The sequence below is a fragment of the Onychomys torridus genome, chromosome 8, assembly GCF_903995425.1.
Source record: "Onychomys torridus chromosome 8, mOncTor1.1, whole genome shotgun sequence".
NCBI classification, from domain to species: Eukaryota; Metazoa; Chordata; class Mammalia; order Rodentia; family Cricetidae; genus Onychomys; species Onychomys torridus.
Window position 1 is genome coordinate 95504395 of NC_050450.1, and position 215636 is coordinate 95720030.

General features: G+C 43.6%; 3 protein-coding genes across 6 annotated transcripts; 1 reads left to right on the forward strand and 2 right to left on the reverse strand.

The window, feature by feature from the left end:
* Positions 1 to 29727: 29727 nt before the first annotated feature.
* On the forward strand, positions 29728 to 183980 carry Helz (helicase with zinc finger). Of its 4 annotated transcripts, none has more exons than XM_036195770.1 (33): positions 29728 to 29793; positions 31159 to 31214; positions 38092 to 38148; positions 59339 to 59566; positions 62011 to 62047; positions 80753 to 80877; positions 83402 to 83458; positions 87693 to 87744; positions 88750 to 88825; positions 92049 to 92247; positions 92856 to 92963; positions 94023 to 94320; positions 101397 to 101664; positions 109925 to 110258; positions 111002 to 111132; positions 117130 to 117309; positions 117787 to 117891; positions 122744 to 122922; positions 124214 to 124332; positions 126309 to 126454; positions 128347 to 128494; positions 134981 to 135164; positions 137355 to 137583; positions 146934 to 147138; positions 154348 to 154399; positions 155069 to 155259; positions 156880 to 157087; positions 161267 to 161346; positions 165696 to 166290; positions 166673 to 166907; positions 168214 to 168718; positions 182011 to 182263; positions 183435 to 183980. In XM_036195770.1, the coding sequence occupies exons 4-33, from the start codon at positions 59357 to 59359 to the stop codon at positions 183767 to 183769; spliced, it is 5844 nt and encodes a 1947-aa protein (XP_036051663.1). In that variant the 5' UTR covers positions 29728 to 29793; positions 31159 to 31214; positions 38092 to 38148; positions 59339 to 59356; the 3' UTR covers positions 183770 to 183980. The 4 variants fall into 4 exon arrangements, with proteins under 4 accessions (XP_036051663.1, XP_036051665.1, XP_036051664.1 ...); XM_036195772.1 differs by having other exon boundaries at positions 117790 to 117891; XM_036195771.1 differs by lacking the exons at positions 29728 to 29793; positions 31159 to 31214 and adding an exon at positions 31221 to 31326.
* On the reverse strand, positions 66017 to 66307 carry LOC118588992 (elongin-C-like). The gene has a single exon (XM_036195775.1). It carries the CDS (start codon positions 66305 to 66307, stop codon positions 66017 to 66019), a length of 291 nt encoding a protein of 96 aa, XP_036051668.1.
* Positions 183981 to 197773: 13793 nt separating the features above from the next.
* Cacng1 (calcium voltage-gated channel auxiliary subunit gamma 1) lies at positions 197774 to 210192 on the reverse strand. The gene is made up of 4 exons (XM_036194858.1): positions 209958 to 210192; positions 199930 to 200004; positions 198400 to 198537; positions 197774 to 198000 (listed from the first exon to the last, which is right to left on the reverse strand). The coding sequence occupies exons 1-4, from the start codon at positions 210190 to 210192 to the stop codon at positions 197774 to 197776; spliced, it is 675 nt and encodes a 224-aa protein (XP_036050751.1).
* Between the last annotated feature and the right edge of the window lie 5444 nt (positions 210193 to 215636).

The following is a 215636-nucleotide window of genomic DNA, read 5'->3' on the forward strand; positions in this document are numbered from 1 at the left end:
GGTGGAGGAGACAGGAGGAAGGCTTAAGTAACTGGGACAGAACCCCATGCAGGCAGGCTCTAGGCCAGGCCCTAGGAGGTTTGAGTCCCTCTCTCAAGAGTGTCAGAGGCCCTTGTGACAAGCCCCTATCAAAGGCTTCCTATCAGGTGGGGCTGGAGGGCAGGGAGCAGAAGCCAGAAACTGGTTCGCGGTGCTTTGAACTTTATTTTCTTGGGAAAAAGAATTTCTGCTACTGTATTTCTTGCTGAACAGGTTGACAATCGAGGCAAGCAGCTTTGAAGAAACTCTGCGGCAGAAAGACGGTGGGTGGACCTTCCAGAAGCTCCGCCCACCCACCACCAGCTTGCTGAAACCAACAAGCATGTCTGAAATGCATTCCCCACCGGTTTTTATTTGTCCTCCATGGTCCCCACCTACTCCCATGCTGGGAGACTGCTGGATGGGTGCAGTGTTGGGTGATGTCTGTTATTACAGAATGTGTTTATAGAGATCAAGTAACACTCCCCAGCACTGGGAAAATTTAAAAACACACAGAGACACAGAGATGAGATTAAAAAAAAAAAGAAGTTCTGTTACCCAAATACTGATAATATTGTAACACTTTTCCTTCTATTCTTGTTCAGTTCATGCTTTTAAAAAAGTGCTCGGAGCCGGGTGGTGGTGGCGGCAGCGAATGCCTTTAGTCCCAGCACTCGGGAGGAAGAGGCAGGCAGATCTCTGAGTGTTCGAGGCCAGCCTGATCTACAGAGTGAGATCCAGGGCAGACAAAGCTATTACACAGAGATACTCTGTCTTGAAAAAATGAAACAAAACAAAACAAAAATGGGCTGGTGAGATGGCTCAGTGGTTAAAGGTGCTTGCTGCCAAGCCTGGCGACCTCAGCACCGACATGGTAGAAAGAAAGACTTGACTCTTACAAGTTGTCTTCTGGCCTCCATATGTGTGACCCCACCTTCAATCCGTCAGTGTAGGAAGAACCAAACAAACAGAATTTATGTCATACACATTTTTCCATGGGTGATATTCCTGAGAGAACTCTGGACCCGGCTGCCCCCCTCCTGTGATGCTCCCAAGTGCAGAGTATCACTGGCCAGGCTGAGCACTGCCTGGATCTTACCCCAGCCTGCCGCTCCCGCTGCTCCCTTCCAGGTTCAGGCAGAGCTGTCCATGCCAAGCTTCCTCCCATGGGCCCTTGTGAAGCTTTCCACAGCTTCAGCATCAACGGCACTTTTGTCTGCTCCACTTGGGGGAGAGGACTGGATAATCTGTTTTTTGTGTCCTTGATGGATCCGGCCCAAGTTCCATGGACGCATGTACTTGCTCAGTTTCCCTAGATGGCCCTGCTCCAAGAACTGCTCAGAAGCCAAAGAAACCCAAACCCCTGCCTTGGCAGCCAAGATGGACAGGCTGTTTCCTGTTTCTCTCTCTCTCTCTCTCTCTCTCTCTCTCTCTCTCTCTCTCTCTCTCTGTGTGTGTGTGTGTGTGTGTGTGTGTGTGTGTGTGTGTGTGTGTGAAAGAGTGTGAGATGTGCATGTAAGAAACATCTTACTGATTAATTCCACACTGTTTGCCTTCAGCTGTCATGAAGTGGGATGATCTAGTTCTTCCCAGTTGACTGACGACAGGTAAAGAAGTGGATGTGTGTGACAATGTTTGTGTCTGGATGCTATCATGAGCTGGACCAGAGATAGTCTGATGATGTGAATAGTGGTTGTCTCCAGTCACCTCCTTAGAGGCCAGTCCTTGCACAGAGTCCGTTGTGGTTGAAGGCTTGGTCCACTGGGTGGCGCTGTTACAGGAATGTGAAGCTTGAGAGAATCTGTGGTGGCAATAAGATCAATGAGATCTAGCAGGGCAGTGGTGGGGCACGCAGGCCTTTCATCCCAGCACTCCGGAGGCAGAGGCAGGCGGATATCTGTGAGTTCCAGACCAGCCTGGTCTCCAAAGCGAGTTCCAGGAATGTCGCAAAGCTACACAAAGAAACCCTGTCTCGAAAAAAAAAAAAAAAAAAAAAAAAAAGATCAAGGTCAGCCTGGTATATATAGGGCGTTCCAGGCTAGGTTGGACTTTGTGAAGGAAGAGAAAGAGAGGAGGGAGGGAGGGGGTAAGGAGGCTGAGGAGGAAGAGAAGAGGGAGAAGAGGAAGAAGTAATAAACAAACACAGGGGATTGTGGGACTTCATTCTCCCTCTGGCTTCCTGTGTGAGATATGACCACTTGCTTTCATGTTGTTTTGTTATTTTGTGACAGGGTTTCTCTCTATGTGGCCCCCAGCTATCCTGGAACTCACTATGTAGAACAGGCTATTGTTGAAATCACAGAGATTCAACTGCCTCAGCCTCCCAACTGCCAGAAGTGACCACTTGGCTTTTAACCAAGCTATTATCGATTTGGGGCTCTGTTGGGCACCCTCGGCTTCCCTCCTTGAATTCATGGTCTTGGCTTCAGAGACCTCCAGAACTCTGGGTCAGGTAAACTTTCTTTCTTTCTTTTTTCCCCTCCGGAGCTGAGGACCAAACCCAGGGCCTTGTACTTGCTAGGCAAGCGCTCTACCACTGAACTAAATCCCCAACCCCAAGTAAACTTTCTTTCCAGGGGTGGTGGAGGTGCAAGCCTGTGATCCCAGCACAGGGAAGAAGCAGCTTGGGAATCTTCAGTGCTAGCCTGGTCTACATACTGAGTCTCAGGGCAGAGTATTGAGACCTGTCTTGGGCTGGAGAGATGGCTCAATGGTTAAGAGCATTGGCTGTTCTTCCAGAAGACTCAGAATCAATTCCCAGCACCCATGTGGCAGTTCATAAACACCTGGAACTCCAGTCCCAAGAGATCAGATGTCTTCTTCTAGCCTTGTTGGGTACCAGGCACACGTGGTACACAGACACACATACAGGCAAAACACTCATACACATTTAAAATAATAATCATAACAGTTTTTGTTGTTGCCTTTTTGAGACAGGGTTTCTCTGTGTAGCTTTGGCGCCTGTTCAGGCTGGTCTCAGACTCACAGAGGTCCACCTGCCTCTTCCTCCCAAGTGCTGGGATTAAAGGCATGTGCCACCACTGCCCAGAAACATTTTTTAAAGAAAACAAACAAACAACTCTATTCCCTTGACTTCTCAGCCCCCGCCAACCATCATTATACTTCTAGACACAAACTGGTTTTTCAGAGAGGGCTCAGGGTGGCTCGTTATCTAGTCAAGCAGCTTTGCCACTTCTCAAGCGGTATTGGAATTACAGGCATGCACCACCATACCTAGTTAATGGTGCTGGGGATTGAACCCAGGGCCTTATGCACACTAAGAATTCTACCAACAGATCAACATCCCCAGCACCTAAGCTTTGTTTTTGTATTTTGGAGACAGGGTCTCACTATGTAGCTCTGGCTGTCAGTATGTAGACCAGGCTGGCCTCAAACTCACAGAGACAGAGGTTGCCTCTGCCTCCCAAGTGCTAGGATTAAAGGGGTGTGTGAAGATTTCCCATCTGCCTCCTGTCCCCATGGACAGCCACCCAGGAACAGCCCAAAGAGTGCTGGCTACAACCAAGGCTCCTACATGGAGACCTCAGGGTCAGCCAGACCCAAGTGTTCAGGAATGTTCAGTCTTTGTTGCCTTCACTGAATGGGTTTGGAAGGCTGGATGACCCCCACTCTCTGACATCAACCAAATTCTTTTCTGACCTAGAAATCCTCTGCCTGGCTTCATTCATCAAGGCCTTGCCGTTTTGCCGGGAAAGCCTTCCTGGCCCACCCTCCCACCGCCCCTGGACTTGTTTTGTTTGTTTGTTTGTTTGTTTGTTTGTTTTCCTAGGGTAAAGTGGAAATACAGACACCACACATGCCAGGGACAGAAGTAGTCCAGAAAGAGATAAAGCAAGCCTGAGCTGATGGCTCACACACTTGCTTGCCGTCTGTGGGACTTCTCTTCAGTGGTCTTTTGTTGTAGAATATTATTTTAAGGTGTTACTTTGGTTTATGTTGCATTTGTTTAACGCTGTGAGGCTGTGTTACTGTGCCTGTGTAAAACACCTGATGGGCTAGTGAAGAACTGAACAGCCAGTGGCGAGGCAGGAGAAAGGAGAGGTGAAGCGGGCAGGCAGGGAGAATAAAAGGAAGGAGAAAGGGAGGAGTGAGAGAAGGAGGAGGCCTCCAGGGACCAGCCACCCAGCTACACAGCCAGACACGTAGTAAGAGTAAGATTCACAGAAGAGAGCGGGAAAAGCGCAGAGGCAAAGGTAGATGGGTTAATTTAAAGTTGAGAAAAGCTGACAAGAAACAAGCTAAGGCCCGGCATTCATAATTAAGAACAAGCCTCTGTGTATGATTTATTTGGCAGGCCCCTGAAAAGAGTAATAAAACAACAACAATTGTTTCCCTTTTTCTTTCTTTTTTATTATATGTTTGCACTTATTTGTTTATTTATTATTTATTTGCATGTGCTTGTATGACATGGCAGGCACACAGGGCCAAGGGGACAGCTTTTGGGATTACCAGGGATTGAACTCTAGTCCTTATTCTTGCAAAGCAAGAAAGCACTGCCTAACCTGCTAAGCTCGGCCCAGAAAGAAAAATAAATCTTAAAAAAAAAAGGAATTGGGGCTGTCAACATGCCGTAGTAGATGGGGATGGGCTTGGGAGCCACACCCCTCCCTAATAGCAATTGACAGTTAAAAGTTGCTGAGGAGAAGTCTTATCCCCAGAGGGGTTACCACTGGGAAATTGGTTGCCTTTGCTCCAGGAAATAATTACTACTACCATCTTTGTGCAGGTGACCCTGAGTAAAAGCGGCAGACCACAAAAAAAACAAAAACAAAAACAAACCAATGACGGCTGGTCGGTGGTGGCGCACGCCTTTAATCCCAGCACTCGGGAGGCAGAGCCAGGCAGAACTCTGTGAGTTCAAGGACAGCCTGGTCTCCAAAGCAAGTTCCAGGAAAGACGCAAATGCTACACAGAGAAACCCTGTCTCGAAAAAAAAATAAAGAAAAAGAAAAAGAAAGAGGAGACATTGAATGTGGCCACATTGGGAACAGAGACAAAGAGATCCAGTGAGCCTCAAGTCCAGATATGAAGGAGAGATTAAGCCTAAAGTGAGGTGCAGTTCATGTCCACCATTGTCTCCGGTCTTAGTCTCTCCTGCAAGGTCATCTGATGAGGTGTCAACTTTTCCCCAGGACATGAGTTCCCCCCAGGGCTTGAGCCTTTCCTTCTTGGGGCAGGAGACTCCTGGGGGGAGGGGATGATTCTAATTCTTTCAGTAGTCTGATGGGGGGGGGGGGGGGGGGAGGAATACACCATCTCTTTAGAATGTATCTATTTCTGCTACACAAACCAGTTACAGTTTCCTGGGACCTTGACTGTACTCTACCCCCTCCCCACCCACCCCCCAGTCTTGGGGTATTTCTTCTGAAGGCCCTTCCATTCCCTCAAATGACGATTAGATAAGCATTCAACACCCTTCTGTAGCCAGTCTCTGGCCACAGGATGGAGGAAGGGCTGTGAAACTCTGCAGAAACCCTCCTGTGCCCTCTTTGCCCTGCATTGTTCTTCGATGGCTGTTCAAGCCAAAAGACATTTACTGTGTAAATCAGCTGTTCTCAACTTGTGAGTCTCGACCCCTTAGGGACCATTGGAAAACATAGATATTTACAATATGATTCATAACACTAGCAAAAGTACAGTTACGAAGTAGCATCGAAAATAGTTTTATGCTGGGGTCACCACAACATGAACTGTATTAAAGGGCCACGGCATCAGGAAGGTTGAGAACCATTGGTGTCAATAGTGCCTCAATTTCTAGAAGTTAGCAAACTTCACTTCCTGGGGTTTTCCCAGCCTCGGGGCAGGGCACAGAAGCCTGGAGTAAACAAGAGAGTTGTCACTCTAGCCTGGGTGAGCTGAACCTTCTTTCTACCCTGACTCAAAAGGTGCTAGTCCCCCATTGGGGGTGTATCCCAGCATTAGAGCGCTGCCCTAGCAAGGGAGAGGCTTCCTAGCAATCTGGACCTTTCAGAGATCATTGCAAGTCAATATAAGGTTGTGGATGAGGAAGATGTGCCTGTGTTAGTTGCAGCGGGCAGAGTCAGAGCCATGCTGATAACAAGAATACATTACCTCTTTGTTGTCCAGACTGGAGACGGTTTGGGGAGAAAACTCACTAAGACAAAGTATGTTTGATTCTAAATATGCTAGGGCAAACAAACCCAAACCCCAAGAAGGCCGCTACCTTCCCTAAGCCATCTCCCCATCTTTGAAACAAGAGTTCTCTCTTCACCCTCTCCCTGCGAGCCTGGAAGCCTGGGAGAGGTCCACAGAGCAAAGCCACCAACATGCTTCTGGTAAGTATTTTTGGATCTCAGATAGGTAGGTTTCTCCATGGACACAATAAGGCCAGATCAAGCTGAATTAAAACGACCAGGTTTAAAGAGCAAAGTGCCCCAGGGTGATTCTCAGCCCCCCTGGGTGATTCTCAACCTCCCCCCCCCCCCCCCCGCGCGCAGAAATGGGGGGGGAGGAGGGGCAGGAGGAAGAGAAATCACATGACAGACAGGTCTAGGGACCAGAGCATACATACCCTGTAGACGTGGTCTTGAGCTTTGGGGGAGGAGTCTGGATTTTGGCGGTCTTTCTGAGGGGGGCAGGGTTTGGAGAGGGAGGAGTGGGGTTGGAGCAGAGCTTCCAACTAAACACTTTTAACATCAGAAGCTTGGGCAATAGGCAAGACAGAGAGGAGGATGGGAATGGAGGCTTGCTGATTTCTGTGGGGGAGGGCGGTGACCGGAGAGGAAAAGGGGAAGGAGCTGGCTAGGGGAGGAGGCTTAAGGGTAAGGGCAGTCTATAGGAAATGTCAGAGAATCCTTCCTAGGATGTCAGAGAATCCTTATACACTCTGAATTACCAAGGAGGAAAAAAAATGGAATTATATTCTGAATTCCACTTATTCATTTATTATTAGTGTGTGTGGGGGCACATGGGCCATTGTGCCAATGTGAAAGTCAGTGGGCAACTTTGGGAGTCCTTCCTTGCCCTCCATCTTTGTATGGGTTCTGGGGATGAACTCAAGTTATTAGGCCTGTGTTGTGAGCGACTCCACCTCCTAGACCGACTGTGTGCTCACAACTGAACTCAGCTAACAAACAGGTCAGTGTTTCTTTTTTGGAGTTCCAAATAAGGAAAGATGTCAGGGCCTTAACCTCTGATCTCCTAGCTTTGGAGCATGTCTTGAACTAGCTTTGTACACCAGGCTGGCCTCAAACTTAGAGATTCCCCTGCTTCTGTCTCCTGCTGGGATTAAAGGTGTGTGCCATCAATGCCTGGCTGCAAAACTTTTTTTTCTAAAGAACTCAGATAATGAGCTAGAAAATAAAGAAAGGAATAAGGAAGAAAAGAAAAATAGAGAAAGAAAGAAGACCTGATGAGATACCATGTCAAACACAGAAGAATGGCTATTAAAAAAAGAAGAAAATAAAATAATAGCAAGGCTGGAGTGCTGATTCAGTGGTTAAGAGTGCATACTGCTCTTACAGAGGACCAGGATTCAGTTCCTACTACTTAGGTGGGTCACAAACACCTGTAAGTCCAGTTCCAGGGAACCTGGCTTCCAAGAACACTCCCTTCTCCTCCCATGCATACACACATAAACACATTCAAAACAATTTTTAAAAAATTGCCGGGTAGTGGTGGCACACACCTTTGATCCCAGCACTCAGAGGCAGAGGCAGGTGGATCTCTGTGAGTTCGAGGCCAGCCTGGTCTCCAAAGCGAAGTTCCAGGAAAGGCGCAAAGCTACACAGAGAAACCCTGTCTCAAAAAAAAAAAAAAAAAAAAAAAAAAAAATTGTGGGCATAGTGGGCATAGTGATGCATTTGGGAGCCAGAGGCAGGCAGATGTCTTCTAGGTCAAAGCCAGTGTGCTGGTCGATGTTTTTGTTCGTTTAACACAAGCTGGGGCCATCTGGGAAGAGGGCTCCTCAGCTGAGAAACTGCCTCCATTAAACTGGCCTGTGGACAAGTCTATAGGGCATTTTATTGGTTGGCATTTGATACAGAAGGGCCCAGTCCTCTGTCGGCAGTGCCATCCATGGGCTGGTGGTACTGGGATGTATAACAAAGCAGACTGAGCAGGCCAGGAGGAACAAGTCAGTAAGCAGCACTCCTCCGTGGCCTCTGCTTCAGGCTCCTGCCCTGCCCTTCTTCAGTGATGCCCCGTGTTTGGGACATGGAAACCCAATGAACCCTTTCCTTTCCACAGAGGTGCTGTGGAAAGTAAGTTAATACAGCCAGCCAGCCCTCATCCTCAGAAAGAGTTCCAGGCCAGTCAGGGCTGCCCAGAGAGACCCGTTCTCAAAAGAAGCACAAATTGGTGAGCATGTAGAAAAGGTAGAACCCGAAATCTCTGTCGGTTGGAATGTAAAGTTGTGCAATCACTGCAGAGAATAGTTGGGCAATTTCTCAAATTGTTAAACATAAATTGCCACATAATCCAGCTCTTCCACTCCCAGAGAACCGAAATTGCATGTTTGTACAGACTTGTGAGGACGATTCGAGGCACCATGAATCACACAACCATAGCCAGAGAGCACCAGCCACCCAACTGCCCATTAACTATGGGTGGACAAACACATCCTGCCACTCTACACAAGGGCGCACTCTTCAGTGAGGGGCACTGCAGCATCGATGGGCCTTACTAACTTTAGGCTTGCGTTGGGGGTGCTTGTCATGCGTGAGAGGCTCTGGGCTAGACCTGCATTACTGTAAACCAACCAGTCGACAAACAGAACATTAGGCTCAGAGAAAGGCGCTGGCCACAGTAGACACAGGTTCTAGGATTCCCTTTAGGAAGGGGAACTCTGCAGAGATACAAGGAAGGCAAGGGTGAAGGGCAGATCACAAGGTGGTATGTTGGCTCAGCTTCCCAAGGCTTTGGGTTGATCCCCAGCACACTGAAGATTAGTGGTTCTCAGGTACTGGGAGTGATTTTAAATGGGCACAGGCGTGATGGTTATTCTCCGTTGTCAGCTTGATTATGTCTGGAATGAAATAAATTCCAGAAATGGAGAGCACACCTGTGTTCCAGATCTTGAGGCTGGAAGACACAGATTTTTATTTATTTATTTGTTTCTTTGTCTATCTATCTAGCTATTTATTTATTTATTTTTGAGACAGGGTTTCTCTGTAGTTTTGGTGCCTGTCCTAGAACTTGCTCTGTAGACCAGGCTGGCCTTGAACTCACAGAGATCTGCCTGCCTCTGCCTCCTAAGTGCTGGGATTAAAGGTGTGTGCCACTATGCCCAGCTTTACACAGGATATTAATATCTAGGTCAGGACGGCCTGAAATTCACTCTGAAGCCCCCAGCTGGTATTAGACTCACCTTGTTAGGTGACAAGTACCTTTACCCACCGAGCCGCCTCGCTGGCTTGAATTGAGTACTTCAAAGAGGTGAAGATAAATTCAGAACAAGGCTAGTGTGTCTTTGTTTTTGAAAAAGTAAGTCTGATTAGCTAAGAAATATTGTCCTAAGATAAAGTAAGTGAAACTTTTTGCAACTTAAAAAACTTCACTGGGCAACCAGTAGTGATGGTGGCGCACGCCTTTAATCCCAGCACTTGGGAGGCAGAGGCAGGTGGATTTCTGTGGGTTCGAGGCCAGTCTGGTCTACAAAGTGAGTTCCAGGACAGCTAGAGCTACACAGAGAAACCTTGTCTCGAAAAACAAAACAAACAAAAACCTGCTGTGTGTACAGGCTAGCTGGCTCTCAGCTTTAGGTGACACTCTGTGTCTACCTCCCATCCCTCAGCAGGGCATGTTGTGATGACAGGTGTTGCATTGATGCCTCCAGCTTCCCGTAGGTCCTGGGAATCCACACCAGGTTGGCAGGCTTGTGTGGCAAGTACTGGATCCACTGAACCATCTCCTCAGCTGCTGTTTAATAGTGTGTGTTTGTTTGGAGACAGGGGTCTCACTATGTATCCCTGGCTGACGTGGAACTCACAGAGGTCCGCCTGCCTCTGCTCTGGTGAGTGGTGGGATAAAAGCAGTGGTTCTCAACCTTCCCAGTGCTTTGGCCCTTCAATACACTTCCTCAGGTTGTGCAGACCCCCAACCATAAAATTAATTCATTTCAGCCTGGCAGTGGTGGTGCATGCCTTTAATCCCAGCACTTGGGAGGCAGAGGCAGGCAGATCTCTGTGAGTTCGAAGCCAGCCTGGTCTACAAAGCGAGTTTCAGGAAAGGCACAAAGCAACACAGAGAAACCCTGTCTCAAAAAAACAAAAAAACAAAACAAACAAACAAAAAATAATTCATTTCTACTTCACAACCGTAATTTTGCTACTGCTATGAATTGCAATGTAAATATCTGATATATGACCCCGACTAAAGGGTTAAACCAAAACGCCTGTCCTGTGGTTTTTTTCCTTAGATTTGCTTATTTTATTTTCTGTGTGTGAATATTCTACCTGCATATATATCTGTATACCACATGTGTGCCTGGGTGTTTGCAGAGGTAAGAAGAGGGCATCAGATGCCCTGGAACTAGAGTTACCCATGGCTGTGAGCTGCCACATGGGAGCTGGGAATGCAACTTGGGTTCTCTGCAAGAGCAACATATTTTCTTAACTACTAAGTCATCTTTTGGTCTGGCTCAGCTTGGGCTACATAGTAAGTTCCTGGACTAACCATTGAGACTGTCTCAAAGCCCAAACGGGTTCTTGCTTTCATGATATCTTAAATTGATTTCAGTCCTCTCTGGAAAAGAAAAGGTATTGTAATACCACTAATGGACATAGCGGCTCACACCTTTAATCCCAGCACTTGGGAGGCAGAGGCAGGCAGATCTCTGAGTTTGAGGACAGCCTGGTCTACAGAGTGAGTTCCAGGACAGTCAGGACTACACAGTGAAACCCTGTCTTGAAAAACAAAACAAACAAACAAACAAACAAATAAACAAAAAAACAAAAAAAAGAAAAAGAAAAAAGAAAGAAAAGAGAGACAAAACTAAACAAACAAACAAAAGACCAGCAGGATGTCTCCTGGTAAAGATGCTTGCTGCCAAGCCTGGTGCCCTCTGTTCAGTCTCTGCACCCCACATGGTAGAGGGAGAGGACTGACAGCTTCAATCTGACCTCCACACAGATGCTCACTGTGCCACAAGCATATTTGTAGCAAGCTTTCTTCACAGTGTACAAAAAGATTATCCCGCAACACGTGCTCCACCCCCACCGCCAATCAATAAAAAGAAAGGGAAAAAAATCACTATTAGCCAATCATCACAGCAATTAATTCACACAAAGATCATCAATGCCTGCCAAATGGTGTCTGAAAGCTGAAGCATTAACAGGTTGCTTTCAGTTTTGTTTTTTTTTTTTTGTTTTTTTTGTTTTTTGTTTTTTTGTTTTTTCCCCCGAGACAGAGTTTCTCTGTGTAGCTTTGCGCTTTGCACCTTTCCTGGATCTCACTCTGTAGTCCAGGCTGGCCTCCAACTCACAGAGATCCGCCTGGCTCTGCCTCCCGAGAGCTAGGATTAAAAGCGTGTGCCAGTTTCAAAGTAGTTCTCCACAAGGTGCTTGGACATTTTAATTTTTTTTTTTTCTTTACAACATGCTGGAAATGGAACTGGGGGCCTCAGAGATGCACCCTAATACTGAGTTTAAACAATACTGAGTTTAAACTTAAGTTTACAAAGAGAAAAATTGCAGTGGGGGAAAAGAAAGCTGCAGTGATCGAAGTTCCCACAGGACAAACTGACATAGGTTCCCTCCTACTAGGATGCCTGGGGACTGGCTCTGTGTTCCTTAGGGAGTACCCTCAGTCCCCCAATGCACAGAGCAAGTCTAATCAGGACAGAATTATCAGATGTTCCTAACGGGAACAAAAGACACTCCTCCATAATCTCAAGGCTGGGAATGGGAGGAAGAGAAAGAAACCCTTGTAGATAGTGGAGGGGGAAAAAACAACCCAGGAGAGGAGCCTGGAATATAACTGAGTGTGAGTCCTCACCGGAGCACACACAAGCCTGGGGTTTGATCCTCAGAAACACAGATAGGACTGCTGGGTCACCGATCCATCGCAGCAGAGGATATTGGTGCCAAGGTGGCAACCGACAGAATCTGAAAACCATCTATGAGTGAGTGAACTATATTGCACCAGGACTCACTTCCTGATGTTAATATGCCTTTGTAATGGGAGAACATGGTGGTAGAGGCAGATGGTTTTCTGTGAGTTCTATGCTAACCTGGACTATAGAGAGACTTCTAGGCTGGTCAGGGCTACATAACTGAGACACTGTCTTTAAAAAAAAAAAAACCAAACAAACAAAAAACAGGATTTGGAATCTTTAGAATTTCCTAGTTAGTCGGGTGTAGTGGCTCACATGCTATCCCAGCGGATTAGAGCAGGCATAAGAGACACCTACCTGGTTCACCCAGTAAGTTCCAGGCCAGTGAAGGAGGCACAGTGAGACCCTGTCTTGGAAAACGACAAAGAAACAAATGAAAAGAAAATTTCTACTTCACTTCTGTTCTTTTTTGCCAGACCATCCTGGGCCTTATGACTGTTGCATGGGTTAGGTATATTTTATTTATATTCAAAATTATTTTATAAATTCCATATCTTAGAATGTATATCTGGCTGTGTGAACTCTTCTTCTCCTTTTTTAAAATTTAGCTGCCTGCACTTCAGAAATAATAATAGCTCTTTCTTTTGTTGAGATAAACTCTAATGTATCCCAGGCTGGCCCCAAACTTGGCTATGTAACTGAACTGATTCCCCTGTTCTCAGTGCTGGGATTACAAGTGTGCTCCACCTTATCTGGTTGCACCTGGTTTTATGTGGGGGAATTGAACCCAGGGCTTTGAGCAAGCCAGATGAGCATTCTACCCACTCACCAAGCAGCCCCATCCCTGACACTAGTTTTTGTAACAACTCTTTGCTCTAGGGCAATTGATTTCTTGCTGCAAGCCTGTCAGCTGAATTCTAGCTGGAAAACAGGGGAGAAGAAAATGAATTGTGAGGTGTGCAACAAATTAGTATTCTAATGTAAGTTAAATTAGGTTAATCCGTGTGTACTGTCTGTCTGCAGGTATGTGTGTGTAGGTCAGAGGTCAGATGCCATTGCGGGGCGTGGTCTTCAATCAATTTCTACCTTTTTTGTTTTTTTAAATATTTGTTTCCTTTTTGATGGGGTAGGGACATACGATTCTGTGCAGTGTGGCAGTCAGAGAACAACTTGAGGGAATGGTTCTCCCCTCCCAGGCATGACTTGAATTGTCAACTTTAGCTCCAAGTACTTCTTACCAACTGTGTCATCTTGAAAGCCCCGCCTTATTGTTTCTTTTATTTTACATGCATAGGTGTTTAGCTTGCATGTATATCTGTATAGCATGTGTGTACCTGGTTCCTCTGGAAACCAGAATAGGGTGTGAGATCTTCTGGGACTGAAGTTGTAGGCAGTTGTGAGCTGCCATGTAGATTCTGGAAATTGAACCTGGGTCTTTTTTTTTTTTTTTTTCTCGAGACAGGGTTTCTCTGTGTAACAGCCTTAACTGTCCTGGATCTAGCTCTGTAGACCAGGCTGGCCTGGTACTCACAGAGATCCACCTGCCTCTGCCTCTAGAGTGCTGGGATTAAAGATGTGTACCAGCACCACCCGGCATCCTGGGTCTTGGAACTTCCTCTCTTGGTTTGACTGATGGACTAGTAAGCTCCTGGGATCTATTTGACTCTGCCTCCAAACCCCAGGGGTTACAGGTACCAGCTTCCACTCCCAGCTTCTCTCCTGGGTGCTGGGATCAAAACTCAGGTCTCCAGGCTTGCACAGCAAGCCCTCTACCCACTGAGCCATCTCCAGAGAACTTTCATTGGGAAAAATCTCAGTTATGATTTAAGTGGCAGTCTTGGGACCACCTGAAGGCCTAAAGGATGTCAGACCTGGGGTTGAGGAACCTAGGAGACAGGAGATGTGTTCAGAGAGGAGGAAATGGAGCATCTGACACATACCTCTAACCCCAGTACTTAGGATCACGGGTGAGTGGCAGCCTGAGGTACCTAGTGAGAACCTGGGTGAGTGGCAGCCTGAGGTACCTAGTGAGAACCTGTCTCAAAATGATGATGATGATGATGATTCAAGCAATGGGTAAGAACAGGGGTTTTTCCAACTTCTTGAGGCTCCCGCTGAACAGGGTTAAGTGAAGCAAAGGAGAAGTAGCCAAGGAGAGAGAGAGGAGGAGAGGCCAATCCTGGTTCCATTTCTGCTGCTGTGATAAAATACCCCCAACAAAAAGCAAGTTAGGGGAGAAAGAGTTTATTCAGCTGGAAATCCCAGGCTCCACAGTCCAGGGGCCCAAACCAGAGAATGGTGCTGTCCACTTTCAGGCTGGGTCTTCTCCATCAATTAATCCCCCCAGGCACACCCACAGGCCAGGCTGATCTTCACTATTTCTCATGGAGGCTTCCTTTCCAGCTCATTCTAGGCTGTGTCCAGTGGACAATCAAATCTAACCATTGCAGGGGCCAAGGTGGGGCAGACCAGAAATGGCAAGAGAACCGGGAAGGCTCGGGCCTGCTTTGGTTTGCTTTGTGCTGGCTCTGGTCCCTGGGTGGGAGCCTTTTCCTCCTCTCTAAGGAGAGTTCTAGCAAGGACAGCTTTATTTGATGGAAAAAAAAAAAAAAAAAAAAAAGAAAGAGAGAAAACCAACACCGTCCACTTCTCATTGTTATTTGTGGTGTTAGAAACTCTCTTGAGTTCAAATAAAGCCTTCACATAACTCAATCAGACGAGTGAACATGCTTCAGGGGCCAGAAGGGAAAGAAAAAGAAAAAGAAAAAGAAAAACAGGCTGCACTGAAAAGAAATCCAATTGTGGGCATGGAGGAATTTTAAGAACTGATGATAAATCAGCCGGTGGTTCTGGTCTGTCTTCTAGGACACTAGGAGTCACTATTATGTGAAGGGCTATTGTTAAGGCTCTGAGGAGGTCTGGTGACTGCGGGGCCAGCTGGTCACGAGGCTTTTGTGTCAGTCAATTTGTTTGTATCTGTTTCCTTTCCTTTTTTGACTGGGGAGACCACTCCGTGGGTCAGGTGCTCCCTGTGCAATCATGAGGACCTGGGTTCAGATCCTCAGCACCACATGTCAAGCGGAGCTTGGCTGTCACCCGTAACCCCAGTGCTGCTGAGGATGGTTCCTGGAGCTTGCTGGCCCCATATTTTAGCTGGATTAGCCAACCAGGGTTACATGGTGGAACCCCGTTTCAAAATTCAAAGACACGATGAACATGTGAGAGCATGTGCATGTACATGGTGAGCTTTTGGGAGTTGATTCTTCTCCTTTGGCTCCTAGGAATCAAACTCAGACTGTCACACTTGGCAGAAAGTGTCCTTACCATTTATTCAGCCACCTCACTGCCTCTCCCATCTTTCTTTTTAAAATGTGTTTGGGTGTTTGCTGCATGTATGTCCGTGTATCACACATAAGCCTCAAATCCAGAGGAGGCCAGGAAAAGACATCAGATCCCCTGGGACTGGAGTTACAGATAAGCCACCTTGTGGTTGCTGGGAATTGAACCCAGGTCCTCTGTAAAAGCCTCAAGTACTCTTAACTGATGAGCCATCTCTCCAGTCCTACCCCTCACTCCATTTTTGGAGAAAAGATTTCACTCTAGCCCAGGATGGCCTGAAATTCACTGTGTAGCCTGAGGCTGGTGTCAGACTCATAGCTGTCCTCCTGTTGGACACTTGGTCTCACACTCCTGCCTCAGCCTTCTGAGTGTTGTGATTACAGTCATGTGTCAATCAAAATACATGGCTCATTGTATGTGATGCTACAGGGCTAATCCGAGCTAAAGAAAGTGAGGGAGTATAAGGTGTGTGTGTGATGAATTCTACACCTAGAACCAACTGCTTGGCAAACTGCCCTCTCACACCTCTTTCAAAACAAAAATGTATTGCAGTCAGTGTGTTTTAATAGGCTAGGCAGTCTGATCACAGTGCCTGGGTCTAGATGCAGAGACACCATGACGCTAGGACATTCTCATTACCCTTTCACTGCTTTGATTAATTTTTTTTTATTGTTGTTGTTGTTTTTTGACTTCTCTGTAAATCAACTCCCAAAAGCTCATCATGTACATGCACATGCCCTCACACACAATTTGGAGTACTCAGGAGTCATTTCCTGGGAGTCACTACAGGCACATGACCATGGAACCTTTTGTTTAAACTTAACTATTCAAAAGCATACAGGTTTTGATTTGCAAATATCTACCAGTTTTGGATTTTTGAAATTGGCATGGGCAATCTACCATAGTGAGTCCTCATGAGTGGAGTAGAGCAGATTTCTATAAACAAATCAAGATGCAATCTCACCAGCCTTCTGTAAAAATGTTCATGTCTGAAGAGAGGGCCTCCAGCTCTGCCCGGTTATCACAGGACTGTTCAAAGCTATGAATGAAGTCCTCTATGGACTAGCATCAGAACTCTTGAGTGCATATTTCACCCAAACACATCTTCTTACCCCATATGCCTGCAAGGTCAGAAGAAGGGGTTGGAGAATTGGTGTTAGGGACAGTTGTAAATCTTGTGGGTGCTGGGAACTGAGCCTAGGTCCTCTGCAAGAGCAGCAAGTGTTCTTTTTTTTTTTTTTAAGTTTTATATATATTTTAAAAATTATTTTATTTTTTATTTTATTCACATTTATGTTTTAGCTCCATGTGCATCTGTCTGAGGGTGTTGGACCTTCTGGAACTGGAGTTACAGACAGTTGTGAGCTTCCAAGTGGGTGCTGGGAATTGAACCCAGGTCTTCTGGAAGAACAGTCGGTGCTCTTAACCACTGAGCCATCTCTCCAGCCCAAATCACTATTTATTTTTTTCTTTTTTCTTTCTTTCTTTCTATTTATTTATTTATTCATTCATTTATTTATTGAGACAGGGTTTCTTTGTGTAGTTTTGGAGCCTGTTCTGGATCTTGCTCTGTAGCCCAGGCTAGCCTTGAACTCACAAGAGATCCGCCTGCCTCTGCCTCCTAAGTGCTGGGATTAAAGGCGTGCGCCACCACAGCCACAAGTGTTCTTAATCACGGAGCCATCCCTCTTGCCCTTCAAGGCACGTTTTGTTGTTTTTGCTTTTTTGTTTTCCAAAACAGGGTTTCTCTGGCTGTCCTAGAACTCACTCTGTAGACCAGGCTGGCCTTGAACTGGGAAATATTCCTGTCTCTGCCTCCTGAGTGCTGGGATTAAAGGTGTGTGCCACCACTGCACTACTGCCTGGCTCTTTGTTTATTTTGATTTATTTTTTTGAGACAGGGTCTTTCAATGTAGTCCTGGCTGTCCTGCAGTTTGCCATGAAGACCAAGCTGGCAAAGCAGAATTTTGTTTTTCGAGACAGTGTTTCTCTGTAGTTCTAGCTGTCCTGGAACTGGCTGATCTGCCTGCTTCTTCCTCCTGAGTGCTGGGATTAAAGGCATGCACCGCCACTACCCCGGCAAAGCAGGATTTTTAAAAACCTAAAACATACCTTTCTTTTTTTTTTTTCCCTTGGTGCTGAGGACTGAACCCAGGGCCTTGCCCTTGCTAGGCAAGCGCTCTACCACTGAGCTAAATCCCCAACCCCTAAAACACACCTTTTATGTGGGAGAAGGTGGGTGGTGTATGTACCAGTCTGTATGGATGTGTTCATGTGGGACACAAGTGTATGAGTGCATGTGGAGGCTGGAGACTGAGACAACACCACTTTCCTCTATTGTTCTCCAGACTGACTTTTTTTTTTTTTGCATCAGGCTTTTTCCCTGAACCCGGAGGCTGGCCTGGAACTCACAGTGTTCTGCCTGCCTCCACCTCCTGAGTGCTGGGTTTAAAGGTATGTGCCACCATACCTGGCAAATGTAGGTTTTGTTTTGTTGTTGTTTTGGTTAAAAAAAAGAAAAGACTTTAAATCCCACAACAATTGAGGGCCAGAATATTTTATTATTTCTGCCTCCCAGGAAGAGAGACTTCAGGCGAAGAGCTGAGGTCTGACCTTGCCTGGTGTCACTCTGATCCGCAGGGACAGCACAAAGCACAGTCTGGGCTTCTGTTTCTGATGCTAAAGTTTCAGGTCCAGTTCTGGAAACTTGCTCCAGACTCGTTCTGGGGGGGTACGGACGATGCTTTGGAGTCAGCAGCTGCGGCGGCGACCTATCTGACAGCTCTGTGGTTGCTATTTCCTTCCTGCTCTGCTGATTCTAGACCCCAGGAAGCCTGGCTTCCTGTCAGGGACAGCTAGAGGGCAGACTGCAGAGATGCAGACTCAGCAGTGTGGGGCTGTGTGTGTGTGTGTGCAAAAGCCTGCAGAGTCAGTGGCAGCTGTGTGCAAATACACACTGTACCCACACAGTGCACACATAACTGAAACATATCCACATACTATGCACGCACACACATATATACAATAAGCATGCTGAACATGGGCATGTACATACTCACTGAACAAGTACACAAGGAAGACATACACACATGTTCACACACACACACACACACACACACACACCTGAATCATAGAGAGAAGGTCATTGGTATTTAGACATGAAGGAGAACTTGAAAGCAAGAAACAGGAACCGTACCTAGATAGGTTTAGGCACTTGGGAAATTCTGTAAATTCTTGCTTCTCTCCAGAAAGGTTCCTGTCTTCATGGGCAAGGAGAAAATATTTTTGCTTCTTTTGTTTGTTTGAGACAGGATTTCTCTGTGTGACAGGCTGTCCTGGAACTTGTTTTGTAGATTGGGCTGGCCTCAAACTCACAGAAACCCCCTACCTCTGCCTCCTAAGTGCTGGGATTAAAGGTGTGTACCACTACTGCCCAGCAATCTTTTTGTTTCTTAAACATACTTTCTGAGTTTAAATTTTCAATTTATTTTTTAAATTGAGAAGAAATTCCAGCTTTCGTTGTTACTGTATTTTTGTTTGTTTGTTTGGTGTGAGCCTAGTCTGGTCTTAAAGTCTACGAAGTTAAGGAAATTAGGAATTTCATTTAAGTAACTAATAATTTCTTGCAATGCTGGGGATTGAACCCAGAATTTTGTGCATATTAGGTAAATGCCCTACTAAAAACTTGGCTATTTTTAGGCTGGCCATTGTGGCACATGCCACTGACCCTAGCACTAGGGAAGCAGAGGAAGACTAGCTAGTGAGTTCAAGGACAGCCTGGTCAACATACTGAGCTCCAGACCGGTCAGTGTCACAAGTAAGACTCTATCCAAACAAGAACACTTAGTTACTGTTAAGTTCACAGCTCAGCAGTATTTTGGGCACACCCACAATCACTACTGTACCCCCATCATCCCTAGCTAACACCAAAACACTTTTATCACCCAAAGGAAGACCCTGTACCCATTCAACAGGGTTGCCTCCTCCCTGCCCCTCACACCTCATCAACTTCCTAAGACTGCCCTTCCTGCCTACTCTGGGACTGGCAGGTAGATGGTGGTCACATCGCAGTTACCACTGCTTTCTCTCCGGCTAGACTGAGATGCCCTCCTGAAGAGAAGCAGGGAAGACCCAGCCTTGCTCAGGTCTTTCACTGCAGTCAACAGCTGTCTTCCAGATACTTTTCTTCAACAATAGTGTGTTAGGGGAAGAGTAGATCAGCTAGGAGCCACCCTGCAGGCCCTTCCAGAATAAAAGTAGGTAACCTGTGTTCAAGTGTGAGCGTGGTAATGACTCTGTGTGCACAGGTGTGGAAACCATGTGACTCTGCCCACATTGAGTCCAGCATTTTAACAACATTTTTTAACGCCCCCTCCCCAAGACAGGGTTTCTCTGTGTAGCTCTGGTTGTCTTAGAACTCAATTTATAGACCAGGCTGGCCTCGAACTAGATCCTCCTGCCTCTACCCCTAGTGCTGTTTTTTTTTTCTTTTTTCTTTTTTTGGTTTTCCGAGACAGGGTTTCTCTGTGTAGCTTTGCGCCTTTCCGGGATCTCGCTCTGTAGACCAGGCTGGCCTCAAACTCACAGAGATTCACCTGGCACTGCCTCCCAAGTGCTGGGATTAAAGGCGTGCGCCTGGCAAGCTGGCAGCTCTTAATAGTGTAATGTTTTATTGAGGGTTGCTCAGTAATTGAGTAAAACCAAATCTTATTATAAGCAACAGTCATCCTAGGGTCCCCCATGCCATATATATAGCCTTATGGTTCTGTCTGTGGGTTGCAGTCTGATTGTTCTTTGCCTTATATCTAGAATCCACTTATGAGTGAGTACATACCATGTCTGTTCTTCTGGATTTGGGTTACCTCACTCAGGATGATATTTTTCTAGTTCCATCCATTTGCCTGCAAATTTCATGCTGTCATTGTTTTCCTCTGCTGAGTATATGTACCACATTTTCTTAATCCATTCTTCAGATGACGGGCATCTAGGTTGTTTCCAGGTTCTGGCTATTACAAATAATGCTGCTATGAACACAGTGGAGGAGTGTTCCTTTTGCTCCGCATCCTCTCCAACATTGACTATCATTAGTGTTTTTGATCTTTGCCATTCTGACAGGTGTAAGGTGGTATCTCAGAGTCGTTTTGATTTGCATTTCTCTGATGATTAAGGATGTTGACCATTTCTTTAAATGTCTTTCAGCCATTTGTGATTCTTGTTTTGTGAATTCTCTGTTTAGCTCTTTAGCCCATTTTGGTATTTTGATGTCAAATTTCTTGAGTTCTTTATATACTGTGGAGATCAATCCTCTGTCAGATGTGGGTTTGGTGAAGATCTTTTCCCATTCTGTAGGCTGTCTTTTTGTCTTATTGACTGTATCTTTTGCCTGCAAAAGCTTCTCAGTTTCAAGAGGTCCCAATTATTAATTGTTGTGCTCAGTGTCTGTGCTGTTGGTGTTATATTTAGGAAGTGATATCCTGTGCCAATGCGTTTAAGAGTACTTCCTACTTTCTCTTCTATTAAGTTTAGTGTAACTGGATTTATGTTGAGGTCTTTGATCCACTTGGACTTGAGTTTTTTTTTTTTTTTTTTAAAGATTTATTTATTTATTATGTATACAGAAGGGGGAGCCAGATCTCATTACAGATGGTTGTGAGCCACCATGTGGGTGCTGGGAATTTAACTCAGGATCTCTGGAAGAGCAGCCAGTGCTCTTAACCTCTGAGCCATCTCTCCAGCCCAGGGACTTGAGTTTTGTGCATGGTGACAGATATGGATCTATTTGTAATCTTTTACATATTGACATCCAGTTATGCCAGCACCATTTGTTGAAGATACTTTCTTTTTTCCGTTGTATAGTTTTGGCTTCTTTGTAAAAAATCAGGTGTTCATATGTGCGTGGATTAATGTCAGGGTCTTCAATTCGATTCCATTGGTCTGTATGTCTGCTTTTATACCAGTACCAAGCTGTTTTTTATTACTATAGCTCTATAGTAGAGCTTGAGGTTAGGGATGGTGATGCCTCCAGAGGTTGCTTTATTATACAGGATTCTTTTAGCTATCCTGGGTCATTTGTTTTTCCATATGAAGTTGAGAATTTTTCTTTCCAAGTCTGTGTAGAATTGTGTTGGGATTTCGATGGGGATTGCATTGAATCTGTAGATTGCTTTTGGTAAGATTGCCATTTTTACTATGTTAATCCTACCTATCCATGAGCATGGGAGATCCTTCTATTTTCTGATATCTTTAATTTATTTCTTTAGAGATTTAAAGTTCTTATCAAAAAGGTCCTTCACTTGTTTAGTTAGTGTTATCCCAAGGTATTTTATATTATGTGTGGCTATTGTAAAGGGTGATGTTTCTGACTTCTTTCTCAGCCCTTTTATCATTTGTGTATAGGAGGGCTACTGATTTTCTTGAGTTGATCTTGTATCCTGCCCACTTTACTGAAGGAGTTTATCAGCTGTAGGAGTTCCCTGGTAGAATTTTTTGGGGTCACTTATGTATACTATCATATCATCTGCAAATAGTGAAAGTTTGACTTCTTCCTTTCCAATTTGTATCCCTTTGATCTCCTTTTGTTGTCTTATTGCTCTAGCGAGAACTTCAAGTACTATATTGAATAGATATGGGAGAGTGGACATCTTGTTCCTGATTTTAGTGGTATCACAGCTCACTGTTTTGTCACACAGCAGAGTCATGCTACAAAACTTTTGTTAGGGTTGGGGATTTAGGTCAGTGGTAGAGCACTTGCCTAGCAAGCACAAGGCCCTGGGTTCAATCCTCATCTTAAAACAAAACAAAACAAACAACAACAACAACAAACAAACAAACAAACCCAAACTTTTGTTCAAGAACTACACCATCACCTGATGTGGAGGTGGCACATGCCAATAACCTCAGACCTTTGGAGGCTAAGGCAGGAGGATCACAAGTTTGAGATCAACCTGGACTACCTAGAAAGACCCTGTCTCAAAACAACAACAAGTCCCTCCAGCCAAAACCAGAGCAAACAGACAAAAGGCCCCAAAGCAAGAGTGGAGTACAATAAACAAATACTTGCAAGCACTGAAGAATCCTTATCCATGTCCTTGACTTCCTGCTGGAGGCAGCCATGGGCCTCAATTTTTTTGGGCCATTGTCATCTTGCTAAACATGTGCCAGTTGATGTTGTATTTTGGTTTTGTTTGCATTCTGAACTTTATATTTGAGGATTTACTGCCTGGTGCAGCTGGAGTATGTGCCCCAACAGTTTGGGAAACTCCTTTGTGTTTACTGTTTACTGAATGTAAACCAGTCTCTCATTCTTCCTCTCCCTCTCTCTCTCTCTCTCTCTCTCTCTCTCTCTCTCTCTCTCTGTCTCTCTCCTTCCTCCCTCCCTCCCTCTTTCTTGAATTTTCAACACAGGGTTTCTCTGTGTAGCCCTGGCTGTCCTGGAACTCGATCTGTAGACCAGGCTGGTCTTGAACTCACAAAGATCCTACTCCTCCTGAGTGCTGGCATTAAAAGGCATTCGCACCCACCACCCAGCACTGTGAACCATCTTGATGGCTATTTTTCTCTTTTTTTCTGGTGGTGCTGAGGATTGAACCCAGAGCCTCACCTATGCTGGGTGAGGGGTTCCAGTGAGGAGCTGCCCCGGGCTTGAACATGTCTTGTGATGCACAGGTTTCTGCTGAACACCTCTCCAGATTATTGTTCACCTTTAGTAAACACTGGTCAATAGTTTGCTAAGGCACCTTCACCCATTTTAGCTCCCACTACTTATATCTGAGAGATTCCTTGTTTTACATCCTCACGACCACTCTTTGTGGGACTGACTGTCCTGGGAGGAACAAGATATTCTGGAGAGACATGTCCCATCCTTGGCTATCAGATTATTTAAACAATGGCCCTCAAGGAATTGGGATCTCATGCTGGATGAAGAAGGCTCCTGCTGCCAGCCAGAGGGAAACTTGCCTCCCACAAAGATTTCATACAGTTCTGACATCATCAGACCCCCCCTGTAGGAGAGGCAATGATGGTGGGTGGGTCCACACCTTGACCAGGAATGTTTGGCCTACATACCTCTTGCCCTCTGTTGAAACTTAAGCCTATGTCAGGGCACTGAAGATGGACTGGGCGTCAGTGGGCTGCGGCTTTATGTATTCTTCCCACACCTCCTCTCTGTCATTCGTCACGGTGGAAGACTAGTGGTCAGGGCTGGCTGTTAGGACTCTGACCCAAACATCTCCAGTAGCCTCGAGATTAGAGTCAGTCCTTTTCATTCTAGACCACGAATGGGGGAGGTGCAGTGATGGCTCATTGTGGCTTTAGTTTTTAATACTAGTGAGGCCAAGTACTTACAGTCTCTGGTCATTTGGCTATTCCTTCTGATCAATTGCTTGTCAAAGTCTTTTACCTATTTTCTCTCCTCCTCATTGATCTGTGGTATTTCATTATGTTCTAAATCTGAGCTTTTTGTTCAGTTAAAAAAAAATGTTTTACTTGCTCTGTAGACCAGGCTGGCCTCATTCTTTTTGGGGGGTGGTGGGTGGGGGTGGGGAGAGGACTGAGTCTCAATATGGAGCCGTGGCTGTCCTGGAACTTGCTATGTAGTGTAGGTTGGCCTCAAACTCACAGAGATCAGCCTGCCTCTGCCTACCTAGTGCTGGTGTTATGGGTGTGGGCCACCATGCCTGACTTGTAGGGCATTTTCTACATTAATGATTGATGTGGGCGGGCTCAACCCACTGTGGGCAGTACTATTTCTGGCAGGTGTTCCTGGATGGTATAAGAAAGCAGGCTGAGCAAGCCATGAAGATCAAGCCATTACACAAATAGCATTCCTCCATGGCCTCTGCTTCAATTTCTCCCCTACTTGAGTTCCTGCCTTGACTTCTCTCAGTGAATTGACTCAGGATACTCGTCAGCTAAATAAACCCCTTCTTCCCCAGGTTGCTTTTAATCATAGTGTTTTATCAAAGCACTAGGAAGCAAACTAAGACATAGTTTTTTCTGTTTACCTTTTTAAAATTCGTACTTTCTGGCCGAGTTGCATCATTTTCTGAGAATGTACTCTATTTGATTTGGATCATTTGAAATTTGTTGGGACTTGTTATACCTCTAGCATCAAAAGCATTCCTTGTGCAATTGAGAATGTGTGAGCTGCACCTGGGGGTGCCCTATCCTGTATATGTCCAGTTGGTTAAAGTGTGCTTATCCAATATGTTCACACTTGCTAATTTTGTCCTAATAGTTAGGGATGTCTACTCTACTGCAGATTTTCCTGTATCTTCTTGCAATTCCATCTTCGTTCTGTGGCTTTGCTTTGAGTCTATCCATATAACGACACGAAAACTTAAAATTGTTATTCCTCCTGGTTAATGGAGTCTATTGTCATCATTAAGGTTTGGCTTTTTAAGAAATCATTTATTTTTATTTTATGTGCATTGGTGTTTTGCCATGGGTGTCAGGTCCTCTGGAACTGGAGTTACAGACAGTTGTGAGCTGCCATGTGAGTGCTTGGAATTGAACCTGGGTCTTGGAAGAGCAGTCAGTGCTCTTGACCATAGAACCATGTCTCCAGCCTCCCCCCCCCCCTTTTTTTTTTGTCAGAGTCTCATGTAGTCCATGCTGGCCTTGAACTCCTGATTCTCCTGCCTTCGCCTTCAAGGTGCTGGGATCCCAGGCGTGTACTTGGTATTGGCGATGGAACTCTGCATCTTTGGAAAGCATGTTACGACTGAGCCACACTCCCCAGCTGGTTGTATTTTTTATTTCTACTGATCCTTCTTTCTCTTTCTTTCTTTTCTTTTTCTTTTTTAAAGATAGGGTCTCTCTACATAGCCCTGGCTGTCCTGGAACTCACTAATGTAGACCAGGCTGGCCTCGAACTCAGAAATCCAACTGCCTTTGCCTCTAGACCGTTATTTTTTCATAGCCATCCTGTTTCCACCTTCTGAGGACAGAATTACAGGTAGTCCACCATGCCCACTGGGCGTTATCGGAGTTTCTGGGGACCCTGTCCTTCATGCTTGCTTTAATTGCTGATCCATCGTCTCAGTCCCTATTTGCAGAATTTTTCTAGAAACAATTTTAGGGCTATCATGAGGTTCTCTTCCTCTGCAGGTGTAAACAAATGCCCCATTAGGTTAGGTGAAAATCCCTTGTTAAACAAACAAAAGCAGGGACAGAATTATGGCTTATGTGGAGGAATACTGCAACTTTAAATACGATGGAGAGACAGAGGTGACTCTCCACACTTGTCACAGGAACACGGGAGTGACACATTCAGAAGCCAGTGGAGAATCCAAAGTATTGGAAACAAAGGTATGAGCCATGGAGCTTCTCAGATGGTACAGGTCGTGGGCTGAGAGGTACAGGGGTGATGCAGGACGACCAAGGGTTCCAGGCTAGCCTGACTGACATAGTGGGAATAGGGTGTGTGCCTGTCATCCTGGCACTGGAGAGCAGAGACATGCAGGCTCTGAAGGCTTCCTGTCCAGTTGGTCTACCGGAAACAGAGAGCTCTAGGATCCACAAGAGAGGACCATACCTCATGTTCTCCTTTGGCCTTACCATGTGAATGTACAGATGTGCCCCCACACACATACATACCATATACATCAATCGGGCTGCATATACATGGAATTGTAGGCTGGTGAGCCTGGTGGCATATACTTATAATCTTACCACGTGGGAGGCAGAGGCAGGACGACCCGGATTCAAGGTTACTGTTATCTAGATGGCAAGTTTCTGGCCTGCCTGTGCTAAAAGAGACCTATCTCAGAGGAAGAAGAGGGGGAAGAGAGGAGGAAGAAAAGGAAGACATCGAGTTCTAAGAACAATGGGTTTGAAGCATCCATGAGAAATACCAAGAAGCTGTTGTTGGATAGAATCTCACACTGAGGGAAAGTGTGAGTCATCTGAGGGATTCAGCCATCCCTTTTTGGTGGAAAGATTTAAATCCTGGAGAGATTTAAGACTGGACAATGCAATTGAAGAAGAGAGGCCTAAAGACTAAGACTTGGCATTCTTCACAAGAATGTGGGTGTGGCCATGGGTGATGGAGGAGGGAGAAGATGGAGAAGAGGGGTGTGAGGGTGGAACCAGTGCTGCTCTTGTCGGGCAGTTCAGAGACAGAATAGAACCAGGTTGACAGCAGCTGAGCCCCACAACATGGTTCCCATTGGGTCCCTAGCGGAATGTGACCAGTGGGTCAGTTCCCCACCCCATCTCCTTACCACCCTGTGCCGATAATAGTTTGTCATTAATTCCACAAATATTTGCTAAGTATCTATGTTCATGCTCCCACTCCAAAGATAATAGAAAACAGACGTAAGTGGGTCAGATGACAATATAACAAATTGATAAGACAGTTTCTAACAACAGTAGTAGACTCGAGTGACCTGTTTCATTTAAGGGGATCCTCTTGGGAGGTGTAGATGGAAATTTCTCCAGTCCTTCCTTGCCTCGAGGTCCAGAAGAATCTCTCCCACCTGTGGTCCCACAGCCGCTTATAAAATAATTACTCATGAGGCTTATATTAATTACAAACTGTATGGCCTATGGTTCAAGCTTCTGCTAGCTAGCTAGCTTTTATAACTTAACTCAACACATTTCTATTAATCTACATGTTGCCACCTGGCAGTGGCTTTACAGGTCTGCTGACATATTGCTGCTCCTTGGGCTGCAGGTTCGCATCTCCCCCACTCCGCCCTTCTCTCTGTCTCTCTGCTTGGACTTGCTGCCTGGCTGTAAGCTTTCTTGCCATAGGCCAAAACAGCGTTTATTTATTATCCAATGGGAGGGAGCCACACATATTCACAGCTTACGGAAAGACATCGCACAGCATGGAGTGACAGCAACAGAGACCTCAATGATGATAAGATGATGACTGACAGGTGGGTGGAGGGAAATAGTTTTCTCAGGGGAAGAAAGCTTGGGGTGATGTAGGGAAGAGGGAGGTCACTCTGGCCTCATCATGGAGGAAGGGAAGACTGGACAACTCATTGAGCACATAGGCCGTGGCTGGGAACTTAGGATCATCCCAAATATGATGTGGAAGACTTGAGGAGTCACATGATTTACACTTCACAAAGGTCACTGAGTTGGTCAGATGGACATCAGAATATAAGGGGCAGGCTGGGAGCAGGGAGAGTTCGGAGGTTCTCTTAGTCCAGGTAACAGGTGGCATCTGGGACAAGAACCTGCCAGAACACACACTAGAGGCACTGACATAAATGGAGTCTATCTTTGGGCCAAAGCTTTTCTAAAGCGAAGACAGACTACCTACCAAAGAGGCGGGTTGGCAGGTACAGCTCTTCCTCTTCGGTTGATTACTTACTTACAAGGAAGCTCAGATCGCCCACTTCAAGTTGCCAATCATTACATTAGTGCATCCTAGTGGCTTAAAAAATGCAGGGACTGGAGGAGGAGCAACTGGGGTACCCTAGAAACAGGACTTGGGAGCTTTCATTTGCAGGGAGAGCAAAGGAGCCCGTGGGGGACACTTTTGACCACCCTAGAGGTGTCCAGAGCTCTAGGCTCCAGTTCCCAATATTAGACACTGGCAGATGCTCTGAAAACTGACTCTGAGGAGGTTCCTCCCCCTACCGCCTCTTCCCGCTGGGAATGACTCACCTGCTCCCTCCCTCAAGAGTGACCCCGGGGCCAATCCCTTAATGAGTCCACACCTCACCCTTTTCTTCAGGCTGGGACAATAGACTGGTGGAGCTTTTGGCTCCCTAGGGGCAGAGGTTGTCAGCAACCACCCAGGTAGCCCAGACAGGCACCTGGTGGGATCCGGAGGTGCCTGAAAAAGGCAGACCCGAGGCCCTTGCACCGAAAAGAGGGTGTGTACGTGCCAATGCCTGTGCTCACGATTTCTTCGAATTTGCAGAGCCATTTAGTAACATTTTGTTCGCAAGCTTTGGTGTGTTGGGGAATAACACCTTCCCCCTATCCCCCACCCTCTCTGGTGACTAAAACCTCGCAAAAGCTAAACACAGGATCTACCCGGAAAGTCTTGGAGGATTTTCTTTTGGACACCAAATCTTGTTCGGGGTAGGCAAGCAACCGGAGGTCCCCGAACTCAGCAGAGCTGACACTGGGGGCTTTGGAGAGAGAACGTACAGGGTGGGGGTGGGGAGTTAATCAACAGACCTCCATTTCTGGCAGAACAAGGACTGCGAGGAGCTGGTAATTCAGGGAGCAGCGGGGCTGGTCACCTGGGCTAGGTGTCGCACGCCCGAAGCAAACCGGAGGGGCGGAGAGAGCCCGCGGCTTGTCTTGCAGCGAGAAAGCAGATGCCCGCGGGATGCTCGTTGAGGTCTGTAGCCGGCGCACGGTCGCCTCCTACTTCCTGCGCCCTAGTCGCCTCCGAGCCACTCTGGACATCCCCCTCCTCTCTCTGCCCCGAGCCAGCGTGGCGCCCGCCTTCCACCTTGTCCCGCCGCCTGGGGTCGCCGCCCTGTGGGAACAGGACAGTTGGAACGCGGTAGGCACTGCCCCCCACCTTCCCAGGGGCCCTCCTCCCGGCCCAGGCGCGCATCCACGCCCCACCCGGAGTCTGAAGCCTGGCTCCCCCGAGTTACCTGCCGGGGGAAGTCACAGTCCGCAGTTTGGACTCTAACCCGTGGATCCTACAGAGCCGAAAGCCACATTCCTAGGGGAGGGGTCCTCCGCCCTTAGAGGGTCGCGGATCACATTACCCGGTTCGAGGAGGGGACCGCGCCGGGCTGAGTAAACTGGGGGTAAAAGTTGCGTTTTGCTTAACCTTCTCAAACCCCAGTTGCGCTTCGCTGGCGGGTTGACTCGGTGTTCACAGAGTTCCTGGAATCCGGGGGACCCAGACTGGCTTCCCAAGATACAGGCACTGTCCCCACGCGCGGGTGCGACGTGCGTGGCGGATGCCGCGTGGCGGGAAGCGCGAGCGTTAGCAAGGACCCGGAGCTGGGGGACCGCTCTCAGGCGTGCTCATGCTTGCGTCCTTGCATCCCTGCATGCATCCAAGCATCCGCCAGCGGCTCGCAAGGCCACCCGCGCCCAGGACACCCCGCGTTGATTGAATACAGAAGTGGGTGTCTGCATGCCAGGGCAGGATCGTGGCGGGGCAGACAGCAGTTCGCGTAGGGGATAGGGGAGACCCGGGCGGGGAGAAAAGAGAGCACCCCAAAGGCACAGTTGGAAATCCCGGGGGGGGGGATGTTCCCCGCGAAGTCCCTCAGGCGCTGAAGGGGGCCGGGCGGGCCTTTGGGGCCAACTTTCCGGAGGGAGGTGCGGCCGGAGGGGGCGGCGCCGGCGGCAGGAGGCGGGAGTCGGGGGCCGAGCGGGGGGAGTCACTTTAAAGGCTCTTTCTTACCCATAATGCTTTGTGGGGACGTTGACAAGTGGATCCAAGATGGCGTAGAAAGTAATGACAGGTAAGTCCTGACTTCCCCGTTCTCCGCTGCCCGGGTCGCTTCAGGAGCTTCCAGAGCCATCCGGGGAGAGGCCTGGACTCCCCTCGGGTGCTCCGGGCCCCGGACAGCGCGGCCCCGGGGACAGCGGGGGGTCCCGACGGCCGGCGGCAGGGCCTGGGGAGCGGGGCTCTCTCTGAGGCGAGGCCCGGACGCTGGAGCTGTTTACTGCTTCTTCCCCTCCTCATTCTCCTTTCCCTTCCGCTGGGGGGCTGTGGCGCCAGCCGCCCAGGCGGTGGCCCGGGGGTCCTTGCACACGCCCGAGGTTCCGGGCGACCGGGGAGCCCGCGCGAGGGTGCTCGGGCACGGGCCGCCCCGGAGTCCCCGCACGCCCAGCGCCCCGGGGTCGCCGCTTAGGGTGGGGAGCGGGCGGCCTCCCACGCCGCGCGCAGTGCTGCCCTCCGGGTCAGTACTTCCACCAGGGGTGGGGCGGCGTCCCCGGGGAAGGGGACAGCACGAAAAGTAGGTTAGGGGGGCGCCCCAGAGCCCAGGATTCACTGTGGTCCCCCCTCTCCCCGCCCCCTCCTGGGACGTGCGTGGCCCGTGAGCACATCTACAAAAACAAAACCACTATCTCTTCCTGGAGAAAGTCGCCTCCAAAGATCTGTCTCTCTCTCTGTCTCTCTCTTCCTCTCTCTCTCTCTCTCTCTCTCTCTCTCTCTCTCTCTCTCTCTTCCCAAGGGCTGGGACACACAGTCTTAGCTAGGAACTTGAATTTCTCTTCCCCAAACGAATTTGAGTCTTCTGCCCCCTGGCCTTTGCTGAGGGGTCCTTTCAGACAGGGCTGGAAGCCAGAGTCTTCAGATTCCTTTTTGGGTTGGGAACCTTGTAAGTTTTTGTTGAGCTCCGAAATTGGCATTCTTTCTCCCTTGCAAACTTACACTTTTCAGGCAAGCCATTAATATAATCAAAAGTGTAACTCCAGGGATAGTGGATTCCCGGAGGTGGGGGAAGGGGGGAGGACGGAGACCTTATCTGGCCTAGTTGGCTGTTCATTTTGCCCTCTCTTCACGCACATGAATGGCTTTTCCCCCTCCTTGACTTTTCCTCTCCCTTTTTTTTTTCAAAGCAAGACTCATCAGTGCTGAAAGATGACTTTATTATGTTTAAGATTTAAGAACATTTTGTAATCTGTTGCTGAAAGAAAATATTTTCAGTTTTAGGTAAAAGACACAGATTCTTTTCACCCCAAAGCTCAGACTGTACCGTTTTTTGTAACTTTTTCCACTTGTGCTCTCCACGTTCTTTTACTTCAGGGCAATACATATTTGCTACTGATAATGGCTCCAACTGGTATTGTCTAGATATTGTGCTTTTCTGTTTTCCCAGGACTTGGATGAAGTAATTGAGCACTAATGAAGGACAGTGCTGGGGAGATGCGCAAGGTGAGACTGAAGTGAAAAACTTTGCCTGCTGGCCCTTTTCATTGCGACCAACTCCGGGGGAAGGCCGAAGAAGCTACTTTCCAAGTAGATCAGACAGCCAATTGGGATACAGGTAGGGCTAGAGTCAGCAAAGTTGTATCATCCTTTTTAGTGGCTCCAACTTATTCACACATAGTAGAGCGTGTCTACAGCCAAGTGTTATTTGTGGCTATCCTTGATCAGTGTCTTCTCCAGGAGTAATTATAGTTTGCCTCTTCAAATTTCCTTGTGTAACTTTAATTGGAAGGTCTGGATTTTTATCTGTTTTGATGTCCATTAGTTATTCTGCACTGAGTTTAAGCAATTGGGTAGATAAAGTTCACAAACCTACAGTTTGTGGGACTTTTGTGAAGTCCATTTCCATTGGATAGTCATTTTCAGCAAGCAAATCACTTCTGCTGCCAGCCGGCAGCTTTGGTGCCAGTACTCAGGAGGCAGAGCCAGGTGGATCTCTGTGAGTTTGAGGCCAGCCTGGGCTACAGAGTGAGGACAGGCACCAAAACTACACAGAGAAACCCTGTCTTGAAAAGCCCAAAAGAAAAAAAGAAAGAAAGAAAGAAAGAAATCACTTCTGCTATTATTATTTTTTTATTTAGCTTTTTTGTTTTGTGGTGCTGGTATGTACGATACCTATGGGTTCACACATGCTAGACAAGTGCAGAATGACTGACCTACATCCCCAGCCCCTTTCGTTTTCTAAAAACTAAATAGTAAGTGTCTGACAGTACTGTGAGACAGGAACGGCAGCCTGGAGTTCTGCGCTGCTTACTGGTGCTGCGGCTGCCATCATCTCTGGCCCGATGTGGCGTCTAAATTCAAGTTACGGTTCTGTTTACCCATGTAATACTTGGGATTTTTTTTTTGAGGGGAGGTGGGGTAGGGTTTCACTACTGTAGGTTTGGCTGGCCTGGAACTTGCTAAGTAGACAAGACTGACCTTGAACTTCCAAGTGCTGATATGCTACCAAGCCTGGCCTACTGCCTTGGATTTAAAGGACATTATATATGTAAGTGAACAGTTTGTACTGTGTACCAGGGAGAGAAACTTTTTTTTTTTTTTTTTTTTTGAGACAGGGTTTCTCTGTAGCTTTGGAGCCTGTCCTGGACTAGCTCTGCAGGCTGGCCTTGAACTTACAGAGATCCACCTGCCTCTGCTTCCTGAGTGCTAGGATTACAGGCGTGCGCCACCATTGCCCGGCTGAGAGAAACTTTTTGTTCATAGTTTTTAAGTAGTTTCTAAATTTAAGATACCTTACTCTTGCTAGGCGGTATCCTAGCACTTTAATTCCAGCACTTGCGAGGCAGAGGCAGGAGAATCTCTGTGAGTTCAAGGCCAGCCTGGTCTACAGAGTGAGATCCAGGACAGGCACCAAGCTACACAGAGAAACCCTGTCTCGAAAACAAACAAATAAACAAAAAAAGATACCTTACTGCGGTTGTTATAGAACAGCAGTTCTCGACCTGTGGGTCCTGATCCCTTTGGGGATTGCATATCAGCTATCCTGCATGTCAGATATTTATATTACAATTCCTAACAGTACCAAAATTACAGTAGCAACAAATTATTTTTTTTTGTTATATTTGTTTTTGAGACAGGGTTTCTCTGTGTAGCCCTAGCTATCCTGCGTGCTACCCGTGCTAACCTTTTTTTTTTTTTTTTTTTTTTTGGGGGGGGGGGCAATGAAATAATTTTTCTTTTTGTTTTGTTTTGTTTTGTTTTTTTGAGACAGGGTTTCCATGTGTAGCTTTGCCCCTTTCCTGGAACTCACTTGGTAGCCCAGGCTGGCCTCGAACTCACAGAGATCTGCCTGCCTTTGCCTCCCAAGTGCTGGGATTAAAGGTGTGGGTCACCACCGCCCGGCTCTAGTACATCTTTTAAAGAATACACTGTATTCTCCAGCCCTTTGATAGTCCACACTTTGCTTTTCAAATGCAACAAAGCGAGTGGGGAGCTTAGGAAAGGGAGGTGGACATAGACCAAGATTCTTTTAGCACTTAGCACTTCTGCTTGTGTGGAACTCAGCAGTGCTTACTGCCATTTTCATTTTGGCAGAGCAAATACAGAGTTTTAAGTTGACTTTTGTTTTGTGGATGGAGGCATATTCTTGTCTTAGACCTCTCAGTTTTAACTCTTCCTCTTGTTTTCTTTGAAATCTATAGGTAGTTCTGTGGCCAGGAGCCAAGTACCTGCTTTGGCCTCCAGCAATGTTCTTACTTGTAGTCTAGAAATGGAGTGCTTAGGAGAAGTTCATCTTGTGGAACTACTGTCCTTAGCATGAATTCTGTTGAGACATTTTTTTTTTCTAATTTATTATGTATAGTGTTTTCCCTGCACGTGTCCTTGCAGGCCAGAAGAGGGCACCAGATCTCATTACAGATGGCTGGAGCCACCATGTGGTTGCTGGGAATTGAACTCAGGACCTCTGGAAGAGCAGTTGGTGCTCTTGACCTCTGAGCCATCTCTCCAGCTCAAGACATTTTTCATAGTTTCCATTCATTGCGGACAAAGTGTTAGTATTCTCTTCAAAGTGAAGCTAGTGCATGGCCATCAAGCAATTGCTACACGAAGTCTTTTGTTTGTTTGATTTTGTTTTTCAAGACAAGGTTTCTCTGCATAGCCCTGGCTGTCCTGGAACTCAGTCTCTAGACCAGACTCAAAAGATCCGCCTGTCTCTGCCTCTCAAGTATTGGGATTAAAGGCCTGCACTATCTGTCACCACCCCCAGCTACTCGAAGTGTCTAAAATAGGAAAAACCATAGTGTGAAAGGTTACAGCAGAATAGAAGTCTGTGTCTTTGAACTGTGTAAAGACATGACTTCTTCGTCTGCCTTTTTGCTGGTAAGCTAGGGCGCTGTTTTTAGATAAGGTGGTATTTTTCGAGGAGTCTGTTAATATAGTCTGGTACCTCTCTTTTAGCTGGGAAGTTTGCCTTTTGCCATCATTAATAAGAACTTCATCTTTATATAGATAGCTTAAAAGAATCCAGTTATCATTGTTTTTTAAAGTCTGTATAGAAATGGATTCTATAGATTTCAATGGCTAGGAGAAAAATGCTGAGAAACACAAGTCTTTTCTGTTTCTGGAAGGTCTTGTGAAGCTTAAAAGTGGCAGCGTATGCTCTGGAGAGATGGCTCAGTCATTAAAAGCACTTGTTGCTCTTGCAGAGGACCTGGGTTCAGTTCTCAGTATCTACCTGACCACTTACAACCATCTGTTCAGGGGATACAGCACCCTCTTCTGACCTGAGCACCAGGTATTTATGTGGTGTACAGACATACATATAGGCAAAATACTCATACACATGAAGTCTAGAAAGAAATTTTAAAAAATGCCACGTTTTCATGGAAAGCTGAGAATAGTGTAGAGGGCCACTCAGGGAAGTCAACTAAATCTTATTAATGCTTCTGTGTTCTCTGTTTAAGAAGTAGGCTTGACGGTAACACTGAATGCAAATCAGCCTATAATTGTCTGTCAATCACTATTTAAGATCCTAATGCAGGCCCTGTGCAAGCAATAAGGTTCTTCAGGTTGTTTATTTTTATAGACTTAGGTAAACATACTTGCAGATGTAATCGGATTGCTAAGTAGTACTTTGAAATGTTTTCTAGAAGTGAAGTGTAATATGGACTGTGCCCCATCCGCTCACCCATCTCTTTAGGGCATTGGTGTGTCAGGGTTACTTCTGTAGCATGAGCTAGCGACAGCACAACATATCTCACTACAAAATCCCCTCTTGCCACTCCAGGGGTGGCTGACCTAACCCTTGAAAATCCTGAGTCTGACAATCAGGATCTCTCATTTTAAGGCTGTCACTGACACAGAACGAAGACTACTTGCATCTGTCACACCTGTAAGTACTTAGGTGGTAAATACGTGTCACGTATTTGTTACACTTTCAGTCATTTGAAAGAAATTAAAAATCTCCAATTTAAGTCTAAAGTCTTGTCCATTTTGCATGCATATAACCATTCTGGGTCAGCTCTCTAAGAACAGGGAGGCTGGTGAAACACATTTGTCTAGCTTTTGAATAAAAAGCCTGGCTTATCATATATATGCATATATATGAATGTATACACACACATATATGAAAAGTTTTAGTGTTTGTGTATGCACATGTAGAGGTCAAAGGGAAACTTTGTGGAGTTGGCTCTCAACTTCCACCTTCAACGGATCTGTAGATTAAACTCAGGTGTCAGGCTTGTGCAGAGCGTAACTTTACCCACTGAGCCATCTCTCCTGTCCTCATCACATTTTTGGGATGATTTACTCTGAAATGTGAATGATTGTGAGTTTTATTTCTGTGCCATATTTTCAGTTTTCTTATCACATCTGAATTTGCTTTTTTACTTTCCTTTGTGGAAATACACCTTATGGTGAAAATATTCTTGTAAACACAGCCTGTCGAGGGCTGGAGAGATGGCTCAGAGGTTAAGAGCACTGACCGCTCTTCCAGAGGGCCTGAGTTCAATTCCCAGCAACCACATGGTGGCTCACAACCATCTGTAATGAGATCTGGCGCCCTCTTCTGTGTACATAATAAATAAATAAATCTTTAAATAATATAGTTTGAAAAATCATGCCTGCATATGGTAAGTTAAACTGAGCAACATGAATATATACAAAGACAAAAAGAATGGGGTTGGAAAGATCGCTCATTGGTTAAGAACATTTTAGTACCCAGCACCCACGTTGGGTGGCTCACAACTGCCCATAACTTCAGGTTTCTGGCTTTTGTGGTACTTGCACACATGTGCATTTACAGACATATAAATTTAAAAATATTTAAATGTATCTGTATACACATAAACACATTCACATACCATGCCCCCATATTAAAAAGTTAAAAACAAACACCCCCCTCCTCCAAGGCACTGTTCTCCCCCAGTCTCCCTCTTCTTCTGCATGGCCTTGGTAAATAGCTGGGTATCATTTAGGTTTTGGATGACTGCTCTGATCCTAAAGAGCATTGGCAGCAGCAGAAGTAGAGAGGAATCCAGAAGGCGTGGCTGTTGAACTAGACACTGGATGTCTAGTCTGCTCTACTGTGATGTCAACATTCGTGACAGTCTACTGTCACACTCTTAAGTAGACAGGTTGTCTTGAGGTCAGGCTGGGTAAGTTTTGATTTTGCTGATCATTATTTATTTATATGTTTGTTTGTTTATTATGTTTTGAGACAAGGTCTCTCTATGTCACCCTGGCTGTCCTAGAACTCACTTTGTAGACCAGAGTAGCCTTTCACAGAAATCCTGCCTCTGCCTCCTGAGTGCTGGGAGTAAAGGCATGCGCCACTATGCCCTACTACCATTGTTAGATTTTTTTTTTAAATTTTTATATTTTTTCACATGCATTGGTGTTTTGCCTGCATGTAGGTCTGTATGAGAGTGTCAGATCCTCTGGAATTGGAGTTACAGACAGCTGTGAGCTGCCATGTGGGTGCTGGGAACTGAACCTGAGTCCTCTGGAAGATCAGCCAGTGCTCTTAACCACTGAGCCATCTCTCCAGCCTCTGTTGTTGCATTCTGTGATAAGCTTCCCCATCTGTTTACTATGGACTTTTTATAACCTGTCATCCCTACTTCTCTAGCATCTTACAAGACAGTCATTTTCATCTTGGGAAGGAGGAAATTTAGGCTTGACTGTGAACTAACATAGTGACAGGACAGTTGAATGGTGTTCTGGTGTTCTTTCTGGAAAGCTTTGCGCTTTTATCTCTGGTTAGTTTTACTTCCTCGTTTTTTTTTTTTTTTTTTCCTTCCTTATTTTTGAGATGAGTTTCATGTGGCCTAGGCTGTCTTTGTACTAAGTAGCTGAGGATAACCTTAAACTTAAAAAAAAAATTATTTATTATGTACACAGAATAGGGCACCAGATCTTATTACAGATGGTTGTGAGCCACCATGTGGGTGCTGGGAATTGAACTCAAGACCTCTTGAAGAGCAGTTGGTGCTCTTAACCTCTGAGCCATCTCTCCAGCCCAACCTTAAACTTTTTTTTTTTTTTTTTTTTTGAGCTGAGGACCAAACCCAGGGCCTTGTGCTTGCTAGGCAAGTACTCTACCACTGAGCTAAATCCCCAACCCCCCAACCTTAAACTTTTTTAAATAAAAAATTTTTAGATTTGTTTTATGTATATGAATGTTTTGTCTGTATGTATGTGTACTACATGCATGTCTGGTACTCTTGGATACAGAAGAGGGCTCTGGATCTCCTGGAATTGGAGTTATAGATGATGTGAGCTACCATGTAGGTACTGTGAATTGAATCCTTATCCTTTGAAAGAACAAGAAGTGCTGAACCATCTCTCCATCCCCGACTTTGAACTTTTGATCCTCCTGCCTCCACTTCTTGGATATTGGGATTATAGACATGTGTCACTGTGCCAGTTCTGAGTATTGAACTTAAGACTTTATGACTGCTAGGCAAGCACTCTACTCCTAACTCTCATTTTCCAGATGAGGGAATGTAGGCCTAGAGAAACTGATTTGCCCAAGGTTGCACAGTTCGGTAATAGTGCAAAAGTTTTTCTGTCTAGAGGCTATGTCAGTGCAATTGGTCCATGGCTAGTTCTGCTATATCTGGTTGTATTACTGTGGACAGAAAGGCCAGATGCTGTGCATAGTAGATACAGATGCTTCTGCAATGATAGATACATTGATTGTTAATTCTTCGTGTCTTTGTTTATTGTGTATTTTTTGGAGACAGCGTTTTGATGTATGGCCCAGGCTAACCTCAAATCCAAGATTCTTCTGCTTTAGTCTTTCCAGTACTGGGATTACAGGTGTGTGCCACCATATATGGCAATCTGTGGTATTTAAAGACTTTTTTCTCTCTTTCAGAAATTATAAAGAGCTCTGATGGGCTATTTGGGTGATACCCAGTGCAGTGAACTGCAGGTGAGTATAGATGCCTTAGGAGACCATTACAAAGGAGAAAAACAAACAAACGACTTAGCAATGCATGAAGAAGGGACAATAGAGACTTCATCCTGTTTCTTTTATTAATTTTTTTAATATACAAGGTAATGGGTTTCATTGTGACATTTTTATACTTTTTTTTTTTTTTGATTTCTTGTGACAGGGTTTCTTTGTGTAGTTTTGGTGCCTGTCCTGGATCTCGATCTGTAGACCAGGCTGGCCTTGAACTCACAGAGATCCGCCTCCCGAGTGCTGGGATTAAAGGCATGGCCACTGTCTCCTGGCTTATACTTACATTTAATTGTGCTTGGCCATGTTTGGAGACTTTATCTTGGAAAGAATGTCTGGCTGGAAGAGATGCTGTGGGATAAGGTAGAATGATGCAGAGCGGGGTGAAGCAGGCAGCCTGGCTGTAGACCTAACCGAGTTTTCTGCTGTGGCACAGGTTGCACAAAGCCAGCTCATGGCATTGCCTGCCGCTCTGTCCAACTAGTATGGAGAAATCAGTGTGGGGGAGGTTCTTCTTGCACTTTGGTTCTGAGTGAGTAACGGCACCGAGGCTCAGTTTATCTCTTGTGATGAAACTGGAGAGGTCCGTCAGCTTCTATGTCAACGTTCTTAAGTGCTGATCTCCTTGTGTTCTGAAGACTGAACACTGAGCTGCTTTCTTGCTATTTACTCTTTATGTTGCGTCATGACTACACACACACACACACACACACACACACACACACACACACTTGTATAAAATACATAGTGTCCCTGGGTGGTGGTGGTGCCCGCCTGTAATCCCAGCACTCGGGAGGCAGAGGCAGGTGGATCTCTGTGAGTTCGAGGCCAGCCTGGTCTACAGAGCTAGTCCAGGAAAGGCTCCAAAGCTACAGAGAAACCCTGTCTCGAAAAACCAAAAAAAAAAAAAAACAAAACCATAAGTGTCTATTATGTACATGGTCCGTTTGGAGGACTTAGATACTGAGAATATGCCAGCAGGTGGGACTTTGTTTCTAGGGGCCATACTGCCTTTACTTATGCTGTCAGCCTTTCAGATGATTTACATTTGCTGGAATGCCTACTACTAAAGAGAGTTAGCCAGTCTTCTTGGTCCATTCTCTTGGTCTTTGATATTAAAATAGAAAGGCTAGAGAGCCAGGTGTGCTTGGTATCTATCTTAATCTCAGCAATAAGGAAACTGAGGCAGAAGGTTGGAGAGTTCAAGGCTAGATTCAACAAACTTGTTTTTTAGTGTTAAAATTGTTCAATGTTTGGGTTTATTACTCAGAAACAGTTGATTTTCTTTTTAGCATTCCATTTCAAAATGTTCATACCTTAAATTATGATATATAACAGTTTGATGCTTTAAAACTTATCATGTTACAGATTTCACTATTTTAAGTTGAACATGGTGATGTATACCTTTAATCCCAGCACTGGGGGGGGGGGGGGGGGGTCAAGGCAGGTGGCTCCAGCCTGCTCTATCCGGATCCCTGTTTTGTTCCCATTGTTTCTTTTGCAATTCTGGGGATTGAACACAAGTCTTGTGCATTCTGGTCAAGGGCTCTACTGTAACTATATCCCGAGCTCTTGGAAGACATTTAGTGTTCTTCTGTAGGTCACTAGCACCAAGATCTCTTATTTTTGGCTCTGGGATGGGTCCTGGGGCTGTGAGCATGTGACACATGATCTGTCACTGGCTCTAAACTTATTTTCCATTTCTTTTCAATACTAGCCTTTTGTTAGGCATTCTCCTCTCCAGAAAGCCTTGCCATCTTGCCTTTTGAATTCTGGCTGGTAGTACTTAAAAAAAAACTTGCTGGCTACTTTTTATCATTTAGTATAAGCTTGAGTTTTTAGTCTTTTTTTACTGTGTGGTAAATGAACATTCTTTTCTTTTTAACTGTTTTTGAATTTTGTTTTAAGACATACTTTTGCAGTATAGATGAGGCTGGCTTTGAACTTGGGCTCTTCTTGCCTCTGCCTCTCCTGAGTAATAGTGTTACCGGAGTGTGGTACCACACCTGGCTTTTCTGCCTATTTAACTGTAGTCACATTTCCTGGACCCGGGTTCTTTGATATGTCCTCGAGTCTATCCTACTTTTAACTGCAACAGCCCACTGCTGAGTCAGCACAGTGTTCTTGTGGCTCCTAGAGACATGAACACAGCAAACCTGTGTACTTTTGAAGTTTACAGTAACCTGGGCATGGCTCCCTAGTCATTACATTAACTTGTGATTATTTTTCATCTCTTGAGTTTGAATATGTGTCCATTTTTTCATCATTTGTCTCCTGTAGGTATGTGGAGATGGTTAGAAATCTATTTGAGGTGAATTTTTCTCCTTGAAAAACTAAAATGAAGATGGGCAAAGAGGGTTGTGTTTGTAATCTCAGTACTTGGGAAGACTGGAGAATTACTAGCTAAAGGCACTTGGACTGTATACTGAATCCCAAGCTACCCTGAAATATAATGAGACACTGTTTCAAAAATCTAATAAAGGGGCTGGAAAGATGGCTCAGCAGTTAAGAGCACTGACTGCTCTTCTGGAGGACCTGGGTGCAATCCCCAGCACCCACATGGCAGCTCACAACTGTCTGTAACTCCAGTTCCAGGGGATCTGACATCCTCACACAGATATACATGTAGGCAAAACACCAATGCACATAAAACAAAAATGAGTAAATTATTAAAATATTTAAAGAAATTCTAATAAACCAACCCCACACCAGAAAGGCTGAGGCAGAAGGATTGACCCTGTTTCAAAAAAAAAAAAAGAAAGAAAGAAAAAAGGAAAACTGAGGTGGAGGTAGCCACGGTATGGTCATCCTGGCCAGGAGTGCACCTAAGCTCTGTGATAGCAGCGCCTGGCAGAGCGATGGGTGGTCCTCTGCTTGTGGCTGCTCAGCTCCCAGTCTCAGATACTTCCTGGGAGTATTGGAGCCTTCTTTTTCTTTTATATTATCTTGTCATTTATTATGTTTGTGTTTGTGTGTATGTGAGTATGTGTATGGGTACCCACAGAGGCCAGAGAGAACCAGGAACAGATCCCTGCAGCTGGAGTTACAGACAGTTATGAGCCAGCTAACATTGATGCTAGGACCAGAACTCTGGTCCTTTGTAAGAGCAGTGCATTTTCTTAACTGATGAGCCATCTTTCCAGCCCCTGGAACTTGTATTTTATTTTATTTATCCTTCTTTCACACAATATATCCTGACTGTGATCTCCCCACCTCCACTCCTCCCAGCCCCTCCCATCCCCTCTTCCCCAGATCCACTCTGTGTTTCCCTTCTGAAAAGAGAAGGCCTCCTGGGGGTGTCAACCAAACATAGCATAACAACATGCACTAAGAGTAGGCACTCTGTAGCCCAGGCTGGCCTCGAACTCACAGAGATCCCCTGCCTCTGCCTCCCAAGTGCTGGGATCATCCTGAGTGAGGTAACCCAAACCCAGAAGGACAAACATGGTATGTACTCACTCATAAGTGGATTCTAGATATAAAACAAAGAACAATCAGACTGCAACCCACAGAACCAGGGAGGCTATATAGCAGGGGGGACCCTAGGATGACTAGGGACCCTAGGGGGGACCCTAGGTTTATAAGTTTTGGTTTTACTCAATTACTGGGCAAGCCTCAATCAAACATTTCACTGTTAGGATGAGAATTTATACTGTATCAAGCTGATAATAGAAAAATAAATAAATTAAATAAAAAAAACCCCCTCATATCAAGGCTGGATATGGCAACCCAGTAGAAGGAAAAGGGTCCCAAGAGCAGGCAAGAGTCAGAGACACCCTCCTTTTCACTGTTAGGAGTCCCAGAGAAACCCTAAGCTGACAGCAGCATACACGGGAAGGACCTAGTACAGACCCATGCAGGCTCCATGATGTCAACTTCAGTCTCGGTGATCCCCTAGGAGCCCTGCTTAGTTGATTCTGTGGACCTTGTTCTCCTGGTGTCCTCCACCCCTCTGACTCCTACAATTCTTCCTTCCCCTCTGTCGAGGGATTCCCCAAGCTCTGCCTAATGTTTGACTGTGGGTGTCTGTATCTGTTCCCATCAGCTGCCGGAAGAAGCCTCTTTATGATTGGGCTAGGCACTGATATATGAGTAAAGCAGAACATCATCAGGAATCATTTCATTGATATAATTATTTTTTGGCCAGTAGTGTTTGGTTCTATCCTAGGTCTCTGGGCCATCCAGCTTTATGGTGTGGGCCTGAAGGTAAACCAGCCATTGGCTGGCTACTCTCATAAGCTCTAAGCCACTTTCTCCCAGCACATCTTGGAGGCAGGACAGGTTGTGAGTCAAAGATTGCCCCCCTGCCCCCAGGACAGGGTTTCTCTGTGTAATTTTGGTGCCTGTCCTTGATTTCACTCTGTAGTCCAGGCTGGCCTCGAACTCATAGAGATCCACCTGGCTCTGCCTCCCTGGTGTTGGGATTAAAGGCGTGTGCCACCACCGCCCAGTTGAAGATTTTGTAGCTGGGTTGGTGTCCTAGCCCCACCACTGGAAGCCTGGACTGGTTACAGAAGATGGCTTTTTAAAAAAATTATGCAGTGTTTGAGTTTATTACCAGAACGGTTGATTTTCTTTTTGGCATTCCATTTCAAAATGTTCATACTTTAAATTATATGTAATAATTTGATGCTTTAAAACCATATTAGATGTTGATGAACATTTCATGTTATGAATTTCATAATTTTAAGCTCGGTGGTGGTGCCACCTGCCTTTATTCCCAGCACTGAGGGGGAAAGGAAGACAAATCTCTTGAGTTGAAGGCCAGCCTTATCTACAGAGCAAGTTCCAGGGCTAGACAGAAAAAAAAAAAAAAAAACAAACAAACCCCAAACCCAAGGAGTGGGGGAGAAATTTAATAATTTTAATTTACACATGGAAAGCTTGCAAAAATAATCCCATCCAATTAGACTGTCCTCAGACCCTCTATGTAGCCTCGGATGACCTTGAATTTCTCTCCTTGATTACAAGTAGCTACATCAGTTAATATGGTGTGGGAATTGAACCTGGGGCTTTGTGCATGATAGATGAGCACCCTACTAACTGAACTGCATTGCCAAGTTTAGCTAGGTCTGTCTTTTTGCATTAGTTATTTGTATTGTTGGCTGGTTTTCAGTTAGTCATTTTTTAAAAAGGTATGTATGTATGTATGTATGTATGTATGTATGTATGTATGTATGTGAGTGTTCTGTTTGCATGTATACCTACATGCCTGAAGAGGGCATGGATCCTATTATAGATGGTTATGAGCTACCATGTGGTTGTTGGGAATTGAACTCAGGACCTCTGGAAGAATATGTGTGTGTGTGTGTGTGTGTGTGTGTGTGTGTGTGTGTGTGTGTGTATGTGTATGTGTATGTATACACATATATCTTCTGACTATATCTCTAGGATAAATTTTGGAATATGCTATTATGTTAAAGAATATTTATGTTAATGCATGTTTTTATAGATTTTGATGTGTGTTGTGTTACTGTAGCACCAAGGATGTCATGCCAGTTTGTACTGCTAGCAAATACAGATTTTCTTGTTGCACTTTTAAGTTGGATAGAAGTCCATGTTCCTGTAAAAAAAATTTTATGATTTAGTAGTATAAATGGCTTTTGTATCTCATTGACCTTTAATGTTGTGTTTAACTATTTGAGTCATTTTTGTCCTTTTCTATTGCATTTTTATGCAATCAAAATCGATGTGGGTTTTGCATGGTAAGGAAGTATAACCAGGGGGTTGGGGATTTAGCTCAGTGGTAGAGCGCTTGCCTAGCAAGCTCAAGGCTCTGGGTTCGGTCCTCAGCTCTGGGAAAAAAAAATAAGAAGTATAACCAGCTAATGGGTAATTGTTAGGAAGATTGCCGGACTGAGCTCAGTGAAAAGGCTTGTAGTGAGGATACAGTCTGGGTGGTAAGTGATAGTGGGGATTGTGATTGAAGGAGAGTAGTCGGTGATGCCAAGATTCACCTTAGCAAGTAGTTACTGGACGCATCCACCACAGGGTTGTGTCACCTGAGTACTTCAGTGATTTTAAAGGCATGTCCTGGGGTGAAGTAGAGTCTGCGTGAGGCTCAGTCCGTTAGGGCTTCTGGCTTTTGATGTCCATTGTGGCTGAGGATACCACTATGGTAGGACATCCCTAACTCACTGACGGCATGTCTGTGCCTCAGCATACTCTTTGAGAAACTCTGTTTTAAGAAATGGAAGCAAAAGGAAAAGGTAGTTCCTGTTGGAGAGGAGCTAACTATCTTGTAAAGAAAATATAGGTAACAAGAACTGGAAGAACAAATAAGGTCTTTGGATGAAGTGCTCAGGGACTTGGTGGGGGATGATCTAGCCCTCTTAACAGTCCAGCCTGAAGGGTGGCATGTCAATCACATGACGATGAGGAGCAGTAGAAAGAAGAGGGTGTAGAAGGAAACGGGGAGAGTGGTGTAACACGAACCTTTTTTTTCTTTTTTTTTTTTTTTGGTTTTTCGAGACAGGGTTTCTCTGTGTAGCTTTGCGCCCTTTTCCTGGAACTCACTTGGTAGCCAGGGCTGGCCTCGAACTCAGGCTGGCCTCGAGATCCGCCTGCCTCTGCCTCCCGAGTGCTGGGATTAAAGGCGTGCGCCACCACCGCCTGTTGCTAAATGGTCTTTTAAAACCCGGAGCTAGACATTGGGGTAAATGCTGAAAGATCAGAGAGAAAGGAACAAGCCACAGCCACTTCTCACTTCACCAACTCCAGGAATCCTCTGATTGAATGTCTCTGAGTCCTCAGCTAAAAAAGCATTAGTTCCTGTCTCCTCACACCTTATATACCTTTCTCTGCCCAGTGATATCACTTCCTTCCTAGTGCTTGGATTATAGGCATGTGAGATCTCAAGTGCTGGGATTCAAGGTGTGTGCCACCACTATCTGGCTTTGTTTCTCTCCTAGACTGAGTCAATCTTGTGTATAGTCCAAGGTGACTTTGGACTCACAGAGAACCAGTCAGGTCTCTGCCTCCCAAGTGCTAGATTAAAGGTGTGTGCCACCACTGCTTGACCTCTGTGTTTAATCTAGTAACTGGCTCTGTCTTCTGATCCTCATGTGAGCTTTTTTAGGGTACGTGATATATCACCACAAAGTGGGAAATGGGGTGGTAGTAGCTTGAAACTGCATCTCCTAATTACATGGATCCTACTAATTACATAGTAATGGAATGAAGTGGAGGTGCTGCTACCTATGGTCAGGATTGTGTGAGGGGATGGATTGGTAGGGAAGGGAGTGAGGGGATCTGAGACTTAGTTGGATTCATGGTAGGTAAATGAAGGGTGATGAGGCTTGAATGAAGTTGGTGGTTTTTGAAAGCGGTAGTGGATGTAAGAAGTACTTTGGAGACTGATGGAGGAGAGGTGGTGACTGGTAGGTGGGGGAGGGTTGGCAAGTACAGTGCATCCCATGTATTAAGTCAGATGAGGTTGTGGTTATGGTTGGGAGCCTGAAGAAGTAGACGTGCAGATGGGTTCCTAGTGGAGCACTTGCTTCTCTGCCTCACTTGGAAAGGTCACCGTGGTGTCAGTGCTAGGAGATCTGGTAGTGACACAGTTTGTGTAGAGAATGATAAATGCTTTTTTGTTTGTTTTTCTTTTTGTTTTCCTGAGACAGGGTTTCACTGTATAACAGCCCTGGCTGTCCTGGAACTTGCTTTGTAGACCAGGCTGACCTCGAACTCAGAGATCTGAGTAATGGGGTTAAAGATGTGTGCCACCACTGCCCAACTGAGAATGATGAGTTCTTAATTTAGACATTTTTATTTTGGAAACTTGTGGATGTAGGGATGTGGGAATAGAAATGTATGACTGCCCGGCTCCTCCAGTCCGGTGTTGTTTTGTCTCTTTCCTTCCCCATCACCTGGCAAGAGTGATTCCACAAGGAAAGTGGCATGGTTTGGTTTATGCTCTTCCAGAAGATTGCTGTGTTTTCTAAAGTAGCATGAACACAGATTTAAAAATTATTTTAAAGATGTATTTACTTTATATGTACGTGTGTTTTGCCTGCATGTATGTCTGTTCACGTGTGCATGCTGGTGCCCGTGGAGGCCAGAAGAGTGCATCAGTCCTTGGAACTGGACTTATAGATGGTTGAGAGCCCCTATGTGAGTGCTAGGTACTGACTCCAGGTCCTCTGCAAACACTCTGAGCCATCACTCCAGCTCCTGATCTTAGATTTTTCAGAGAAAAGGGAGAAAGAACCCAAGTAGTAGGGGCTCCAAGGGAGGAGGAAGACCCTGGTGAAGGGGAAGAGCAGCAGCTGCAGAATTCCTGGTCCCCAGGCTCAGCTCTGTGTCCTGGGCTAAGTCTTCTGGTACTCTAAGCCCTTTAGTTTTGCCACAGTAAAACTTGCTTCTAGTTGAAAATTGGAAGTGCAGACGAATTGAGACAGACTACGACTCTACCACCCAGAGCTTCCCATTTTTACTTTTTTTTTAAATTTTTTTTTTTTTATTTTTCAAGACTCTGTGTAGCTTTGCGCCTTTCCTGGAACTCACTTGGTAGACCAGGCTGGCCTCGAACTCACAGAGATCTGCCTGCCTCTGCCTCCCGAGTGCTGGGATTAAAGGCATGCGCCACCACCGCCCGGCTCCATTTTTACTTTTAATAAATATTTAACTTGGAGTAAGTTCGGACTTACAGAGGAGGTGCATTTGTAGATCACTGTTCTCATGAAACCATCATCCACCTCCCTCCATTGTTGGTGTTTTGAATTTCCACAGCACCTTTGTCAAATCTAAGGAACACCATTGGTAGGTTACTATTAACTGTCTAGGTTTCAGCAGATTTTCCTTCTTCCCTCCCTCCCTCCCTCCCTCCCTCCCTCCCTCCCTCTTGTGTGTGTGTGTGTGTGTGTGTGTGTGTGTGTGTGTGTGTGTGTGTACTCAATGATTTCATGTTTTAGAGAACAGTGCTAGTCTAGCTGTATTTGTAAGTACAGTACAATGAGTAAAATTGTGCTTTGCAGGATATTTTACTTATGTATTCCATAGAACCATAACAGAGTCTAGTGTGGACAAGTAGATAATGTAGAAGCTAATTCTATGTTCCTTCTTAGGGCTGGCATTCCAGTGACAACTGAAGTCATACATGACAGTTCTTGGAATGCCTGGTATTTTAGTTGTTCTAGGTCATTTCTTTGGACAGTTCATCTGAAGTACTTACTGAATAGTTTTAGTGAATGTGGTGGTTGTCCTGGGATAAAAATGGTAGAAAACATGACGCCTGTTTATATTTTTAGTATCAGGCTGATAAGTATTTTACATGATATATAATCCAAGGTAAAGATGTCAGAGGCTCAATAATTCTGTAGGAAGGCAGGCTGGTTTGAGGAGGTCATTGAAAGCAGGGCAGGATGTTGATGGGTCCAGAGAGAGGTTGGGAAAAGTGCTGTGGCAGGATGCTGGTGTTGTCAGGGTCTGACTGTGCTTCGGGGTTCCTGTGTATGGTGCTGAGAAAGTTACTGTGTGTGTGGGGGGAGGGGGGAGAGAGAGAGAGAGAGAGAGAGAGAGAGAGAGAGAGAGAGAGCGAGCGCGCGAGAGCGAGCAAGTGTGAGCGAGAGAACAAGCGAGTGCGCGAGCTTGGGCAGTATTAGGTGAGCATCTTGGAATCATGGGCCCTCTGGGGATAATGACTTAACTTTTTTTCCCCAGAGGAAGCATGACAGTTGTACCATGTAGTGAATTCTAGGCCAGGCTAGCCCTGATCTTGCTGTGTCTCTGGCAGACCTCAGACTTTCTGCTTGCATGCCCTGCGGCCCAGGAGGGCATGTGGGTCAGTCCGAATTTCTTTCTGTGGCCATAGCACATTTACTTTGTAGTATAGTCTTATTTTAGGATGACAGTGGAAAGCCCACAGACAAAATAATTCATTAGGGCAAATTGTAGGCACATTGCTAGCTTAAAAAATGTGGATTTCAAATGTTTTTCCGGTAGTTCTCTTTAGAATGTCTGTATTCTTTCTTTTGTAAAGAAGCTTAAAAATATTCAATATGACCAAATCTATTAATTAAGTTTTTTGTTAAGTATGTCTAGAGCCCAGTTGTTAATAGTTTTTTACATTTATTGTTTGTGTGTATATGTATATATGTGCAAATATACATGCATGTATACATATGTGGGCAAGTGCATGTCACAGACCAGAGGACAACTTGGCAGGAGTTAGTTCTCTCCTTCCATCATGTGGGTTCTAGAGATTGAACTCAGGTTCTCAAGTTTGGCAGCAGTGCCTTTACCTGTTGAGTTGTTTGAGACAGGATTTCATGTAACCCAGGCTGGCCCTGAATTCTGCTCTCTACCTGATAATGTCTTTGAACTTCTCATCCTCCTGCCTCCACCTCCTGAGTCCTGGGATTACAAATTTAGGACTAGTGATTTTTTTTTTTTAAAGTAAAAATAGGGTGGGCAGGCTGGGCGGTGGTAGCACACACCTTTAATCCCAGCACTTGGAGGCAGAGGCAGGTGGATCTCTGTGAGTTTGAGGCCAGCCTAGGCTACAGAGTGAATTCCAGGACAGGCTCCAAAGCCATACAGAGAAACCTTGTCTCGAAAACCCAAAAACCCAAAAAACCAAACAAATAACAACAACAAACAAAATAGGGTGGGCATGGTGGCTCATGCCTTTTATCCTGCCGGTCAGGTTTCTGTGAGTTGGAGGCCAACCTATTCTACATTAGTAGCGAGTTTCAGGGCTTCAAAGATAGTCAGTAGATTTCATGACTTGATTTAAGGTGGATTGCTGATTTGTTACTGTCCCAGACAGGCACATGTAGGAGAGCCCTGCCTTCCTGTTGTCTGGTACTGACAATGCTTTGCCACACTGTGGTACTCCATTGATTTCATTTTTTTTTTTTTTTATTTTGGACCGAGACCAGCCATTTAGCTATGATGGTATTTTTCAAAGGTGTCCTGTGTTTTTTGCTCGATGACCTCCAACGGTTGGTTATTTGGAAATGCTCCTTCTGAGGCTGTATCTGTGCTTTTCTTTCTTTCTTTCTTTTTTTTTTTTTTTTCCAGAGCTGAGGACCAAACCCAGGGCCTTGTGCTTGCTAGGCAAGAGCTCTACCACTGAGCTAAATCCCCAACCCCATGTATCCTTGCTTTTCAACCCACGGAAGAGAAAGGGAAATGTGTGCACTTTTCGTTTATTAATAACCCACTTATTTTTATTTATTTTTTCCCATTTTCTAAAAGCATGTCAATCATGACACTAAAATTTATTCTTATTTCTATTTGTAAGTATTATTAATACTGTTTATATTTAATTTTTTATTTTGTTTTCTGAGACAGAGGTTCTCTGTGTAGCCCTGACTGTCCTGGAACTCCCTTTGTAGACCAGGCTGACCTTGAACTCAAACAATCCTCCTGTCTCTACCTCTTAAGTGCTGGGATTAATTAATTTTTTTTTTTAAAATTAATGCAGTAATATTGACTCTCCCCCACTCTCCCAGACAGGTTTTCTCTGTGTAGCCCTGGCTGTCCTGGAACTTGCTTTGTAGACCAGTCTGGTCTCAAACTCACAGAGATCCACTTTCCTCTGCCTCTTGAGTGCTGGAATTGTATGTGCACTACTACTGCCTGGCAAAATTAACTTTCTTTTGGTGAATAGTTTCATTAATTTAATGCACATATGGTTTATCCAGACATCAGTATACAGTCAGTATTAAGAACAGTGTCAGGCCTGGAGAGATGGCTCAGTGGTTAAGAGCACTTGGTGCTCTTACAGAGGACATAGGTTCAATTCCCAGCACTCACATCAGGCATCTCACCTATAACTCCAGCTCCCACAAGATCTGAAAGATCTGATACCTCTGGCTTCCTGGCACTTGTATTCACTGCTCATTTGAACACACTAAAAAACAAAAACCCCTTTATATATATATATATAAACATCTGAGACAGATGGGGTGGAGGAGAGTGTCTTAGTTAGGGTTTCTATTGTTGTGAAGAGATGCCATGGACTATGACAACTCTTATAAAGGGAAACTGTTACACAAATCCTAAATGGTCTTAGAATAAAAACCTGGAGCCAGGTATCAGGATGAAAGCTGAAAGATTAGAGAAGCAGAGCAAGCCACAGCCACCACCTCTTACCTCACGAACTCCTCAGCCTGAAAGAGCTGATCTTGTCTACATGAATCCTCAGACTGAATGCCTCTGAATCCTCAGCCAAAAGGTGGTCTGAGTTCCTGTCTCCTCGCCTAATATTCCTTTCTCTGCCCAGCCACATCACTTCCTATCTCAACCTTCCTAGTGCTGGGATTAAAGGATGTGTTATCCCATGTGCTGGAATTAAAGGTGTGTGCCACCACTGCCTGGCGCTGTTTCTCTTTTAGAGTTATGGATGGTTATAAGCTGCCATGTGGGTGCTGGGAACTGAACCTGGATGTTCTTAACTTCTGAACTATTTCTCCAGCTGGATAGTACTCAGTTTACATTTTATTTTACATAAGCAGAAAATTCTAAAGTTTAGGGAAATTGTCACTACCAGGTATCATTTTAAGCTCTTTACAGAGTAACCCTAGGAAGGGAGGTATTAGTGTTTTTTTTATTTTTTATTTTTTTAAGAGTTTATTTATTATGTATACAGTGTTCTGCCTGCACGCCAGAAGAGGGCGCCAGATATCATTACAGATGGTTGGGAGCCACCATGTGGTTGCTGGGAATTGAACTCAGGACCTCTGGAAGAACAGCTAGTGCTCTTAACCGCTTAGCCATCTCTCCAACCCGTATTAGTGATTTTATTATCCATTTCTAGGTGATAAATTGAGGGACTCAGGTTAAGTCACTTGCTCCAGGCCACAGGGCTAGTGAGTTGCGGCAGGGTGGTAAGCTTTTAATGTGGGGCCTCTGACTCAGGCTGTGTTCTGTATCACCGAGTTGTGTTCTTTCCTGAGGGCAGACTTTAGTTTGAACAATATTTTACTTTTGCCTTTATTGCTACTTCTTTTTATAGTATTTGTCTAGGTATGGGCTGTGGGCGTTGGGGAATGATTTACTAATTGGTATCTGTGATTTGTCTTTTCTTTCCTGTGGTTCTGGGGGTTTATTTGAGAACTTTATTAATGGTATGGCAAATATCTGCCCAGCCCTTTTGTTAATTAAAACTTTTTTTAAAATTCATGCACAGACACAAGAATTAAAATATCTGTAGCTGACGTTTTCCTGTGTCCTGCCTGGCCCGCGGTCAGGAAAAATCTCTCTCACCCACCAGTCCCACAGCTACTAGGATCCAAGTAAACACACAGAGGCTTATATTATTTACAAACTATGACCATTAGCTCAAGCTTATTACTGACTAGCTTTTACACTTAAATTAACCTATAATTTTTATTTATGTTTAGCCATGTGGCTTGGTACCTTTTCTCAGTTCTGCCTTCACATCTTGCTTCCTCTTTGTCTGGCTAGCGACTCCTCCTGACTCAGCCTTCCTCTTCCCAGAATTCTCCTTGTCTGCTTATCCTGCCTATACTTCCTGCCTGGCTACTGGCTTTTATTTTTCAGCAATCAGAGCAACACATTCACAGCATACAGAGCAATATCACCCATCATTTCCCCTTTTCTGCCTAATCAAAAAGGAAAGTTTTAACTTTAACATAGTAAAATTACATATAACAAAACAGTTATAAAGCAAGAATTACAGTTATAATATCTAGTCTGTTTGTATTTGACAACATTAAAATATTCTATCTATAATATATTTGTGAGTCTAAAGTTTCATATCTAAATTACCTTTTATCATTACCAAGGAAAATTATAACTATCTAGTCTTCAACTACATCAAAGACCCCAAAAGGATATACTATTACCTAAGTAAACAGGAAGTGCATTGTAAGCAATTTCCAAAAATTTTGGAAATGACAGAGACATCTGGCTACCTGGTCAGTTCTTCTACAATGTTGGGGTATCCATTCTTTAGCCTACAGGCCTAGAATCTTTTAGTCGCTTCTTTCTGTGTCCTGTAGAACATTTAGTAGTTTCCTCTGCGAAGCAGGAACCTAAAGGACCATCTTGCCTTGCAAAGTTCAATGGTTACCTTCCTATGGGTTCTGCATGTCTAGTCGATACAACATTTTGTCAAGCAGTCCAGGCAAGAACAGTTTCTTGCCCAAATGGCTAACTTTTGTCATGAAGAAGATAAACTCCATATGGAGTGTCTTCAGAGCCTATCATCTTCCTTGAAGTAATTTGTGTTTCCAGGAGCAGACGTGTCTCATTGTCCAGAAAAGTCTAGGTTTTCATCCATCCATCCATCCATCCATCCATCCATCCATCCATTCATTCATTTTTGAGCTGAGGATCGAACTCTACCACTGAGCTAAATCCCCAACTCAAAGTCTAGGTTTTTAAAACATTTTAAATGCCATATTCTGTAGATCTTTGAAGTGTTTGAAGATTACCTACCTAATTGATTTTTTTTTTTTCAAGACAGGGTTTCTCTGTAGCTTTGGAGGCTGTCTTAGAACTCACCGTGTAGCCCAGGCTGGCCTCGAACTCACAGAGACCCACCTGTCTCTGCCTCCCGAGTGCTGGGATTACAGGCGTGTGCCACTATCGCCCAGCTTTTTTTTTTTTTTTTGAGCTGAGGATCAAACCCAGGGCCTTGCGCTTGCTAGGGGAGCGCTCTACCACTGAGCTAAATCCCCTCTAATTGAATTATATCTATGTATTTCTAGAAAACTTAACATGACTATAAGTTTGATTATCATAGAAGACTAATTATTTATTTTTATTTTTAGATTTATTTATTTATTATGTATACAGAAGAGGGTACCAGATCTCATTACAGATGGTTGTGAGCCACCATGTGGGTGCTGGGAATTGAACTCGGAACCTCTGGAAGAGCAGTCGGTGCTCTTAACCTCTGAGCCATCTCTCCAGCCCAGAAGACTAATTATTAATTTGTATTTCTTAATTATCCATTGCAATTTCAAATGAGCTGTACAAACATAATACCTTAAACAAGAGTAGAAATATACATACATTAAATTTGTATCAATAAACTAAAATCCATTTTAAACAAGTTGTTGCTCTTTAAAAGTAGATTCAATAATCTACCCTTTCATCCGATTATATCTGTATCCTATCCCCCTTTTTTCTTTAGAAAGAGATTCACTATGATCAATAACAATTTGCAACCAACAATCTAAACAAAGACAAACATTCCTAATTTTTTGGGAATGTGGGTGTAGTATTCTAGGTTACTTCCTGCTGATAAGCGGCACTGGTAGTCTTATGGGGATTCTGAGAAAATTCGAGATAATGGTCAAGTCCTAGGAAGACTGGCCATAACCTTCGTTGGTAGGGTACCGTCTGTTAAGGTTCAGGAGGTCTGGCTTGATCAAATCTGATCCATCTTAACCAGAAACAGATCCACAGACTCTTGCTTCCTGAAACAAAAGCAGAGCCTTGTTTCCAAAGCAACATATCCTTAGATCTAAATTTTGAAGTCAAGATACCTTTAAAATATACATAGTAGATTAATTTAGTAGCCTTTACAATCAAATGTCTCTCTGTAGTTAAAAATCCTAAAGACAATTTAACCCACACTCTCTATGTGATTCCCATCTTTACATGGCTTATTTTTTATATTACTTTTACTTTCTCTTAAAGACTTTATTTTATTTTATATTTTATATTTTATTTATTTATTATTTTTTGGTTTGTTGAGACAGGGTTTCTCTGTGTAGCTTTGCACCTTTCCTGGAACTCGCTTTGGAGACCAGGCTGGCCTCGAACTCACAGAGATCCTCCTGGCTCTGCCTCCTGAGTGCTGGGATTAAAGGCGTGTGCCACCACCGCCCGGCTAAGACTTCATGTTTTAAAACTTTCTAATTCTTTATATAACTGTCTATATTCATTTTCCTTTCTCTTCCAAGCCTATGTATATTTTTATACATATTGTAAACCGTTTAGAGGTTTATTTCATCTCAATCTGTCTTATTGTGAATCTGTTGCTTTAAACTACACTATTACTAGGATTGAAATGGCAGCTTTGGCTGCTGGCTCCACCCACCTCAGCTTTCCAACATGGCAGAACTAAGTTTACCGCCAGCTCTGGGGGAACCATGCTCATCGCTGACTCTGTGAAGCAGTGGGTCTGTGCTTCCATCCAGCAGTGAGTAGCCCAAAAACCTTTTCTTTCTTTCCTTTTTTTCTTTTGCTTTCTTTCTTTTTTTAAAATCGGCACACTGTTCTACGGTGGGAATATGGAGCCATGCTGCTTAGCTCATGGTAGCTGGTGGCTAGCTCCATCTCCCAGGCAGCTGTCAGGAGACGAGTCCACACTGCTGCTTGCATGAGACTGAGACCAGGAAGCCCAGTGTGGCTCCGTTTCTGTGCATTCAGAATCTTTCAACTTTCTTAGGTCTATGTGGCTCATAAATCTTAAAAAATAATAATAATAATAAAGGCTGAAGAGATGGCTCTTGAGTTATATAAGTCAGACTCTGTGTCAGAAATCCAAAAACTGGGCTGAGAAATGGTTAGGTGGTTAAGAACATTTTTTCTGCTCTTCCAGAAGACTAGGGTTCAATTCCCAGATTGGGCATCTTATTACCTCCTATAACTCCAGTCTCTGGGATTCAACCCCTCTGGCCTCTGAGGGTACCTGCATTCATGTGTACACAAGACCCTCATGCACATAATTAAAAGTAAAATGTAAAAATACTTGTTTTCTAGACAGGGTTTCTCTGTGCAGCTTTGGGTAAAATTGCATTTATTTAGGTTAGAAGAGAACTTTTCAGGGACTCCTTCCAGCATGGGTCCCAAGGATCAAAGTTAGTCTTGGCCTCAAGCACCTTTATATTTTAGCTGTCTTGATGGTCCCTCTTAGTTACTTTATTTTGAGATAGGGTCCTTTTTTTTTTCTCTCTCTCTTAAGACAGGGTTTCTCTGTGTAGCTTTGGAGCCTGTCCTGGCACTTGTCTGTAGACCAGGCTGGCCTCGAACTCACAGAGATCTGCCTGCCTCTGCCTCCCAAGTGCTGAGATTAAAGGCATGGGCTACCATGCCCAGTTTAAGATTTAATTTTTTATTTTTCATGTGCATGTGTGTTTTGCCTGTATGTATGTATATCACATGTGTGCAGTGCCCATGGAGGTCAGGAGAGGCATTGGATCCCTGGGAACTAGAGCTACAAATGGTTGTGAGCCACCATGAGAGTACTGGGAATTGAATCTGGGTCCTCTGGAAGAGTAGCAAGTGTTCTTAACTGTTGACCCATCTCTCCAGTCCCTGTAATGCTAATCTTATGTGTAGTGGCAGAGTAACTATAACAGTACAGAATCAAGTAGGTTTTGTTTTTGTTTTTGTTTTTCCAGACAGGGTTTCTCTGTATAGCCTTGGTTGTCCTGAAATTCACTTTGTAGACCAGGTTGGCCTTAAACTCTGAGATCCTCCTGCCTCTGCCCCTCAAGTGCTGGGATTAAGGCACGTGTTACCACCATTGGGCTACATCTTTGTTTTTTGAGACATGGTCTCAGGATGTAGCCTTGGTTATCCTAAACACTCACAGATCAGACTGACCTTGAACTCACAGAGTTCCACCTGTTTTTGCCTCTTGGGTGCTGGCATTAAAGTCATGTGGCACCAGGCTGGCTGGGTTGCATGCTTTTAGTCCCACCACTCAAGAGGTAGAGGCAGGGGCTGGAGTAAGGGTTCAGTGGTTAGGAGTACTAGCTACTCTCCCAGAAGACCCTGGTTTGATCTCCAGCACCCACACAGTGGCTCAGAATTGTCCATAACTCTAGTTCTAGGTGATCATACACCCTCTTTTGGCCTCCAGGGGTACCAGGAGAAATTCCCATAAACAAAAGATGTTGTTGTTGTTGTTGATGATGATGATGATGATGATGATGATGATAATGGCAAAGGCATATGAATCTCTGTGAGTTCAAGACCAACCTGGTCTACAGAGTGAATTTGTGGTCTATTAGGGCTACATAGTGAGACCCTGTCTCAAAAAAAGTTTGAGAGAAGGTGAGGAAGACACCTGACGTTGATCTCTAGCCTTCATATGCATTTACACACACACACACACACACACACACACACACACACACACACACACACACGCATGCACTCAAATTCCATATTGAAGAAATTAGAGATGATATTGCACCTCATATACTTCTTGTATTTGATAGATGCTGACAAATACTGATAATGTCTCTTTGATTCTTCTTATCCTGTTTCTTCAGGGCTGTGTCTTCTATAGTACTGACAGTTTGTAAGTTGAAGGGCTATACCTACTTCTAATGCCTCTCATCCTGCACTGCTTATTGAGAACACACCCTGCATAGCTTATTGGGCAGGTTGTCAAGACTGGAGCTGGGGATGCCAGCCAAGAGCATTTCTGTAGGCTGAGGAGGTAGTAGGACAGATAAACTCCATAAGGCCAACAGGGAGTGTGGAAGGTTTAAAAAGCAGAAGCGAGGCTAAGAGAATCGGATAAGTAAGGTTGGCAAGAGCTGGCATTGAAGCAGTATTGTGACTTTTTTTTTTTTTTTTTTTAAGATTTATTTATTTATTATGTACACAAAAGAGGGCACCAGATCTCATTACAGATGGTTGTGAGCCACCATGTGGTCACAGGGAATTGAACTCAGGACCTCTGGAAGAGCAGTCAGTGCTCTTAACCTCTGAGCCATCTCTCCACCCCCATATTGTCACTTTTTTATAAATAATTTATTTATTTCTATTTTATGTGCATTGGTGTTTTGCCTGCGTGAACGTCTGTGTGAGGATGCCAGATCCCATGGAACTGGAGCTACAGACAGTTGTGAGCTGCCATGTTGTTGCTGGGAATTGAACCTGGGTCCTCTAGAAGAGCAGCCAGTGCTCTTAACTGCTGAGCCATCTCTCCAGCCCCATGGCTGTAACTTCTTACAGTTAGGTCATCTCTGTCAGGTTTCTGTTTACTGAGTGATGGAATTGGGAAAAGCATGTTTGAATGCTGTTGTGTATTTTACTTATTGTTACATATATGTATTATCTGTGTATATTAGTGTGAGCACATGCCATGGTGCAGAGTCAGATGCAGCTTTTCGAGCTGTTTTATGTCCTTTCACTGTGGGATGCACCTTTCCTGGCTGAGCCAATCTGTTGGCCCTCTTACTGTCTCTTTCTTTAGCTGTTTGAGCAGCTTCTCTCTCTTTCCCCTGACTTTTAAATAACTTGTGTACCAGTGAGGGAAGGAGCAGACCTGACTGATAGAATGAACAAATGCATGGGGACTTAGAGTGGCTTACAGGATGTTGTCCAAACAGCCTAGCCATTGCTCCCTCCCACAGAAGGTCAAGGGTCCTGGAGAGCTGGCAGTCTTCAGTTGGGACCCTCAAGAAGTTGGTTCTAACACCAGCAAAGGATTACCTCAGCAGAAGGAGGGATGAACTTGCCCGTGAGAGTGAGGGCAAGTGTGCAGAAGGCAAAGCTTTCTTCTTCCATGTCCTTTTATATAGGCTGTCACCAGAAGGGATGGCCTAGGGTTAGGATGCATTGTCTGACCTCAGTTGATCCAGATTTAGGGTTTGTCTCCCGCCTCAAATAGTCCAGCCAAGAAAAATCCCTCATAGGTATGCCTAGCTGCTTGGGTTTTAGCTAATTTCAAAAATCTATTTTTAAAAAGACTTTATTTTTGTGTGTATGGATGTGTGCACAACTGCCACAGAGCACGTGCGCAGTCCCTGGGAATTGGTTCTCCCCTGCTCTGTGGCTCCCTGAGATCCAACTTCAGTTGTCAGGATTCTCTGCCGATCCATCGCTGGCTCGAGGCTCCTGAGCACTCTTGGTGCATGTCCTCTCTCCTCCTGCTAACCAATTCCTCCTAGAGCTGATACTTGATAGATTACTTCTTCTCTCCTTCCCTTTTCATAGTCCTGGGAGTCAGATTCAGAAGCCTGTACACGCTTGTCAGGTGCTCTACCATTGAACCTTTGATAGGTTCCAACTTTGTTTACAACCTGCCTTTCCTATGCTGTCACTGGTAGAACCCTCATTTCTCATGTTATTTCATCCATTGGTCCTCCTATCCCTTCTTGGCGTTTTGAGTTTAATGTGTAGATTATCCTCTCTCTCTGAGTTCAGCTGAATGCTTCCTTTAAAAATTTTTAAAAATCACATCTATGGGGTTGGGGATTTGGCTCAGTGGTAGAGTGCTTGCCTAGCCAGTGCGCGCTTATGTGGAGGGCAGAGGAAAACTTGTGGGGGTTGCCAGGTGACCAGGTTGGGTGGAAAGCGCCTTAACCGCTGAGCCCTCTAGTTGAGCCGAACTCTGTTCTCTGCAAAGCCGGAGTTTGCTCCTGCTGTCACATGTAGAGTGAGCTCGTTTGCCTCTCGAGCCAGCTCAGGCCTCAGATGGAATGAGTCTGTCTGATGTTTGTTAACTTGGGCTTTGGCTCTGCTAACTGACATCCTGGAAAGTGGTGGCCTCATGTTCTATCTCTGTGTTTGAGGCTGTTAGCCTAGGGCCTAGCCCTCTGAATATGTGGGTTGAGTTGAAGTAATACCCAGCTTGAACTTTGGCTAGTTTTTTTAAGGGTGTGAAAAGATCCTATATTATGTGGACTTAGATTTTCTGCAACTGCAAAAGTCTAAGACTCAAGAGAGGCCGACACTTGTAGGTTTAGATAGGAAACATTTCTGCCCACTTGGTCACCAGGGTGGAATCTTCTTTTTATTTGTACTTTGGCATTTATTTGTTTTGCTTATAAAGAATTTGATCCTGGTTGCTTATGGTGGGTATTTCAGCCTGGAGCTGTGTAAAGACATCATAAAATAGACGTGTTGGGTTTTACACTGTGCACCGTTGCTGCTCAGCTGCTGTGACAGGAGGTGCTCTGCTAGCCGTTCAGCTGTGGGAATGGGAATGGGGTTAGAATTTATAATTACTAAGTCTTTGTTTCATTCCTGTTTTAAATGCTCTTAAGATCTTTTATTATTTAACCCCCCCCCCCCATATGTGTACACTTGTGTGTATGTTCACTACATGCATGCAGGTACCCAAAGGAGCTATCAGATCATCTGGAACTGGTATGATAGATAGTTGTGAGTTGCTCAGGAGCTGAACCTAGGTCTTGAATTTAGATCCTCTGCAAGAGCAGCAAATACTCTTTTCTAAGTTTTTAAATCACACCCTTTCTTTTCTCATGTTTAGGATTTTTGTCCCTGAGTCATGGAAGACAGAAGAGCTGAAAAGTCATGTGAACAAGCATGTGAGTCACTGAAGAGGCAGGACTATGACATGGCCCTCCAGCACTGCACAGAGGCCCTGCTTTCCCTTGGCCAGTACTCCATGGCAGACTTCACAGGGCCATGTCCACTGGATATAGAGCGTATCAAAATCGAGAGTCTTCTTTACAGAATTGCCTCATTTTTGCAACTGGTGAGTGAATGCTATTGGTGCACCAGTGGAGAAAGCTGTTATGTACCAGTGTAGAACCGCATGCTGGTCACTTCCTGTACAAATCAGCTAATTTGGGCCTGAACAGATTTTAAAAAAGTACCTGGTGATTGCTGAATATTCTCAAATGGCAAACAGCTTTTTTTAAACTTTGAAATTGTATTATAGTATACTCACTTAATATTTATTTGAGTACATGCTATCTGATAGACAAAGAGATAGATCCCTTCTCCCTGTTAGTGTCTACTAGAGGAATAGATAGAAACGGTGGCCATTGTAGATAACTCCATATAGGGACAGCATGCTAAGGCAAAGTGCTTAGGAACCAGGGAAGAGCAGTGCTGGAGGTGGGGGTGTTTTACCCAGGCTGGTCGGGATCAGCCTCCTGAGAAGAAGGTGATAGGAAGGAGAAAGGGGGGTGAGGCATGTGGAAATCTGGAGGATAGGGACCTTGAGGTAGAGGCATCCCGGCTGAATTTGAGTAATAGCTGTCCAGTGTGAGTAGGGTAGGGTGTGTGAGGGGGAGAGGGAAAAGGTTAGGGCCAGTGGGGTCTTGTGGGGCCTTCTGAGTCATTCCAAGGAGGCTCCAATTCTGAGTGAGGTGGGGAACTGCTGCAGCAATTGGAGCAGAACAGTGGTGGGATTTGATTCAACAGGAATTAGACTGGTGTTCAAAATTGACTATCAAAAAAGTGATAGGTGTGGTGGCACATGCCTTCAATCTCAGCACTTGGGAGGCAGAGGCAGGAGGATCGCCATGAGTTTGAGGCCAGCCTGGGCTACAGAGAGAGAGAGTTCCAGCACAGCCAGGCTGTGTAGATAGACCCTGTCTCAAAAAAGAAAAGAAAATAGACTGCAGAGGAATAAGAGTGTCTGCAAGGGGACTGCGGGGATGTTGGGGATGTTGGGGTGTTGGGGCGTTGGGGACTGTTGGGATGTTGGGGACTGTTGGGGATGTTGGAGTGATCAAGGGCTGAGATGACAGAGGCTCAGTGTTAGTTTATAAACAGAAATGCAGCCTGTTCTGTGTGGAAGTCCAAGATTTCCTGGCATTCTGAATGCAGGGAATAGGGAAGCTCTGTCATGTGCACTCACTTACCCTGACCTTTTTTTGACTGAGCCTTTAGAAAAATGAGGTATCCCTTAGCTGGGCTAAGGTCGTATGTAGGGGGCAGGTTTATGGGCTTAGTTTTGGACCTTCCGAGTTTGAGGTGTCATTGAGGCGTCTGGCTGGAGATGAAGAGTGAGTGCACGCGTGGAATGTGGGAGAGGGAGTAAGAGATTATGGGGTAGGATGTTAGTCAGGTCACCAGGGAGAGGGCTGAGGACCTGGGATGATAGTGTCGAGAGGTTGGGGAGAAGGAACACACAGAGCAGCATCTGAGAAATAGAAGGTGAGAGAGGCAGAGTCCACCCAGCTGGGGGAAAATGAGATGTGCTGACAGTGTGTGTGATGAATGGTACAGGTCAGTGAACTGTGACTCATACTGGATGCAGTGGAGGTCACTGGTGGCCATCATGAGAGTAGCTTCTTTAGATCAGTGGGTGGCTGTCTGATTTAAAGAGAACCTCAGAGAATCGGGGAGGAACTCCTAGGCTTTTCTTTCTTCAGACAGTCCCACTGTGTAGCCTGGGCTGGCCTGAGCTTCCTTATGTGGAGCAGGCTGGCCTCCAACTTGTGATCCTCCTGCCTCTGACTCTTAGATGAGGGTTTACAAGTGTGCAGAGCCAACTCTGTGAGAAGTTCTGCCACAGGGAGAGAAAAAAGGAGTCAGCGGAAGGATGGAAGTCATCCTCCCCTCCCAAGACAGGGTTTCTCTGTGTAGCCCTGCACATGCAGTCTTGGGACTCGCTCGGCAGACAGGTTGGCCTCAAACTCACAGAGATCCGCCTGCTTCTGCCTTGTGAATCCTGGGACTAAAGGTGTGTGCCACCATACCTGGCACAGTCAGAATGTTTGTAAGTTGGGAAAAATACCAGCATGTTTGTTTAGGAAAGAATCAGCGGGAGGTGTGGGAGAGTAGAAGTGTGGTGGGTGGGGTCCTCAGGAGACAGGTGGTTGGTTGCTTTTAGAAAGGGATGGCGTCTCTGGGAACAGGTGTGAGGAGAGGGTGCTTGGAAGGAGCTGACACAGCTGTGACAGTGGGAAGGCACTCTTCAGGCGAGCCCTTGGCCACAGTGGTGCCGGAGGAGAGTGTGGCTAGTTGAGGTGGAGGAGTGAGAGCACTGTGAGGGGTCAAAGTGCATGGGTGCTTGGTTCTGCTGTGCCGGAGGCACACTACCTCAGCGGTCATGCAAGTGGGCTCTCCCTGAAAGGGAGCCTGACAGCAGCCATGGTTCTCCCCAGAGACAGCTGAGCTCCTCTGGGCTAACCATTGCCTTGGAAGTTTGTCTTTGACCTTGTATCTTGTCTTTTCTTTTTGTAGAAAAACTACGGGCAAGCGGATGAAGATTGTAGGCATGGTATGTTTAAAAGATGGGACCCTTTTCTGATTTGAAGATTTTCAAATTATTTAATTGAAGTTAAGGTTTGGATTTTTTTTTTAAATTTTCATTTGCCAATTTCAAAAGCAATTATAATGTTAAAAATCCTACCTTACTGTGGTGCCTAGTGACAGATTGGGTTGATGTCTTTCCAGCTGTGACAGGCATATAGGAGGTGAGCATGTGGGCATGAATGTTGACATTCTTGTCCCGGTGTGTCCCTTCACCCTCACTCCCTTAAGGAGCATTGATAGTGAGTCCTTTTAAAGTCTGGGTAAAAAGTTATAGTCTATAAATGCTATGTTGAAGAAATGCAGTACACATTGGTTAAAATGCTGAGGTTTGTAGGTTGAAAAATATGTCTTTTTTTTTTTTTTTTTCTTTTAACAAACCAAAGTATTTTCCTTACAAGTATAGCTGGAATGCACTGACACACTCTTTCCTGTTTTCTTGTGGCCGGAAGTTGAGACCAATAAACTCCACATTCTCTGAGTGCTCATTGTGTGGAAATCCTTTTCCTGGCCCTTGCTGTATCTTAGCAGAATGAGCCCAGGAGCCTGTGGGTGGAGGGTCAGAGTGCCTTCCCACACCCTCCTGCTGGGCTGTCTGCACAGCTCAGTGACCTGAATAATAGAAATCATGTTTCATTTATCCAGAACTGGGGCTTGAGGCTGAGGTGTTTGATATGTTAATTTCTTTCTTTCTTTCTTTTTTTGCATCCTTACTTTTTTGTGTCAAAACGTTAAAAAAGAGTTCAGTATTTTTATTTTATACTTTACCAAGCCATGCTACATACTCCTGTGGTACACAGACCATGATTTAGACATTGTTCATTGATGGTCAGTGGTCTTTCTGTGAACCTTGCAATAGAATTGTAGTGGTTTGGGACTTAAATTAGAATTAGAGATATCCTTGTCATCTTTGGACATTTCTAAAAAACAGAAAACAGATGCAATGGCAGATTATATAGAGGAATGTGCTGGGTTCCTGCTGCCTCTCCTGGAGTATGGTGGGTTAGTGGGCTCCTGCTGCCTCTCCTGGAGTATGGTGAGTTAGTGGGCTTTCCTCTTACTGTACTGAGAAACACAGATGCTTATGATACATAAATCTTTTTTCCCCTTTTAACAAATAATTTTCAAGGGGGAGCTGGAGAGATTATTACTTAGCAGGTAAGAAAGCACTTGTTGCTCTTGCAGAGGATCTAGGTTTGATTCCCAGCACCCACATGGTGGCTCACAAACTTCTGTAACTCTAGTCCTACTGGATGCAATGCCCTCTTCTGACCTCTGGCCACCAAGCATGAACATCGTGCACATACATACATGTAGGGAAAGCACTCAACACACATAAAATAAAATTAAATTAAAAACAAATAAAAAAGAATTTGAATATGCTTGTCACAAAGTTGCTTACCTACCACCATAGCATGGCTATCTTTCCCAGTTAATGTTGATGCAGTGGCTCCAATTTACGATAGCTGTCCCTTGTGTGGGTGTTTTGTGACACAGTCATTTCCTGAAGTGATGAGGCTCCAGCAGGTTCTGGTTGTTCTTTGTCACTATAATCCACCTGACAATAAACACTCTTGCTTACTGTTGCCTTTGTTCTCACACCTCTTCAGAGTTGGCTTCCTGGACTAAGGAGCGCGGGAACTTGGGGTTTTTTTTGTTTTTGTTTTTGTTTTTTAGTTTTTATTTTATGTGCATTGGTGTTGTCTGTATGTATGTCTGTGTGAGGGTTATTTGGTCCCCTCGAACGGAGTTGTAGACAGTAGTGAGCTGCCATGTGGGTGCTGGGAATTGAGTCGGGGTCCTCTGGAAGAGCAGTCAGTGCTCTTAACCATTGAACCATCTCCCCAGCCTTGAATTTGTGATTTTTATAGACACCTTCAGCTTATAGTTTGAAATGTACTCACCCTCTACAGTATGTGTAAATGTTCCCTGTACTCTCATCATGCCAAAACCCAGCAGTTTCAAAACTTTACCCATCTCCTGACTGAGAAATAGTCCCATATCTTTAATTTTGATTTTCCTGAGTTCTTGAGAAATTGAAACAGTCTTTCCATTAGAGAAATGTGCAAACAAAGGCCCCAGAAGATTGCATGACTTGTGAAAAGTCATGGAAAAGTAAACCTTGGTAAGGGAAATTTTCATTTTTATGTTTTATTTTATTTTATTTTATTTTTTTGACAGGGTCTCTATACATAGCCCTGGCTGTCCCAGATACTTAGTATTTTTAAATTTAGGCAGACTTTAAAATGGATGAATTTGATAGCCAGGCATAGAGGTGCACACCTTTAGTCCAGCACTCAGGAAACTGAGGCAGGTGGATCTCTCTGAGTTTATTGGCATCCTGGTCTACATGATGATTTCCAGGCTAGCCAGAGCTACATAGTGAGACCCTGTCTCAAAACAAACAAACAAACAAAACCCAGATTAATTACCAGTATAAAAGTTTAGCCATTGTGAAGACGAAGTTGGCATGACACGTGATATGTATACACTGTGGTGTTAGTAGGCAGTAAAGTGCGGGTTGGAGATTTGTTCTGACCTTTGATTTTCTAATTTCATTTCTGGGGTCCCAGGTAAATATTACCATTGAAGGAGGAAATTGTATCCATACTGGTCTTTCAGGGAGGAAGGGCTTCATTCATTGTAGTCTCTGTGTTTCCTGCTTCTTTTAGGTGACATGGAACAACTTGGAAAGTGGTCCTTTTTTTTCCCCTCCCTCCAAGACAGGGTTCTTTATGTAGCCCTGGCTGTCCTGGAACTCACTCTGCAGTCATGCTGGCCTTGAACTCAGAGATATGCCTGTCTAGGATTAAAGGCATATGCCACCACTGCCTGTGGTCTTTTTGTGTGTGCATATGAGTGAGCATTTGCATGGAGGCAAGAGGTTGATGTTGGATGTTCTCTGTTTTCTCTGATTTTCCTTATTTGGGGGACATGGTATTTTACTAAACCTGGGGCTCATTGATTGGTAAGGCTGGTGACCAACAGGCTCCCAAATCCCCCTATCTGTGCTTGCCTGTCTCACTATCATTGGAGTTCCCAGCATGTTCCAAGCATGTGTGTTGGGGATCTGAACTCAGTTCCTCATGCTTGTGTAGCCCCTATTTATAAAATCTGTACAAAAGCACCTTTATAAAGTTGATCATTTCAGTAGATATTAGAAAATACTGGCTAAGATTACTTATATACTGTAGAATTCTGACTTTTTTTTTCCAATTATCAGTAATGTTATTTTTGTGTAAGATATGTATGTATGGGTAGACAGTCAGGTAACTAACAAGCAGGAGAAACCTTGCTGGGTTCCAGTTAATCTGTTACCCTCGTAGTTATACTGAGATGCTCTGAGGTTAGGCCTAGAGAGCTCCATTGGACGTGCCTCATACCAGTGCCTTCCTGTTTGCATTTTACATAGTGTGATGCTTATTCTTCTATTGTTGGGTCAGTTTGCGTTTTTTGTAACTTGTGTATGTGTGTGCCATTTTTAATATAAACAGTTAATTAGCCAAAGTCTATTGAGTTTGATACATTACATTGTATTGAATACCATTGCCAACAGTTACTGCAACAAATGTGACCATGGCCTTCAAATTTAATTCCTACTTTCTTGAAACATCACAAAATATCACCAAATCAAAAAAGAAACTTTACTTGTGTGACACTCTCTGGCTGGCCTAGAACTCCCTATGTAGACCAAGCTGGCCTGGAACTTACAGAGATCTGAGTGCTGGGATTAAGTGTGAGCCATTAAGTGTGAGCCACTGTGCCTGGCCCTTCTTAAATAATTTGAGTGTAGGTGTGTGTTGATTTATTCAACAGCTTGTTATACACACACACACACACACACACACACACACACACACACACAAATAACAGCATATTCTAATTTTTTAAAAAACAGTCTAGGAAGTTTGCAGCCATCAACAGTTCTAGTGGAATTTTAGGAGTGATTGGGAATTGGTAATCTTGTGGAGTTGTTAGTGTAGTGGACCTTGTAGGTAAAATACATGCATATTTTCCATAGCATGTGCGGAAGGATCTCTCTAAAATTGGCCTCATTCATTTCATTCTCAGCAAACTGACCTGGCCCACTTGACATGGCTTTTATTGCTCTTGATGTTTGCATGTGTTCTCTGTTCAGAATTAATTCATGACCATCAGAAGATATTAATTTGACATGCATGGCATCAGGGCCTTCACAGTTACCGTGGGTTTTCTCCTGTATATTCATATGTTCTTATAAAATTTTAGTTTGATTCCACAGGAACTTTAGAATGGTTTCCTGGGAAGGTGGATGCACAGTCTGTTAGTAGCTTGCATTTGGAGGAAGTACGTAGTGTTCTCTCCTGAAATACTTATTGTATTTATTTCTTTCCTTCTGTCATGTGGGATGTGGGGACAAGTCATCAGGCTCAGCTGCAAGTACCTTTACCTGTTGAGTCATTTTACTGGCCTTGTATTTTGAAATATTTTAAAGTAACTATAGACAGAGAGGTAAGTATCTCTAAATGTTTCAGTATGTTTAGAGGCCATCACTGCATAACCACAATAGTTTGTTAATCTAACAAAATTCATAATGGGTTTTTTTTTTTTTTTTCCTTTTTTTGGTTTTTCAAGACAAGGTTTCTCTGTGTAGCTTTGTGTCTTTTTCCTGGAACTCACTTGGTAGCCCAGGCTGGCCTCAAACTCACAGAGATCCGGCTGGCTCTAGATAATGGTTTTTAATACTATCTGAGACTTAGTCCATAATCTGATTTACTTGGTTGCTTCTAAAATATTTTTGTAGCTGGTTTATTTAACTGGAATTCAACAAAGAGTTATAAAGTCTTTTCTAAAGTGGAATTCTACTTTAGAAAATAGCTTTTGATACCTCATAAAGATGGATAAGTACTATGTCTCAGTTAAAAAATATATGGTTTAGAAAAAAAGTGCATAGACTAGAGTTAATGGCTTTTAAATCCAAACTTAGGGTGCTGTTGGGTTCAGGCTGTGAAGCCAGTGACCACTGGTTAAGTGATGTGGTTAGGTCAGTTATTTTGAATGTAAAACAGGATAGGAATACTTTTCATGAAATGATTCTAATGGTTTGAAATTTTCATTACATGGGAAACTTTGAATTTTATTATATTTATGTGTTTATGTGTGTTTTATATGGTTGGGGCTGTCAGAGGACAACTTATTAGTGTTGGTTCTCTTTCCAGCATGTGAATTTGAGGGATGGAGCTGGATAGCCAGGCTTGGCATCAAGTACTTTTACCTGCTGAGCCAGCTTGCTGGCCCCTTAGGACTTTCTGTACTAACAAATTGAATGAACTAACGATATGTGATATTTTAGATGAAGCCTGATTATTAGAAACATCAGCAGGCTGTACAGTTCTGAAACTCCAGCCAAGAGTTTTGTCAAGCTAAAAAAAAAAAAAAAAAAAAATCACCATTATTTGACTTGTCTGTCCTGTGACCTAAGAAATTGACAAGTGACTGAATGAGCCTTGAATGGTTTTTCTGAGGGAGCTGTTGACATCTTTAATGACTTTTCTTCTCAAGAATTTTGACTAAATAATAGATACACAGTCCTGGACTTAAACTGATCCCATTATGATATTTTGGCTTTATGATGGTGGAAAAGCAGTAAGTATCTGGTAGAAGCTGTGCTTTGAATTTTGAACTTTTTCAGGGCTTCTGATGTGTGGTCTTGATACTCTCTTATCATGCTGGGCAGCAACAATGAGTTACAGCTCCCAGTGCCCAGGATCACGAGGGCAAACAAACAGTCCTCTGCCACAAGTGTATTATGTTGTTAGCATTGCTAGCTGGGATATTTGAGAAGATTGGTGCTTTATTTTTTGGTTGTGGTGGTGCAGACCATCAAACCCAGGGCCTTGTGTTAGGCAAGCATTCTATAGCTGAGCTATATTCTCAGCCCTTAAAGGCACTTAAAACACTTATTTTATTTTTAGCACCCCCCCCCCCCTTCCCTGACAGGGTTTCTCTGTGTATTTTTAGTGCCTGTCCTGGAACTCACTCTGTAGCCCAGGCTAGCCTTGAACTCAGAGATCCACCTGGCTCTGCCTCCTGAGTGCTGGGGTTAAAGGCAAGCACTACCACTGCCTGGCCTTAGTGTGTGTGTGTGTGTGTGTGTGTGTGTGTGTGTGTGTGTGTGTGTGTGTGTGATGAGTGCAGGTGCCTGCTGAGCCTACAAGAGGGTGTCAGACCCTTGGAGCTACAGTATCAGGCTGCCTGGCCTTAGTGTGTGTGTGTGTGTGTGTGTGTGTGTGTGTGTGTGTGTGTGTGTGTGTGTGTGTGATGAGTGCAGGTGCCTGCTGAGCCTACAAGAGGGTGTCAGACCCTTGGAGCTACAGTTGCAGGCTGTTGTGAGCTGCCTGATATGGGTGCTGGTGACCCAACTCAGGTGGTTTGCATGAGCAGTGTATTTGCTCTTAGCCACTGAGCCATCTCTCTAGCCTTTAATTGTACTTCAAAAAAAAAAAAAAAAAAAAAGGTTTTTATCAGCATATATTAATTCACTCTGGCTGATTGTTTGCATCCTTCCATGTTCATGCTGGGTTTTTTTTTTCTTTTAGTTGACCCAGTGAGTTTAATTAGAGGAATTATTTGAAGAAGCATGGGCAGTTTACCAGATTGGAAAAAGTTAAATGCACTTTTGGTTTACATTATTTTCAATTTTCACTGACTTTATCAGGTTGTGACTACTTGATAAGTCAAGGAGAATCTGTAGTTTTTAATGGTAATTAAAAGGCTTTGTTGGGAAAATATTTAGTTATTATAGTATTTAATTACAGTATCTCAGGTCATGCCCTTTGAAATATATTGTTTTATTTAATCATGTTGTCTTCTCAGGTTTATAGCTGTGGAGACAGGCTGTGTGTGATGAATCAGCTTGTTTTAAGGCCCAGAGCCAGTTGTGAGCAGTACTGTGGCTTTGATGTGAGACCTTGTGATGGGAAGCCATGCTGCTGTCTGGATCCACATGTGTTGTGTGTCTGTATTTCAGGATTTTACAGACTTAGCAACCAGAAAGAGAACACAGAGAAGAAAAGCACTTCTTTTATTTTAAAAATAAAAAACTGGAGGCTCTACATTTTTTTAAAAAATTTCTTTTGTTATCTTCAATTATATATGTCACAGTTCTGTTGCTGGGAATAGACACCATAACCAAAGCACCTCTTATTTAAAAGAAAGCATTTAGACTGGGCAATGGTGGCGCACGCTTTTAATCCCAGAGCCAGTCGGATCTCTGTGAGTTCGAGGCCAGCCTGGTTTACAGAGTGAGTTCCAGGACAAGCTCCAGAACTACACAGGAGAAAACCCGTCTCCAAACAAACAAACAAACAAACAAACAAACAAACAAAGCATTTAATTGTGGGCTTGCTTAAAGTTTCAGAGGTTTAGTTTGTTATCATGGTGAGAAGCATGGCGGCAGACAGGCAGAAATGGTGCTGGAGAAGTAGCCGAGAGTCACATCTTGAGAGGTTCTAGGTTTTTTTGAGACAGAGTTTCTCTGTGCAACAGCCCTGGCTGTACTGGAACTCACTCTGTAGACCAGGCTGGCCTCAAATTCAGAGAGATACTCCTACCTCTGCCTCCGCCTCCTGAGTCCTGGGGTTAAAGCACCTGACCAGGAGCAAGTATTCCTAACCACTGAACCATCTCCCTGACTGAAGCATGGTGTTTGGCTAGTCTGGCCAGCTGCTGAGTCCTTCTTGGGATTTGCTTTTCTTCATTCTCAACAGCAGGGTTACTGGCATGTGTGTCCATACCTGGCTTTTATGTGAGTGCTAGGGATTCGAACTCAGATCCTCTTGCTTTACAGCAAGTACTGCTGAGCTACTTCTCCTGCCATCTTTTAAAAAAGACATTTCCTAGACACAATTCTCTAATAGGAATTTAGAATTTAAATCTTTCTATTTTGAAACAAGTGTAGATTGAGAAGTTGCTAGGAGAGGTCCCATGTATGCTTCACATACTTCTCCTTGATGGTTTTGACTTCTCGCACTCTAGTATAATATCAAAACCAATAAATTAGTTTTAATACGAGTGTGTCTAGGATATGCCATTTATCATGCGTTGATTCATGTAGCCACCAATACCACCTCAGCACAGAGCGTTGTTACCATGAAGATCTCACTTGTCCTGTTCCCATACTCACTCTCCCCACCTTTCCTGACCCCTGCCAGCCACAAGTCCCTCCTCATCTCACTCATGTGTCATCTTGCAAATGTTGTATAAACACAGTTGTGGAATTGTTTGACCTGAACTGGTTGTTTTCACTCATGAAATCTGTCCAAGCTGGGACTGTCAATAGCTCAGGCTTGTTGCTAATAGGAACTAAAAGCTATGGAGTTAGAGTTTGTCTTTCAGTCTGATTTCTCTCAAATGTCTGCTAACATTTGTATATAGAAGTCTCTTTTTTTTTTTTAAGAAATACTTTAACTTTTCTGGCACATTTATTTGTGTTGTGTATGCATGTACACACACCACGGTATGCATGTGGAAGTTAGAAGACAACGTGTGGGATATGGTTTTCTCCTGTCACATGTGTCCTGGAGATGAAACTCAGGTTGTCAGGCATGGCAGCATTCCTTTACCCATTGAACCATCTTGCCAGCCCTATGTATAGTCTGATATTTAAATTATAGAATGCTAAGATAGGTGAAAGTTTAAAATTTAAAATTGAGGGCTGTTACTTTGTTGCTTAGAGTAGGTGTATAAAAAATTAATGTTGGGGTTGGGGATTTAGCTCAGTGGTAGAGCACTTGCCTAGTGAGCACAAGGCCCTGGGTTCGAGCTTCAGCTCTGGAAAAAAAATGTTCAACTAATGTGAACTCAGTTGTAAGACTCTCTTGTTTATACTGATTCTACTTAGGGCATTTACTAATTAAGCTACTGTAGTTAAACATGAATTTTCAGTTTTATGTTTGCAGAAAAGGTCCTGCCAATTTCCCAGGTTGGCATTGAACTTGCTGTTTTGCCAAGGAAGGCCTTGAACTTCGGATTCTCCTGCTTTAGCTTCCAGTGTAGATGTGATTACAGCTCTGAGCCGCCATGCTCAGTCATGAGCGATACTTTAAAAGAAATCTTGTGTTAGTGTTGACTGGACATTTGTTAGTACTAATTTAATACTCTCTCTCTCTCTCTCTCTCTCTCTCTCTCTCTCTCTCTCTGTCTGTGTGTGTGTGTGTGTGTGTGTGTGTGTGTGTGTGTGTGTGTGTGTGTGTGTTACTGAGGGTTAAGCCTCGAGCCTGGTGCATGTTGGGTTAGTTCTCTACCACTGGGCTACATACTCAGACCTGAAATTGTGCATCGGAGGAAATTTAAGGCAGAGAATACCTTGCCTTGGGAAATCTCACGAAACCTTGTGGATGGTGACAAGGGAAAAAGCCGTTAGCATTTGAAACAGCTTTCTTCCATAGGGCAGACACAGAAGAGAGGGAGAGTATCTACAGGCTTTCCCAATGAGTCTGTTACTAAGAACAGTAAAAAGTGAGCAAATTAACTACAGAAACAGACGTGTGCCTGAGCACTTGAACAGGCTTCTTTTACTAGATTCAGAATTTACCTTGGGGGCTTGCAACAGAAATCTGAAGATGCTGACTTCTGAAACAGCGGAGGGAGTTTCAGGATAGAAAAACATATAGTGTAGGGGCCTGGAGAGATGGCTCAGCCATTAAGAGCACTGGCTGCTCTTCCAGAGGACCTGGGTTCAATTCTCAGCACCCACATGACAGCTCACAGCTGTCTGTAACTCCAGGAGATCAGTCACCGTCATACAAATATACATTCAGGCAAAACACCAATGTGTGTGAAATAAATATAAATAAATAAATAAATAAAAAAAAGAAAAACACAGCTTAAACTTATTTCTGCAGAGGAAGTGGCTTGATTTGATTACTGGACACTAACAGTCACAGCTTTGCTGTGGCCATATGGCTATGCCTCTTTGGAAGTTTGGGAGCTTTAATGAAGAGGAAGTTAAGATACTGCTCGATGGATCCTTTTCCTGCCTCATGCACACACAGGCTGTTTTTCCGCACATCCTTTTAACAACAGCTAAAGTAAAACATTTATTCAAACATATACATGGTATCAGAGCCTTTTATAATGTTTTGGAGAGTAAGTATTTGCATTTGTATTTATGTTTAATTGTGTTTTCTGCTATTCTACTGTGTAGAATTATTTCCTATTTGTATATAATGAGGCAGTTGAGGTGTACTGAAAATAATTAGTGCCAATGTTAAATTTTACCTTATTTATTTTATTCATTCGGAGACAGGGTTTTGATATGTAGCTCTGACTGGCCTAGAACTCACTGTGTCAACCAGGCCAACCTTAAATTTACAGAGATCCACTTGTTTTTCATGTATGGAGGTAGAGGTCAGAGGACAGCATGGAGGAATTGGTTTTACCCTTTTACAATATGGTTCCAGTGTAAAAGAGTTTGTCAGGCTTGGTGACAAGTGTATTTACTTGCTGAGCCAATTTGCCAGTCCTGGAAAGAGAGCTTAAAATATCTTTACATTGGTTTAGTATTTTTGAGACATAGTCTTGTCTTGTTGCATGACTGGTACTTACTGAGCCAAGACTAGCCTCAAGATTATGACAATTCTGCCTCAGCTTCCTGAGTGCTCCAATTACAGATGTGACCCACTATGTTGGGTTTAGAATTAAAAAGATTGTTAGTGTATGTTTGCAAGATGTATGTGTGTAGGCATGTACGTGTACTAGTGTGTGTGTGTGTGTGTGTGTGTGTGTGTGTGTGTGTGTGTGTGTGTGTGGTTGTTGGACAGCTTTGTGGAGTTGTTCATCCCTCCACCTTCTCAGAGTTCCAGGAGTCAAACGCTAGTGGGTAGCCTTGTGCAGCAAGAGCCATCTTGCCTTCCTGAGAATTTATTTCAACATTTGATTGAATCCTTGAAGTATTGATTCTAAAAGTGATTGTATCTAGGCAGCAGATTATTTTTTTAAAGGAAACCATGTGGAGGCTTCCTCACTTTTTTTTTTTTTTTTGCCAGAGCTGACGACCGAACCCAGGGCCTTGGGCTTGCTAGGCAAGCACTCTACCACTGAGCTAAATCCCTACCCCCTTTTTTAAAAGATTTATTTATTTATTATGTATACAGAAGAGAACACCAGATCTCATTACAGATGGTTGTGAGCCACCATGTCGGTGCTGGGAATTGAACTCTTAACCTCTGAGCCATCTCTTCAGCCCCACACATTATTTCATTAATTTAGCTTTTTTGATATTTTCATTTTATTTTAAAGAATTTTTAGGACAGTGCTTTTATTAGGACAAGCTCCTTAATAAAAACCTACGGAACTTAAGGTTAAGTTATTAAGAAATAACTTAATATTGTCCTGTTGCAAAAAAGCTCGACTTTTATGTGGTGGTATTTTATTTGTACTGAAATGTGATTTTATTTGTATATTAATAAAGTTGCCTTGGGGTCAGAGCAAGCCAGAGCAGAAGCTGGGTGGTGGTGGTGTACGCCTTTAATCCCAGCACTTGGGAGGCGGAGCTAGGAGGATCTCTGTGTGTTCAAGGACACAGGCAGCATGGCGACACACGCCTTTAATCTCAATACCAACCATAGAAGACCTGGAGGTCATGTGGCTGGGTTTACAACCAATGAGAAGGCAGAACAGAAAGTCTATAAAAAAGAGAAGAACACATGAGGTAGGCCTCTTGCAGAGAGGAAAGCCAGAGCAGCAGTGAAGGGTAAGGTTTTCAGCTCTTAGCTATTGCTCTGACCTCTTGGCAACTTTATTAATATACAAATAAAATCACATTTCAGTACAAATAAAGTATCACCACACTTTTATTGTACTTCAAGCTTAAGATGACTCTTCTCATTGCAGGCAATTCTTGAGAGGAAATCACATCCTTGTGAATAGCCGAAAGCTCTCAGCTCTGATCTGTCTGCTCTTGCTGACAGGGAGGTGGCTATTCCTTTAGTATTACTCTGTTTCCAGTCCAGAGCATCAAGTTTATCCCCACGTGTTTGAAATCAAGCCAGACTTAAGAGAGAAGGGATTAGGTGCTTGGGCTGGCTGAGGTGGGGTGTGCAGGCTCCTCAGTCTACTCCTGTGCTGCAGAGAAGCACCTGAGCACAGACCTGCAGAGTTGGTGGGAAGAGAATTTATCTGCATAGAATTTCAACTCAAAAAAGATTTTTCTTTAAATTGCTAAAGATTATATTTTTAATGTCATGTTCAAGTTCAGGTATTACAGCTGAGGCAAGTTTAGTAACACACTGCCACACTCAGAATTCTTTCTAATGTTTTCAAGAGAGCGAAGATAGTAAGAGAGCTGATTGGCAGCATTGCTATTTCACTCTGTTATATGACACAGAGTCAGGAATGCTCTTTATCATTCACTTCTTTTTGCTCTGGTTCTTCATATAGACCCTGTGAGACATGAGCTAAATTGCATTTAAGATAAACAGTTTAAAAAATTTAAAAAAAAAGATAAACAGTTGGAACAAAAGCTACTTGTCTGAAAAAATGGAAGAAAGGAAACATGATTTTGATAAATTCTGAGTTATTGAAACACTAGTGCAATGGCAGACTCTTAGGCAGTACAATTCAGCAAGTTTGTACAAGCTCAGAGGTCATGCTAGGTGCTCGTAGGCAGCGCTTCAGCTTCAGAAGACATTTTGTGATTTACTGTTTTTAGAAATTCATTTATTTGGCTGGGTGATGGTGGTGCACACCTTTAATCCCAGCACTTGGGAGGCAGAGGCAGGTGGATGTTTGTGAGTTCAAGGCCAGCCTGGGCTACAAAGCGGTTGCAGGACAGCCAGAGGTGCTATAGAGAAACCTTGTCTTGAAAAACAAACAGAAATATTATTTCTTTTACATTTGCATACTTGGTGTGTGTGTGTGTGTGTATATGATCACATGTGGAGGTCAGACGAAAACCTATAGGATTCGGTCTGTCCTTCCCCATGTGGTTTCTGGGAATTGAAACTCTGGTTGTCTCTTGGGAGCAAACTCCTTTCCCTACTCAGCCACCTTGATGACCTGTGCTTTACTAACCTTTAGAAAGGTTCCAGTCAGCTGAAGTTGAGATGTTAAGTTTCCTCACTCCCTAGAACAGGGACCTCTCTCCCTCAGACATTTTCCAGCTTAAAAAAAAATTTTTTTTTTGGTTGGTTATTTAGCTCAGTGGTAGAGTGCTTGCCTAGCAAGTGCAAGGCCCTGGGTTCGATCATCAGCTCCACATACCAAAAAAAAATTTTTTTTTAAAGATTTATTTATTTATTGTGTATACAGTGTTCTGCCTGCAGGCCAGAAGAGGGCACCAGATCTCATTATGGATGGATGTGAGCCACCATGTGGTTGCTGGGGATTGAACTCAGGACTTCTCGAAGTACAGCCAGTGCTCTTAACTGTTGAGCCGTCTCTCCAGCTCCTTAAAATGTTTATTAATGTTTGAATTTTGACTTATAGCCTCAGACTTATGTAGCAGAGGGTGACCTTGAACTTCTGAGCCTCTGGTAATGGTAGGATTGCAGGTGTGTGGAGTAGGGACTGAACCCAGGGCCTTGTGCATGCTCAGCAAGCACTGTACCAACTGAGCTACATCCTCAGATCAGTTTTTCAGCATTTAACTAGTTTCTGTTTTTAAATTAAATTAAATTTAAAAATTGTGCGTGTATGCACTCATGCTCATGTGCATGCATGCTTGCTTGTTTGCTTGCACTTTTACTTGAGTGCACATTCACCTTTGGCATATCACATGTTCACTATGGCCTATGTATGGGGGTCAGAGGACAATTTGATGGAGTTGGTTCTTCCATCATGTGAGTCTCTGGATCAAGCTCAGGTCATCAGGCTTGGTGGTAAGTACAACTCCAGGGCCTTTAACTAGTACTTTGTTTTTTCCTCACTACATAGCTCTGGCTGGCTGGAGCTTGCTATGTAGACCAAGCTGTCCTTGAACTCACAGAGCTCTACCCATTTATGCCTCTAGCATGTTGGAATTAAAAGAATGCACCACCCCCCTCAGCTTTAGTGTTACTTTTAAAAATTAAAATGAGATTCATTCTGGATGAGGACTCAGAGGTTTCCAGTCTGAGGAAACAAGACCAGCTGAGGAACTGGTGAGGTGAGGTAGCTGTGGGTTGTTCTGCTTCTCTGATCTTCCAGCATTCACCCCAGTCCCTGGTCTCAGGTTTGAGTTAATTAATAAGACCTTTTAAGATTCCAAGTACATCTGGCGCCCAACGTTCGTGATACGAATTTATGGAAAAAGCCTCTTGCCTGTGGCCTTGTGGGCCCCAGGTCAGGCCCGAACTACACTTGGCCGGTAGGATTTACTGAAAAAGTCAGAGGCAGGAGGATCCCGAGTTGAGGCCGGCAGCCTAGGAGGCTTGCTAAGGAGAAGCTTCGGCCGGGGCCCAGACACAAACGGTGGCAGTGGGACTGTGGAGGCAGTGACTGCTGTTCTGAGTTGCCGGCTCCTTCTCATCATGTTGGTGACTGCGGTGATGCTGCTGCCAGGCACGAAGTGTTTACTATAGCTTGTTTAGAGAAGAATTGCCCGGACCATCATGTTACAAGAAAGCATCGGCAAAGGTCAATTTGGAAATGTTTGGCAAGACAAATGGTGGGGAGAAGTTGCTGTGAAGATTTTCTCTTCTAGAGAAGAATATTCATGGTTCCAAAAGACAGACATGAGACTGATTGCTCCAAACCAGAGGAGGCACCCCCCAAAAAAAAAATCTAGAAAGATCGACTTTGAACTACAAACTGTTTAGGACAATTTTGAGAGGCTAGCTAAGATGATCCAGCCTGACAGACTCATTGAACAAGGACTTGTGACAAGCTCTGCACTTTCTCATTATCCAGCGGCTGGACAAATGATACAGGACTTGACAATTAACCCCAAAATAGAGTTTTTGTTTAAAAAAGAAAAAGGAGACTATAGATAATGAGGAAGATCACTGAATCTACCCTGAGAAAAAAGATAAAGGAATAATAGGATAAATGGGTAGATCATTGAATCTACACTAAAAAGAAAAAGGGGAAGATATAAAAATGACAAAAGGTAGATTATTGAAACTTTTATGAAAAGAAAAAAGAGAGAATATGAATATGATAAGAAAAAAAAGATCAATTTTTGAATCTACTTTTAAAAAGGAACTATTTGTTTTACATAGGATAAGTAACGAAAATTTTTTTTGTCTGAGTTTATCAAATGTTACTGGACTGGACATTATTAATATATATAATGGAGTTTTTTGTCTGAATCTGTCAAATGTTAATGGACTAGACATTGTTAATCTTGACTATGTATATTGTATATACTTATTAGATATGATTTTTCTTGTATTAGTTATAAGCCTTTTTAAATTTTAGACAAAACCAGGGGAAATGTGGTATTGTGTTCCCAAAAATATTGTGCAGGCTAATAAATTTATCTGGGGTCAGAGAACAGGACAGCCACAATATTAAACAGGAGTATAGGCAGTGGTAGCACACGCCTTTAATCCTAGCATTCCAGAGACAGAAATCCCTCTGGATCTCTGAGTTCAAGGCCACATTAGAAACAGCCAAGCATAGTGACCCATTCCTTTAATCCCAGAAAGCCAGCTGAGAGCCACGAATGTAGCATGAATCTTAACAGGTCTTGTTAATAAAAACAAACTGGGTATTGGGGTGAACACTGGAAGATCAGAGAAGCAGAACAAGCCACAGCTATCTCACCTTGCCAGCTGGTCTTGTTTCCTCAGACTGCAAGCTTCTGTGTCCTCATCCCAATGGCCCTCAGCTGAACTGTGCTGCTCCAAATCCTAAAAGCTTAACCAGCTAAATGCTTAACTAGCTTAGTTCCTGGTCGTCACGCCTTATATACCTTTCTGCTTTCTGCTATCACTCCCTGGGATTAAAGGCTGGGATTTCTGCCTCTGGAATGCTAGGATTAAAGGCGTGTGCTACCCCTGCCTATACTCCTGTTTAATATTGTGGCTGTCCTGTTCTCTGACCCCAGATAAGTTTATTAGCCTGCACAATATTTTTGGGAACACAATACCAGAAGTCTTTCTGGAACAAAGGAATAGCTAAATAAATTGATGTGTTTATTTGATGGAATATTACAGCTTCAATAATATGATAAGTAAAAATATTACTGTGGACAGTATTGAATTTGCTGAGAGGGAAAAGTACATTAACTGTCATGTTTATATGGGCTGTAGCATGTAAAATATGTAAATTTTAATAGTTGGATAAAAGCATAAGCAGTAAAGTGAACACTTTAATGAGATTATGGTAAGCCTTTATGTAGGATTTTACTAGTGTTACAATGTTAATTGTGTGATGGCAATATAACATCAGAACAGTGAGATAGTATAGTTAGCACAAAATAACCAAAATAAACCAACCTGAACAGGCCCACCTTCTACACAGCACAGCACACCTACTCATAAAGGGATCCTGGCTTGGAGATGGTTTACAACCAAGTGCAATTCCGAAAGTATTCTCTTGTTAGCCAATTACTTTCTTGCAAAGGAATACAGATTCTTGTGGCACTTGTAATTGTGTTAATTTACAAAATCTTGCAAATAGTTTAGGTAGTATATTCTGTGGCTGTTGGATAATTGGATCTTAGTTAATCTTCCTAGTTTTGATGAAGGCTCATTTTTTTCTTAGTGTTGAGACAAGGCCTCACTGTGTAGGCCAGGCTAGCCTCAGGAATCCACCTGTTTCTGCCTCTGCTGGGATTAAAGGTGTGTGCTATTACACCTGTCTGATAAAGACTAATTTTTAATGATTTTTAAAAAAAGATTTATAGGGGGTTGGTGTTTTAGCTCAGTGGTAGAGCACTTGCCTAGCAAGTGCAAGGCCCTGGGTTTGGTCCTCAGCTCCACCAAAAAAAAAAAAAAAAAAAGAAAGAAAGAAAGAAAGCAAAAAGATTTATATACTTTTTATGTGGATGAGGATTTTGCCTTCATGTATTTCTGTGCATCATGAACATACCTAGTGCTTGAGGAGGACAGGAGAGGGTGTTTGATTCCCCTGGAGCTGGAGTTACAGATGGTTATAGCCATCTTGTAGATACTGGGAACTGAACCCAGGTTTTCTGCATTGCTGAGCCATCTCTCCAGCCCCTAAAGGCTATTTCTTTTTTTCTTTTTCTTGGGGGAATGGAGGTTAAGATAGGATTTTTCTGTGTAAGATCCCTGCTGTCCTGGAACTCGCTCTGTAGAAAAGGCTGGCCTTGAACTCATAGAGATCCACTGCCTCTGCCTCCCAAGTGCTGGGATTAATGGGTGTGCGCCATCACCACCTGGCTTTAAAGGCTAATTTTTAATTGCATAGAAATATCCAATACTGAGATTTCTCCCTCCTTCCTTCCTTCCTTTCTTCTTTGTCTCCTTCTGCCTGTCTCACCCTCCCTCCCTTTAACCTTAAATTTACTATGTAGGTGAAGATAATCTTGAACTCCTGATCCTCCTGCTTCCCATCTCCTTAGTGTCAGAGTTAGAGGGAGATGCTCCTTGTTATGTGCATTGTTGAACATTGAACTTCATGCATCCTAGCCAAGCACTCTATCAATTAGTTATACCCCAGCCTGGGATTTGCAGTTTGTCTTCAACAGTTTAACGGCACAGGGTCTGTTCAGCCAATAAATCTGCAGTTTTAAAGGCCCTCATCTAACTTGATATAACGTATTAAACAATTTTTTGGAAAAATAATTTAGAAAGTATTAATTGTGCGTAGTGAGTATATGTGTGCTCCTGTGGTGCAGCACACATGAGATCGTAGGGAAACTTCTTGGAGTTGGTTCTCTCCTACTACCGGGTCCAAGGACTGATCTCAGGTCATCGAAATCACATAGCAAGCATTGTATCCAACGTGGTCTATTCTCCCTCTGCTGGAACCAGTTGACTTCAGTTATCCTCCTGCCTCAGCCTCTTGCTTAACTGGGCCTGTAGGTGTGCACTGCTATTCCCTACATCAACTGCTTTCTATTTAGTTGACAGTTAATTACTTTACCTATGTGTGAGTGGTATTTTGAGGCACGTAGATGGTGTGTAGTGATCAGGGTAACTGGTATATCACTTGAAACATTTGGTTTTCTTTCTTTCTTCTTTCTTTTTTTTTTTTTTTAAGATTTATTTATTATGTATACAGTGTTCTGCCTGCATGTATCCCTGCGGGCCAGAAGAGGGCGCCAGATCTCATTACAGATGGTTGTGAGCCACCATGTGGGTGCTGGGAATTGAACTCAGGACCTTTGGAAGAGCAGCCAGGGAGGGCTCTTAACCTCTGAGCCATCTCTCCAGCCCTTTTTTTCTTGGTGTGGTGTATTCAAGATCTTCTCTACTCACTGTTTTGAAGTCCACAATTCAGGGCCAGTGTTGTTCTGATGGCCACAGAACCTGACAAGATCTTACTCAGCTGCACACTAGAGAGCCTTAGAGGACGTCTCCCTAGGTTTTGATGCTGAAAGTTGTAGTAGGGTTCATCTGATCTTTGCCGTGTTTTTCTTGTCCTTGCATGCATGTCTTAGAAAGAGCCTACTGATTTTTTTCTTCTGTTTGGAGTTATTCTGTTAGCATGTACAAAGACATACTTAGGATGTCTTACTTTTAGAAGCAAAGAAATTGGGTCTGAGTGCCCTGTGGCTAATGATGTGTTTCTTCCTTGGCAGTACTGGGGGAAGGACTGGCCAAGGGAGAGGGTGCCTTCCGGGCAGTGCTGTGCTGCATGCAGCTCAAAGGGAAGCTCCAGCTTGTGTCCTCCATCCTTGCCAAGTCACTATCAGGAGAGTCTCTGGTATGTTGATGAGCATGGCTTTGAATGTTTGCCATCGTTGGGGCATGTTTGACTCCTCAGCATAATATAAGGAAAATAGTGTACCTTTGATGTAAGGGTAGTTTTGTCACATGTCAAAATTCGTGACAATCCCAAGATGTTCATTGTTTTAAAATTAACTGACATTCAATCATTGGACCCTTGCCATTCGAGATGGTGCATATGAAAACCACAGGTATTTTTTGCTGAGTTCTAAAGTATAAGATAACCAGAAGACTTCCTTTTTGCTAGGCAAGTGCTCTACCGCTGAGCTAAATCCCGAACCCAGCCAGAAGACTTTCTTTTTAAAAATTAAAATCATCTGGGCAGTGGTGGTACACCTTTAATCCCAGCACTCAGGAGGCAGAGGCAGGCAGATCTCTTGAGTTCAAGGACAGCCTGGTCTATAGAGCAAGTTCCAGGATAGCCAAATCTACACAGAGAGACCCTGTCTTGAACCCTGCTCTTCCTCCAAAAAAAAAAAAAAAAATCAAGGCTGGGCATGGTAGTGCATACCTTTAATCTCAGCACTGAGAGGCAGAGAGAGGGAGTTGTCTGAGTTCCAGGCCAGCCATGGTGGTGACACACGCCTTTAATCTCAGCACTCTGTGAGTTCAAGGCCAGCTTGGTCTGCAAAGCAAGTTCCAGGAAAGGCGCAAAGCTACACAGAGAAACCCTGGGGGGGGGGGGGGAGGAGAACAATTTTTTTTTTAAAAGATTTATTTATTTATTTATTTATTTATTATGTATACAGTATTGCCTGCATGTGTCCCTGCAGGCCAGAAGAGGGCACCAGATCTCGATACAAGTGGTTGTGAGCCACCATGTGGTTCCTGGGAATTGAACTTAGGACCTTTGGAAGAGCAGCCAGTGCTCTTAACCACTGAGCCATCTCTCCAGCCCGAATTAAGTTTTTTTCAAAGGTTAATGTACATACTAATGGGTTTCATCATATCAAATGGGTGTGTGTAAGGTAATCTTGTTTACTTGATGGGAACTATCTAGTTATATTTAGACTTGAATTTAATTTTTTTAAATTATAACTTTTATTCTTAGTGGACTTCAAAGATAGGTTTTTAAATATATATATTTCTAGTTTTCTTTGTTATTTAAAGGGCTACCTTTTGTAACTTTATAGAGTTGATAATTTATAGGAACTTGAAAGAAAACTCTTTTTTCAAGTTTCTTGGTATATTTCAGGCATCACAATGAAAACAGAGAAAGAAAAAGTATATAATTACCAGGCAGTGTAAATTCTCTGTCAGTTATGCTTCAAGTTGATGGGAAATTTGAAAATCAAGAGCACAGGTGGTGAAAATACAGAAATTAAAAAAGAATTTGTCTGTTATGAAGTGTAATATTATTGCTCCACCACAGGTAATTTAGTCAACTTGTAAGGAATTACTGTGCAGCAAATTCCTTCCTTAGCTTGGCGATGTCTCTGATTTCACAAGATTTACAGATGTGAGCACAGCAAAATGATGCGGCTGTTTAGATCTGAACAGCTGTGAAGATGTAGTTACTTAGTCTTTCTCTTTTGAGACAGGGTCTGGACCTTATTCTACTGAGTGCTGGGATTACAGTGGCCAGCGACCCTTCCTAGGAAGAGAAGAATGTAGCCCAGACTGGCCTCAGGCTCAGGGTCTCCCTCATCTTTCAAGTTTAGCAGTTACAGCTGTGCCCAGCCTTAAAAGGGTTTTTCCTATAATTATTTTATTTTTGTATCTTTTGGAGTTTTATTTTTTATTTTTTGTTTTTTCGAGACAGGGTTTCTCTGTGCAGTTTTGGTGCCTGTCCTGGATCTGTAGACCAGGCTGGCCTTGAACTCATAGAGATCTCCTGACTCTGCCTCCCCAGTGCTGGGATTAAAGGTGTGCACCACCACTCTCTGGCCTGTTGGAGTTTTTAGTTTTTAAAACAATTTGTTTTTAATTTTCAAATTTTCTGAAATTTGAATTTCAAAACTTAAGAAATGAATGAGGCATCTTAGGCACTATACTGATTCTCTGGATTCTGTGATGGTGGATAACCACTGAGTTCAGCATTTCATATATACAGACAAGCCTGTTAGCACCAAGGGAGAGGGAAAAATAGTGTTAGGTTTGCTTTTCTCATGTTTTGTTCTATACTCATAGCTTGACAAACATTTTATAGAATTAAAAAATACTATTTTTTGAGACAGGGTCTCATTAACTCTGGCTGGCCTGAACTCCCTCTGTAGACCAGGCTGACCTCGAACTCACAGAGATCCGCCTGCCTCTGCCTCCTGAGTGCTGGGATTATTTTACAGGTGAGTGCTTGTAGCATGTGTACTTAGCAGGAGCAGCAACCAAGTCTTCTCTGTTAGGCCTCTTTTCCTTTCCCTGGCTGCCTGCAGCTTCTCAATGCCAGAGCGGCAGTGTGGAGGAAGGGAAGGGGAGCTGTGGTGACCACAGAGGAGCTCACCCCATTGTGAGATGAAAGAACTACACACTGATGGTTTCCTGTCCTCAATTCCTCCTTGCAGAATGGGATGGTGACGAAAGATTTGACAAGACTCAAGACGCTTCTCGCAGAGACGGAGGTGAGTCCATTGCCAGGATCCCTTTGGGTGCATCAAAGCCAGTGAGGTCAGTGAGCATTCTGTATTAGTCAGTCAACATGCAAGGGGACCTTCTGTACAGCTGGGTCAGGTCCCACTTTCAGAACACAGCTTCTTCTCAGGCTTCCTCTGCATCCCAGGTCTGTTCTAACTAATTCTTCTTTTTGAGTGTATATATGTATGTAGTTTGTGTTTATGTGTATTCACCCATGTGTGGGAACACATGGATGTCTGGGTGTGAGTGCACATGTGTGTGTACGTACAGGTGGAGGCCTGAGGTTGATGTAAGATGTCTTCCTCGATTATTTTCTATTTGTTGAGGCAGGGTCTCTCACTGAACCTGGAACATATCAATTCTGGCTAGTTTCTGCCTCTTGAGTGCAGGGATTGTGGGGGTCACCATGTCTCTGTGGCTTTTACACAGGTCTGGGGATCTGAACTCTGCTCTTCCCATTTGCATAGCAAGCTCTCCATGCACCGAGTCTTTTCTCTGGCTCCCATCCATGTTAGTCTTGTTAGTTATCTCTGGCCTCCAAATGGAAGGTACTTGGGTCATTTTAATTTTTTTTCTAAAAATTTATGTGCATTGGTTTTAGTTTTTCAAGACAGGGTTTCTCTGTAGCTTTGGAGGCTGTCCTTGAACTCACTTTGGAGGCTAGGCTGGCCTCAAACTCACAGAGATCCACCTGCCTCTGCCTCCCGAGTGCTGGGATTACAGGCATGCGCCACCACCGCCCGGCGTGCATTGGTATTTTGCCTGCATGTATGTCTGTGTGAGAGTGTTGGATCTTGGAGTTAAAGACAGTGAGCTACCATGTAGGTGCTGGGATTTGAACCTGGATTCAGAGAAATAATAAAAAATAAAAAATTCCCAGGGGCTGGAGAGATGGCTCAGTGGTTAAAAGCACTGACTGCTTTTCCAGAGGACTTTGGTTCAATTCCCGTAACTCCCAATATCTGACACCTTCACACAGACATACATGCAGGCAAAACACAAGTGCACATAAAAATAAATTATTTATAGAAAACCGCTGGGCGGTGCACACCTGTAATCCCAGCACTCGGGAGGCAGAGGCAGGTGGATCTCTGTGAATTCGAGGCCAGCCTGGGCTACAGAGTAAGTTCCAGGACAGCCTCCAAATCTACAGAGAAACCCTGTCTCGAAAAACCAATCAATCAATAAAAATAAATAAATAAGTAAACAAACAAACAAACAAACAAATAAATAAACAATACCACAACATTAGAAAACTCAAACAAGATAATCGTAATCATCTGGTTTTTTTTTTTGTTTGTTTGTTTGTTTTTTTACTTATCACCTATACTAGTGTTCTGCCTGCATGTATGACTGCAGGCCAGAAGAGGGCACCAGATCTCATTACAGATGGCTGTGAGCCACCAAGTGGTTGCTGGGAAGGAATTGAACTCAGGACCTCTGGAAGAGCAGCCAGTGCTCTTAACCTGTGAGCCACCTCTCCAGCCCCCTCTGGTTCTTTCTAAGGAAATCTGTGATTTAGGAGATTTTTTATATTAGGATGGTTTGGAAACGCTGAGTGTCCAGGTGACAGCTACAGAAGCTCTTTCAGGGCTCATGGGAGGCAGGGGCAGCGGAGCATGTAAGACACACAGCTCATCTAGGCATAGGAAAGTATTTTATTTGGATAGCCTATTTTATGTATTTATTTCACCCCCCCCCCCCCTTTTTTTTTTTCAAGACAAGTTTTCTCTGTTTAGTCCTGCTGTCTTGGAATTCCCTTTGTAGACGAGGCTGGCTCCAAACTCACAGACATCCACCTGCCTCTGCCTCCGGAGTGCTGGGAAAGGCATGTGCCACCACTACCCAGCGGCCCATTTATTTTTGATGTTAAAATATTACACTATTTTCTCCCTCCCTTCACTTCAGTTCTTTCCAAGTATCTGCCCTTGCTCTCTCAAATTTATGGCCTGTATTTCGTTTCTGTTTCTGTTACTTGTGTGTATCTGATTCCAGGTATTAGTAACCAGTTTGGGGCTCTTCCCCATGAAAGGATGTTTTTTCTCTTGCTCTTGGCAGTCCTTAGTTGTCTCTCGTTCTTTGTCTAGGGTTGAGGCTCCATGGTAACACATCTGTGGTGTCAATTTTTTTTGTTTGTTTTCAGAGACAGGGTTTCTCCGTGTAGCTTTGGCTGTCCTGGAACTTGCTTTGTAGACTGGGCTGGCTCCAAGCTCACAGACATCCACCTGCCTCTGCTTCTGGAGTGCTGGGACTAAAGGTGGTCGGTGTCACTCTTGTTCAGATCTTATTTATGCATTCTCGTTGTGTAGATCTTGCTCCTGGAACTTAAAGTGATCTTTTGTGAAACACGGAATGCTTGTAGTATAAGTAATTCCTCCTGGTTTATTTGTTTTTTTTTTTTTATATATTCTTATTCAATTCATTTTACCAAAAACTGGGTTATCTTTTAAAAAAGCACTCATTAGTAGCTTGATAATGACAGACACTAACTGTGGTGATCTTGCTCTTCATTTTTTTTTTTTTTAATGTGGAGCTGAGGATCAAACCCAGGGCCTTGCGCTTGCTCTACCACTGAGCTAAATCCCCAACTGATCTTGCTCTTCAAAGTTCTGTTTGTTGGTCACATGGCAATATGGCAGCTGTGTTATTTCAGATATCCAGTCCGCATTGCTACCATCCATTCTGTGTTATAAGACATTCCAAATTTCATCTTAGCATAAGGTTTCTTTCGCCTGAGTGTTGAAGGCTAAGGTGTGTCCAGCAGGAAAAGGTCCAGAGGCTATTTCATTCAGGAGCTATTGGCAAATAGTTAGCTGGCTCCAGGAGAAATAAGACAAAGTTAGGACTGTGGCGGCTGGGAGGAGAGTGAGGGCAGGCAGGATAGGTGTTTTAGACCTGCTCAGATGGCAGAGTTCAGCATGACTTTTCGTTATCTTTCTTTTGTTTACATTTATGTGCATCGGTGTTTTACCTGCATTGGGGTGTCGGGCACCCTGGAACTGGAGTTACAGACAGCTGTGAGCTGCCATGTGGAAGCTGGGAATTGAACCTGGGGCCTTTGGAAGAGCAGCCAGTGCTCCAACTGCTGCACCATCTCTCCAGTCCCCCAGGATGACTTTTAAGATTTCAGCCTGAGGCAAGCCAGGTGGCTTGCTGTCCTCTGAATTCAATCCCTGGGACCACGGAGTGGAGAGAGAGAACCGACTCTTGAAAATGATGCTCTGACCTCCACACTCTTGCTGCACCATGTGTGTCTATACACTTAACACAAATACAAAACAAAGAAAATGTAATCAAAATAGTCCCAGAACAAAAAGAGATTTCAATGTGTGCCTGTCTTCAGGGGAAGACTCCTTCTCCTTGAGACGAGTACTAAGAGGCTTAGGTTTGGAGTAAAGTTGGTGAATTTTGGTTTGCACATGCTGTGTTTGAGGTGCTCACCATGTGAGAGCTACTCTGGGGGCTGATTGGAAAGCAGAAAGGCAGCTTATGCTGTTGGAGACCAGTCTTCACGCTGTTAGTGACCCAGCAGGGACGGTGCTGCACTAAGTGTGAGATACTTGTCTTAGGGAGACAGAGAGAAGAGCCCCTCGCCTTGCAGCCTGTTGTAGAAGAAAGGCTTGTCCCAGATGGAAGAGGACTTGGCAGGTAGGGTCAGGAAAGCTAGAACTGAGGAATCATCGCTGCCCTCTTTCTGGGCAGCTTGCTCTTCAGGTGTTGGCAGGAGAGCAGCACATGCATGGCCGCTGCCTGCCAGCGGGTTCGGAGTGCAGACTTTCTTCAGGCAGCAGGGTGCTTTCCACTGCCGGGAGGATGTTGGGAAAGGATTCTTCTCCATGCCTCGACAGGGAACTGGAAAGAGCAAAATGTTACTTCCAAATAGATTTTTATTATTTTCTAATTCTTGAATATTTGCTTTACTTTTATTTTATGTGTATGAGTGTTTGCCTGCATGTATGTGTGCATACCATGTGTCAGCAGTGACCATAGAGGCCAGAAGAGGACATCAGGTCTCCTGGAACTTGAGTTAAGGAGGATTGTGAGCTGCATTGTGGGTCCCTGGAGCCAAGTCCTAGTCCTTTGTAGGAGCAGCAAGTGCTTTTTACAGCTGAGCCACCTCTGCAGTTCCCTTGTCATTTTAACATTGAAAATACCCAAATTTAACCCAGCATCAGTCAGTATTTTTATTCCTCTTACACCTCTTTCGTTTGGAAATTGCAGACAGTAACAAGCAGTGTCCTCTCTGGATGTCACGCGGAAGACTTCGATGAAGGTAAGTACTAAATTTGTCATGACTTCTGGTAACTCTTGTTGTGGCCCTTGCCTTTCAATTGAAGAATTTCTGAGAGGAAAATTCCTGAGTATAGTCTCTCTAGTTGGACATGTAGGAAAGGATAGAAATATTTTGAAGTAGGTGTAGATGAAAACAAACATCTCTCTGAAACCTTTTCCTAGGTGAACTGAGTAATGATAACTCCACAGATACCTGTGTAGCTGACGCTGGCCTTGATCTCCTGATGCTCCACTTCTAAGCACTTGGATTGCAGGTGTCCACTAGTAGGCCTGCTCTCCCAGCCTGCTCTGAAGTGTCTACTCTATGCTGACGTGACTGGCTTCTCGGGGCTCGTCTTCACCCGCATATTCAGTGTTAACATGAAATTTATTAAGGTTTAGTGGTTCCCCAGTCATCTGGCTAGTAATGGGATGAAGCACAGCTTTTAAGCCTGGCCTGGCAGAGAATATCTGTCTGTCTGTCCTGTCCCCGGGGAGGGGCAGGAACGTGTAAGGGGAGAAAGGTGCTTATTTGGAACTTCCTCTAGATCCATCAGTGTCATCTGCATTCAGAATGTATGCACTTAGCTCCTGTAGATGCTGAACTGGTGGAGCTTCATCTCTGTTGTACATTGCTCTGTAGTGATGGGCCAAATAGGTCTTCGGGGCCTTCTCACTCTGTGTGCAGTGGTTGCTGGATGGTCAGTTTTCATTCCTGAAGGAGTTTCTCATAGAAATGCATCCTGTGCTTAGAAATGACAATCATCTGAGTGCTCAGAGAAGAGATTGCCCTGGGAGGAAGCCCACCACCTGTCAGATCAGAGTCAGCGCCACCAACCTGATTCAGCTGCTGGGGAGTGGCCTCAGCAGCATGCTGTTTTATAAAGTCGATTGACTAACTTAGTTGATTGGTAGGGGCACCTTTGCATGTCTGTTTTAAATCATGTGGGATGATGAATGTCTTAGACATTAAAATGTTGGAAATAATGTCCTCATTACTCCCTAGGGTCTTGTAATGGTTGGCATTTCCGCCCGCCACCCAGGGGAATCACAAGCAGCGAAGAATATACTTTGTGTAAAAGGTAATGTAAGAAATATATATATTTGTTTTGTTTTTTCGAGACAGTGTTTCTCTATAGCTTTGGGACCTGTCCTGGACTAGCTCTGTAGACCAGGCTGGCCTCGAACTCACAGAGATCCACCTGCCTCTGCCTCCCGAGTGCTGGGATTACAGGTGTGCGCCACCACCACCCACCATCAAAATATTTTAAAAACAAATTAAATGTCTGTTTTGAAAGGGGAGATAATTTTCCTTCACTTTGAAGGTAGCAATTTAAATTCAAAGAATATGTGAAGAAAGAAAAGTATACTGAACAAGGGAAATGGTTTGTTTCCCATTTGAAGTGTAAGCTGCACAGGCCAACACCAAATCATGACTTTATATTATATAACAGTCATGTAATGTAGCCTGTTTAGACTTTGTTCAGAAGGCTTGCATGCTGGCTAAACTTAATTGCCGGCTGCTTTTAGTGTGGAATTTACTTAGTTGTGGTAATTGGAGTTGAAATTAGTTCCTATAAACTGAAAGAGAGCACAAAATCAGTCATATTCAATTATTTTAGTAATTTTCCTGAAAAAATATTGCCATGTAATTCTTACATATGGAATTTATGAGTACATTATATTTGAAGGACTTTCAGAATTAATGATGTGACTCTATTAATACTTAATTATTTCTAAAAATGTAGAAAGTAAACTAAAGTCCCATTTTAAAAGGCAAGCTCATCAGTCCCTTTCATAAGAATGAGTGGCTGGTGGAACTTCGCATAGATCTGGTGCCCTGAACTGCCTGGCATAGTGATGGACACAGTCAAGATGACAGCTTGACTTTGGAGTGGAGACAAGGACCGGAACTAGTAAACCCTGTGAGTCCCTGTGGTGGTGTGAGTTATTGGAGCCAACACGATACTTTGAAAGAGAAACCTGAGGATTAGAGTCTAGATGAGAACAGATCCCCTTTCTTTTGAGGGAAATGATTTTTTTAAATTTATTTTTATGGGTTTGTTTTGTTAAATGTGCTTTAATTTTTTTCTCAGAGGATCTTTCATCAATTTTTGTTTGTTGGTTTGTTTGTTTTTCGAGACAGGGTTTCTCTGTGTAGCTTTGTGCCTTTCCTGGGACTCACTTGGTAGCCCAGTCTGGCCTCAAACTCACAGAGATCCACCTGCCTCTGCTTCCCGAGTGCTGGGATTAAAGGCGTGTGCCACCACCGCCTGGCTTTTTTTTTTTTTTTTATCATCAATTTTTAAATGTTTTACTGACCTAAGATCAGACTTTACATAGTTTTGCAGGACATTTTAAAGTATTTATTTATTTATTTATTTATTTATTTATTTGTTTTTTTTTTTTTTTTTTTTTTTGGAGACAGGGTTTTTCTGTGTAGTTTTGGTGTCCTGGATCTCGCTCTATAGACCAGGCTGGCCTCCAACTCATAGAGATTGCCTGGCTCTGTCTCCCAAGTGCTGGGATTAAAGGCGTGCACCACCACCGCCCGGCAAACTCATGGGTTTTATAAAAGAAAACTGATAACCTGATGGTCAAAATAAGAAAACCAAATTGCTTTGATCATTAATTTTTAAAAAACTACTTTAAGGCTGGGCGGTGGTGGCGCATGCCTGTAATCCCAGCACTCAGGAGGCAGAGGCAGGTGGAACTCTGTGATTTCGAGGCCAGCCTGGTCTACCAAGCAAGTTCCAGGAAAAGCGCAAAGCTACACAGAGAAACCCTGTCTCGTAAAACCAAAACAAACAAACAAACAAAACAAACCCATGAGTTTTGGTTGACATCTAATTTTTTTTTTTTTTTTTTTTTTGAGCTGAGGACCGAACCCAGGACCTTGGGCTTGCTAGGCAAGTGCTCTACCACTGAGCTAAACCCCCTATCCTGACATCTAATTTTTTGTGTGTATTTGATATGTATGTGTGTTGTATAGGGACCACAACAGTTTCACCTTACACATGTATCATTTCTTTGTGCTAAGAACACTCAGAATCCGACTGATTGAAGTATGCACTACAGTAGTGTTGTCTCTAATCACTAATGTTTGAAGTTATGGATTGAATCCAGTCCTTACTCAATGCCAGGCAAGTGATGTACCATGGAGCTCCAGCCCCAGCTGGTGAGCTGAGTGTTCAGAATCACAGACATTGAGGCGTCATTAGCTCTGTGTCCTTTGAAGTCAACATTTCTCGATTTAACTCTTGAAGAACTGAGTACCTGTGACATGAATTTGTGACTCTGAACTATAAAACTTTCATCCTGAATTTCTTCAGAACTTAACAGTAGCTAGTAGTTTTAGTGAAGTCATAGAGAAAGAGACAAGCATCCCCTTGGGAGGTAAAGGCAGAGGTGGTGCTGTGAGGTGCCTAGTATGCAGAGCACGTCTGGGGTTCATGCCATCTGGGGACTCAGGCCATGGAACAGCTAGTCCACTGGATGTCATACTGCTTCAGGAAGATTCTGTGCTAAAAGGAGTTGTCTAAGGGAGCACAAAGGAAGCATGTCTTCAATATCCTATTTGGGCCAGAGGGGTCTCACTATGGTACTGTGATTTAAGCTTGCTGTGTTCCTAAGCACAAAGTTGGGGGGACTGGAATGGGGGTTGGTGCCCTGACATGATAGAGTGTTTGTCTGCCACCCTCTTCTCCCTTCATTGGACTTGACAGTAATAACACCTGGCCTCTCAAGATTTTTTTTTTTAAGCTGAGGATCAAACCCAGGGCCTTGTGTGTGCTAGGCAAGTGCTCTATCACTGAGCTAGATCCCCTCTCAAGATTTTTGTTTTCTGACTGAGACAAAAGTACTGAGGAGGAAGAGGGCAAATGGTGTAAGATACCCAAGATACCCTTAAATGGTTGAACAAGCTGGGCAATGGTGACATACACTTTTTTTTTTTTTTTTTTTTTTTGGTTTTTCAGACAGGGTTTCTCTGTGTAGCTTTGGTGCCTCTCCTGGAACTCGCTTGGTAGCCCAGGCTGGCCTCGAACTCACAGAGATCTGCCTGCCTCTGCCTCCCCAGTGCTGGGATTAAAGGCATGCGCCACCACCGGCCCGGCTGTGACCTTTAATCCCAGCACTCCGGAGACAGAGGCTCTCGGATCTCTGAGTTTGAGGCCAGCCTGGGCTACAGAGTGAGCTCCAGGACAGCCAGGGCAACACAGATAAACCCGTCTCGAAAGACCCCCAAGTCTTCCCTCCATTCAAAAAATGTTGAATGTATATAAAACAGTCTTTCCCATTCCTTAGGTTTTTAGAACAAGGAATCTGTAGGTATGGTGCCCAGTGTACTTCAGCACATTCCCAGGAGGAATTAGCAGAGTGGCAGAGCAGATACGCCTCCCGGTTAATAAAACTGAAGCAGCAAAACGAGAATAAACAGCTCTCCGGCAGCTACATGGAGGCCTTGATCGAGAAGTGGATGAGCTCACTGTCTCCTGAGAAAGTGGTAAGAACCGACTGTCTTCTGTGGCTCTGGCTCAAAGCAGTGCACGGTTTCATCTTGGCTTTCCTGTGCTCAGGTGTAGCTATTTCTTTAGTCTACTAAGAACACTTTTTTTTTTTTTTTCCTATTTTTTGTATTTTGAGACAGGGTATCTCTGTGTAGCCCTGGCTGTCCTGGATCTCACTGTGTTGACCAAGCTGTCCTCAAACTCACAAAATTCCACCTGCTTCTGCCTCCTCAGTGCTGGGATTAAAGGTGTGTGCCACCACCACCTGGCTAAGAATGTGTTCTTAATAAAGTGGTGTTTTTAGTAACAGAAGCTGGCTTATTTGTTAAAGTGAAAGGCAGACCTGTTTGTTTGTTTGTCTGGAGGTATGCAACTCCTACAGTAATGACCTTCGTTTGGGGTGTTTTGATTCTCAGGTTTTGGTTATTAATTTTCTTCTGGCTGCATCACATGTCACTCCTGTAAGAATGGCTGGAAAGGAGTGTGTGAGATCCCTTGGCCAGCACTCGCTCCATCTGTGCTCATGGCAGACACTTGTACTTGACTGGCTTCTTACTTGGGTTTCCACCCTCAGACTGTAACAGGAATTGCTCTTTGTTTTCAGCTTAGTGAATGCATAGAGGGAGTTCAGGTGGAGCACAACCCTGACCTGTCGGTCACCGTCAACACCAAAAAATCCCATCAGACGTGGACCTTTGCTCTGACCTGTAAGGTATGAACCCCAACCTAACTAAAGATGATCAGATGTGTTCAGTTTCTTGAAGCTTATTTATTGGACTTTAAATGCCTTTTAAGAGAGATTTAAAAATGTTTTACTCTGAATACATTTTATGTAGACATGTGCCAAAGTTGGTTTCTGTATTTCAGTCATTAAATATCCTTTTTTCCACTTTGAAGTAAGATCCATTTAGCTATGTAGGACACTTTCTTATTTACTTGGTAAAGAAGTCTGACATATATTACCTCCTAAACTTGGAACATAGGATGGGGTTCATGGCTTACAATGAAATGTTTGATATTTGAATTATTTAATCTGGCAGTTCTAAGATTTTTTTTTTTTAAATGAAGACCTATTTTTATAGGATTTCAGTTGATGAAGTCATAAATTGTGTAATAATGTGTATTTTTTATTTTATTTTATTTTTATATTTTGTGTTTCATGGGCCTTGCCCATGCGAGGCCTTGTTCTACCACTGAGCTGTATTCCCAGCCGAAGAGAGCGGTTTCCAATAAGAGACATTCTCTGCAGTGCTTCTCATCTTAAATGACAATGGTCGCAGGTTAAGATTGGAATAGAGTTAGCCATTTCAGTGAACATGTTTGGTGGGGAAGTTTGTGTTCTTTTTAGTGGTATTTCTTCTTGGTACCATCTACATCTTGAGATGGAATGTTTAGCTTCAGCCCTGAACCCAGTCCAGTGCTCTCAGAGGTAACTGTCCTCCTGTGAAGGCTTCCTCCATGAGGCTCTGTCAGCACAGTTAAAGGTTGATCCAACATGGCAGATTTTGCCACAGGGAAAGATGAACGTATGCAGAAGGTACAGGGAGGCTGATGATGGAGCATACGTATGTCATTTAGAATTTTTGATGTAACCATTGTTTTGTTTTTGTTTTCTTCTTAAATAGCTTGTGAGCACAGTTTGTTGGACATCATAGTATCTTAGAAACATGGGGAATAGCAGGCCCTTCTGGGAATATTGTCATTGAAGAGCCCAGTTACAATTGAATTTTCACCCCCTTGTACTCAATGAATTATTTTAACTTCCTTGTAGCCTGCAAGAATGCTGTATCGGGTAGCATTGCTTTATGATGCTCATCGTCCTCATTTTAGTATCATTGCCATATCTGCCGGAGATAGTACTACCCAGGTATCACAAGAAGTCCCTGAAAACTGTCAAGAATGGATAGGAGGAAAGATGGCCCAAAATGGATTAGATCATTACGTGTATAAAGTCGGGATAGCATTTAACACAGAAATATTTGGAACTTTTCGCCAAACCATAGTTTTCGACTTTGGATTGGAGCCAGTACTCATGCAAAGAGTAATGATTGATGCAGCTTCTACAGAAGGTAATATTTAGACTTTTTTCCCCCCATACAATGTATTAAAAGGCAAGATTGAAAGATATGTATTGACCCCTAAATATTTCACAGATAGGGAGGGAATAAAAAGGAAAAATTCCCATGTTAATTGGCTTATTCACTGGGTAATGACCATAAAATGGGTCAGGTTGTGCCTTGATCTCTTCATGTAATCAACAGGCAAATCTTGCTTTGAAGTCCCCTAAACTTACCTTACACAAGTAGAAAATTAGGTCTGTTTTGGCCAACAATTTCATGTTAAACTAAGATGGTTTTAGCACAGCCAGACCTTTTAATACTTGTTTGACTAGAATGTCTTTCTAAGGGTGATGGCGTATATATCTACAGTGTCTATTTCCATTTCCTACTGATTGTTTAGTTAGCTTTGCTAACGTTACGACATTATCTCCGAAGGAAAAGCTCTCAGCATCAGTTTTAATTCAGCATATGCCTTCACTGCTGGTAAGGAGGGCAAGGTGTCTCAGCAGGATCTGCTTGGTGCTTTGGTAAGGCTCCCTGGTTTCAGCACAGAAGCATCTGCATGCTTGCTGTTGCAGCTGATTTGCTTTGTATACTGTTGGTGCCTGTACCTAAATTTGATGCCTAAATCCAACACACAGGGAAAGGGCATGCTAGCCCGCACTTCTGTGGCTCTTGGTTGGATTCTAGGTGCTTTAATTTATTAAACAAATAATTAAGGATTTTTAAAAAAGATTTATTTATTTATTATGTACACAGAAGGCGCCAGATCTCATTACAGATGGTTGTGAGCCACCATGTGGGTGCTGGGAATTGAACTCAGGACCTCTAGAAGAGCAGTCGGTGCTCTTAACCTCTGAGCCATCTGTCTAGCTCCTAAGGATTTCTTTGATGACACCATGTAGTAAGCGATATGAAACTTGGTACTGTGCTTACTGGAACTAACTATAATGTAGAGGATGCTTGCCTCAAGTTCCAGGGTCCCATTCATTAGAACCTGGGATAGTTTCCTTTTCATGAGCAGATACTAGGATGCTGTGGTTTGGACGTTGTACCTGTGCAGTAGAACTCTTCTTTCTCTTTTTTTCCCTTGCAAGTTGAGGTTAATGGATATACTTACTTACTTATCCGTCCGTCCATCCATCTATGGTGATATTTTATTTGTACTGAAATGTGATTTCATTTGTATGTTAATAAATAAAGTTGCCTGGGGGTCAGAGCTAATAGCAAGCCATAGCAGAAGCCAGGTGTTTGAGGCGCACACCTTTAATCCCGATCACATGACAGGCAGATCTCTGTGTGTTCAAGGCTACAGGCAAACGTTGTGACTCACGCCTTTAATCCCAGAAAGTGATCCTTTAATCCCAGGGAGTGATGAAAGCAGAAAGGTATATAAGGCGTGAGGACCAGGAACTAGCCTGGTTAAGCTTTCAGGATTTCGAGAAGCAGTTCAACTGAGATGCATTTGGATAAGGATTCAGAAGCTTCTAGTCTGAGGCACTGGCAAGGTGAGGTAGCTGTGGCTTGTTTTGCTTCTCTGATCTTCCAGCATTCACTCCAATACCTGGCTCCAGGTTTGTTTTTATTAATAAGACATTTTAAGATTCATGCTTCATCCATCCATCCATCCACCCGTCCACCCACTCACCATCCATCTGTCTTTTATTTTTCTGGGACTGAGTCTCACTAAGTAACCTAGGCTGGCCTTGAAGTCTCAAGTTTCCTGCCTCAGCCTCCCCAACACTGGAGCTACAAACATGTATGACCATGACTGGCCTTCACTGTAGTAATATTTGTGCCAAGCTTTTGTTGTTAGGCGATGTTGTCTTTGTGTATGCTAATGTGACCCAGGCTTCATTTTATATCATTTTCTGCCTCTTTGATCTCATTTACATTTTATTTAGTTGTAAGTAATTTTGTCACTTTTCTCAGTAGGAACAAAAATATGTTAATTTCCATAGCCAAAAATAGATATGCCAGTAGATAAAATACAAATAAAAGCACAGGGTATAACAAATCTTTTGATGAAGGACTAGATGGTTGTAGGTGTTATGAGGACTTGGTCCTGGGCAGATCTTTAGGAATGGGCCTGACTGCACTCACAGGACTTCAGAACTGCACTGTTTGAAGTTAGGGGGAGGTTGGAATTGTAGAAAGAGAAGAAAAGGGACTCCTCTCTTCGGTGTCTAGATGGATTTTGTTTTAGAAGTTTGTTCTTAGAGTAGTGCTTTAATAATCATGGCTAGTTTTCCCATAAATGTTAAGAATCCATACTAGTGGGTGTTAAATGCCTGCAATACAAAGTTAAGGGAAGCCAGGCGGTGGTAGTGCACGCCTTTGATCCTAGCACTCAGGAGCAGAGCCAGGTGGATCTCGTATGAGTTAAGGCCAGCCTGGTCTACAGAGTGAGTTCCAGGACAGCCAGGGCTGTTACATAAAGAAACCCTGTCTTGGAAATAAAAGAAAAAAATTAAGGGAAATGTTGCAGGTGAAACAGCTGATGAGTAAAAGTAGTGAAGGTGACTTCAGGGGACTCTGATGGGCTAGGGAAGAGGGGCACTTTGACAGCCCTCATGAATTTCTCTTCTGGAAGAGCAGTAATGAGATCACACAGAGCTGGGTGGGAATCCTGGTTTTCTACTCCTCTCTGAGGCTCTAGGTGAGAGGTCTTGAAACCTCCAGCTTGAAGGAAAACATTTAGAGAAGAGAGCTAATGTACCTTCCTTAGATGAGTATGAGGGCTAGCAGTAGTAAGTCTGTCACGTTTAGCTCATAGTAGGAATTGAATTCTTCTTTACTTTTCTTTTTTTTTTTTTTTTTTTTGGTGACAAGGTTTCTCTGTGTAGTTTTGGTGCCTGGATCTCGATCTGTAGACCAGGCTAGTCTCGAACTCATAGAGATCCACCTGCTGGGATTAAAGGTTTGTGCTGGGATTAAGGGTGTGCTGGGATTAAGGGTGTGCTGGGATTAAGGGTGTGCTGGGATTAAGGGTGTGTTGGGATTAAGGGTGTGTTGGGATTAAGGGTGTGTTGGGATTAAGGTGTCTGTTGGGATTAAAGGTGTGTGCCACCAAGGCCCTCCCATAGTAGGCATTTAAAAGAGTTGTTTTCAGGTTGGCAAGATGACTCAGTGGATAAAGGCACTTGCCACCAAGGTTACTTTATTGATTGGGAGAGGGGCACACATGTGCCACAGAACATGGCATGTGGAGGTCAGAGGACTTTTTGAGAGTCAGTTCTCTCCTACCATGTGATCCCAGGGCTCAAACTCAGAATGTCAGGCTTGGTGGCAGTGCCTTTATTCACTGAACCATCTTGCCAGTCCAGTTCTAGATTTGAAAATTTTCTTGTTCTTTCTTCTGAGTGAGTGAGTGAGTGAGTGAGTGAGAGAGTGAGAGTGTGTGTGTGTGTGTGTGTGTGTGTGTGTACACCATGGGTGTGAGAGAGCCATGTCTCCCACCCCAATTTTCTTCTTCTGTTCTTTTTTTTTTCTTTTCCTAGACAAGGTCTCAGTGTGTAGATCAGGCTGTCCTTGAACTCATAAGATCCCTCTGTCTCTGCCTCCTGAGTGCTGGGATTAAAAGTTTGCACCACTACATCCAGCTTAGTTTTCCTTCCTTCTTTCCTTCCTTCCTCCCTCCTTCCCTCCCTCCCTTCCTTCCTTCATAGTGATTTATATTTATTTTATATGCATTGGTGTTTTGCTTGCATGTATGTCTGTATGAGGGTGTCAAACACTTGGAATTGGATTGTAGACAGCTGTGAGCTGCCATATGGGTTCTGGGAATTGAAGTCAGGACCTCTGGAAGAACAGTCAGTGGTCTTAACCTTGAGCCATCTCTCTAGCCCCTTATTCTTTTTTTAATTCCAGTGTTTTTTGGTATATAAATCTTTTTGTCCTAACAGAATTCTTGAGTAACAAAGACAGGCTAGTCATACTATATAATATTTGTTTCCTGTTTCAGTGGCTTTTAAATCTAAATTTAAATTTTTTTTGTTTTGTTTTTGGGTTTTTGAGACAGGGTTTCTCTGTGTAACAGCCCTAGTTGTCCTGGATCTCGCTCTGTAGCCCAGGCTGGCCTTGAACTCACTGGGATCTGTCTGCCTCTGCCACCCAAGTGCTGGGATTAAAGGTGTACGCCACCACACCTGGCGCATTCAGGGCATCCAGGGTGGTTACACAGAGAAACTTGTGTTTCTCTTGAAACTCCTACCCCCTCCAATTATTTTTATTTTATTTTTGTCTATGAATATTTTGCCTGAATACCTGTTTGTGCATCACATACATGACTGGTGCCCACAGAGGCCAGAAGAGGGTATTGGATTGCCTAGGACTGGAGTTATAACTGGTTATGCGTTGCCATGTGGGTGCTGGGAATTGAACTCAGGACCTCTGGAAGAGCAGCTAGTGTTCTTAACCTCTGAGCCATCTCTCCAGCCTCCTTAATTTTTTTTTTTTTTTTTTTTTTAATTTTTCGAGACAGGGTTTCTTCTGTGTAGCTTTGCCCCAATTCCTGGAACTCACTGTGTAGACCAGGCTGGCCTCGAACTCACAGAGATCCTCCTGAATCTGCCTCCCAAGTGCTGGGATTGAAGGCGTGTGCCACCACCCGGCCTAAATTATTTTTATAGTCAAAAAATTTTTTTAGCTATTAGTACAGAGTTCTTGCCACCAAAGAATTTGAGGGTAAAGCCTTGATGAAGTATAACTATTGTTCTGTCCCCTACTTACTCAGAGCTGCTAGAAAGGAATTGGCAGTACTGTATTTTCAGTTCATTTCCTGTACTGCCTGTGTGGGCAACATCCAGAAACACAAGAGCAAGACGTTACTTTGCTGAGTTGTTTGCAGGGTGACAGAGTCTTTTTGACTTCCTGCTCAGCCTCTTCATTATTGGGATGTCCCTGGTTTACAGTAAAGAGAAAAGTCTTGTTCCAGGCACAGGTCTGAGAATGTATTTTGGAACTGAATCAGGTCTGGGGTCTGTCTTGTTTTCATTATGTTATGAGTTTCAATATAGTTTGGTTTTGCATGCAAAGAAATTTAGTGATCAGTGAAACTGGAATTTGAATGGAAAATGCCTATCTGTACTGCTTGCTTCTTCTACTTGATTAGCAATTTATTGATGTTGTCATTGGGTTTATATTACTATGATAACTAAAAGCAACTTTGGGAGGTAGGAGTTTGTCCTGTATTAAAGTTTGTAGTCCATCATTCAGGGAAATCAGGGCAGAACCTCAAGGCAAGAACTTGGTAGCAGGAACTAAGGTGGTGGCCATGGAAGATTGATGCTTTACTGGCTTGTTCAGCACTGTTTTCTTTTTTCTTTTTAAATGGCGAATGCTGTTTACTGAAGGAGGGAGGAGGTCTTAAATACAGGCTGACAGCACAATGGGAGAACCCCGGAGGGCAGAAGTTCACTTCTGATCTTTTTTTTTTTTTTTGAGCTGATGATCGAACCCAGGTCTTGCGCTTGCTAGGCAAGCACTCTACCACTGAGCTAAATCCCCAACCCCGCTTCTGATGTTTTACAATCTTGCATCTAAGCTGTTAAACGCCCCATATGCAGGATACAGACAAGGAGCTTCCCTTAAGCATTCAGGAGGGTGGAACCCGGCAGGGAATTAGCATAGGGAGGATATCAAGGTCAAGGTCAGCAAGCAAGGCAACAGTTACCCAAAACGGGAGGGGCCAGGGCCCTACAGGTCTGCCCCTTTTACTAAAAAGTGAGCTTCTGACTTAGGTTGCATGGGATGTCAGTAGGTCACCTTAACCATCATGGAGATGCCTGTCCAGGCCACACAGGTGTTCTTCTGTCTTAGGTTGGTGAGCGCCCCCTAGGCATTACCTGTCTCTGAGTACTCATTATCATACAGGGTCAGTCCTGTGAGAGCTGCAGAGTAACTGTTGCCCAAGATCTCAAAGTGGCGCTTGGCTTGCAATCTGAGTTTTCGACACAGAAAAGACCAACAGAAGTCCTAACCCCCCCATAGCCTGTAGGCTAAAGGTAACTGAGCCATCCCCTTTTTTAACGAGCTTTACTGCAAATTGGAGTCCTTGTAAGATGGTACCCCAAAAGCAAATGGAACTTGAGCTTATAAATTTATATATATATATATATATATATATATATATATATATATATATATATATATATATTTTGAGCTGAGGACCAAACCCAGGGCCTTGTGCTTGCTAGGCAAGCGCTCTACCACTGAGCTAAATCCCCAACCCCTAAATTTATAATTTTCAAAGCCATTTGAAATGTATATAACTATTGATTTAAATTTGTTATGCCCAATAGAATGAAAGATTGAGCCGGGCAGTGGTGGTGCATGCCTGTAATCCCAGCACTCAGGAGGCAGAGGCAGAGGCAGGTGTATCTCTGTGAGTTTGAGGCCAGCCTGTTCTACAAAGTGAGTTCCAGGACAGCCTCCAAAGCTAAAGAGAAACCCTGTCTTAAAAAACCAAAATAAAAAAAAAAAAATAAATAAAAAATGAAAGATTGACTAACTGTGGTAGCTTTTTTTTTTTTTTTTTGAGACAAGGTTTCTCTGTGTAGCTTTGTACCTTTCCTGGAACTCGCTTTGGAGACCAGGCTGGCCTCGAACTCACAGAGATCCACCTGCCTCTGCCTCCCGAGTGCTGGGATTAAAGGTGTGTGCCACCACCGCCCAGCTTCTCTTTCTTTTATGGGGCAGGTACTGGCAGGCTGAGGACGAAAGTGACTGCTAACCATCACGCGGTCCATTTTGTCATACAAGGATTGATCAGGTTTCTCCTACAGTTCAGGTGTCTTTTGACTGAAGAGCTAAGTTCGGAATGGTAACGCAAAAATAACTCTTTGTGGCATGACTAGCCTACTGTATAAAAAGATGTTTTCACATGGATTCCTAACAATGTTATTTTGTTAAAATGATCCAAGATATGTCAGGCATGGGGAAGTACTCTCTCAATGAGTTTTGTGTTGTTTTATTTTTAAGAATTTTAGCTCTCATATAGAAACTCTTCTACAAAAATGAGTACTTATTCACTTGAAAATTTAACATCGTGTTCCTTTATAAATGTGTTTCTTGTTTTCCTTTAGATCTTGAATACCTGATGCATGCAAAACAGCAGCTGGTAACCACAGCCAAGCGCTGGGATTCTTCTTCTAAGACTATTGTAGATTTTGAACCTAATGAAACTACTGACTTGGAGAAGAGCCTTCTGATCAGATACCAAATTCCTCTTTCTGCTGACCAGCTGTTTACACAGTCCGTTTTAGACAAATCATTGACCACGGCTAACTATCAGTCACGGTTGCACGACCTGCTTTATATTGAGGAGATAGCCCAGTATAAAGAAGTCAGCAAGTAAGTTCTTTGAGAACCACCTTCCTCCCCTTCCCTCTCCTTCTCTCTCCCTTCCTCCTTCCCTCTACTCCTTTCTCCCCTCACCCCACTCCTCCCTCCCTCCATTCCTTCCTCCTCTCCACCACACATTTCCCTCCCCTCCTCTTCTCCTTCTTTTGCCTTTAGAGTAATGTTTTCAATTTTACAGTGGAGACATGCTTAAGTGAGGATGGGTGTTAAAATAATTGTTCTTCACTAGTTGTATTTTTTAACTAATTCACTAATTTAGAAACAGGGTCTTGTTATGAAGTCCTAGCTGGCCTAGAACTTGATATGTTGGCCACGCTAGATTTGAACTCTTGGTAGTCCTGCTTCTGCCTCTTGAATGTCAGGATTACAGGTATGAGCCAGCACCCTTGGCACTCTGCAGTCTATCTTTAATGAAAGTGCTAGTAAGAATTTTGTTTAGGAAGCTGGAGGTGGTAGCGCACACCATTAATCCCAGCACTCGGGAGGCAGAGGCAGATGGGTCTCTGAGTTTGAGGCCAGCCTGGTCTACAAAGTGAGTTCCAGGACAGCCAGGGCTACACTGAGAAACTCTGTCTTGAAACAGAAAATCAAACACCAAAGAGTTGTGTTTATTTTAGTCCACGGCTCTGTCTCACAAGACTGCACTGAATATCGAGTCTGGGGCCAGTTGTGCTCACTTCTGGAGTATAGGACCAGTCTCTGCTCTGAGACAGTTTCTCATGACTGCAGGCTACAGCAAGGACTTAAAATATTCGTTGAGGGGTTGGGGATTTAGCTCAGCTCCAGAAAAAAGGAAGAAAAAAAATAGAATATTTGTTGAATAAATTACAAAAATAGAAGTTAGCCATATATTTTGAAAGTCCTTTGAAGAATGAAATGATTTAGATAGAGGAAAATAGTTTGAATCGGCTTTATAGCAATTTACAAGTGTTCTGTCATCTTTTATATTTTAGTCACAATCATATACCAAGAGCTGAAAGCAAAAGATTATTTGATTAATGTAAGAGAAGTAGTCTTAAATGAAAGTGTGAGTGAGTGAAACTATTAAAAAGGTTGTTATTTTGAAAGTGGTTTTTTACTGTTTAGGTGAAAAAGGATGAAACCTCAAAATTGAACCTCAATGAAGCATGATTGCATTTTTATAACTATTTCTCTCTGTTTAAATATAGTATAACTAATATTTTTTTCTGCAAGTTGCTTTATCATTAATAATAGATTCAGAACACTTATTAGGGGCATATCCATAAAACAAAGAGCAGATGAAAATGTAAAAGTACATTGTTCCACTCTGTTTGTTGGTTAAATGTGTTAGAACCCTTGAAAGTAGCTCATATGAAATGTTCCAGGTCAATATACTTGATTTTCATTATTCTGGGACTATGTCATGGCCCTTTTTGGTTGTGCTCTTTTCTCTTTGTGGGGAGCAGAGTTTTGCTGTGTACCATAGGCTGGTCTTGAACTTGAGTGTTTATATTACAGATAAGTGCTTTTTCTCTTGAGTGTTTATATTACAAATATGTGCAGGGCCATTGATTGTTAATTGTTGAGTGCCTAGGTGGACATGTGATGTTAGAGGACAATCTTCAGGATTTGGGTCTTGCCTTTCACCTTGATTTTGAGACAGGGTCTGTAGCTGGAGTTTTCTCCAGTCCTGCCTAGCCCATGGTCTCTTTCACCCGCCAGTCACGGAGCCGATTAGACCCAACCACATAAACACACAGAGACTTATATTGCTTACAAACTGTATGGCGGCATCAGGCTTCTTGTTATCTAGTTCTTATATCTTAAATTAACCCATATCTATTAGTCTATAAGTTGCCACGTGGCTCATGGCTTACCCGTACCTTATATCTCGCTTTTTATGGCGCTGGCGGCTGTCAGTGTCTCCCTGCCTCAGCCTTCCACTTCCCTGAATTCTCCTCTCTCCTTGTCCTGCCTATACTTCCTGCCTGGCTACTGGCCAATCAGTGTTTTATTTATTAACTAATTAGAGCAATACACTTAACATACAGAACATCCCACAGCACAGGTTCTCTCTTATTTTGCTGCCACACTGTATATTCAAACTTCTGGCCAATTCTCCTGTCTCTTGCCCTTACTGAGATCGCAAGTGTGGGCTACTGCATCCACAGCTGCAGTTTTTGTGTGGGTTCTGGGGATTGAACTCAGGTCATCCTTGCACTTTTACCTGTTGAGCCTTGGCCTCCTATTTGTGCAAATCTTAAAAGGCTTGTATTGATTATTACTGTAGTCTGTTGTGATGAAATCATATTTATTAATATGTAGGATGAAGTGCTAAACAGTCTTATTAATAAAAAACCTGGAGCCAAGTATTGGGGTGAAAAACTGTGAGATCAGAAAAGCAGGAAGAAGCCAGCCACATTCCTACCACTTGGAGATCCTCCGCCAAAGAGACCTACTTCCTGTATACCCACGCTTATATGCTTTTCTGTTCTGCCTTTCATTTCCTCTCTCAGCCCAGCTACATCACTTTCTCTTTCTGCCCAGCTCTATCACTTCCTGTCTGTCTGTACAGCCCAATGTTGGAATTCAAGGCTGTGCCACCAAGCCTGGGTCTGTTTCCAGTGTGGCATTGAACTCACAGAGATCCAGACAGATCCCTGCCTCCCGAGTGATAGGATTAAAGGCGTATGCTATCATTGCCTGATTTCTATGTTTAATATAGTGGCTGGCTTTTTCCTCTGATTCTCAGATAAATATTTTGGAGAACACAATATATCACCACATTAATACATGAATAAATGTGCATGTATGTTGTTCCTATTGTCATATTCCATTTTCTTAGGAAAGAACAATATATGCCCATGCTTTTAATCCTAGCACTTGGGCAGTTGAGAGGTAAAGGCAGGTGGAGCTCAATGAATTCCAGACCAGGCAGGGCTGTTACAGTAAGATCCTGTGTCAAAACAAAAACAAAAGCACAGCAACTTACCAGAGAGTTGGACCTAGTGTTATACATCTGTAGTCTTACAATCAGGAAACAAAGGCAAGAGAATCACGAGTTCAAAGCCAGCTTGTGCCACCTAGCAGTGTCTGAGCTAGCCTCAGCTACAGTGTGAGACTCTGTTTACTTTATCTCATGGAACTTCACAGAAGCCTTCAGGTCATTCAGGAACAAACTTAGGCCACATGTTGATATGCATTCAGTGATCCTACTTTGGAAGAAATATATTCAATTCTGAGAGATACACTTTTAAAGAAGTAAGACTTTAGAGCTAGAGAGATGGCTCAGAGTGTAAGTCCATGTACTATTCTTGTAGAGGACTGTTGTTGCTTTTGCTGTTTCGTGAGGCCCACCGACCCAACTCCCAAATAAATCACTCATGGAGGTTTATTCTTAATTACAAATGCCTGGCCTTAACTTGGCTTGTTTCTTGTCAGCTTTTTAGAAGTTAATTATACCATTTACCTTTTGCCTCCGGGCATTTCCTGCTCTCTGTAAATCTTACTCTTACTCCATGCCTGGCTGTGTAGCTGGGTGGCTGGTCCCAGAAGTCATCCTTCTCTTGCTTCTTTTCTCTTCCCAGACTTCTCCTTTCATTTATTCTTCCTGCCTGCCAGCCTCACCTGTCCTCTCTCTTGCCTTGCTATTAGCCATTCAGTTCTTTTTGTTTGTTTGTTTTGTTTTTTATTAAGAATTTTCTCATTCATTTTACATACCAATCAAAGATCCCCCTCCCCACCCCCTAATTCACCCCCTACTCCTCCCCACAAGAATGCAAGGCCTCCCATGGGGAGGCACATCCAGTAGAGGCAAATCCAAGTTCTTCCCCCTGCCTCAAAGCTCCTAGAGGTGTTCCACCATAGGTAGTGGGCTCCAAAAAGCATGCTCATGCACCAGGGATGGATTCTGATTCTACTGCCAGGGGCCTCCCCAAGCAAATCAAGCTACACAATTGTCTCACCATGCAGAGGGCCTATTCCAGTTCCATGCAGGCTCCACAGCCATTGATCCAACTTTCATGAGTTCCCACTAGTTTGGTTTGGTTGTCCCTGCAGGTTTCCCCATCATGATCCAGATGCACTTGCTCATAGAATCCCTCTTCTCTCTCTTTGACTGAACTCCTAGAGCTCTGCCTAGTGTTTGGCTGTGGATCTCTGCATCTGCTTCCATCAGTCATTGGAGAAAAGTTCTGTGATGACAGTTAGGGTATTCAACGATCTGATCACTGGGACAAGCCAGTTTAGTTCATCCTTTTCACTATTTCTAGTAGTCTAAGCTGAGGTCATCCTTGGAGATTCCTGGCAACTTCTCTAGCACTAGGTTTCTCTCTGTCTGCATGATATCTCCCTCCATCATGGTGTCTCTCTCATTGCTTTCCCACACCATTCCTGTTCCATCTTGACCATCCCATTTCCTTATGTTCTCATCCTCCATCCCCTACCCTCCATTGCCCACCTCTCACCCCTGGCCATTCAGTTCTTTACTAGACTATCAGGTATTTTATAGATAGGCACAGTAACACAGCTTCATAGAGTTAAATGCAACATAACCCAAAGTAACACAATTTAAAATATTATTCTACAACAGAGGACCCAAGTTCTATTCCCAGAACCCACATCAAGTGGTTCACAACTGCTTGTTACCCCAGTTTCAGTGCATCCTATACTTTGGCCTCTGAGAGCACCTGATATACATGCATTTATGCTTTCTACATATACATAATTAAAAATAATAAAAATAAATCTTAAAATACGAAGACTAGACAGGAACTGAAACTATGGTCTCCATTGAACTGTACGGTGGCAAGGCTAACTGGTCTGCATGCCCGGCTCTTTGCCCAGCTGCCTGGCAGGCCTAGTGTGGGAATAGGGTGTGTGTCCCATCCCAGCCCTGAGCACAGCTACTGTGGGTTACCTCACTTCTCCACTTGGCCTCAGCAAACCAAACCCAGTGTAATCCAAACTGTTGTCTAAAAATTCCCAATAGTTAATTTTACTAGGCTCATTCTTGTTTATGTAGTGGGAAAAATCTCATGAAATCAAATTTACTCTATAGCTTTGGTATTTGAAAATGAAAATATCTCTTCAGAGGTTTGACCTAACTAATGCTGGCATTGGTTACAACCACATTTCTTATCAGCTAGACAAAGTGATTTTACAACAGTTGAAATTTTGTCCTCTGTTTTTGCCTCCTGAGAAGGCTGACATTGTATTGGCTTCAAGATTTATTCAAAATGTGGTGTGCAACAGTGGCAGAAATTGTCTTTGTTCATTTAGGATATATTTTGTATTTTAAGTATTTGAATTATTAAATTTCAAAGTTTTTTTTTTTTTTTAGGATTTATTTTGTTTTAACTTATGTGTTTCTCTGTGTGTCTGTGTACAGGTATTTATTTGCATGTGGGTGCAGGCACCCCAAGGAGGCCAGAAGAGAGTATTAGGTCCCCAGAACTGGAGTTACATATAGGAGGTTGTGAGCTGCCTGATGTGGGTGCCAGTCCTCTGAAAGAGCAGCCAGTGCTCATAATCACTGAGCCATCTTCAGCTTCAAGCTGTCAGATATTAGTCTTCTAATATTTGAGAGAGGCCATGCCTGGGATTTTAGTTTAGTGTACCAGCCTTTTAAGAAGAGGAGATATTAAATAGTGGTTTCTAGTAGAAAGGCTAAATCTGCATCTTTAGCATATGGCCAGTCTTCTGCAGGAAACTCTGCTTTTTGAGGTGTTTGTTTTCTAGGACATCAAGTCATTGGTTAGTGACACAGCAGGTTTTCCTGCTGCTGTAAGGCTGTGGCCTTAATGTTCAGGACTGTTCATTTATGGTCAAGTTTTGGGATGGTGGGTTTCAAAATTAAATATAGCAGTAAAATTTGAATATATTGCCTAAGATGGTTGAGAAATGTATTATAGAATTTTAAGAATTTATTAGGGAATAAAGTTGTTGAATTCAGAGTTTTGTATATGATGATAGAGAGAATAGATTAGAGACAGGAAGCCATGTTCAAATTTATATAGTAATCCAGGTTAAAAATGTTGCGTTGCAAATGACTTAACCAGTAGTAGGAACTCATGGTGTCCCCAGAAAATAGGGCTTTGTGATAGTATAGTGGGGAGGAATGGCCGTTTGTGCGACAGGATCAGTCAATGTAACTCAACTTCTGGCTTGGGGAATGGTGGAGCCTTTTTGCATAATGCCTGGAGTCACATTGGAGAAGTCAAAGGTTATTTGGTGTTCCACATCTGGGCATGGAGAATACAGGAACAAAGGTATCTATTAGAGAATAGGATGAGGACACACTGGAGCTTTGGAAAGGTGGCTGATTGTGGATAGAACGTGAGGGAGGTAGCAGAGAGTCCCTGGAGGGCGTGGCTCTACAGAAGCCCAAGGAAGATGGAGTTTAAAGAGGAGAGTGACTGCAAAGTAGAAGGGAGACGATTTGCAGCTTGGATATGACCTCTAGCAACAGAGAGAGGTCTGACAGGCTGTGATGTGTTAGGGGAGTCTCTTCCAACTTAAGTGAGTTTTAATGACCTGGTCCTTCTCATCATGTGGAAGGCAGCTTGTGACGCTGCCATCATGACACAAGGGCTCGAGTTCTCTTCAAATGGTGAGGTGGACAGTGGCTATCAGCTGGACAGTTTTATTTACTTCACTTTTTATGTTCAGGCTTTATAATTTGAGGGTTTTTTTTTGTTTGTTTGTTTTTGTTTTTGTTTTTTGTTTTTTGAGACAAGGTTTCTCTGTGTAGCTTTGGGGCCTGTCCTGGAACTTGCTCTGTAGCCAAGGCTGGCCTCGAACTCACAGAGATCCGCCTAGCTCTGCCTCCCAAGGGCTGGGATCAAAGGCGTGCGCCACCACCGCCTGCTTAATTTGAGTTCTGAGCATAAATCTAGTCTTTGAAGAGTCAGATATAGTTGGATAAGATGAAATCTGCATTTCTTAAATTACTCAGTAAAATTACATACAGAATGAGAGAAATGTAACAGTATTTTTGGAAAATCTCATACAAGGCAGGCAGATCCTACTGGATTTTATCTGGTCCACATATAAAGTTGTGTTATTAAATACTAATTTTAGTATGTATAGACCTTTTGGTTTTATACCTCTTGTGTATTCTATGTGAATATTTCTTTTTCTTTCTTTTTTTTTTAAATTTAAAATTTTCAAGACAAGGTTTCTCTGTAGCCCTGGCTGCCCTGGACAAGGCTGGCCTTGAACTCAGAGATCCACCTGCCTCTGCCTTCTAAGTGCTGGGATTAATTTGTGCACAACCACACCCTGCTGTTTCTTTAACTGTGTAAGTTAATCTTTATTCTCTGATGCCTTCAAGCACACATTCTCTCATAGTCACAAGTACACAGGTGTCCTGATTGTTGTCTGCAAAGATAGGCTGACCTCTTTTTTTTTTTTTTTTGAGACAGGGTTTCTCTGTGTAGTTTTGGTGCCTGGATCTCCTCTGTAGTCCAGGCTGGCCTTGAACTCACAGAGATCCTCCTGGCTCTGCCTTCTGAGTGCTGGGATTAAAGGCGTGTGTACCACCACTGCCCGGCCGACCTCTTTTTTTCATAGTGAGTCTCCTGCATGGACTCAATTCGTTGTAATAATGGATAAACTTTATTCTGGTTGTTATTGGCTAGCATTACCAAGAGAGAAATGTTATAGTTAGAGTCTTTTAGTATGATATACCTGGCCAGCCCTCAGCTGAAAGTCCATTGTAGTTCTCATGCAGTTCCTTTCTTCTTAGCTTAGGTAATTTTAAAGTTTTAATTATCTCAACCATGTTTGAACAGGTTTTCCTATTAGTTAATGTAGTCCACTTTATTAAAAATCACCTGTAGTTTACTCAGACTCACAGGAATTATTTATTTGTGCCTGTGTGTATGAGAGTGTGTGTGTGTGTGTGTGTGTGTGTGTGTGTGTGTGTGTGTGTGTGTGAGGCAGGGCTCACATAGGGGTCAGAGAACAACTTTTTGGAGTCAGCTCACTACTTCCACCACATGAGCTCTGGCTTGGCAGCAGGTGCCTTTACCCACTGAGCCCACTCAGGGCTGCACTTGGTCATTTAGAAATCCATACTCTTCAACAACTAACGATGCTTATGGGACTTGTCTTCAGCTTGGATTTAGAGGAGAAAGATACTGTAGTATATAGAGTTGCTAATTCAGTCCAGGGGAATCCTAAAAGTTTACATTTCCATATATTTATATTTGAATTCTGTTGTGGTATTTTTCTAGGTCTTATGGTTTTGATGAGAAATACTCAAACTAGTTTTCTGCTTTCGATTTAGGTTCAACCTTAAGGTGCAATTGCAGATCTTAGCAAGCTTCATGCTCACTGGAGTCTCTGGGGGTGCAAAGTATGCGCAGAATGGACAACTCTTTGGTCGTTTTAAGCTTACTGAAACCCTTTCTGAAGATACTTTGGCTGGACGACTGGTGATGACCAAAGTCAATGCTGTTTATTTATTACCAGTCCCTAAAGAGAAGTCAGTACAGACCCAGGGGACCAAAGAGAAGGTTTATGAAGCTACTATTGAAGAAAAAACAAAAGAGTATATATTTTTAAGGATATCCAGGGAATGCTGTGAAGAGCTTAATCTTCGGCCTGACTGTGACACACAGGTATGTTTGCAGGCAGCACCTTTCCTGGGGTGTTCCCACCCCACTGTCAGCTGCTGCCTGCTGCTTGTTCACCCTCCACCCGGCCACAAGTACACTGGACTTGGAAGTCTTATCCTGGGTGGTCACCTTTTGAATTTAAGGAACATGTAGTATGTATGCTCCCATCTTGTACAAGCTCGAGCTTTCTGATTAGACATTGACATCAGCAACGGAAGAGCAGAGTTTTTTGGAAGCTGCTGTGTCCAGGGCTACGGGATCAGCATTGTGTCTGATTCCTTTCTTTTTGCATTAGTGGTGTTTAGGTGAAGCCTGTGCTCAATTTTTGATATTTAAGTAGAAAGCAAGCCTATCTTTTTGAATAAACTTAGTTACCATTCATTGACAGTCTGTACCACACGCTCGTTCTGATGTTATCAGATGTATTCTTCATGGGCATGGTGGACTCATACTCTTTATCTAGCATTTAAAAGATTTCAGTTCTTACTATGTAAAATGAGGTCAGTAATAGCATGTATACTGTTAGTATGATCACTTGAAGTCATCCATGGCAGCTGCTTTGCTACAGTGCCTAACAAACACAGCCAGTGTTTTCCTATACTAATTACTGTTAGGATATGATCGTAGTTTGAAAGAAGCTCTAAACTTGTCCTGCAAACTATTGTCTCCATGAAGTATTTTTGTACACTGCCAGTATCGATGTTGATGTAAGAGCTGTTTGAAAAATGTTCATTTTTGTATTTCAGGTCGAGCTTCAGTTTCAGTTGAATCGACTACCCCTCTGTGAAATGCATTATGCACTAGACAGGATTAAGGACAATGGTGTTTTGTTTCCAGACATCAGTATGACTCCTACCATACCTTGGAGTCCTAACAGGTACGAAAAGAGATTTGTTAGAAAAAGAAGGATGTTAATATTAAATTGAATGCCTGTATCAGCTCAAGAAAACTTGATTATTTCCTTTTTTTCTCCCCCTTTTTCTTTTTTAAATCAGCATCTCACACTGTAACCAGGCTGAGCTGGATCTTGTTATGTAGCTCAAGCTGACCTTGAACTTGTGGTAGTCTCCTGCCTCAGTCTCTCCAGAGTTGGGACTGCAGTGTAAGCAAGTACACTGAGCTCAAGCATACTTTTGTTAGAAAGTTTGCCTATGTTCTTGAGGCGAATGAAACATTTGGCATTCAGACTGTGAGTTAGTTCTGTGGCTTCTCTCAGTGGTCTCAATTTAATAGAACACTGAGTAGTTCAGGGATGTTTCCAAATGGACTTCTAATGTGACAATCATGACCTTTCTACAGTGGTTCAAATATATACACAACTTTGAGATGTAGATGATACTGTGATTTTAGCAAAGTGGAGGGAGTGGTTAGAAGATATTTCTTCGGAAACTGCTGTCCTGTTAGGGGTTATGCAAATAGAGATCTGTTTAACTGTCACTTCTACTCATGGTTAAGTAAAGTACTACTGGTTTGTTCTAAGAATATGCAACTGTGTGAGTGTTTGTTCATCTTTGCTACTGGTTACTGTCCCCTTAACTTCTGCCTTCCTAGCTTACTTGACCTTAAAAAAATATCTAAGTGGCTTTACACAGTAAAGACATGGTTGGGTGGCCACCTGGCAGAGTAATGGCTCTGTTCCTACTGATGGATGTCTTAGATCTTTAGTGATTGATTTTCTGCATGTTGACAAGTAAAGAGTGAGCACAGATGACCAGGTGGTACATTTTTATGGATCAGGCCTAGAAGTTGCACATACAAGTCTACTCAATATTCCATTGCTTCTGGCCCTAAAACAGAATAAAACATGATGTAACTTTCAGTAGGAGCTTGCTATTACTGCTTCTCCCCACTTCTGTTTATTGCCAGATTTCCCAACAGGCACTAGTCTGTGTGGCTCCAGCATTCTTCATTGACTGTGTCTTTGCTGCTCACTGTCCTGAAAGTGATTGTGATCTGATTTTAGAACCCAGGGACATCTCAGCTCTCGTTTGGTTGAGCTCCTTTGCATCCATCCTTTTCTTTCCATTCTTGTAACTGGTGCTTATGTTAGGCCTGGACTATTTCTGTGGCATTCTGTTGATCTTCCATCCTGCTGTCTGTCTCTCTGTTGTCTGGTCCAACCCAAATACTTCTTCCAAAGTTAGTTTTTTAAAATAACCATGGCATTTCATCCTGTGCAGATCTCTGGATAAAGTCTGAGAGGCCGATTCTGAGCCCTGTCATCGCTTCTCACTGAGTGCCTTCCAGTGCTGTCCTCTTCCTTTCTTTGTCCCCATGCTCTAGCTGCATTTGGTTGCCTTGACATGTATCTATGCCTTCCTATACTTATTTGCCTCCTTATGTTTTGTCATTCCTATAGAATTGTTTTATAAAATCCATGCAACATCACTAGCCACTTTAAGATTCTAGTCTGTTAGCTTTAAATACGTTGATGTGCGACCCTGACACTGTATCCTCATTGTGTCTCTCCTCATGTTTGCATGGTTTCCTTTGCTATCTTTGCCCAGGATCAGCCTTTTGAAGATCATTTGGTCCTTTAGAGTCATGGGCAGTTCAAGTGCCCCTCTTCAAGCAGATGAGCGGGATACTTGGGTTTCATGATTTCAGCACTTACTTACTGAGTCCCTGCTGTGACAGTTCTGTCCTTTCCAGTGTGATTTCTCTAAATTCAGTTTTGTCAGTTGTGCACATCTCAACTTTTTTCCTGGACTCTAGGCTTTGTAAAGTATGAGACCATGTCTTACTTATTTTGAATATTAAGAGAGTCTTGTACACTGAAGTTAATATTAATTTCAAGTTTAAAGAGGAAGATTAGTATCAAATGTGAAGTACCCTAGTGAAGCTTTTGGCGTTATGACTTGATTTGTTCATGTGTCCAACAGTACTGACTGTCAGCTACAGAAGTGCCAAGAAGCCGTCGTGCGGCAGGATGCTTGCAAGCAGGGCCAGGCTTGCCCACCGCAGTAGGAACAGTAGTGGAAGGTCCTGTGTCTAGGACCCGAGAAGCCAGTAGCCATTTAAACTCTTTGTTGGAATCCCAGGGAATGTAGAAAGACAGTGAAGCTGAGAGGTCGTTCTTGAGCATGTAGCCTGTAAACTACCTGCAGGAATGCGTTGGATTGGGCTAAAAAAGAAAAGACTTGGAATTAACTTAGTGCTGGGAATAAAATAATTTTTATTCCATTTTAGAAAACACCTTCTGGGGGTGGGGATTTAGCTCAGTGGTATAGCGCTTGCATAGCAAGCGCAAGGCCTTGGGTTTGGTCCTCAGCTCCAAAAAAAAAAAAAAAAAAAAAAAAAAAAGAAAAATGAAAAGACCTTCTGTTTTCAACTGTGGAAACAAGGCTTTGCAGCATGCATGTTTAGGTTGCTTTCACTAAGTGGTGGTACAATAATGATAGCTGCTTTCAGTTTATGTATTCATTATCATTGCCAGAAATTACAGAAATGACTGACATCAATAAAGTCTCTGATCTGCTCAGAGGCCCTTATACAGAAACAATTGACAAGCAGAATGGGTTCCATAATTAAGGAAAGATATTGACAAATTTACAAAATTGTTCCTGTAATATTGTCATTAATCTGTTAACATTGTAGTTAATGTATAGAGTCTTATACAGCATTCTGTGACTCATGTTGATGGGAATGATTAGTATGTATTGTTTTGTTTTTAAATGTCAATTATTCAAGTAATATCTTTAAAAATCATCAGAAAATGTAGAAATAGAAGTTAAAATGGATTGAACTTTTGTTTCTCAATTATTTTTTCAAATAGCTTTGGATGAGTGTTTTAGTTCATGTAAACATACATGGTCTCATTGGCTTTAAGACAGCTGTCTAATGCCATGCCTTACCTCTGTAGACAGAGAAGGGGTGTCAGATGTGGGTGTGTGAAGCAGTTCTCTGAGCTGACCTGCTGTTGAAAGTTGAGTTACAGAAGCCCAGAGGCAGATAACCAGGATCGGGGCCAAGGCCAGCAGTGCTGTCACATACCACATTGCCTTTCCTCCTGGCCCTGAACAACATATTGGGATTTAAAAAAAAATATATTTATTTATTAAAATTTTTTCCATTTTACATACCAAACCCAGTTGCCCCTCCCTCCCTTCTCCCACCTCCTCACCTCCCTCCCACTCTACCCCCATCCACTCCTCAGAGTGGGTAAGGCCTCCCATGGTAGTCAACAAAGTCTGGCATACCAAGTTGAAGGAGAGCCTAGCCCCTCCCCATTGTATCAAGGCTGAGCAAGGTATCCCACCACAGGGAATGGGCTCCAAAAAGCCAGTTCATGCACCTGGGATAAGTCCTGGCCCTGCTGCCAGGGGCCCCACAAACAGATCAAGCCACACAACTGTCGCCCACATTCAGTGGACCTAGTTCAGTCCCATGCAGGTTCCCGAGCTCTGTCAGTCCAGAGTCAGTGAGCTCCAAGTAGTACCGGTCAGCTGTCTCTGTGGGTTTCCCCATCATGATCTTGACCTCCTCTTCTTTTTGTTTGAATGCTGAATGCTGTTTATTGAAGGAGGGAGGAAATCTTAAATACAGGCTTACAGCACAATGGGAGAACCCTGGAGGGCAGAAGTTCCCTTCTGATTTTTTTTTTTTTTTTTTTTAAGCTGAGGATCTGATGTTTTACAATCTAGCATCTAAGCTGTTAAACGCCCCATATGCAGGATACACAGACAAGGAGCTTCCCTTAAGCATTCAGGAGGGTAGAACCTGGCAGGGAATTAGCATAGGGAGGATATCAAGGTCAAGGTCAGCAAGCAAGGCAACAGTTACCCAAAACGGGAGGGGCCAGGGCCCTACAGGTTTGCCCCTTTTACTGAAAAATGAGCTTCTGACTTAGGTTGCATGGGATGTCAGCAGGTCACCCTACCCATCATGGAGATGCCTGTCCAGGCCACACAGGTGTTCTTCTGTCTTAGGTTGGTGAGTGCCTCTGTCTCTGAGTACTCATTATCATACAGGCTCAGTCCTGTGAGAGCTGCGGAGTAACTGTTGCCAAAGATCTCAAAGTGGTGCTGGGCTTGCAATCTGTGTGTTCGACACAGAAAAGACCAACATGTTGGGATTTTTGTGTGTTTGCTATTGTTTTCTGATGCTTGTTGTTCACTAGTTATGTGATGGCTGCTTGGGATTTATTTACCACATATTCTTTGCAGCCAGAGGAACACCAACATGAGAAGAGCTTTCTTGACTTAAAAAAATCCAAAAAATCTAGTGAGCATTGCTTTTTGTTGTTGTTTTAATATAATATAGAGGATGGTTTGAGAGACTTCTTCCCCTATCAGATAGGCCAGAGTTGGGATGATGTAGGCAGACTTTTCATTCCCACCCACTAGTTCCCAGATAACCCACATGAAGAGTTAATATTAATTATAAATGCTAAGCCTATAGCTCAGGCTTGTTACTAGCTAACTCATACATTTAAATTAACCCATATTACTTACCTACCCTCTGCTATGTGGCAGTTCCCTTTTTCAGCAGGGCTTTTTCATCTTGCTTCTCTCTGAACTCCTCAGACTGCCCTTCTTCTTCCCAGCATTCTCCTAGTCTGGCTCTTCCACCCAAACTCTTCCTGCCCATCTGTTGGCCAGTCAGCTCTTTTATTAAACCAATCAGAAGGTTTGGCAAAGACACGTCTTCACAGTGTGCAAAAAGATTATTCCATAACAGGATGATTTGTCAGTAACCACACCAGTGTCTGCTTCAGTGGGGTCTGGGCATGGTGGTCACCTAGAGCTCATTTCTTCTTTTGCAATAGAAGATGGAGTATTGCCAGGTTCTGGAAGAGCTATGATTGCAGAAGCTGGCTATTGAAGAGGGACTCTGAAGTAAGATGCGCCATGTAGTACATGCTCAGAGTCCTTTTTTCTTCTGCTGTTAAAAAAAAGTCAAATTCAGAAAAATTAGTAGTAGCAAGTTTGTTTTCTAAGGTTTTGTAGATTGAAAGAATCTTCTTGGTTTGAATTTAGCACAGTGTTTCAGTGGCAATTTTTCAACATCTCAGACTGTTAGGACAGTTTTCATATGGGAGTAGTCTCTGGTCTGAGTGGAATCCAGCCGTACCAAGAGGGACTTCTGCTGTCACCTCTGTCCTCCTGTCTGTGGGTCATTCTGAAGATACTGAGCAAGCTTTGCAGGAGTGTCTTTACACGTCCTTCCTATTTGGGTTCATGGTTTCCTCATTTTTACTATAGTTGTTGCAGTATTTAGTATTTGGGTTGGAGTTGTGAGGAAGAATATTGTTGATTCTTTAATTTCACCTGTCTCAGCATCTAGTGTCCATTTCAATCTTCAAGGGGCATTCATGGGAGCGACCTCACTACACAGCTGCTTGTGCTACTGCAGCAGGTGCTCTTCACTCTGGACAGTAGGAGCTATGTGGATGGTGTATGTGTGTAAATACCAGAAAATGTTCCATTTTGTCTGGGTTTTGATACCTTTAAGAAAAAAGGCTACTTAATCAGTCTACGTATTCTACTTTGATATCTCTTAACCAGGGGGATGCAGGTTTTCCTTTTCTTTGTGTTCTAAGCCTGTGTGGAGAACTTTCCATAGGTCAGCAGTAGGAATGTCAGTGGTTGTTTTTTTGCATTCTATTTGCAGTGGAGGAATTGACAGCTTCCTCATTGGGGGAAACAGTTTTCTGCATTTTGTAATATCATCAGCAAACAGACTGTAAGTGTTTGATTTCTCTAGACTAGTAGCTAACTCAGGTTAGTTTTGTTTGTGGCAGAACACTTTACAATGACTTTCTTAGGTAATCTGAGAGGTTTCAGAGTAAGTGTTGGCTGTTGGAGATGTTGTGCTGCTTGGGTAGATTTAGTGTGGGAGACTGACAACACTGTCATGTTTGTGTTTTCTACAGACAATGGGATGAGCAGTTGGATCCTCGGCTAAATGCAAAACAGAAGGAAGCTGTTCTGGCCATCACCACACCTCTCTGCATCCAGCTGCCGCCCGTCCTCATCATCGGACCCTATGGGACCGGCAAAACCTTCACACTGGCTCAGGCCGTCAAGCACATACTGCAGCAGCAGGAGACGAGGTGAGCCGGAGGAGGCGTTCCCCTGTCTCCTTAGGCAGGCAGAGCCTCTCTTGTAGAGATAGAATGAGGGCCAATGAGACAATTTATTCAGCTCTTACTCATTAAAGGAAAAGTAAGACCTCAAAGCCATGAAGTTTGTATTCTGTTAGAATATGCTGTTTTAGAAGCTGGCAATGTAGACAATGATAGTTTCTAACATAGCTATCAGAACATCAAGTCTGCTGAGAGTTGGGATATATTAGAACTCAAAGAGCTGGGTTTAAAGTGTTTATTATGGACAGATTTAAACATTATTTGGGGGAACTCCTTTTTGGCTTAGAGTAACGTACTCTCTAAAGGCATCATGGGGTCCTGGCGAAGAATCCGAGCAGGGTGAGGGAGGTAGACATATGAGGTGGCCACTGCTCTTCTGGTACTATGTACTGCTTGACTGGCTTTGTGTTGTGTCATCCTTTTTATTTGCACCATTTATTTCAGCAGGATTCTCATTTGCACCCATTCTAATAGTGCTGCTGACCTCTACATAAAGGATTATTTACATCCGTATGTAGAAGCAGGCAATCCCCAGGCAAGACCGCTCAGGTATTTTTAACGCTTATTATGTATCTGTATCGTTCTTTGTTATTCTTAAGAAAAGGTGTCTGTAAAGATTTTAGAGGCTTTGGAAACACCTAAAGCATTAACTGTGAATTGGCATTTGGAGGTTATGTCTTTGGAAGAAAGCCTTAAATTAAGGCAAAATGTAAAAATTGTTGACCATTTCTGAAACATTATGTATACAGAAAGACATCCTTTTTTAAGTTTCTTGTGTAAAACTGTTGTTATGGTTGGAGTAGATTTTGGTATGTACATCTAAAAAGTAGTGTAAGGTAAGTGATTAGCTTGCATCAAATGAAGTTTGATTAAACTTCTAGCATGTCCTGCACAGCAGAGTAGTCATGGAGTGACAGACAGTTCTTGTCGGAGTACTGTTCTAGCTGTGGTCCCTTCTTGGAAGCTGCACGTTAGAGCAGGAGGCACTCCAGTGACCTCTGCAGCACTGTGATGACGTGGTCAGGACTCTTGCTACCATGGAAGACAGAGTAGCAAAGGAAATTTCCCATTGCTCTAGAAAGGTCCAGTGATTATATGTGGACATAAAATATACTTAAATGTAGATTGTGGGAGAATAAAAGTCAATCCTTTTCTTCAGAAAACAATAAAGAATCATTAATAATTTTTATTATACCATTTGCTTTTGTTGTTTGTTATATGAATTAATACTTAATTTTACCATTTTGCAAACTAACATATCATGGCTTAGGTTATTCAAATGATTATTAATTATTGCTTAAAATTAATTTCTAACCGCACTTAGATCCATAATAGACTAACTTTTTATTCCTTGTTGAGTCCAGGCATGGAAACATGAAGTTATGCTATTTAATTCTTTAATTCCTGTCACCAAAACCTTCTGAAAGTGTTTAGAACAGTGGCATGGCCTGTTAAGATAGATGTCCATGCTGTGTTGTATTCTCACTCCAAAAGACAGCAGAAATTATCAGTACAGTAGAACCCAGTTATGTAGTAATAAAATACTGACCGCTTATTCTCTAACTGGAGACAAGATATTACTGAAGGATGCTTTCACAGTAGGTTGCAGATTTGAACCTCTGACCTCACAGTGAAAAGCTAGCATTTTACCTTGAGTGTTCTCACTCTAATGAAGAAGAATTGATTGTTTTATTTACTTGTAGTGGTGGTAGAACATGTGTGTGTGTGTGTGTGTGTGTGTGTGTGTGTGTGTGTGTGTGTGTGTGTGTGTGTGTGTTGCATAGAAAACGTGGCAGTCTTGGATATCATTGCATTCTTGGCTTAGAAACAGTTGAGTGAAGTAGGTGGTGGTGGTGCACGCCTTTGATCCCAGCACTCAGGAGGCAGAGGCAGGCGGATCTCTGTGAGTTTAAGGCCAGCCTGGTCTACAGAGTTCCAGAACAGCCAGGGATACACAGAGAAACCCTGTCTCAAAACAAAACCAAACCAAACCAAACAAAAACAGAACAATTGAGTTAAGTCCCCACCCCCAGCCTTGGTGGACTTAGTGTAGGATATTTGAGATTTGAGATAGTAGACTCCATCATTTTTCTAGCTTATAGCCTTTTTATGTACAATTATTTTGGGCTGTGAGGATCCACCATGACATATATCTCCATATGTGTAATATGATATTCTAATAGAGTATAGTCAGAGTGGTCCAAATACAGAAACTTGTCCAATAGCAGAGATCTCACTTTTTCTTATCTTTAGAGTTCTTGAATCCAAGATGGAAAAATAATTATTTTCAAATGCAAGGTTCAGGTTATTTCATTTGTAAACAGAATAAAATGGAAAAATGCCTAGCTTCCTCAAGTGTTTCTTTAGACACTAGCTTTTCTCTCTAGGAAAAGTGCTAGCTTGAAGCTGGAGCCTAGGAGGATCTGTGTCTTGAATTCTTAGTCTGCAGTATAACATTAGCTCAGATTAGTTGATAGTTTTCCTACTGAATAATAACCATGATAGGTTTGGGAGCTAGAGAGCATTAGCATGACTAACTAACTGCTCTGGGAAGATGAGCTTTTCTGAGGGTTTTGCTTTTTCTTTGGGTGGTCCTGGGATGGAACCTCACAGGCTTGGTGATGCTAAGTGCTACCCACTTGCCACACCCCTAGCCAGAGGAAAAAAAATCAGCGTTTCTGACATTGTTCTGGAATGCAAGAGATGGAACACAAGAGGGCACCAAATGTCTACAGATTCCCAAGAAGAAAGCTCTTGCTGGGAAGGCAGGCCGATGGAATTGGCTGCTTCTCAGGCCTGTAGTGTGGAGTTGGCCCTGGAAAATAGAATAGTCAGTGAGTAAATATAGTAATAAGTATGGGTAAGCACACATAGGATTAGAATTCATGAAATTTCTTTTAGTTGCCAACTGAACCTAAAGTGTTTGGAGTTCCTAGACAACATTTTAGATTACATTGAGTTTTGGTTTTTACTTTATTTAGAATTGGGAGATTTATATACATGTTCATATATCACATATATGTGCACCCCTCCCCCCATAGACAGGTAAATAAATAAACAGACAAATGAGTAGAATTCAGAGATTTTATAAAAAAAAGAAATATAGAAAGCTGGACTAGGGGTGGCACATGGCTGTAATCCTAGTACTTATGAGGGAGACCCTGGTGAATTACTGCAAATTTGAGGTTAGCCTTGCCTATGTCAGGAGTCAGCGAGAGCTACATAAAGAGACTTTGTCTCAAAGTTACAAAACAAACAAATCAAAACAAAAACAAGGAAAAGAAGCGTGAGGAAAGCAGTTTCTTTTTGCTTGTGGCTCTGAGGCTAAGTTTCTGACCCTGGCAAGATCATAGTGCAGTGGGGGCAATCATCTGGAGGAAGTGTGCTTGCTGTCATTTTGGGGCCTCTTTAAAGAAACAGGTTTTTTGTTTTTGTTTTTTCCAAAGGGATCATCAGTTTTTGACAGTTCCTGTTATAAGTTGTAACTTTTTTGTTTTGTTTGTTTTTTGAGACAGTGTTTCTTTGTGGCTCTGGCTGTCCTGGAACTCACTAGGAAGACTAGGCTGGTCTTGAACTCAGAGATCCACCTGATCTGCCTTTTGAGTGCTGGGATTAAAGGCATGTGCCACCACCGCCTGGCTAGTAGCAACATTTTTAGTTATTTATTGCATATGAATTTACTACATGTACAAGATTTCAGTGAATTAAACTATATATACCAGACTACCTTCTGTTTTAAGGATTAATCTAAATCCTAGGAATATGTGAATTGGTTTGTTTCTAGGGATACATAAAATGTTTAATTGCTTTCACATATATATTTATGTATGTTATTTCTCCCCTGTGGTGCTAGGAACTCAGGGCTTTGAGCATATTAGGCTTTATCCCCTGAGCTACATTACATTTATATTCTCAGTGATGTATTTTGGATTATGAACTGAGAAGTGTCATTTGCCAATGGTTTGTAAAATGTTACATTATATTTCTTTCTCCACCTTTATAAACACTGCCTCAAATTATCTAGTTTCAGAAGCTAGAGGCAGGTGGCTGTAACCCAGCACCCCGGGAGGAAGAGGTGGGCAGACCAGGAGTGTAGGTCATACTCCATCCATTTGGTAGTGAGGTTGAGGCCAGCCTTGATGATCTCAGATGCTGTCTCAAAAAACAAAAATGAAACATAGAATCATAGTTCATTAATGAGTTCTGTTGACATTACATTAAAATGTCTAGTGAATCCAATTTGTGTATTTCTGTTGTGAGCCAAGCCACATGATCTCATATCCTGTCCCTGGCATTAATCTCCTAACTCACCTCCCTGCTGCTTCTGTACCCTGTTTTCCCTCCACCTCACTTGGGATTGTGTTAGAATCAACCTGTATGAGGGCCCGTCATGAGCACATCTTTCCATGTCCCTGCCGATGCCTGGAAGTTGGTCAAGGGAGTAGATTTTTCATCACAGAAGCCAACAGTGCTGGAGCCCTGCCCCCATTTGCTTGTCAGACATTGAGCAGTATGCACCCTTTAACTCTCTCCTTAAGGAGATTCTGTGCAGAGATCAGACTTGTCTTTTAACAACAGGAGTCATCATGACTGCCCTGTCCAATCTGATGGCTTTTCATTAAACTCAGAGTAAAGCCTCTGTGGTTGCTCTAAAGCCCTGTGCACTCTGTGCTGTAGCATAGTTAGCAGCCAGTAGATTCCTGGCATGTCAGTCGGTGGGGATGGTGGAGGTTAGAAGTACATCAGATCAGAGCAAGCTATAGCTGAGGCCTGTTCTTTTTCTTTTTGGTTTTTTGAGGCAGGGTTTCTCTGTGTAGCTTTGGTGCCTGTCCTGGATCTCACTCTGTAGACCATGCTGGCCTCGAACTCACAGAGATCCGCCTGCCTCTGCCTCCCGAGTGCTGAGATTTAAAAACAGTTTAAAGAACTTTTCTGAAGTAAAATTATTGCAAATTGTTCTCAATTAAAAATGTTATAAGCATACAATTTTACAAAATATGAGTTAAGTACATTTCTGTAAGAATATAATTAAGAAAAGGTAATTTGAGAATGAAAGGTTTCAAACTTAATTTTTAAAATTATTGCTTGTAAAACATACATTTCTGTGTTAATTCTGTTGCAAGATTAATCTGAATACTTAAAAAATAGGCATTTATTTTATGGTTTATTTTTATACCTTTATGTTTATATCTACACTTTATGTTATCTTCTAAAATATTTGATAGGAGGGTCATTGTTGGTATAGTGGCAGTTTTATACTAAAATTCTAACTCTAATATGGTGTGAATGATTATGAAATTTATTTGTTAAATTTTGGCACTGTAGTTTTACATAATAGTCGAGTGTTTTAATAATCAGCTGCTGTGACCATCCTAATAGGAAGTGTGGTCTTCTCTTGCAGGGTGTACTTCCGAAACCGCTGGGTGAAGACTGTCCACCCAGTTGTGCACCAGTACTGTTTGATCTCAAGCGCACATTCCACCTTTCAGATGCCCCAGAAGGAAGACATTCTTAAACATCGAGTGCTGGTGGTCACACTGAACACTTCCCAGTACCTCTGCCAACTGGACCTTGAACCCGGTATGCCCACTCACCGGGTGGCTGTCTCCCAGGCTTAGAGTATTCGCTCCTTTGGCAGGTGCTAACCTGTGGGCCATATCTGGCAAATGTCTCGTTTTCTGCATGGAATGCAGCTACCCGTGCCCATTTATTAACTTGGTTCTGATTGCTCTTGCGATGCAAAGCTGAGGCAGGATCTTCAGCAGGGACAGGAACTCTTTGGCCCTTGACTGAAAAACATTTCCTAACTCCCAGGATAGTCAACTTCATGACTGCTATTCCATTTGTGCTCTAGTTGACCAGGTGGTTTTGGTTAACTAATGATCATGTGAAGGATTCAAATTTGGACAGTAGTTTTTTTTTTTTTTTTGTGTGTGTGTGTGTGTGTGTGTGTGTGTGTGTGTGTGTGTGTGTGAGAGAGAGAGAGATTTGTTGAGGGTTTTGCTAAGTTGCTTTTGTATCTTGTCATGTAGAAATAACAATCATGGCACATGATTAAGGTTTCTTTCTTTCTTTTTTTTTTTTTTTTTTCCGGTGGTGGGGGCAGGGTTTCTCTGTGTAGTCCTGGCTGTGCTGGAACTCACTCTATAGATTAGGCTGGCCTCAAGCTCAGATCCCCCTGTCTCTGCCTTTTCTAACTTAAGTAGTAGACATCAATTTCAGGATTTATGCAGTTCCTGAAAAAAAAAAAAATGGTAACAAAAGAAAATGTTTAATCTTTTCTTTCAAAACATTAAAAATTTATTTTTAGTACTCTGTATGTGAGAGATTGTGTGTATGTCTATGTGTATGTGTCTGTGTGCAGAAGGTATCAGTTTCCTGAAGTTACAAGTAGTTGTAAGCCATCTATCATGGGTGCTGGGAACCAAACTCAGGTCCTCTACAAGAGCAGTGCATTTGCTCAGCTGCTGAGTCACCTCTCCAGCCCCAGCCTTCCTTCCTTCCTTCCTTCCTTCCTTCCTTCCTTCCTTCCTTTCTTTTTTTGGTTTTTCGAGACAGGGTTTCCCTGTGTAGCTTTGCACCTTTCCTTTTCTGGAACTCACTCTGTAGCCCAGGCTAGCCTTGAACTCAGAGATCTGCCTGCCTCTGCCTCCTGAGTGCTGGGATTAAAGGTGTGCGCCACCACCTCCCGGCAGCCCCAGCCTTTTTAAAGACTCATGCTTAAGCTGATTGTCTAGATTGAGGAAGGCCTTAAAGTACTCTTGACTCTTGGACTAGTGGAGGAAACTCTTGTGTAGTGCAGTCAGAAGCCTCTGATGCTGTGCTGTTGCTGCCACTGTGATGTGTGTTCTCTTTGCACTGTGTCTTCTAGGGGTGTTTACGCACATTCTGTTAGACGAAGCTGCCCAGGCCATGGAGTGTGAGACCATTATGCCTCTAGCCTTAGCAACGAAAAACACACGGATTGTTTTGGCTGGTGATCATATGCAGGTAGGTGTCATCTTAGTCACTGTCTTGCAAGGTGTATTTTGATGTTTAGTATTCTGTTTCTAAAATACCAGTTATTACCAGAGCAGGGCCCCTTTCTGGGACTCCTAACTAGCTGGATTGGCCTCCCTTCTAAAGGGAAACAGGTGGGAAAACTGGTGAGGGGCAGAAAAGGAGCCTCCACTTATGTGTGGCAGCAGTGGGGATAGTGTGGGCTGCTGGGGTGGCAGCAGTGGGGACAGTGTGGGCTGCCGGGGGGTGGCAGCAGTGGGGACAGTGTGGGCTTCCGGGGTGTGGGCTGCCAGGGTAGGGTGGCACCAGTGGGGACAGTGGGGGCTGCCAGGGTGGTGAGGACAGGACAGGACAAGGCACAGGGTATATCTAGCAGAGTCTGCCAAGTGCCCTGTAATAGCTACTTCTAATATCTGTTTTTGTGAAGGGTTAATTTTTAATAGCATATGAAATAAAACATACAATTAAAATTATAGTCACAGTTTCAAAGAATATGTCTGATTTTATGTTATTTGCATACTTACATGTAAAGAGAGAAGCATCTGTCATGCTGTTTGGAACTTGTCCTGCTTCTTCAGTGGGTTGAGGGTCTGCAGAGCAGGTTCGAGTCTTCCAGTGTCCAGAAGGAGTTTTGTGAATGAAGTAGTCAGTGTGGTTTTTAGCAGTAACTAAGTGCAACCTAGAGTGGCTCTTTATGCTTCTTGAGATCAAGGAGGCTTTTCATCATTTTTTTTTTTATTAAAAGGAAGTTTTCTTACTGTATTTTACCATTTATTTATTGACTTAAGGCTAGTTACATAACCCTTTTTGTATTTTTTACATGTTAATTTAAAAAATACTTATTGGGCTGGAGAGATGGCTCAGTGGTTAAGAGCACTGGCTGCTCTTCCAGAGGTCCTGAGTTCAATTCCCAGCAACCACATGGTGGCTCACAACCACCTGTAATGAGATCTGGCGCCCTCTTCTGGCCTGCAGGTGTATATGCGGACAGAACATTGTATACATAATAAATAAATAAATCTTAAAAAAAAAAAAACTTCTCTGTATGTGTGGACAGGAGTATATCTATATGCACCAAGTGCATGCAGTGCCAGTGGAGGTCAGAAGAGGATATGGATGTGGGAACTGAACCCGGGTCCTCTGCAAGAGCAGTGAGTGCTCTTAGCCTCTGAGCTGTTTCTCTGGACCCTTTAAAGTTAAATTTTTAAGGTTAGCATATAGAGTAGTAGATCTCATTATGGAAAAACTTGTTGATTATTAATATTAATATTTGTTCATCATAGTCAAATGTCTTATGAGTTAATTTCATTTATTTATTTATTTATTCATTCATTTACTTATTTATTGAGACAAAGTTTTACTGTGTATCCCAGGCTAGCCTTTGGCCTCAGTCTCTTAATTTCTGTGAATCAGGTGTGTGCCACAATATCCAGTCTGAACTTATTATTTCATTTTTAAAGTAAATCCTTTAAAAACATAGTTTATTTCTTGTGCGCACACACACATACATGCTGTGCCTGTCAAGGTCAGAGATAACTTGCAACAGTCTCCTTCAACCAGGTGGGTTCTCAGGATCAAACTCCAGCCGTCAAGTTGACAGCAATCCCCTTTACCCCTTGAGCCATCTTGCCAGCCCCCAAGTTTATATTTTAAGAATTGATTGTTTTTGGTGAAGTAACTGATTTACTCTCTTTAAATTAAGTTGTGTGGTAGGGGCTCTGTGTAACTGTAGGAACTCTAGACTCTGTTACTGCACTACACTAAGTAGGAATTTTAGTCTAGTCCCTTGTATTAATGTATAAAATGGTTTGTAGACAATATGAGTAATTTTTTTTGGGGGGGGGTTTGCTCCAGCATTCAGCATGTTAAATACTTGAGAAGTTTTAGTGTAGAAGACTGTATAAGTAGATTTAAAGGTACTGTTTTTATATCTGATTAAATTTTCTTTGTATGTTTGTCTGTTACAGCTCAGTCCTTTTGTTTACAGCGAGTTTGCCAGGGAGAGAAACCTTCACGTTTCATTACTTGATCGACTCTACGAGCATTACCCTGCTGAGTTTCCATGTAGGATTCTCCTCTGTGAGAACTACCGCTCCCATGAAGCTATCATCAAGTAGGTGTGAGCTGTCCCCTCCGACTCACACTTCCTGTGGGCTGTGGGAGGGAAGCCAGCCAGCACATGGCCAGGCACAGGTGACTTTAGGTGGATTATTTGTGATCTCTGAGTGTTACAGACTATGCCTAGCTGTGTGTGTGTGTGTGTGTGTGTGTGTGTGGTGGTGGTTTTTTTTTTTTGTTTTTTTAAGTCAGGGTTTCTCTGTGTAGCTTTGCGCCTTTCCTGAAACTCGCTTTGGAGACCAGGCTGGCCTCGAACTCACAGAGATCCACCTGCCTCTGCCTCCCGAGTGCTGGGATTGAAGGCGTGTGCCACCAATTTCTGGCATAACTTGTGTTTTTAAAAGAATACTTTAAAATCTAGAGCTGTGATTCTTCATAAGAAGTAATGCAGTATGAGCACCAAAACTTCAGATTTTACTGGTCATGATGAATTAATACATACTCTATGAAGAATGGCATGCCCATGTTACTGGTCATGATACACTTTTCTATGAAATAAGACTTACTCTGTATGAAGAATGACATGCCTACGTCCCCTATTTGAAGAGAAAGGGAGGCAATGGAAAGAGAAACCCTGACACAGTTTTAAAAGACTTTTTTTTTTTTTTTTTTTTTTGGGGTATTTTCAAGACAGAGTTTCTCTGTGTAGCTTTGCACCTTTTCCTGGAACTCACTTGGTAGCCCAGGGTGGCCTCGAACTCAGATATCCACCTGGCTCTGCCTTCTGAGTGCTGGGATTAAAGGTGTGTGCCACCACCACCCGTCTAAAAGATTCCTTTTAAATGCAGTCACATGTATAAAAGAGTCATCCTCTACATGACATCTGGGTGACCGAGTCTTATGGCCACCTCCAGCTGAAGGAGTAGAGCCTGGCCACCTGGGAGCCCCTATGTGCTCTTTGCCAGTCAACATCCACACCAGAATCAAGCTGTGAAAGCTTCCTATAATGTAGTAATACCTGTTCTGTCATGCCTGTGGAAACCATTTTTAGATCTCTCTGGAAGCATTGCATAGATTATGTTTTGTCACCGTCTTACACTGTCATTTATCCCTTTCCATAGTTTCATCCATTCGTAGTCAGTGATGAGTTTAGTACTAGACAGTGTGTTCCCTTGACAGTGTGAGACTGCAGTTGGTGCATTGTATCCAAGTGTGTGCAGTCACCATCACTTAATCCTAGGCTGCAGTCTGAGACCTGTGATTAGAATTCTGTTATTGTGTGAGTATCATAGAAGCTTTTCACAGACCTAAACAGTATCCAGTCTCCTAACTCGGTCTCGTGATGAACATGAGATGCAGGAGACTGCTGGTATGATGTGGCAGACCACTCTACAGACATGTTTTATAGGTGGAAGGGCACACTCGGAAATAACAAACTAGAGTAAGTGCATTAAGCAATAGCACCGTCCTTTGGAACAGACCTTCTGTGCGCCACTGTCCTTTGTGGGTTTCTCCCAGCATCACCACAGAGGCGGGGGCCTCTTGCTGCTGTGTTTGGATGTGCTAGGAAGTTTTCAACTCTGGTGTAGGCCATGGTGTCTGTTGTTGACTAAAGGGTTGTTAGGTGATACATGGCAGTGTATGATCCACATGAGTGACATTATGTGTTAGCTAAGGAAACATAGCTTAGGGAATTTTTTCTCAGAGCAGAGTTCAGCTAGTAGTGAATGCTCATCATTTCTTTTGTATTCTGGCTTCATTTCTTATAAAATGGATGCATTTAACAATAGTGTTATAGGGACCTTCTCTGTTACCACTGTCCATGAGTATTCAATGTTTGGAGAAAAATTAATTGTGGACATAAATTAGTATTAGAATTCAGCGGGTTTTTGTGCAGGTGAAATTAATTTGGCTGATAGATCCCTTTGTTCTTTTCTTTTTCTGCAGCTATACCTCTGAGCTTTTCTACGAGGGTAAACTGATGGCCAGTGGAAAGCAGCCAGCACACAAGGACTTCTACCCACTAACGTTCTTTACTGCACGAGGGGAAGACGTACAAGAAAAAAACAGCACAGCCTTTTATAACAATGCAGAGGTATCTTAGTTCTTCATGCTAATTTTAATCTTTTCTTGGTCTGATTCTGTTGAGCATTCATTTCAAATCAGGGTTGATTGTTTATAGTGTGTTGATTTCTTTTACAAGAATATTGAGCAAATTTTGTATTCATTTATTAAGATGAATCTACAGAAGAAAAAATTTGATTTTCTTTTCATAATAATTTTAAAACAGAAAACACAACTTAGTTAGAAAAAGCCAACATATTCTGACATAGAGCATTATTGACTCAAGTCTAAAACAGACTGGTTAAATTTCTAGCTCAAAGGAGACATCATTTTGAATGAGGAAGAGTTGAATTGCAGAATACTGTGCTTCAGAGAAGCCACACAGTCTCTAACATTGGCCTCACTGTCTTATGAGAGGCTTTGTAATGCGCTCTTCCAGTTTCTGCTTTCCAGAGAGAGTGTGTGGGTGTCCTGAGGGTCAGATCAGGCAGCAGGCAAACTTAGAAGGAAGCCTTTAGGGATAGCAGACTAGGAAGCCTGTGGTTAAGGTTCCAGCTGTCACAGGAAAGTGAAGGAAGTGTGTGTGTTTCATTTCTAATCTCTGCTCACTGTATTTACAGAGAAACCGCTTTTGTTACATAACAGGAACTCCTATGCTCCTTTAACAATTGACCAGGGGGTTAGAGTTTAGGATGTAGTACCATTTGCTTAGACCCTAGCCCCAAGCCAAGAAACATGACATTTTCATCAGTCTGTGCCATTTAATGTTAGGAACAGGTAACCTTTTCTTTAAAGATAGCAAGACTGAAGGTAGCTCCCATTGTTGTTTCTGTACTCAGGCTGGAAGTCATTGGCCTGGAAGTCTGTCTTGGTAAAAGGGAGGGCTGACAGAGTAACAAGCAGGGCCTGCATTCTAGAAGGGTGCTGAGGTCCTCATGTGGTACCAGGGATCATAGCCAAGCACCTGGACCCTTGTTCCTTCATGGTATGTTTTCAGGTATTCTCCAAGCTGTAGGATATGTAGAGCACAACTTTACTGGACTGAAGTATTTTGGGAAAATTCTTTGTATGTTGTGAAAATGCAAAGGCAACATGTGTGCTGCTTTTAAATATTAAACATGCAACTTTAAAGAAATTTGAAGAGACTTTGAGCTTACCCAGAGCATGGTTGTTCAGTCACATGAGTTACTGCTGTCAAAATTTTTTGAGGTACATTGCCCAAGGGCTTTTCCACAGACAGAAAACCAGGTTCCAGTTTATTGTAGCTGAGTCTCAAGGGAAAAAAATTTTAATATTAATTAGATAATTAATGATATTAATTTCATACACATATAATATATTTTGATCACATTCACAACCTCTGCATTGTTTCAAGACTCGGTCTTACTATGTAACCTTGGCTAGCCTTGAAATTGCTGTGTTGACCAGGCTGGCTTTGAATTTACAGCCTTGCCTCCCAAGTGCTGGGATTAAAATCAGGCACTACCATACTTGGGCTTTCTTTAATTATTTCATTTATAAATACATGCATGTATTTTTTTTAAATGTATTTGCTTGTTTTACTATTATTTTTAATCACAACTTTTATTTTTGAGATTATTAATTATATAATTTCCCCCTTCTCTTTCCTCCTTCTAACTCCTTCATATATCCCCTACTCTCTTTGAAATTCATGGCCTCTTTTTCCTTAATTGTTTTGTATGTATGTATGTATGTATGTATATATATGTGTGTCTCTCTCTCTATTTCCCTAAATATGTACATACAAGCTGCTTAGTCTGTATAATGTTACGTGTATGTTTTCAGGGCTGACCACCTGGAATTGGGTAACTGACTGATGTGCTCTTCCCTGGGGAAGAGCATTTCTCTTGCTCTCAGCATCCCTCGATTGCCTCCTGTTCTTTGTCTAGGATAAAGGTCTAATGAACTCCCCTTCCGTGTTTGCTGTCTATTGGTATTATCCTTGCTCAGGTCATATTTATGCAATCATGTTAGTCAGACTTTATGGTTAGCTTCTCTGATGTTTCTAGGAGACAAATTCTCATAGCAAATTTTCAGGGCCTCTGGTTTTTAAAATCTTTCCATACATACCTCTTCTGAAATAATTCCTGAGCCTCAGGTGCAGGAGTTGTGTTATAGATAAGTATCAGTTGGAACTGGACTTTACGACTCTGCATTTTCATCAATTCTGGTTTTCTGCTAATGGTGAAAAATTTCCTTGATTCAAAGGGCGAGGATTATACTTACCTTTGGATATAAGGATAAATATTTAGATTTAACTAGGGATTATACTGGATTAGTAAAATGGTGATTGTAGGTTCTCCTTCAAGATCCATGACTTCACTAGCCCTGGTTAGGTGGCTAGGTTTCCAGTACCAGGAATGATTTCCCTCTTGTTGAGTGCATCTTAAGTTCAATTCTGGAGTTGTTGGTTACTGCCAAGGCATGTGTGCCAGTACTGTATTCTTGGGGTTACCATGCCATGCTGGTTGTTTATGTATGGTTCATTACTGGATAGGACCATTGGTTGCTTTTTTCCTTTTGGAGCTTCCATGGTGCCTTCTTGTACCACGAAACTTAGTCCCCAGGAAGGAGGATTTCATGTCTGATTCAGCTGTGTCCTCTGTCCAAAGTGCATGGTGTCTTCAGCAATAGGGATTTATCTGCCACCTCTGGGGGTAACAGCTATAACCTATATATTGTATTAGGAGTCTCTTAGACAACCTTGAACAGTAACTAAAAGAGTGCTTCTCATACCTAGTGCTGGTGTTTTTTAGATAGTCTATGATGGCTCTTGTGGGGATCATTGTCAGCTCAGATGTGAAAATTTCATTTAAATTATATAAGTGTATGTATATATACTTCCATGTATTATATATTTAGTTGTCTAATGGTGCCTGCAGTATTTTATATATATAAAATCAGAATCTCTTTCAGAATTTTAGGGATTATGGAGAAACTCCTATATAGCTACATCTACTCTCCCCCTTTCATCTTTCATTCTCATACATATTGTATCAATGCTTAATAATTTGAAAGATACCTTGTTAAAGTGTGTGTGTGTGTGTGTGTGTGTGTGTGTGTGTGTGTGTGTGTACAATTTCAAGAGAAGAACTAGGGACATAGTTTAATTCCCTCTGTGGGGAGATTCATGGTGTTGGATATACTAGTTATGTGTCCCACCACTGAGCTACATTCCCACCTACCCCTATATTACTATTCCCATTGAGTGTTTGTGATCTCTTCACCTCTTTACATGGTTTGAGTGACTGCCTGGCATAAGTTTTCACCTGCCTCTTGTGTGCTGACTGTCAACACATAGTGTATTTCTGTGTTGTAGCTTGACATTATTTTATACAGTTGCTCTTAAATCAGTTGAGAGGGGGAAGGAAAAGGAAGAGCTATGTTCTGTCTTTTGTCAGGGTCGAGTCTTAGCAACACTCTAGGGATGTGCATTGCTATATGTTAGGTACCATTTGATTTGAGACTGAAGAATGCCCTTTGGTATTTCTGATCAGGTACTCTGCTAGTAGGGAATTCTCTCAGGTTTGTTTATCTGTAAATGTCTTTATTTTCCTTCAGTTTTGAAAGTTTTGCTGGATGTAAGATTACTGGTCAGTTCCCTCTTCTTTCTGATAAGTTAATATGTTTATCTTTAGTGTTTCATTGTAAATATGGTTGCTTTTCTTTTCCTGTTTTTTGCCAGAGCTGAGGCTCAAACCCCAGGGCCTTGTGCTTGCTAGGCAAGCGCTCTACCACTGAGCTAAATCCCCAACCCCTCTTTTCCTGTTTTTAAGATTTCATTTTTTCTTTGATTTTGAGCATTTTGACTGTAATATGTCTGGGTGCACATCTTAGTGTACATCTGGGTATATTTATCTAACTTGAAGTTCATTGTATTTCATGTGTTTGTCATCAGGTATGGACGTATTTTAGCCATCATTTCCTTGGACATTTTTATTAGCATACATCAGCATAATTTTAAAGAATAACAAGTTTCATCACGGTATTTTCATGCATGTACATCAAGTATTCGGTCACGTTTACTCCTCTTTCCCCCTTTTCTCATGAGAATCATCCTTTTACATCCATACCATCTCCCCCCGCTAACTCCCCACCCCCAGATTTCCCATGTGAGAGACAACATATGCTATTTGTCTTTGTGAAGCTGGCTTATTTCAGATTTGATATGATGATCTAGTTCGTCCATTTTCCTGCAGAAAAACATATTTTTTCTTTTGATGGCTGAATAAAGCTCCATTTTTTTGTATTTGTAAACACACATATTTGTTTGTTTTTGTTTCTCTGTGTAGCCCTGGCTGTCTTGGAACTCGCTCTGTAGACCAGGTTGGCTTTAAACTCACAGAGATCTGCCTCCCTCCCAAGTGCTGGGATTAAAGGTGTGTGCTACCATGCCCGGCCTGGTTTTCTTTGGGTATGTTTAATGTATTTTTTCTTCTCTCCATCTGATTTTCTCTAATACTAGATACATGTTGGAGTTTAATTATGCCCCTTTGGTAATTTTTCTTCATCGATTTTCCTCACTTTGGGTAGTATTCTCTGAGGTATCTTTTGTTTGCCGAGCCTTCTGTCAACACAGAACTGTTCACTCCTGCTAGTATCTTTTCATGTCTGTTATCATGTCTATGATCCAGCTGAAGTTGGGTTTCTTGGCAGTGTTGCCAGTTTATGAAGTTTACTTTAAAAAAAAAAAAAACTATTAAAAATACAAATTTTATTTATATTAACTATCAGTGTGGATATCTACATTTAAGTACAAATGCCTGGGGAGACCAGGAGTTTTAGATCCCCTGCAGCTAGAGTTACATACAAGTGTTTGTCAGCCTCCTAATATGGGTGCTTGGAACCAAACTCAGGTCCTCTGGAAGACTAGAAAGAAAGTACTGTTAGCTGCCGAGCCACCTCTCCAGCCTCTAGTAAGAATCTTCTGCATTTAGACCAAGAGAAGTTGGGATCCATTGATTCTCACTGGGTGCTGAATGTACATAGGATAGGGTTTTTGTCCCGAGAAAGACTGTACGCTTCTCCTGTGGTCTTCCTCAGATCTCCTCTGTGCTGTAGGAGGTGGGGACAGGGGGACAGGCTCTACCCAGCTGCTGCTAGCTGTTCAATACAGGCCTTTTGCAGGAGGGAACTGTGGGGAATAGAGTCTGCAGTGTTTACTGCTTGCTCAAACCACCTGCACTAGCTTCCCTCAACACAGGGGTCTGAGGGATATGGAAGTTGGCTGCTGAAGCAGCTCTGGAAGCAGTCCCCAGCCTGGCTGCCCAGGCCTCCCTGTTCTTACTGAGGGCTGCAGATTTCATTAGACAGACGCTTCTTTCTTGCTTGTAAGCTCTTTGATCAGTTTCTAGAGTCTTTGCTGAGTTTGACTAGTGTACAGCAGATCTGTTAGGAGGCAGTTTTCATTTTGATACCATTTTATGCTACTGAAAATGTAAGAATATGAATGGAGTGTTAGGGTAGGGCAGTGGTTAGGTTGTTGCTTCATGGTGGAAACTGTTGGGGTTTTGCAGCAGAATATCTCTTATGTTTCATTTGCCCCACATCTGTCCCTACAGGCAAAGAAATGCTTTTCATATTCCTTATTGTAGTAGACATTATAATTTCAAATAGAAATTGTTAGTAAGTACTAAATAAATACTATAGTTAAAAGACATCATTTAAAAATTTCCACTTCAGCTGTATGACACTAGAGTCTTGCCTGACTCTGGATTAAACTTGCCAGACAGCAATAGATAGATAGACAGACAGACAGACAGACAGTAAGAAAGCAGATAGGTGTGTAGGTAGATAGATAGGCTTATTTTCTAAGTAATAATCTCTCAGGAGTTATGAATATGTCTTATTAATCTGTGCCAAGCAACTTGCTGTATATGATCTATAGGAAAGTTCATGCTCTGGCTTGGCTGAACTTGCCCTACAAGTAGGGAACAGATTCGGAAAGTCTGTTTGAAGTTTATCATAGTCCTAGCTGAGGTTTGTGTCACCCAGCAGCTGGTGAATGGCCCTACTTAGTTCTATCAGTATGGGACGAGGGGGACAGTACCAGGCAGGCCTTGTCCTCCTGGGACTCAGGAGGATCTTCTGGTTGGTTGGGTAGTTCCATGGCTTGCTGGGGAGTAGACTGAGAAGCACCAGGCTGGTGTGGACTTGCTTCCCTGTTTCCCTACATTGGTAATTCTGTCCTGATTTTCTGTGGCATTCCAGCCCTTTTTTACTTTGAGAATGGGGGATGTGGAAGATGTGGCCACTTGCCCAGCACATTGTCTTGGTTTCAGTGTTTCCAATAGTCATATTATAGGATTTTACTGTTTGAAATGTGAGTACAATGTTACCTTCCTTACTATGTCCATGTCAGGAATGTACTACTCTTATTTGGAGGTTCATTTTTAAATGACATTTACCAAAATGCAACCCTGTATCAGTCCGCTTCAGTTACCATAGTCTTTGCCCAAACACCAGTGCTAATTTTAAAACGTCTGTTTGTTTGCAGGTGTTTGAAGTGGTGGAACGTGTAGAAGAGCTAAGAAGGAAGTGGCCAGTTGCCTGGGGGAAGTTAGATGATGGCAGTATTGGTGTGGTGACTCCGTATGCTGACCAGGTGTTTAGGATCCGTGCTGAACTTCGGAAAAAGAGACTCTCTGATGTGAATGTAGAAAGGGTGCTGAATGTTCAAGGTAAGTGTTAACTGGAATGAACCAAATTATTCAAATGGCCTAAACTGTGTCCAGATTGGATTTGTAATTCTCTCAAACAATCTTACATCTTTAAGAAATGTAATATAAAGAAAGAAAAGAAAAAAAGAAATTTCCTTACTTTTTTTTGGCCAGCAATGATATATTCATTTCCTGTCAAGCTCTTTAATGCTGAATTTGCGTGTTTATTAAAATTGCAATATCAAATAAAGGTAATAAAAACAAATTAAAATTTTCTGTCACCATAGTAATGCCATGGATATCTATGATATAACAATATACAACATAATATATGCTGTTGTACTGTATTTGAGGACTAATTTGAAATATTTTATCTGTAGACTTCCTTAAGCGACTAGTTACCAGCAAACTTGTTTTCACTGTTCATGAAATGAGTCATTAGAAACTTTGTGCCTTTAAATATATGAAGTAGTGTGATGATGTGAACACTAGAAAAAGCCCAGGGGTGTTAGGTCCATAATGCAACAGGAAGAGTATTCCAGTGTCTAGATCATGGGAAGCAAGAGGCTCCCTCCTCCCCCCATCCATGTCATACTCAATTGGGTATTTTAGTAATGAACACAAATGCTCACAAAGTAAATGTAGGTCAGCTGATGCTCTGTTCTGTACTCACAAGGGTGAGGAACAGATGAAGATGTGGAGAAGAGAAAACCAAAGGCTGACAGTAACGCTGTTGTCAGATGTTTGGATCTTTGCCTTACAGTGAGGGATGTTAGATTCCATCAGGCTTCTTTTTGAAATCAGCTGTGTCTGCTCTGTTTAGCAGGAGATTAAATAGCCCTGCTTCCAGAAAAAGACTTCTTGTGTAGAGTGGATGTTGGGCTAGATAAATCTCAAAGATTGGTTCCAGCAATAATGATTAGGGAGACAAAATCAAGCTAGGCATGGTGGTACATAGCTGTGATCTGAACATTCAGATGGTTAAGACAGAAGGATCACCAGCAGTTTTAGGGCAGCCTGGACCATATAGTAGATTTAGGGCCAACCTTGGCAATTTAGCAAGATCCCCCAACCCCCCCTCCCCCCAGAGGGTTTCTCTATGTGGTTTTGGTGCCTGTCCTGGATCTTGCTCTTTAGCTTAGGCTAGCCTCAAACTCAGATCCTCCTGCCTCTACCTCCCGAGTGCTGGGATTAAAGAAATGTTCCACTGCCGCCTGGTGCAAGATCTTTTTTCAAATGCAAAACAATATCATAATAACTTTTTTGGGGTGTGTGTGGTAAAATGTCCATAACAAAACTTAACATTTAGAGCATTTAAAAAAAAAGATTTATTTATTTATTGTACAGTATATAATCCGGCTGCATATACTCCTGCATGCATGAAGAGGGCACCAGATTTCATTATATATGGTTGTGAGCCACCATGTGGTTGCTGGGAATTGAACTCAGGACCTCTGGAGGAGATGGCTCAGAGGTTAAGAGCACCGACTGCTCTTCCAAAGGTCCTGAGTTCAATTCCCAGCAACCACATGGTGGCTCACAACCATGAGATCTGGCGCCCTCTTCTATATACATAATAAATAAATAAATAAATGTTTAAAAAAATACCTCCCATTCTTCTTCTCCAGTCCTTGCCTAACACTATTCTATTTTGCCTTCTCTCTGTGAATTTCACTGCTTTAGGGCCTCTTACAAGATTCAGATAGTACAGCTTGAGTAGCTCTTACCCAAAGTGCTTGGGGTCAGACACCTTTCAGATCTCAGAGCTGTCCAGTTTAGGGCTTTTTCCCTCCAATTATACCTGTCCCTTTGTGACTAGGTTTTGTTCAAGTAACACAGTGTCTGAGGTTCATTCATGTTGTAGTATGCGTGAGCTAAGTAACTCATTGTATGTAATTACACTGGTGTGTCTGTGGACACTGGGTCATACTTTTTAGCATCATGAGCAAGGCTTCAGTGAGTGTGGGTAGCAAGTCCTCCTGGAGACCTTGCTTCCAGTTTGGTGGGTTCTTTCTGAAGTGGACTTGCTGGATCAGATGGTCACTCAGTTTCACTTAGGAGGACCCACCACAGTTTCCCAGAACAGCTGTGCATTTCTTACGGCTGTACATAAGGTTGGGGATTAACAGTTATGATTTTAAAGATGCAAGGTTTATTCTATCAGTGATGCAGTGACGATCTCGCCTTGTTTTCAACTTTTTTATTTTGTAGGAAAACAATTCAGAGTTCTGTTTCTTAGCACAGTACGCACACGCCACACTTGCAAGCATAAGCAGACACCAATTAAAAAGAAAGAGCAACTTCTGGAAGACTCCACTGAGGACTTGGATTATGGTTTTTTGTCTAACTACAAACTTCTCAATACTGCCATCACAAGAGCACAGTCCCTGGTTGCTGTGGTGGGAGACCCCGTTGCTCTGTGCTCTATTGGAAGATGTAGGTAAGTCTGTTACTGAACTGAGAGAGATTCTAAATGGGAAATATGGAGTAATTTACATCCGTATGCATGTATTTATCTGTATGACTTCATGATGAATTAAAATCAGGCTTACTGTTAATGTTAAGTGACATCCAGTATTAGTGAGAGCTCTGTTGGTTAGTAGCTGTTCATGGTACATACATAGCTGTATATGCAGTTAGTCAGTAACCAGCAGATACCCCCCAAGTGTGTCTGTGTTCTCTGCACTCCTAGCCTGGAGATGGTCAGTGAGCAAAACACATAGACATCTGTCTTTGTGGTAGGAAAGAAAGACTGACAGGCTAAATAAGAACATTGCATAGTATTTACTAAATAAATTAATACCAAAAACAAACCGAGAGTATGAGGAGCTTTTTGGGGTGACAGATGAGATGAAGTGGTTTGGGACCAGAAAGGTTGTGGTCAGAGGAGCCTCCCCAGCAAGGTGACTCCAGTGATTTGGAAGTGCCAGGGTGAGCTATGTGTCCCTGCAGCTGAAGTCTAGGAATAAGGGCCAGCTGGTGCCAGAGCCCCGAGGTGGGGCATGTGTGTGTATCTTCGGTCAAGTTTAAATTTTATCCTGTCTACTGCTGTCCTCTTCCCTTGCTTCACTGTTTCAATTCCTTAAAAACTGAATTTTATTATTAAATTTATTTCTGACAATTTCATACATGTATATAATATGGTCTAATAAAACTCAGTTCCAAGTTTTGATGAATTTTGTAGTCATTTTCTTTTAAGGCTTCTATTTGTTTGTTTGCTCCTTTGTTTTGAGACAGTGTTTCTCTGTGTAGGCTGACCTGGGTCTCACTCTGTAGCCCAGTGCTGGGATAAAGGCATGCACCACCATGTCCTTTGTGGGGCTTCTTAATGTAAACAGTTTTTATGTCTGGTTAAAATTAAAATACCTTAAAATTAAGGGAGTAAGAGAAAGTGATCATAGCTTGCTTTTTGGGTAGTTAAAAGCAATGGTTCTACTAAAATATAGCTGAACTACCACCTAGAAATTTCTGCACAATTGTAGTCTTGGCCAGTCAATAAGAATATATTTTCGAAAGAAATTTACAATATTTTGTTATGAAAAAGAGAGATGTATGCTAGGGACTGATTGCATAGTATAAGTGTGACAGAACCTGCCATTAAAGTTGAGAATGGTAAAGAGAAGTCAGACAGCCTCTCAGATGCTCTGGCAGGCATTTCTTCTTTGATGTTAGAATCACTCTGCACCCTATTTTATTGTATAGTTAATTTTCATTTTATTTTAAATTGTGTGTATGTGTATATTTGTGTATGGATATGTGCACATGTGGGTAGGTGTCTAGAGTTACAGGTGGTTATGAGTCACCTGACATGGGTGCTGGGAACCAAGCTCAGGTCCTCTGGAGAACAGCAAGTTGTTTGTTTGTTTTGGTGTTTTGTTTTTTTCCAGACAGGGTCTCAATGTGTAGCCCTGGCTGTCCTCAAACTCATTCTGTAGACCAGGCTGGCCTTGAACTTACAGAGATCTGTCGGCCTACTTGGATTAAAGGTGTGCACCACCACCTCCAGGCAGCAAGTGTTCTTAACCACTGAGCTGTGACTGGAGCCCTACACCTTATGACCTGGAGCTCACCAGTTTGCTGGCCTGGCTGGCTAGGTGCCTGCCTGCCAACTCCTCCTTTGTCCTCCGGTCCGTACTCCTCAGCACTGGGACTATAGGCTTGGCCTCCACAGAACTGTCTGTACCGCTGAGCTGTCTGTGCAGCACCAAGTTAGCAGTACCTTCTCTAAGGGAAAGCCCTTAACAAAGGACTCTGCTCCTAATGTTAGGAGGAACAATATTTTCTTTAGAAAAGTAAAGCTCATAGGTTACTTAGCTCACCTAGGAGCAGTTGTGTGGTCACATGACATCAATTTTATATCTGAAAAATTATTGCCATGTGTTTATAATCACTAATGACAAAATCCGGGGAAAGGAATGTATTCTAGGTTACAGAACTGTGTGTGTGTGTGTGTGTGTGTGTGTGTGTGTGTGTGCGTGTGCGCGTGCGCGCGCGCCTATGCATGATGTATGTGTGGCCATTATTAACACTATAGCGTGTATATAGATGTCCACAAGTAGCCGTGTAATTGGGACTCTCCCTCCATCTTTACCTGAGCTCCAGAGGTTACATTCAGATCATCATGTAGGCACAGCCAGCACTTTTACTGGTTGAACCATCTTCCTAGTCAGGGCCAAGTATATTAATGAGTCTCCTAATTTTACTCTCATCCTGAGAATATTGCTTTAATTTCTCAACTGTCTATCCAAAGTGTGTTGGTTAGAATATTAGGTAGTGTTTTGCCATTTGTGTTTGTGTTTAATGTTTATGATTAGGTATTATAAAATGGGAGGATGTGTGTGCAGACAGCTCTGTACTCTCAGGAGGATGAATGGGCAGAGTAGTGTGGAGCCATATTACTGTGCGCTCTCCTAACAAGTAATTCTAAGTACTTAGCAACCTGGATGTTGTTTACATCTTCTGTGGACAGACTACACTGGACGGTACAGGATTAGCATTTTTAGTTTATTTCTGACATGAATTGTCACTTTGTCCAAGCAGATTGGTGAAGAATTCTTCCTGGGGCCTGATGTCAAGTGCAGAGCTAATTTTCAGCTTTAGGCTGGGTCTGCAGATAACTTATTTTGAACTGAATCTTGGTTACCAAGGACTGCAAATAATTCACGTGCTAAGCCAAGTGTTTGCAGGGAAGTAATAAACTATTCAAGAGAGAGAGATTACACAGTGAGATTGCAGCTCAAGAGTTGGTAGTAATAAAATCAATAATAATAATTTTGCCAACCAACTAATACAGTTAACAATACAGGCCAAATCCAGGGGATGTGATGTGACTCCCTGGTCCTGTCAGAATGGAGAAATGAGTTCTTTGTAGTTTGGCTTCATCAGCACCCTCCCACTTTGTGTGCTGTTTATTAGAAAGTAACATGCTATTCTCAGGTATTACTGGGTTTTCAAGAAATAATTCCTGTGTGTTCACCAGCTTAATCTGTTCTTTTTGTTGTTGTTGTTGTTTTGAACAGGATTTGTCTCTTAGTCTGAAAGAGATACAGTGAACTTCTTCCTCCCCCGCAGCAAATATTAATCCAGCAGCTACTCCTGACCACTGTCTCTGCCAGGTGCTGCCCTGTGTACGTGGCACATGTTGCCCCATGTAGTCAAACCAAGACAAACGGCAGGCTGTTATATTTTCATCTTAGATGGGCAGCCTGGTGCAGCGAGTTTGTTTTTGTTTATTTTGTTTGTTTGTTTGTTTATTTTTTCCAAGATAGGGTTTCTCTGCATAATTTTAGTGCCTGTCCTGGTTCTTGTTCTGCAGACCACACTGGCCTCGAACTCACAGAGATCTGTAGGCTCTGCCTCCCGAGTGCTGGGATTAAAGGCATATGCCACCACTACCCAGCCAGTGAGTTTAAATAAAACTGCCTAACGCCTCAGCTGTTATGTGGTTCATGAGAACAGTTGTCAGAGTGACTTCAAAGCCCTTCTCAGAGACCCATCTTTCCCCTGAAGGGTGATTGTGCATGACAGATGTTGTTCTACTTCATAGCCTTGGAGGAATTCTTTCTTTCTTTCTTTCTTTCTTTCTTTCTTTCTTTCTTTCTTTCTTTCTTTCTTTCTTTCTTTCTTAAGATTTATTTATTTGTTTGTTTGTTTGTTTGTTTGTTTGTTTATTTATTATGTATATAGCATGTATGGCTGCAGGCCAGAAGAGGGCACCAGATCTCATTACAGATGGTTGTGAGCCACCATGTGGTTGCTGGGAATTGAACTCAGGACCTCTGGAAGAGCAACCAGTACTCTTAACCTCTGAGCCATCTCTCCAGCCCATCTATCTTAAGAACTGAATTTCAACATTAACACATTTCATTAACTTGGTAAATAGAAACATATTTAATACACATGTAGAATATGACCCAGGGACATCGAGGGAATACTTGTGTGTGTGTGTGTGTGTGTGTGTGTGTGTGTGTGTGTGTGTGTGTGTGTATTTTCACATGACTTCAGTGTTTTGCCAGTGATTCTAGTAACAAAGCTAACACAAAATCCATAGTGCCCCCCACCACCAAATAAATCCAGGTGCTGGGCCGATGAGAGACCCTATCTTAAAGAACAGCAGCAACACAAGCGGCTGCTCCTGAAGTTGACCTTTGACCTCCATTCCTGTGCACATTTACATCCACATACATACACTCACTCACACCCAAAACAAAAAGTAGCATCATGTCTTCTTAGATACATGAAATTACGTTACAGTATATAGACATAAGTGGCTTTTTAGCCAACATTTCTTTTTAAAAATTGGTCAGCATAGTAAGAGATTGCCATTTCAGGGAGAGTGCCAAGGATGGTAAAGCCCTCAACTACAGTGGTGAATTCTCATCTTCTGAGTACAGTTGAAGTTCTCACTGCTCTTCCACTTCATGTGCTAGAAATCCCTTATGATGCCAGTGAGTGGTCCTTGGAAGAGATTTCCTGGGGCTGTTGAAATGGTTCAGTGGGTGAAGGCACCTGATGCCAAGCCTAATGATCTGAGAGCCACCATTTCTGGAGAAGGAGATAACTGTCCCCCAAGTTATCCTCTGACCTCCATCCACATGCCATGGCCCGCACTCACACAGAGCGTCAGGAGTGTAAAAGAGATTTTATGGAGAAGAGAGCCCAAAACTGTTTTTATCTTTAAAACTAAGAAGTTTGCCTGCTCAGCAGTGGCACATGCCTTTAATCTCAGCACTCAGGAGGCAGAGGCAGGCGGATCTTCCTGAGTTCGAGGCCAGCCTGGTCTACAGAGTGAGATCCAGGTCAGGCTTAAAACTACACAGAGAAACTCTGTCTAATCCCCCCCCCCCAAACAAAACAAAACAAAACAAAACAAAGAATTTTGGGAATAGGCAAGATGTTTCAATAGGTAAAGGACTTTGCCACATAAACCTAGAGAACTAATGTCACAAAGTTGTTCTCTGGCTTCCACATATATGTCATAGAATGTGTTCCCTGCTTAAAAAAAAAACAAAAACCCAGGACTTATTTTGTAGGAAATAGTACATACTTAATTACCTAAACAGCATGAGGCCCTGGATGACTCTCCAGCACCCCTGTTCCGTGTGTTTTTCTCTGGAAGTTTAGAAGTAAGAAACTTAATGAGAACCATAATAAGGAATGGTAATAACACTGTTTGCTCTGTGCTGTACGTGAGGGAGACAGTGCAGAGGGGAATGTGCCAGCTGTCACTGCACACTGCAGCTATTGGGATAGAACTGGGCCTTTTGCTCTGTCCATGGGACAGCAAGAAGATAAGTCAGGTCTAGAATCTAAATTCCATCTTTTGAAACTTGATCTACATATCTACCTACCTATCTATCTATCTACCTATCTATCTATCTATCTCTATATCTCTATGTATCTGAGATTTATTTATTTAGTGTACACTGGGGCTTTTTTGCCTGCATGTATGTTTGTATAAATAAGGGTGTCAGATCTCCTGGAACAGGAGGTACAGACAGTTATGAGCTGCCATATGGGTGCTGGGAATTGAACCTGGGTCCTTTGGAAGAACAGCCAGTGCTCTTAACCACTGAGCCATCTCTCTAGCCCAAAATTCAATTTATTTATAGTAAGTGTGTGTAGAATGCTTCTGATGGTGTCCTTTAAGCCAGACGTGGCGGCTGCTACCTGTAATCCCAGCAATTGGGAGGTTGAGGCAGTAAGATTTTTGTGAATTCCAGGACAGCTTGGGCTAGAGATTAAGACACTGTCTCAAACAACAGCAGCAGCAATAGCAAAAGGATCCCCACCCCCCGAAACAAACAAACAAACAAACAAACAAACAAACAAACAAACTGTATCTGAAAGAGCATTTGATTCTGATTACTGGGGTTAATGAGCCATTTCCCATGAAATGTGAGGTTCTTTGACATTTCTGCTTAATTCAGTGTTGTTGCAGATCTGGGTCAATAGCTGAGGGCAATATGAGGATGGCATGTGAAATATAAGAAGGTAGCTTAAGGGGCTGGAGAGAGATAGCTCATCCGTTAAAAGCACTGGCTGCTCTTCTAGAGGACCTGAGTTTGATTCCCAGCACCCATGTGCTGCTCACAGCTATCTGTAACTCCAGCCCCAGGGGACCTGATGCCCTCTTCTGGTGATGGACAGATCAAAACACTCACACCTACAAACTAATAACATTATCTTAAAACAGCATATCCTAAGAACATCCCACTATCTAAACTGGAAGTGAAACTATTTAAAGTGGAGTTGATATTGCAAATTAAGCCAGATAGAAAAAAAAAAGAATCCATTGGGGCTAGGGAGATGACTCAGTGGTCAAGAGTGCTTGCTTCTCTTCTAGAGGACCAGAGTACAGTTCCCAGCACTCATGCCAGGAAGCCTACAACTTCCTGTAACTTCTACTCCAGATCCACCACCCTCTTCTGGCCTCTCTGGGCACTTGCACACACGTGGCATACACACACACACACACACACATACACACAAAATCTTGAGATGGGTGTGGTTGCTCACACCTTTAATCCCAGTACTCAGATCTCTGAGTCCCAGGAAAACCTGATCTACACAGCTTAGCTAGGACTAGGATGTGAGAGCCTGTGTGAAATAAGTAAATTCCTTGTATTTTGTCTTGAAGTCCAATACAAATTAAGATGCCAGGCTATGAAATTAATGCTTTACCATCAGACCTGAATTTTTTTCTTTTGTATATTGGATAGCAGAGCGCTATGTTGATATTTGAATATTGTAGAAGATCTATGGAGTTTTATATCATGACTACTGTATTAGAGATAATCCTTACTTAGGTTTTCTTCTATCATTACGATAAAGATTTTTATTTCTTAGGTGGAGAGTAATAGAGCAGGTCATCCAGAGTCCTTCTCTGACCTCCATATACACACAGGGACTTAAGTGTGCAAGCACACTGCATACCACACACATGTGCACGCACATGCGCTCACGCACACAAACTTGGTGCATTTAGGAGGATTCTTTCTGTGTTAGTTACTTTTCTATTGTTGTACTAAGTTTCCATGACCAAGACAACTTATAAAATGAAGCATTAATTTGGGGCTTACAGCTCCAGAGGGACCGTGTCCATGATGGTCATGGTGGGGAACCTGGCTGTAGGCAAGCATGGCACCTGAGCGGTAGCTGAGAACTTACATCCTGATTCACAGCAGGAGGCAGAAAGAGCTAACTGGGAATGGGATGGGCCTTTGAAACCTTAAAACCCATTCCCATTGGCACACCTCCTAATTTTTTCCAAATAGTTCCACCAACTGGGCTATCAAGCATTCAAATACATGAGCCAGTGGGGGCTATCTGTATTCAAACCATCACGTTTAGTTCTTAAAACAAAAAACGAAGGATAGCTTTTTAGTGTGCATTTCTTAGCAGCACACAGTTCCTGAAACCAAATGATCATCTTCCTAGCCTTATGCCATGCTCAGAAATAATCAAGTATGGATGTTTTACTTTCCCTTTTCTATATTTAGGAATTTTTTTCTAGACCTATCTCTTAAATTCATCTTTAAAAAATAAGACTAAAGGCCCAGTGAGGTGCTTAGCAAGTAAAAGCATTTGGTGTACAAGCTTGACAACCTTACTTTGACCATCAGAACTCATGATAGATAACTAACCAATGGGGGTTGTCTTCTGACCTCCATGTACACACAGCTACGTGTACCTGTACTTACATACACACGCCCACAAACAAGATGGTAAAATGCAACTGTAAAGAAACACAGTTCAGAATTAATTGCATGTTAAGACTTGTCAGTTACCCATACACACTCATGCCTTAACTTTCTATCATAACCTTTTCCTTGATGGTCTTGAAGTCTTCTTGATTACGTACTGTCCATCTGGACACTGATGCTATCTAGAGAAGAAGGCACCACACATGTCTTCCATGGCAGAAGCTATTCTAATCTCATAAGTATTCATTTTGTAAAGATAACCAAACACTTAAACTTTATGTTGCCTTTTGTAATACTTATTTTGTATTTGTAGATTTGTTCCCAAACCTTTAATAGCATACAACTGTGGTCAGTGCGGGTTTTTTTTTTTTTTTTCTTGTATGTCATAAATTGTTTATTTGATGTTCAGCACCCAGAAGTATTTTGTAGTTTTGTATATTTTTCTTTTCTTTTTTAAGTTAGCCTACAAAGTCATGGGTCTCATGGCATCTGTGTGTGTGTGCACATGTGTTTGCATATGTATGCAAATCTGTGTAAGTCAGCATCAGAGTATCTTCCTCACTCTCCAGCTTATTATTTTAGATTAGTTTTTATTTATGTGTCTGTCTGTCTGTCTGTCTGTGCTACGTGTGTGTGGGTGCCTATAGAACCAGAAGTCAGGTCCCCAGGAGTTGGAGTTGCAAGCCACCGTTGTGCCACCTGAGGTGGGTGCTAGGAATTAAAGTTGGCTCAAGTGTTCTTCCATCCATTCCTTCTGACTTTCTTGAGAAGGAAGTCTGTCACTGAACCTGGGACTCAGTGAGATCCTCCTGGGGTATAGGTACCATATTCCAGCCTGTTGTGTGTGGGTATTGTAGTTCACAACGCAAGTCTTCATGATATGCAGCAAGTATTTTACCAGTAGAGCCATCTCCTTAGTCTCACACAAAATTCTTTTCAATCTCTAGTTCATCCTAATACGCATATAAATCTGAATTCTCTCTGTGTAGTATATAGATACAGTCATTCGTTACCTACTGATAAGAAAGGCAATTTTGGGTGATATCATCATTAAATGACAGTCACAGCAGATATTTACATAGATTAGGACAGCCATGACATTGTCCACTGCTTTATATATGCAGTATGGTATTGACTAGTTGTTATAGAGAGCATAACTGTAGATGTGTATATTTGCATATATCACTATGGGTACATGATAGATGTATACGTGTGTGTGTGTGTGTGTGTGTGTGTGTGTGTGTGTGTGTGTGTGTGTGTATAATACTAGAAGTACAGATTTTCTATAAATTGAGCTACCATCAGCTTTGAAAACCTTACTATATGGCTCACAAACATACATTTCTGTAATAGTGTGGAGGAGCCAAAGCTTTTTGTGTTTTATATGTAGCATACTCCTAGACTGACTGCAGTTTGAGTATCAAACTTAAGAAGTTTTGTCATTTGCTAGAAAGATTCTGTTTATATTGTAGGCATATGAATATTAGCCTTAAGGACTTGAGGTGGGCAGAATTTGAAATCATATTTAGTTACTTCTATTCACCTGCTGACGTTTGTAACCCAAATTTCTGAATCTTTTCTGCAGGAAGTTTTGGGAGCGATTTATTGCCCTGTGTCATGAAAATCATAGCCTACACGGGATCACATTTGAACAGATCAAGGCACAGTTAGAAGCTTTAGAACTCAAGAAGACATATGTGTTGAACCCATTGGCTCCTGAATTTATTCCCCGGGCTTTACGACTGCAGCATTCAGGAAGCAGCAGCAGACAGCAGCAGTCGCCACCCAAGGTAAAGACCCTGCTTTACACTGGCTTGTTGGGCTCTAGCTAAGATTTTGGTGGATAAATGAGGACACAGCATTCTGGGGAGCCATGCTTAATGTTGTAGTCATCCTCTGAAAGTGTGAAAACTTGTGGGACTTTTTGTTCTACCTCCCAGCATTCCTTGCTGGGAGACTTGAGACTGGTAGATACCATGTGAATAAAAGCACAGCTTAAAGGATTACTGCACATTTTATTTTAAAAAAATCTAAAGACATTTATTGATGTAATTTACTTATTTGTGTGTGTGCATGCACATAGATGAGGAGGTCAGAGGACAATTTGGTGGATTCAGCAAATTGCTTCACCTGCTGAGCCACCTTGCCAGCTCCACTGACACATTTAAAGGCATGTCTATACAAGCTATTATGTACAGAAATTATGTTTTAAAATAATGTTTGAATAAAGAAAATTGTTCTAATCTTTTAATGACCCTTTCATTTCAAGTGATATTTGACAAAATTGAGATAACTTGCTGGATTCTTGAGGATGAAATGACTCTGTAGGTCTGGAAACAGCCTGTTTGGAGAGGGCAGAGCTGAGGTGTGTGGGGAGGTCAACACCATTTGCAGTTCTGAGCCACAGTTATTTTGAGCAAAGAAAGCTGTCTTGTTTGCTCCAGTGTGTGAAAAACAACAACAACCACAACCTTTCCTTGCAGCAATTAGCATCCTGAAAAGCAGATCCTTGAGAATGGCACATGTGGATTCACTGCAGTCTGCTGTCCCCATTAGAGTAGGCATGGCATACACTTTCTGGACTTTTTAAGAGTATGTTAGCATTGGGCTTGCTAGACCTACTGTGAGCAGGGATGAATGGCTTAATATTGCCAAGGTCTTTTAGCTAAAGAGGTACTGAGCAGAGAGCAGCTCTGCTGATGCACAGTCCTATGTTCTTAGCTTAATAAAAATGTACTATGTGGGGGCTGGAGAGATGGCTCAGAGGTTAAGAGCACCAAATGCTCTTCCAGAGGCCCTGAGTTCAATTCCCAGCACCCACATGGTGGCTCACAACCATCTGTAATGAGATCTGGCGCCCTCTTCTGTATACATAATAAATAAATAAATCTTTAAAAAAATGTACTATGTTTTGCTTCTGTGACTTGGTGTAATTAGAGGGCAGTGTGCACAAATGAATTACTTCCCTGTGCTGTGTGTTAGAAGCATAGATAAACAAGCTAGCTGCAAGTCCTTTGGTGGTGGATGTTGGATGGATGACAGCAGGATGCAGAAGCTGGAGATGGAGTCAGATACACACCCTGGCGTTCCTGTTGAAGACATTATTGAGGACATGGGGCACGGACATGGAGGCAGGGAGGTTGAGGAAAATGTAAACAACAACAGTAACAGCAAAACCCAAGCTAGTTGAGCTGGGGTGGTTTTTGCTTATGTTAGTCATTTGCCCTGGCTCTGTGCCCAGAAGACTATCTGGGTAAAATGATGCTCTAAGTACTCTTTACCTGGGTATGGTAATGTACGTGCCTTGATAGCCTAGTACTTATACATATTACATTTTATTAATATACAAATAAAGTCACATTTCAGTACAAATAAAATATCACCATATTTCCCCTTTTCTATTTTAATATAAAGAAAAAAAAAGGAAAAAAGTTATAACTAATATAAGAAAAACTATATACAAAAGTACCATAACTATATACCATATATACAAACAATAAATACCTTAAAAAATGTCTATTCATATTTGACAAATTCAGAAAAAATAATTCCATTATCTATCCTATTTTGGTAAGTCCAGAATGTACCTGATTCGCTTTCTATCCTAACTTATGTTACTAACAGAACTGTCTTAACGTCTTTCAAATTTATACACTTACACCTCTAGTGAGTTTCTTTTCTGAAATTCTTAACAAGGAAAACTATAACTAGGACGTAGAAGCAAGAGGATCAGGAGTTCAAGGTCATTCTTGGCTGTGTTATAAGTTTAGGCTAGCCTGGGCTACATGACACCCCATCTGAAAAAGAAGTATTTTTTTTAAATGAATAAGGAAGCTCTGTGTTATATTATTGTAGCAGATATCTAATATAATTGACTTACAATGTGCTAAGATTTATTTTCACATTTTAGAGGTTTTAGTCTATACCCAGTTGGTCCCTTTGCTTTGGGTCTGACAGTGCTTGTTATGGTAGAAAAACCAACCACTTCATTCTTGGGGAAGCAAAACTGGGGGGAAAAAAGAGGAAGGACCAGGTCCCACAAATCCACCCAAGGGCATTTGTTTCTGACTTGACCTCCCACTCCACCCCACTTCTTACAGGGTCCATCACCTGCTGAGGACCAAGTCTGTGGGGAACATTTCATTTCCAAACTATAGCAAGCTTTTACAAAGGGTGCCGTTTATCGCCAAGTTCTAATTGGTCTTAATAAAAACTTGGAGTCGGGTATCAAGGGTGATAGCTGAAGGATGAGAGAAGAACAGCAGCCACTAGAGACTCCTTATCTCTAGGAATCCTCACCCTGAAAGGAGCTGAGCTCCTGTCTCCTCTGCCTTACATTCCTCTCTGCCCAGCCGTATCATTTCCTGTCTCCACCTCCCTAGTGTTGGGATTAAAGGTGTGTGCCATCACTGCCTGGTCTTTCTCTTTTAGACTGGATTAATCTTGTATAGCCTAGGGTGGCCTTGAACTCACAGAGCTCTGTCTGCCTCTGCCTCTTGAGTGCTGGGATTAAAGGTGTGTGCCACCACTGCCAGGCCTCTATGGCTAACTAGTGGCTTAGCTCCACATTTTGATCTCCAGGCAAGCTTTATTTGTTACATCACAAACAAAATATCACCACAGTATAGGATTCAAGAGAATAGGGGACATTTTTGCAGGGGACCACAGGAGCTTACAGTATGTGAAAGTCGAGAATTCATGGCTGGCAAATGACTGAGCAGGTAGAAGTCTTTGTGGTGCAAACATGATGACCTGAGATGGATCTCCTGAGCTCACAGTGGAGGGAAGAGGATCAACCTCCAAGACACCTGCTCTGTCTCTGTCTCTGTCCCTCTCTCTTACACACACACACACACACACACACACACACACACACACACACACACGGATAATTTTTTTGTCATTTTGTCCTTTTTTTTCAGAGTTAAGGACTGAACCCCAGGGTCTTGCGCTTGCTAGGCAAGCGCTCTACCACTGAGTTAAACCCCCAACCCCCACAGATAATTTTTTAAGAGGTTTTATTTTATTTTTTGAGATAGGACCTCACTATGTATGTCTGGAACTTGCTATGTAGACCAGGCTGGCATCAGCTCTTCTTGGTCCACTGCCTCTGCCTCCTGAGTGCTGGGGTTAAAGCATGTACTACCATGTCTGGTTCCAGCCTTTGTTTTTAGTTGTGTGTGTGTGTGTGTGTGTGTGTGTGTGTGTGTGTGTGTGTGTGAACTCCAGTCTGCTTTTGTATTTGGTATATCACAGAGCACCCAGAGTGGTACTGTCTTGTCAGCCAGCAAGCCACCCACTTTAATGTCACTGTGCGCAAAACTTAAGTCCAAGTGGATTAAAGTCCTCAACATAAATCCAGTTATTCTGAACCTAGTAGAAGAGAAAGTAGGAAGTAGTCTTGAACACATTGACACAGGAGATCACTTCCTAAATATAACACCGGTAGCACCGACACTGAGAGAAACAATTAATCAAGGGACCTGTTGAAACTGAGAAGCTTTTGTAGAGCAAAGGACACGGTCAACAAGACAAAGCGACAGCCTACAGAATGGGAAAAGGTCTTCACCAACCCCACATCTGACAGAGGGCTGATATCCAGAATATATAAAGAACTCAAGAAATTAAACATCAAAATGCCCAATAGTCCAATTAAGAAATGGGCTATAGAACTAAACAGAATTCTCAACAGAGGAAGCTCAAATGGCTAAAAGACACTTAAGGAATTGCTCAACATCCCTAATTATCCAGGAAATGCAAATCAAAACGACTCTGAGATACCATTTTACACCTGTCAGAATGGCTAAGATCAAAAACACAGAAGACAGCTTATGCTGGAGAGGATGTGGAGCAAGGGGAACTCTCCTCCACTGCTGGTGGGAATGCAAGCTTGTACAGCCACTTTGGAAATCAATATGGTGCTTCCTTAGAAAATTGGGAATCCATCTCCCCCAAGACCCAGCTATAGCACTCTTGGTCATATACCCAAGGAATGCTCAATCATACCACAAGGGCATTTGCTCAGCTATGTTCATATCAGCATTGTTTGTAATGGCCAGAACCTGGAAACACCCTAGATGCCTTTCAACTGAGGAATGGATAAAGAAAATATGGTACATATGCACAATGGAGTACTACTCAGCACAGAAAAACTATGACATCATGAGGTTTGCAGGCAAATGGATGGATCTAGAAAAAATCATCCTGAGTGAGGTAACCCAGACTCAGAAGGACGAACATGGTATGTACTCACTCATAGGAGGATACTATATGTAAAACAAAGATGACTAGACTGCTACACAACTCCAGGGAGGCTACCTAAAAAACCGGACCCTAAGAAAGACAATAACAGAGAAGTGGATGAGATCTACATGAACAACCTGGACGACAGTGGGAGTAATGAAGGGCAAGGTTCGAGGGAAAGAGAGCTTAGGGGAGCAGGAGATCCCAGCTGGATCAAGAACAGAAAGGGAGAATAAGGAATAACAGACCATGATAAATGATGACCACATGAGAACAGGAATAGGCAGATTGCTGGAGAGGTCCCCAGAAATCCACAATGATACATCCTCTGTAGACTGTTGGCAATGGTCGAGAGAAAGCCTAAACTGACCTAGTCTGGTGATCAGATGGCCAAACACCCTAACTGTCATGCTGGAACTCTCATCCAATAACTGATGGAAGTGGATGCAGAGATCCTCAGCTAGGCCCCTGGTGGAGCTCCAGGAGTCCAATTGTCGAGAAAGAGGAGGGACTGTAAGAGCATGAATTGTTGAGACCAAGATTGGAAAAAGCACCAGGGACAAATAGCCAAACTAATGGAAACACATGAATTATGAACCAAAGGCTGTGGAGCCCCCAGCTGGATCAGACCCTGTGGATAAGTGAGACAATTGAATAGCCTGAACTGTTTGGGAGGCACCCAGGCAGTGGGACCCAGACCTGTCCTTGGTGCATGAGCTGGCTGTTTGGAACCTTGGGCTTACACAGGGATACTTTGCTCAGCCTGGAAGGAGGGGACTGGACCTGCCTGTACTGAATCCCCCAGGTTTAAAGGAATCCCCAGGGGAGTCTTGGCCCTGGAGGAGATGGGAATGGAGGGGAGGGGCAGGGGGGGAAGGCAGGGGCGGGGGGGGGGGCGGGAGGAGGAGCCCATGGCTGATGTGTAAAATTAAAACACAAATATAATTAAAAAAAAAGTGGGGTGGACCTCAATGGCTACCTTTGCCTCAGTTTCCACTACTGTTTAACTTCTCCATTAGCATAGGGACTTAAAAAGAACATGGATTTATCACCTTGGTTGCCATTGGCTTGCTTTTGTTTCTCTGTTCTGGGTTTTCAAGGGTGGGACTGGGGTGTTGGCTGAAGGGCTCTTAGATGCCCTGGAAAAATCTGCTTCCATATTGATGCAGGTGGTTGGCAGAATCCAGTTTCTGGTGATCTTAGGATTGATACCCTTGCCTCCTTGGTGACTTGTGATCATTTAAGGGCAGACTAATGCATCACATACCACTCTGTCATTACTTATTTAATAAAGCCCCAAATGATGGGTATTTGCATCTTAAGCATTTATCACACATATAGATCATAATGCGATGAACATCTGTGCCCAGATCACTGATTATTTCAATTGGATAAATTCCTGGAAGTGCAATTACAGTATTAAAGTCTCGGTACATTTTTGATGCTTCTGTTCTATATTGCCAAATTGCTGCCTAGCAATTAACTAAATTTTCCCTCAAAATCATCAGTGTCTCTTGCTTTTTTCTTCAGAGAAAATTGAATACTTTGAGATACTATGAATCATCTTGGGGAAAAAAAAAATCAAACCTAGTTTTTTTTGCCCTATGAGTAGAACACTGAGATTTTTTTTCTTTTTGAAAAACAACTTTTATATTTTGTCATTTCGTTTTTAGAGCAATTTTAGGGATGTTACCATGGAGTAGAAATCGTTGTATTGATTGCACATTTCATTGTAGTTTCAGCACTTGGGAGGCAGAGAGGCAGGAGGGTCACTGAGTTGGTGGTCAGTCCATTCTATCACAAATTCTAGGCCAGCCAAGCTACATAACAAAAACCAAGCTACCCCTGCCCCCAAATATTAAAAAGAGAATTTGAAGGCCTGGACATATAGCTCAGATTGGAGCGTGCTTGTCTAGGGTGCACAAACCACCCCTAGCACCCCTTAAAACCAGGCATGGTGGCCATACTTGTAATCTCAGCACTTAGGAGGTGATGGCAGGGGAATCAGAAGTTCAAGGCCAGCCTTAGTTACATAGCCAGTTTGAGGCTAGCCTGGGATACGTGAGAACCTGTCTTAACAAAACAGGGGCTAGAGCGATGGCTCAGAGGTGAAGAAACTGCACAGTCATGAGGACTGGAGTTTGTATCCTCACACATGCGCAGTAAGCCTGTCATCTCTCAAACTCAGTAAATTAAGCTCCAAGAGATTGAATATCCTTTTCTGACCTCTGTGCCTAAGTACCCACCCACAACTGTGCTCATGTGCAAGTGTGTGTGTTTACATGCACACACAGCAAGATAAAATAAATCTTAAAAGAATAGTATATTTAACTTTATTTTATGTGAATTGGTGTGAAGGTGTCAGATACCCTGGAACTGGAGTTATAGACAGTTGTGAACCACCATGTGGTTGCTGGGAATTGAACCCAGGTCCTCTGGAAGAGCAGCCAGTGTTCTTAACCACTGAGTCACCTCTCTGGCTTTGATAAGATAAATCTTTAAGATACAAACAAAAAGGGATTTTAGGTATCATCCGTTTTGAAGCAGAAAACTGAAGATACAGCAGTGTTGTCTGAGAGTGTGTGGACCTAAAGAAAGTCAATTTGACATAGTGAGACTAGTTCCTGGTTACAGCCTGAGAGTTTTCAAATATTAATTGTGAGTATTTATGTTTACTTTGCATTTACTGAGGAGATGTTGTGTTTGCTATTGTTAAAACATGCTTACCTTATTTTGTATTTGTTTTTGTCTTAAAGGGGAAAAGCCTTCATCATCCCCAGAGCGACCATTTCCAGAATGATGGCGTTGGTGAGTAGAACTTTTATTTTTTTAAACAAAATTTGCTATGAGAAAGAGCTTTCTGTCTTTCTGTCTGTCTCTCCTCTCCTCTCGCCCTTCCCCATCTCTCAGGCATATACAAATATGAACTTTGTAGTCTTAGTAAATTCTTTTACTCTTTTATGACATGTTAATTTCTGAAAAGTGGTCAGATTGTAGCTACCAGCACACAGCCTTTTACACAACGTAAGTCTTCTCAAAGTATTTCTATCCTATAGATGTGGTGTCATAAAAATTTCAAGATAAAGTTTATTAGAACCGTCTTGAATAGCATTGTGATAGAGGCATAACCTTCACTCCATATGTGACTGTTCTGAGGAACTTTCTGCTCCTGGTTTCGAGGCTGCTGCTACAAGTTGTGCACTCCTGGTTCTCTGTCTTGAAGACTTGCCTCCAGCTTCTCAGAAGTGAACACTGCAGGCTTTGGGAAGTGCCCTTCACACAGCTGCGGCTGATGTCCAAGAACCTGTGGAACTTTTTTTTTTTTTCTAGTGTGCTTTATTCTGCACACTTGTTCTTTGGTGGAGGTGTTTATGGTTCTCTTGGGAAATGTGTTTTTGCTATTGGATGATTAGAGCATTTCTTTCAAGGTCAATGTGTACAGCTATTGAGTCTCCGTTTTTTTGGTTTGTTTTACAGTTCAGCCCAATCCTTCTGTACTCATTGGCAATCCTATTAGAACATTTACTCCTCCACCCACTCTTGGACCTCACCCAAGTTTGGGAAAGTCTCCAAGCCCTGTTCAAAGAATAGATCCTCACACCGGGACAAGTATTCTTTATGTACCTGCTGTCTATGGAGGGAATGTGGTCATGTCGGTGCCTTTGCCTGTAAGTTTGAAATACTTTCTCCTGAGTCAAGTAGTGTCAGCCTTTGCTTTTCAGTGCTGGGCATCAAACCAAGGGTCTCTCGAATGCTCAGCAGTCACTACTGAGCCACACCCATACCCATACACTCTTATTTTAACTTTCCAGTGCCCATAAGATTCTTTTTAAGTAACTCATGTTTAACTACTAAGTTTTGAAATGACCAAAGAAATGTGTATTATTATGTGTAACTTGTTGGTTTATCACAGAATATGAAGAAGTCTATGAGTAGTATGTTTTGATTCAGAAGCCTTTGAATTCTTCTGAAATGTTTTTTTTTTTTTCTCCTGAGGAGAATTGTATAAGTGATGCATTTATTTGTCTTTTGCATCTTGTTCTCAGTCATGAACTGTTCCTAAGCAGTGGAGTTATTGGAGGAGACGGAGACCTTTAGTTCTCTTGGGTCTGAATTTGTTAGGAAATCCCCATGCTTTATCAAACATTAGTGCCACATGAGAACACTACTGAAATTCTGAGAAGAGATTTTTTTGGAGGCTTCCTTCTTTATATAAACTCATTTTTATATCCTTTTTGAAATGTTTAGTACTTTTTGTTCAACTTGTAGAAACATCAATATTTCTAAGTTTAGAAGTTTTAGCCTGGGACACAATTTATTTAAGTGAGGTAATTTCAGGCCGAGGTAATCTTGTCAGAGCTTTGGCTCTCCTGCCCGTACCCATGAAGAGACACCTGCTGGCTGCCAGCATTCTCGCGCTTGTGGCCATGGTAGGCCACAAGCATGGCAGCCAAGCGGAGTAATTGTCACACCTGGCCTCAGAGGCGTTAGACTTTAGCTGAGTTATTTCTTCCCAGACACCTAGCAACAAGATACACGGTCTGCTTGAAATAGTCTCTGTTAGGATTTCTATTTCGTTTTACTAGGTCAGAGAAGCTTTTAGTGTGTCAGATTTCTGAGAGTCTGCACACCGCAGCCCTAACAGTGACGACAGCAGTTGTCAGTCACTACCACCCCGTCTGTGTTACCTGGAGAGGTCATGTGTATCGAGGCAAGCTTTCTGCCTCTGTGAAGGGCGGTTCAGGTAGAGCTGAATCAGTCAAAAGCACTAATTAACATAATGACCTGTTTGAATTTTGCCTGCTGTGAATGAGCATTAAATGGTTGCTGTTCATGAAAGGTTAGAATACCTACTCTCTGAGTTGAGAGGCCCTACATTCCCCCTCTGTTCTTTGATCCAGTCTATTAAACCATGTAACCACGCAGTTTTCATTGGAAAAGATCACTTTCATGGTAATCAGTGTGTATGTCCATGTGGAGGGGAAATGATTAGGAGTGTAAACTGCTTTGACGTATTAGGGACTAAGAATCAGTTTCAAGTCCTATTTCCTTCTAACCCCCAGTGACCCATTTTCCTAACATGGTAACGATTTTGAGAATCAGGTTTTGGCCAGTATAGACATAGTAGTGATTCCATCCATTGTTACTGTTGAATAATGTCAACATGGTAGTTGGGTAAAATTATGGTCTCTATGTGTATGATTGGTTTTTGCTAATCAACAACATTATATCAGTTTGTATTCAGAAATATACTCAGTTCAATTACTTTATTTCTTATAATAATTTAGGTGCCATGGACAGGCTACCAGGGTAGGTTTGCAGTTGATCCTCGGATTATTACACACCCAGCAGCAATGGCCTACAATATGAACCTATTACATACACATGGACGTGGATCGCCGATCCCCTATGGCCTTGGGCATCACCCACCTGTCAACATAGGGCAGCCGCAGAATCAGCATGCAGAGAAGGATCAACAGGAGCAAAATCGAAATGGTAGGTAGAATCCTGTTAGACATCTTGTGGCTTCAACCCTCACCCTGGGTCCTTGAGTTAACGTTGTGTGTGGTGTGAGGTAAGGACTGATACATTAGTGGGGTGTTTTGTTTGTTTGGCACGTCTATGGTCATTGGCTCCAGGATCATCTATAGAAAGTTCTGTTCTCCTATCACCAGGCTACCTTGACACACATGCTCAAATCAACCCACCATCCTTGGACTCTTCTTTTTCTTTGGTGTCTTTTTGCATTAGTACTGATCGTGCCGGCCTGACTACTGTAGCTTTGGACATGCTCCTACCTCATTCTTTCCCAGAATTGTCTAGTTCAGGCCTTTTTCCATTTCCATAAACAGTTCAGAATCAGCTTGTCCGTTTAAAAACGAATAAACAAAAAACGCCAAAGGTTTGCTGGGCTTTTGATTTGGATTACATTAAGTCTTCAGGTCAGTGTTGGAATAATTGGGAGCTTAACAATATGGACAGAGTATATGTGTCCCTATCTTTTTAGATCTTAATTTCTTTCAACATTTAAAGCAGTTTAAGTGTAAAGCCTTTGGGTAGAAGCTTGATTAAAATGACTGTTTTGTGTAATGTCTTCCCTATTAGTACATTCCACAGGTTCTGATATGTTGTCTTTGCATTTTTATTAAGTTCAGTATACTTTAAAATTATTTTTAATTTCTCTCAAAGTTAAAATAGATTCATGGACTGGGTGGGGTGACGCTTGCCTGTAATCTCAGCATTGCCAAGACTCAGGCAAGAGGATTCTGAAATCCAAGCTAACCTGGCTACAATGTAGTAAGACCCTGTTTCAGAAACAAAACCAAAAAGATTATGTCCATGGGTTATTTAGAATGGTGAGTTTCAATTTCTGATTATTAGTGATTTTCTAAAATATTCCTGTTACTGGTTCCTACTTTTAATTCCATCATGGTAAGAGAGCGTATTTTGTATGGCGTGAATCCTGTTGAATTCATTGAGATCTGTGGTCTGTCTGTATTAATGCTTTATGTGTACCTGGAAGCACTGGTCAGGGTTGCTCCTCAAGTCTTTGGTGTCCTTGCTGGCTTCCTGTCCTTTCTGTCACTTTCTGAAGAGAGGAATTGGTCTCTGAAAACAATGTATTCAATGTCTACCTTTTGTATTGTTTTATTTTTTTGAGACAGTCTCAGCTAGGCTGGTTTTGGACTGCTTATGTTCCCCAGGGTGACCTTGAACTCCTGATGTTTCTGCCTTACTTCCCCCAAGAGCTGGGATGACATGTTTATCTCCTATATCAGGCTTGTCCAGGTTTTCTTTTCTTTTCTTTTCTTTTTTTTTTTTTTAAGATTTATTTATTTATTATGTATACAGTATTCTGCCTGCATGTGTCCCTGCAGGCCAGAAGAGGGCGCCTGATCTCATTACAAGTGGTTGTGAGCCACCATGTGATTGCTGGGAATTGAAATCAGGACCTCTGGAAGAGCAGTTGGTGCTCTTAACCACTGATCCTTCTCTCCAGCCCCCAGGTTTTCTTTATGTTCTGTCAGTTGTCATAAATTTTAGGGGTCTGAAAAAAAAGAAGAAGAAGAAGAAAAAAGCCTGGCGGTGGTGGCGCATGCCTGAATCCCAGCACTCAGGAGGGCGGATCTCTGTAAGTTCGAGGCCAGCCTGGTCTACAGAGCGAGATCCAGGAAAGGTGCAAAACTACACAGAGAAACTCTGTCTCGGAAAACAAAACAAAACAAAACAAAACAAACAAAAAATTTAGGGGCCTGTTATTAGGAGATAAACATTCAAGAGTATGTTCTCGGGTGACTCATTTAGTGTTACCAAATGAGTGTTTCTGGTGATGTTCTTGACTCTGAGGTCTGCTTTGGTCAACATCTGTGGAGCTCTTGGGCTCTCTTTTGACTAATGACAGTGGTGCAGATTTGCTTTTGACCCTTTGCTTTTAGCCTGTCTGTATCTTTAAGGTACATTTGAGGCTGGGCCTCCAGTGCAGTGAGAAAGGCAGGTTTTGTTTACATTTTACCTATAGCACTTCCCCAAAGCAGCAGCTAAGTGTGTTGCTAGTAGATAGTTTATAATTAGTACTCTTTCTCTTGGCCCTGCCTGGCCTGGAACTCCATATAGTCCAGGCTAGCCTCAGACTCAGAAATCTGCCTGCCTTTGCCTCCTGAGTGCTAGGTTTAAAGGTGTACACCTCCACACAGAAACGGATTTTTTTTTTTTTTAAATCTTGGTTTCTGTGAGCTTGATGTTTGTAGGGTGTACTTATAATTCCACTTGATGTCTTTTGTTGGCTTATTAGTTATGACATAGTTAATAGTATTTTAGTTGCACTGGGGCTAGTATATATCTTTAACTTCTGTAGTATACCTTCCAACTTACGTTCCACACACCATGCACAGTGAAAGGACTGACGGAAGTTTAGAACCTCCGCTCTGGGCTTTGGTGGCCATGCATTCACTTTACTTACCTTTAGGCAAGGTTTCTCTGTGTAGTTCTGACTGTCTTGGAACTTGCTTTGTCGTCCAGGCTGGCCTAGAACTCACAGAGATCCACCTGCCTCTGCCTCTGCCTCCTGAGTACTGGGATTAAAGGTGCACACCACCATGGCCCAGCACATTTTACTGTTATGTAGGTTTATTTTAAAATATTACTGGTGGGTTTTTGTGTTTTTTTCCCTCCAAAGTATCTTTTTACAGTGCTTGCCTGGCAGTCTTAAGACCCTGGCTTCTTTGATGCCTAGCACAGAAGAAAATGTGCGGGGGGGGGGGGGGGGGGGGGGGATCATTAGCCTTATTTTTCATATATAATATACTTTGCTTTCTCTGTCTGCTTTGAAGATATTTTTTTTTTATACTGTTCTTAGCAATTTGACTATAATATGCCTTCAGGAAGGTTTCCGTTTGCTTTTTGGGTGTATGTGTATATTGGGTCTTTTTCTTATGTGCTGTTTGGAGATTTTCAAGGTTGATATCAGCAGATATTCTGTCTGACCTCCTGCCCTCTCCTCTTGGGTCCCATTTACTCATGCATTCCGAGCTTGATATCCCCCAACGCTCATGACTCGCCCTTTGTTGGTTCTTTTCAGGGTTTTTCTCTGTGGTTTGGTTTTGGTAGTTGCTGTTGCTTTTCTCCTTAGCTTGCTTGTTTTTCTTATGCACTATCTAATCTTCTGACCAGCCTAGTTTTAACCTTGACCTTTACAGTTCCCTTGTCTTCATGTGCAGTGATGAGTCAGCTCTGATGTAACAGTTCATTACAGAGTTCTGGTGTTGCTGCTAGAGCACTTCTCAGAAAACACCCAACTTAGGCTTAATTCTCTCAGACCAGAGCTCTTCACACTTGTGAAGTCTACTCTAATTTTATTGAAAAACCTTACCCTGGCTTCCTCTGTAATCCATCACCTACTTACGTTCAAAATGTTTGCGTGCTTTAACTCTGTCGCCATGACAGAATGGCTGAGGTCAGCAGTTCATAAGAAAGAAAGATGTATTTCGGCTTCTAGTTTCAATGGTTACGGTCCACCCTTGCTTTGTCCCGTTGCTGCAGGCCTGTAGCCTCACAGGACATTATGATGGCATGTGTGCTGGAGGAGTTAAGTTTGCTTCAGGGGAGTAGGGAATTAGAAAGCCAGAGAGAAAGGGGCTGGGGTCCCAAGTCCACTTCTGTCCTCTGGTCCCCACCTCCTAAGGTTTCCTCTTCCCTGTAGTGCACAGGCTGGAGGACAAGCCACTCCATGTGTGTGCTTTCAGGGAGCTTGTAGATCAAGCCCTAATAGTCAGCCTAGATTTCTTCACTGAGTTGGATGGATAGATATATCATTTAGATTTTCACTTAATTGCATTTGCAAATGAACCAAGTGTTGAGCCTTTGAGTGGGCAGGAGTACCAAGACCTTTATATGTCTAGTTTTTAAAAAAATGAGACTGTAAATTCCTGGGGAGTGGACCATTTCTTTTTTATTTGCTGTTTTCAGGTTGTTTCTCCTTTGTGAAGCTTTTGCCCTGTCATTTTCCTTTATAACTTTTTCTTTTGGCAGAGAAGCCGCAGCTCTGAAAATAGAACTAGAATGCACATAGTAGTACGAAGTGATAAGAACGAGTGCATGTTATTGAAGCCATTCTACTTTGTCTGTTGTTGAATAGTCACTGGAGATAATTATACGGATTTAAAAATATTTCCTTAGGTAAAACTGATACAAATAACCCTGGACCTGAAATTAATAAGATCCGAACACCAGAGAAAAAGCCTACAGAGCCCAAACAGGTATGCTGCTCACATCAACTGAGTGTGTGGTTCTGATGGGGAAGTCTGATTGGCCCAAAGCATCTCCCCCTTGCCGTGTAAGTTATGCTCAGTGCTTCAGTAGGGCATGCCACCCTTCTCCTGTCCTGTTGTCTTTCATTAAGTTATTTCCTTTGCACATAATGATTTTTTCAGAGTTTCTTCTTTTAAAAAATATAAATATTTATTTCACTTTATGTGTATAAGTGTTTTGCCTACATGTATGTACATGCACTCCACGTGTGCCCGTGGAGGTTGGATGAGGCCATCAGAGCTCCTGGAACTGGAGTTAGATGGGTGTGAACCACCGTGTGGGTGCTGGGAATTGAGCCCGGGTCCTCTGCAAGGGGAGCGCGAGCTCTTAACTGCTGAACTGTCTCTCCAGCCCCTTCCTCAGATTTTCTTTAATTCAGCAATAGACTTGAATTTATAGACTCCTCATGGTAAAAAGTTGTATGAAGACAGAGCTACAGGTGTCTCAGTGACAGTGACTTTGGCCTGGGAAGGACTGTGGCAGTGACTCCCTCAGTGCCTGGCCTTGTCCTCCACACCCACTGTGCAGCTCCTTAACTTTGTCTCCCCGTTTGTCTGCTCTTTGTGCGTCTGTGCTGGAACGGGTTGGAGAAGACGGTGCTGTTTGGTGGAAGCCGTGTGGCTGGAAGCTGTTTCAATTTCAGCAACCCCTTTCTTGTGCAGTGCTTAGCTCCTTGGTCCTGGTTCCTCAGTGGCTCTTCTCAAGCCTGGCACCTCACAATGCAAGTGACTGCCCTAGACACACCGCCGTCAGGATTGCACCTGCTAGTTGATGCTAGTTGAGGCTAGTTGAGGCTAGTTGATGCTAGTTGATGCTAGTTGATGCTAGTTGAGGCTAGTTGAGGCTAGTTGATGCTAGTTGAGGCTAGTTGAGGCTAGTTGATGCTAGTTGAGGCTAGTTGATGCTAGTTGAGGCTAGTTGATGCTAGTTGAGGCCTAGTTTTAGCTCTGCATAAGAAGTGCATAGCTCGCTTTCTATGTGTCCTTGAACCTCTTTACTTTCTTACACCGGCCGTAGGTGAAGTCCTCTTGAGTTTACTGTCTCTGTCCTCCCCAGGTCGCCTCACTGACTCCAGACTCTCAGTCTTCTCGGTTGTGTAGACCCCCCACCCACTGACTCTTCCCTCTCTGCTTGCCGTGCACTTCCTCATGTTCTAGCCTCACATGCGAACCCTGGCTGGCAGACTTCCAAAGATGCTTTCTCCTGGCATGTGGCTCAGCGGTAGTGTCTACCCAACATGCACAAGATCTGAGGTTCAGTGCCCAGTGCCACACAAGCACAGCAAAAGAGTCCAGAAAGAAAGATGCGTTCTCCGGCCTCTGCCTCCTGGTGTCTCGTCTTAACCCGCCCAGTCCAGGACTCGTCCCGGGTCGCGCGCCTGTGCGCCCCTGCGCTGCCTCACCACAGCTCCTGCTTCTTCGCTTGTCTCACCACTGTTACCTCTTCTCTAGCACACCATTTCTTCCCCACAACCCTCTGTTAGACCCCTGCTGGGGTTTCATCTGTCTGTTTCTTGTGATACCTTCCCTTCTCTCTCCTCTTGACCCTAGCTCTCAAGTTGTCATTTCCCAGAGTTCTGTGTGGTCCCACTCTCTTTGAAGTCTATGGTTGATGGCTATGGCCTAGTCTGAGTTGGGTCTTTAAGTGCCCACGTCATAAGAAGACTTCAGTTTGGATCCCCAGCCTGTGCCTAAGTAGCCATTCTCTGTCTTGAGTCACAAGTACCCAGCATGTCTGACTGGCAGAGGCAAAGATGGAAAGCAGACTGTGGGAGGAGCTGTGTGCGGTATGAGTGAGGCAGCCAGGAACTTCCTGTTGAGTCAGAGGCCTGCTGTGGAGAACCTAACCTAAGAATAGGCTCTGAAGTAGCAGCTTGCACCTACCGCCGTCCCTCAGAGCCTTTCCTCTTATGCTGTCACGTGCCTCTTCCTACCGAGGCACTAAATTAAACAGAGCTTGGAGTTCTTTTTTTTTTTTTTTTTTCCATGTTTCCTGTGCCCCAGAGCAAAGCATCAGGATGTAAAGAAGCTGGAACATGGCTAGCAGGTAGCCTTGTTTTCTAACAGAAATTGAAAAGCTACAACGTGACCAGCACTTAGCTGTCTTGATTCTAATTTTGGTAGCACCTAGAACTAGCACTTAGAACTTAGCTACCTCCAACTACATCTGCTACTGCTGCTTCCACTGAAGGTCCTAAAGTGCCACTTACTCTCCCTCCACACCCTTTTCTCTCTCTCTCTCTCTCTCTCTCTCTCTCTCTCTCTCTCTCTCTCTCCCCCACATACACTCACCCTTCTCAGTCACACATCACATTCACTTCTCTGCGGCTCCTTCCCACTTCAAGATCATACAGTAGTATTGTGGTCACGAGCTTCCTGTCTGTCAGAGTCAAAAGTGATGGAATAATTAAAACAGCAGTGTAGTCACAAACAGTCATGATGTGTAACCATAGCCTTATGTGTGTGGCCAGAGTGTGCACATCAACAGTGTCTTTTGGAAAGAGTTGTGTCTCTGGCTAATGGAGCTTTGCCATCCACAAGATGATGAGTTGAATGAAGAAATGTTTGTTTATGAGGAACCTCAGTTAGGTTCTGAGATGTGAACAACAGGTTCAGCAACTGCTTAGGAAGACCAGAACACTTTGTTTTCTAATGACTTCATACACTCAGCAATCTCAGGGACCCAAAGGGCCAAGTGGTGAGGTGTGACTGCTCTTGGTGTATGGTTGGCGTTGCAGCTGGCTGAAACGGCCTGGTCAGTATTCCTAGCTTAAATCAGGAACCAAGCTCCCTGCTCTCGTTTCTTGGGGAGGGATTGGCACCCTGTCTAGTGTGACAGGGTTTGGCTAAGCAAGCACCCTGCAATTCTCACTGACGATTTCAGCACAGAAACTTTCAAGATGACACGTGCCAGAGGAGAACCAGGGTCACTTGGCATACTGTTTTTAGTTTTCCCATTATCAACACTTACAGTCAAACTTGCATTTCAAGACAACCACGCTTTTTAACTTCAAACTTTTTCTTTGGTGGTTCTCCAAAGCTTAATGGCATCAAACTTGATGTTTGTGCTCAGTGCTGAGTCAGTCAGGGTCTGTGCGATGATGTCAAGAAGGGAAACCAACATGTAAAGAAGCAAAGATTCTTTGCTACTGAACAGAAGTGTGCACCCTATCTGCTTAGCTCCTCTCACCCTGTTTATTAGAACGTCTTCTCGCCCTGGAGCACCCCAACTTGTTTTGGAATACTTGGCTCAGATGCCATTGCTTTTCTGAAGGTTTCTTTACTTTACTTAGCCCTAGTATCTTTTTTTTTTTTTTTTTTTTTTTTTTTGCCAGAGCTGAGGACCGAACCCAGGGCCTTGTGCTTGCTAGGCAAGCACTCTACCACTGAGCTAAATCCCCAACTCCACCCTAGTATCTTAAACGACTCCTCTTTCCGATGTCTCTTGTGTTTATACAGAACCTCTATGTTTCTGTAAAGGGCTAGACAATCTCAGGCTTCATGTTCGTGACGTGTATGTTCAGCTGTTAAAAGCTGTTCAGCTCTGCCATGGTAGCGTGAAAGGGACCATGAATTACATGTAAATGGTTGACTGACTGTGTTCTGAGAAGACCTTATTTACAAGTTCAGGGCACTGGAGCTGGAGTGCCTGGGCCAAGTGTAGCTCCTGCTCTATGCTCTTGAGGGCGTATACTGAATTTTACTGTTGCTTTTTAATCTTCAGAATCAGACACAGTGCACTTAATAGGCCCCTGGAATGTTAAGAGAAAGAATGTCCAACTATGTAATGACTAAAGTCAGCAGCCGTAATGATCTACAAAGGTGACAGGGTATCTGAGTTTATTTGAAAGTTGCCAGAGACACAGTTTTTATTAATGTTGATTTGTTTGGAGAAGTAGATTGGATATATTAAAAACAATAAAGTCAGAGGGAAAGAGCACATTTTGTTGATTTATATCTGAAGGAAATTAATGGTTCTCTTTCTAAGGAAGAAAGTGTGAAATTGAAAACAGTGTAGCAGAATTAGAGTGGCCGTTTGAATAAAACGGCATTGGCTTTTCTTCAGACTCAAATTTGATATGCTGTCTTCCTCTGTCATCTTTTTAATTTCTAAGAATGTGCCCTTATTTGATTGTCAAAGGTGATTGATTCTGTACCTCAGCACTCCCATTGCTGCTGATAAGAGCACATTATAGCCTTTAAGTGGGGTGTGGTTGGGAAAGGATGAAAGCCGCTGAGTGAACTCAGGGTTTTTTGCAGTTAAAAATGTTTCTTGTTTTTGTTTTTTTCTCCTCTAGGTTGATTTGGAATCAAATCCACAGAACAGAAGTCCTGAATCCCGTCCCAGCGTTGTTTATTCCAATGTCAAATTTCCTCGAAAAGATAATCTCAACCCAAGACACATAAATCTTCCTCTTCCTGCACCACACGCACAGTATGCAATCCCTAGCCGCCATTTTCATCCGCTTCCTCAGCTGCCCAGGCCACCATTTCCCATTCCCCAGCAGCACACCTTGTTAAATCAGCAGCAAAATAATTTGCCTGAACAACCAAATCAGGTGGCACCCCAGCCAAATCAGGTGGCACCCCAGCCAAATCAGGTGGTCCAGCAGCAAAGCCATGCACCATCACAGGCCCCGCAGCCACCGCCTCAACTCTCTCCTGCATTTCAGGCAGGGTCCACCAGTGCGTTTTTCAGTAATGCAGTTGCTCACAGACCACAGTCTCCTCCTGCTGCAGAGGCTGTGGTTTCCGAGCAGCAGCCACCTGCCGTGCTTCCTGACGGTCACAGTCCGCTGAGAGCCATCACACAGCCTGGTCCCATTCTGGCATCTCCTCTGAACAACTTTGTTGATGAGAGCTCCCCAGGATTGCCTATAGGAGATGCTTTGGGTAAGCTTCCCTGTCACGATGGCGCATGTGAAGAGTCCCCAGGTTATTTGCTGAACATGGCACGTCCTATACAGTTTACTCTAGGCTAAGATTGATTCATGTCTCCAAATAATGCCAGAAAACCCAACCAATTAGTATAATAAAATTTGACTTCAAGTGTTATATGTACATATGTATATAATAACTATCCAGGTAACATCGTTTACACCAGCATCAGTACTGTATCTCTGGGCTCTGGCAAATTTAGGAAATAACTTTTACCCAGCCAAACTGTAGCTATTTCTTTGTCTTTGAGGAGAAAATCTGGGTGTAAAGGTCTTTGCATAAAATTAACTTGATGCCCCAAATGGACAAAAACCATTTTCCACGCCTCCTTCTACAGATCGAGTACACGGAAGTGTAGCTCTGGGGACACTGAGGCAGCAGCAGGCCCGACTGCAGCAGTGGAGTGAACAGCATGCCTGTCTCAGCCAGGGCAGCATCCCGTATCCACACCATCACCATCCTCACCTCCCACATCTTCCCCAGCCACCCAGTGGTCTCCACCAGCCAGCAGTGAGGGCAGAGTGGAAACTCGCTGGCAGAGTTGATGATGAAACAGAGACAAGCTTCTCAAGGTATTCCAGCAGCCCAGGCCGGCCCTGAGCACGAGCTGAGTTTTCTGCCTCGTAGCCCTAGCCTGTTAGCTCTCAGTGGAGCACAGTCTCAGATAAGTCCAGTGTTGGCCTTGCTGGTGGATGCTACAAGTCTTCTCAGTTGACTCTAAAATGTGGAGAATTTAGGCCTCATTCTAGTACAGATCTACTCCTTGCTTTATGGTCTGTTATCCAAAGAAACAAACCGTAACTGGGACAGTGTGCTGGCTGTTTGTTTACTAGTAAATAAGTGAGGACAGAAGGAAAAGTGGCGAAAACTTGAAAATTGTGAGTTTATCAGTAATTGTTTTATCCAGTAGCGTAGTTGTCTAACTTCCTAGAGCTATAGGCTTTCTGAGGATTCACTTCTGACTCTGAGTGTATTTATGCTCAGCATCATGTGGCTGCAATAGACTGCTTCCTCCTCTCTGGAAAACACTCACTATCACTGTGGCCCTTAAAGTTGGTTGGTTGGTTTGTTGCTTTCTTTCTTCTTCCTCCTCCTCTCCCCTCTCCTCTCCCCCCCCCCCTTCTTCTAGCATTTATTTCTATTTTTAAAGTATACAACCTTTTTCTTTAATTGATTGATTTTTTTTTTTTAATTTCGTGTGTATGAGTATTTTGCCTGCATGTATGGTATGTGTACCATGTGCATACCTGGTGCCTGAGGAAACAGAAGAGGGCATTGGATCCTCTAGAACTGGAGGTAGAGGTGGTTATGAGCTACCACATGGGTGCTGAGACTTGAACCAGGGTCCCCTATAAGAGCACAAGTGTTCTTAACTGGTGAGCCATCTCTCCAGCCTCTTAGTTATTTTTATTTCTGCATGTATGGGTACATATGGGTGTGTACATGTGTGTACCAGTCGGTGTATGTGTGTATGTATAAATGTGGGGGTCAGAGCACAGCCTGTGGGGAGTCGGTTCTTCTGTCATGTCTTCCAGGGTTTAACTTGGATTGTCAGATTTGGTGGCCAGCATCTATACCTGCTGAGCTATCTCCCTGGCCCACCGTGGCCTTTTATCACTTCCAGTTTTCATGTTGAGGCAAGGATGGACTTTTTTATGCAAAGGTAAAAACCAGTTAGGTAATGAACATCTTTACTGAGCGTCTCTAGTTCAGAATCTGTTGGATTTCAATGCTTAGTTTTGGATTAGTTAATGGCAACCCTAATTAGGTGTTGTGATTTGGTTTGCAGAAATCACACATGTGCTTGACTCTGCTCTTCTTAATGCAGTGGGGGGTCTCTCCTTTGTTTCCCCCTCATATTTTCTTGTTTTTGTGTAGGTTTCAAGACTTACTCAGAGAGCTGTCTCATCGTGATCAAGGTGAAATGCCACCGCCTCAGTCAAGACTTTTGCAATACAGACAAGTTCAGACTAGAAGCCCACCAGCAGTCCCGTCTCCCCCTTCCACCACAGACCCCAGCAGCCACGTTTCTAACTTTAATGACAACAGCAGAGACATTGAAGTAGCCAGCAACCCAGCATTTCCACAACGCCTCCCACCTCAGCTCTTCGGCTCCCCCTTTTCGTTGCCATCTGAACACCTTGCCCCACCTCCCCTGAAATACCTGGCTCCTGAAGGAGCGTGGAATTTTGCTAGCTTGCAACAGAATCACTTAATAGGGCCGGGTTTTCCCTATGGCCTACCTCCGTTGCCTCCCAGGCCACCACAGAACCCTTTTATACACATACAGAACCACCAACATGCTATCGGTCACGAGCCATCTCACCCACTGTCGTCCCGCACGGTGTCTTCTTCTTCTTCTTCACTCCCCAGCCTAGAAGAGGTAAATGCCTTTCTGTGTTCTTCTGTCTTGGGATCAGTTGGCTGGGAACAAACACTGCTGCTGTTTACCCATTTGATAAAAGGAGATCTTACCAGATAGGATATCTTTTTTTTGTGGGGGGTTTTCAAGACAAAGTTTCTCTGTGTAGCTTTTGGAGCCTGTCCTGGAACTCACTTTGTTGACTCACAGAGATTCATCCACCTCTGCCTCCCAAGTGCTGGGATTAAAGGCAAACACCACCACCACCGGCCCAGATATGATATCTTTAAATAATAATCTTTTCATGGAAAAATATTTTAGCATCTACTTCATTGTGCTGTTTCAAATTTTGTGCGTGGTACTGTTGAAACATGACACCTCTTGAAAGTATTTTATTGCTGTTTGGGCATGTTTGACATCTGAGGATGCTCACATATGATTAGTGCTGGCCTTTTTACTCGGGGGAAATGGACCTTAGTGGCTTATCTTTTTATTAGGTCAGTTTTGATAACTAGTACTTTCTAAAGATGCTGGTTTTTCTACTGAGTGGCCAGTTCCAAGCACCAATTTCCCCACCTGCCATCCTGAGGTTATGGTGGGGTGTTACTATGAAGCAGTGGGCACCCAGTCAGACCAGTTTCCAAATGTCACAGCACTCTGTCAGTTAGCATAAGCCAAGCTGCTGAGTGAGTAAGCATCTGGAGATAAGCTCAGCTTTCACCACAGTACTCTTCCATACTCTCTACCTCAGCAGCAGTCACTGACATGGAACATTTAGTGATTCCAGGGTAGAAGATTTTCAAGATGGCTGGAGAGATGATTCAACAGTTAAGAATTCTAGGTGCTCTTCCAGAGGACCTGGGAGCATTTCCCAGCACCCACATGATGACTCACTGTAACTCCAGTTCCAAGGGATCCATTGCTTCTGGATTCTGTGGGCACATGCAGGCAGAACATGCATATACATAAAAAAAATAATAATAACAATTTCCCAAACTGTGGAATGTGTAGACTGTTACTGTCTGGCTGTTCCCGGTGGGCTCACAGTGACTAAGGTCAGACTGTGGAAAGGATGTAGCTGTTAGTTATGGTTTCCTCTTAAAACGGGATAGACAGTTCCAGTTTTGTTTGTTTGAGATAAGGTCTTAGTATGTGGCCCAGGCTGGTTTTATGCTCAAATCCTGTGGTCCTGTCCTCTTATGTACTTAGATTGCAGGCATGTATCACCATACCTGGTTTGCAATTGTGAAACATGATTAAAATGTCTTTCTTTGAGACAGGGTCTCACTGTGAGTTCAAGCTGTCCTTGAACCAGTAATCTTCCTACTTCGGTCTCTTTGAGTTCTGGGACTCTAGGCATGAGCCACCACACCTGGTTAACACAGATCATGAGACGTTGTAGCAAATTAGAGTTCTGTGAGAGTGAGGCCTATTCTGCTCCCTTGCCTCCAGTGCAGGCTTATTTCCAGGGCTGCCATAGAGCTGGAGAGCAGAGAATCTGACCTTTACTACAGAATTTGTTATTTTTATGAAATTCTCTGGGTTTTCTTTACTGAGTGTTCTCATAGAAGCTGCTAGTTTTTAGTTTCCTAGCCCAAAGAGTTGTTTGATGCATTTGGCAGTGTTGGTTGTCATCTTTATGGAAAAGTAGGCTTTGGCATCAGGTACTCTGCCACTTTCCTGATACCAGGTGTGACACCTCGCCTCTCTTGTTGAGTGTGCTCGTAAAACTGGTGGGGACTGTATCCCTGTTCTCACAAGGTTTCACTGTTGATGCTTTGCTAATCACCACTCATATGGAATAATCTACTTCAATCACTGAGCTTTTTAAATGGTCCATGACTTTGGAATTTAACTTCTTTGTACCCTGTTGTTTTCAGTGTTTGCTATTTTTGTGTCACTGTGAGTATTATAAATACATACCTTCATTTGTCAGTGAGTTCTTCTGCTTTGCAAAAACACTTGGTCATCTTGCTTCTGACACTAGGTTCGTGAGTGATGACTAACTTGCAGCAATTGAAGAAATTCTTTGACAAGGAAAATATTATTTTTACCACATTGTAGATTTGACATTTTCAACGTATTAGGATAAGTTCTGTGTGTTCAGAATGATCTTGCATGAATCATCTCACACAGTGAATGGCATATGTTCTCACTGCTTATTTCCAACCTTTTGAAATAATTTCTTTAACTTTAACAATACAAAGAAAGTCACTTTCTTCCCTACTGTGGATTCTCTTATTGCCGGAAACTTGCCCAATGCATCTGACAGGATGAAAACACTTGCCTAATAGTCTAACAGTTTCCTTGAATGGAGATTTTGTTTCTTCATACTTTGTTGGACTAGGTTTTTGGTTTTATACTTATCTTTTGAGACAAGATTTTGCTATGTAGTTCAAGCTGGCCTTAACTGTGGTCATTCTACTGTCTCACCTTCCCTAGCACTGGGATGACAGGCATGGACCACAAATACTCAGTTGTAATTTTTATTTTCTTTGGGAAAGTGAAATGCATGGCCAATATAAAACATATAGAAGCCAGAAAAATCACCCAACTTCACTACATAAAAATAGCTACTATAGCATTTTATTTAGCCTTTCCTGGTGGCCATAGATAAGAGTGTGTGGTGGGTTAACCTAGGAGGATTTTTTAACTGTCATGGAAACTGGTTACAACCATGCGCCCATTATTGTGCCCTGCACTGCCCCGTCCAGTCTCCCTTTCCCCAAGCTCAGGGCACTCTGAATGGGACTCTGGTCTTACAGCTGTTTTCAGTTCTGAGAGTAATTCTCACTTTGTAACTGAACCTCACTGGTTTTCCTTCTTTACCCCAAATTCAGTAGAAGCTGTAGGTGGCCTTTGGCTGTGTGGATGAGGTGAGATACACAAGATGCTGCCTTGTCCTGGGGCAGGCCCTGACCATTCTTAGCTGGCAGTAGATTAATGAATTGTTCCAATTTGACTTCAAATACTAGTGCAAGTTTGGGAACATGGTTTAACTTCCCTACAGATATTTCCTGTTATCTTTGTACCTTCCCTGGCTTGTGGTGTCATCACTAGCTAGAAGTAGCTGCCCTGTTAAATGACAGACTCTTTATAGATTGTATTCTGCTCTAGTGTCAGCTGGCGAGAAAATGCAATCAACAGAAGTCCATTCTTAGCTTTGGGGCCCTGAGGGCTCTATTTCTGGTGATTTGGGCTCGATTAAGAGTTTTTCAAGGCTGGAGACATGGCTCAGTGATTAAGAGCATTTACTTTTTTTGCAGAGGATCAGGGTTCGGTTCCCAGCACCCCCACTGTGGCTCACAACTGCCTATAACTCGAGCCCCAAGGGATCAGACACTCTCTTCTGGCCTCTGCGGGCTCCTGTATACACATGGTGCACATATACTCATGTAGGCTTACACACATACTCATAAGTTAAAAATTTCTCTGAAGGCTGATTTTTATTTGTGTGAAAATACTCATTTTGCATGGTATGATGTCATCTCTGAGGAGGAAGGCAATCTTCAGCATCTCCTGTACTGAAACCACTTTCTGGTCTTCGTGCTCATTTTCTCCTTCAGCTTCTCTGTTCTGTCCTGGAGTGACGCTCTTAACTGAAATGAGATTCGGTGTTGCTAACACACAACTGCAGGGGTAGTGTGAAGGCCATGTGCTGCTGTCTTGTCTCTTCATGTTTCCTAAGCAAGTGCACACAAGAGGAGGAGGAGGTCATTTTGTGGTTCTTCTACCAGTGGAAGTTTAGAATATCTTTGTTAACCCTTTCTTTTCCTCATATACCTGTAAAACCCTTTTCAGATTTCTCTTTGAATTACGTTAAACTTAGAGCTTAAATTGGAAGGAATTTTATCCCTGGAAATTCTTTCAGTTTCTCCCTTAGGAAATCCCTCCCTCCCTCTCTGTCTCTGTCCTCTGTCCTCTCTCTCTCTCTCTCTCTCTCTCTCTCTCTCTCTCTCTCTCTCTCTCTCTGCTCACTCCCCTGGGGTTTTGTGTTTCTCTTTAAAAATTCTCTAGTGTCTTCACTTCTGGTCCCCATAGGATAACGTTCTGTTTTATGCTCTGTTCACTCCTGTGAATGTAAGCTTCAGGCATTTCATCAGGAAAGATAAATCCTCATTCTCCTTAAGTGGATGTAGATTTGTCAAGTTAAAAACTTGCGTTTTCCCTGGAGTGTGTGGTCCTGAGACTGGCACAGAACAGTTTCCATCTTAGATGTGCTTCACTCGGAAATAGTCTGATTAAAGAAATAAATGGAGAAAATGAAAAAGTCTTTTCAAATTTTCACTGTACCAGTCAGAATTGGTTTCTGAAATTGCACGTTTTTGTCTGCAGTGATGATGTTATCCTAAAAGCCTCATTAGAGAACTAGGTCCTGGCTGGGGGTGAGCACATGCTTAGCATGTGTAAGGCCAAGGGCTCATTCTCTGCTTGAGGGAGTGGAGACATTGACTATGACAATGCTCCTGGGCTGCTCATTCTTGTCAGCTGTCAGTCAGTCAGCATTAGAGATGACCTGGACCTCTGCAGTGCCTCTGCCTTGAAATAGTTCTTGTTGTTTCCTAGCTTTTTTTGTTTTTTGTTTTGTTTTGTTTTTTTTTTTTTGAGACAGGGTTTCTCTGTGTAGCTTTGCGCCTTTCCTGGAACTCACTCTGTAGACCAGGCTGGCCTCGAACTCACCGAGATCCGCCTGCCTCTGCCTCCCGAGTGCTGGGGTTTCCTAGCTTTTGAACAGTGTACTGTTTTCATTTTTCTTCCTAGCACCTGCAGTTTTGACATTACTTGGTTTGGCTTTCCCTACGTTCTCTAGCCATCCTTATTCCTTAGAGCCAAATGGAGGGCTATCATATTGATAAAGGGTTGGTTAAGTTTTGCCACTTCTCACTGTAGATGTAGATATTGATAGCTTGTGATTTCTGCTTTGTAACCAGCTGGAAATATTGCTGTCTTCTTGGGTCAGTAAAGGATGGTGTGTAGTAAACCTCCTAATATAAGTAATAGTGATTAACAGATTGATACCTCCATTCATGCCTAATTGTCAAAGCTAATCATTGAGATGAGATGTTGAACTTTGATTAAAGCTCCTGGCTCCGTAGTTAATGTGACTTGGAATTCCCACTAGAGCACTTAGTTTTTCCTTGGTGATTAGCTTTGGTAGCACAATTATAAATACAGAACTTTAGTTAATATGCTAACCTTTCCCCCAGTCATTTATTTATACACATCCATATGAAAGGATTTGCTAACCATAACATTACAGATATGTCTTAGAGTAGCAAGCAAATTAGGAATTTTACTTAAATTGACAGTTATCTTAATAGTAATTTATATACCAATTCAGTAATCCTTTTTTACTTAGAGTTCATATATTAAATTGTTTCTGAAATGTTAGCATTACATTTTTATATTTAGAAAGAAATATTAGCAGTAAAAATTAAAAATAATGATCATATGTTTAGTGATATAATGTCATAGTTCAACATGGAGTATTTTTATAAACATTTATTTATTTTTGTTTCATGATTTTTGAGTCGTTGCCTGTATGTATGTATGTACACTGTGTTTGTGCCTAAGGAAGCCAGAAGAGGGTGTTGGTTCCCTGGAACTGGAGTTGAAGATGCTTTTGAGTCACGATGTGGATGCTGGGAACTGAACCCTGGTCCTCTGGAAGAACAAGTGCTCTTAACCACTGAGCCATCTCTGTCCCCAAAGATCATTTATTTTAACTCCTTATTTATTGTCATCATTGTTGAGTTACTGGGAATTGAACCTCGACCCTCATGCACACTAGAGCGAACACTGCCACTCTGCACTGTATCTGCAGCTCTGCTTGTTTCACTCCAAGCGAGGGCCTTACTAAGTTGTACAGGCTGCCCTTCGACTTGCTGTCCTTAGCCAGGTAGGACTTGAACTTTCCATCCTCCTGCCTTAGCCTCTTGAGTAACTAGGATTACAGGCTTGTGCCTATTTTCTTAAAAAAAGTTTTTTTATCACATGTATTTTATTTATTTGGAGGGGGGGGGTAAAGGGGGGGGGAGTTTAGGCCAGAGGACAACCTGCTGGAGTCATCCTCTGTGGGTTCTGGTATCAAACTCGGGTTGTCAGGCTTGGCAGCAAGCACCTTGACCCCTGAGCCATCTCACCAGCTCCTGGCAACCTCTTTTTAAAGGCAGCTGAGACACAAAGATGCAGATGGGCTCCTGTTAATGAAGTTATCCATGAAGCCGAGACTCACGTCGGCAGGAGCATGTAGGAAACAAGGGATGACCGCAGTTCTCAGAACCAGATGCTGGAGGAAGCAAGTGGTCTTCTGATAGAGAGTTACACTGGTAGCCATCTGAATTTTCCCTTTTGTGGGGATGGGAGAGGCAGTTCTTCAGTTCTGGAAATCCATTCATTCTAGCTGCTAACTCTTTGAATATTCAGATTAACTCAAATCTCAGACATTTACAGTAAGCAATTAATTTCTCAATACTGTCTAAGAACTGAGTGAAAGTTCTCTGATACTCTTTTTTTGAAAAGCTGGAATCTTAATTGTCGTCATTTGGATCCTTCAGAGAAAAAGTACATTGTTCTGAGTTGAAGGGTAAACCTCTGTATGAACTGTATCCTGCTCAAACTGGCTTTGTCTCCTTTTAAGAGGCATTCTGGTAGCCGGACTGTCCACATTGAAGAGGAGTAAACAAAAGTCAGGTAAAATTGAGGCAGCATTATCTTGGTTTGGTGTCTTCTCTATGACACTGTTGGCAAAATTCACAAGTGTTCTTTCTTGAGAGGTGCTTTCTTTATGTGGCCCTAAGCTGATGACTACTCTGAGTCAGAGAGCATGGCCATCTCATTGTACATGTCTGTGTGTAGATTTCTTTTCTTTCTTTTTTTCTTTTCTTCTTTTGGTTTTCGAGACAGAGTTTCTCTGTGTAGCTCTTGGCTGTCCTGGAACTCACTCTGTGGACCAGGCTGGCCTCGAACTCACAGAGATCCGCCTGCCTTTGCCTCTGCTGGGATTACAGGAGTGCATCACCACTGCCCAGCCACTGTACATTTCTTATAGGAACAAACAATATAAATGTAGTATGGCTTTAGAAACTGAGGTAAAATTTTGCCTTTATTTTTACAGAATTTTATGAAGTTAATATGACACTAGAGTTGCTTTTAAACTTCTCCCAGTGTAACTTTCGTGAGATGTAAATCTTTTTAAATGCTACTATACAAACAGTGAAGAAAGCCATAGCAGCCCCTGTGACTGATAATGGTGGCATGTGCCTGGGCATTCACTAGGAAAGATGAAGGACAAATGAGTGCAGGATCTACTTATTTATTTCTGCTGCCTCACAGCCACTTTTGGGCAGGCACTGCCTTCCTGCAGGCCATGGAAATCAGCCTCCCAGGTCACAGAAAGGCCCTGGACAGTCTTTTCCCATAGCCATGTGATGTCATCTCATCCTTTAGTAATCTTCAGTCAGTCACTTCCTTGTCTTTCCTTCTGAGACTTCTGTCAGGAAGATGCTGGGTGCTCAGGCTTCTTCAGTTCTCTTTCTTTCCTTGTTATATTATTCTGGATTCTTTTCATTCCACACCACCAAACCCCAGGCTGAACATTGCACCCAGGACCTTGTACATAGCAGGCAAGCACTTCACCTCCTATCCAGCAGCACTACCCGAAGACCTTTGTGTTTGTTTATTCTGCAATAGCAATACCTTTTCAACGAAACCATTACTTGATTTTGCTTTATATTTATAATAAACTAAGGCAATGTTTTGCAAAGAACTTTTGGGTATAAGTTTTTACTTGCCTCAGCATTGTCTGTCACATTGACAATCCTTCATCCTGAGTTTTTTTTTTTTTTAATTAGATATCTTTGTACCAAACTGTAGGCACATTATTTTAGACATAAGATGATAACTTTATGGGGATTTAAATGTTAGTAGAACATGAGAGTGTTCCATAGTTGGAAGTTTCTTCTAGTAGTGGGAAAATTAAAAGGTTCATTTAAATAATTAGTTATTAAATATGATGTTATGAGTTTTTATGACAAAGAAAGATAGCTATGTTTTTTTTTTGTTTGCCCCCCCCTCCCCCGAGACAGGGTTTCTCTGTGTAGCTCTGTGCCTTTCCTGGAACTCCCTCTGTAGCCCAGGCTGGCCTTGAACTCACAGAGATCCGCCTGCCTCTGCCTCCCGAGTACAGGGATTAAAGGTGTGTGCCACCACCACCCGGCTATGATTTTTAAAAAGATTTATTTTCATTTTATGTGTATTAATGTTTTGCTTGAGTGTATGTAAGCGTGCATGTCTGGTGCTCACAGAGGCCAGAAAAGGCTGCCAGATCTCTTGCAACTGAGTTATGGATGATTACCAGCTTCCATGTGGGTATTAGTCTTTTGCAAGAGCATTAAGTGCTCTTAACCCCTGAGTCATTTCTCCAACCTCTATCTATAACATGTTAATGAGAAATTACCAAGCAGAATGTATGTAATAGGATTTTGTTTTCAGTGAATGTGTATATTCATTCGCATGTGGAAGAAGAGGCAGGCAGTGTTTAGTTTCCCCGCTTTGGTGGTGGTAACTTGGCTGCCGAGGTGAGGGTCAGGTATCAGTCTGACCTGTTGATTTTTAGTTCTCAACAACTTTCCTAGCCTTAACAGCTTTGCATCATTGAATACTAAATACTAAAATATAGTCTATATGGGAAGGCAAATAAGTACTTAATGTATGTCCTTTATTTATTTTTAGGGTAATAAAGCAATGTGTTAGCAGGATTCAAGGATGTTGAGGTCTTCTTCTTTTTTTCTCTTTGAATAGCATTCTGAATCAAGCATTGTTATGTATTTGAATTTTCAGCACATTGTAGTTGCATTTTTTGATATCTCATTCTGTATCTGGACGCTAATCTTTAAAAATCCTTCTGGCTCCTGTTTTCCAGATGTCTGTGTATGATGCAGATCAGTGGCCTATTGTGTGTTAGCAAGTAAGAGTGTAGCATGTCTGCATTCATGGATTGCTGCCACAGCAACATCAGAGGGAGTGGGGAAGGTTTAAAGTAGAAAAGGAGCAAGATGTCAGACAAGAAAGCCTAAGCCTAACCTTAGAAATCCTAAAGGAAGAGCAAGAAAAGCTCCAGGAAATGAGAATGACGGAGACAGATTTCAGTGTGGCCTGCTACAGGAAACAATAGAGAAGATGCCAGGAAACCCGCAGTTGGCTCTTTGGAAAGGGAAAGTAGATAGCATTTAGCAAGACTAGCAAGGGTTTAATTTTCTTCTGCATGCTAAATCTGTATACTTCCTGTATGCCACTGGGTAGTGCTGAAACTCTTTTTTTCTTTGAATCCCTTGAATCCATGAGTTGAAGGCCCTAAGGTCTGGGGACTCCTGAGGCTGCTAAGGGTCACACTGGGAAGCTGTGCCTCATCTCCCAAATGTTGGTACCCCGAGGTCTTGTCTGGAATCCCTCGGAAGCATTGTTGATTCACTTGGCGTGACGCTGTCCCCGTGCTCACACTCAAACTGTCTCATGTCTGCCTTAGTGCAGACAGGTTGAGAGGTGGGTCCTTGAGTAGGCAGGGTCATAGACACCAGAGAAATGATAGAAGATGGACATTCGCCTTCTGCAGCCCGTAAGCTTGAGGGTCGGGGCTTGGGGGAGAACTGAAGTAGGGATGGAAAGACGGGGAAATTGTGAGGACATGGAAGAAAGGAGCTAGCTCCTCATGCCCACTGCCAGACTGCCAGCTGTGGGCTCCCAGGCAGTGTGTCCTGCTCTAGGAGGGCAGGCACTTCCCCAGCTGGTTCGTCCTGTTGGAATACAAGATGAGACCCACACCTTCAGCCATATCTGTTCTTCTGAGTACCCCCCCCCACATGCTTCAGTATGTGTTAAAATAATTATTAGCCCCTCCACTCCCAAAAAAAGATGGACAAGAGGGAAAAAGAGAAGACACTGGCTACTGATACCAGGAACAAAAGGAACTATGTTCTAGGTGTTGTCTTCGAAAGGGCAATAATAATAGGAAGGTTGCAAACAGTTTTTAAGAGCTTAGGTGAGATGGGCCATATCCCGGAAATCCACAAACTTTCAAAAACTCACCAGCAGTGAAGTAAATGTCATAGGGATATTGCTGTTATAGGTCATATAGCTGTTAAAAACTGGAGTTTGTGGTTAAAACACTTCAAGAGCTAGCTCTCTGGGACTAGAGTTGTTCACTACTGAATTCCTTTAACTATGTAAAGAAAGAAAACTTACCAGTTACAATCATTGCAAGCAAATGGAAGAGAAAGCTCCTCAATTTATTCCATAAAGCCACCATTCCTGTCTCCAAAGTAAGACAGAGACAGCACAAAAAGGAAAACTATAGACTGATTTCTATGGCAAGATTGTAGCAACCCTCAACAGCACAGCAAATTGAATTCAGCCAGGGATGAAGAGAACAATACACCATGACCCCATGCTGCTTATCTGGCTAGTGCAGTATTGGAAAGTAAATCAGGGTATAACCTACCGTGTTAACAGTCTGGGAAAATGATCACATGATCATATCAATAGATAGCTCCCCTTCTGAAAACAAAACAGCCCACCACCTTCCTTACCCCCAACCCACATACAGTCACACAAAGTAGAAAAGCAGCTGTTGAAGGTGTCTGTAAACATCCAGCAGCCACGAGCATGGTTAAGGGTTAGAGAGAGGTTAGGAAGATTAAGTCACAGCGGTGCACACCTCGGTCCCAGCTGCTGGCACACGCCCCGTGGAGGAGCCTTTGAGCCCAGGTGGTCAGGACAAGCATGGGCTCCGTGGTGAGAGATGTCTCCAAAGGAGAGATGGGGAAGCAGAGGGGTGGAGTGGGGGTTGATGAGTGAGAGAAAAGAGAAAGGAAAAAGGCAGCAGGGCAGAGTGCTTAGTGCGTTAAAGCAAGGAGATAAAGCTTAAGAACGGAGAGGGAAAGAATCAGACGGCCCTAACTTCACTTGGTGTGTAAACCGTCTCGTTCGCTGTCCGTTCCTTCACCTTTGAGGAGCAAGCCTGATGAAGATGGCCTTCCACATGCTCACCTTCGTGTATGCCATAGCTGTACCTGTAGACCTTGTGTTCTCTTTCCTTTAGTATATGCATGTAACTTTCTGATTTTCCTTTTCCCTCATGAAGCTCCAAGGTTCCTGTGTCTACGCATTGTCTGTACTACTGTCGTAGGTGCCTGTTAAAGACAGGGCTTATGAAGTAACTGGCCAACATCAGTGCATTGGCATTCACACATAAAGTCTCAAGAGTGTGATCCCTACAGAGAGCAACAGGGCCGAGTTCCCAGTGTGACAATTAAAACACTCCCATCTTCATTTCAAGAGCTAATTGTCTTCGTAACAATAGTGACTGCACAAACTGTCGGATGAGTCAGTCACTCGAGGGGTGTCTGACCTGGAAAATGAACACTTTGGCTTTCTGCTAAGCACCTTCTAAGGACTGAGACGAGCTTCCAATGTGCTACTTGAGTTTCTAGTTGACCCCAAACAGCATAGTCTCGATCCACAGTCAAATTCAGAATGATCTTGACCATTAGAGAAAATTTTCCTCTAAAGAATAAAATTAAGCCGGGCAGTGGTGGCGCACGCCTTTAATCCCAGTACTGGGAGGCAGAGGCAGGCAGATCTCTCTGAGTTCAAGGCCAGCCTGGTCTACAGATCGAGATCCAGGACAGGCACCAAAACTACACAGAGAAACCCTGTCTCGAAAAACCAAAAAAAATTTTAAAAAAGGAATAAAATTAAAGGTGAATGTGAATGATCTAATGAGAAACAGAATGTAAATAAAATAGATATGAGAAAGGGAGCTGGCTAGGTGGCAGTGGTTCCTCCCTTTCTCAGATACAGGTGTGATCTGGCCTCGACTCTCCTCCACCTTTCCTGCCCATGAAGTGTTCCTCTCTGATTTCTATCATAGTGGGTTTGGGTTGGGGCCTTAAACTGATGCTTACACCCCAGCTCCTCCATGTTTTCAGCCTGATGATGCCCACCAGTGTTCTCTTGTAATCCCCAAGCCATTGAGCAATCATTGTGCTGATCAGCTCATCCCTTTATAGTTAACACACACTTACAATGGTGGTGAAAGATTTGTCTGAATCACAATTGATCTCAAGCTGAATAGTGGGTTTTACTGTTACTGGGGGGAAAGGGTAGATGACTCCAAACCACTGTGTCATTTGTGATCAGATGTAGGTCTTTTATTTTACAGTAAAACAATGAGAAAACAGTTGGCTCTTAACATGCACCAAGAACCAACCTGAACACCCTACCTTCCCAGCTTATTCACTACATTCCCAAGAGGAAGTAGGTGTTGGAGGTCATCCATTATGTAGATGAAGTTACCAAGAGGTTAGGCCATTTGCCCAAGGTGTCATTTGTAGGTCTAAGACAGGCAAGTTGTTCTGCACTGCTTGTCACTGGGGCTGATACCCAGTACCTACCACAGTCAGGCCGGAAGGAACTGGAGAGCCCCTAGCTAACACTCCATCTTAAAATGGTGAGCAAATAGCCCTTGTCAGGAAGGCAAGAGAATTTGGTTTGCATACTTTTAGGAAATTTAGAGAAGAGAAGATACATAGGTTACTGGGGTTTTAAACCTGTGAAAAGAATATTGTGGAGAAAGTAATGAGTATTTGGTATCAGCTGATTAACTAGGAGACTTACAGTGAGGCCCAGTAAGGAGTGCTAGCTAGAGGAGGTGGACCTTGCCGGCAGGGCTGAACAGAACAACCAGAGCCTGGGACAGTCCAAATGAGTCTCACTGGCTCTGATGCAGCTCCGTGGGTCAGCTGACTTGGGACTCCAACTCATACTCAAACTCCACTGTTCTCTGGAATAACAGTGTAGTGTGACTTTTTTTTTTTAAAGATTTATTTATTCATTATGTATACAGAAGAGGGCGCCAGACCTCATTACAGATGGTTGTGAGACACCATGTGGTTGCTGGGAATTGAACTCAGGACCTCTGGAAGAGCAGTCAGTGCTCTTAACCTCTGAGCCATCTCTCCAGCCCAAACAGTGTGACTTTATAACTGAAGACAACTGGGTACAGGAGCCACAGGCTGCCAGGTGTTATAACAGTCTAGAGATGAGTTTCAGACTCAGGTCTCCTGACACCATGTTGGAGTACCTGTTGCATTTTAAATGGGAGAAGGTGAAGAGGAGAGAGCCCTACAATATGGAAGAGAATTTCCTTGAGAATCTGTCCCTGCTCTGTGAGGTTAGATCACTGTGGATCTGAAAAGTGGTGTGGGTGTGGGAGGAGGTGGCCTGACTCACCACACATCCTTTTCTTTGTGTAGTATGAGCCCAGAGGACCTGGTCGGCCCTTATACCAAAGAAGAATTTCGTCTAGCTCAGCCCAGCCTTGTGTGGAAGAGGCAAGTACTCCACAAGGCAGCCTGGCTCAGGGCAAAGAACTGCAGGACCGCAATCGCCCACCTGCTTCCAGCTTCCCAGCCCCCGAGTCCTGGGCCCACACCACCTCGTCTGCCCCCTACCAGAACATTCCGTGCAATGGACCCAGCAGGACAGCACAGTCCAGAGAGTTGATAGGTAAGATGAATGGGTGAGTTTTCAGAAAGCCGTGATTTTTGACTCCTCAAAATGCCTGAATATTTTGGGGGACTGTTTCCTGCCAGTCCTGCTCACATTGCATCACTCAGAAGCCACTGTGGAATTGCAAGGGTGCATAATACAGTGTTACTTAAATTTTAAAAGATTGGAAACCAAAGCTATGTGTTGATGGACAGTGACACTGCTTAGGAAGACTGGGACCAAGTGTTAAAGACCTTGAAAGTCAGGTAGTGTTAACACCGTTCCCCTCATTATCTGTGGGAGACCCACTCCCACTTTTACCCCTAGGGTACTCTTGAGTAGGGAGAAGTGAGAAATATTTAGATAGAAATATAGAGGGGAGAGAGACAGGTAGGAACACAGGGTAGCCTCGGGAGGGCCTGTGTCAAAACCCACCAGCCCTTTCTGTCTCTTCTAAAGGGTTATTTATAGAAATGCCAAGGGGTGGAGCAAAAGACCTCCCCCCAGCACAGCCAAGTGCAGACCCTTCCAAACACCGGGTAACCACGCCCGCGGTCACTTCATGCCTTTATGCAGCCCTGCTGGGTAAAGCAAGCTCAGATCTCACTAGGAAACCTTTGTGGGCTCCCACAGTTATTACATGTTCACTTAGAATATAAGAGCTAGGTATGTTGATGTGCACCTGTACCCCCAGCACTGAGCAGGCCGAGGAGGAAGATCAGTAGTTCAAAGCCAGCTGAGCTACATACTGAGATCTTGTTTGAAAAAACTAAAATATTTCAGTGTAAATGTGTGTCACAGGAAATGAGAACGGCTGTAACAGGTAGACCCTGGTGCCACTGAAGCAGATGTAAGAGTAGAGCATGTGCAGCACATTGCTGCTGATATAAGCATGTTCCGGTTCACAGTAACTCAACTGCCTGAGCAGATTAGTGAGTGTTTATCTGTCAGCACATCGTCTGGCCCCTGTTGACATTGGTTTCTGTGCATTGGGTGCTCCAGTGGGCATGGGTGCTCTTTCTGGGTGGTTCTTCAGGAGAGGGGTTCAAGGTGTGGTTTCACATCCTGTGGCCAAAGTTATTTGTGCTTGGGCTAAACAGTCCCTGTGTTCTGGAGGAAAGAGAAGGCCGTGAGCAGGTTGTTGCTCCTGCCCCAGTGGTTAAACCCTTTCGCTGTTCTCTGTTCCTAGCACCACCCAAGACTGTCAAACCCGCTGAGGATCAGCTGAAGCCTGACAGCACGGAGGTGTCCAGTTCCTTCAACTACACGGTGCTGCAGCACCTTGGCCAGTTCCCACCCCTCATGCCTAACAAGCAGATCGCAGAGTCAGCCAACAGCAGCAGCCAGCAGAGCCCGGCAGGGAGCAAGCCCGCCATGTCCTATGCCAGTGCGCTGCGGGCCCCGCCCAAGCCCAGACCCCCACCCGAGCAGGCCAAGAAGGGCAGCGACCCGCTGTCCCTGTTCCAGGAGCTCAGCCTGGGCAGCAGCCCGGGCAGCAATGGCTTCTACTCCTACTTCAAGTGACCGCACTCTCTGAGTGCTGAGTTTGTCAGTAGGGTTGAGGTGGCCGGCTCCTCTGTGCGCAGCCTCTGCACGATGTTGACCGCGCTCTCCCTCAGTCCCCTTGCTGCTAGACCTGCGCCTAAGTTTAAAAGTATATTCCATTATTTTGCATTTTTGATGTGAGTCAGAACTTTGACAGCTTTTATGTAGAATAAAACTATTTTTAAATTTGTGTATTGTTACATATGTTTGCATCAAGCTAGCAGCTAAGAGGTTAATTGTGCAACTATAAAAAAAAAAAAAGAAAAAGAAAAAAAGTTTGTCTAAAATGTATTTAAAAAGAAAAAAATGTTAAGTAGCATTTACATTTATTCAATAATATTACCAATGCTGGGTTTCTGTACCAGAAATGGCCAGTTGTTGTACAAATGTATGTTATTTTTGCTTAAATTCATTTTAAAACTTTTTAAATAAAGGGGCAGCATCTTCTAAATACTTTATCAGCTTTTTTTTTTTTTTTTTTTTTTTTTTGGTGACAGGATGCTGTATTCTAAAACTTTTAGAGTTTTAGACTATCTGTGACATGCTGTTCTCTCCATCAGCGTAGGGTAAAGGTCAAGGCCTTCTTTGCCCGTGTATTCTGTATGCCATTGGGTTTTGAAATGTGAAAAAAAAAAAAAAAAAAAAAAAAAAAAAGAAAACAACAATGACAACAATCAGCAGCCCCAAACCCAGCGGCATATTTAGTTTTGGTTTTTGGAGAAGCAGCACTTACAGCTTGTTTTTAATGTTCATTTGATAGTGTGGGTTTTTTGTTTTGTTTTTGGTTTTTTGTTTTTGTTTTTTAAACAAATCATGAAGCTGAAAAATTTTTAGGATTGTTGGTGCTTAGTAGACTTGATAACTATTTTAAAACTGCGTGAATTTAGTGAAAAAAAAAATCTTCTTTCTCATTCTGCATGTGTAAGTGTCTGTAGCCTGGCCCCTCCTCCAGGGCACAAAGAACTGTGCCGACTAAAGGTTTGGGTTTCTTTTCCTCCAGTGAAAATTTTGGTACCTTATTTGATGTTTACATTAAGATATGACATTACACATGGCAATTCTAAGATTTTTCTAGTTGTTCTGTTTGAGGAAGATCATAAAAGAAAAAAAAAAATAGTGTTTGTCCAAAAATCGATCAAATCTGGGGCATGTTTTGTATCTTTTGATTCTTCTGAAATTCCCCCTTGAACTCACTAAACATGAGAAATGTAAACAACTGTTTGCAATAGTCCACAGCCCGACAGTTGTTTTGAATGAACGTGGAAAGGGAGGAAGAGGCTGTCCTTTCCACGTGTTCTTTGACACATTTGAAGTAATCCTTATGGTTCCTGACCCAGTAGCTCTGATCTTCTATTTCTGAGATATCTTGAGACTACAATATATCTTTTTTTTCTTTTTAAATTAAGATGAGGCCAGGGGACATTTCAAAAGAGCCCATCTTCCCGATGATCATTCGAGCACAGTTTTCTGGAAGACTCTTTTGAGAGAACTTTTTTAACTGGGTTGAAGGAGGCAAGGGGAAGGTAGAATTACTACATCTGTATGCCTAGGGGTTAGTCTGTAGCGGCCATCTATGGCCTCCTGGAACCCCTAGACAATGTGGTTTTACCCTTAAAGGCTGCGATCGTTAGGGGCTAACCAGCTCCAGGACTAATGGTACAGCCTCTCTAAGTCACTTCCGCCTTTGTGCTCAGGGCTGAGCCATTGGTACCTGGCTTCCTGTCTCAGGCTGACCACCTCTTTTGAGGTGGCAGATGTGGACCCACAGACTGGAGATGTGTTAATAGATAGTACAAATGACAGCAGGGCAGTGGATCTAGTGAGCCAGGGCACCACACTCTGCAGGATGTGACATCATCACATATTACTGGGCATGTTTTAGGCTGAACAAGACAACTTTTGCCACAAGGCTCTGTGTTTTCTAACTCTGTGCCCAAACAAGCAGTAGGACTCCCCCATGATGAGGCTGAATGTCCCATCGGTGATAGCCCCCACCTCCACACATGCAGACACACAGGACAGCAGCACATGCTGGGCAAGTGTTCAGAGCCATTTTGCTAATTCAGACAGAACTATACTGTTTTGGTTCACCTCTTATCAGCAGGTTATTGCCTAGTTTTCTGTTTCTCATACTTGAACCTTTAAAAAATATCAGTTTTTAAATTATTTATGTTTAGTTAAAGTCACATGTGCTGTGCCCTATCATCTTATATAAAAACACTGATGGTGGGACACCTTGGACGAGGAACCCATCAGAGTGCAGTGACATTCTCAAAGTGGTTATTTCTAAGGAATGACAACTAGCTACTTATTTGTGACTGCTCTGTCGTGGATGTTTGAGTGTTCCCATCTCTTTCTTGATTCTGCAGCTAGTAGCGGATCTGTCTCCATGTCTTCCTAGTCTGCATACAGGCTGATTTAACCCTGCTCCCCAATTTTCAGTGTCTGTCTCCCCATCTGGGCTCAAAGGAGCCCATTACTCATGACCAGCATCTTGTAACCGTCTTGGGCAGATCCTACCGGAAGAACCATTGTGAGTTCTCCCTGCTGGCTCTTTGCTGTTACTTGGCTAGTATTAGCAGGGTTAGTCAGTGTCGTGAAAATAGCTTATGTCATTTATTAGATTCAACTTTAGAGCTCAGATGGAACATACACACTTATGTATGTGTGTGCGTGCGTGCGTGCGTGCGTGCGTGTGTGTGTGTATGTGTGTTTACATACATAAGCACAGCCTTTTTTTTTTTTTTTAGAGAAAACTTGATAGCTCTGTGAACTTGATAGCTCTGTGATGCCCTTTTCTTCTGGATGGGTTTCTCCTGAGGTCATCTTATGATTTCTTTGTTCTTTTGATCAGTGGAGTTTCCCTGTCTCTGCCAGTACTGGTTTTAGTCATTTCACTACAACTTGAAGTATTTCTTTCCCTCCCTCTCTCCCTTCCTTCCTGCATCTTTTCTTTCTTTCACTCTTTTTGGTGATCAGTCATAGTGTTCATGCTAAGTTTAATCCCCCTTCCCCTCTTGACTGAAAAATGAATTCCTGTTGAGATTGATCAGCCTCATTCACTGTATCCTGGATTTTTTTCTGGTGTGTTTTCAAAGAAGTCCATTCTAGCTCTGCCATTGCTAATCATAATATCTTGTCCTTGATCAATCAGTAGTTAATTATTGACCATTCAAGCTAACAACCTCGGTCTTCCTGTCTTGACACAGACATGCTTTCTGTGTGGGCGGGCCATGTTGTATGAGGAAAAACTCAAACTGTCTGGTGTGGGTTCTTTTGCTTTTGTTTTGTTCTAATCAAGATTCTAGGATAAGTTCAGGTTTGGTCTGAGCATCAACTGATCTTTTCTGCTCAGAGAACTGCAGGGTAAGTAAAATAAGCAGAAATCTTGTGGAATAAGCATTACCCAATTAAACATAGCAGCCTCTAAAGCCTGTTTATGTAAGAGGTTTCCTTGTTTCTGAAGGCATTGAAGTCCTGAAGAAGCTAGCTGTGTCTTTTTAACCTTGAGCTCGTATGTTGTGTTATGTTGCCTAGTGTAGTTGATAGTTCTGTTTGATATGTTTCATTTGGAGAGCAAACTGAAAACATAAAATAACGTATCTCTAGCCACTGTGACTAAGAGTCAGGATATGAAAACAATTTTAGGTTTCCACAACCTATGGTTGTGGAAAAAGTTAGATTTCCTAAAATAGTTGCTTTTTAGGAGAGAAATCATTGTGTGAAAGAATCATTGCATAGTGGAGAGTTTTATTAATAGAAAAATTCTATAAAAACATAAGATTAAAACTTCCAATATAATAAAACATATATACATTATTGCTTTGAAATATTTAGGCTATTCATCCCTCCCACCCACCTCTCCACTTCCTCACGGCTAAGCTTGTTTTAACGATGTTTTTCTTGCCTTCCCCTCAGCATATGAAAGCCATGCTTCTACTGTCACTTTATGTGTCTTTTTCTTCTGGGTACAAATGTCCTGGTGTTCTCCCTTGTCCTTTATCGATACTCAAACTGCCTAGAAGTGAGAAGAAGGGCGAGTGATGCTTCAGCTAGGGCTTCTTGTTCCGAATAGTCCTTCGTCCATCCCTCGGGGTACCAAGCACCCGGCTGGACAGAGGAGTGCGCATCGCGTGGGCTTCTTCACATTTCCCTGAGACTTGACAGGAAGGCTGCTAAGTTCACACTCGCCAGTTTCATCCCCGTTTAATTAGCAACCCCAAGACCACTGAAGGGGGGGGGGGGTTGCTAGCATTTGACATTCTAATAAGATACCAGAAAGTGGTATAGTGTCATCAACTCTAAGCTAGAATATCAGTTTAGACAGTTTTTTTTAAAGTTTTCGTGTAACATTCAGACATTTGAACCTACTGAAATTACCTACTTTAGAGTGATCTTTAAAAAAAAAAAAAATTCCTCCCTGTTTAAAAAATGTTTTATAAGGGAGGTACCTAATAGAATCGAGACTTTGGCTTGTAAGCCTTGGGGAAATCCCAGCCCATTTATGCAGTGGTAGGCTGAAGCTTTCTGAAATGGTTTTCCAGAGAAAGCCACATGTCTTGTAGTTTCAGTCAGAGTGGTAGACCAGACTTTACTTGCAATTTGTTCAACAGAGAGATTTTATTTTGATACAAATATTAAACATAAAGCATAGTAAGTTTTATATCATTCTATGAGTTCATTAAACAATATGAGATTTTTCAGTATGTTTTTGGGGTCTTTTTGGCTATTTCTACCTCTGTACTTTATTTAGCATGTGGCTGCCTGCCTTAGAATGATGTATGGGAGGGGAATCGATATTACCTTTTAAGAAATTTTTGATTTTTATGGAATAATTGTTTTACTATTTTAATGTTTAAAAGCGAAGGGGAAATGGGTGGCAGATTACATACAGTGATAGCTATTTACAAATCTGTCGTATTTTAAGATTTTAGAATTGTGAGTAAGATCGAGCAAAAAAGAAAAAACAGTGATTGTGAAGCTGAAGGCAGCCTCAGCTTTCTTTCCCTGGACGGGTTGTTGAACTGGATTGCTGCACCCACCCGCAGGGTGGCCACATAGCTGGCCAGGGAGCGCACTTTGAAGACCACTGGTCTAGAGAAAGTCGGGGGGGGGGGTTCCTCATCTCTTTACTCTTGGGTCATTTTAGTCATTCTGACACCACAAGTGGCCCATTCATGGAAAAAGCTCTCTCTACCTTTGGGGGTCTCTGCTGCATCTCCTTATTAGGATGCAGGGGTGCTTTCATTTCTAGGGTGAGTTTGTTGGTAAGGACACAGCTGCCTGGCTGTCGTCTGGAAGCTGTGCATTTGTGGGATGTGCTTAGAGTCAACCTTGGTCCCTACACTTGGGAGATAGAATTGTGGAAAGAAGCCATCAGATGCCCCGAGAGTGCATTTGCACTTATTGAGGCTGAGTCCCTGTCCTAGGGTAGCAGTGACATGGAGCATCAGAAACTTGGGGTAGTCCCCATTAATGGAGTCTATAGCTTTTCATCTTCTTTCTTCTTCGTCTTCTTCGGTATGTGTGTTGGGGGCGAGGGGAAAGAATTTCCTTTCATATTATATGTTTCTCAGGTTAACAAAGTTATTTTGGGTTCTCTGCCATGCCAGCAGGTGTTAGGGAGAGTGTGAGTGTGTATATGGCAGAAAAGAAGCAGTCGTTTCTGATTCCCTTGCTACCTTGAAGAACTTTGTATGTTTGTAGAAGAATTGAGGGGAACACACCCCCTCCACAGCATGAGTGACTCCTAAGTCATAGCAGACATGGATGAGCAAGTTATTTTTGAGAAAGAAACTTCCTACAGCATAATAAACCTGACAGGTCTTTGGATATTTTCACATTTGTGTATTGTGTTTCATGTTCAGCCTGGGCTGCAGCTCTGTGGGTATTGGGCTCTGCTTCTTGTGTTTAGTTTGGCTTTGAATTTACTGTTACTAGCAAGAAAACGAATCTATGTTTAAGGTAATAGAATGTAGAGCGGCATAGGCGTAGAAGTATAATACACAGTGGCCATCCTAGAACGCACAGTTTTAGAATTTTGACCCTCAGTACTTACTCCATGAAAGACCCGGGAAGCTTTAGCTGCAGGTTGCGGGTGTGTGTGTGTGTGTGTGTGTGTGTGTGTGTGTTCAGCACTGCTTCCTCAAGGCACCCCCAGCTCATAAGGGACTTTGGTTTATTTGCGATTTGTCTTGCATGATAACACTTTGTATCTTTAGGGAGGTCAGAGGACTCTTTCATCCAGGTTAAAGTCCCAAAGTGTCAGTTATACTTGAGACTGTTTCTCACCAACACCCCTTCCCACACACACACACAGAGGAACGGTCCTGGATTTTCATGTATCAGGACCTCACCTTCTATAAATCTGTATATGACATTATGTGTATCAAGTACTGTATCTGGTTTCTGTGCCCGCCGTCTGACCTGATTCTTTGAAACCCATAAAGGTACTGGTTATATGTGATAGTTGCATCCCAGGGGAATAGAGTGGTTCAAATACTTTCTCTAAATTATAAAGCTAATGGGGTTTGCATTTTAGTAGAGTCCTAATCGTCAGTGACACAGGATCTTTCTTTTTAATGTTTAAAAAAAAATACAATTCTCTAAATGTGGTCAGTGATGGATAGGATCAGTCACGTGGTAGATTCATTCTGGGTCTTCTATTGGAAAAGCCTTCATAAGGGAGGCCATATATAAAACCGCCCTGGTCCATCTGTGCTACAAGCACCACTTACGCAGCATCTAATTAAGCATAATCTATGGCAAAATTCATAGCAATGACTATGTTCCTCTGCAGTATATCATACCTCATCTGGGAGGCCCTAATACCTGAAGAGTTTATTCTTAAAAGTAAAGATGATTTTGTACATTAAGATAACCCCCAAAGCTTTTCTTTTCTCCTTTCTTACCTTTCCTCACTTGGGTTTTGGGGTCCCTTAGCTCATGCTACTTTCTTAAGACATGTTTTGAGCCCGGGAGTCTATGGTGTGATCATTGTCAGTGAAGTTCCTTTGTTTTAAAAGATTCATGGTAACACAAAATGTATTTTACTGCTACAACTAAAATGTATTTATAATAAAATGCCTTTTTAACAATTCGGAGAGTTTATTTTGTGTGGACTTTCTTTCTTCTCCTCCCAAGCCTAGAAGTTTTGGAGAGGTTAGCATACACAGAAGCGGTACAGTTCATGGAAGGAGAGCCCAGTGTCAAGAAGTAAGTAAGGCTGTGACTTTACAGAGAGCTGTGACATAAATCAACGACTTCAGCAGTCGCAAAAGCCTTTAAGGCGTAAATAATGTCACCTGGAATGTTAAAGGCAACATAGCAAGAAAACGAGTCCTTCTTCAGGATGTTATTCTCTGGATCAGAATTCATTTATCTTTAGCAGATGTTCTGAATTACTCTTAACAGGTCTGCTAGTCATTAATACCAGACTTGTGTGGCTCAGAATTCGAGAGCTCGTTAATCTAGTATACACTGATACATTAAAGTAGGGCTAGTACTACACCTCACAATTACACAGAGGATTGCCCTGAATCCATCTTGTTTCTGTTGGAGAAATGTTTGCCTCTGTGATGATGCAGCTTCGAGAAGCATTAGAACTTGCAGACTGCTTCCTGGTCATTTTTTTCCTATTTAACGCCCCATTAATGTGCTGCTGCTCATCCAGCTTGACTGTACCATGCTTCGGGACTGCTATTGTGAATGAGGTGGCTGGCCTTTTTAGGGACAACAGCTTATAATCCATTGCACTTTATCTATTTTGTTAAAAAAATTTAGATTATTTTTTGGATGTGAGTGTTTTGACTGCATGTATGTCTGCACTATGTGTGTGCCTGGTGTCTGTGGAAGTCAGAATTGGATCCCTTGGAACTGGTATTATGGATGGTTGTGAATCACCATGTGGGTACTGGGATCTCTGTAAGAGCAGCCAGTACCTCTAACCTCTGGCTCCTCCATTGCAGATAGACATTTTGCTTTGTGTTGCCTAGACAGGGTGGACATCCATCTCTGAATTTTAAAAAGAAAAATGGTTTTTTTTGCATACAAGTGTGGTGGATTCGGAGGCTCCGCGAGTTATGCTCTCTGCTCTGCGGAAGCAATCCAAGGCCCCTGATCCATGAAGAAGCAAGATGACTCTTAGGTGGTTCCTTTTAGCAGACATTGTAACCTTCTTTCATCAGAACAGCAAGGTGGGAAACGCCACAGAACCCAGATGGAAGGCTGACTGGTTTTGTGTGTGTGTGTGTGTGTGTGTGTGTGTGTGTGTGTGTGTGTGTCTCGTGCGTGCGCACGTCACCCTGCACATGTGGAAATCAGTGGACCACCTTGCTGTCTGTCCTCACCGTCTTCTCTTGGAGTTGGGCTCTCATTCAACACTTCACGTGCCAGGCTAACTTTCAGGGGTCCTGTCTCCCCTTCACATCTCACCACAGAAGCATTGGGATTACAGGTGCACGTGAAGACATCCAGCTTTAAATGCATTCTAGATTCCGAACCCAGGTCCTCACTCTTCGTGACAAGTATTTCCCACCACCGATCTATCTCCCCAGCCTCGAGCCCCCCCCCCCCCGTACTGGGGGGTCTCACCCAGGGACTTGTGAGTGCTATGAGTGCACTCTACCAACTCAGTCCCCATGTCCAGCTCCCAAATCAAAAAGAAATACCCTCAGGCTACACAGACCATTCACTGAAGGGATATTGGCCCACTGGAGCATGTGGCTCTGGCAGGCTATGCATTTCTCCCCAATGCCCTCTGCCTTGCTAAAAACGATTAGATTACACTCCTAAAGCTAGACACCGAGGTCTAGTCCCTTTTTTGGCCACTTCTTCCTCCTGAGGCTGACCACCAAGGTCCAGCTATCAAAGTGTTGGGATTAGCAATCAAGAGCCCCCTTTGGCTCACCTAACTAACATGTCTAATTAAAATTAAATAGCTCATCCTAACACAGGGTTTCCCCCTGTATCTTTATCAACCACCATTTTCCTATGGGCCACATCTGTCTCCTCTCTATCCAGAGGCAGTCCCTGTCCTTCTGGGACAAATACGCCTGCCCCCTTTTCCTGGCTCCCTTCCCCTCTGTCTCCTTTCTCTGGGACAAATACGCCTGCCCCCTTTTCCTGGCTCCCTTCCCCTCTGTCTCTTATCACTGCCCTCTGTCCATCTGGGGCAAATAAGTCTCCTTTGTGCTGAGAACTTGATCTGAGGACTTTGTCTTGGGGTCCTGAGCAATACTTTTCCTTTTAATTCCCCTTTGCACCCCGGGAAGCTCCTGGCTTGCTTAGTTCCCAGCTTGCTCTTGCACGGTGCCCTTTCAGCCCTTGTAACCCTGGCCCCCAAGGCTGTTCTGGGATGCTCTACCTTCCCAATCAAGACTAGGTAAATTCCAGTGCTTCAGGCTCCCCAGCTGGAACTATGCTCCCCTTTCTCAGTGCTTGCGGTGAGATCTTGTCAGTCTTTGTAGTAACGTTAAGAGTGTGTGAGTCTGGATGGCAGAGACCATGTCCTTTGCTGAGTGAGATGCTAAAGTTTGGTGGGAAGAACAGTTAAGACACCCTGCCCTCCCCCCACACTTCACTGGCCACTCTGTGACCAGATGACAGCCCCACCGCAAGAGGGATGACGGGGGTGGGGGTGGGGTGGGGTGGCGGGGGAGGGGGGGCACGGGAGGTAGAAAGCTGCGATGTCCCCACTCACTCGATGCAGCTTTGAGTGGTGGCAGCGGTAGTTCCCCAAGTTACTTTCTGTCATGCTGGGTGTCACAGACAATTTTCTTTCACAGTTCCACTGAGGTTATGCCCATTTTGATGGATGCTCCCTCCTCTGGCACAGCCTGGTGTATGGGCACATGGCACACACCTATCATAATCATGCAGAGTCCTGAAATGTGATAAAATTCCCCATTTGTTTAAAGCTCTGGCTGATGTGGAGTCCACAGAGGGTGGTAATTAACTTGGCTAGAAGCTGTAGCTTGTGAAACCTACAGGCTAACCTCCCCCCCCACACCCCCATTAAACCTGAGGCTCTGCCAATCGATTTAAACATTTTCAGGAGACTGTTGCTAATCCCCCAGTACAAAGTGGCACCGGCTAATTGTGGGTAGTTGATCTAGAGGAGATAGTAATGGACTCTGAGGGTGGATGTGGCTGGCTGAGTGATCACAGGGAACCAGAGGAGAAGGCAGCTTGTGTGTTATTTGCTCCCTAATTAAAAAGAAGCGCAGATGGCAGGCTGTCTGGATGTGGGTGGGTGCCTAAGAATATGGGTCGTAGACCTTGCAGAGGAGATTCTAGGAATATTCCAATTAGTACTGAAAGCTTGCTTGCTCTCCCTCAACTATGATTTTCTATGTAGTCCAGGCTAGCCCTCAAACTCATGTACTCCTTCTGACTCAGCCTCCCAGATGTTGGGATTATAAACATGTGACACAATGCCCAGCAAGTTTTGTTTTCTATACATGGAGTCAGGGGAACTGAAAGAGAGATGAAGTCACAGGAACAGGGGTCTTCTCTTTGTTCCTGATGTTCATAAGGCTAAAGGGAAGCGACTGCTCTAGGCCAAGGGCGTTTTAAAGAGATGATCTTGTAGAGTCAGTCTCCTTAGTTCTGCGACCAAGTTTAAAGCAAGTTCCATCATCACCTGGGACAAAGCAACAGAGGCTAGAAAGTGGTCAGCAGACAGACAGACTTCAGCTTGTGGGAACACCTATATTTCTCAAGCTGTTAGGTCTGGACGAGTGTGTCCCATAGACCCATGGGCCAAAGGCACAGTCTCAAGCCTATGGTACAATTGGACATGGTGGACCCTTTAACAGATGGGACCTAGTTTGAGGTCTTTAGGTCATTGGGAGCATACCATTGTAGGGAATTATGGGACTGCTAAGAAGGTGAGTGAATCTGACTTGATGTGTTGTTCCACCATAAATCTAAAGTGAAGGGGATAATCATTCATGTAAAGCCTCCAAAACTGTGGGCCAAAATACTTTCCTCTTTATAAGCTGATTTATCCAAGATATTTGTTGCAGTAACAGAAAGCTGACCAATTTGAGGTGAACCTACAGGCAGTCTAGTACAATGGTTCCTGTGGTTGGCTCACTAACAGAGTGGAGGATCAACTGTTTAAAAAAAATTGTGATCTAGTATAATTAAAGGTGTCTCTGTACCTCTGTCAAAGCTCTTAGGAAATCTGTCTGTCCCGAATGCTTCCACTGGTGTGCTCTAGCTTGGAAAATAATTCCATCTTGCATCTCTGGAGCCCTGAGTTCCACTGTAGAGAACAAAGCTGGCTCAGTGTTGTTGATCTGACTCAAGTGTGTGTGTATAGAATCCACCGTGGTGACAGAGACAGCAGGGGCTGGATCCTGGAGTGGGAAGGAGTCCTTTCAAACTCTTGTCTTGCTTTGAAGGACTCTCTGTGTTCTGTTTCTCTTCTTCATGACGTTCTTGCATGAACTGTGCTGTGCCTAGTCTCTCTTGTGGACAGCACATTCTAATTCATGGACTAGGCTCACAGCCTGTCCTGAGGCTTTGCAAACTGGACACTGCAGGATTTGGGGAAATGATCAGTGTAAGGAAGGTCCTAGCTACTACAGTGATTCTGAGGAAAATGTGGGTCTTGCCTTCAAAGAACTATAAAATCAGGAAGGCCAAACTGTGCCAAAATGAGTTAAATATGAGGACTATGAGCAGAGCACCAAGAACAAAAGGAGAGAGGCATAAATGTCATGTGAGGGATCAGAGAAGATGTCACCTCATATAGTCTAATCTGGCTCTTGCATAGTAAGTAGGACTTCTGTAGGCTCCACAGGTGCCATCCTCACAACCCTCTGAGTGTCCACAGGATGCTCTCAAACCTCAGAGACCATACATAAAGCCACTCAGCACTGAAAACAAGGAAGTAACCTCTCTCTCACTGTGCCCTCACTCACACAGTACCCAACACATAGCATGTCACGTTGACCATCTTGGTGGCTCACACAGTACCTGATACATAGCATGCATCCCACTTCCTCCACGTCTGACTGGCAAATACCCCTCTTCTCAGATTCTTCCCCCTAGTTCCTCTCTCTTCCCAGAAGTCCCGCCTATCCTCTCCTACCTAGCTATTGGCCATGCAGCTCTTTATTAAAATCAATCAGAAGGTGCCTTAGCAGAGACACATCTTCACAGTATACAAAAAGATCATCCTACAACACTTCCAGTTTGCTCTCTCTTTGTTCGTGGTTGAAAAGGTGATCATTTTTAGCTTCCTGCTCTGGCTACCATGCTTGACTACTGCCACGCCTCCCTTGCCATTATGGACTCATTCTCTGGAACCATAAGCCAAAACAAACTCTCTCTTCTATAAATCACTGTGGACATGGTGCTTTGTCACAGAAGCAAAAAGTAACTCATATACTCCGTGTCAAGGAAATAAGGATGGAAGAGATCCTCCTGCCTCAATCCCTCCTGAGTGCTGGGATTACTGGCATGTGCCCCTGTGTCCAGTATGAAAGTAAATATTATTTACATTACAAGGCAAAAACCTTTCTTATGAGGCTGCCCAATGCTGTTGTGAGGAAAGCAGCCATGAGAACAGGTGTGGCTGTGTGCCAATAAAACTTTATTTATAGATCCTGAGGTTTAAATTTTGTAGACTCTCCATGTCATGAGATATTCTTCATATTCATGACAAGTTCTTTTGATGTCTTTCAAGGTGTGAAAAGCACCCCTATGTTGCAGGCTATGCAAGAAGTGTGGGCCAGGTTGTTCCCACAGGTGGGGGTGTTCCCTGCCAACTGTGCTCGCTCCACGTGGGACTCCAGTGCTCACTGCAAGGACCACAGAGAATCCTCCCTGTCTGCCAGTCAAGTCTGACTTCTGTTTCTAGGTTCAGTACAGCAGGGGTCTGAGGAGGCAGGAGTCATGAAATGATGGTGCTAAGTATCTGCAAAGCCCTGATGAGTGGTTTGGTTTGTTTGTTTTTGGTGTGTGTGTGTGTGTGTGTGTGTGTGTGTGTGTGTGTGTGTGTGTGTGTTTTGTTTTTCCCAACAAGGATCTGGCCTCAGAAGCTAGACTGAGATGAGACCATGGGCTTCAGTGCTGAGAGAGGCTGGATGATTCTAGAAATAACCCCTCCTATTTTTAACACCCTTGCCCAAGTCACCAGGTTTCTAGTTTCATTCCAAACAATTCCAGAGCTCATTCAAGTTGGAATTCAGAACCTCCAAGCTATCCCCACCTCACCTCTAAAAGTCCCCAGAGCCCCAGGCAGTGGTCCCCTACTTTCCTAATGCTGCGACCCTTTAATACAGTTCCTCATGTTGTGGTGACCTCCCTCAACCATAACATTATTTTCGCTGCTACTTCATAACTGTACTTTTGTTTCTGTTATGAATCATGGATGTAAATATCTGATATGCAGGATATTGGATGTGTGACCCCAACAGGGTGGTGCCCACACAGTGAGAACCTGCTGTAGCAGAGCGACACTGCTTCCTATTCTCCAGAGTTTAGGGTACTAGGCCGATAGCCAGGGGTCTCGCAATTGCTATGGGAGGCACAAGAGGAAAAGGGAAGTTTCTGAGATCTTTTATTTCAAACCATAGATTCTACCCAGTTAAAAATGTCTGTTGGGGACGCTGGAAACCAAGGAGGGATGGTCGGGTCATGGAAGAGGGTTTTATATCATGGCAGAGGAGAGTGGGGGGAGGAGCTGGCTGCAGAAGCTGATGAAGTTCAGAACTGGTGAATGAGTACAGGCTGTCCTTGGAAGGTTTCTAAAGATGACCGGACCAGTTTTTCGAAGACAACAGGCATGGTGGGCAAGCCTGAGCTGGGGCAGGCTCAAGAGAGGGCCCTTCAGATGCCTGTCTGCCTGCCTGCTTGCTCTGATCCTGCACAGGTCTGGGTTCATGTCCATGCGCACTGTTGGCAGAGGAACTCAGAGGGAGGGGATCAGGGCAGATGTGAAACTCGGGTCTGGGCTTCATCTCCCCAGAGCTAGTGTTCCGGCTCAGCATCCATGCAGGACTCCCAGGGGTTCTGGGGCATCCGAGGCAGTGAGAAGAGCAGGAGGAACAGCCCACCGAGGAAGAGCAGGGTGAAGGCGGCACAGGCACAGGCAAAGGACCATGAATAGTAGTACTCAATCCAGACGGTATCCTCACTGTCAATCATGCGCTTCACCGATTGCCTCATGACCTCCACGGAGACAATAAGGCAGAGGCCTGGGGACAAAGTCAAGAGTCTCAGTGACTGATGGTATTCCTGCTGCCACCCAAGCCTCCCCCAACCTCTGTTCCCTGCCTTTGACTCAATCCTGAGAGGAAAATGCTTCTAGATGGTTCTAACCAGGAGTCTGCAAAAGTGATCCATGTCTACACTTCCCACCATGCAGTTCCAACATCCTGCAGGAGGTTAGCCAGAGACTGGCCACATTTCCTTCCTTCTTTTGCTAATTGCTCTCTGGGGAGGTTCCTCAGTGTTCCTCCCAAGGGTAGTGCTTTGGGGGAAAAAGCAACAAAGCAGGCTCTCCCCCTCATAGCCTTCAGGGTGAAGCCTGAGCATGGAGTGGGGAGCCCTAGGGAATCCCCTTCTTACCCAGGCACTGCAGGACCCCACTGTACCTGCAAAGGCATAGAACATGGATGCTGGCCTCAGCAGATAATCACGCTTATTCCCAAAGGACAGAAATGCGCAGATGGAGCCCACAATGATGAAGCCGAGGCTGAAGATGGCGATGGCCGCTGCCGAGATGCTATACTCTGCAAAATGAAGGGGGCCTCAGACCCAGAGCCTTCCCAAGCGTTTCATACCATCAGGCGGCTCAGTGAGCTACCACAGCCTGGATTCCCACTTCACACCTGACTAAGGCTGACTCACTTTCTTACTCACTGCAGGTCGGGTGCTATGGAAGAGTGGAATCAGTCGCTATCAGGATGGAGTCACCTGTGTCTTTCCAGGGCACTAAACTGCAAGATTCCCCATGGCAAAGGCCTCAAAAGGAGACAGGACACCCTGTGGCTAGAGACATTCCTACAGCCAAAGCCTTCCTGAGTGACAGGTGGAAGGAGGCACTGAGCTGTAGGTAGTCTGTCTTAGATTGACAAGGGGACTCTGGGAGATTGACAGCATGTGGGTGTTACCTGGCATGTGAGTGTGAGGATGTGTGTGGGTTGCCTAGAATCCATCAGAGTATGTGCCCGTGTCTGCATGTGAGAATTGTGTGTGTGTGTGTGTGTGTGTGTGTGTGTGTGTGTGTGTGTGTGTGTGTATGAAAGAGACACAGAGAGACAGAGAATATCTATTGGCATATGTGGATGCACGTGTGTGTGCCTTGCTCATGAGGCTGTCAGCACATATATATCCACATGTGAGGATCTGTCTGTGTGTGCATACATGTGTGAGTGTTCCTTTCATTTAGGCTCTCAGTGTGTATGCATTCTCCATGCTTGAGGATCTGTTGGTATGTGCATGTATGTGTGATTGTTCCCTTCATTGCATGAGGCTCTGTTGGTATGCACATGCATGCATGCATAGATGCATGCATGAGTGTTCCCTGCAATAAGACTCTCAGTGTGTATGCGTGCCTTGTGCATGAGGATCTGTTGGTGTGTGCGTGTGACTACGTGTGAGGATCTGCTAGCATGTGTGTGAGTGTGTCTGTGTCAGCTCTTGTATACTGTGTGGCCACCTGTTCCCACACACTCCAGACTCTTCCTGCTGCTGAGGTCTCTGAATTCTGCTGATGAAGGGCAAGAATACCATGTTTTCCTCAGCTCAGGGGGCTATTAGTAAGGGTGGGCAGAGCTACCACCGTCCCCACAGAAACTCCACCCACCCACCCACCCTGTGATCCTCTCCAGCACTGGGAGTACCTGCACCATGTTCTTAGTCCTCTGGGCTCTGCTGGATGGAATGTGTTCCTGCTGCAATTTACAGCTGCCAGAAAGTCTTAATCCACTGTCCCTTACACCAACAAATGTACTCTGAGTACCTGGACCCAGAATTGCTTGTGTGTGCCTGGATGTGACAGGGCACCAGCCTACAGCTGCTTTTCATCCTGAGCAGAAGTCAGCACGTTTCTGCCAAGTGACTCCTAGCTCAGCAGCTGTGCCACGGCCACTTTCCACCACCCCTGCCACCCAGGGCCTCACCTTTCTGAGTGGTGAATTCAAAGATCTCTGAGCTCTCTCCTGGGTTGAAGTGTCTGAAGTAGGAACAGTTCTTGTCTGTAAAGGAGGAGACAGTCTGTGAGCTGGTAGAAAGGGCAGGTGTCTCCCCATAGGGCATGCATGGGCTGCTTATCTTCCCCCGTGTTCTGAATCTGGGCCAAACATTTCCCTGGCCTTTAGTACGCCATTCCAGCAGACAAAGGATGGCAAAGGACATTGGGACAGCATCAGGGAGTAAAGGATGATGGATTCTCGGGGCAGACAGCATGCAAGCCCTGAGTCCATTAGGCAGTTGGGATAACTGAGACCCAGGCTCATATTGTTCCTGAAGTAGGGGGCATATATGCTTAGCAAATAACCAGTCAATGATCTTAGCATGTGGATCCTTCTCCTGGGGGCCCAGGGCAATGCCTAGAGGCCAGGGGTTGTGCTAAAACCTCTCAGCTCACAAAAAAGCCTACCACAGCATGGAGTTAATCCAGTGTGAAATGTTAATAGTGGTGATGCTGCGGGACCATGGGTTAAATCAGAAGCAGATCCCTATCCTCCATTCGCAGTAGGCCTGGGGAGCAGCATTTTTCAAAAGATTTCCAGGGGTAGGGAGATGGCTCAGCTGTTACAGTACTTGCCACACAAGCATGAGGATTCCCAGCAGCCATGTAAAAAGCCGGATACAGGGATGTGAGTTTGTGGTCCCAGTGCTGAGGGGCCGAACCCTAGAACTCATTGACCAGCAGTCTAGCCAGTCGGTGAGCTTCCAGTTCAGTAAGAGACTCTGTCTCAAAATACAAGGTGGAGAGCAATTGAGGAAGATACCAGAGCTCAACCTCTGGCCTCCACGTGCACATACATACAGGTGTGTGTGAACCCCACACGTGTGGGGAGAGGCAGGGAGGGAGGGAGGGAGGGAGAGAAAGAGAGAGGGAGGAGAGAGAGAGCTTTCCAGAAGATTCTGGTGCTCATCCAGGTTGGCAGCCCCAGTTCTACAAAGGGCTCTTCAGCATGTTATTTCTGCAGACCCCCAGACAAAACATCCCCTGGCAAGCTGAGCAATGTCAGGAAAGCCATGTGGACAGTTAGACTAGATGTTATGGGCAACAGGAGAGGGGCTTAGTGTAAACACAGTCATGAGGCTCTTAGATATAATTCCACTTGCAGCCTTCTTTAGTCTCCTCCATTAGTCTCTTTCACAACTTGATTGACGCCAAAGTATAGTTGCAGTCCTTATTGAGTACTTTCAACATTCTCTACCCATGAGTTACTGAATTAGGAAGTATAAGAATGGGCTATTTTTATATTATTTCATACTTGTTTGCTTGTTTTTGAGACAGGGTCTCACATAGCCCAGGCTAGCCTTGAACTGACTGTACATCCAAATATAGCCAGTGATACCTGGAACTTCTGATTTGTCTACCTCTACTTCCCATGTGCTGGGGCTCCAAGTCCTTGCCACCACTTCTGGATTATGTGGTGCTGGGCGTGGAGCCCAGGCTTTGTGCATGCTCTCCTAATTGTACTACACCCTCCTCCCTATTTCCTGTTTCTTAAGAAAACCAAATTAGGTTGCTTTTTATTTATGTGAGGTTCTGTCTTGGTGTCTTTTTCTTGTGTCTCCATCTCCCTTAGTATAAAAAGCATCTCCGCTTTGAGTTGCTATGCCATTGAGCATGGACTCACAGCTTCACTTCCAGGCTACCATTGAACGCTCCTTTCCCAAAGACCAGTACCCAGTTTCTTTTAGATATGTGCCTTGGGGTCGCCACCGTCATGGCTTTGAACGGGATGGTTTCCTTCTAGCTGGCTACATCATTTTACTGCTACTTAATCCTGTCCTTCCCCACGCCCCCTAAGTTCAATTGCTGCCTCTCCTGAGGTCAAGGACCAGGACGCCTAGAGCTGGGGTCTGGCCTAGCAGCAGCAAGCTGCCTTTTCCCCAAGCTTCTATATTTAAATCACTTTTCTTTTGAGCCAAGCTACCTGGGGTGTCTGAAGACCAGTGGTGATGTCAGACTCAACACTGCTCTTTTCTCTCCCAGCATCCACAGCTATTTTAAAGCATAATACAACCCTCTTATATTTATGAGATCAGTAGCTGTAGATTCTCTTGAATCACTGCCTCAAAATGGATCACGTTATGTGACACGTCTCCCTGGGTCTCCCTCTGGACAAAGGAACATTTCTGTTTCGTTCTTGAAGGGCCAATTTCGGTCGCCATTGAAAACCCTCCAAGAAGAATCGGCTGAATTCAAGTGCATTTCATGGTCAGCTGCTTTCCCAGCTACTTGCTGCCTGTGAGTTAAGAGCCTCCAGAGGGATGCCTGTGAGGTACAGGCAGCCTGGAGAGTCTGGTGATCATGGATGCTCAACTCTTCTGGGTTGCAGAGGCGACTCTTCTGGGTTGCAGAGGCGATTCTTGCATGGCATGCCGGGGAGTCAGCTGCCACCAAATAAATGCTGGCTTCCACTCAGGGTGGACAGCAATGTGCAGACAGACATTCTGGATATCAGGGCAAAGAAATCTGAGCCCAGGTGCACTGGGATAAGCTGCATGCCTGCAGGGACCAGGCAGGTGTCACTGGGGGGCACTCTTTTCCTTGGGTGGTTTACATAATGTCTCCTTCTCCTCCTCCTCCTCCATGAAATGCTCTCAAATGTGGGTGATGGGGTAGGGGACATTAGGATTACTGGAAGCCCCAGTTTCTCCCCAATATCCTCAACTCTGGACCAGAGGACAGACAGGTTGACCCATCTTATGTCTTGCACTTGACACATGAAGAAGGCCTGTGCCCTTGGCTTTCAACCTGAGAGAAATATATCTGCTCCAGACCCAGAGGGCTGCCCAAGGGAGAACACAAACCTATTCACAGCCCCTGATGGCCTCAAAGATGGAGTAGCCACACCAGACCTCAGCCTCATTCAGCACCAGCCAAGCCAGTGCCTTTAGAGGACAGTGCAAGTTCCTATAGATGGGCACGCCTCACGTGACGTAGTTTTTTACACCTTTGCCCCTTTGATGGATGGTAGTATTTGGAAAACTGAGCATTAAAAAAAGCCTGAAACAGATGATGTACAGCTTGCTGTACAAGCCAAGCATGAGGTCCTGAGCTCCATCCTCAGAACCTTTGGGGTTGGGACAATGGTGGCATTGGTGACCTGCACTTGTGATGACAAACTGGAGAAGCATAGACAAGTGGATCCCCAGGGCTGTCAGACAGACAGCTGAGCTAAATCAGTGAGCTCCAGGCTCAGTGAGAGACCCTGTCTCAAACACTAATGTGGAGAATAATGGAGACACCTCATGTAGACCTTTGTCTTTCATGTGATCTTGCACATACATGTGTGTTTTGTGCACACACACACACCATCTGAAGCAGGCCATAAGTGGGTTACTTAGTTACGGGTAAGGTTGGAGAGGCAAGGGATAGGGACGATCTTGTGTAGGGCACAGATTCTGAGCCCTCCTCTTCTGATGTCATTTCTTGTCTCTAATACCAGGTATAACGAACACCTTTGCATAGATTTGAGGACTCAAGCTCTGCCTTGTTGGCCCCTGTCCCCTTACTGTGCAGACACAGACAGTGATTGAGATCAAGCAGAGATCCCAGGACCAAGAGGATCCAGGACCATGATTAGCATTTCTGAGGTCATTGCCACCTCTTTTGTCTCTGAAACTGGTTTATAATGATTCTAAGATTTCTCTGTCTACAAAACTCAGTGGTATAAAGATATGAACTGGGCTGTCCCTTAAAAATATACACAGCTGGGTGTGGTGGCACATGCCTTTAATCTTGGCACTAGGGAGGCAGAGGCAGGCAGGTCTCTTTGTAGACCAGCCTTGTCTACACAGTGAGTTTCAGGCCAGTCAAGGCTACGTAGTGAAACCCTGTCTCCAAAACAAAACATAAAAACAGTGAGCTCAGCTCAGGCTTGCCTGGGAACTGGGGCAGGGTGGCTGGCTACCATAGTATGGTTCAGTCACCAGCTGTGCAGAATCCAGGGTGGCAATTTCAAAGAACCAGAGTAGCAGGCATACGAAACCTCAAATTGACCTTTACCAGGGCATAGCTCTGAGTTATCACTGAGTTATCACCTGGTAGTGCAGATTTAATATATTTAAAATAACTGGATTGTGTAAATCCCCAGGAACTAGTGGCTTAGAGCTATGGAGAGTCTCGCCTATGATGCTGATATTGCTTTCAGCAAGCTTATAAAGTTGTATGCTCTCCCAATCATCACTGAAGAATTCCTAAGATGAGCTAGGGGTATCCCCAGAGTGCTGTTCTTCCATGGGGAAGTCTAGTTAAAGCTTTAGCCCCCCCACCCAACACAAGTTCATGTGGGTAGAGGAGGGAGCCTCCACGTGAGTTCTGTGGATAAGGCAGCCAGCTTCGGCATGAGTTCTGTGGGTAGGGTAGGGAGCCCTAGAGATCCCCAAGCTCAATGACATCATGCTCTTCTTACACCCACAATCCTTGCATTGAGGAGAGGTGTGTGTGTAGAGAAATGAGATGCCAGAGTTGCCCTAGAGAGGCAGAACCTGAAAGAAACAAGGGCATGAAGTGGTCCTTCTGGGGCTTCCTGGCTGACACATGGTCTCCCCTATAAACTGGGGAAGCCTCTCCTTCCACTCAAGAGGCATTGGGACCAAGCTTAAGTGTTGATTTTGTACAGAGCAGAAATTCTGTGGCTCTCTGTGGACAGTGGAAAACTCACACGAGGCATCCCGTCCTGTCCATTCTCCGAGGATCCTCCAACACACTACGGCAGAATGATACACACCACCTGTATCAGCTCTTGGTCTGGCTGCCTCTGACCATGTCATGTCACATGTGCAGCTCCTTATGGCCTCTTGAGTCACAAGGTTTTAGGAGCCATGTATGAACACTGGAAGTCATGGGATGGTTCTGGAAAGCAAGGAGGCTATAGATTTAAGTCCTGGGTGTTGAACCTCTCCTTGTTAGGGAGTTAGCCTGGGGAAGGCTATGCTCACCTGCAGTGTTCTTCCTTGTCAAATGAAAACAAAACTTCTATGATGCATTATCTAAGAAAGTGGACACAGCAGGCAAATACATAGGGACAAATCCCTGCTCGTTAATCACATAGCCACACTCAAATTATTTCTTCATTTTCCCTATCTGTGACATGGAATGATGATGGGTCTCCTGGAGGTTTTTGTGAGGTTAGATGAGTTGGTATAACTGTGTGTTGCTTAGCAGTGTGGATGGTTCTGAACAAGGCATCATTAGACAATTTTTTTGTTGTGCAAACATTATAGAGTGTACATACACAAACTAGGATGACAGTGACCATCACCAGGATATAACTCCATTAGGCCATTCTTGTACATATGGCCCTCCAATGACCAACATTGATGTGTAGTACACAGCTGCATATGTGTGGCCTACTATTATCTTCAGGCTTCTGTGGTGTCTGGGGGAAGAAAATCATCTGTTTATCTTATTAAGAATCTCATGAGGGTCTGGAGAGGTGGCTCTGTGGTTAAGAGCACTGGCTGCTCTTCCAATGGACCCAGGTTCAATTCCCAGCGCCCACATGGCAGCTCACAACTGTCTGTAACTCCAAGATATGACACACTCACACAGACATACATGCAGGTAAAACCCCGATACACACAAAATAATAATAATAAAAGGAGTCTTGTGCATGTGATAAGTGGTTGTGCTGGTCAGTTTTTCCCAACTTGATGCAAGCTAGGGTCACCTGGAAGGGGGGATCTTGACTGAGAAATTGCTTCCATCAGATGGGCCTGTGCACATTTCTGTGGGGGCATCTTCTTTCAAAATATCTATTTTATGTGTATGGATGTGTGCACGAGTATAATATATATGTGTACTATGTGCATGCAATGCCAGAAGAGGTCAGGAGAGAACATCAGAGCCTCTGGCACTGTAGTTGGAGACACTTGTGAGCCACCATGTGAATGTTGGAAAGCAAACTTGGGTCTTCTGCAAGAGCAGTAAGTGCTCTTAACCACCGAACCATCTCTCTGGCTCCAGGAGAATTTCCTTGATTAGTGTTGGATGTGGCAGGGTTACTGCGAGTGGTACCGCCCTGGGCCTGTGGTCTTGGGTTGCATGAGAAAGCAAGCTGAGCGAGCCAGTGAGCAACATTCCCTTCTTCCGTGGCCTCTGATCAGTGCCTGCTTGAGTACTGCTGCCTTGAGTTCCTGCCCTGGCTTCCCTCCATGAAAGACTGTAACCAGAAGCTGAAATAACCCTTTCCTCCCGAGTTGTTTTTGGTCAATGTTTTATCATAGCAACAGAGAAGCAGCCTGAGACAGTTCCGAATCTTAATTCCATTTTCTGTTGCTATGATAATTGTGTTCCAGGTTTAGAGTAGGGAATCTGAAAAAGCAGGAATTTGAAACAGCTGGTCACATGCATAGTCAAGAAAAGAGAGCAGTAAAGCAATGTATCTTTCATAGGCATGCTACATACCAACATAGCAGGTACGGATTTCTTCAAGTTTATACTACCTAGAATTCATTGAATTTCATGGATTTGTATATTCATGGTTTTCATCCAGTGTGGGGAGCTTTTAGCCATTTTCCTTCCCAAATCGTTTTTCTCCCTCTGTCTCTCTGCTTTTCCAGAGACTCCCATGATGGATATGATGGTGTCCCACACGTATCCAAGCCATTGTCCTTTTCCTCCTGCCTGGAGAATCTCAAGGGACATTTTGTAAAAGTTCATAGAATTTCTCATTTACCTGCTCAGACCAGCCTTTGAGTTCCTCTGGTGAACTTTCCACTTTAATTATTACCCTTTTCAGAAGGATTTCTATTTGAAGTTTTAAAACTAATTTCTGCCTCTTGATTGGTATCTATTTCACGAGGCATCCTCCTCTTCTTTCATTATTTTTAGAATATATTCAAAACCACTGATAGTCTTTATCTAGCTGGGGCTGGTGAGATGGCTTAGCAGGTCCTGGCCAGCAACCTGATGACCTGAGTGTGGTCTCCAGAACCCATGTGGTGGAAGGAGAGAACCGACTCCCTCAAGTCATCCTCTAACACGCCTCCAGAAACAAACAAACAAATAAATACAATAAAGTCTTTGTCCACATGTAGACATCCCAAAGGCCCATTCTAGCTACTCTAGTTTCTGCTTCTCCTCTTCATATCTTACCCATGTCATCTTAGTTCTCTGCATCACTGGTTTTCTGTTTGGTTTCTGTCTGCTTGCTTTTGAGACAGGGTCTCACTATGCAGCCTTGACTGCTTTGAAACTCCTTATGAAGATCAGGCTGGCTGCAAAGATGCAGGTATCCACCTGCCTCTGTATCCCCAGTGTGGGCTCAAAGGTGTACACCACCACACCCTTGTTAATGGCTTGTATTTTTAAACATACACACAATGTGGCAACTTGGGAAGCCTGGTTCTCCTTTGTGAGGCTTGTTCCTGTTGCTGTGTTTGAGCTAACATTGTGACATCTATATTCTTGAGCATGAAGCCTCTATTAGTTCTATTAGTGTGACCATCAGTTAACAGAGATGTCCTAACATGCATGGACCGATTCCTTCCCCAGTCACAGCTTTGCAATTGAGGACAAATGATAAAAAATAAAACTCAGATAATGAGAGGAGAGGAACTCTGCAAGAGGTCCAACCCTGTTCTGTCTCCTCTAGTGTCAGCCAGACAGTTCTGGGTTTGGCTTTGTTTTACCGAGGTAGTCCTTTTAGGGACACAGCAGAAGGCAGGAAATCAAAGCCCCCTAAAACTCACTGCTTCCATGGTCGGTGGGGTGCACACCTTTAGTCCCAGCTCTCAAGAAGGGAAGGCAGGCATATCTCTGTGAGTTTGAGGCCAACCTGGTCTCCAGAACAAGTTCCAGGACAACCAGGGCTACACAGAGAAACCCTATTTTGAAAAAAAATCAACTAACAACAAAAAAAAAAATTCACTTTTTCTCCCAAGTCTCTTGCTTTTCTTGAATAAAGGCTTACCAGGTTGCTGTAAGATTTAGGTTAATTTTTGGAGTTCTGAAAGTAAAGAATCTTCCCCACTTCCCAGCATTCTCATTGCTGTCAGCAAGGGAGAAGACCCAGTGGGGGAGGGGTTGTGGGGGAGGGGCTATTTCTTCCTCAGTCTTTTTTTTTTCCCCTGGTATCACCCAAAGTTAATATATGCAAAGCTCTTATAGCACAGAGCCCTACATGGGCATGCTGTTATTACAGTTGATAAATGGGAGCTCTCTGTATGAACTCTCTTTCAGAAAAGACAGGTGCTCCTAGGGAGTACAGAGAAGGAGATGGGGAAAGAATGCAGGGACAGGCTTTGGGAGACAACTGGGGAAGGTTAGGTTCAGTGTCGCAAGTGTGGGCCGCATGATTCACAGCTGATGAGGGCGAGAAGGCAGACAAACAGTCTCTGCTTAGGCTCCAGGCCAAGCCTTGCCTGTTGGTCCCCTGAGGCTGGTGTTCTCGTCAGCCCCTCTCTTTCTGCGTAGACATGGCTCATCTGCTCTGACTTTAAAAGGCATAGGCTCTAAGGACAGGTGGACAGTGCCATAACATCCCTCCTCACGTATGATCCCTGGAGAAGCTGCCTCACCCTTCTCTGCCCTGCCCTGCCCAGGGATTTGGCTGGATGATGCATCTGTTTACAAGTGTGCAGAGTGGCCAAGGGGTGTGGGCATCTGGCTATGTGATAGCCTTCAAGCACATGCTCATGCCCATCAAAGCCCTCCGCCCTGATTCTGTGTTTCCAAGATAGCTGAGTGGTTACAAATCTCTGGTTCCCCCGCAGTGATGAGTGATGCCTGGATTTCCTGAAGCAAGTGCCAAGGAAGAGGAGGGGGAAGCAAGGGAGGGCAGGCTCTTTGCTCCACATGCAGACTGCTGGGTCTTTGAGACCCAGGATTGACTGCTCCAATGGCAAGGGTCAGGCAGGATGTGGAAGGAATCATTCTGAACATCAGGGTGGGAGCCACACATGCTGTGGTCCACTGAGGCCTGGAGACATTGTGAGCTTTAGAAGTGACCCTTCTGTTCTGTACAGGCAATGTTGAGGCTGAGATGGGCCTTGTCCTCTCTGACTAGTCCTTCACAGGGCTAAGGGTGTAGCTCGGGTGGTAGAGTCCTTGCCTGGCATTCACAAGGCTCTGGGTTCCATCCCCAGCATGGCATAAACTGACTAGCTAGCTAGCTAGCTCAAGACTGTCTCAATAAGAAAAAGTCCTTTAAGAGGGCAATGGGTAATAGCGGCTACAGCCTGGGCCTCTCTTCTCCCTGGCATGCTCTTTCCCACCACACATCCTTTGCTTGCCCTAAATCTCAGGGGGCTCTACACTGACTGGATAGAAACACATTACACAAATACCTGAGGAACGTGCTTGCAAGGTATAGGTAGAGAATGGAAGAATACCGTCCCATCCTTACAGAAGGAAACACTGAGGATCTGAGTGATGTGAACTAAGGGAGCACACAGGATAGGACCACAGGTCCCAACATGGCATCCACAGCACATCTGCTTCATAGCCATGTGGCAGCCCACTCTACTGCCCTGACCGCTAAGTCCCTGATGCTTGATTTCACGCCCTGCCATCACCAACTTGAAGTTCTCAGTATTTAAGAACAACGAACCTGGTGTTCCCTTTTTGCAGGGCCTGATAATGTAGGTGGTAGTCTTGTTCATACCTTCACCTAAAGGCTGAGGAAGGAGCCAGACTGCCCCATAGGTTCCTCTAGCCTGAGATCTTAGTGTCAGCAGCTTGTCTGTGCAGGGAGAGAATGGAGCTGAGATGCCACTGAGTATCACCCCAGAGGATCTGCTGCTGGGGCCAGAAGTTTTGGGCACCAGCAGTTTGGGGAATCTCTTCACTCTAGCAACCTGCACTGGATGAAGAACCCAGGCCTCGGAAGCTGGAGCTGGAGACAAACACCGTCACTTTCCACCTTGGCTCTGCCTGTCAACACTACCCGCAGGTAACTTCTCTTGGGGTCTTGGAAGGACAAGAAATGCAAAGAGGTAGAGAGAATGGGTACCTTACCCCCTGAGAGCGTGACGTGTTCACAATTCCTGTCTTCTTTGCCATGCACAGCAACGCGCGTGGTGCAGATCCTCCAGAGGCCGAAGTGGGCTGCCTCGCAAGTTTCATTACGGTGCTCCAGGTGTGGGCTCAGCAAGGCCCAGTGGTCAGTGGCCACAGCCACCATGGCCAGCATTCCCCCGACCAGGATGAAGAAGAGGGTCACACGAACCTTCAGTGTTTTGGTCTGTGACATGGTGGTCGCTGAGGTGTGGGTGCTCTGGGCAGGGGACAGCAGTGTCTCCCAGGGGTAAATGACAGCCGGCTAGGTGGTGGCTATGGAGCTGGGAGTGAAAGCTAAGTTTAGTGTGCCTGGCTGAGCCAGAGTGGGCTGGCCTTGGGACTGAGAGACGCTGGCCAGTTGGAGCAGCTGCCGAGACGTGTCCTGGGCCTGAGGGAGGCTTCTATTAATGCTTGTCTCTAGGCACGTCACTGAGGATGCCTTCTGCTCAGGTTTCAGGGCTTTTCTCCCATCTGGGGGCTAGAAATACCCCCCCAGGGTGAAGGAGAGAGAAAGCTCTAGACAGTGGCTTGAGAGGTCTGTGGAGTAGATGTGTGTGTGTGTGTGTGTGTGTGTGTGTGTGTGTGTGTGTGTGTGCTGATATATTGTGTCCCCCAATATACTGTGTCTCCCAATACAATTGCCTAGAGATCAGAGGAAAAAGCCAGCTACTATATAGAAGTCACACAATGGTAGCACACGCCTTTAATCCTATCACTTGGCAGGCAGGGATCTGTCTGGATCTCTGTGAGTTCAAGGCCACACTAGGGAACACAGCCAGGCATGGTGACACACACCTTTAATCTCAGCACCAACCATAGAGGTCTGGAGGTCTGTCCAGACAGACAGGAAGTGACAGCTGGTCAGGAAGAGGAAGTGATGTAGCTGGGCTGAGAGAACAAATGAGAGAACAGAACAGAAAGGCATAGGTGTGGGTAGACAGGAAGTAGCTCACTTTGGAAGCTGCAGAGTTGGTGAGGTGAGGGTTAGCTGTGGCTCTCCCTATTTCCCTGATCTCTCAGGTTTTTCACCCCATATCTGGCTCTGTGTTTTTTTATTTAATAAGACCGTTTAGAAATTCGTCTACGTGTGTGTGTGTGTGTGTGTGTGTGTGTGTGTGTGTGTGAGAGAGAGAGAGAGAGAGAGAGAGAGAGAGAGAGAGAAGAGAGAGAGAGAGAGAGAGAGAGAGAGAGAGAGAGAGGGAGAGGGAGAGAAGGGGGGGAAGAGAGCGCACAGTGGGCAACAGGCTCACTAGATGTGAGTGCTCAAGACCAGAAGGCATTACCAGGTAAGGGCAGGGGACCTCACAAGTCACTGGCCTCACACTTCCGGTCTCACACTGATAAGGCAGCCACCAACACCAGTTGATGTGCAGAACTCAGGAAGCTGTCTGGAGGACACCAGAAGGAACTCCCACAGAGCCCACCCACCTCCCAGGCAAGCACCTTAGTGGCAAGTCCTACCAATGGGGGTGGGCATCCCCACTGCCACCCCAAGCCACTTCAGACTGGTTCCCAGACCAGAGCCTAGCTTGAGAAGTTCCTTCATTTCTGTTGTCATCTACCCTTGCAGCTGGGACCCGAAGCGCAGCTCTGCATGGGGCTGAGGAGTCCTTGCACCTTTGGGCAGTTTGCATGCAGCTCTGCGGCACACGGAGCAGCCTGGAGGATGACGAGGCCACGAAGCAGACGGAAGCAGTTTCTTTGTGCTGTTTTCAGTTTTGCTTTTTTCCAGAGACAGGAAAAAAGATTTTCTGTTATGTTTCCCCTCACCCCTTTTCTTTCTTGACACGTCTCATGTAGCCCAAGCTGGCCTCAAACTTGCTATGTAGCCAAGGAGTCCTCAAAATTTTTACCCTCTTTGTCTCTGCCTCTCAAATGCTGGTGTTACTGGCATGTGCCACCTTGACCAATTTCTGTGGTATTGGTGCTCAAGCCAGGTCCTTGTGCATGCCAGGCAAGCATTCTGCCAACTGGGATATATCTCCAGGCCATTCTACCTTCAAACACAAAGAGAAGGAGGTAGATTCACAGGTGAATGACAGGAAGCAAAGAGGGTGCAGATAGAGTGGGGAACTTGGGAAAGTTTGGGAGCCCTGTCTAGGGTCACATGTTTCCTAGCCCAGATCCTGAGGTTCTGCCATCTCCCTCTGTCCCAGCTCAGCAGGTGGCCCCTTTTGGGTGAATTCATGAGGCTGACACATGACTGCACCTGGAACCCCTGAGCTGGGCAGGATGCTGTACTTCAAAATCCCAGCCTCAGGTTTACGATGGCTTTAGGAAGGCTCTCTCCAGGTGTGGAGAAACATCCAGATGTGCAAATCACAGAGTGCTGACCCCACTGGTAAAAGTGATTGTAGCTCCTCTTCAGAGAGTGCCACCATCTGCATGGCCCTCTCCTGGAGACCTGCCTTCAGGTTGGCGTGGTGTGGGAGGCATGGCTGGTGGATGTGGGTCACTGGAGGAGGGCTTCTGAGAGCTATGGCTCAGCCCTGCTTCCAGTGAGTTCTCTACTTTCTGATAGACTGAGATGTAACAAGTCATGTCACAAAGCTCCCATTGCCCCCGCTGAGCCCTGGCTGTCAAGCCGGCTTCCTCACCATGTTGGACTGTAATCTTTCAACTGTGAGCCAAAAAAAATCCTTCTGCCCTTCAGTCGCCTCTGTCAGTTAGTCTGTCACAGGCAACAAAAGCAGGCTGTCAAGGTAATCTTCACACTAATCCGTGGGGTGGGTACAGCCGTCACTCGCACTGTATAGATAAGCACACCACACAAAGGGCCATTTGTTCACACAGCAGGGAGATGGAAAAGCCAGGTGTCATGAATCTCATACCCTCAACTCCGAGCCAGTGGCTGGAGCTGGGAGAAACTTTTTTAAAGCCTCCCGGGGCAGATGAGAAATCTGCAGCCCAGAGACATGCACTGAGCTGGAATGATCTGATGTCTAGGCCACTGGGGTAAACTGAGACCTGCTGCCTGCATTGGCAGCTGGTCACGTTACAAGAGCCTCCTGACCCCAGGGTGTAATCTCTCAAGAGCTCTAGTACAAACCCCTCCCTCTCTGCTTCTCCTCCCTGTCCCCAGCTCTGCATTCTCAGTGGAGTTGGTCAAGCACAGATGACCCATGGCTGAATGTTTTACTGACACCTGTTGTCCCCACTCAGTTCAGAGGGTGACTGTCTCCACAGAGTCTGTCTTTTCCATGGAGAACTCTGAGGACCTAAGACTTTGCACAGCCTTTGAGCCCCTTTAGTCAATCTGTGCTGAGGGGCTGCTGGGTGGCTTGGGTACAGCCAGTGGGCATCAGACACCCAGCAAAGCAGTAGTTGGGGAACCAGACAGTTCTGGTGCTTGAAGACAGAGGATCTAGAAAACAAAACAAACAAACAAACAAAAACCCAAAAAACCAAAAACGACTTAATTTTAGTAATTGTGGGCTTGTGTGAAGATGTACAAATACATTTTGAATTTCCTGGTATTGGGGGAGCACCCTTTGTTCTCCCATACTGCCTTGGGGGGGGGTCTTAGAATGTGATATAGCCCAGGGGTACATTCACTGTCAGCCAGGATGCCACTGTAGAGCCAAGGGTGGCTAGGGCAGCCACTTAGCAACTTCCTTCTGCATTTTCCTCTGTAGGTGGGGGGGAGGGGCAGGCAAGTGTGTGCTGAGTCCTCTACCCTGGTGAGTGGAAGCATGAAACATTGATGGCCTTTTCTTTTTGAAGCCGTTTTTGTGTGAAGCATGCAGCTTGGCTGGCAGCTTCCCCCCCCCCCCCAACTGCAGATGAGTCGGTTCTCTTTGCTAAATCTCTCCCGATGCACCTTTTTCTGCTCAAAGGCCTTTCACAGGCTTCCTTGGTCAACTCATCTAGGGCCTTACTGGGCCTGGAAGGGGCTTAGAAGCCGGGACTTTGCTGGGAGCCGACATTGCCCACCGTGGGTGCTTCCAGAAGTGTCCGGCTGGGCTAGCAGTAGAGTGGGCAGAAGTTTACTGGGCCACAGTGGCCTCAGGATTACACCCCACTGGGCCTGTCTCCAGCTGTGCGGCTTCCAGCAGGTCCTGAGCCTCTCTAAGCTGCTCTTTCCTCCTCTGGTGAAGGCAGGGCAATGGGCCTGGAGGGAGCTGGTATAAGGATTAAGATGACGGTTTTATCAGCTTAGCCCATGACAGATGCTATGAGCTGAATTATGGCTCCCATAATTCACATCTGGAAGTCCTAAGCGTGACAGCCATGGTATTTGAACAACGTAGGTCTGAGGAGAGAATCAGGTTTAGGTGAGGTCGCTCCAGTAGAGGCCTGCTGATGGCATTAGAAGATGAGGTCAGGACGGTCTAGGTCTCCACTGGTCACATGAGGACACCGTGAGAAGACAGCTGTCTGCAAGCCAAGGAGTCTAAGCTCTCTGAAGGATCTGACCACGCTGGCACCAGAACTGTGAAGGAATGCATTTCTGCTTGTTTAAGACACCTAGCCTGTGGCATTTTGCTATATCAACAGCAGTTTGGGCAGACTAATATAGCAAACAGTTGATTCAGGGTAGACTACACATGGTTCTATTTTCCTGGATGGGTGAGAAACTTCCAGAAGGCAAGCACTGAGGCAATGCTAAGTACTCATTCTAGATCCCCTTCAATGGCTTAGCCAAGACCTAAGCCCATGGTACAATCTTCATAAGTGATTATTGAGTGACTGTTGGACAGATGGATGGGATGATGAAAGGGACAATAGATCATGTACTCCAATCCACAGATGGCCAGAAGGAAATTTCCATGTGTTTAAGGTCACAAGGACCTAAGAGATGGCAATGGGGTAGATCTGGTAACACTTGGATAATTGACCTTACTTTTTGAGAGATGTCATGGGGGACACAATGGAGGCAGGCAAGCATGGGAAGAACATTGCAACTTGGGGTGCCACTTGCCTTGGGCTAGATACAGATCCATCTTCTAATAATGCACCTTGCAACCCATGACCCTCACCTGCACTGAGCCATATGTACACACCCCACTTCAAACAATGAAGTAAGTTTCTCCTTGCTTAGCAACTTCTTGCTGACTTCTCCTTTTGTGATTCATTTCTAAGTTCTCCAGGACAGATCAGGGAATGGGAGATGGGGCACCCATCCTGGAAGGACTGGGTTTGGGTGCATGCGCAGTAAAGCAGACTGTGTTTTCTGAGTGAACTTTTAGGGAAACACCCCTATTTACCATCTTATGCCTATGCATAATTGAATGTGCATATGATTAAAGTCAGATGCATCATGCCCCTGACCATGCCAGGGTTTAACTCAGCAGTAGTTTAACTCAAGCTAGACACTAAAATGCTAAAGTCATTCACAAGAGCACTATAGTCTTATTCTGAACAGAAGGCACAGGAGTTGTCCTGACTGGCAGGAGTTTGTATATGCATGCATTGTATATGTATATATACATATACATACATACATACATATACATATACATATACATATACATACATATATACATATATATATATGTGTGTGTGTGTGTGTGTGTGTGTGTGTGTGTGTGTGTGTGTGTGTAGCAGGAATCTTAAAAGTTCTTATTAATAAAATCAAACCTGAGCCAGGTATTGGGGTGAATGCTGGAAGACCAGAGAAGCAGAACAAGCCACAGC

Excerpts from the sequence above, each read along its gene's own strand:
- Helz (XM_036195770.1), top strand. The coding sequence starts at position 59,357 with ATGGAAGACAGAAGAGCTGAAAAGTCATGTGAACAAGCATGTGAGTCA. Across the intron at positions 154,400-155,068 it reads TTTCCAGAATGATGGCGTTG|TTCAGCCCAATCCTTCTGTA; the intron begins GTGAGTAGAACT and ends TTTGTTTTACAG. Across the intron at positions 155,260-156,879 it reads TCATGTCGGTGCCTTTGCCT|GTGCCATGGACAGGCTACCA; the intron begins GTAAGTTTGAAA and ends ATAATAATTTAG.
- Cacng1 (XM_036194858.1), bottom strand. The coding sequence starts at position 210,192 with ATGTCACAGACCAAAACACTGAAGGTTCGTGTGACCCTCTTCTTCATC. Across the intron at positions 200,005-209,957 it reads ACACGTCACGCTCTCAGGGG|ACAAGAACTGTTCCTACTTC; the intron begins GTAAGGTACCCA and ends CCTCCTTTACAG. Across the intron at positions 198,001-198,399 it reads CATGTTCTATGCCTTTGCAG|GCCTCTGCCTTATTGTCTCC; the intron begins GTACAGTGGGGT and ends CTTTGTCCCCAG.
- LOC118588992 (XM_036195775.1), bottom strand. The coding sequence starts at position 66,307 with ATGAATATACAGGAGAAAACCCACGGTAACTGTGAAGGCCCTGATGCC.